This window comes from Bos grunniens, chromosome 3 (assembly GCF_055505025.1).
Source record: "Bos grunniens cultivar Pamir isolate PY7600 chromosome 3, Bosgru_T2T1.0, whole genome shotgun sequence".
Taxonomy (NCBI): Eukaryota; Metazoa; Chordata; class Mammalia; order Artiodactyla; family Bovidae; genus Bos; species Bos grunniens.
This window is the reverse complement of record NC_141167.1, coordinates 120,650,444-120,925,338: the sequence shown is the minus strand read 5'-3', so window position 1 is coordinate 120,925,338 and position 274,895 is coordinate 120,650,444. Positions and strand designations below refer to the sequence as shown.

At 42.3% G+C, this 274,895-nt stretch overlaps 3 protein-coding genes and 2 pseudogenes across 36 annotated transcripts in view; 2 read left to right on the top strand and 3 right to left on the bottom strand.

Moving 5' to 3' along the window:
• Positions 1-38,810: 38,810 nt before the first annotated feature.
• On the top strand, positions 38,811-50,179 carry CREG1 (cellular repressor of E1A stimulated genes 1). 2 transcript variants are annotated; one of them, XM_086393933.1, is made up of 4 exons: positions 38,811-39,189; positions 42,195-42,314; positions 45,577-45,761; positions 48,876-50,179. In XM_086393933.1, exons 1-4 carry the CDS (start codon positions 38,833-38,835, stop codon positions 48,877-48,879), a joined length of 666 nt encoding a protein of 221 aa, XP_086250059.1. In that variant the 5' UTR covers positions 38,811-38,832; the 3' UTR covers positions 48,880-50,179. The 2 variants fall into 2 exon arrangements, with proteins under 2 accessions (XP_086250059.1, XP_086250060.1); XM_086393934.1 differs by lacking the exon at positions 48,876-50,179 and having other exon boundaries at positions 45,577-45,765.
• Positions 50,180-72,763: 22,584 nt separating this feature from the next.
• On the top strand, positions 72,764-156,759 carry CD247 (CD247 molecule). 23 transcript variants are annotated; one of them, XR_015161343.1, is made up of 8 exons: positions 72,764-72,935; positions 149,862-149,965; positions 151,132-151,188; positions 151,754-151,834; positions 152,382-152,427; positions 153,155-153,211; positions 154,860-154,901; positions 155,597-156,759. XR_015161343.1 is itself a non-coding variant. In XM_086393915.1 (8 exons), exons 1-8 carry the CDS (start codon positions 72,878-72,880, stop codon positions 155,660-155,662), a joined length of 498 nt encoding a protein of 165 aa, XP_086250041.1. In that variant the 5' UTR covers positions 72,764-72,877; the 3' UTR covers positions 155,663-156,759. The 23 variants fall into 23 exon arrangements, 19 of the variants coding, with proteins under 19 accessions (XP_086250041.1, XP_086250040.1, XP_086250049.1 ...); XR_015161341.1 differs by having other exon boundaries at positions 152,379-152,427; XM_086393915.1 differs by having other exon boundaries at positions 152,382-152,414.
• A 13,249-nt stretch (positions 156,760-170,008) lies between these two features.
• The window catches only part of POU2F1 (POU class 2 homeobox 1), a 204,640-nt gene continuing 99,753 nt past the window's right edge, over positions 170,009-274,895 (bottom strand). For 2 of the 9 annotated variants that reach the window (XM_086393908.1, XM_086393907.1), the window contains 16 exons: positions 261,263-261,321; positions 256,161-256,226; positions 224,561-224,661; positions 220,233-220,286; positions 218,259-218,378; positions 215,265-215,453; positions 213,725-213,851; positions 212,211-212,305; positions 205,700-205,873; positions 199,018-199,159; positions 196,990-197,135; positions 196,347-196,526; positions 194,803-194,908; positions 172,883-173,228; positions 172,273-172,361; positions 170,009-170,495 (listed from right to left, as the gene is read on the bottom strand). In XM_086393908.1, the coding sequence (XP_086250034.1) occupies positions 170,185-170,495; positions 172,273-172,361; positions 172,883-173,228; positions 194,803-194,908; positions 196,347-196,526; positions 196,990-197,135; positions 199,018-199,159; positions 205,700-205,873; positions 212,211-212,305; positions 213,725-213,851; positions 215,265-215,453; positions 218,259-218,378; positions 220,233-220,286; positions 224,561-224,661; positions 256,161-256,218 (2,238 nt within the window). In that variant the 5' untranslated portion in view covers positions 256,219-256,226; positions 261,263-261,321 and the 3' untranslated portion in view covers positions 170,009-170,184. Of the gene's footprint in view, positions 170,496-172,272; positions 172,362-172,882; positions 173,229-194,802; positions 194,909-196,346; positions 196,527-196,989; positions 197,136-199,017; positions 199,160-205,699; positions 205,874-212,210; positions 212,306-213,724; positions 213,852-215,264; positions 215,454-218,258; positions 218,379-220,232; positions 220,287-224,560; positions 224,662-256,160; positions 256,227-259,340; positions 259,567-261,262; positions 261,322-274,895 lie in introns of those variants that run through there. The other 7 variants (XM_086393912.1, XM_086393910.1, XM_086393909.1 and 4 more) reach the window with 5 other exon arrangements.
• LOC147377111 (F-box/LRR-repeat protein 17 pseudogene) lies at positions 181,405-183,489 on the bottom strand (annotated as a pseudogene). Its single transcript, XR_015161339.1, has one exon. The product of XR_015161339.1 is annotated as an F-box/LRR-repeat protein 17 pseudogene (transcript).
• Positions 247,918-255,107, bottom strand: LOC147377110 (large ribosomal subunit protein uL11 pseudogene; annotated as a pseudogene). Its single transcript, XR_015161348.1, has one exon. The product of XR_015161348.1 is annotated as a large ribosomal subunit protein uL11 pseudogene (transcript).

Genomic DNA, 274,895 nt, shown 5'->3' with positions numbered 1-274,895 from the left:
AACCAAGAACTCCCAGATATATAAACTAGATTTAGAAAAGGCAGAGGAACCAAAGATTAAATTGCCAACATCCTTTGAGTCACAGAAAAAGCAAGGAAATTCCAGAAAAACATCTACTTCTGCTTCACTGCCTGTGCTAAAACCTTTGACTGTTTTAACAAACTGTGGAAGATTCTTAAAGAAATGGGAATAGCAGACCACCTTACTTGTCTCTTGAGAAATCTGTATGCAGGTCAAGAAGCAACAGTTAGAACTGGACATGGAACAACAGACTGGTTCAAAATTGGGAAAGGAGTACATCAAGGCTGTATATTGTTACCTGCTTATTTAACTTAAATTGCAGACTATATCAAGCAAAATACTGGGCCAGATGAGTCACAGACTGGAATCAAGATTGCCAGGAGAAATATCAAGAACCTCAGATATGCAGATGATGCCACTCTAATAGCAGAAAGAACAGGAACTAAAGAGCCTCTTGATGAGGGTGAAAGAGGAGAGTGAAAAAGCTGGCTTAAAACTCAACATTCAAAAAATGAAGATCATGGCATCTGGTCCCATCACTTCATGTCTAATAGATGGAGAAATAGTGGAAGTAGTGATAGACTTTATTTCCTGGGCTCCAAAATCACTGTGGATAGTGACTGCAGTCATAAAATTAAAAGACGCTTGCTCCTTGGAAGGAAAGTTATGACAAACCTAGACGGTGTATTAAAAAGCAGAGGCATCACTTTGTCAACAAGGTCCGTATTCAAAGTTATGATTTTTCCAGCAGTCATGTACGGATGTGAGAACTGGACCATAAAGAAGGCTGAGTGCTGAAGAACTGATGTTTCTGAATTATCCTGCTGGAGAAGACTCTTGAGAGACCCTTGGACCGCAAGGAGATCAAACCAGTCCATCCTAAAGGAAATCAACCCTGAATATTCATTGGAAGGACTGATGCTGAAGCTGAAGCTTCAATACTTTCGCCACCTGATGCAAAGGGCTGACTCATTGGAAAAGATCCTGATACTGGGAAAGATTGAAGGCAAAAAGAAGGGGTGGCAGAGGATGAGATGGCTAGAAAGCATCAACAACTCAATGGACATGAATCTGAGCAAATTCCAGGAGTCAGTGAGGAACAGGGGAGCCAGTCCATGGGGTCACAAGAGATGGACCCAGAGACGGCTTAACAACTGAACAACAATTTCCTTATGCTCTTTAATGAAGGAAAGAAGGAAGGAAACCTTTCTTCAACGTCTATTATGTTACAGGTACATAGACAACTTGCCAGCATTTATTTCCCATTCAACCCCACTGCCCACAGATATTATGACTTCCTTACTGTTGGAGGTTGAAAATCTACCTTGCCTAGTAATAACACAGTTATCAAGTGCAAGAGGCAGAATTTGAAGACCCAAGACCTCTGATGCCAAGTCTGGCTCTCATTCTACCACACTGTGATTATTTTTATTATAGTTGAATGTGGAAGGGTAGAAGCCACTCCAGCAGTCACTGGGTCCTCCCCAGAGTATAAGCATGACTTTGAAACCATTTAACTCAGATTGGGACTTGAACCCATGTCCTGGGACTAGAACCCAGCCAAAACTCACAGTCTTCCAACTGAGATCACAGGTTTCAGGACCTAATGAAGCTCAGGTTCTTGATGTCACATCGTAGAAAGAATTCAGTGAGAGACAAAGTGATAGGTAAGAAGTGGACTTATTCAGTAAAAAACACACTCCACAGACAGAATGTGGGCTACGACAGAGGGTGAGTGCAGCCTCAAAATGTGGTGTTATTAGCTTTCATGGGCTGGGAAATTTCATAGGCTAATGAGTGGCAGGATCAGTCCAATTATTTGGGGGGAAAGGGCAGGATTTCCAGGTGTTTGGCCACTGTCCACTTTTCTCTGATGGTTGACCTTGGAACTGTCATGGCAGCTCTAACTGTGTCATTTAGCTTGCTGATATGTTACAATGAGCTTATGCTGAGTGTCAAGGGTTAGTCAAGTTGACTTGTCTGCCATCTTGGACCCGTTTGGTTCTAATCAGTTTATGCTGTGCCCTTGGGCTATGTCATTCTTTCAAAGGTTTTGTCCTGTCCCTTTTCCTCCTATTTCAATTTCATGCCCATAGTAGAGAACCAACCAGTTGGAATGAATGGCATTTTCACCATTTGATCTTCAGCAGTACACCACCTAGTACCTGACATGAGTTTATTGCATATACTTAAGTCATTGGATTGATTTTTTAAAGTTTTAGTAGTTTACCTGAGATATAGTTCACATACATTTTACCCATTTAAAATGTACAATTCAATGGTTTTTAATATGTTCAGAGTGCAAGCACCACCACAATCTAGAATATTCTCATTACCCCAGAAAGAAACCTAGTGCCCATTAGTAATTACTCCCCATTCCCTCCTCCCCTCCTTGGATTGATATATTTAAAAGAAGCATAACTGAGTTGAAGGTAAAAAAAACCTTGCAAAGCCCCCACGGGAATAGGGTCTCTACACAGATAAAACAATCAAGCGAAGTCAAGGAAAGAGGTTTCCTGTACACAACTGTTCAGGCCTGGTTTCCTAGTAGAATCTGAGCAGGAGTTAACCAAAGTTCTACTGTGGCCAGTATGTGAGTTACAGTCACAGCCTTGAATCTGTGGCAAAAGCAGATGGCACTTCCAGCGGGCATTCCCCAGAGGAGCAATTTTCCATGAGGTATGTGCATGGCAACTAGCCATCCTGGGATTTCTGGCATGGTTCAGTTTCACGTCTTTGGTTCCAAAGTCCTTAGAATGGTACTTGTCCTGGTTGGGTAATGAGCCTTGTTTTTGTATATGGAAATTGCAGTTATTACAGGCACGTGGAAAGTGCCTTTTATTGCTTCCTGCTGGCAGATCAAAAGCAGAGGGGTTGGACCACCCCAGGGAAGCCTGTTTTATTCAGGGAAAGGGAGGGGCCTCGGGGCTCAGGAGTCATTTGTTATTCTGTGCAGGTCAGGAAACCCGGAGAGGCTGCTGATAGAGCCAACTGAGGCTACAGCCCGGCTGTGTCCTGAGAATTGGGTCCCAGAAAAGGCAAAGAAAATTGTAACAGGAAAGAAAAAAAGCAAAGGCAGAAATTGCTCTTTCGTTGCACAAAGGAAGGAGGTGACCCAAGGCCCCTTGTGACACAGGAAGAAGCATATTTGGAGAAGTGAGAGCCTCTTCTTACAGATCCCTTCAGATTAGAAGCCAATTATGGATTGCCTCGAGGAACGCACGGCAACCCACTCCAGTATTATTGCCTGGAAAATCGCAAGGACAGAGGAGCCTGGCAGGCTACATACAGTGCATAGGGTTGCAAAGAGCCAGGCAGGACTGAGCCACTAAGCACAGCACAGCATGGGTTGCCCCAGGACACACAAGAAGCTGTTTTGTGGTTCTGGTTCTTTCCTCACCTGGGTGAGGTCACTTGTGTAAAGGTGGCCTTCATAAGCATGTCAAAACCAAGCCCAAAGCCTATTTGTTTTCTAGGATCAGTCTATTAAGACCTGCCTCCCCATCCCCCGGGCCTCCCACCCTCCCAGCTGGTCAGGCAGGTCCCTAACGGTTAATTAAATCTTGAGTTAAGACTCAAGAGTCAGTCTCATCCTGCTTCCCTCATCAGCTCTGAAGCCCAGGGCACATCACTTCCCCTCTCTGATCTCTGCTTTCTCAAAAGAGGAGTAGAGAAGACTGACAGAAATATCTTATCCAGACAGACTGATTGCTCTGCCTTGAGGTGATTCAACTGATTCCACATTTAAAAACCTTGAAAATATTTGGATTCCTCAGTGCAGTAAAATCTTCATGATTCTGCACATTGCGTTCGTTAATTCACTCACTCAAACGCGTATTAAGCATCACTATATGTCAGCCATGCTAAGCAACAAAGCGATAACTTCTGCTTATTGAATCCCTACTATGTGTCGCAAGTTGTCAGATACTTTAGATTGATCATCCCGTTTAATCTTCCCCACAACTCTATGAGTTAAACTTTCATCATTAGGCTAAAAGGAGGAGCCTGTAGTAGTTCAGATGGTAAAGAATCTGCCTGCAATGCAGAAGACATGGGTTTGAGCCCTTGGTCAGGAAGATCCCCTGGAGAAGGGAATGGCTACCCACTTCAGTATTTTTGCCTGGAAAATTCCATGGACAGGGGAGCCTGCTGGGCTATGATCCATGGGGTCGCAAAGAGTTGGACACGACTGAGCGACTAACACACTTATTAGTCTACCAAGAGTTTAGGCAACTTTTTCTGGTTCACACGTCTTTGATTCTAGACACTAATCCTGCCATTGCATAGATAAATGAGATGTAGTGGGTTCTGATTTCAAGGATATTCCAACCAGCAGCCCTGTGGCCAGCTAGCAGCCTCTGAAACCCTTGACATTGTTCACTTGGTACATGGGATTCTCTAGGCAAGAATACTGCAGTGGGTTGCCATGCCCTTCTCAGGGGATCTTCCAGACCCAGAGATCGTCAAGCCTCTTACCTCTCCTGCATTGGCAGGCGCGTTCTTTACCACTAGCGCCACCTGGGAAGCCCTATGAGTTCCGCAGACCTAGTTTTCTTCCTTAGGAATGGCCATATCATGAATATTATAAACTGAAGAAATAGCGCCCTCTTGTGTCAGGAGAATAACACATTCGCACTCAGGAGAAAGACATTTTGAACAATCTTAAACAGAAGGCACTCACTCCAGTACTCTTACCTGGAAAATCCCATGGATGGAGGATCCTGGTGGGCTGCAGTCCATGGGGTCGCTGGGAGTCGGATACGACTGAGCGACTTCACTTTCACTTTTCACTTTCATGCATTGGAGAAGGAAATGGCAACCCACTCCAGTGTTCTTGCCTGGAGAATCCCAGGGACAGGGGAGCCTGGTGGGCTGCCGTCTATGGGGTCGCCCAGAGTCAGACACGACTGAAGTGACTTAGCAGCAGCAGCAAACTATGAAAGAGTGAAAAAGTTGGCTTAAAGCTCAACATTCAGAAAACGAAGATCATGGCATCTGGTCCCATCACTTCATGGGAAATAGATGGGGAAACAGTGGAAACAGTGTCAGACTTTATTTTGGGGGGCTCCAAAATCACTGCAGATGGCGACTGAAACTAAAAGACGCTTACTCCTTGGAAGGAAAGTTACAACCAACCGCGATAGCATATTCAAAAGCGGAGACATTTCTTTGCCAACAAAGGTCCGTCTAGTCAAGGCTATGGTTTTTCCAGTGGTCATGTATGGATGTGAGAGTTGGACTGTGAAGAAAGCTGAGTGCTGAAGAATTGATGCCTTTGAACTGTGGTATTGGAGAAGACTCTTGAGAGTTCCTTGGACTGCAAGGAGATCCAACCAGTCCATTCTGAAGGAGATCAGCCCTGGGTGTTCTTTGGAAGGAATGATGCTAAAGCTGAAGCTCCAGTACTTTGGCCACCTCATGCGAAGAGTTGACTCATTGGAAAAGACTCTGATGCTGGGAGGGATTGGGGGCAGGAGGAGAAGGGGACGACAGAGGATGAGATGGCTGGATGGCATCACTGACTCGATGGACCTAAGTTTGAGTGAACTCCGGGAGTTGGTGATGGACAGGGAGGCCTGGCCTGCTCTGATTCATGGGGTCCCAAAAAGTCGGACACGACTGAGCTACTGAACTGAACTGAACTGAAACTATGAAACACTTGGGGTTTTGTTGTTTTTATTTTTGCCTTCTTTGACTTTGAAACATGCTACATAACTCTTTGTAAATTACTAAGTACAAGGATCAGCAGGACAGAATGAAGGGACATGATGTTGGAATACTCCTTTGCTGGGGGATCTGATTGTCCTACATTAGCCTGGAAAATCCAGAACTTCTGTTTCAATATGAATATGATCTTTCTTGACATGTTTACATTTTTCCTTCATGTTTTCCCTACCCCTCCCATTTCTTTTCTCTTTTTTCTGTTTTTAACCTGCATTTGCTTTCCCCCGCTCCTTTCAACTCTCCCTACCTGTTCTTAAAAATAGTTATATTTGCTTATAAACAATACCACCTTTATTCCTCTTTTTATGGGATTTAAAAATTTTATCTGTTCTGTTTTTGAGTGTGTGTTGGGGGTGCCAGAGGGTATACAAAGAAGGAAGCACTGATGTTATATCAGTGCTTTAAGATTTAGAAGATCTGGATTTGTCTCCATCCAGTCATCCCTTCCAGCTCTTTCCATAAAGGATTAGCAATCACTTATTAAACATATATGCAATATATAGTTTGGAGAATACGATGAAGGAAAATTTTTGTAATCATACAAGGTCAGGAGGAAGATCTGCACAAAGTAACATACACCATAGAATCCTGTTGCTGCTGCTAAGTCGCTTAGTCGTGTCCGACTCTGCGTGACCCCATAGACGGCAGCCCACCAGGCTCCCCCGTCCCTGGGATTCTCCAGGCAAGAACACTGGAGTGGGTTGCCATTTCCTTCTCCAATGCATGCAAGTGAAAAGTGAAAGTGAAGTTGCTCAGTTATATCCGACTCCCATCGACCCCATGGACTGCAGCCCACCAGGCTCCTCCATCCATGGGATTTTCCAGGCAAGAGTACTGGAGTGGGGTGCCATTGCCTTCTCTGATAGAATCCTGTATGTTTGCTCAAATTAGGTCACAAGATATCTTATCATGGAATCTCTCAGAAACCGAGGAAAAAATAATCAGTGATTGTATTCATCATATTCATTAGATAAAACAGACGAATTGCTCTTTGGAAGTATTGTGTTGTCCGGTATTGAGGCCTGACAAATTCTCCCATGGATCCTCATGAGGAAAGGACCGAGTTACAGTGGGAAACACCCCTACAGCAGCCCTGCAAGAGCTACAGGAACACGTTTCCTATCTTTGTTTCTCATAACAATGTTCAGCGGGAGGCTGGTAGCCTAACTCTAGAGCACAGTTCAGTACAAAGAAATCCAAACAAGGGAGTAAAATGATATAATCCAAGTAGGCAATTCTCTGCTACTCTGGTACATTTTAAGGGTAAAATTTAAAACAGCTAAAAAAAAAAAAAAAAGAGTGAACTGCATGTTCTTTTAGGAAATCCATCACAGATATGATTTCTCTTGACTGGGGTTTTGGTAAAACTGAACAGAATGTCAGGTTGTAATCTCCAGGAAGAACCTGTGTTGTTGATAAAAGGAAGATATTGTGATTTTAATAACTGAAAAGGAAAAAAATCGAGTCTTTTAAAGAGCATTTAGGAGTAGATCCAGACAAGTGACTGACAGATATCCACTCCATCTCAGCAGAGAATGAATTTAAGAAGTATCTAGAAGCTGAAGCCAAAATCTCTATTTAAAACAGTTTGGGGTCTATTCCAGCTTATGAAAGAAACAGAGAAGCATAAAAATAATTCTCATATTATGGTGTGCCTAGCACATACTAAGAACTTGTTTAGAATTCTAAACTAAGATATTTGTTTAGAATCTTTAGAATCCAAAGGTTTTGATTCCATTGTTCTAGTCTGGGCTAATGAATCTACATTTTAAACTCAAGAAACAACTGAGACAGAGACATCATCTTAAAGAGGCGTTATGATAATTCTAGTTGGGGGGACAACAACTCAAAGCAGATGCTATGGACTGCTTGCTTGGACAAAAATCTCTTAGTAAAACACCTTGACTTACAACTATTTCAAAACCATAACTTCCTAGTAAAATCTGTAGGACAAATTAGTTCATAATTGTGTCCCCTGCCCTCCTTTCCCGGTAACTAAATGTTCTAACTTGCTGTTTAGAATGGCTCTGCTGCACTGTGCTTAGTCTCTCAGTCGTGTCTGAGTCTTTTCAACCCCATGGACTGTAGCCCACCAGGCTCCTCTGTCCATGGGGATTCTCCAGGCAAGAATACTGGAATGGGTTGCCATGCCCTCTTCCAGGGGATTTTCCCGACCCTGGTCAGTTATTACATCAGGTCAGTAATTAGATAAGTTAGGATAAGCTTTGGCTGCGTGTAATGGAAACATCACAGTGTCTTAAACAACTTGAAAGCTTTCTTCTGTCTCTCAGAAATGAGTTTCAGAGGTTGGCAGTGCTGAACGTGCACCATCCTCTAGAATGCTGGGGACCGAGCTCCATACATTGCTCTCATCTTTGACACGTGGCCTTTACTTCATGCCCAGGATGGTTGCTGCTGCTCCCACATGGTTCTACATGACAGCTGGCAGGAAAGAAGGGCAAAGATGGACGTAGTCCCTCCCTTTAGGAATTTTCTAGGTTGATACTCAATACATTTGCTTACATTTCAGTGATCAGAACTTGGCCTCATGGCCATATCTAGCTGCAAGGAGATGGGGATTTGGGAAAAGTAATCTTCATTTTGCATGGCCACATGTCCAGCTAAATTTAGGGGTTGATTACAAAAGGAAGAAAAATAAATGGATATTGTTTTTGCTATAGCCATTTGTTAATACAAATTAATACAAAGTTAATGTTATGAGCAATTCACATATGCAGGGCCATTAGAAATATACAATAAAAGGAACAGAAGAGCTAAAGGGCCAAATTAAGAGAAATTCATTTCTCAATGTTGTCTGAAGCCAGGTCTACTGTCAGCCACAAAATTACTGGATACCACCCTTGTTTCTAAGAGGCATACTTTCTCCTTGGTGAATAGTCTGAGAGAGCAGGATCAGTCTCTGGGAGGAAGAGGACAGGAAAATTAACGCTTACTGGGCTCTTCCTTTGTGCTATGGTATTTATTTATCTCCTTTAATTCTTAAGCCTCAGAAGAAACTTTACCTGCCACTGTAAGAACCATTAAGAGAATTATTTCCCCACTAAACAAGAAACTGCTTTAAAGATTCCTGGATGATTATGGAGACTTTAACATCTCAGACTCCTTGTTTCTTCAGCATGGATCATCAGAGCATGGAGTCCTCTGACCAGATGAGAAAAGATAGAAAATCCTGGAGTCCAGTAAGGTATCCTTGCTTGAGGAGCTATATAGTAACTTATCTTCTACTATGAAGGCAATCTCCCTCTCCCAGCCTTAGCAGAATAAAGGATAAAAATAAAGTATCTCTAACAGGTAAGGGAGAAGAACAAAATACACTGGCTAGAGCAAGTTAACTGGTGATAAATTCAACTAATTATACATAAATATGAATTAACATGCAAAGATGGCTATTAAACATGCAAAACTTCATTAAACTTTGTGGGAAATAGATGGGGAAACAGTGGAAACAGTGTCAAACTTTATTTTTCTGGGCTCCAAAATCACTGCAGATGGTGATTGCAGCCATGAAATTAAAAGACGCTTACTCCTTGGAAAGAAAGTTATGATCAACCTAGATAGCATATTGAAAAGCAGAGACATTACTTTGCCAACAAAGGTCCGTCTAGTCAAGGCTATGTTTTTTCTGTGGTCATGTATGGATGTGAGAGTTGGACTGTGAAGAAAGCTGAGCACCGAAGAATTGATGCTTTTGAACTGTGGTGTTGGAGAAGACTCTTGAGAGTCCCTTGGACTGCAAGGAGATCCAACCAGTCCATTCTAAAGGAGATCAGTCTGGGTGTTCTTTGGAAGGACTGAGGCTAAAGCTGAAACTCCAATACTTTGGCCACCTCATGTGAAGAGTTGACTCATTGGAAAAGACTCTAATGCTGGGAGGGATTGGGGGCAGGAGGAGAAGGGGACGACAGAGGATGAGATGGCTGGATGCATCACCAACTCGATGGACGTGAGTTTGAGTGAACTCCGGGACTTGGTGATGAACAGGGAGGCCTGGTGTGCTGCAATTCATGGGGTCACAAAGAGTTAGACATGACTGAGTGACTGAACTGAACTGAACTGATAGCCATTTGTGGACATCATTAGGTGAAAAGTTCAACTGTCAGTTGAAAGAAAGTGAAAGTGAAAGTTGCTCAGTTGTGTCTGACTCTTTGTCTATGGAATTCTCCAGGCCAGAATACTGGAGAGGGTAGCCTTTCCTTTCCCCAGGGGATCTTCCCAACCCAGGAATTGAACCAGGGTCTCCTGCATCGCAGACAGATTCTTTACCAACTGAGTTAGTAGGGAAGCCCATTGTCAGTTGCAGCAGTTCCTAAGTGTCAACATCAAAGCCATGTCGTCAGCCTCAGAAAAGAGCCTTTCCGATCTCAACACAGAGACTCATTCTTCCTCCTCATCTGAAAGAGAAAGCAATTCACATGATATACACTGTAAGAGTATGGATCAAAATCTCTGCTTACTTCCATCTGTCCTCTTTTGAAAATTGTACACATATAATATTAATATGTGCTTGTGCTAAACCCAAGCAGCATGGAAGAGTAAAAAGCTCAAGCCTCCTCCTGTTGCAACCCCCAGCCCCAATCCTACCAAGAGGTAGTCTTGGGTGTCATTTTGGGTATTTCTTTCTGAACAAGATTTATATCTCCATATCTCCTCCTCAAAATCGTTACCTGATTTATCAGGACACCATGTTTATCCTGACTTTTATCTTGCTTTGTTTCGTATCATTGTAGAGTTTACTGCTATTCATTGCAGTAATGCAGTGGGGGTCAGAGATGACAAATGTTAGAAGTTACAGGGGCTGGAGAAATCACAGTGTAATCCTTACAAGTTACTTCTTGTTTTGTGTTGAAATGTAAATAGGGCTGGGCTTGCTAATTTTTTCCCCACTGGACTTGAGGAATTGTCTTTAATTTTTAAAAATACTAAATTCATGTAAAAGTAAATATGTAACTTCTCTTGGGATCTTCGGTAATATAAACCAGGACATTCTCTTTTCTTGTGCTCTAGACAGTTTGAACTGTGGTGTTGGAGAAGACTCTTGAGAGTCCCTTGGACTGCAAGGGGATCCAACCAGTCCATTCTGAAGGAGATCAGCCCTGGGTGTTCTTTGGAGGGAATGATGCTAAAGCTGAAGCTCCAGTACTTTGGCCACCTCATGAGAAGAGTTGACTCATTGGAAAAGACTCTGATGCTGGGAGGGATTGGGGGCAGGAGGAAAAGGGGACGACAGAGGATGAGATAGCTGGATGCATCACCGACTCGATGGATGTGAGTTTGAGTGAACTCCGGGAGTTGGTGGTGGACAGGGAGGCCTGGTGTGCTGCAATTCATGGGATCGCAAAGAGTAGGACACGACTGAGCAACTGAACTGAACTGAGACAGTTGGTGATTTTGCTGACAGTTATCCAGACAGTGTTTTCATAGGTAACATCTAAGAGAATATGAAATAGAGGGAAAGTGAATCATCTTCCTTTTCTTTCTTATTATTTATTTATTTATTGGCTGTGCCTTGGAACTTGCAGGATCTTAGTTCCCCAACCAGGGATTGAACATGGGCTCCCAACAATGAAAGCCCAGAATTAAAAAAAAAATTTTTTTTTAATTTATAATTTTTAAAATTTTAATTGGAGGCTAATTACTTTACAATATTGTGGTGTTTTTTGCCATACATTCACATGAATCAGCCATGGGTGTACATGTGTTCACCCATGAACCCCCCACTCACCTCCCTCCCCATCCCATCCCTCAGGGTCATCTCAGTGCACCAGCCCTGAGCACCCTGTCTCATGCATCGAATCTGGACTGGCAATCTATTCCACATATGATAATATACATGTTTCAATGCTATTCTCTGAAATCATCCCACCCTCGCCTTCTCCCACAGAGTCCAACAGTCTGTTCTTTATCTCTGTGTCTCTTTTGCTATCTCGCATATAGGGTCATTGTTACCATCTTTCTAAATTCCATATATATGTGTTAGTATAAGGTATTGGTGCTTTTCTTTCTGACTTTCTTCACTCTATATATAGGCTCCAGTTTCATCCACCTCATTAGAACTGATTCAAATGCTTTCTTTTTAATAGCTGAGTAATATTCCATTGTGTATATGTACCACAGCTTTGTTATCCATTCATCTGCTGATGGACATCTAGGTTGCTTCCATGTCCTGGCTATTATAAACAGTGCTGTGATGAACATTGGGGTACATATGTCTCTTTCAATTCTGGTTTCCTTGGTGTGTATGCCCAGCAGTGGGATTGCTGGGTTGTATGGCAGTTCTATTTCCAGTTTTTTAAGGAATCTCCACACTATTCTCCATAGTGGCTGTACTAGTTTGCATTCCCACCAACAGTGTAAGAAGGTTCCCTTTCCTCCACACCCTCTCCAGCATTTATTGCTTGTAGACTTTTGGATAGCAGCCATTCTGACCGGCGTGAAATGGTACCTCATTGTGGTTTTGATTTGCATTTCTCTGATAATGAGTGATGTTGAGCATCTTTTCATGTGTTTGTTAGCCATTTGTATGTCTTCTTTGGAGAAATGTCTGTTTAATTCTTTGGCCCACTTTTTGATTGGGTCTTTTATTTTTCTGGAATTGAGCTGCAGGAGTTGCTTGTATATTTTTGAGATTAATTCTTTGTCTATTGCTTCATTTGCTATTATTTTCTCCCATTCTGAAGGCTGTCTTTTCACCTTGCTTATAGTTTCCTTTGTTGTGCAAAAGCTTTTAAGTTTAATTAGGTCCCATTTGTTTAGTTTTGCTTTTATTTCCATTACTCTGGGTCATAGAGAATCCTGCTATTATGTCAGCGAGTGTTTTGCCTATGTTTTCCTCTAGGAGTTTTATAGTTTCTGGTCTTATACTTAGATCTTTAATCCATCTTGAGTTTATTTTTGTGTATGGTGTTAGGAAGTGTTCTAGTTTCATTCTTTTACAAGTGGTTGACCAGTTTTCCCAGCACCACTTGTTAAAGAGATTGTCTTTTCTCCACTGTATATTCTTGCTTCCTTTGTCAAAGATAAGGTGTCCATAGGTGCGTGGATTTATCTCTGAAAGCCCAGAATCTTAACCACTGGACCGTGAGGGAGTTTCCCATCCTCCTTTTCTATCACAGTTTGGAGGGGCTCCAGTGGCATAGAAGATGGCAGAAGTCTTCAGCTGGGAATTGTGGAGTCTCCCACCATGGTCGCTGCAGACACGTCTGAAGAGGTCACTCTTTGAAAAGACTGTGGTTTCTTGGGGAGAGTCCTAGCATGAAGGGCTCTAGCAGGAAGCAGGGTGGACTATGGCCAATGCAGTACAGTAATCACGTCAGGTTTAGTTCACGTGCCCTGACGCTTATCTGCTCTGTTCCACCTGCTTCTCCCCATCACCCCAACATTCTAGCCCCTTCTCATCCCAGGACCTTGGCTACCTGCTCAGTGGACATCCTCCATGCTGCTACCGTCATCATCTCATGTCCGAACAGTGTCAGCTTCCTCAGCCTCCCCCAGGAGAGGGCTGGGCTTCGGCATGGCTTCCATCATATCCATCAGAGTAGTAACAGAGTCTTGATTCTTCCCAAATGCACTCTAGTTCTGTAGATCCTTGCACACTTTTGCATCCAGGAGAAGATCACACTGGAGGGAAGAGGATCTGACTTTCCCAGCAACTTCCCAGAAGGTCTGTGTAACTCGGCCCAGAAGCGCAGGGGAATTAATGCCCCATGCAGTGAACTTCAGGGGCTTCCCTGGTAGTTCAGCTGGTAGAGAATCCGCCTACAATGCAGGAGACCCCGGTTTGATTCCTGGGTTGGGAAGATCCCCTGGATGAGGGCATGGCAACCACTCCAGTACTCTTGCCTGGAGAATCCCCATGGACAGAGGAGCCTGGTGGGCTACAACCCATGTGGTTGAAACAAATCAGACACGACTGAGTAACTGAGCACATCACACAGCACAGCTGTGAACGTCCACAGTGGCAGCAGGAATGAAAGACCTGGCTGACATGTCCCTCTCCTCTCTTCCCCAGAGGCACAGTTCCGAGGCGCTGTGTTTCCACCTGGCTTGTCAGAGTGACAGTCTGCGTAATCAAGCAGCCGGCAGTCTTCCCTCATGCAGCGAGGGCAGCTAATCAGTGGCCACCTTGCATTTGCTTTCACTCCTTTCCTGCCCTTGTCTCCTGCCCAGGGACTTGCAATAAAGCTGCAGCATTGTTAGGTTTGCCTCCGGATTTTCTTCAAGGGAACATGGGCTAGGAGAGTAACTGATGATATTTGTTATGAGCATATGTGAGCAGTTCCCTGGAGGGACGGTTTAGAAATTTAGCAAAGAGATATAGTGTTGAATTCTGAAATACTGAATTCCAGGTAAAGAGTGACTTTTTTTTTTTTTAGTGTAAGTGTCTCCCAAATATTGAATGGGACATACTTGTGCTAAAAGAATTATTCGCAGTTTCTCTGAAATTCACCTTTAAATCTGCATCTTGTGTTAACCCTGTGTGAAGACTCTGAGAAATTCCTGGGAAAGAGGCTTTGCTGGGTTTGAGGTAAGGGAACAGTGTAGGCAAAACTCTATGAAGCTGTACAGAGAGTGAAACCATATAGCAAGAGTGTAAAATGTGAAGAGGGGGTGCAATGGGAGTCAGAATTGTGACACAGTGAAGAATCTTGTTCTTAGTTGCTCAGTCTCAATCTCATGTCCAACTCTTTGCAACCCCATGGACCGCAGTATGGCAGGCCTCCCTGCTCTGCGATATCTTCTGAAGTTTGTTCAAAATCATGTCCATTGAGTCAGTGATGCCATCCAACCGTCTCATCCTCTGTCACCTCCTTCTCTTGCCCCCAATCTTTTCCAACATCAGTGTCTTTTCCAGTGAGTCAGCTCTTTGCCTCAGGTGCCCAAAATTTTGAAGCTGCAGCTCCAGCATCAGTCCTTCCAATGAATATTCAGGCTTGATCTTCTTGCCGTCGAAGGGACTCTCAAGAGTCTTCTCCAGCACCACAGTTCAAAAGCATAAGTTCTTTGGGGCTCAGTATTCTTTATGGCCCAACTCTCACATCTTACATGACTGCTGGAAAACCATAGCTTTGACTATACAGACCTTTGTTGGCAAAGTGATGTCTCTGCTTTTTAATACACTGTCTAGGTTTGTTGTAACTTTCCTTCCAAGGAGCAAGCTGGCTGCAGTCACCATCTGCAGTGATTTTGGAGCCCAAGAAAATAAAATTTGTCACTGTTTCCACTTTCCCCCCTTCTATTTGTCGTGAAATGATGGGACCAGATGCCATGATCTTTGTTTTTGAATGTTGAGTTGTAAGCCAGCTTTTTCACTCCCCTCTTTCACCCTCATCAAAGGCTCTTTAGTTCCTGTTCTTTCTGCTATTGGAGTGGCACCATCTGCATATCTGAGGTTCTTGATATTTCTCCTGGCAATCTTGATTCCAGCTTGTAACTCCTCCAGCCCAGCATTTTGCATAACGTAGTTTGCATATAAGTTAAATAAGCAGGGTGACAATATATAGACTTGACATACTCCTTTTTCAATTTTGAACCAATCAATTGGTCCATGTCTAACTGTAACTGTTGTTTCTTGACCTGAATACAGATTTCTTGGGAAATAGGTAAGGTGGCCTAGTAATCTCATCTCTTTAAGAATCTTCCACAGTTTGTGGGAATCCACACAGGCAAAGGTTTTAGCATAGGCAATGAAGCAAAAGTAGATGTTTTTCTGGAATTCCCTTGCTTTATCTATGATCTGACAGATGTTTGTAATTTGATGCTGGAGACCCAGGTTCAATCCCTGGGTCAGGAACATCCTCTGGAGAAGGAAACAGCAACCCACTCCAGGACTTTTGCCGGGGAAAATTCCATGGATGGAGTAACTTCGTAGGCTACAGTCAACGGGGTCACAAAGAGTTGGACACAACTGAGCAACTTCGCTTTCAATTTCTCTTTGAATGGTTTAGGAGGAGAAGGGGATGACAGAGGATGAGATGGTAGGATGGCATCACCAACTCAATGGACTTGAGTTTGAGCAAGCTCTGAGAGTTGGTGATGGACAGGGAAGCCTGGTGTGCTGCAGTTCATGGGGTTGTGAAGAATTGGACACGACTGAGTGACTGAACTGAACTGAACTGAACGGTTTAGTGGTTTTCCCTACTTTCTTCAATTTAAGCCTGAATTTTGCAATAAGGAGCTTATGATCTGAGCCATAGTCAGCTCCAGGTCTTGTTTTTGCTGACTATATAGAGCGTTTCCATCTTTTGCCTAAAAAAATATAATCAATCTGATTTCAGTATTGACCATCTGGTGATGTCCACGTGTAGAGCCATCTCTTGTGTTGCTGGAAAACAGTAGTTGCTATGATGCATGTGTTCTCTTGACAAAACTCTGTTAGCCTTTGACCTGCTTCATTTTGTACTCCAAGGCCAAACTTGCCAGTTACTCCAGGTATCTCTTGAATTCCTACTTTGGCATTCCAATCCCTATGATGAAAGGGCATCTTTTTTTGGTGTTAGTTCTAGAAGGCATTATAGGTCTTCATAGAACCGTTCAACTTCAGCTTCTTCGGCATCAGTGGTCAGGGCATAGACTTGGATTACTGTGATTTGTGGTTTGCCTCAGAAATGAACTGAGACCTTTCTGTCATTTTTGAGACTGCACCCAAGTAATGCATTTTTGACTCTTGTTGACTCCGAGGGCTACTCCATATCTTCTAAGGGATTCTTGCCCACAGCAATAGATATAATGGGCATCTGAATTAAATTTGCCCTCTCCTGTCTATTTTAGTTCACTGATGCCTAAGATGTCAATGTTCACTCTTGCCATCTGCTGCTTAACCATGTCCAATTTAGCTTGACTCATGGACCTAACATTCCAGATTCTTATGCATTCTTGTTCTTTACAGCACTAGACTTTACTTTCACCACCAGACCATCGTTTCTGCTTTGACCCAGCCACTTCATTCTTTCTGTAGCCATTAGTAATGACCCTCCGCTCTTCCCCAGTAGCATACTGGACACCTTTGGATCTGAGGGGCTTATCTTCTAGTGTTGTATCTTTCTGCCTTTTCATACTACTCATGGGTTACTTGCGGCAAGAATAGTGGAGTGGTTTGCCATTCCTTCTTCCAGTGGACCACATTTTGTCAGACTCTTCACCATTACCCCTCCATCTTGGGTAGCCCTACATGGCATGGCTCATAGCTTCATTGAGTTATGCAAGTCCCTTTGCCATAATAAGTCTGTGATCCGTTAAGGTGGATAAGGGTCAGGTATCCAGAATATATAAAGAACTCTTACATGCCAACTTTTAAAAATGTACAAAGGACTTGGTCAGATATTTCTCCAAAAATGACATGCAAAAGACCAGAAATCACATTAAGAGTTGCTCAGCATAATTAGCCATCAGAGAAATGCAGATGAAAACTTCAGTGAGATAGTATTTCATACCCATCAGGATGACAATAATCCAAAATATGGAAAACAACAAGTGTTAGTAAGGATGCAGAGAAGTTGAAACTCACCTACGTCATGGGGAATGTAAATGGTGAAGCTGTTATAAAATGGTGACACTGTCTGGGATGCCTCAAAAAGTTAAACATGGAATTTCCATGCCTGTGTTCATGTGCTCAGTGTGTCCAGCTCTTTGTGACCCCATGGGCTTTAGCCCACCATGCTCCTCTGTCCATGGAATTTTCCAGACAAGAATACTAGAGTGGGTTTGCCATTTTGTACTCTCAGGGATCTTCCTGACCCAGGGATTGAACCCATGTCTCTTGCATCTTCTGCATTGGCAGGCAGATTGTTTATCACTGGGCCACCTTTATATGGCCCAGAAATTCCACTCCTAGGTATACACCCAAAAGAACTGAAAACAGGTACTCAAATCCTTGTACAAGAATCTTCATAGCAGCATTATTCACAATAGTTTAAAGATGGAATCAACTCAAATGTTCATTAACAGATGAATGGATAAATGAATTGTAGTCATATACACATATACACAAGCTTCCCTTGTGGCTCAGCTGGTAAAGAATCCACCTGCAATGTGGGAAACCTGGGTTTGATCCCTGGGTTGGGAAGATCCCCTGGAGAAGGGAAAGGCTACCCACTCCAGTGTTCTGGCCCAGAGAACTCCATGGACCATTAGTCCATGGGGTTGCAAAGAGTCGGACATGACTGAGAGACTTTCACTTCACTTCACACATATAGACACACAGAGGAATATTATTCAGCCCTAAACAAGAATGAAGCACTGATGTGTGCTACCATATGGACGGACCCTGGAAACACTTCTGCTAAGTGAAACAAGCAGTCACAAAAGGTCCTAGCTCATTGGATTTATATACAATATTCAGAATATGGAAATTCACTGACACAAAACAGATTGAGAGTTGCCAGGGAGAAGAGGGAATGGGGAACCAAAGTTTAACAAGTACAGGATTCTATTTGGGGGCAATTAAATCATCTAAGAATCAGATAGATGCAGTGCCTGACAACATGGTGAATTTACTAAATGCCACTGAATTGTTCGGTTTAAATGGTTAATTTTATGTTACAAATTTCACCTCAATTAAGAAAAAAATTAGTCCATAGGCAATGGTAAATAACAAAAGGGTTTTAAAGCAGGCAAATACCCCAATTCCTTGTACTTATATAGATTGCTGCTTTTTTTTTAGGAAATAGATTGTTGGCAATGGAGGCTGGAAGAGTAGAGATATTTAGTGGCAACTGCAATCATCCAAATGATGGTTGGCACCACCTTAACTCTTGTGCAAAGAATGGGATAGAGAGACAACTTGAGAGGAAGAACCAACATGACAAAGCGATAGATGAAGGAGCAGTCAGAGACAACTTGAGTTCTCAGGGTGACATGCTAACAGGGCACCATCTTACTGACTTACCAAATAGGAGCAAAGACAGATTGGGTGGTGAGTTTATTTTTTAGACTTAAAGTTGAGAGGTCTGTGAGACATCCAAGGGCAGTTACTAATTAGGAAGCTGGAAATACAGGGTTGAGAGTTTTTGCCCTCCTAATGAAGCTGTAGGAGAGGATGAGACTGCAAAGGGCCAGAGTCTAGAATGAGAAGGACAGAAAGCTTACAACAGAGCCTGAAGGAACTTCAAATATAAGGTTAAACAGAAAAGGAGGAGTAGGCAGAAGAGACCAAGATGTGTCAAAAAATTGTGAAAAGCCAAGGAGAGCAAAAACAGGGGGTCAAATGGAGACACTGCTTTGAGAAGAATGAAGTGGTCAGTTGTCTTGAATGCTTCTGAGAAGTGATGTGTCTACCAGATTTAGCAGCATGGTAGTAACTGTCAACCTTTCCATGGAAGGGTGGGGATAAAATCAGAATCACTAATTTGGGGAGTAAGAATTTGACATCTTTACTCTCTTGACTTCCAGTTCACCGCAGGGTTGTTCTGGATTCTATTCTCCGGAATTATCTTGGTACGGAGTCCCGCCAATGCTGCCTAAAGAGTCTGTGTGATGCAGTCCCTATGTAGCACTGCTGCTGCTGCTAAGTCGCGTCAGTCGTGTCCAACTCTGTGCGACCCCATAGACGGCAGCCAGACAGGCTCCCCCATCCCTGGGATTCTTCAGGCAAGAACACTGGAGTGGGTTGTCATTTCCTTCTCCACCTATGTAGCACAGCTGCTGAAGATTTTGCCTGTGATAACAAAATGTGTACTTCCTTTATGCTACCTCAGCTACTGATGTTGCTTCTTGATACTGACTTTCATCTTAGGTTCCAGTTTTCATGTCTGGAGAAAGCAGATTTAATGACAGTAGGATTGAGTTGCTAGGAAGATTTTCCACTCATCATTCCTCATTTCTTCCTGGATGACTTTCCTTATGACCCTCCCTCTTCTTAAAAGATAGCAGACACTTCCTATATTGGACATGGAAGCTATGGGCATTTTTGTCTGTGGTCCAAGGGTGCAATTGACCAGGAAACACATTAGCCTTATTTTCCACGTGGCATATGGTATGATTGTGGTTTCATTGCTAAATCATGTCCGACTCTTGTGACACCCCCGTGGACTGTAGCCTTCTAGGCTCCTCTGTCCCTGGGATTCTCTAGGCAAGAATTCTCTGGTTGCTGCCAGGGTCCAGCCCCGGCTGATCCAGGGTATTCGAAGGGGAGATGGCTTCGGCGACTATTTAAATATTCATCAAAGATATAAAGAGTAATAGAATGAGGATAGCTCAGTAGGAAAATTCAGTGGAGAAAAGAGGCTGAGTAGCTTGGTTTACGTGGGAGACCAATAAAACTTCAAGACAAGAAGCTTGCACCATTTACGTAGGCTGCAGGCATCCTTCCGTTCTCCCAAAGGAAAGGAGACACTGAGGCCTCCCCTGTCGGATCTTAGAAGCCCAGGCATAATTAGTAAGCATGGTGGGTTCCGCGCTCCAGATGGAGACTCAGCCAGAGTGAGAGAGAGTGACATGGGGAGATCAGTCTTTCAAGGAACTGATCACAATTCTTTTTTTCCAGAGTCTGTTTTTATACACTGAGATGTTATATAAAAGTCACGCGGGGACAGCAGTCCTGACTTTTATTAAAGTCAGGTGCTTCACACAAATGTATACAGAGGTCTTAGGGGTATTACATCATCTTCTGGCCAGGGGGGCCTGCTGACAATTTATGACCCTCTTCTTGTGACAGTGATCAGTCAACCAGACCACTTTTTTCTCCAAGGGTGATTATTCTTAAAACAGACGTCATTCAAATAAAGTTACATTCCTATAGGGTGAGGGTGTAGTGGGTTTTAGTTAAGGAAAGAATTTACTTGGCTTAAGGTCTAACGTGATTTATATCAAAGGTTAATACTTATTTCTTCTATATATTCATTAATGTGTGTAAGGGCAGGGGATGTGGAGACTTAGCAACAAACATTGGCTCAACAAATGAAAAACCCTTCACCAATACAATTTCTAATCAGCCCACTATACTTATACTAATAATTTTCTAACTTTTCTAAAGAACATGTTTTTAGAAGGTTTAAAGCATCTCATGCCTCTCACAGTTGGGAGGCTGTGAGCAATCACATGTGGCCGGACAAGCCTGTCAGGCAGGCTAGAGAACCTTCAGAGGAGTTTGTAAGTTGAAACACTCCTGTCATGCCCAGGAATTATTATTAACTGGAGCTCTAAGTTAACTCCCTCTCCGAAAGAGGTGGTGGGGGACAGCCCCCCGTAAAGTCAGAGGTGTAGGTGAGAGCACAAAGTAGTAAAGTAGGCAGGCTCTGGTTATGGGGGTAGATGCTCGAGGATTTCCAGGGGGACTCCTGAGGTTCGATCCCGCCTTTGCGTACGTCGAGCCTCCTTTCTCATGACCTTTGCCACGGGCGGAGAGCCTCACTCTGGGCCCCAACAGGTTGCCATTTCCTTCTCCAGGGAATCTTCCTGATCCAGGGATCAAACCCAGGTCTCCTGCATTGTTTCCCATTCCCAAGTGCTAGGGAAAAGGCCACTATTCATTAAAAATCCCCATTAATGGAGAGATGATTTATAATAAGTTTTCTCTGGGGGAAAAAAACAAACAAACAAACCATGATTTATAGCATGTGCCAATTTCCATGGTGTAAATACTTCTACCACATCCAATTTCAAGCTGCTGCAAGGTCACTGAATTCAGAGATAAGAGATGTGCAGAGTCAGCTCTAAGTGGTTGGTACAAACTGGCTCAAACACCAACATCCCTCTTTCTAACTTTAAATGTCTTCCTGGAAACTGGTCATCTTTTTTTTTTGGTTATCTTTTTCTCCTAATTTACTTCCAGAATTTATCATCAGATTTGATTTAAGAAGTGCTTAGGTAGAAGCTCCTCAATAAGCATGTGTGGAATGAATGAAAGAATAAATGGAATCATCATTGCTTGCTTCACTGACCTCATTCTACAGTGAAGGCAAAGTAGTTGGTTTGAAAGATACCCTGAATTAGAAAGGGCACTGCACCTCCAGTCAGAAAATTTAGGTTCAAGACGTGGCTCTGTCTTGTAATATCTACCTTCCTTAAGACAAGTCCCTTAATGGCTCTGGGCTTCATTTGGATCATCTACAAATGAGGCTAAGAAGAATCTGCTACAGAGTTGTTGCAAGGATCAAATGCAACTGTACACAGTAAAAATTATATGGTGCTATTTTATTGGTATCACTGTACAGAAGTATTTGAAATTTATAAAAGCTATGAATCAGTTTGTAAGGATATGCATCAGAAAGTAAAGTTTAATAAATGGATCTATAAATACAGGATCTATAGATACGGGTTTGAAAACAGATTCTACTAATTTTCTCTGTGACCTGAGAAATCACATCAATAAAATGGAGATAATAATACCTACTCCAAAGGGTTTTCTCAAGAATTAAAATTAAACAATATATCAGTCAAAATAGGCTGTTATGCTGTGGCTTCAAACAATAAAGGTTCATTGTTATTTCCCAATCATAATACATACTCACTGTGTTCACTGACGATGACCGTGCGATAGCAGGGATCTGCCCTACAATGTCCAGGTGGATTGAGCAGCCACAATCTGGAATGCTATCAGCTGCCTAGGTAGAAGGAAAGAGAGTCTTACACCAGTATGAAAATGATACACATCATTTCCACTTTGAGCCCCTTGGCCAGAACTAGTCAGATAACCCCACTAACCCCAAATTGGTCAGAAACTGTAGTTCTCCCTGAGATACTGCAGACAGACTGCGACCGTGAGTGGACAGCATAATGTATACTACAGAAGCGTACATGATACGCCTTGGCCCACTTAAATGTTCCTCCCTATCTTTTAGATATGAAGGAATAAGATGACTTCAATCAAAAAGCTTACATTTATTGGCCTCGCATACATTGTGTGAGAGAGTTCTCCTTTGCAGTTTTATGAATTTGGAGGGAAGGGGAAAAAAACCTACTAGTTTAAAAATGGGCCCCAGAATTTCTTTAGAAAAAATAGTGTATTTTATTTAACATAATGATTAAAAAGCCAATTTGGTTATGGGAAAATAGCCCCACAGCAGGGTGGCTGAACCTCAAACTAAATTACTGTTCATATTAAAGAGAAAAAAAATTAAAGTTTCTTGAAGCAGCCTGGGAAACTTTCTAGAAAAGAGGTTCAAATATTTAATTTAATATAATCTGCTGTGGTACATTGGAGAAGGCAATGGCAACCCACTCCAGTACTCTTGCCTGGAAAATCCCATGAACAGAGAAGCCTGGAAGGCTGCAGTCCATGGCGTGGCTGAGGGTCAGACACGACTCAGCGACTTCACTTTTACTTTTCACTTGCATGCATTGGAGAAGGAAATGGCAACCCACTCCAGTGTTCTTGCCTGGAGAATCCCAGGGATGGGGGAGCCTGGTGGGCTGCCATCTATGGGGTCGCACAGAGTCAGACACGACTGAAGTGACTTAGCAGCAGCAGCTGTGGTACATAGCAATGTAACTTCACCCCCAAATCTTCAACAAAAACCTGCTACACTTTGGGTTAAGTAGAGTTTGTAATGGAGTGGAAGATTAAGAGAAAGTGTTTTTTGGGTAAATTTAGGACAAAAGGAAGAAAAAGTTTCAAGCTACATCAAAAACTTAGCACAAAACTGTTATGAGTAATACAATCCCCTGAGAATACTCAGTTATTCTGTGAGGAAATGCTGAGTTTCCCAGCCCAGCAAGTGAATTATTTTAATTTAAATATTAAAGGGAAAAGTAGTCCCACTAAGTTGACAGAGATGCTAAGATTAAAAAAAATAGTATAGACCTCCATTATGGGTGACTTTCTTTGAGGATGCCATTGGTTAACATTTAAAAAATCATAATTGAAGTTGATTTCTTCAAGAGATATCAACATCTTATTAAGACAGATCCAGCACATGAAGCATTGAAATGAGTCCCTGCAGTTCTGTTATGTTGCAGGAAGTCAGGAATGTTTCTCCTGGGCTGTGGCTGGGCGCCAGCTCTGCATGTGTCCTTTGTCCCCAGGCATCCCTCTGCCTTCCTAGCAGTTATTCCACAACTCACAGCCCCTCCTGGGCATTGGAGCCAGCCCCACGGAAGGGGGTTAATTTACCTCCACATGTCATGTATTTGCCTCCTGTCAAATAAAATTACATTTCCTGAAATACAAGTGGAATTTTGAGTCGTAAATAAGCTTAGGTACGATGAACATGAGAAGACCAGATTTTTTTAGTATGAAAGGAAAATAAAAATGGAGCTGGTGTTGCTAAGAGAGCTCTCTAAAATGAGGCCATTAAGGAAGTGTGACTTATGCATGTCTCAGCTTGGATGGAATCTGACATTTTGACTTGATGATGTCATCCACAGCACCTGCCAGAAACTCAAGAAACTGAACTCTTAAATTTTTTGTGACATTTCAGCTTTTAAAAATATTTACCCATGCTTACCCAATGAAGTCCTAAGAGGATTTACTGAGAGTTAGAGCAGGCTTGTTAGTGGGAGCTGCTCCCCACAGATGCATGGCCAGAGGAGCACTGGCAGGGGAAGAGGCTGCCTTGGCCTCCCCATCAGACCTTGAGAACATGGCCAAAGACTTTAGCCTCCTTCAGCACGTTTGTTTTTACTTTCAATAAAAAATAATTCTGACTTTTTATTTATTGTAAATAATCCTCAGAAAAAAATTCCTTAAATTATTGTCAGTGGCTAAAGAAAAACTTTCTTCTACTCACCACACTTCTGACATCAAAAGTGTGTGTATGGGTTTCCCACATCAACTGCTGGCACCAAATGAGAATCCTACAATTCAATTCTGTCCTTCAATTCTGACACCAATTACTCAGAGCTTGCTCAGACCCCAGAGGTTAGGGGCTCAGTCCCATAAGCCTGCCCACCTCTTTAGATGCCAAATGCAATAGTGGACCCCCAGGTAACCGACACTTCTGTCCAACTTGGCTACAAATGGGAGGTTTCCGTGACTCCCTCAAGTGTGATACCTTGCTAGAGCAGCTCACAGAACTCAGGAGAACACTTACTTCTGTTTACCAGTTCATTGTTAGTGGTATAATAGAGGACAGAGATGAACACCCAGGTGAGGAGGTATGTAGGTCAAGAACGAGGTCTGGAGCACAGGAGCTTCTGTCCTTGTGGAATGTGGGAACCTCAAACCAACTTCATTGTTTAGGGTTTTATGGAGACTTCATTCTATAGGCATGATTGATTAAATCATTGGTCATTGGTGATTAGTTAGTTCAGTCTCCAGCCTCTTTCCCATCCCAGAGATCAAGGTAGACGAGTCAGGGATTAAATCAAATACTATAACAAAAGATGCTCCTTTCACCTAGTAAGTTACAAAGGTTTTGGAAGCTCTATGCCAGCAACCAGGTATGTATATGCTAAAAGTCACTTCGGTTATGTCCAACTCTGTACATACCAAAAGTCATTTCAGTTATGTCCAACTCTGTGGGACACCATGGACTGTAGCCCACCAGGCTCCTCTGTCCTTGGGATTCTCCAGGCAAGAATATTGGAGTGGGTTGCCATTTCCTCCTGCAGGGGATCTTCCTGACCCAGGGATCGAACCTGTGTCTCTTATGTCTCCTCTATTGGCAGGTGGGTTCTTTACCACTAGTGCCACTTGGGAATGGAATCAGGGCCAGAGACCAAATACATGTTTCTTGTTATATCACAATGGCCAAGAAATCACAAAGGAAATAAAGCAGAGAGGAAAATAACTGCAGGCTTCCTCCTCAACTCTTGAGGAGGCAAGAGACATAAAAATACCAAGGAGGGCATTCTCCCTGCTCACCCTTGACCTCTGGATGGAGAGAGGCGGTGCCCCTGCCTCCAGCCTGGGGCCTGAAGGAGAGCACCGCACCTAACTGGGTGCTGACCTGGTACTTGGGAATGACTTTCATAAAACCGTCGTCTGTTAGTCCTCTCACTAACCGCCACACCTTGGGCAAACTCCTTGACCCCATGCCCTGAGTTTCCTCAGTCATAAGATGGGGCTGATAAAAAGAGCTCATAATCCCTAAACCAAGAAACCTGGGGCTAGATAACTCATGGAATCCAGTTTGTTCAGAGCTGAGAAAGGAAATAAGGCATATCTTATATAAGAGAGTGGTGCAGCAGTGTCTGGAGCAGGGCCCTGAAGACCCCTGGAAGCAAGCACACTGTGAAAGACACCAGAGGACTGAGGGGTTTCCCCGGAGCCCGCACAGTCCTGCGCCTCCGCAACACATGGCCTTAGTCCTCTGCTGCTGGGCACGTGGTGCGTAACTAATATTTGCCATATTGATTACACTGGGATGGCTCTATAACTAAGGAACTGTCACTTGGGGAGCTCGGTTTCACAGGTACGCAGAGTGATCACAGCTTAGGCTACACTGTGGGACAGGGCATCCTCTCATTCCTGCCACTGAGAAGCGGCAGGGAGTGAGCTTACAGCCACCCTGCACTCCAGCATCAGGCTCTCCGTTTGCAACAGAGTTACTATGTGTCTTTAACACTCAAAGTCTCTTGAGAGCAGTCTGTTTGTAGAGGGCTCTGGTTTCTCACTTTCAAGTTATTTGTTTTTGAATAGGGCAATAGGAACAGAATCAGCTCTATAGTTTGAAGAGTGACCCAGAATTTTTAGGGGTGTGAGGGCACAAAGAAGGAAAGAATAAGTTCTTCTGATAGAGGCATGGAAATGTACAGTGGCATGATCTTAAACTGTCCTCCCAGTTAAATACACTATAGAAGTAAACTCAGTTAAAAACATTTAAAATATTTCACATGACTTAATCCTATATTTACTAATTCATTTAACAGTCAGCACTTGAGCGCCTACTGTGGACCAGGCACTGTTCTGTGCCCTGGGGATGCAAGGTGGAACAAAACAGACGAGGTCCTTGCTGTGTTCTGAATGGTTATGTCCTCCCCAAATTCACATGTTGGAATCCTAACACCAATGTGATGATGTTAGAAGGTGAGGAGGGCTTACTTGGAGAGGTGATTGGATCATGAGAGTGGAGCCTTCATGACTAGGATTAGTGCTCTTATAAAAGAGATTGCACAGAGCTCCCTTGCCCCTTCCACCATGTGAGGACACAGAAGTCTTTGATCTAGAAGAGGTCTCTTTTCTGATCATGCTGGTACCCTGATCTTGGACTTTCAGCCTCCAGAACTATCAGCAATAAATTTCTATTGTTTTTAAGCCACCCAGTCTGGTATTTTATATCAACAACCAAATGGACCAAGATAGTTCTCCTCTCTGAGAGTTTCCATTCTAGCAGAGAGAATGAAGTCATCTAATTATTCATTGTTGTAAGTAAGTGGTAGGAAGGCAATAAAGCAGACCGATGGTGCTAGAACTGACTGGAAATGACTGTGCTAGGTGGGGTGGTGAGGGAGAGTTCTGTGAAGTTATCTTTAACATTAGAGAAGAGTACGAAGAAGCTGGCTTACAAACTGCTCACTTAGAAGTAAGTTCTTGGAGGAAGGAAGAGCAAGTATAAAGCCTTCAAGCTGAAAAAGGCTTGAGATGTTTGGAGACCAACAAGGAGACATGTAGCTGGAGCAGGGTGAATGAGGGGAGGAGCTGTGGTTTGAGAGGAAGGCAAGGAATAGCTCAGGTAGGACCTGCAGGCTGGGCAAAGCAATGTGGATATTAAATGCAATGAGTGGCCGTGGAGGGTGTGAGGAAAGAAATAACCTGCTGTAATTTATAACAGACTGGTTCCAAATTGGGAAAGCAGTACGTCAAGGCTGTATATTGTCACCCTGCTTATTTAACTTATATGCAGAGTATATCATGAGAAACGCTGGGCTGGAGGAAGCACAAGCTGGAATCAAGATTGCTGGGAGAAATATCAGTAACCTCAGATATACAGATGACACCACCTTTATGGCAGAAAGTGAAGAAGAACTAAAGAGCCTCTTGATGAAAGTGAAAGTGGAGAGTGAAAAAGTTGACTTAAAGCTCAGTATTCAGAAAACAAAGATCATAGCATCTGTTACCATTACTTCATGGCAAATAGATGGGGAAACAGTGGAAACAGTGTCAGACTTTATTTTTGTGGGCTCCAAAATCACTGCAGATGGTGATTGAAGCCATGAAATTAAAAGACGCTTACTCCTTGGAAGGAAAGTTATGACTAACTTAGACAGCATATTAAAAAGCAGAGATGTTACTTTGTCAACAAAGGTCCATCTAGTCAAGGCTATGGTTTTTCCAGTAGTCATGTATGGATGTGAGAGTTGGACTGTGAAGAAAGCTGAGCGCCGAAGAATTGATGCTTTTTAGCTGTGGTGTTGGAGAAGACTCTTGAGAGTCCCTTGGACTGCAAGGAGATCCAACCAGTCCATCCTAAAGGAAATCAGTCCTGAGTGTTCATTGGAAGGACTGATGTTGAAGCTGAAACTCCAGTACATTGGCCACCTGATGCAAAGAGCTAACTCATTGGAAAAGACCCTGATGCTGGGAAAGATTGAGGGCAGGAGGAGAAGAGGATGACAGAAGATGAGATGGTTGGATGGCATCACTGACTCAATGGAATGAGTTTGAGTGAACTCCAGGAGTTGGTGATGGACAGGGAGGCCTGGTATGTTGTGGTTTGTGGGGTCGCAGAGAGTCAGACACGACTGAGTGACTGAACTGAACTGAACTGAATTTATAACTACTTAAGGAGCGTCAGAATTTTTTTTATAGTGTGCTCTGGTCTATGATTTTTCTTACATCCTTAATGGAATTTATAAGGAAAAACTTTTAAAAAATTTATTAAGGAGAAAATGGGATAAATGGAGGAAGTAGCATCAACATGTATACACTACCATGTATACCTGGTGAGAAGTTGCTATATAACACAGGGAGCCCAGCCTGGCACTCTGTGATGACCTAGATGGGTAGGATGAGGGGAGGGGAGGGAGGCTCAAGAGGAAGGTGATATATGTATAATTATGTCTGAGTTGCATTGTTGTATGGCAGAAACCAATACATTGTAAGGCAATTTTCCTCCACTTAAACTAAAATTTTAAAAAATTTATTTTCTATATTTTTGGCTGTGCTGGGTCTTCTTTGCTCCACTTGGGCTTTCTCTCTAGTTGCAGTGGCTTCTCTAGGGTGCACTGGTTTCAGTAGCTGGGGCATGTGGGCTTAGTTACTCTGAGGCATGTAGAATCTTCCTGGACCAGAAATCAAACCTGTGTCTCCTGCAATGGCAGGCAGAGTCTTATCCACAGTACCAACAGGGAAATCCAGGAAAAACTTTTTAAGGACTTTTAATACTCATTCCAGTTACTGAATCTATTATGCTAGTAGTCACCCAGGTTACTAACACTGCCTTCAGTCACAATTTAACTTCTAAAATCAAATCATCCCCCACATTATGAAACCTGTGATTGTTGGAAATAAGGCACTTGATCTAGAAAACGTGGATTTTGTTCTGTGCAAAAATATCCTGACATTATATGAATAAGTATTTATCAAATATTGGTTTAAGTAACTGTGTATGGAGCAAAATTTAAATAAGATAAGCCCTATATGCAAGCCACATAGTATTATATATGTCACAACTTAACTTGCATTTCCCATACTGCTTTTAGGGAAAATCTACTAACAAACAGCCAGGTCACTTCTATCACCCCACACCACCCCACACCCCCCTGCATCACTCCTGCACTTTTTTTTTTTGGCCGAATGGCATGCAGAATCTTAGTTCTTCTACCCAGGATTGAACCTGCATTCCCTGGAATGGAAGTGTAGAGTCTTAATCACTGGACCCCCAGGGAAGTCGCAACTCCGACACTGTTTTGATAAGTGAAGATTTTGATTCCGAGCCTAAGCCTGTCAGTGACTCATTGCAGAAGCAACAAGAGGAACATAAGAATGGGTGTTCTGAATTCAGTGTAGCGCCTGCTACTTTAAGACCTCTGACCAAAGCCTACTCACTCACCACAAGAGAGCAAGCCAGTGATTTTCCTTTGTTCCTAATGAAACTTTTACCTCCATAGGTAGCTTATGTTTGCCTAGGAGACAAACCAGGTCATGTTAACAGTAAACTCTAATTCTATGGCCCTCATCTCCACTCATGACAGTGGGACCTTTATTTCTCTCCAAGCTTCTCCCATCACCAAGATGTCTCTTGCAGGCTCACAAACAAATGAACGCAAACTCCACTGCCTGCTGAGGCCACCGTTGCCTGCCCTGCTTCATGAGGGCCCTTCCTCTGTTGTCAGCACCATTAGCTGAGCCACTTGAAAACGGCCACCGTTGTGTCAGCTGCTCCACTGCTGCCAAATGTTGTTGCCACCATATGTACTTCCAGTTTATGTGGCTGAGTTTCTCTTTTAGTCACTTTTCCCCTTTTCACTGTGTTCCGTTTCTAGACTAAGGCATGAGACCAGAGGAGAGTACAGAGCTGGACTGGAGGATAAGTATAACTTGTAGATGTTTTTCTAAATCCATAACTGAACACTAAGGTTATATAACTTCACCAACCCTAAACACCCGTCTTTCCCGGAACCTCTTGGAATTCATGCTCTGTCTTAATTCCCCCTCTTTGTGTGATGCGATGACACGCCAAGATAATAAAAAAAGTTATAAAAAAAGATTCTCGTTTCTATCTTGCTGGCCTTCTCCTTTTCTCCCTCATTTAGCTGCTTCAAGCGAAACCAGCTGCCCTGGTGTGAGCTGCCAATGGAGGGGCCCACATGGCAAGGACAGGGGGAGGCCTTTAGCCAGCTGCTGCTGCCGCCGCTAAGTCGCTTCAGTCGTGTCCGACTCTGTGTGACCCCACAGATAGCAAGCCCACCAGGCTCCCCCATTCCTGGGATTCTCCAGGCAAGAACACTGGAGTGGGTTGCCATTTCCTTCTCCAATGCATGAAAATGAAAAGTGAAAGTGAAGTCGCTCAGTTGTGTCTGACTTGCAGCGACCCCATGGAGTGCAGCCCACCAGGCTCCTCTGTCCATGGGGTTTTCCAGGCAAGAGTACTGGAGTAGGTGCCATTGCCTTCTCCACTTCAGCCAGGAGCCAGCAAGAAACTGAGGCCTGCCATCTAACAACAAAGGACTGAATCCTACCAACAACTGTGTGAGTGACCTTAGAAGGGGATCCGTTCCCAGCAGATCCCTGAGATGACTGCAGCCTGTGGAATAATCCATTTCCCCTACACAGCTGAACATGCCTGTCTCCCACCACGGGGTCTTCATGCTCCCTTCAACAACAGCTATCTTCCCAACACATCCTGTCTCTGTGCCCATGTACGTTCTAGGTCCTCTGCATAAAACCCTCCCCTTCCTTCTCTCTCTCCTGCCTTCTCATTGTCTGCAAGCTTCCATTTATCCTTCAAGTTTCAACTCCGATATAAAGCCTTCACTTGATGTAGGCCCGAGTTCCTTCTTCTAGTTTCCTTTGCCCCTTGCATAGTTCTCTACATAGCACTAATGACACTGAATTAAAATTTTTTTTGTATTTGCTTATCTGTTAATTAACCAGGCAGAAATTTTCCTAAAAGGTAGGGACAATGTCTATTAATATTTGGTATCTTAACACTTATTACAGTGCCCCCAGGGCTTGACTGACTCACTCAATGCATGCATACTTATGTAATGTATAAATCTAATACACAAATGCATAAAGAGAGGGAATTTTAGCATCTGGCAGGCAAAGTGGATGTATATCTTATCTTGTTATAGATACTCTCATTTGTACTCAAATTACTATGATAATGCTGTGAAAGGCTAACTTTTAGTACAAATTTTAATTTAATAATTTTCTTCTGACTTACAGATAACTTTCTTTTCCTATTTAATATTACTAAATCATTGAAATACTAGGAAGATTACTCTTCTAAAGCTTAGTTGATGTGCTTTTGATTAAAAACACTTAATTTAAAAGATGTTTGTTAATATGTCTTTTTATTTACCAAGCTCTATCTAGGCAGGTGGAAAACATGTCCTATAGATTGAGAAGCATCAATAATTATTTCCAAAATATCTGGGAAACCATTGTCAGTCAAATATAAGTGTGCATGAAAGAGTAAAATGTAAAACTTAAGGTAGTCAACAAAACGTTTGTATTACTGCTTTTTAAAGTCTGGGAATATTTGATTAAAGTGAGCGTAGATAATAAGTGTGGTAGAAAGGACATCTTCAGTTCAGTTCAGTCGCTCAGTCGTGTCCGACTGTTTGCCACCCCATGAGTTGCAGCACGCCAGGCCTCCCTGTCCATCACCAACTCCCAGAGTTCACTCACACTCACGTCCATAGAGTCGGTGATGCCATCCAGCCATCTCATCCTCTGTCGTCCCTTTCTCCTCCTGCCCCCAATCCCTCCCAGCATCAGAGTCTTTTCCAATGAGTCAACTCTTCGCATGAGGTGGCCAAAGAACTGGAGTTTCAGCTTTAGCCTCATTCCTTCCAAAGAACACCCAGGACTGATCTCCTTTAGAATGGACTGGTTGGATCTCCTTGCAGTCCAAGGGACTCTCAACAGTCTTTTCCAGCACCGCAGTTCAAAAGCATCAATTCTTTGGCACTCAGCTTTCTTCACAGTCCAACTCTTACATCCATACATGACCACTGGAAAAACCATAGCCTTGACTAGACGGACCTTTGTTGGCAAAGTAATGTCTCTGCTTTTCAATATGCTATCTATGTTGGTCATAACTTTCCTTCCAAGGAGTAAGTGTCTTTTAATTTCATGGCTGCAATCACCATCTGCAGTGATTTTGGAGCCCAGAAAAATAAAGTCTGACACTGTTTCCCCATCTATTTGCCATGAAGTAAGGGGACCAGATGCCATGATCTTCATTTTCTGAATGTTGAGCTTTAAGCCAACTTTTCACTCTCCTCTTTCACTTTCATCGAGAGGCTTTTTAGTTCTTCTTCACTTTCTGCCATAAGGGTGGTGTCATCTGCATATCTGAGGTTATTGATATTCCTCCCGGCAATCTTGATTTCAGCTTGTGCTTCTTCCAGTCCAGCGTTTCTCATGATGTACTCTGCATAGAAGTTAAATAAGCAGGGTGACAATATACAGCCGTGACATACTCCTTTTCCTATTTGGAACCCGTCTGTTGTTCCATGTCCAGTTCTAACTGTTGTTCCTGACCTGCATATAGGTTTCTCAAGAGGCAGGTCAGGTGGTCTGGTATTCCCCTCTCTTTGAGAATTGTCCACAGTTTATTGTGATCCACACAGTCAAAGGCTTTGGCATAGTCAATAAAGCAGAAATAGATGTTTTTCTGGAACTCTCTTGCTTTTTCAGTGATCCAGCAGATGTTGGAAATTTGATCTCTGGTTCCTCTACCTTTTCTAAAACCAGCTTGAACATCTGGAAGTTCACGGTTCACGTATTGCTGAAGCCTGGCTTGGAGAATTTTGAGCATTACTTTACTAGCGTGTGAGATGAGTGCAATTGTGCGGTAGTTTGAGCATTCTTTGGCATTGCCTTTCTTTGGGATTGGAATGAAAACTGACCTTTTCCAGTCCTGTGGCTTACTAATGAAAAATCACATGCATGGACATTTTCCTGCTGAAAGTAGAGATGGGCAATGAAATTTCTTAGTACCTGCTTGAGGAATTCCCATTTAGTAAAATTATTATTTTTTTCAGAAGGCATTAAAAGAAAACACCCAAAAACAGAAGCCAGTGGAAAGCATTAAATCTCAAAAAAGAAATTAAATGAAGCAAACTACAGATTTGCAGAAGAGAAAGTAGGAACAGAAAGAATGGAACAAAAGTAACAATCACTAAGATGACAATTAGGAATTACTGAGCATTTGTGATGTCTCAAGTACTATGCTGTGTATTTTCAATGTATTATCTCATTTAATTTCCACAAAAACCCAGTGAGGTAGGAGCTATTATTCCCCACTTTTAATGAGGAAGAACTCATCCTATCAAGGTCATAAATAGGTGGCTTACTCCAAAGCTAGCTCTTTTCACCACTTCACTAAGCAACCTAACATTTGAAATATGCATACTGCAAAGAAGAAAGTTCCTAAGCAATTGCAGATAGCCTGAGAACCTTCTACAGTTGGTATAGCTGTCCTGACACAATTCATTTGTCAACAGCATATCATGCGTGCCTGCTGGATGCCTGGCATTGTTCTCAGTGCTGGGATACTGCTCTTGAACTAGATGAAACTGGGACTGATAGTGACCCAGACAGATAGAGAAGGGTGACACCATGTAAAAGATGTTACACCTTTCACCAGGATGGAACCCAGATGAAAGGAGATTACTATTTCCCATTGGACCTATGGGAGGTGGGGATCAGTTCAGGCTGTTCAGAGATGGACAGAAAGTCCAGATGAGAAGCACTGGGATCCAGACACTCCTAACTAAGGGCTTTTCCTAATCCTCCAATGTGGAGAGTTTGATAATTAAGAGCTGAAGTACCTGTTGCTATTCAGTTGTCCTCATTTGCTAATTGTTGATTTATAAGGCTTTATCTGCAAAGCATTCCATCAAATATTGCTCATCAACTCGGTCATTCAAGAAATATTTATTGAGTGCCTACACTGCCTTGAGGATATGGAAATGGACAAGATAGACAACATTCCTGCAGCTTTTATTCTAACGAGGGAGACAATGAACAAATAACCAGCTATTATTAAATAAACATGCTAGTTGCAGAGGGTTACAAATGCCTAGCTAAATAAATATGTTGTTGCAGAGTGTTATGATTGCTATTGTTGGGAGGGGACAATTTCCCCTTTCCTCTCTCGGTTCTTTTAACTAGTTGAATAATTAAAATGATATAAGCCAGGAGACATAAGGAGCTTCCCAAATGGCTCAGTGGTAAAGAATCCATCTATTAATGCAGGAGACACAGAAGATGCAGGTACAATACCTGGTCAGGAAGATCCCTTGGAAGAGGGAATGGCAACCCACTCCAGTATTCTTGCCTGGGAGATCCCATGCACAGTAGAGCCTGGTGGGCTATAGTCCATGGGGCCGCAAAGAGTTGGAGGGACTGAGTACACAAACACACACATACACACACACACATGACAGGAGAAAACTTTAAGTATTACTGGGAATCCACATAGCATGAAAGATTCCAAAAGCTGTCAGGCTAACTGAGATCTATGTCATCTTGGGCTCCAAAATCACTGCAGATGGTGACTGCAGCCATGAAATTAAAAGACACTTGCTCCTTGGAAGAAAAGCTATGGCTAACCTAGACAGCATATTAAAAAGCAGAGATATTATTTTGCTGACAAAGGTCCATTTAGTCAAAGCTATTGTTTTTCCAATAGTCATGTATGGATGTGAGAGTTGGACTATAAAGAAAGCTGAGCGCTGTAGAATCAATGCTTTTGAACTGTGGTGTTGGAGAAGACTCTTGAGAGTCCCTTGGACTGCAAGGAGGTCAAACCAGTCCATCCTAAAGGAGATCAGTCGTGAGTATTCATTGGAAGGACTGATGCTGAAGCTGAAGCTCCAAAACTTTGGGTACCTGATACAAAGAGCTGACTCGTTGGAAAAGACCCTGATGCTGGGAAAGATTGAAGGCAGGAGGTGAAGGGGATGACAGAGGATGAGATGGCTGGATGGTATCACCGACTCGATGGACATGAGTTTGAGCAAGCTCCAGGAGTTGGTGATGAACAGGGAAGCCTGGTGTTTTGCAGTCCATGGGGTCGCAAAGAGTCAGACATGACTGAGCGACTGAACTGCACTGATGTCATCCCAAACTAAAAAGAAAGGGGTAGGAGTCTGGGACTTCAAAGGAAAATAAGACAATTCACAGGAAAAGGAAAAAAAAAAATCAAACATTTGGTAAACAAATGTTTTCTGGGCCATAAACAACAGGACACAGACAGGAATTTAACAAACAGACTTTGTTGGATTCTGTGAAAGGAAAGTAAAAATGGAGTCGGTATTGCCAAGAGAGCGCTCTAAAATGGAACCAGGAAGGTATTAAGGAAGTGTGACTTATGCACACTTATGTAACTTATGTCTCAGCCTGTTTCAGCCAGGAAGGACTCTGACCTTTTGACCTGATGAAGTCATCCAAACACCTGCCAGAAACTCAAGATACTAATTGGACCCTTCCCCTAAAATGACTTGTGACAGTATCTGTTTGTTGCACATTTACCCTAAAATGACTGATTCCTTAGGGACAAATATTTTCTGACTCTAAAGTCATCATAATTCTCACTAGGCCACTATGAGGTTGTTACCTCATAGCCTTTTTTTGGCTTTAACAATCCCTGACTCTTTTCCTTAGAACACTCTTTCAGGGTAACCTAAATCTGTGTCTCCTGAATTGCAATTCTTAAAACTCCAAATAAAGTCTTTCCTTATTTGCAGCTTCCTGTATTACTTTCTGGCTGACAGCACTTCTCTGTCTACAACAACTGGTTCACCATACACTACAATTATCTATGTTGATAGCTCCTTCCTGGAACAAGTCTTCTAATTCTTGTAGGCAGTGAGGGGGAAGCTCAAAGTTTCTTCCTGAGTCTTTTGGGGCTTGACTGTTTCCAGCTCAAAATAATTCATTAGATTAGCCCGTATACTTATGGATTCTTATGGATATGCTTATTCTCTGCAGCTGTCACCACTGCAGAGAATAGAATAATAGGACAGAAATAAGACATCCTCCAGAATATTCAGAGAGCTCTTAACCAATTTTCTCTCAAAAAAGGATAACAGCTTCATCTTCTCAACAAAGGCTCTAATTACTAATTATGTTTATCACTGCAAATCAGTCTTGGCATTGTAATTCCTTTGAATTATCTCATGTTGTTCTATAGATATGAAGTTAAAAGGCATTAAAAAAAATCTTAGATCGAATGATGTAATCATATCAGAGCTTCTTGAATGGACCAAAGAAGTACCAACATTGTTTATTAGGGGAAAAAATGCCTCATGAATAAAATGATATTCTTCAAAAAAAAGAAAAAAAATTCACATGCCAAAGTGGCACATTTTGGGGTGACTTGTTCTGAACTACTACACTATAGAAATAAACAGGGTTGTCCAGTAGAGAGTAACCCAGGGAAGCATCTTAGGAAGAGTGGTCAAGGAGACACATTTAAGAAGTGACATTTGAATGGAGATCTAGATGTGAGTAGGTAGCAATTCTGGTGACCAAGGGAGGAGAATTTTGAGCAGAGCAGCCAGTGCAGAGACAGACACAGAGGGGAGGTGCTTCAAACTAGAGGGTTTCTTGACCGTATTATCATGCTCAGGTGCATGAAACCAAGTTCTAGGTATCTGTTTTGTAATGGGGGCAGTAATAGGGTTTACTGTTATTCCATCTACAACAATAGTGGTATAGCAATAAACAAAAAAACACTTGTGACCTTCTTGCAAAAAAATTATTCATATTCTGAAAGTTACAAAAGGCCTCTGTTTCACATGTTAGCAGAAAAACAGAATTTAGAGCCAGAAGATGTATCAGATATCATCTAATCCAACTCTTCCTTTTAGAAATGAAAACAGAGGTCCAAAAAGATAAAAGTTTCAGGGTCACATGACTTGACAGCAGCAGAGCTGAGATCAGAACTCCAAATTTGAGACCCACGTGTTTTCCTTAAGAGTAACAGATGAAATATTTGTAATTGGAAGGCACTCAATCGACTTGCATTAAATATTTGTCTTGAAAACGATAAACCTGATCTTCCTCCTCTTAAATTCCTCCCATTTCGTTTTCTATTTAGCTTGAAGTTCTCCCAAATTCGGCTATTAAAAAACTTGACTAAACTGTTCACCCCTTGATTTGAACGTGCAAGCAGACTGTGAAACACCTTTTGGCCACCAGAGGGAACTGAAGGCTGCTGCTCGGAGTAAATCTCGTTTCTGCACCCAAGTTCTGAGTAGCCTAAAATCTCTGCGGCTGAATATGGGGAGGCAGAGTTGGAAGCAGGAAGCGGACGCAGGGCTTTGGCTCACATACCTGTAGCTCCCACCTGCTCACTTGACCAGCCCAGGGCAGCTGAGGGAAGTTACCTTACCTTTGTTGAACATCTCAGCCTCAGAGACCAGATTTACAAGGCTTACAGAGTTGACAGGGCCAGGCTTACTAGTGACAAACGCCTGCAGCAGCACTACCACGCAGCATATATAACAACGATGAAAATTTGGGTTTGAGGCCACGCCAAGGAGATGTGGACTCACTCCGGGGATATGTGACTTTAGTTTACAATTATAAAGAACGCAGATCAGCTGTTATGAGGTTACTTATTAATTCCCAAGAGTATCAGAAAGAGGAATCACTCTAGAATAGACTGTAGGAGGAGAAAAAGGAAATGCCACTTACATGGGAGGAGGGCCAGCAAGGGGAAGACATTTATGAAACCACTGCCCCCGAGCCTGATGAGTTAGGTCCACAGCTGGCTCCTATGCTAAGTTGCTTCAGTTGTGACCGACTCTTTGCGACCCTGTGGGCGGTAGCTCACCAGGCTCCTCTGTCCATGGGATTCACCAGGCGCGAATACTGGAGTAGGTTGCCATTTCCTTCTCCAGGGTATCCTTCCAACCAGGGAGGAACCAGCGTCTCTTATGTTTCATGCATTGGCAGGTGTGTTCTTTACCACTAGCGCTGTCTGGGAAGCCATAACTGGCTTCGATGAATTCAAATAAGTGCATGGAACCCTGACAATACCAAAGTGTCTCTATCTGAGAGTCTCCAACGCCAGGATTAGTTTACAAAAACAGTCTAAATTGGGGGCTTCTGTCCTTCTCTCTGGGACCTTTTGCTGCTCTTCAGAGCCTACAGAGAAGTAAACGGAAAGGAGGAGCGTAAGTAGGAAGCGCAGCAATCCCTCTCCGATATCAGGTAGTCATAACCAAAGGTATTAAAAGAAGGCGTACATATGAAAAGGCTGGTCCTTTCCTAGTAGTATGACTTAGGCAAGTTGCTTAATTTCTCTCAGTCTCCGTTTTATCAGGCATCGAAGAAACCCCTATTCAGGACTATTTCCCAATCCTCACGGCGGCGGGGGCGGAGTGACAGGGAAGTGGATAACCCGTCAGTTCCAGCAAGCGGAGGAGCCCGCCGAGGGACACGCCCCCTCCGCCCTCCACCCGCGGGCTCCGATTGGTCCCCTTCGAAGGGGGCGGGGCCCGACTCTGGGCTATGCTTTGGTCGGGTAGGCAGCCGCGCTCCCAACTCTCGTTGGGGTCAGCGTCATGGCGGGTTGTGCCTGCGGATTCGTGCGCGCAGTGCTCGCCTTTCTGCTGGCGCCCGCGCTGGTGACTCTACTGGTGGCGCCGGCGCGAGGCCGGGGCGGCCGGGGCCACGGGGACTGGGACGCCGCCGAGCTGCTGCTGCCGCCGCTGCCGCCCCGGGAGAATGCGGCGCTCGTGGCTCGCTTCGTGACGAACGTCTGTGACTGGGGCGCACTGGCCACCATCTCAACGCAGGAGGGGGTGCGCGGCCGGCCCTTTGCCGACGTCTTATCGCTCAGCGATGGGCCCCCGGGCAAGGGCAGCGGCGTGCCCTACTTCTACCTGAGCCCGCTGCAGCAGTCGGTGGGCAACCTGCAGGTGAGCCGGAGGGGCAGTGTGGCTTCGCGGGGCTGGAGCGCGAGCCTTTCGACTACCGCTTAAATTCTGCCTGGAAAGGAGAGCCGGCCTCGTAGAGATGAGTTTGAACTCAGCCCAAACCTCTGGATCTTCTCTCCTGCGCTGGCTAGGCGTGCATTGCAGCTTTCCAATTGTTGGGCAACTACATACCAAGAATTGCCCACACGTCCTTGTCACCGTGCCACGCACTTGGGGGGTATTCTTTACCAGCACCTGGAGGACTTCTCACCTGAGTCGTCTTGGGGCACGGTGTCTCATTAACTGGGTTTTTATTATTAAAAGTTCTAGGCCTCAGGTGCACATCAGCCTCCCACGTAGGGAGCAGACCGGACTGGAGAACTAGGTCCTCACCCTTTGTCCACCTTTTGGGGCAGAGCCAAGTTAACACGTCTCCGGTGGATTTCTGATGCGTCGAGTGGTATCACAACCTGGAAACTAGAGCTATGCTGAGTCCAGGGATGGAGCAAGATTTGGGGAAAGTTCCTTTTGACAAAAGATACCTAGATTTGAGGTTAACATTGTTTATGGGTGATATTGAAAGAAACCTGTATTTGATGAGGCACTTGTGTGCCAGGATGAGCTTTCCCTTCATCTTCCACTCATTCTGTCTTTTAATCACTCTTTGAGGTGGCTGTTACCACCCTGGTTCTGCAGATAAAGAATTTGCCCTAAGCCCAGTGGCCACACTGGAATTTCATGCCAGATTTGTTGCCTTCAAAACTCAAGTCATGAACTGGTGGTCCATGAGCTGAGTATGTCCCACAGATGGGTTTTCTTTGGCTCACGCAGAGTTCTGTTTTGTTTTTAATAAATTTGTATTAGTTACCAACATTCAAAAATGGAGCTTGCAGTTAGAAGCCTAAATTCCTAACTTGTTGAAAAATGGGAAGATCTATGACACTGGGAGCCTGCATACTCTGAGCTAACCCTCCTTTAGTTAGGGTATATACATCCCTGTTCCTCTATTTTCTTATTCCCAGTCACCCACTCCACTCCCTTAGACATTTGCTCAGAGCAAGTTCATTTCAGTTTCATCAGTGATGGTCCATCTTGGCTTCAAATACAGTCACCTGGAAAGACTTTAAAAGTGCAATTCCAAAGCATTTTACTAAAAACATTTTATTATAAAACAATCCCCCAAATCCCTCCTGACGCTTCTAATGTTGGGAGGGGGTGAGAACCACTCCTATACACTATTATATTTAAACTTTTGCTGATATTATCTTCCTCATTTCAGGAAATGAGTAAACTCACACTCAGGTGCAGAGACTCAATTGTGACTAGTCAGCTAATGGCTGTCAGGTGGAACTCAAGTCTAGTCTTTGACATCTCTAGAAAATGACAGTGATGAGGCACTTACCCAGTGAAAAGGCATGCCACCTCAGCATCAGTCTGACTCTGATTCTGTCGATTAACCAGTCAAAGTTGGTTTCTGCTTTCCATTTTTTCTCCTCCTTCTAACCCATCTTCTTCTGACTATTTCTATCCACCCTACCCACCCGAATAACATGAACAAAATACCACTCAGCATTGCCCTCTGCCCAGAAACCTCTAACAACATCTGGCAACTTAGACCTGCATAAGATTGACCTGGGTGTTTGTTAAAAATGCAAATACCTGGGATGGGAATGGAACCAAGAAATCCGCATTTTAACACGCTCTCCAGAAAGGTGGTTCTTAAAGCCCTGACAGATGCCAGCCTATAAAATACAGTTTTGACTCCTTGGCTTGGAATTGAGGCCCTTACTACCCACAGCCCTCTACCTCTCACTACTGTGTCCCTAACCCCTTCCCCTCAGAAAGCTTGCTTTCATGCAAATTGGGTTTTCACTACTCACAGTCTTGTTGTATACTTTCCCCATTCTGTGTTTTTGCAGTTGCAATGACCTTTGCCTTTAATACATGTTTTCACTTTTGTGCTGATTTTGACTATCTTACAAGGCTCCCTGGAGTTTCCATATCACTCCAGGTTGCTGATATCTCCTTACACTGAACTTCAAATATGCTTACCTGTATCATTCGCTTGGCAGTGTTTATGTGCTGCCTTTTGACCTCTTCTATGTCTTTGTTTTGCATTTTTAAACTTTGTTTATGTTTGACTTTTCAACCAGATTATAAACTCACAGAGAAGGGAAAGACCTTGTCTGAGTCTCCCCATTCCCTATTTTTGGTCTCCCTAGAGCCTTGCCTAATAGGTTTTGCTGACAGCAAATTTTTGGCCTAATAATTCCAAAGAGATCTCTTTATTGCTCACTGTTTTGATGGGTCACTGTGAGATGGCAAAATCCCACACACAAGACATTTGAGGTTTAAAACACTAAATGTAGCATGTGAATTTTGCTGTAATCTGTCAACAAGCCTTTTATGAAGCTGATTTCTGAATAAGAAAGAATTAGGAATTTTGCTTATATCACATTTTTAATTTACGAATTCTCTTACTGGTAGAACAGGAGTGAGCAACTTCTCCAATTTTGAAATCACATGACAGTTTCTGCTAGCATAAGATAACCAAGAAGCATGATTCAGCAACTTTCTTGCTTAAATTGTTCAGTTAGCTAGTTGAACCACTGTGGTATTTTTATGCATTAGTTTCACATTAGTCTAATCCTTTAACTCTTTCAGTGAAGGTTGGAGATCAGCCTTGTATTTGGGTGGTAATGTAGTTATAATTCCTCTGGTAAGTATGGGACAAATTAGGAGTCTAAGAAAAAGAAAAGTGTTTAACATAATTCTTACCAAATTAGTTACTTAAAATATGAAACAACGTCCAACACACTTTTTTGGAGAGAGGATAAAGATCAATCTCTATCCAAGTAGTATTTTCCCAAGTGGAAGGTGGTATTTTCCAATTCATTGTTTCATGAAAGAATGATCAAGTTCTGGGGACAATGTGTATGCAACTTGTGAAATTTATTACCTCTCAGAGACAATATTTCACATGAGAGGTCTTCATTTTCTCTCTACAGGAGAATCCATATGCTACACTGACCATGTCTTTGGCAGAGACTAATTTCTGCAGGAAATATGGATTTGATCCCCAGAGTCCCCTCTGTGCTCACATAATACTATCAGGAACTGTTATCAAGGTAAATATCATGTAAGAACAGATACTAGTTTTGGAAGATCATTATGTTATTATTAACAGTGAAGGAAGACATATTTTGAGAATAAAATAAAATTTGTGATTGAGGTACAGAGTTAGAATATATTCTAATATGTAAAGTAATTTCATAAAAACTAAAGGTTTTAATTGGTTACTTTCATGTAGGTGTTCAATAAGATATTGAACTATTCAATTGAGCAGATAGATGTTCAATAAGAAAAAGGAACTATTTTTAAAAGCTGAGCAGATGTAACAGCTATTAGGCTCCTATATAAGGAACATCTGCGCAAAGTTCATACTCCTGACCATGTTGTACACTGTACAGTATTTCCCATGTTTGGATTCCTTGTCTCCATATTTAACAGTGGCTTAGAGCAGAAAGCAGATTAAGCATATTAAAAGGGGAGTATGCACAAATCAGTACACACAAATCCCTTCATTCCTATACACTAAAAATGAAGAATCAGAAAGAGAAATTAAGGAATCAATCCCATTCACCATTGCAACAATAAAGAATAAAATACCTAGAAATAAACCTACTTGAGAGAAAAGAACCATATACAGAAAACTATAAGACATTGATGAAAGAAATCAAAGATGACATAAACAGATAGAGAGATATGTCAAGTTCTTGGATCAAAAGAATCAATATTGTGAAAATGACTAAGCAATCTTTAGATTTAGTGTAATCCCAATCAAATTACCAGTGGCATTTTTCATAGAACTAGAATAAAAAAATTTCACAATTTGTATGGAAATGCAAAAGACCATAAATAGCCAAAGCAACCTTGAGAAATAAAAATAGAGCTGGAGGAATCAATCGTCTTGATTTCAGACTATACTGCAAATCTACAGTCATCAAGACAGTATGGTACTGCCACAAAAACAGAAATATAGACCAATGGAACAAGATAGCCCAGAGATAAGCCTACACGTCTGTGGGCACCTTATCTTTGGCAAAGGAGGCAGAATTATACGATGGAAAAAAGATAGTCTTCTCAAGAAGTGGTGCTGGAAAAACTGGACAGCTACATGAAAAAGAATGAAATTAGAACACTTCCTAACACCATACTCAAAGATAAACTCAAAATGGATTAAAGATGACCAGAAACTATAAAACTCTTAGAGGAAGACATAGGCAGAACACTCTTTGATATAAATCACAGTAAGATCCTCTATGATTATCTCCTAGAATAATGGAAATAGCAAAAATGGACAAATGAAATCTAATTAAACTTAAAAGCTTTTGCATAGCAAAAGAAACCATAAACAAGATGAAAAGACAACCATCAGAATGGGAGAAAACAATTGCAAATGAAGCAACTGACAAAGGATTACTCTCCAGAATACACAAGCAGTTCATGCAGCTCAACAACAGAAAAACAAAAACCCAATAAAACAATGGGCAGAAGACCTAAACAGACATTTCTCCAAAGAAGACATCCAGATGGCTAATAAACACATGAAAACATGCTCAACGTTGCTTATTATTAGAGAAATGCAAGTCAAAATTAAATGAGGTATGACCTCACACCAATTAGAATGACCACCATCAAAAAATCTACAAACAATAAATGCTAAAGAGGATGTGGAAAAAAGGGAACCCTCTTGCATTGTTGGTGGGAATGTAGATTGACAACAGCCACTGTGGAGAACAGTATGGTGATTTCTTTAAAAACTAGGAATAAAACTACCGTATGACCTAACAATCCCACTACTGGGCATATACCCCAAGAAAACCATAATTGGAAAAGATACGTACCCCAGTGTTCATTGTAGCACTATTTACAATAGCCAGGACATGGAAGCAACCTAGATGTCCACTGATAGATGAAAGGATAAAGAAGATGTGTACGTATATACAATGGAGTATTAGTCATAAAAAGGAATGAGTTTGAGTCAGTTCTAGTGAGGTATATGAATCTAGAGCCTGTTATACAAAATGAAGTAAGTCAGAGGAAAATGTTGTACATTAATGCATATATATGGAATCTAGAAAAATGGTACTGGTGACCCTATTTGCAGGGCAGCAAAAGAGACTCAGACATAGAGCACAGGCTTATGGACGTAGAGGGGGAAGTAGAGGGTGGGATAAATTGAGAGAGTAGCATTGGCATATATATATGACCATGTGTAAAACAGAGAGCCAATAGGAAGTTGCTGTATAGCACAGGGAGCTCAGCCTGATGCTCTGTGACCACCTGGAGGGGTGGGGTGGAGGTTCATGAGGGAGGGGACATACGTGTACCTATGGCTGATTCATGTTCATGTATGGCAGAAAGCAACACAACACTGTAAAGCAACTAATCCTCTAATTAAAAATAAATTTAAAAAATTGAAGACAAGAGTATCTATATTAAAAACTAGAAGTAAATTTAGATAGTGGGGGGTGAGTGCTAGAGAGAAGAGGTTAAATAAAACAGTGGGAAGGGCAAAGGGCAAGGTGTCATGAGGACTGATCTGATTGCTAAGCCAGTAGGCAGACGTCTTGACCTTGTCAATCATGAATACCTCAGATGGGTTTTAATCATGGTCTCAAAATTCTGTGTGGCTGCATTTCTGGAGCTGAGTGTTCTTCAGTAGTCAGAGAGAGGGGGAAGGCAGCAGATGCACTTGAGTTCCACTGTGCTTCTTCTAAAGACTTCCATCCTTTATGTGCACCCGTCTACGTGTTTAACATACGCCTGCTGTGGGATGAAATTGCTAATGTCACACAGCATAAGCACCAGCAGTATTTTATTATAGTACTTTGTGCCAACTACTCTGATAGCTCAAAATTGCTATTTCACAGTGAAAACTGGTACTCATGATGTTCTCCCACTTCATTATAGTACATGTTATCACCAACATTTGAAATCTCCATTGTTCTCTGCATTTCTTCAAGCTTCTTTTACTGCTTAAGGTCAAACTTTGTAGTAGATGTTAAAAGTGCTCAGCACAAAGGGAAAAAAAGGCGAGAAAAAATTACTACTATGTGTAGTGATGAACGTTTTAACTAAACTTGTGATTATTTTGCAGGGTATGCATATATCAAATCTTTATATGGTATACACCTAAAACTAATACAGAGTTATAAGTCAATTATTGATCAATAATTAATTTTAGAAATAAAAATTTTAAAAATCAGGATTTATAACTAAATAAACTCTTTAGGGTTTGTGGAATGCTAGAATCACACATTCTTAACAGCCAAGAAAACAAAATGTTATTGCTATGAGTAGGTTTATTTTATATATGTCTTTTAGGTGAGTGAAACAGAAATGGATGTTGCAAAGAATTCGTTATTCATTCGACACCCTGAGATGAAAACCTGGCCATCCAGCCATAATTGGTTCTTCGCTAAGTTGAATATAACCAATATCTGGGTCCTGGACTACTTTGGTGGACCGAAAATAGTGACACCTGCAGAATATTATAACGCCACATCTCAGTAAGTATTTACACACCTGCCATCTTTCTAATATTGCAGCCCTTATCAGTGGTCCTCAATCTTCTAAAGCAAAGGGGTCTTAACCATTTCCTGTACCATGGATCATTTTGGCAAGCTGGTAAGGCCTACAACTCCCCTAGGAATAGTATTTTTAATACGTAAAGTACATAAGATTACAAAAGAAACCAACTATATGGAAATACATTTATAAAAATATTTTATAAAATGTGGGGTATATAAAATATAGGATATATAGTAATATGTTGGCTTTTTAATGAATACATTAAATAGTAAGTTCCAGTAGAGAGTCCATAACCTTTCTGTACTTTCAGAGTAGTAAGAACTGAATATTTTAAGACATCAGCAGCAACAGTGCCGTGATATGAAAGTATCTGTAATTTCTATATTTCTGTTAGTGGCCATCACAGGTACACTGTCACCACTTAGTTTATTGCCTACATTCATCATTAAAGAGAATAATACGTTTCAGTTAGAACTTAATGAGAATGAAAACCTCTTTCCATCCCAGTTTTTCCCCATCACAGACACCCTGAACTCTATCTACAAGCTAGGACATCAGGTGGAGACTATATATATTTTTTTTGCCTGCGCCCCATGGCTTGCAGTATCTTAGTTCCCTTATCAGGGTTTGAACCTGGGCCACAACAGAGAAAGAGCTGAGTCCTAACCACTGGGCAACCAAGAATTCCCAAGACCCTGTCTTAGGTCTGTGCTTGTGGAGCCTAGTTCTGACCCATGATGGCATTTTCTCATGAGAGTCAGACCCGGGTAATTTACCCAACATGAAGGATTCACATGCAATCTGAGCATGTGACCCAGATCCTCAGGCCCTGGTCCTGTTGTGCCTGTGGGAGTGTGTGGTATATCCTGCCAGGAAATGGACATTTGGAGGGAAGGAGCAATCAGAGAGAATGAAAGAGAAGAACATAACCTGAAGATGGGAAAGGGTGGGAAAGAAGGGTGTGATCAAGTTTTTTGAAATTAGGTTAGGGTTCAAATGAAGGAATAGAAGGGACTGGTACTTTTCCCAGGCGGCACGGGTCATGCTGGCCTGTCGGGCAGCCTCAAGGCCTCGTGGATGGTGATGACAGTAACAGCAGCAATAACAGCGGTAGCAGTGGCGTCTGGTGGGCATTGTTGGCTGGTGCTAACTGGCGGCTTCCCATGTCTGAACTCACTCAACTCTCACCGCAGTCCTATGAGTTAGGTAGTCATTTTTTCTTTTCTTTTTTTTTTCTGGATGAAGAGCTGATGCACAGAAAAGTCAGAAACTTGCTTAAAGTTTTAAGAAGCAATAGTGCTGGGATTCAAAGCCCAGCATTCTAGCTCCAGAACCTTCACCTTGTTTCTAAAGGAGGTTTTGCTGCCCCCCTGGTCACATCGCGGGCAGCTGGCCAGGCTCCAATTCCAGTGTAATTTAAACACTTTCTGCTTGTGACAGACTGGCTGCTATTTGTGGAGGTGAGCGTGTCCATGCTAAGCTAGACTTTGTAGTTTGCAGCTCAGGTTTGGGCTTAAATTCTCAGCATTCATGTATTCTGCCTTATTATATTGTATAACAGATCTGTTGGTGAACCATTGCCTTTCCATCGTGACTGTAAATCTCTTCACAGCAAAACTCAAGTTTTAGTTTTGGATTTTCATTCCAAACAGAACCTAGTGCATGGCACAGAGTAGGTGTGTAATAAACACTGGCTACTTGTCAGGCTGATCTTTTGAGACAGATTCTTGACTGTTGTTTGAATAAAGAATCTAACAACAACAAAAACGAATCAAACAGTCATGGCATTTATTCTGCTGTTGTGCCTGCAGGAGAAGAGGTCCAGGCCAGTGATTGTGCTCTGGACCTGAAAGCCATCTTTTCAGGAAGGAGGACAGAGGCAGCAATTATAACATTATGGCTGGGCAACAAATTATCAAGGAGGATGGTCAGTAAGATGACAGGCCCACTCTTCAAGGTTAAAGTTCATTTTTATAGGACATAAAAGTCTCTGAAGTACAGTTATCTTTGTCTAAATTACATGCCTGAGGGCAATGTTTGCTTTAATAACAAAATAAAACTGGAAAAGAAAACTCATAAGTCTGCACATTGAATAAGTCAATGAAAAAGATAAATTTGAGGTTTCTACTTTATTAACATGGATGAGTGGGCCTTTTCTGCAGCTTGGAGATAAGAGGGAGCATTTTTCCCTGTCCTTGTGAGAGGAGGGCAGAAGACTAGCCCAGGGTGTGACCCCTCCTGAGACAGGATGCGAGAATCCTAGGAATGGGCAGTGCCTTGAATGTGACCTGGAACAGATGCTTCTGACTCCCACCCATTTCAGAGTCCAGGACTGGGTCCCCCACGTTTCCACCCACCAGGTCTGCCAGCAGGATTGTTTAGTAGCCCAAGAGAGTGTACAATAGTCCTTGTCTTGCTAGACTTGTATTGAATGGAGGGTGGTAATGTTTACCAGAAGTATTTGTAGATGTGGTTGGGTAAGCAATTCTCATAAGTATCAGCAATTGCCTCCTCTCAGTTAAGGCTGAGCAGCAGGCCTCTGGGGAAAGACAGAGGTAATGAGAGGTCAATGGATTGCAAACGTGCCCGCCCTCCCTTACCTGGAGATGGATTTCCTGATGGAAATCCGTGGTCAGGGCTACAACGGGAAAATGGATCGCGGTCACCTCCCTGGCTGAGTGCTGGAAAACTGCTGCTCTTTTGCTCTAATGTTTGGGACCCCCTTCTGTCTCATCTGTCTTTTAACTCTTCCGATAATCTTGAATGAGATGGTCACAGTAGCCACAGCTGCTGATCAGTGTTTTGTCCTGGCAGTGCTTGCTAAAGTGCGTCAGCATCATACTTGGAGAGGTGGGATGAGAGCTGAGATGAAGACCCTAGGCCTGACCCTAAACCAGGACTCATTTTAGTAGTGAATTTTTTGCGTGTTAGCAATCTCAGATTTTTCTTTACTACACTAAGTGGCCAAAATTAACTTGAGATCTTAAAAACTTTTAGATCAGAAGTGTTTCTAGCCCTTCCCAAGAATGAGTTAACTTCTCATTTGTCAGTTTAATGAAATAATTTTTCTTCCTCTCTCTTCCCCTCTCTAGGTGAAGCAGCATATGGCGAATTTAACCTCATGTGTGAAATTTCTGAGGAAGTTTCACGTAGATCTGAAGCACTTATTGTTTTTCTATGGAAAGTTTGCCAGAAGATTAGCCAGTTTTCTTTCTTTGCTTGCTTGCTTACAGGGTTGAGTTGGATTATTACTGGATTTCTTGGAGGATGAGATTGTTGGATATATTATATATTTTTTCATATTTTGAAGCCATTTTCAGAGAGACATGTCTTTATGATCAGCATTTTATTCCATTAATTCCAAATAGTTTGCCAACAGTGCTCCTTGAAGAGGAAGAGTTACCAGTTTTAGATTGACCATTGGCATTCGAAAGTACTCAAGTATGTGTTCTTAATTCCTGAAAACCCGCTGTGCTGGGGAGAGGGCCACGCCCCCACAGCTGCTGCCTGCGTCTGTAAGGGCTCCTATTACAGTGCACCTGGATAAATCTTGCCAAGACAAACAAACAATGATGAAACACAAGTGGAGCCTCCCACTCGTGGTCCACTTACGTTTGACAGTCCTGGGTGTTGTTAATCCAACACAAGGCAAAACTATCTCTTATACAGAACATAAAAAAAAAATACTCTTCAAGTCTAAAGTGATAAATATCTAGAACAAAGGATGATAAAACTTCCTTAATTTGACTTAATAAAGGAAGTTCATAAAATTTTCTGAATTTGATTTCCCCAGCTAAGTGGACACTGTGTAATTAGTTTCTTCTACTCAAAATACTTACACACAAGCACTTTTTTTTTTTTTCATCCCAAAAGGGGATTATGAAATAAAAAGATGGGGGGGGGCATTTTATGTGTAAGTTATTTCTGGTGTTCTTTTATAACATTTTTTAACATCAACCTGGACATGGACTAGGTTCAACCAGATCCAAAATCCGTCTTCCAACTCTCTCAATAATGGCCCAAGCCTTTTTCAACTTCTTCAGATCTCTAAGGGGCTTCTAATGCTGTTACTGCCTAAGTCAGGTCATCAGAGGGGGGACAACACGGTTTAAAAAATCACATCTCTTCAGAAGGGGAGAAACTTTGCTTTTATTACCTATAGACAGGATTTTAGAAGACTCTACGAGATCCTTTATAAGAGGTGTGTCAGGAATCAAGCAACTGAATCCTTAAATGGCTAAGAGAAAGGAAGTTGAATATGAGTTTGAAACTACAAAATGAACTTACCTGCAATCCAACAAACAGCTTCTCTTTAAGAAAAATCATGTGTCTTAAACTTGGTGGAGAAGGTTTCTTACTCAAAGCATTAATAATAAAAAGCATTATTTTCATGAAATGTGTCATTTATTTTCTTACACAGAGATGGTAATATTTATTGCACTTTTTTTCATTGTCCACTGCCGAAATCCCTTTGTGTTTTTATTTTAGCAGGTTGGTAAATTAACTTCTGGCTGATTTAAAGCTTAAAGTGAATAACGTGACCCTTTCCTATTGGTAAACGATTCATTGTGTCTTAAAATTTGGAGGTCTGCCAGACTGCAGTCTTTGTCAAGGGTCTTTCCTCAGGGCCTTGGGTGGCAAGGTAACTTGTGATAGAATTAAATTGAGAGTATCTATCTGTATTTTCCCTTTACTCAGTTATTGTGAAATTTCTCTTCATCATTTGGTACCATGTAAAAATACCTGTATTCAAGTAAGATCCAATTATCACAGAGGAGAGTCAAGCACTTTTTCACTGAAGGTTCTGTGGCTTCCTTTTTAATTGAATGTGCACATTAAGTCCCCATTATGTTCTGATGGGGCTTCCCTTATAGCTCAGTTGGTAAAGAATCTGTCTGCACTGCAGGAGACCCGGGTTCGATCCCTGGGTTGGGAAGATCCCCTGGAGGATGAAATGGCAACCCACTCCAGTATCCTTGCCTGGAAAATCATGGACAGAAGAACCTGAAGGGCTGCAGTCTATGGGATTGCAAAGAGTAGGCACGACTGAGTGACTAACACTTAACATGTTCTGATTGATCACCAGGGGGCAGTGTGGACCACTTTTTGTGTAGATGCTGGTTTCTTGTACAGTAATCTTCCACATGCTTACCCAAGTGGCTCAGTGGCAAAAAAATCTGCCTATAATGCAGGAGACACAGGTTCCATCCCTGGGTCAGAAAGATACCCTGGAGAAGGAAATGGCAACCCACTCTCCCGCTCTAGTATTCTTCCCTGGGAAATCCCATAGACAGAAGAGCCTGGCAGACTATACAGTCCGTGGGGGTCACAAAAGTCAGACATGACTTACCAACCAAACAATAATTGCCCGCTTATACATGGGGATCTTTTCCAAGGCTGTCCCCAGCCCTTGCAGGTGCCTGAAACCCAGGGTCGTACCAAACCTATATGTACTATGTTCTTTTCCTATACATACACATGATAGTTTATAAAGTATGGGGTCGCAAAGAGTCAGACACGACTGAGCGACTGAACTGAACTGAGAGACCATATGAGTTGTCAACATTACCCTTGTACTTGGGACCATTAAAAAGTAAAATAAGGGTAACTTGAACACAAGCACCGTGATATCAAGACTACTACTACTAGCTGACAGGTACTGCTGCTGCTGCTGCTAAGTCGCTTCAGTCGTGTCTGACTCTGTGCAACCCCATAGACGGCAGCCCAGCAGGCTCCCCCGTCCCTGGGATTCTCCAGACAAGAACACTGGAGTGGGTTGCCATTTCCTTCTCCAATGCATGAAAGTGAAAAGTGAAAGTGAAGTTGCTGAGTCTTGTCCGACTCCTAGCCACCGCATGGACTGCAGCCCACCAGGCTCCTCCATCCATGGGATTTTCCAGGCAAGAGTACTGGAGTGGGGTGCCATCGCCTTCTCCAAACTGACAGGTAACATACAGCGTCAATTCGCTGGGCAAAGGGATGATTCATGGTGAGATTTCATCATGCTACTCAAAGCAGCACACACAAAATGTACAAATTGTTTATTGCTGGAATTTTTCATTTAATATTTTTGGGCTGAGGTTGGCCACTGGTAACAAACTGCAGAAAGCAAAACTGTAGATAAGAGTGGACTGTGGTACACAGAGCTGATCAGGTCCAATGGGCTGGGATGGGATGGGTGACCTCGATAAGATGACCCTGGAGTAAAAGTAGCCCAGCAGAGCAAAGGAGAGAAGCTGAGGCTGGTCTGTGCTGCTGCTGGCGACTCTCGTGGACTTACCCCTCTCTGTCATGCGCTTCATTACCTGCTGCAGAACTGGGGCAGAACCCTGACCCGAAAGAGAGAGGGGATGAGTGTTTTGGACTCAGACTAGCTTTGGCCCAGAAAGCAAGGCAGGCCCTGATCAAGAAAAAATCAGAAGTAGGGAGAGGGAGTGGCTTAAGAACCCTGAGTTTCTAAGCCCAGGGGGCTGTACCTGGTGGATGTTGTCTTCACCCTGGACTTGTGCTTCGCTGGTCAAGGCCATTTATCTTTACTAGACTGTGGCCAATAGTCATGGTTCATTCTGTCTTTTAGTCCAGTTTTAGATTCCTTTCAAGTATGAGGTGGAGTGGGGACCTTTATGACTTGAGGTTCAGCTCCATGAGATCAGTGCATACATATTCTGACTGGAGGTTGTTCATATCACATTTTCCTTCTTAGTAACAGTCAGACTGAAGATCACAAAATCGTTGAAGAGGAGACTCTACTTTCCTGTAGTGGGGCATGTTTTCAGATTTAGAACTGGGGGGAAAAAAAAGTTCTACTTGATGCAAAACTGTTAGGTCAATATTGTAAGGGAAATTCCAAACTGTCACTTCAAAAAGAGGTGCTCTGTATATTTTCATCTGAGAAGACAAGGGTAACTTAGATCCTTTTGGAAATTAAGGAAGGTATAAATTAACCAGTAACATTGTATCTTTTTCTTAATTTTTCCTTATACTTATTGTAAGATATATATCTTTGTGGGGGCTTCCCTGGTGGCTCAAATGATAAAGAATCTGCCTGCAATGCAGGAGACATGAGTTTGATCCTTGGGTTGAAAAGATCCCCTGGATAAGGGAGTGGCTACCCACTCCAGTATTCTTGCCTGGAGAATTCCATGGGCAGAGAAGCCTGGTTGGTTACAGTCCATGGGGTCACAAAGAATCAGGCACGACTGAAGCAACTTAGCTTGCATGCATGTATCTTTGTACAGAAAATACACAAAATAAAAGTTTAAAAATTAATAATCTCACCAGCCAGCATGACTGCTAGTATTCTGATGTGTTTTCTTAGAAGAAACATCTTTGCTCCCAGGAAATGTTTAACTAAAAAGAGCATGTTATATGTTGATTGGGTATCACACTTCCTTCACTTTCTCATAAGCTTACATTACTAGAAACCATTCATAAAGATGGTTTAGAATGGCTGCAAATATTTCATCAGATTGATCTCTTTCAGCTACCAAATAATGATCTGTGTTAGTACTCTGTTGCTAGTGACAGAAACCTGAGTCAAAGTAGTTTAAGCCAAAAGAAGAGTTCATTGATCTTAAAATATTCCTTCAGAATCAACTCTTCATCTCCTGGCTCCTCTTTCCACTGTGTTGGTTTTAACTGAAGTCAGCAATCTTAGGGCAAAAAGGATGCCTCTTTCCCAGCCATGGGAGCCATTCCTGGATAATCTCTATCTGAGAATGAGTTCATCGGCCAGGTTTCCATCCTGTGTCTTTCCCTGCAGTTGACAGTTCAGCTCAGCACTGGTCAGAACCACATGGATCAGACAAATTTTGAAGTGGAGCTCCTGAAAGGAAAAAAAGAACCTATGTTAACTGAAGGGAGACTGGATAGGCCAAAGTTAAGGGCTGTTACTGATTTCTCCAGTATTTGCCCATTTAAATTACTTCCAATTTTTCCTTGTTATAAGAAAGAAATCTTTATGCGTGAAGTATTTTCCATATCTCTGTTTGTTTCCTTGGAGAGATTCCCAGCAGTGGAATTCCCAAGCCAAAAGCTGGTGGAATCTATTACACATTGCCCTTAAGACTTTGTGTCAATGAACAGCCCTGCATCAGTCTATGAAAGTGTTCACTCTACACTGAACTTACAGGTAAAAACAGTCTGTGATTTTAATCAGCAGCTCTTATGTAGCGGTGTATGTGTGTGTTTAGTGCTCAGTCGTGTCCGACTCTTTGTGACTCCATGCACTGTACCCCGACAAGCTCCTCTGTCCAAGCTCCTCTGGGATTTTCCAGGCAAGAATGCTTGAGTGGGTTGCTGTTTCCTCCTTTAGGGGATCTTCTCAACTCAGTGATCGAACCTGCATTTCGATCTGCATTGGCAGGCAGATTCTTTACCAGGGAACCGCCTGGGAAGCCCCTAGGTAATGATGACACTACCTGTGTGTGCTCAGCGGCTCAGTCACGTCCGACTCTTTGCGACCTTTGGGTTTTAACTCACCAGGCTACACTGTCTGCGTGATTTTTCAGGCAAGAATACTGGAGTGGGTTGCCGTTTCCTCCTCCAGGGGATCTTTCTGACCCAGGGATTGAGCCCGAGTCTTCTGTGTCTCCTGCTTTGCAGGCAGATTCTTTACCTCCTGAGTCAAACTCAGTAAACACTCGTTGCTTTTCTTTTCTTTATTCAAATATCAGTTGGTAACTATAGGTTGAGTTTTCTCAAAAATAAATGTTATGTTTGTCATAGGACTTAATTTTATAAAATAGGTTCACTCACAGCATTTTTATTTAATCCTTGCAACAAGTCCAAGAAGTAGGTGGAACACACATTATTTTTCTTACTTTGGGGAGAAGGTTGGGGTTCGCAGATAGGTTGCGGGAGTTCACACAGTTGCCTATCAGGCCCTGTCCTTAAATCTAGCTCTTTCCCCAAGTATCCAATGACCCTTCATCTGCTGGTGATATCTGGGTCTTTTGAAGAAATGTCTTGCCATTTGTATTAAAGATGTGTAGTAAAAAAAATAATTGGCAAGAAATTATTTTTCTTTGTAAGAAAACCTCAGGTTTTCACATCTCTCAGGGCCAGCAGCACACAGGAAAGAGTGTGAGCTCAGTTCAGTTCAGTTCAGTTCAGTCGCTCAGTCGTGTTCGACTCTTTGCGTCCCATGAATCACAGCACACCAGGCCTCCCTGTCCATCACCAACTCCTGGAGTTCACCCAGACTCACATCCATCGAGTCAGTGATGCCATCCAGCCATCTCATCCTCTGTTGTCCCCTTCTCCTCTTGCCCCAATCCCTCCCAGCATCAGAGTCTTTTCCAATGAGTCAACTCTTCGCATGAGGTGGCCAAAGTACTGGAGTTTCAGCTTTAGCATCATTCCTTCCAAAGAAATCCCAGGGCTGATCTCCTTCAGAATGGACTGGTTGGATCTCCTTGCAGTCCAAGGGACTCTCAAGAGTCTTCTCCAACACCACAGTTCAAAAGCATCAATTCTTCGGTGCTCAGCCTTCTTCACAGTCCAACTCTCACATCCATACATGACCACAGGAAAAACCATAGCCTTGACTAGACGGACCTTTGTTGGCAAAGTAATGTCTCTGCTTTTCAATATGCTATCTAGGTTGGTCATAACTTTCCTTCCAAGGAGTAAGCGTCTTTTAATTTCATGGCTGCAGTCACCATCTGCAGTGATTTTGGAGCCCAAAAAAAAAAAAAAGTCTGACACTGTTTCCACTGTTTCCCCATCTATTTCCCATGAAGTGATGGGACCGGATCCCATGATCTTCGTTTTCTGAATGTTGAGCTTTAAGCCAACTTTTTAATGCTCCTCTTTCACTTTCCTCAAGAGGCTTTTGAGTTCCTCTTCACTTTCTGCCATAAGGGTGGTGTCATCTGCATATCTGAGGTTATTGAGATTTCCCCTGGCAATCTTGATTCCAGCTTGTGTTTCTTCCAGTCCAGCGTTTCTCATGATGTACTCTGCATAGAAGTTAAATAAGCAGGGTGACAATATACAGCCTTGACGTACTCCTTTTCCTATTTGGAACCAGTCTGTTGTTCCATGTCCAGTTCTAACTGTTGCTTCCTGACCTGCATACGGATTTCTCAAGAGGCAGATCAGGTGGTCTGGTATTCCCATCTCTTTCAGAATTTTCCACAGTTGATTGTGATCCACACAGTCAAAGGCTTTGGCATAGTCAATAAAGCAGAAATAGATGCTTTTCTGGAACTCTCTTGCTTTTTCCATGATCCAGCAGATGTTGGCAATTTGATCTCTGGTTCCTCTACCTTTTCTAAAACCAGCTTGAACATCAGGAAGTTCACGGTTCACATATTGCTGAAGCCTGGCTTGGAGAATTTTGAGCATTACTTTACTAGCATGTGAGATGAGTGCAATTGTGCGGTAGTTTGAGCATTCTTTGGCATTGCCTTTCTTTGGGATTGGAATGAAAACTGACCTTTTCCAGTCCTGTGGCCACTGCTGAGTTTTCCAAATGTGCTGGCATATTGAGTGCAGCACTTTCACAGCATCATCTTTCAGGATTTGAAATAACTGGAATTCCATCACCTCCACTAGCTTTGTTCACAGTGATGCTTTCTAAGGCCCACTTGACTTCACATTCCAGGATGTCTGGCTCTAGGTCAGTGATCACACCATCGTGATTATCTGGGTCGTGAAGATCTTTTTTGTACAGTTCTTCTGTGTATTCTTGCCATCTCTTCTTAATATCTTCTGCTTCTGTTAGGTCCATACCATTTCTGTCCTTTATCGAGCCCATCTTTGCATGAAATGTTCCCTTGGTATCTCTAATTTTCTTGAAGAGATCTCTAGTCTTTCCCATTCTGTTGTTTTCCTCTATTTCTTTGCATTGATTGCTGAAGAAGGCTTTCCTATCTCTTCTTGCTATTCTTTGGAACTCTGCATTCAGATGCTTATATCTTTCCTTTTCTCCTTTGCTTTTCGCTTCTCTTCTTTTCACAGCTATTTGTAAGGCCTCCTCAGACAGCCATTTTGCTTTTTTGCATTTCTTTTCCATGGGAATGGTCTTGATCCCTGTCTCCTGTACAATGTCACAAACCTCAGTCCATAGTTCATCAGGCACTCTATCAGATCTAGGCCCTTAAATATATTTCTCACTTCCACTGTATAATCATAAGGGATTTGATTTAGGTCATACCTGAATGGTCTAGTGGTTTTCCCTACTTTCTTCAATTTAAGTCTGAATTTGGCAATAAGGAGTTCATGATCTGAGCCACAGTCAGCTCCTGGTCTTGTTTTTGCTGACTGTATAGAGCTTCTCCATCTTTGGCTGCAAAGAATATAATCAATCTGATTTCAGTGTTGATCATCTGGTGATGTCCATGTATTGAGTCTTCTCTTGTGTTGTTGGAAGAAGGTGTTTGTTATGACCAGTGTTTGTTATGACCAGAGTGTGAGCTCTGAAGCCTTCAAATCCCAGCTCAAACACTGTGCTGGTGCCCTATGCAAATGCTCTGTGGGAGGGTCCCCTTGGTGGTTGGGGATGATGCCTAGGATGGGAGGGGTGGCTATGAGCATTATTTAGTCTCCATCACCATGTGGGATGGCCCACAGCCGCTCATGACATGGATACACTGGTCAGGCTGTAGAGGAGCAGAGAGCCAACCATTTTCTCAGTAATAACACTGCAGGAAGGTCTCCCCTGGCATGTGTCAGTCACTGGTCTTCGCTGAGCCTTGGGGGAAGCCCTCTCCCATCATGCCTCGGTGTGTGCCATGGAGGAGCAGGGCTAAACCTGCTCAGAGGTCAGCCCAGGCACCCAGCTGTGGAAGAGCCAGGGAAACTGTAATTTGATGAGACAGCCGCTAGAGGTCCTCGTGGAATTGCATTGAATTGCCCAGGGAGGGTTGGCCCAGAGCAGGAAAATCCTCTTTACTCCTCCCGTCATGTAGCGAGGGCAGCTGCACCGCTGGAATTACAGCCCCCTCTGTCTTTTAACCACTCTGTCTTCCCCATAAGCTGGTGAGTGTTCTAAGGGACAGTAAAGGTCTAATGTGGGGACCCACAATCCCTCTCCAGCAGTCCCTAGAGGTAGGCCCCCTTCAGGCTAATTTCTGGGGCAAGAGGACATATGGCTATTTTTTGGGTGGCGGGGGGCGCGGATTCCCAAAGTCCAGGAGAAATATCAACCACCTCAGATGTGTAGATGATACCACTCTAATGGCAGAAAGTTGGGAGGAAATAAAGAGCCTCTTGATGAGGGTGAAAGAGGAGAGTGAAAAAGCTGGCTTAAAACTCAACAGTCAAAAAATTAAGATCATGGCATCTGGTCCCATCACTTCATGGCAAATAGAAGGGGAAGAAGTGAAAGCAGTGACAAATTTTGTATTCTTGGGCTCCAAAAGCACTGCCGATGGTGATCACAGCCATGAAATTAAAAAACACTTGCTCCTTGGAAGAAAAGTCGTGACAAATCTAAACAGGATATTCACAGCAAAGACATCACTTTGCTAACAAAGATCTATATAGTCAAAGCTATGGGTTTTTTTCCAGTAGTCATGTATGAATGTGAGGGATGGACCATAAAGAAGGCTGAGCATCAAAGAATTGATGCTTTTGTATTGTGCTGCTGGAGAAGACTCCTGAGAACCCCTTGGACTGCAAGGAAATCAAATCAGTCAGTCCTAAAGGAAGTCAACCCTGAATATTCATTAGACGGACTGATGCTGGAGCTGAAGCTCCAACACTTTGGCCACCTGATGTGAAGAGTTGACTCCATAGAAAAGACCCTGATGCTGGGAAAGATTGAAAGCAGAGGATGAGATGGTTACATAGCATCATGGACACGATGGACATGAATCTGAGCAAACTCCAGGAAATAGTGAAGGACAGGGAAGCCTGGTGTGCTGCAGTCCATGGGATGGCAAACAGTCAGACCTGACTGAGCGACTAAACAACAACCAAAGGCAGCCTGGGCTTAAAGAGGACTTCCGAGCCAGCCAACTGTCTCTGCCCCTGGCAAGTTCAGTCAGTCCTTCCCCTTTGCAGATGACAGAAATGTGACCTGCATGAAGTCAGAGCATCGCCAGCACAGTCAGGCCTGGCAGACCCCTGAAAACCAACATCCAGAACCTTGAATGGAATCCTGGTCCCCCTGCCTGCCCTTGGGTCAGTGTGGACGACCGGCAAGGAGCAGCAGGATCACAGCACCCAAGATGTACTTGTGGCAGGGCAGATGACAGTGGGCAGGGCTGAAAGGGGGAGGGCGGCACTGGAGAGGCAGGAATAATTAAACCTAAATATAAGTTCTGAATAGAGGACAACTAGAGGGGCATCTAGTTCAGTCCTTGCATCTCTTTTTAAGAAGAAAGGTTCTTTATTTTTTTTTTTAATGTTTAAATTACAAATACAAATCAAGACCACTTTTTATGTAACAAGCACATACTGAGCTTCAAGTATATGCAAGGCACTGCACCAGGTCTCGTGGTATTAGATAGCCCTCCAAGTGCTGCTTTTCTGACACGGGAACCCAAATATCTTTATTTATTTCTCAGGATATTTTTCAGTATCAAGTAATGGAAAATTCACCTGAAAATTCAGCCCCTTCATCTTATGACTGAAGACACCAAGACCCAGAGAGAGAAAGTGATTTGAGGTCACATGGCAAATTAAAGACAAAGCTGGGAGAAGATCCCTATCCGTGCATTCCCATAGTAGCAGCTCTCCGCGGCGCCATGCTGAGGGAAGGCCATTTGGTAGAGTCAGAAGTGAGTCTAAGCCCTGGCTGAGGCAGGGAACATGAAAACATTCACTGATGCTAATACAGTTATGAACTGGGTTCTCAGATGTACTGGCGTCTCATAGTTTGAAGCTTGCTCATTTCAGAGGACGATTTTGTGTTTGCTCAGATATCTAGGAGCAGACTTTTTAAAAAATTTAATTTTTATTTTATTTTGGAGTGCAGTTGATCTACAATGCTGAGTTAGTTTCAGATGTACAGCAAAGTGATTCAGTTATACATCTACATACAGCCATTCTCTTTCAGATTATTTCCCCATATAGTTTATTACTGAATATTGAATAGAGTTCCCTGTGCTCTATAGTGGATCCTTGTTGATTATCTATTTCATATATAGCAGCGGGTATGTGTCAGTCTCTAACTCCTAATTTATCCCTCCCCCCACCTTTTCTCCTTTGGTAACGATAAGTTCGTTCTCTTACGTCTGTGAGAGTTTCTGTTTTGTTAATAAGTTCATTTGCATCATCTTTTTAGATTCCACATATAGGTGATATCATATATTTGTCTTTGTTCGACTTCACTTAGTATGATAATCTCTAGGTCCATCCATGTTGTGGCAAATGGCATTATTTCACTCCTCTTTTATGGCTGAGTAATATTCCATTATATATATGTACCATATCTTCTTTATCCATTCATCTGTCGATGGACATTTAGGTTGCTTCCAAGAGTGGACTTTATGAGACTTCTAAAGCTAAACTTATTACCCAAACCAGTCCAGGAACTGGAATCACGTGTTCATAACAAACATGAGCACTAAGTTCTGACCTGGTGTTCAAGAGCTGCAGGATGCAAAAGAGGGCGCATACCATGGGGCCTTGCCTCCCCTTCTGAGGACTTGCCTACCTCATCCCTCATCTGCTCCTCTCTGTCTCCCACCCTCTCCACAGATGCTGGGACCACCCCCTTACCATTCCTAGAAAGATTTTAAATCCCCCATAATCTGCCCCAAACATTTAACAACTCTCTGGGGTCCTTTTCCCAGGCAACTATGGTGAGCTCACCTCCTTTGAAAGACATCAAAAGGAATAACTCTTTCCAACACCTTCTATATCAAGGACATAAAAATATCATTGTATTCGTTCCTCCAACAGTCCAATGAGGAGGGCATTGTTAGCCCATTTAGAAGAAGGGGTTTCAAACATTATCAATGTAGTCAATAATCAGGCAGGTAGTTAATGGTAGGACTGGAATTTGAACTGAGGTCCAGCTGTTTTAAAGATCATGTTCTCCCACTGCCAATAACCAGGACCCAGAAAAGCTAAGTTCTAATCCTTATTTGGCCACTGCCAGCTTTATGACCTTGGGCAAGTTACTTAATTTTTCTGAATCTTAGTTTCCTTAACTATCAGGTGGAAACCATATACCAGTATTGACTACCTTACTGAGTCATCATGAAGATTAAGCGTGACGATATATGTGAGAGTGACACGCAAATGTAAAGGCATCCCCAAAGCAGAAAAGGTTCTTTTTCAGGTGGAAGGTCTTTGACCATCAACAGTGATATTCAGTAGGTTATATCATCCCTTGATGGTATCTCTTTAATTTACCTACACCCTAGCTTATTTTTACCATCTCTTGTCATTTTTAAAATCTTTTATATCCTTGTGCAGTCTTTTCATTTATGTTTTTCTTGTGTTTGGACATTAGGTATGCATTTCCTCCTTAATGTCTCCTTAAAGAAAATTGTCACTTAATTTTCTTAAAGACAAATAATCTTTTGAAGGGAAGGGCCGCTTAAGTAAAACTCCCACAAATTAGACACAAGTACAATTATGAAATTTACAAATATGTTTTTAATGGTTCTGCATTTTCAGCATCTGTAATATTCAAGGCTGCTTCAAATGCAAGGTACAGAATATAAAGCAAATAGTATAAGAGAAGTTATTGGTGGCTCCTGGTTCAAGATGACGGAGTAGAAGGACGTGCGCTCATCTCCTCCTGTGAGAGCACCAAAATCGCAACCAACTGTTGAACAACCATCGACAGGAGGATGCTGGAACCCACCAAAGAAAGATGCCCCACATCCAAAGACAAAGAAGAAACTGCAGCAATAATGTAGGAGGGGCACAATCATGATAAATTCAAATCCCATATCTGCCGGGTGGGGGACCCACAGACTGGAGAACAATACCAAAGAAGTTCTCCCACTGTGGTGAAGGTCCTGAACCCCACGTCAGGCTTCCCAGCCTGGGGATCCAACAAAGAGACTGGGAATCCCTGGGGAATCTGACCTTGAAGGCCAAAGGAGTTTGATTATAGGAATTCCACAGGACTGGGGGAAACAGACTCCAGTCTTGGAGGGCACAGACAAAATCTTGCGTGTACCAAGATCCAGAGGAAAGGAGCAATGACCACACGGGAGACTGAGCCCTAACTACCTGTTAGTGTTGGAGGGCCTCCTGTGGGGGCGTGAGTTAGCAGGGGCCCAGCACAGGGATGAGGGCACTGGCAGCAGCAGACCCGGAAAGTCCTCCATGGCATAAGCCCTCTTGGAGGTCACCATTAGCCCTACCAGAGAGCCTGTAGACCCCAGGGCTGGGTTGCCTCAGGCCAAACAAATACCAGGGAGGGAGTGCAACCCCAGCCATCAGAGATAATTGGATTAAAGCTTTACTGAGCAGGGCCTTGCCCACCAGAGCAAGACTCAGTTTTTCCCACAGCCAGTTTCTCGCATCAGGAAGCTTACACAAGCTTCTTAGCCTCTTCCATCAGAGGGCAGACAAAAGATGCAAGAAGAACCACAGTCCCACAGCCGCCAAAACAAAAATCGCATTACAGAAACTTAATCAGGATGAAAAAGCAGAAAGTTATGTCCCCAATGAAGGGGCAAGATAAAACCCCAGAAAAGCTACTAAATGAAATGAAGATAAGTAACCTTCCAGGAAAAGAATTCAGAATAATGATAGTGAAGATGGTTCAGGATCTTGGGAAAACAATGGAGAAGATGCAAGAAATGTTTGTCAAGGACCTAGAAGAACTAAAGAACAAGCAAGCAGAGATGAATAATACACTAGAAGGAATCAATAGCAGAATAATTGAGGCAAAAGAATGGATAAATGACCTGGAGGACAGAATGGTGGAAATCACTGCCACAGAACAGCATATAGAAAAGAGAATGAAAAGAAATGAAGACAGCCTAAGAGACCTCTGGGACAACATTCAGCACACCAACATTCGCATTATATGGGTCCCAGAAGGAAAGGAGAGAGAGAAAGGACCTGAGAAAATATTTGAAGAGACAATAGATGAAAACTTCCCTAACACAGGAATGGAAACAGTCAACCAGTCCAGGAAACAGAGAGTCCCAGGCAGGATAAACCCAAGGAGGAACACACCAAGACACATGGTAATCAAACTGACATTTAATGACAAAGATAAAATATTAAAAGCAGCAAGGGAAAAATGACAAATAGCAAAAAAGGGAACTTCCATCAGGCTATCTATCAGCTGATTTCTCAACAGAAACTCTACAAGCCAGAAGGGAATGATACAATATATTTAAAGTGATGAAAGGGAAAAAGCTACAATCAAGAACACTCTACCCAGCAAGACTCTCCTTCAGATTTTATAGCGAAATCAAAAACTTTCCAGACAAGCAAAAGTTAAAAAAATTCAGCACCACCAAACCACCTTTACAATAAATACTAAAGGAACCACTCTAGGCAGGAAACACAAGAGAAGGAAAGTGTGTGTTAGTTGCTCAGTCATGTCTGACTCTTTGCGACCCCGTGGACTGTAGCCCACCAGGCCCCTCTGTCCATGGAATTCTCCAAGCAAGAATACTGGAGTGGGTTGCCATTCCCTTCTCCAGGGGATCTTCCTGATGAAGGGATCTAACCCAGGTCTTCTTCACTGCAGGCAGATTTTTTACCATCTAAACCACCAGGGAAGCCCACAGAAGGAAAAGACCTACAGAAAATAAACTCAACACAATTAAGAAAATGGTAATAGGATCAAATGCACCAACCCAAAGACAAAGACTGGCTGGGTGGATGAGAACATGTGCATGGAGGCACTTCCACTTACCACATCACTCTGCTTGACCCCACCGAATTGTGTGTGATTATTTTATATTGTTAGGTTAATCATGTTCCCGTTATGGCTTGCAATTGTAATTATCTTTAATTTTTTTCTTCCTATTGATTGTGAAAACTGATAAACATCGTTTACTATTGTGATTATGTAACAGTTACTTAATACCATTTTATCATGATTGGTCAACAGAAAAATAATAAAACTCTATCACCAAAACTACCATTTAGTAGAAAAACCTGTAATCATTTTTTAAATCCAGATGCATTTCAGAATTATCTTGGAGTATTTTGAAAAATACAAATGCCCAGGTATTGCTTTTTCTCTCCAGAGCTCCAGATATGTTTCTAATGAGCAGCCATGTTTAAAAACAAATGGACTATATGATGATCTTTTACTTTTACCTAGGTTTTTTCAATTTTTCTGTTTCACATTCAGGGCCCCTATTTTATTTAGTTTATGTTTTCCAATTTCTCCATCTCTTTTTAAAAATGTTCTTTCTCAAGCCTTTAAATCAAATGTAGTAGAAAAGCTTTTGTGCTGAAGCTCCAATATTTTGGTCATCTGATGCAAATAGAGGACCCATTGGAAAAGTCCCTGATGCTGGGAAACATTGAGGGCAGAAGGAGAAGAGGGCATCAGAAGATGAGATGACTGGACGGCATCACTAATGCAATGAACATGAAGTTGGGCAAACTCTGGGAGATGGTGAGGGACAGGGAGGCCTGACATGCTGCAGTCCATGGGTTGCAAAGAGTCAGACATGACTGGGCGACTGAACAACAGCAACAAACATATAAATAACATATATGACATATATATTTTAGAAAACTTATGAATTTTTGTTTAACTAAAAAATTTATGACATTTTGATTCCACTTGTTTGACTTAGTATGAATGTGCTTAGTCGCTCAGTTGTGTCTGACTCTTTGTGACCCCATGGACTGTAGCCCGCCAGGCTCCTCTGTCCATGGGATTCTCCAGGCAAGAATACTGGAGTGGGTTGCCATGCCCTCATTCAGGGGATCTTCCCAACCCAGGGATCTAACCTAGGTCTCCCGCATTGCAGGCAGATTCTTTACCATCAGCCACCAGGAAAGCTCTTATATGAATAGAATGCTAGATTTCTAATTGAAGAAATAGATATGCAACAAGCAACAAAAACTTACTGTATAGCACAAGGAACTGTAGTCAATATTTTGTAATAACCTATAACGGAAAATAATTTCAAAAATAATATACATGCATATGTGTAACAGAAGCACCTTGCTGTGCACCTAGTCAGCTATACTTCAGTAAAAATATATACGAAGAAAAGATAAAGTTAGAGATAAGCAAGTAAAAAAAAGAGAGGTTATTGGCTTATGAAATGGAAAAGCCCACGGGCAGGCCTTTAGGTGTGGCATCATCCAGGTTCTCAATGGATGCAGTAAGTGTAAGTTTTCAACTTGTCATTACACATTTCTTGTTCTGCCCGCCTCTGGGTTAGATTCATTCCCCAGCAAGTTTCCTCCAATTTGGGAGAAAGATGGATTGGATATCAGACATACCTGATCGTCACAAAGAAACATCTTTTCCCATAGCTCTTCTGTGGGAGAAAAAATCATAAGTTGGCCTCCAAGATTTCCATACTTTGGTGTATATGCCTCTCATTATCTCCTTGATGATGTAAAGGACATGTGACTATGATGAGATAGCACTCCTGTGATTATATTATTTTATCCTGGGTGGCCCAGATTCAATCAGGTGAACCCTTTGAAAGCAGAGTTTTCTTGGACTTCCCTGGTGGTCCAGTGGTTAAGAATCGACCTGCCAATGCAGGGGACATGGGTTCAATCCCTGGTCCCAGAAGGTCCCGTATGCTATGGGACAACTAAGCCCACACACCACAACCCCGTGCTGCATCTACTGAAGCCTGTGAACCCTAGAGCCTGTGCTCCGCAACAGGAGAAGCCACCACAGCGAGAAGCCAGGCACCCCAACTACAGAACAACCCCCACTCACCACAACTAGAGAAAGCCTGAGCACAGCAACAAAGACCCAGCACAGCCAACAAATAGATGAATAAAATTATACAAAAAAGCAGAATTTTCTCAAGGTGATTGCAGAGTAAGTCAAAGAGATGTGCTCTGGTTGGGCTAGGAGGAAGCAGACATCTATGCAGTGAACTGCCTACAAGGGCCATAAGGGAATGCAGATATTCTCTAGGGTCTGAGACAGTCCCTAGATAATCATTAGCAGGAAAATAGAGATCTAGCTCTATATTTGTTTGGAAATAAATTTTGTCAATAACCAGTGACCTTTGAAGAACACCTTGAGCTTCAGATGAGAACTGCAGCCCCAGCCAACACCTTGATTTCATCCTCGTAAGCACCTAAGCAGAGAACCCTCTCCCACTGTGCTTGGACTGACCTACATTACTATGAGATAATAAATTTGTGTTGATTTAAGTCACTTCATTTGTGATACTCTGTCATCCAGCAGTAGAAAGCTAACACAACTTCTGAACATTCCAGTGTATGAGTTAGGATCTTTTGGTTGTAAGCAATAAAAACCAACTGTAGGTAACCTGAGCAAAAACAGAAATTTACTGGAACAGTGTTCATAGAGCCACAGAACGTGAACATTTCCTGGGATGGATGAGTCCAAGCAGAAAAAATGAATGAAGAATGTTTCTAGGTCTTCTTTCTCTTTCTTGAGATTTAAATTCCACGGAGAAAGAAGGTGATTGGCTTTACATGACAGCCTCATCAACATTGTAACCAGAGGGGAATAGTTGGCTTTTTAAACCGAAATTGACAGAGTGACATCAACAACATGGCTGAGTAAGACATACCTCATGTATAATCCACTCTCTATAACAACAATTTGACATCCGTCAATGGACAGAAGTGCCTTTGTGGGAGCTGTGGGATCCAGCACCATATACCAAAGGATTCAGAAAGAATCTTGCCTTGCTGACTTGTTGGGTAATGTGCATACAGACCTTATCCTGGCTGCGGATCTTACAGTGGCCCATGAACTGGCTCCAGCCGCTCTCATCCATGGTATGGGAGCCCCTGGAAAACACTATCTCAGACAGTCATCCACAGACAAGAGACCCTTTGTGGAAGTCCAGGTTCCAGAGAAGAAATTCTAGCACTCTGTTGGAACAAAAAGTATATGCTTTTGGATGTATTGGCATGGGTAAGAGGAACAGCTTTGACTTGCATCATCCCTTCCCTGAGGTGGCATAGCTAAGGAATAAACATCTTCTCAGGCCTGTGATTTCTTCTACAGGGCAAAGTGAGAGCATGTGAGTGATGCTCCTTAGCTGTGTGAGGTGCTCCTCAAAGGGCTAATTTCTCTCTCATTACATCCAGAGTACTGAATCATGATCTATATGAGTAGGGGGCAGGAAGAGATAGGACTCCTAGGGGCACTAAAGGGATGCAGATTCTACTAAGTGCATTGTGGGCTCCATCAAGAAGCTAGTCCACTAACTCTGGGGCTGTCTTGCCTGCACATCCCCCGTCAGAATGGCTATCATCAATGAGTCTACAAATAACAAATGAAGAAGGGGTGGAGAAAAAGAAACCTTTCTACACTGTTGGTGGAAGTAGAAACTGATGCAGCCACTATGGAAGACAGTATGGAGGTCCCTCAAAGAGTAAAAATAGAGCTACCATCTAATTCAGCAATCACAGTTCTGGTCATACATCTGAAAGAAATGAACTCAGGATCTTGAAGAAATATCTGCACTCCCGTGTTCATTGAAGCATTATTCACAATAGCCAAGACATAGAAAAAAAACCCCAAGCATCTGCCAACAGGTGAACAGATAAAGACAATGTGGTGTGTATATATACACACACACACACACACAATGGAATATTATTTAACCATGAAAAACAAGGAAATATGCCATTTGTTATAACATGGATGGAACTTGAGGGCATTATGCCAAGTGAAATAAGTCACATAGAGAAAGACAAATGTTATCTGATATCACTTATATATAGAATCTAAAAAAGATGAACTTATAGAAACAGAGCAGAATGGCAGTTACCAGGGGGTAGGGGGTGGGAGGAATAGGGAGATTTTGGTCAAAGGGTACAAACATACAGTTATGAGGTAAATAAATTTTGGGCACAGCAAGGTGAGGTGGCAAAGATGAGGCCCCAGGGAGGTGTCTGGGTGAGGTTCTGCAGGGATTGGCAGCTGTTTCTGTTCCAAAGGAGACCTCTCAGGAAACAGCAAGCACTGGCCTCCCATTTCTTTTCAGTCTAGGGCGTTCTCTCAGCTCCTGACCCTGCCTGTACCCTCCCGTAGGTCCCCGTCCTATCCCACTGCACTCACCAGAACAAGGCTGTCACTACTGGACAGCTATTGTTTCATACAATACCTTTCCATTTCTGCCTTTCGTGATAAATGATTCTGGTAGGGTTGTTAATCATAATGTCTCATCTCTAGGCTTGTCTTGTTCCCACTGGAAACAATGGTTGATCCAAGAGGTGAGCATAAGACCCAGCCTGGGCCAATTAGATCGTTTGCTGAGATTGATATGAGGATTTTGAGTGTTTCTGTTATCTAGCAGTGTAACAGCTATCCCAAATTTAGTAATTTAAAACAAAACCTGTTTTAGGTATTTATGATTCTGTGGGTCAGCAGCTTAGGCTGGGCTCAGATAGGCAGTACTCTGGTATCAGCGGGCATCACTCATGTGACTGCGGTTCCCTGGTGACTCTGCTGTGGCTGGATGATCTAAGATGACTTTACTCACTTCCCTGGAAGTCAGTGCCGGCAGTCAGTTGAGTTGTGTCCCCAGCAGACTAATCCAGCCTACTTCCTATGGAGAAGCCCGGATTCACCTTTTGGATTCCCATGGCACCAAGAGTTATGGCAAGTTCCAATGTGCAAAGGTTTCTCAAATATTTGAGGGATTTTTTAAAGATGGGAGGAAAAACATGCTTTATATTGATAAGAAGAGATAAGGAGAAAGAAGAGAAAATTTCTGGAATAAGGTCCTTGAGAGGCAAGGAAAAATGGAACCCAGCAGAGAGGGTGATACCAATATAATAGGTAAGAATGTGTATTCACTGTAGTTATAATTTTGGTTTATTTCATTTTGAATGATATTGAGGATTTTTCATTCATTTAAAAGCCAGGACTTCCCTGGCACTCCAGTGGCGTTCCATCTGCCTGCCAATGCAGGGGACATGCTGGCACCTAAGCCCGTGTGCCACAGTTACTGAAGTCTGCACACCTGGAGCCCATGCTCTGCAGCAAGAGAAGACACTGCAGCGACCGTGCACAGCAGTGAAGATCCAGCACAGCCATAAATAAATAAACATACAAACAGACATTTTAAAAAGCCATCTGCTACTTCCTTTTCTATGAATTTTCTGTTACTCGTTTTCTAATATGTTTTTAGACCCTTACAAGCCTGAAAATTTCATGAGGGTGAAGATTCTTTGTTTTACTCAGTCATATCTTCAGCATTATAGTACAGTGCTTGGCACACTGTAGGCATTCAAAAAGTATTTGTTGTGGACTTCCCTGGGGGTCCAGTGGTTGGGAGTCTGCCTGCCAATGCAGAGGTTTGATCCCCAGTCCGGGAAGATTCCACATGTTGCAGCGCAAGTACTGAAGCCTCCTGTGCACCCTTGAGCCTATGCTCTGCAAGAGAAGCCACCACATTGAGAAGCCTGAGTACAACAGCTAGGGAGTAGCCCCTGCGTGCAGCAATGAAGACCCAGTGCAGCCAAAAATAAATAAATAATAATTTAAAAATAGTGTTTGTTGTAATTGAACAACATTTGGGTACTTATCATGTGTAAAGGTACTAAGCCCTTATGACAGTGCTAGAATTGTATATGGAATCACTCAATATTTACTTACTCTTTGCCTGGCTTCTTTCACTCAGTATGATTTTGAGGTTCAGATATGTTTGTCTGTTACTAACAGCTTATTCCTTTTTATTATTGAGTATTATTTCATTATGGATATATCATAATTCATCCATATATTCGGTGATGGATATCTGGGTGGTTTCCAGTTTTTGGCTATTATAAACATAAAGTTGCTATGAATATTCACATATAAGTCTTTGTATGTAAATATATTTCCTTTACTGTTGGGTAGATACCTAAGAGTGAATTGGCTGAATCTTATATTAGACGTATGTTTAACTTTTTCATAAACTGCCAAACTTTTTCCAAAATTGTATCATGTTACACTCTTATCATCAAATGTATGAAAGTTCCAGTTCCTCCATATCCTTGTCAACACTTGATATGGTCAATTATTTAATTTTAGCTATATTAGTAGGTTTGTAGTGGTATCTCATTGTATTTTAATTTGTGTTTCCTTAATTATTAGTGATGTTCAGCATCTTTTTCATGTGCTTACTGACCATTTATCTTCTTTGAGGAATTTTCTATTCAAATATTTTATCCATTTTCTTGTTGATTTAATTATCTTAATATTAATATGAAGGAGTTTTTTTAATATATTCTGGATATAAGTCCTCTGTCTGATACATGTATTTGCAAATAATTTCTCTGAGTCAATGGCTTGCTTTTCCAGTTTCTTAATGGTGTTTTCTAATGAACAAAGGTTTTAATTTTGATGAAGTCAAATTTACCAATTATTTTTCTCTTGTAGTTTGTGCTTCAAATGTGTTAACATAAAGATTTTTCTATTTTTTTCCAGAAGTTTTATGGATATTATGTTCTACATCTAGGCCTATGGACTATTTCAGTTAATTTTTGTGTGTAGTATAAAATAAGGGCCTGTTTTTTTTTTTTCACCATAGAGATACCGTTGGTTGGTTGGTTGGTTCTCCACTGAATTTTCCTAGTCCCGTTATAAAAAACCAATTGACCGTGTATGTTTGAGTCTATACCATCACAACTATTATATGGTAATCATGTCTCTCTGTATGCTTAATGTTTTGCACAGTTATTTCACACTCATTGCTCCTCTTTTACAGAGTTTTCCTGGCTGTTCTTTTGCTTGTTTGGCATTATTTTTGTCCTGAGATGTAATTCCCTGAGTCTGCCATTTTGAAGTGTACAACTCAGTGGTTTTCAGTATATTCACTGTGTCAGACATCATCACAACAATCTACTTCTAGAACATTTTGATCATTCAAAAGAAACTTCATACCTATTAAGAATTAGTCCCAAGTTTCCCCTTCCCTTGTCCTCTGAAAGCTACTGATCTACTTTCTGTCTCTATGGCTTATTATAGGCATTTTGTATTAATGCGATCATATAATATTTGGTCTTTTTGTGTTTGGCTTGTTTCATTTAGCATACTGTTTTCAAGTTTCGACCATGTTGCAAGTATAATATTTTATTGTTTAGATGTACGATTTGTTTATCTATTCCTCAGTTCGTGGACATCTGGGTTGCTTCCAGTTTGGGGCTAGTTTGAACAATGCTGCTATAAACATTCATGTACAAGTTTTAATGTGCACATGTTTCAGTTCTCCTGAGTATATGCCTGTGAGTAGAACTGCTGGGTTGTGTGATAATTCTATTCAAATTTTTGAAGGAAATGTCACACATTTTCCATAGGGAAATTTCCCACATTTCCACCAGTAATGTATGAGTTCCAGTTTCTTAACATCCTTACCAACACTTTGTGTTTTAAAATTTTAGCCATCCTAGTGTGTGCGAAGTAATAGTTCACTGTAGTTTTGATTTTCATTTCCCTAGTGACCAAAGATACTGATCATCTTTTCATGTGCTTGTTGCAGAAATATCTATTTAGATCTTTGGCCGATTTTCACTTTTTTTTTCTAGTTGAGTTACATTCTGAATACTATACCCTTATCAATATTTGATTTACAACTATTTTTTCTATGGATTATCTCTACCTTCTTGATTGTGTCCTTTCTGCACAAAAGTTTTAAATTTTGGTGAAGTCCAATTTACCTGTTTTTTTTTTTTTTTGATTGCTTGGGTTTTTTTTTGAGTCCTCACTATTTTTTGTACATTAATTTTTCATGCAAACTTTCAACCAAGATTATCTTGTGCTAAAACTTTTGTTGGTATTTGTAGAAGTATGGGTTGATTAATTTAGAGAGAATTGTGGGCTTCTTAAAAAGAAGTTTCCTATCAAAGACCAAGATACATCTTTCCATTTACCCAAGTCCTTTCTGTATTCTTCAGTAATGTTTGAAAGTTTGTTTCACACAGATCTTACACTTTATTATACTGTATAAATAATACAGTTTATTTATGAGTGTTAATCTTTTTCATTATTGTAAGTTGGTTCAATGTTTAAATGCTGTCAAATAACGAGTGTTTGAAGTATTATGTGGGCTCTTCTGTTTTCTATGGTCCAAATTCAAGCCAAGTTCAGATCTGCATCCTCAGCAATTTGCTTTATCGGTAGGGACGCTGAGGTCTAGAGATGTTGAGTGACTTAATCAAGGCCGCCCAGCAAGCAGATAAGAGAGATGGCACTAAGACCCAAGTGTTCTATCTCCACATTTTACCTGACTCTGAGTCTAGAGCTCTGTCGTCTCACCAACCACCATAAAATACACGAATCTAGGAGAGCAGCGAACATTCTTAAATGCACCGGGAACTTGTATTTGCTTAAGGTGAACTCGCTCAGTTGTGTCCGACTCTTTGAGACCCTACGGACTGCAGCCTACCAGGCTCCTCCATCCGTGGGATTTTCCAGGCAAGAGTACTGGAGTGGGGTGCCATTTCCTTCTCCAGGGGATCTTCCCGACCCAGGGACTGAACCCAGGTCTCCTGCGTTGTAGGCGGACGCTTTACTGTCTGAGCCACCAGGGAAGTCATGTATTTGCTTAGGGGCTGACTACACCAATCAAGATAGGAATTAGATAAAAATTAGACAAAAAGAAGGAAATGGCAACCCACCCCATTAATCTTGCCTGGAGAATTCCATGGACAGAGGAGCCTGGCAGGCTACAGTCCATGGGGTTGCGAAGAGTCAGGCATGACTGAGCAACTATCACTCAGACAAAAATTAGAAAGAAGGAAAATAAAACAATGGTTAAAGGAGACGACAAAAAAAAAAAAAAAAGCAAAAATTCAGACAGACACATACACACACCCCAAACCCTCAAACCTCCAGAGCTTCCTGCCTGTGAACCGAAAGGGGGAGTGTGAGTTTCTTGGCCCGGTTGGCAGGTGCCTTCTCAAAGGCCCATCGTCCTCCACTTCCTGAGGAGGCAGCAGCAGAACAAAGCCAGCAGAGACTCCTTTCCTCTTCTTCATCCAGTCACAGCTGCCTCAGCCTCTGCCTCCGGGCACCATCCTGGGGAAGGACAAGATGAAGTGGACTGCACTTGTTATTGTGGCCATCTTGCAGGCACAGTTCCCAATTACAGGTAAGCCTGGATGTTTCGATGGAAATGAACGTTTAGAAACTCTTTGTACATATGTGTGGGATGGAGGGAGAGAGCAGAGGTGTGGAGAAGAGCCAATGTCTCCTTTAAATCTTGCCCTCCCCAAAGCAATGGGCAGCTGAACAGGGAAGGGTCTGTTTCTATAGAGACATCTGCTTCAATATGGCCAAGTTGGAAATTAGCTTAGAGTCAGCTGCTTGAAAACAGACCTGTGTGAAGTATGGATTTTTCCAGTGATTAAAGGAGAGAGGGGGAAGGATGAGGAGGAACTGAGGCAGGGCTTGTGTGGACAAGAGGAGAGGGAGAACTTAACAGAAGCTGGGAGGGACCAGAAAATATCACCCGGGCCACGTTTTGTGCTGAAGCATTTTCCGAGTCTTTGTGTATTCTTCTTTTACTACCTTGCTGGCTCCGTCACTCAGCTGCCTTCCTGCTTCGCCAACAAAGAATGTTTCATGTGCTGTTGGGCAGAGAGGGTCATGGCTGGGGTCATGGCTGTGGCTTACGTGAAGCATCTCCATGAGCCAGGCACTGACTGGGTTAACGAAGGAGGGACGCGGCCTTCTTCAAGGCCCACATCTAGGCTCAGCTCTGACATGGCTGCCCCTGCGCCCCACAGCCAAGGGCTGCTTGCTGACACACCCACCCCGGGCTCCGTGACTCACCCACTGCCCCTTGCTTTAGGCAGCTGTCTGTCTCAGGCCAAAAAGCCAGAGATGCTGACAGCATGTAGGGGACAGATGAGAGGATGTGACTTGTTAGGTCACCACCACGAGGAACAACCAACCAACGAGAGAACTTACTCCTCACTTCATTTCAGTCCCCAGAGACTAGCTTTTCTACAATCCTTTCATTCCCACTGTGTTTTCCAGCTCAGATAATAAGAAGAAGAATTGAAAAGAAGACAAAATGGATTCTGTCTGGGGTTTGGCATCTTGGCATTTTTACAAGAAATGGGACAGGCTGTATTTGAATCTAAAAAAGTGGGAGAGTGGTCAAAAACCAACGCCTTTTCTCCACTGTACAGCTCACCTCAGCGTGGGAGGGCGTTTGGCAACAATGGCGGGAGAGCCGGAGAGGCCACGGGCGCTTTTGCTCCTACCGGAGAATACGGCACAGCCCCGGCCTAGGGCCTTGGGGGTTTCGAGGACTAAGTAATCGTGGGGTTTTCTGTAACATCACAGCTCTCTTCTCAGAAAAGGGCTTGCTGGGTATGAGTCACGTGGTACTGTGGGGTAAGGACACCAGGGCGAGCCCAGAGCAGCCCATCCTTGTGTGCAGGGCAGGGGGGGGACCTGTGACGCCATAAGAGCCTATGAATTCAATGACTTCAGAGGGAACAGATGACAGCAATAGATTCAGACCCTGGGCTTCAAGTGGGGGACTGTACGCAGGAGATAATTTCACCATCTGAAGTTTTTTCAGGGGTCTATTTGTTTTGAGCCTTGGGGCTAAGGCAGGGACAATAGAATTAGAAAAGAAAAGCTGCTTGAGTGGTAGTGACTGCCAGGCGTGGTAAACAAAACCCCACCCAGAAGACAAGATGGGGGCCATACCCATTTCCACAAGCAGTGTACAGGAAGAAAAGCTTTAGATTCATCTTTCAAAGCCACTTGCTTTGCCAGTTTGGAGATTGAAATTTCAGCTATTTTTAGATGACGCTCCTAGCCTCATTGAGGGAGGGCAAGGGAGGCTTAGAGGGTCATTTAACACCAAGGGCCACAAAAGGCACCCGTGTAGGCTGAGAAGACACACTTTATGATTTCCTTTGGAGGAAAGGCTGCTGATGAAATTTGAGTTGCGGTCTTCCTTCTTTTCTCGCTCAATTAAGTTACTTACTCCCCAGACCCGTTTAAGATTTCTTCTTTTTACTTAAGACTTTTCCATTTGTTTTCTTGCAATTGCCCAGATCATTAAGATCACAGCAAATAATGCCCCAGTCTGTCTACCTGAGGAAGTCTTCTTGGGTGAGTTTGCTAAGATAGTCACTTGAAGCTGAAAGAGATTAAGATGGAGTGCCTAATGGTATGGGCAGAGTTTTGTCTGCAGAGCCCTCGACTCGTCAGTGCCTTTAACACCAAGGTGGCCACTACCTCACAGTGGTCAATGTGGCCTTGGTCCTTCCTTTGCAAGGAAATGCAGCTTTGACACACAGGCTCAGGAAAAGGTGATGTGGGAAGGGTCAGGCCAATTACAGTGCTGCCAATTTCTCAGCTGTGCAACCTTAGGCAAGTCACTTAACCTCTCTGGGCCTTAGTTTTCTCACCTTTAAAGTAAGAATAGCCTTCATTGCAGAGCTGTGAAAATGAGAAGTAAATGTTGCATGTCTGATACATACTAAACCGTCCATACGTAAAAGTTGTATTAATTTTTATTACTATTACACCCTGGACTGTTTTCTTGTTTTCATTACCCAGTGACAGGAAATGGAAACCCACGGTTAAGATTCTTAACCTGCTTTTGATTGTGTTGTAGAGCAGCACTGGACATTTTCTCCATCTGTTGAGATCCAGTTCACCCTCCTTTTGGTTTCTGAGCATGCCCGTAACAGCTCGGGAACACAGTGGTGATCCCTGCCAATGGGAGGCCCAATTGTGAACAAGTGTCAAACCTTTGCTGGGTCATAGGATGAGCGTTACAGCAACCATTTTTATTTTTCCGAGATACTTATTTTCTAGGGGATATTCCCTCAACGTGAAAATATGACGAATAGATATAAGTAGTTAGGGGGAGCAAATTAGAACACAGTTTGCCTGGTCATCACTGGTCAGGGTGGCCAACCAGAATTTTAGCCAAATGGTTGGCGTGGCTGCGCAGTGACCAGGGTATTTAACGGATTTAACTGAACACTCTTTGCAATCAGACCTTTGCTTAAACTGCTTGGGGCCGTGCTTGAGGGAAGCTTTTGAGTGACGCCAGGACGCCAGGAAGTTTTTCATGGATGGCACGTTCACCAGTGGTTTATTTTGATTTCTGGTCATCTGGCTCTACTTATCCACATGATCTGCTTCATTTTATACCACGGCCTTTCTCAGATTTGCTAGCCTATTTACACATCTGCTGCTGCAAAACATTCCCCAGAAAAACAGCTGCGAAGTTGTTGCTTAGGTGAATAACCACTGCTGAATTTTTTTAAAAAATCATTTTATTTTTGCCTTTGTCTTAAAAAAATTTTTTTAATTGGATATGCACTTTTATTTTCAAGAATCCCTGAATATGGTATTTTCTGTTTTATTTCAAAGAATTCAGGCACCACTAGGGAACTGTCTTGCTTTAGAGTTGTCCAAACATACTCTAATCCTTTTTCTCCTGAGCCTTATTTACCTATGGGGGCTTCCCTGGTGGCTCAGCTGGTAAAGAATCCTCCTGCAATATGGGAGACCTGAGTTTGATCCCTGGGTTGGGAAGATCCCCTGGAGAAGGGAAAGGCTACCCACTCCAGTATTCTGGCCTGGAGAATTCCATGGACTGTATATCGCAAAGAATTGGACACGACTGAGTGACTTTCACTCATAGCTAACTGATTAAATAAATAGCAGCAATTGTTCGAAATAAATTTCTTCTCTGTTTGGGCCAAGGTTAGTTCTTATCAGTACTAAAGTGACTGTAGATTTAACCAATTTGAGAAAACATAAAGTCCATTTGGTTAAAAATAATCAAACTAGTCATTTGATCTGTTAATTGAAACAAAATGATCTATTTAGTCACTACTCATACACAACTACTCCTTCCAGTCTAAAACACAGTCTGTTTTCTGAGGGAAAAGATGCTTTAATCTTGCTCAGAGATACCCGAGCACTTAGCACAGTGTTTGAAGCAGAGCTCACACACAGTAAATATTTGTTGGGTGAATTAAAAGGGTCGGTGAACGAATGAAGTCTAGACCTTTCTGTGTGATTAAATTCACTGTAATGGTTTATGGAGGGGCATTATTTAGACTTTTCTTCTAGAGAACTTAGCGTAAAACAAAGTACTTTAAAAATTAAACAGGTGGAGAGAACAAGGCAGTTTGAGTAAATAGACTGATTAAAATTATTTATAAGGACGGTCTAAGATAAAATCCTACCACTGTTAAAATTTTATGATTGGACCGTAAGAAATTTTTGATATTCATTTATTTGAGACCTACAAAAATGATAATTTCATATGATTCAACTAATACTATATCTTGAAAAGTAGACAAGGAAAAATATTCATTTTTCTGGTTTGGCTTTAACATTAAGGAAAAGCAGAAAATAAAGAAGGCTACCACTGTTGGAGATTAACTAATGGACTAATAAATTAATGAAAGGCAAGAAGGAGAAAAATAAAAATTTGTGGATTAAAGCATAAATCAAATTATTCAATTGTCTATTTCAAAATATAGAAAGAAAAAAAAAGCAGGATATCTAATCATTATAGTCCAATATGGTCTCAGTTACTATGTAAATATCTCAACTAGCTATCATTTTTTTCTGTCTTCATTTGAAATATTTTACAAAAAATATCATAAAATCAGAGGAAGTTATAAATTTGAAAAGAATTCCATTCCAAAATTTTCCCAAGTGTCTACATATCTTTATATAGCTATTATTTGCTGTTCAGTTGCTTAGTCGTGTCCGACTTTCTGCAACCCCATGGACTGCAGCACACCAAGCTTCCCTGTCCTTCACCATCTCCTGGAACTTGCTCAAACTCATGTCCATTGAGTTGGTGATGCCATCCAACCATCTCATCCTCTGTCGTCCCCTTCTCCTCCTGCTGTCAGTCTTTTCCAGCATCAGGGTCTCTTCTGACCCTGAAGTCGGCTCTTCGCATCAGGTGGCCAAAGTATTGGCGCTTATTACAGTTTTATTACAAAAACAATTTCATGTGCTTTTTTCCTTAATATTTTATTCTGAGTATCTTTTTTATGCTTAGCTTTCATAATTATTTTTAATTGTTATGTTAATTCCATAATTTATGCATCGTATTTTCTTACTTATTGTTGGATATTTGGGCTATTTCTAATTTTTGTTATTATAGCTAATCCTGCAAGAAAATCTTAACATATATAGCTTAAAATTTTTTTTTTCTGACTTACTTCCTTGGGCTAATTTCTCTAGGGTTGATAATTAAAATAATAGGTTAAAGTAAAAAAACATTTCCTAGGATACTTTAGACTTCTATTGAAGTCTAAACAGTTTTTCCATCAAGGAAAGAGAATTGTTTCCCTAACTGACCATCTGCAAGTGTTTCTTATCTTTTCTGGAGCAGGCAATAGGGTGGAGGGACAGAGGAGGCCATTGAACCAAAAAGATCTGGATGGAAATCCTGATCCCTCACCATCCTTTCACTGTGGCCTGTTGCTTACCTTCAGAGCCCCGTTCTTCTACGAGATGGCGGTAGCGATGTCTTGCCTCATAGAGAGCAGTGTGGGCTGGAAATACTACTTAGAAGTGCCTGTACACAGAAGTGCTGCAAAAGCAGTAATCATTATGATATGTGCCTCAGTTTCCCAACCTACAAAACAGAAAGGATATAATGTTTCTGGTAGAAGAAAGTAGAAAACTTGGTACTAACATGCTTTCTTTTTCTTCCTCTGTCACTAAATTGCAGTGTAAACTTGGGCAGAAATCTCTTTAGTTTTTGCATCTGTAAGATGAGAAGAGAGCTGAACACCCCTTTCAGCTACAAAATGAATTGCATGGTCTTGTAAAATTACCAGACTTTTAAGAACGTTTGAGTTGCCTACCGTCTCACTGGTATTGGCTCATAGAATTAGGAACCTAAATCTTACTCTTCCCTGAAGCTCCAATAAACAAATAAAACAAACACTTAAAAAAAAAATCCAGACTTCTACCTTATCACATATTTTTAACTCTCTAAGTGGAAGCTCCCACTGTGAAAAATCCAAGGACAGAGTCCAGCATTTTCTGGCTTGTCCCTTACGCTTGTGCATCGACCGTAGATTTATGGCCGCACAAGGACTTTGTTGGTGAGAATTGACTTGAAGAGAAAGCAAACTGCTGTCTGAAGCAGTCAAATTGCAGTGGTGGAAATGTTAGGAGCTTCCACCGTCTGCTTTGCTTGCCGGTTATGATTTGTGATACTCAGCAACTAATTTTCAGGCTCAAGGGGAAAAAAATAAATAGAAAGCATTTGAACAAAGACAGGCAGGACCCTTGCTGGTCCAGACCAACGTTCTATTAGTGCAGTTACCCCTTTATATTTACAAAACGCTTTCCAGTACCTTCACTCATAACTCTCCTATGGCAAGTCGGCCGAAAAAGTAGTAAGATTCTCTTTTTATAGAAAGAGAAATGAGGATCAGAGGTTTGGTGACTTGCCTGAGTAGAACCAGGCCCCAAACACAATTTTTCTGACCCCTTGTTCAAGGTGTGTGCTCTCGAATGTTCTATGCAGCCTCTCCACCAGGCTTTTTGTCAACTTGCAATATTATACATGCGATGACTGAATTCTGAAGCAGACTTTTGAAGGTATTCCCCTTAGTTAGCATGCATTGTGATTTTCCTTTCAATTTCTGAAGTAAGAAATAACTGTTTTGATACTGAGTATCCTCATTATATATTTTTTCCTTAGTATAAAATATTTGGTTGTTAATATAGGATTGTGTTTTCCTCTGGCATATTACTATAATTCTGAACTCATGTTCACCCCAAATGGTAAAATCCATCTTTCCTGTTTTTCTCTTAATAAAAACACATATTTGGGAGCATTTCTTGAGAGGGACCAACCTCAGTTTGCAATTCAACCAGCTTCTGTGTGTGTAGGGACACCTCCTTGCCCCTACCACATTATGCATAGGTGGAGATCAAAATATAAATTAAATTGTATTTGAGAAGATTTGATCCTAAATAATAGCCTTTAATCGATCTGTTTGGTAACAATGTATCTTCATTGAGTGTGTAAGATTTTGTGGGGTGAGTTTTTCTAAAAGAATAGTGTACTATTAATATTACACACAGACCTTGCGTCGAGATTTGGTTTCTTGTATAAATCCTAAAGGAGTGGGAGAATTGTCTTTAAATAACAAATGTCTACAATCAATTATTAATTATTTATGTCAGATTTTAGCCTTGAGCCCACTTACATCTGCCTGGGCTGAGCTCTGAGAGTGCAAAGCCTTTTGCTATTGGCTGGGGCAAAGCAAACAGAAAAGAAATCTGATGTTCAGAGCAGAAGCTTTAAATTGCCAGATTCTGAATATCAGTGAATCTTAGTGGGGCTGCTCCCCAAGATGCCCGGCAAGAGGACTGGGAAAAGAGAAGTCCCCCGGAGATTCTCCAGGTGTCTGTAGGGCTGCTGGCTCTAGGTGCGTGGCTTTCAGCAAACCCCAGAGTTGGGGAGAATGGCTTAAAACCAATATCACCATGTAAGATTAAACAAATCCCCACTTTTCTGTATTGCTGTAGGTACTAGAAAGTCAGCTGTGTGTTCCTACATTTCACCAGTTCTGCATCATGCGATGTTGTTCTGATTCTAAACTGTAATGTGAACGTCAGCCCTGAGTTAGAACTGCTTTTTCTTCTTATGGGCTGGGAGACTTGGAGTGAGTAGCTATTATAGGAGAAGAGTAGAAAAGATAGACTGGAGGGGTGGAGGTGGAGATTGCCATCTGTGGCCCTGGGAGGCAGACTGGCCAGAGAAGCCAGGAGAAGGCAAGTGAACCGGGAGACTCCAGCATGGGGCCGGCTCAGTGTGGGTGCAGCACACGCGTGTGCTGGTGTGTGTTTGCCTGTGTGCTCTGCTGGGGGTAAAAGTGTCTGTGCCCCAGTGTACGTGTGAAGGTGTGTGTGAGGCTGTGTGTTTGTGCATATGTTCTGGCGTGTCCGTGGTATGTGTGTGTGCTAGTCTGCATGCAAATGAACGTGTCTTGCATCTGCTGGCATGTCTCTCCATGTGCACCAGTGAGTGGTTTTCTGTGCATTTAAGAGGAAGCTGGTGGCAGCAGGACAGCTCTGTAGAAAGAAGGGCAAACATTGCTTGAGCTTAGAGCTGGCAATCTAGGCAGGAGAATGGCAGAGCTGAGACGTCGCTGAACCCATTCCAGGCATTCTTTGCAGAAGGGAGTGAAGACAACTTCTGTCCAAACTAGAATCTCTAGGATTATGGAGAGGTGTGAGCAACTCCTTCATAGAGACCCTTTTCTTTCTCTCTCTTTCAAACTTTTTATTTGGAGTAAGTTGATTATCAATGTTGTGACAGTTTCAGGTGAACAGTGAAGGGACTCAGCCATACATATACACGTATCTATTCTCCCCCAGTCTGCCCTCCCATCCAGGCTGCCGCAAAACATTGAGCAGAGTTTCTTGTATTGTACAGTAGGTCTTTGTTGATTATCCATCTTAAACACAGCAGTGTGCACATGTCCATCCCAAACTCCCAAACTATCCCCTCCCCACATCCTCCTTCTCCTGCCCCTGCAACCATAAGTTTGTTCTCTAAGTCTGTGAATCTGTTTCTGCCTTGTAAATAAATTTATTTATATAATTTTTTTTTAGATTCCATATATAAGAGATGTCGTACAATGTATCTCCTCTGTCTGACTTACTTCACTCAGTAGGACAATCTCTAAGTCTGTCCATGTTGATACAGAGACTTCTCAGGTCACTCAACTGCCCTAAGTACTCCCCTCCTAACTCTCCCTTTTCCCAAGCCTGCTCTCTTTCTTTCCACCTTCCTCTCGGTTCCTTCTGCCTAGAATGCTGACCCTGCCTTGCCCCCTGCTGTGGAAACCCTGTCTTCCTCTTATAATCAAGTCCAGATATGTGAGGACCTCCTGGACTCACTGTTGACATTATTAGCAGCATTAAGGGGATAAAGGAAGGTGGAAAATTGTTGTTCTCATAACTCATAGTTAAAAATCCAACACAAATGTTCCCTACAGTGAGCCCTTCTCAGAGTGGAGGCCCAGCACACAGAGTTTCAGGAACACTTACCAGTGAGCAGAAAACGCCACCAGTTCCCCAGTTCTCACCAGTTCTTCCCACAGTGGTCATCCTATGAGTTTTGACTAAAATAGTCAAAATACATTTGATGCTTTTCTTTCTTTCTGCCCTCAAAACAGATTGCTAAGCAATTCGATAAAGTGGCTCTTAGTAACCTATTTTGGCTGTCGAGAGTTGGTATTGCCAGACTGATAGTTTTTTGCTGTAGTTGTTTTTATGTGTGATAGTTATTTTCAATATCTGGTTATTCAAACCATCTGGGTAGCACAATGCCCTTCAGTGGCCTCCTCAATCCACAGCTGGGAAAGAGAACACGGGGTGGGAAGGGAGAGGGAGGAGGTGCCCAGCAGAAAATGCTACAAATGGCCTCATTTTTGCTGAAACTTCTGCTGGCACGTTTTTAGGCCTTACAGACCTTTCTAAGGTGACAAGAATTTAATTCTCTGCCCTGTGTTTTCTTTGAAGCACTCAGCTGAAAACATGATTTTTTAATTTTAAATTTGCTGCTTTAAAGCAAAATCTGCCATTCTTGCTAAAATACTCAGAATTTTATGTGTCTTTGTGCTACCGCTTTGATCCAAAGGAACCAGAGCAGTTTGAGAAAACTGTTTTTTGGTGCTCTGAGGGTTGAAACTGCAGGTGACAGTTTAATAGAACAGTTTAAGAAATGGGGCACACGCATAGACTGTGTGGTCATGAGAAACCTCCAAACAAAATGTCCCAGGGTCTTTAGGTTTGTGACTTATTTTTGTAGTCACAGGAGGTGGATGGGGCAACGTATGTTGGACCACAAAAGGCTGATGGGTGTGTAGTAAAGTCAAAGAGAGCTCTTCCTAAAGAAAGTGAAGGAGAGTGTTAGTCACTCAGTCATGTCCTACTCTTTGCGACCCCATGGACTGTAGCCCGCCAGGCTCCTCTGTCCATGAAATTCTCTAGGCAAGGATACTGGAATGGGTTGCCGTTCTCTTCTCTAGGGTATCTTCCCGACCTAGTGATAGAACCCAGGTCTCCCTCGTTGCAGGCAGATTCTTTACCATCTGAGCCACCAGGGAAGCTTTCATTTAACAGTGAAGAAAATATCTGTTGGTGGCATTAGAGACACAGAAGAATATAATTTGAAAGACTAGTTTTGTGGCAATGTTATAGGCTATGGAGGAAACTTTGATGGAAGAGGTGTCATAGAGGTCATAGAGTCATAGAGTTGGTGGCAGCAGGAGGTGGATGATAGGGGATATAGTAAATTTGGAGGTGATGGTGGCAACTATCACGATGGTCCTGGTTCTTGCATTAGAGAAGGCTATTGTGGTGGGGGGCCAGAATATGGAAACCACGGTAACAGAAATGCTGATGGTAGCAGAGGATATAATGGTTACAGTGAAAGAGGACATTTTCGCAGTAGTAACTATGGTAGTGGGGGATACTATAATGATTTGGAAATTATAGTGAATAACAGCAATCAAATTATGGGCCTATGAAGTGGGATGGTTTTGGTGGAAGAAGCTCAAGTCCCTATGTTGATGGTCATAGATCTGGTAGTGGAGGGGTGGATATGGTATCAGAAGGTTCCAACAACTCAGCAGAAAAGGGCTAAAGTTCTTAGCAGGAGAGAGCGAGGAGTCATCAGGAAATCTGCAGATTACTTTGAGGCAGTCCTCCAAAATGCACTGAAGGGGCTGTAAAAATGTGCTACAGAAGGAACGATGACCATAGTCAGAAAAGGTATTGCAGCTTAAACAGAGAACCTTCTTGTTCGGGACTGTCATAGCCACAGTTTGCAAAAAGTGTAGCTATTGATTAATGCAATGCAGTATCAGTTAGATATACATTCCTGAGGTCTTTTATCACTTGAAGCTTTGTCTTTTTCCTTTCAGTATATCAGGTATATTGTCCTGTAAATTGTGGTATTGATACCAGGAATAAAAAATTAAGAAATTTTTAACTTAAAATGAAAACAAAAATTTTCACTTAAAACAAATTGTTTGCTAAACCAATTGACTTATCATTGAGTGAGTATTTACCAAGCACTTCTCATATACCCCAAGGCAAACAAACAATCCTCTACATGGTTGGCCCAACCAGCCCATTAACCAGACCAGTCTTCGAGAGATGGATGCTGAAAAGAAAGAGAAGCTTTCTTTCTTTAAGAGAAAGCTTCCCTAGTTCTATAGGTCATGTTCTCTGGTTTTACGAAAAAGTCTTAATTTCCCTACAGGCTTGCTTCTTTATGGTCTAGTCTGATTTCCGTCATTTTGTGAGCCTGTGCTAATTTCCATGCTGAGTTTAATAGCAAAAGAGGCATATATCAGGAGATACCACCCAGGACTTCTAAGTTAGGCTTGAGAGCTTCAGAAATTTTCCCTTTGATTTCTTCAGATTAGAGAGGAAACTTTGTCTTTTCTTCTACTTCTCTATCAACACTTCAAAACCCAGACCTATATAAAATACACAAATGCTTTATGGACAAAATGAATCTTGCCTGTTTTCTTTGGATTTCAGTGGGAACAATAAAGATTGAGCTACAAAAGGTTGGCAAAGAGGATTTTTCTATTTCTTTCTATTAAATGTAGAGGCTTCAAAAGAACAGCTCAGAAAGTCAAATAATTGTATCTACCACAGCTCACCCATCCATCTCCCTGCTGACCTGGCCTGTGAAATCCCCTTTAAAAACTTGGTCAGCTCTCACCTGCCCATTGCAAATGCCGTATTGTTAAACGTTCCTATCCAGAATTCCACAAGGGAGGCTGCTGTAAAGCAAATTCCTTCCATTTCAACAGAGCATCTCATCAGGAATAGTTCTTTAGGGTGAGCAGAAGGGTACCTCTAATTTTCAAAGCTTTGTAATTTCATCTTGGAGAGGGAGCTACTTGGATACCAAAAACGGCTTGTGAATAAAGTTATAATCACGAGCTCTTGCAATCCAAAGTCGCCTGGGGGGAGGATGTGAAAGGGAAGGTTTGGAGAGCAGTTTTTGATCTTCATGACAATTCCTTGATTTTTTTCATTAGGAAAAAAACACATCAGTTTCTAGCTATGGCTCTAAACTCAAAGCCTCATATTTGAAGCCAATCTAATTTCTGGTTTGGTTTCTGACCATAGCTTCCTCAGAAAATTCCTGTCAGCCATTTTTAAGAGCACAAAATGGCTCCTCTGTGCCAAAGGATAAAGAGAAGATTTGGCTGTTTAGGGATTTTTAAATTTCGGGTTGAATATTTCATAGCAGCATGCAAGCCTGGAGTAACTTCAATTAAAAAGAAAAAAGGCATCTAACCTCCAAATTGACTAATCATCTCAGACTCGGTGCAGAATGATTACCCAAGGAAGACGGTACTGTGCTGCTTGGTCCTCTCTAGGGAGTCCTCTCAATGGGCCTAGGTGCTGTCCCTGTAATGAGTCCTCTCTAGGGAGTCCTCTCTATTTTCCTGGATGCTTTCCCCATAGAATTCCTTCAAACCCACAGTCTTTCTCCATCAGATATGATCATGGGACTTTACCTTTCTCTTCCATCACCTTCATTCCTTTTCTCTGAAGGTTTTTAAAAAATCCTTTCCAAGGGAATATAAAAACTCACATTTAATGGGATTTTGAATTATGCAAATGAAAAATAATACAATACAAAAAATTATTAATTTTTGTCTCGATTTATGTGCACTATTTACAATAATGTGGCTCTAATTTTGCATTTATTCCTGTGAGAAATTAACTAGAATTTTGGAAAATCATCAGGAATGAACCTTTCGTATAGTGTAACTACTTTGTAATCAAAAGTGGCTTTGGTAACATCATGATTAGCTGGTGTGGATATGGGGAATGCTGTCAGTGAATTTTACTTTCAGTGATAAGAATGGAGCCTCTCTGGAAAGATTTTCTGTGACCTAAGTGGGGCTTCCTTGATATGACAGAATCACAGAATATTTGAACTGAAAGAGATAGATACCTTTGGGTTCTACTTCTGGATCTTACCAGAGAAGAAATGGTGGTCTAAGAGACAAAAAGCACTCTGGCTCTATTTACTTGTGTGCGTTTAGCTTTCTTTCTGCCTATCCTCTGTCTTGCTCCTGACAGGATTCTGGGAGGAGTGCTGATTTGATCTTCTCTTAGGGGCTACGCAATGGCACCCCACTCCAGTACTCTTGCCTGGAAAATCCCATGGACGGACAAGCCTGGTGGGCTGCAGTCCATGGGGTCCCTAAGAGTCAGATACGACTTAGCGACTTCACTTTCACTTTTCACTTTCCTGTATTGGAGAAGGAAATGGCAACCCACTCCAATGTTCTTGCCTGGAGAATCCCAGGGGACAGGGGAGCCTGGTGGTCTGCCGTCTTTGGGTCACACAGAGTCGGACACGACTGAAGTGACTTAGCAGCAGTAGCAGCAGCAGGGGCTACAGGAGAGCAGGTGCTGTAAAGCAAGGCCCTCCTGCAGCCTGTTGCCCTGTAGGTCAGGGCCTGCGGCATTAATGGACAAAAATCTTAAGAACAGTGGGAACTTGATGTGTAGAAGCTTGAGTGGAGGGAGAGTACTTTTTGTCTATATAAAATAAAAGTTTAATGAACAAACAAGTGATCCAAATTCCTTATATTATTACTATATCTAGGTTCAGAAAATGCCTAATATATGTAAATGACAACTCAAAAAACCTGCTTTTTAAAACAAAAAAAATATTAGCCACATACAAAAGGACCTTCCCCCTGCTAGATGAGGCTCTTTGAAACTTTGGTGGAAGAGAATATTATAACAACACTTACTTGGGCGAATGCTATCAAATTATTATTAATGGAAGAATTCATGTTCTAATTCAACTGTTTTCATGAGTGTGAGTTTTCACTTAGTGGATTTTCGTAGCATACATGTGTGCATGCTAAGTAGCTTCAGTTATGTCTGACTCTCTGCGACCCAGTGGACTGTAGACTGCCAGGCTCCTTTGTCCTTGGGATTCTCCAGGCAAGAGTAATGTAGTGGGTGGCCATGCCCTCATCCAGGGGATCTTCCTGACCCAGGGATCCAACCTGCATCTCCTGCATTGCCGGCAGATTCTATACTGCTGAGCCACTGGGGAAGCCCTTTCATAGCGTAGACAGACACATTCAACTTTCTTAAAGGAGAGATGTGTCCAGATTTTCTCATCAGTTGTTTACCAATGGATGACCTTCCTAGGATTAGCAAGATTGACCCTTTGGACTTGGAAGAATTTCCTTTTAAGAGCTTTCTGTGATGTGGTTCTACCTGGGTATAGAACCTCCCTGCTTGGCACCCCATTGATGACTAAGACAGACAGATAAATTAATGGCATCTTAAACATCTCTGTTGTGACTGCCCGGGGCCATGGAGACCACAAGGACAGTGACCCACTGATCAAAGGCCCTGGCAGCCATCTAGTCATGACAGGTCCTCTCTAGCTGGAGAGAAAAGACTACAATGAGAGAAAATCGAGTTATCTTCCTATTAGTGAAGAGGGTATGTTATAACAAAACATTTCATTGTTGGAAATAATATCAGAGGTAGAAATAAAATACAGAGCATAGCCATCCTTTAAAGCATCCTGAATATATTTTCTGAGGAAGCACTATTACACGTCAGCTACTGCACCGTGATAAGTCCCAGTTGCTATGCTCAGAGAACTCACAGTTTCGAGACACGACAGAGGTCTCTGACTGGTCTGGTGAAGTGATATGAGCTGCGGTAACAGTCAACACTTGTTGAGAGGAGTTTGTTTTCCGCGTTGTTTACATGCATTAGGTCAGATAGTCCTCTGGCACTTTTGCTGGTGTCCCCATGATGCAGGCAGGGGGCTGAGGCCCAGTGGCACATGGCTGGCATGAGTTAGAGCTGGGCTTTGACCCCAGGCAGCCTGGCCCCCACTATGAACTATATTGCCCCTGGGAGATAACAGCTTACATTTGTTATGAACTTTGCGGTAAGACTTGAAGTTTGCTTGCCACAAAAAGTTGGGAAAGGGCAGATCTGGTGTTAGGAACAGAATGTCTTACCTCAGGAAGGGCTCTTAGTAGCCCCCTGCCCGTCCCTGGAAACTCATTCCCCACCCTCAGAATGGTTCTGGGATGAAGAGCCTGGGGACCTCACATCATGGCCCTTGGGACTGCGGTGTGTAGCTCACTGCCACTCAAGGCCCAGCACTGACTTCCCTCCATGGGGCCAGCTGCTCACATGAACCAGCTCTCCTCATCCAAAGGAGCTGACTCCTGAAGGTCTTGTTCACTGACGTCTATAACAAAGGCATTGTTTCCCAAACTGTATTCTGCAAGATAGGAATGCTGTGCCACAGCAAGAAGGGATAGACGTACTGGAAACACTAGTTTGAGCAAACTTAAGGAAGGTTTTTTTTGTTGTCATTTCACTGCAGGACTTGTCAGAACCTTCTCTCTGCAAATGTGCCTTACACATCCCCAGAGGAAGAGAGAAACAATATCTAATAGTGTATGAATTGATTTGACCCAATTTGGCATTTATTTTTTCAGAGAACTGCTATTAAATGGTCTGCAGAATCGTTCGAAAAAAGTTGAATGGAGAACAGGATCAAGTAGTTCAAATGTAAGGGCTTTCAGAAAGCTACGCTGGAGGAGCAAAGGGATACACATTGGGGTCGCAGGATTTGAATGGGTAGGACTCATGCAAAGAGGGGAGAGGAAGACACCCCAAGAATGGGAGGAATGTATCCAAGGCAGGACAGGAGTATGAATGTAAATGCCCAGGTAAGGACTTAGATGCTCCATTCCTTTTGAGCAGCTCTCATTTCCTACTCATATCCCCATGGCAATCAGGACAGGCGAATGATTAGGGGGACATAATTTAGGGACACCGATTGGGAGGATTGTTCCAGTGAAAAGAGAGGTCAGTAATATTTTACCCTTCTTAAATAACCTAGGTGCTAAACTCTGCAACGGAAACTCCCAACAGCCTGGGGAAGGTTTAGCATGTCCTCTGTAGCGGATGATGCATGCTCATACCACACTGGCCTCCCCCTCAGTGCCTGGCCTGCCTTCCAGCTGCCTCCAGCTGCACCCCTCAGCCTCGCTCTGGCGTTTTGTGCACCTGGCCGTGCAGGAGGCGGTGCAGGAGGCGCTGGTGGTGCAGAAGGTCCAAGGCCCTGCAGCGGCAGCTCTGGGCCAGGGACTGAATTCAGACCCAAATAGCCTTGCCGTCACATATGCTAACCCTGCACCACCTATTTCCACAAACTTGCCAGTATCATGAAGCCCTGTTGTTAAGAGTGGTGACTAGCTGAAATGGCAACCCACTCCAGTACTCTTGCCTGGAAAATCCCATGGACAGAGGAACCTGGTAGGCTACAGTCCATGGGGTCACAAAGAGTCGGACACGACGGAGCGACTTCACTTCACTTCACTTTCTGCTCCTGCCAGACTCCCCCACATATGTACTATATCTGTTTCCTAGGGCTGCTGTAATGAAGTACCATAGCTTGAAAACCAGTTAATGGTTTTCTCACAGTTCTGGAGGTTAGAAGTCCAAAATCAAGGAATTAGTGGAGTGTTGTTTCCTTCTCTGAGAGAATCTGTTTTATGCTCTCTCCTAGCTTCTGGTGGTTTGCTGGCAATTTTTGGCATTCCTTGGCTTGTAGATACAACACCCTGAATTCTGCCCCCAACTCCATGTGGCATTCACCCTATGTGGAAGTCTGTCTCTGTATTTAAACTTTCCCTTTTTGTAAGGACACAGACCTATTGGGTTAGAGCCCACTCCATTGACCTGATCTTAACTTGAGCATCTGCCAATACATTATTTCCAAATAAGGTCACATTCATAGGTACTGAGTGGGGAGAGGTTAGGACTTCAACAATCTTTAACAGGGTATGATTCAATCCATAACACCCACCAGTGCTTCCTGGGAATATCTCCCAAATAAAGTACTGGTACTCCAAACTTCATCTCAGAGTCTGCTTCTGGAAGAACCTGAACTAAGATACCCTTTTTAAAATTGGTACCTCAGAGGGGATACAGAGAGATTGTGAAACTTTCCAAGTACCATGTTCTTTGCTGAAATTATGGTTTGAGTCAGCATTTTAGTTTCTTACCTAAACACTAGAATATGTTTCTCAACCTTTCCTAAGACTATCTAGAAGGGCGGTTTCTATGATGGCCCAGTTTATTTGTTTTGAACATTGGTTGTTATTCACCATGATGTGGTTCAGTGAGGAAAGAAAAGAGGCATGTCAAAGGCACAGGGGTCTTTGCCATCAGGCATCGCTAAGGGAAAGACACTTCCAGCCCAAGGCGTAAGTGTTTATTTCCAGCCTGGCTGACTGTCAAGCTCCCACTGAAGTAACCGGCATGGAAGCAGACTGCAGGGTTGCCGAGCCAGCTCTGTCCCCTCCCTTCCTCCGGAGGATGGAATAAACATGTCAGAGGGGAGGGTGCTTCCCATCTCGGGAGCACCGGGGTTGCCCTTTAGAAAAACATCGCCAGCACATTCTGCAATCTCGAAATGAATCTGAATGGTAATTCAAGCGGCAGGGCTTGTTCTGGATTTTAGACAGTTCCAGACCCTGCTCCAGGCCCTCTTTTTCCAATCTCCATCCAGATTCCACATAACAGTGGTCTGGATGGCAAAGGGACTCTGACAGGAGGAAGGGCCAGGGTGGCAGTTGCGGCTGCCCCCTCCTGCCTTCTGTGTGGTCTCCTTCCTTGGCTGGTGAAAGAACAAAGTGTTTGCAGTGCTGGGGCCCCAGCTGTGAGGCAGGGTGGTTCCAGTTCAGTTTTGAGTTAAGAAATGCTTTAAACAAGTTCTTGCAAAGAGTCACCAGGAATTGGCCATTTCTCTCTAGAGCTTTCAACAGTCCATGAGCATTTTAGAAACAGGATTAGGGCCCTGATTACAGGGAATGGCTGTGTGAGTGTGTTTTAATTATGAATAGATTCTGATTCTAGTGAGACACTCTTGTTTCCAAATACAGATGCTTAGACCAGGACCAAGAGTGACTTGACTTTCTCTAGTATTACAAGTGGAGAAGGCGATGGCACCCCACTCCTGTACTCTTGCCTGGAAAATCCCATGACGGGGGGAGCCTGGTAGGCTGCAGTCCATGGGGTCGCTAAGAGTTGGACACGACTGAGTGACTTCACTTTCACTTTTCACTTTCATGCACTGGAGAAGGAAATGGCAACCCACTCCAGTGTTCTTGCCTGGAGAACCCCAGGGATGGCGGAGCCTGGTGAGCTGCCATCTATGGGGTCGCACAGAGTTGGACACGACTGAAGTGACGCAGCAGCAGCAGTATTACAAGAAGGTTGTGTGTGTGTGTGTGTGTGTGACAGAGACAGACAGAGATCAAGAGAGACAAGAGAGAGACAGAGAATTAGGAGGCAGGAAAGGGACAGGAAGATGTATTAAAGAGATATTCGTGGCAAATAGTATAATTTTTAGGATTTCTTTCTCTTCTTGTTAGCAACCAGCACCTCAAGAGAGCTCTGGGATGTGGGTGTGGGAGGAGAGTGTGTTGACTAGGATAACTGACGAGAATAGAAAGAGCACTACTTTTATTCTGCTGCTGGAAGACGGCCCCCTCCTCTGCTAGAGAACGCCACTCTGTGAGGTTCAAATCCTCAGGAAGGAATCCCTCCTGCTCAGCTCATTTGACAGAAAGGAAGGTCCTAGCTTCTGAAGTAGGACCGTCTTCATTTATTTCAGATTCCTTCCCTCGTTGCCAGCTTGCCATTCACCTCTAACTCCACCTCTAATGACGTTTGTCGAGTGCCTCCGCACACCTGGTGTTTCCCCGCAGGGTCCCATCTCACAGCCCTTCAATCTTATGACAACCCCCTGAAGTTGGCAGCAGTTCTCCATTTTATGGATGAGAACACCAAAGCTGTAAGTGACTTAAGAGGTTCGTCTCAGGACTTGTCATTAGCAAGTGGTGCAGCCTAGGTTGCATGCCTGCCATTGCTGGGCTCCTCGCTGTGCTGGGCTCCACCGTGAATACAGCTGCAGGAAGAGGTGCATCAGAGGAGGGGCTGTGGTGTGGGATGCTGAGAGCAGACCTGAATCTCTCTTTGGGTGACTTGGGTGCCGCTGACCACACTTCTATCCATGGCTCTGAGACAGACCTGTCTCAGGCACTCTCCCAGGGGCACAGGGACAACCACCAGACACCCGCGCACACACCTCTTGCCAGCACCATTTGCTCACCCACTGATGCGTGGTGACAGGGCTGGCTGCAATTGACCGAGAGCTGCTAGTAAACACTTACTGGATGCTCAGAATGGGTCCGGGAGCAGTTAGTCCTAGGAAAGACCCGTCCTCTGGCCAAGTCCCCTCCCTAGGGGTAGCTGGTCTTGACTAATGTAAAATGTGGTCTTCCCTTACGTGAGGAGAATTGTTTCTCAAACTCATCTCCCTCCTTCTTGGCATTGCTCAGACCCCATCTCTGGTTTGAAGACTTTGCAGCCCACGCAGCCAGCAATAACCCCTCCCTTCACTGAACTCCTCAGGTTTTCACCATCTGTCCTTCTCAATGGATGATGAAGAACGTGGGTTCTGGAGTCACACTGACTGGGTTCAAAGCCTACCTTCAGTACTTTTCAGCTGTGTGTCCTTAGGAGAAAATAAAGGCTTTCTGGATCTGGGGCTCTTCATCTGTTTAATGTGGATGATACCTATCTCAGAGGGGTTTTGTGAGAAGCAAACTCTTTAATGCTGAAAAGCATTGGGCTTGGTGCCCAGCCCATGAGCCCTTGATATACACCGGTTCATAAGGTCAGTGCCCTGGGCTGTCATTGACTGCTGACTCATGTCATCATCCAACTCTTGTATTATGAATGAACTTTCTATGTGGTTACACTTCATTTTTCCAATGGAAAGATTCTGGAGGCAAGGTCCCTGACACTGTTGTTTTTTTCATGCCTAAAGCATTTACCATTGGACTGTCTTCAATGAAACCCAGTGGTTAAACAGAGCTCAGCAAACTTTTTCTCCAAAGGACCAGGTAGTAAACATTTTAGGCTTATGGGCCATAGGTCTTTTTCACAACTACTCAACTCTGCTGAAAGTCCCTCAGTCGTGTCCGACTCTTTATAACTCTGTGACTATACAGTCCACGGAATTCTCCAGGCCAGAATACTGGAGTGGGTAGCCTTTCACTTCTCCAGGGCATCTTCCCAACCCAGGGATAAAATCCAGGTCTCCCGCATTGCAGGCAAATTCTTTACCAGCTGAGCCATAAGGGAAGCCCAGGAACACTGGAGTGGGTAGCCTATCCCTTCTCCAGTGGATCTTTCTGACCCAGGAATCAACCTGGGGTCTCCTGCATTGCAGGCAGATTCTTTAGCAACTGAGCTATCAGGGAGTAACACAAAAACACCCACAGACAGTATGCAAGCCAGTAAGCATGGCAATGTTCCAAAAAACTTTGTTTACAAGCAGGTAACTGCCCAGATGTGGGCTGTAGGCCCTACTTTGCCACACCTGGTTAACAGCAATGGAAACAGAAGTCAGATACTTGGGTCCAAATTTACATCCACCACTTAATATGCCCACTTTTCCAGGTTTGTGTTTGAAAGAAGGCCCCATCAGTAAGTGTCTGCCTGTCTCTGCCTGATCCCAGTCCATGGCACCAGGGAGACACCCGAGGTGTCCTCCTTAGGCAGCTGCACAGCTGAAGTGGGCGGTTGACTGCAGTGAGCAGAGAGCACAGGTGTGGAACTTAAAACAAAAATGGTATACATTTGCTGGGGGAGCATCTTCAAGGTCAATAACTTTCTCACTGAAGTGAAATGGAAACACGAAGTGATTTGGCTGGGCTGAGGGATAAAAGCATTTGTTATTTTCTCTAATTTGCTGTGTTCATGGGGAGTTTAGTCATAGGAGTTTCTATTCTTAGGAACTCACAGCACGTCGTGACACACATCTTATTCACCCACAAAATAATTCTGTTCTACATAACAAGCCTTTACAGGCAAGGGGTGGAAGGCAATTATGAGAAATCATGTGTGTTAGGATTGTTACCAGTGCTTCAAGAGCATCAAAGTTAATTAACAAAGCATGTGTACAGACCCCCTCTCTAATCTTACCAGAAGCTCAGGTTATAATGAAAGGATGACATTCTATTTTCAACTTTCTTATAATCCTTGAAATTGTGTTGATTTTGAAAGTAAAAATACAATATCGTGTTAAGGAAAGTCAAGCACAGGTGAGAATTATAGAGCATTTAGAGTCTGGCTCAAAGTGGTAAGTGTTATTGTAAGACAAGAATGTATTGGGTGATGTCAAGATCTCATCATTGGGAAAATGGGAAGCTACATCATAAATGTCTGCCTGATCATCCTAAGCTTTCTCATTGTAACAGGATGAGTTGTTTTCTAATAATAATAAATCTTATTAAGGAGAAGTAATAATCTCCTTTGGGACAAGAGTAAAATAAATTGAATTCGGTTTGTCTTCAAAATATAATGAGTATTTCTCCAGTGCAGCATAAGAAATAGAATATCACCTAGGAGAAACTTATGTAGGCAGTGATAAAATGGGAAAATATAATAAAAGAAAACCCACATGCCCCGTGGAGGAGAAGCCCGCTGTATGTGTGATTGTCATCTTGTGAGTGGTTTGATCACACTTCATGGTTTTGCCAAGTGCTTTACTGTAAATTACTGTATGAAAAATTTATATCACTTTGAAATGTATAGGTTAGCCCCCTTTTATTGGCGGAGAAGCTAAAGTTTAAAGAGGATAGGTGATTTGCTCAAGATTATTCACTGGTAGAGGTGGAAATTGAATTTTATTCTTTTGGATCCAAATCCAAGCTTTTCTCCCACACCGTTACATGTGCACAGGTTATGTGTGTGTCTGTGGCCTGGAAGGGTGGCATGCAAAGAGGTGTACAACCTTACAAAAAAGAATGCACTCAACTAAAATTTGCACATGAACTTCATTGTTACAATACTTTTCATTTTCTGTTTCCTCTTAGAGGTTAAATTTTCCATTTCTGATTTTAACCCAAAGAAGAGCTAATTACATTTTATGGGCCACTCTTGAAGAAGGCAAACTGGAAAAAATATACAATGTCAACTAACTAGCCTAACAGGATGTGGACTCTTTTTTTTTTTTATGTTTAGCTTTTTATTCTCTTTTCCTTGGAAAGATCCATTTTGCCATATTTTATTTTTTTAATTAATTTTTATTAGAGTGTAGTTGCTTTACAATACTGTGTTATTTCTGCTGTACAGCAAAGTGAATCAGTTATATGTATATATATCCCCTCTTTTTAAGATTTCCTTCCTGTTTAGTTCACCACAGAACCTTGAATTCCCTATGCTATACAGCAGATTCTCATCAGTTGTTTATTTCATACACAGCAGCATATATATGTCCATCTCAGTCTCCTGTTTCATCCCACCCACCTTCCCCCTTCTTGATGTCCACATGTTTGTTCTTTACATCTGTGTCTCTATTTCTGCTTTGCAAATAGGTTCATCTGTACCATTCTTCCAACATGTACCATATTCTTTCACATATACGTGCTAATATACGATATTTATTTTTCTCTTTCTGTCTTAGTTCACTGTATATGACAGTCTATAGGTCCAACTGTGTCTCTGCAAGTGGCAGTATCTTGTTCTGTTTTACGGCTGAGTAATACTGCATTGTATATATGTACCACATCTTTTTATCCATTCCTCTGTTGATGAACATTCAGGTTGTTTCTGTGTCCTGGCTATTGTAAATAGTGCTGCAGTGAACACTGGTGTGCATGAGCTTTTGAATTATGGTTTTCTGCAGGTAGATGCCCAAGAGAGAGATTGCTGGACCATAAGGTAATTGTATTTTTAGTTTTTTAAGGAAAATTGGCTCTACCAATTTACATTCCCCCATAGTGTAGGAGGGTTCCCTTTTCTCTACATTCTCTCCAACACTTACTGTTTGTAGATTTTTTTAAGTTATTTATTTTTGACTGTGCTGGGTCCTCGTTGCTGTGCATGGGCTTTTCTCTGGTTGCGGCGAATGGAGGGCTACTCTGTTGCAGTGCTCGGGCTTCTCACTGTGGTGTCTTCTCTTGTGGAGCAGGGGCTCTCGGTGCGCGGGCTCAGGAGTTGTGGTGCAGGGCTTCGTTGCCCTGCAGCATGTGAAATCTTCCCAGACCAGAGATCCAACCTGTGTCTCCTGCGTTGGTAGGCAGATTCTCATCCACTGTGCCACCAGGGAAGTCCTGGTTTTAGATTTTTTGATAGTGGCCATTCTGACCAGTGTGAGGTGATATCTCATTGTAGTTTTAATTTGCATTTCTCTAATAATTAGTGATCTTGAGCTTCCTTTCATGTGCTTCTTGGCCATCTGTATGTCTTCTTTGGGGAAGTGTCTACTTAGGTCTTCTGCTCATTTTTTCACTTTTTAAAAAAAATAATGAGCTACATGAGCTGTTTGTATATTTTGGAGATTAATCCCTTGTCACTTGCTTCATTTGCAAATATTTTCTTCCGTTTCAAGGGTTGTCTTTTTGTTTTGTTTATGGTTTCCTTTGCTGTGCAAAAGCTTTTAAGTTTAATTAGGTCCCACTTTTGTTTATTTTTGTTTGTATTTTCATTACTGTAGGGTGGGTCAAAAAGGGTCTTGCTGTGATATATGTTAAGAAGTGTTCTACCTATGTTTTCCTCTACAAGGTTTAAGTGGCCATCCATAATTTAGGTCTTTAATCTGTTTTGAGTTTATTTTTACTACTAACTCTTGTACAATTTAACTCTAGCGACAATTGTACAGGAAACAAAATATCTACTTTTTTTGATATTTGGTCTCGGGTTGCATCAAATAGCTTTTGACTGAGTCCTCAGAGCAGGGCTTTTCAGCCTCTACACGGTAACATTTGGGGCTGGATAACTCTTTGCTGTGGGAGACTGTCCTGTGCTTTGTAGGATGTTTAGCATCATCCCTGCCCTCCCCCACTAGGTGCATTGGCAGGTGGGTTCTTATCCACAACATCTCCAAGTTGTGATAATCCAAAAAGTCTTTGCTGCTACATCGCTTCAGTCGTGTCTGACTCTGTGCGACCCCACAGACGGCAGCCCACCAGGCTCCTCCATCCCTGGGATTCCCCAGGCAAGAACACTGGAGTGGGTTGCCATTTCCTTCTCCAATGCATTCATGCATGCTAAGTCGCTTCAGTTGTATCCGACTCTGCGCGACCCTATGGACAGCAGCCCTTCAGGCTCCACTGTCCACAGGATTTTCCAGGCAAGAATATTGGAGTAGGTTGCCATTTCCTATTGCCCAAATCCTAGGGGGAAAGGTCTGCCCCTGGTTGAGAACTAGTGCATTAAAGCCATCATTTTCGTTGGTCAGTCACTCAGTGATGTATTAGGCCTGATGGACAATCTAGTCTGACTTCATTTTGGTCATTAAGTTGCCCAGTACAGGCGGCTAAGCACTTTCCCAACATCAGTTGAAGTGAGGCAGCCTCAGGGCTGCCCTGTGAGACTGGCTTTTGGATGGCTCTTCCCAACAGTGGCAGCTATAACTCATGGAAGGCAGCCACTTGGCACTGTGTCTTCAAGTTGGCAAATTCCTTCTTCTGTTTTCTTATTTCCATCTAGATGGTGGGATTGAGGGAGGTCGGTTTCAACAGGAAGTGGAGAGAGCATAGATTTATGAGGCAGCCAGACTTTAATTGAAACTCTGGCTTTACCTAGCTATGTGACGTTGGGCAAGTGACTAGACCTCTCTGAAACTGCTCCTTTTTAAAATTTTAATGAATTAACTATCGGTTGCACTGGGTCTTGGTGGCTGCGCATGGGCTTTCTCTAGTGGTGGTGAGAGGGCTACTCTTTGTTGCGGTGTGCGGGCTGCTTCTCGGGGAGCACAGGCTCTAGGCGCGCAGGCGTCAGTAGCTGCAGCACGCAGGCGCAGTAGTTGTGGCACATGGGCTTTCGTTGCTCTGTGGCATGTGGAATCTTTCCAGATCGGAGATTGAATCTGCATCCCCTGCATTGTCAGGTGGATTCTTATCCACTGTACCACAAGGAAAGTCCTAAAACTGTCTGTTCCTTTATAAAATGAAGATTGCCTACCTTAAAGAACTTGAGAATTAAAGATAATGTGTGTCAAGGGCCTGGATGGAGCAAGGCACGTGGTAAGCCTGTGATAAATGTTTTCTATGCTGCTGCTGCTGCTAAGTCGCTTCAGTCGTGTCCGACTCCGTGCGACCCCATAGACGGCAGCCCACCAGGCTCCCCCGTCCCTGGGATTCTCTAGGCAAGAACACTGGAGTGGGTTGCCATTTCCTTCTCCAATGCATGAGAGTGAAAAGTGAAAGTGAAGTTGCTCAGTCGTGTCCGACTCCCAGCGACCCCACGGACTGCAGCCTACCAGGCTTCTCCATCCATGGGATTTTCCAGGCAAGAGTACTGGAGTGGGGTGCCATTGCCTTCTCCATTCTATATCTATAAATATTAATAAAAAAAAGAATGAACAGCTGAATGGATAAAGTAGAAACGTCAAAAGGAGTGTCAGGCAGTGACCAGGTCCCTCTGGGCTGGTATCTAGGATTTTCTGACGATCCCTGAAGCGTATGCCTATCTTCAGCTCCCTGGAGGCCCTCTCAACCTGTTCTCACTTCAGTGTCCCTGCTTCTCTGACTCTTGAAGGACCTGCATGTTCCAGAAGAAAAGGTTGGAAAGGTGTCAGTTCACGTAGAAATATGCCAAAGCATTGTTGATCTGGGGTTTGAAAAACAACCAGTCACTAAGCCACAGAGGGATAGAAATGTGAACAGATGGGTGGATGGGAAGGCAGTTCTTGCTAAAGCAGCACAGGAGCCGCTGCCTTGGCCAGAGCTGGAGGAGAGGCTGAAGGGTGGGAAGGGTGGCAGAGAGCTGCCACAGGCCTGGATCCCAAGGCCCAGCCGCTGGCACCCATCACATTTGCAGCAGGGTCTATACTAGGCACCAAGGAGAAAGGGAAAGATCCACAAAAGCGTGCTTTGCCAGGACAGCCCCGGGGAAAATGATGAAGGTGACTTATTTGGGGCCACCTCTCCTTCCTCTGATCATGGAATTTATGTTTGGTAAAAACGCTAGGGGATCCCCTTTGTCCCCATCACTTTAGGTTCACTGGCCCCGAGAAAGGAGATGGCAGAATTGAAAAGCTGGAGGCTGAGCCAGAAAGATGTTGGAGGTGGAATTTAGGTCACAAATGGGATTCGGGAGTTCTAAGTTTTTTCCAGTTAACAGTTTGTGATTCCAGATCTACAGCCCAAGATGGACTCCCAGACAAGTACTCTTTCTGCACTACCAGGTTCCTTCCTCTTAATCCCATGTCTTATTTTAACTCTAAATTCTAGGATAATAGGTATTCAAGGAAATCAGTACTGTTTCCAAATCAAACAACCTTTACAATCTTTATGTCTTAATTTACTTGATGCTGCCCCTAAAAGTGCAAAGGTTCTCCTGCCCTAGAATACTAAAGAAAATGAGAGATAAACAAACATGATCTGGAAGTCAGTAACTCTACTGCATCTTATTTAAAATTGGGTGGATTTTGTTACCTGTTTTTAGAACCGACAATGCACACATTAAACACAACATTTTTCATATTTTAATGATTACAAGGTCAAAGCACACTGATTATGGAAAAGAACAAAGAGAAAACAAAAAAATCATTTAAAAACTTTTGCTACAAAAACTCATTAGGATGTTGGTGATCATCCTTCGAGGTTTGAATATGGGCATTTAATTTTGTGACTGTTTTTCTCATTTAACGATAAATCATGGCCATTTTTCCTTCTTGTTAAATATTTCTTTATATCAGTTTTAGTGCCCATAGAGTGCCATAATTTATTCTACCACTGCTTATTGTCAGAAATTTAAATGGCTTCACACATAATTTGGCGCATTATGAACAGAGCTGCTATAGACATTTCTATGCATATATCAGATCGACATTTGGGGTTATTTCCTTGGAATAAGTTCATGGCAGTAGACTTTCTAGGTTTCCCCTCCCTTCAGGGTCTCTACTTTCTGGGGCCTGTTTCTGGTGCCTTCCTGGGCCCAAACTTTGCATCACCCACCTTTCTCATGAAGCTGCCTAAACTCCAGGCCTATCTCCATCTGTTGGCGATCTCATGTGAGACAGGGTGCACAGCACACCTCTCCTGGCCTGCTCTTCAAGGGGCAGAGCTGACAGCCATTGTAACCATGGTGATCAAGACCAAGAAGGGTTTCTTCTATCATTCCCTTCAGACATTTATGATGGTAACAGAGGACCACAGAGGACATATCCATCCCAAGAAATCTCTCAGGGAATGGAGGGAGGCAGGTACGGAGAGTCCCCAAATCTCAAACTTTTAACCAACTCGGTCCCTGGTTAGACTCTTGTCTTGCCTTACTGTCTCCCTGGTTGTGGTCTTTCTTCCTCCTACCCTATGTCCACCTCTCAGCTCCACCTATGAGCCCCTGCTCATCAGCTGGTATTGCTAATTTCTCTCTCGGCCTAGCACCTCTGACATCCAACTGCTTCTTCCTTGAGTTTCTTCTTCCTACTGCCTGCTCTACTCTGTGCAGAGAGTCAGATCCTCCACAGGATGGGGTTTAGGATATTTATGGAATAAACAGAGTGGTCGCAGGCATGGGTAAAGGTGACTGGAGGTAGGGAAAAGGTGTGGCCATCAGGGTTCTGCACAGGTGCATCTCATTTACATGTTTCTGGATGCATGTTGAACATGGGGATGCTTAGCACAATCTGAGGCTAGAGTTTTCCAAACTTTGACAATTGTAAGAAAAGCCTCTGTCAGCTCTCTGACACCAAAATGCTATTCATTAGACACACCCATGCAGGCCCAGTTTTAGGATCAGGAACCCCAACCAGCCCCAGTTGGTTCACACTGGGCAAGAGCTGACTCCAGATTCCTGTAAAACAGCTGCAATGCATGAGTCTGGAAAGGTACGCAATTAAAGAGAGGAAAAAAAAAAAAAAACACCTAAAGCAGATTTAATCAATGAAGGCAGTTTAAAAAGCAAAGGGGTTTTAATAAGCTGTTCCGTAATCTATTGTTTTGTAAGACAAGTCCAGGAATTTCTACTAGTATCAGCTTCTGTTAACTCTTTGTGGTATGACTGCCCCCCACCTCCAGCATTTAATGTGCACTTACCAGTACCAAGCTAGGGGCTGAGCACACACCATCCGTTGTTGCAATTATTCCTCTCAAGCATTTGTAACAACCCCATGATATCCAGATTTTACAGATCTTTATAGAAGAAACAGGCTCAGAGAGGTTATATAAGATATTCCAGACCACATAGCTAATACGTAGCTAGTTCAGTTCAGTTCAGTTGCTCAGTTGTGTCTGACTCTTTGTGACCCCATGGACTGCAGCACACCAGGATTCCCTGTCCATCACCAACTCCTGGAGCTTGCTCAAACTGTGTCCATTGAGTCGGTGATGCCATCTAACCATCTCATCCTCTGTCATCCCCTTCTCCTCCTGCCTTCAATCTTTCCCAGCATCAGGGTCTTTTCCAATGAGTCAGTTCTTCGCATCAGGTGGCCAAAGTATTGAAGTTTCAGCTTCAGCATCAGTCCTTCCAATGGATAGGATTGATTTCCTTTAGGATTGACTGGTTGGATCTCCTTGCAGTCCAACTGGCTCTCAAAGAGTCTTTTCCAACACCACAATTCAAAAGAATAATTTCTTTGGTGCTCAGCTTTTTTATAGTCCAACTCTCACATCCATACATGACTACTGGAAAAACCACAGCTTTGACTAGATGGATCTTTGTTGGCAACCTGGATTTAAAACCCAGGACTGTCTCATACAAAAGCCATGATCCTAATTGCTGTATCATTGTTGAAAACTTTTTCCCATACTGGATTTTGAAAGTACTCCTAAGATAGCATGAGTACTCCGCTGAAATCTTTCAGGTGGCCATCGGGGCCACCAGGCCTCCTCTCCTCCAGATCTGTCCTCCTTGCTGTGTCTGAATGGAGGTCCCTGAATTGCCTGGAAAATCCCGTGGACGGAGGAGCCTGGTGGGCTGCAGTCCATAGGGTCACTAAGAGTCAGACATGACTGAGCAACTTCACTTTCACTTTTCACTTCCATGCATTGGAGAAGGAAATGGCAACCCACTCCAGTGTTCTTTCCTGGAGAATCCCAGGGACGGGGGATTCTGGTGGGCTGCTGTCTATGGGGTCACACAGAGTCGGACACGACTGAAGTGACTTAGCAGCAGCAGCAGCAGAACTGCTCTGGGGGCAAGAGCCAAATGGAGAAGGAACTTAGTTTTGTAGGATAAGGCCCTGCAATAGGTCTCTAGCCCTCATTTCAATTATGAAATCCAATTAGTACATTGGATTTTAAAGTCTGATGTAATCATTGCCTTCTCCCACACTGGTGGTTTTCGACGCAATGTCACACTCAACATTGCACTAAACTCAATTGCATTAATAAAGATTTCTCTGTATCCAGGCCCTAGAGGGGTACAGAATACGAGGCAAAGCTCATCCTCTCTGAGGAACACATCATTCATGCTCTTAGCTGATCCTTAAAACAATCCAGTGATGCAGATTGCGAGAAGCCACAGTGCAAAATAAAAGTCCGGCAACACAACCACGAGACCACTCTTGCCTCAGTGCTAGTTACTACCCCAGTGACTACGTTCACGCCTCTTTCCTCATCTGACCCTAACAGCAGACCCGAGAGGTTGATGGTGAGGAACTTATTTCCGTGTCACGGAAGGGCAAACTGCAACAAAGTCCTGCTCTCACTAGTGTGAGGGGCCACCATGTTGATTAAACTCTGAATCCTCAAGTCAACACAATACAGTCTCCGGAATACCCCAAGTACCTGGCCATGTCCCATGTGAAAGGAGATTATCTGAGACTTTCAGACAGGGTTGAAGCTTGTCTCTAATCCTTGGGCAGAGGCTTTGCTGAACTGGCCCTAGACCTCAGCTGTACACGATTAACACAGAGAGCAAAGGGCTCCCAGGAAGCAGGCTTTATCTATCAGCTGTCTCCACCTCCCACCTTTTCCACCCCCACAAGTCACCCTGGACCAGTTGTATTCCCATACTCGTCCTGCCCCACTAACAACTTTGGAAAGACTCAGCCTAGATCACCCTGTGAGAGCACCCTATCAGATCATGTACTTATTTCACAATCCCTAGAGCCCCAGGAAGATGGTCCAGGACCCCCCGGCTGCACCTGTAGACACACAGATTCAGCAAAAGTAAGAGCATACCAGGTGTCCGAGGTCTCTGGTGGGGTTTAATGCCGTGCCTGACCAGGGTACGTTTTTGCCAAATGCTTCCTGAACAAATGAATGATTCTAGATAAGTAAACCTAGTAGCATCCACCTATAGAGAAGGCCTATAGAACAGAAAGATCGTGGAATTAGGTGGCCGGTTTTTGGGTCTGAGCTCTGCCATTAGCTAGCGATGTGGCCTTAGGAACATCACTTGATTTATCCAATCCTATTCTTTTGTACGTTGTGGGAGATTTGGACATTGGTGATTAGCAAGTTTCCTTCTAGCACTGGAACTCAGACATTTTGGAAAAGACAGGCAGAAAATAAATCTACGTTAACATCATGAGTGGAGCTTGAGCCTGGCTCCCTCCTTCCTCTTTTCATCAGTCAGATTTCTCCTCCATTCCCTGCTGACACCATTATCAACAGATCTACTGTGTTAGGAAAAGTAAGGGTAAGAGAAAGACGTGGAAGAGGAATGGGAGAAAGAGGAGGGAAGAGAATTTGCAAATTCCCTGTCCATCCTTCTTCGTCCCTTTATCCCCTTGGCAACCACACGTCTGATCTCTGTGTTGCAACAGCTGTCTCTCGATGCTTCCTCTGTGAAACAGAAAGGGGAAAATTAGAGAAGAAAAGGGGAAAATGGAAAGAAAAGAGGAGGAAAATTAAGTAAATGGCAGTGGTGGATGGTGGGCAGGAAAGTTTTGAGGTGGCAGTGAAATAATTTCTGCCTGCCTAAAAGTGGACTATGTATGAAATCCAAAACCCTCCCCCCACCTCCCACTCCCCATTGCCTTCCTCTCTGCCCCCAGCGGACCCCATGGTATCCTGGGAATGACGCTTTCTGTAGCTGCGGGGCCTGTTCCTCCAGGCTGACACCACACTGGGTGTCCCGTCTGTGGACAAGACTGCCATTTCAGCCTCCTTCCCTCTACCCACCCACAGAGGGGTCGCTTTGAGATGGAGTCGAGTGGTTCCCCACCCCCACTTGGGGCTAACTGAACTGTCAGTTCAGGAAGGAGGTTTTAGGGGATGGGGTGTCCCCTACCTGGGGCTAACCCTAGCCGGGGAGTTTGTTGATGACTTGAAGCTGAAGAGAGCAGCCTATGAGAAGGGAGAGGAAAATTCCCCTCCCTACTAGAAAGCGGCTTCACAGAGCTCACCAGCCCGTTGTTCTCTTGGGGTTTTTGTTTTGTTTTTTTCCCTTTGTGCACATTGGCTTTTAAATTGTACAAGCTGTTGCCTACCTTCATCTCTAGAAGCACTGAAACATGTTGGACTCAGAAAAGTAAGTGATGGTGAACCGGGGAATACTGGACGGAATGACAGAGGCAAGGTCTCCTGCTTTCCTTGGCGCTTGGAGGCCACGCCTCTCTGTGGACAAGCAGTGTGCCCACCACGACGTCCAGCCTGCTCGCCTCTTCTTCCTCCTCCTCTCCCACACATGTGGAATGCGACAGTCTAACGCCTAAGACAATTTTAACAGTACGCGCTTCGAGATCCTGCACACCCCGCCCCACCCCCCCACGTTTTTCATTGTGGTAAAATACACATAACATTTACCACCGTAACCATTCTTAAGTGTGCACTTAATGGGATTGAGTATATTTATATTGTTGTGAAACCGCCACCACCATCCATCTACAGAAGTCTTTTCATCTTGCAAAACTGAAACTCTATAGCCAGTAAACAATAATTCTTCCTGCACGCCTCCCCCCAGCTCCAGCCACCACCATTCTACTCTGTCTCTGTGATTTTGATTGCTCCAGGTACTTTGTATAAATGGAATCATATTGTAGTTTTCCTATTGTATCTGGCTTATTTTACTTAAAATAACATCCTCAAAAGTTGCCCATGTTGTAGCCTGTATCTGTTCCTGCCTTTTTAGAGACTGAGCTCTTTTCCATTGTGTGTATACGTATGTTGTTTATCCATTTATCTGTTGATAAACATTTATGTTGTTTCCACCTTTTGGCTAGTGTGAATAATGCTGTTAGAACACAGGTCTAGAAATGACTTCTTCAAGGCTCTGCTTTGAGTTCTTTTGGATACATGCTCAGGAGTGGCACTGCTGGGTTCTGTGGTGGTTCTATTTTTCATTTTCTAAGGAAGGGACTTCTAGACTGTTCTCCTCAGTGGCTGCATTCCCGCTGGTAGTGCAGTGTTCCGATTTCCCCACATTCTCCTTGCTGCTGCTGCTAAGTCGCTTCAGTCGGGTCCGACTCTGTGCGACCCCATAGACGGCAACCCACCAGGCTCTGCCATCCCTGGGATCCTCCAGGCAAGAACACTGGAGTGGGTTGCCAGGTCCTTCTCCAGTGCATGAAAGTGAAAAGTCAAAATGAAGTCGCTCAGTCGTGTCCGACTCTTAGCGACCCCATGGACTGCAGCCCACCAGGCTCTTCCGTCCATGGGATTTTCCAGGCAAGAGTACTGGAGTGGGGTGCCATTGCCTTCTGCACATTCCCCTTAGTACTCGCTATTTTCTATTTTTGATAGTAGTCATCTTATTTTTAAAAAAAATTTTGGTCATGCCACATGGCATGTGGGATCTTAGTTCCCTGACCAGCAATTCAACCCATGCCCCCCGCAGTGGAAGTGTGGAGCCTTAACCGCTGGACTACCTGGGAAGTCCGATAATCGCCATTTTAATAATATGAGGTGGTGTTTTTAAAAGAGATGTCAAAACTAGGATTTCAGAATTCATAAATATAGAATAAAATATACCAAAAAGTGACTATTTAATTTAACAAATAATGAGTTTAACACACATACAAATAAAATAGCTGCTTATGTAGGTTCCTTCTGAGATGTCAAAGGAGAAAAGAGAGAAGGAGAGGCGGAAATAGAAAGAACGGGAGAAGAAAAATTAAGTAAAATGGGGGCAAGATGAGGTGAAAATGTGGAAGGGCTTGAGGGCAGTCTGGAATGATGTTTTGGAATCAGAAGTCCACGGGCCCTCTGAATGTACATCAGCCCTCCCGCCTGTATGTCTTTGCTTCAGGGACATGGATTGCTTTCTGCTGTGGTTCTCTGTGTTGGGAGGGACACGAAGGTGAGCCAGCCACTGTTCCTTACTCTGGCCAGAAGGTCAGAAAAAGGGGGTGGAGATGAGGAGCATTCCTGGGCAGAAAGGCCAGCTTCCTCCAAGGCCTGCCGCTCCAGCACCTCAGTGTGGACACAGGTCAGAAGTAGGGCTGGGTGGGATTCAGCCTTGTGTTTCATGTACTTTTAAAGCCGCTTTTGAAGGGATGAAGTCATCTCGGTTCTTTCATTTCGGGGAAAGTGCCTGTGAGAAAGGGGGAGGAGGAGAGAACTCCAGGAGGGGTTGCCCTGGTTCAACAGAGCTGCTGCCGCCCAGCAGCTGGGCTGTTGCCCTTTGCAAACCGATCAGCCAGGAACCCCTCCACCTCGTTCCCACAGGCCAGTCACCTCACAGTTTACGATCTCAGGAGAGAGGACCCAAGTCCCTGTCCTCAGTCCCAGTCTCCAAGGTGCTAGTTTTCTGGGCAAACCCAGCCTTTCAGTGAACAGCAGCATTTTGCTTCTTTGGTCCCTGAACTGGGTCACACTTCCGTGGAGTTCCATGACCCAGCCAGATGAATAGGAAGAAAATGAACAGAGCCGACCAACAGACACAGCATTGCTGGCGTCTCAATGGGAGTGTCACCTATTCGTAAAGCAGGCAGAAAGTCTTTAATTAACCCTTTTTCCAGACACAAAATCCTGTGATAACATTTTATAATATTTGAATACATATTTTCAAAGAAAGTGATGAGGGAGCCCTGTTGTCTTTGTTATTAGAGTGCTAATTTCACACCACGTATATTTTAAACACACATGGGTATGTGTGTGCTCAGTCGCTCAGTTGTGTCTGACTCTTTGCAACCCCATGGACGATAGCCCGCTAGGCTCCTCTGTCCATGGAATTCTCCAGGCAAGAACACTGGAGTGGGTTGCCATTCCCTTCTCCAGGGGATCTTCCCAACCCAGGGAAAAAACCTGCGTCTCCTGTATTGCAGGTGGGTTCCTTACCACTGTGCTACCTGGAAAGCCCTAATTGTCATACAAGAACACAAACCCCGTACCTATAGAACAGAGGGCGGGGGAAATCCTTCTAGGAACTCTTCTTTCTCTTGTCCACTTTTATTCCGCAGTGACACATCCCTTTTGGGAAAATCCTGCCCTGGATTTTATTAGTCTCGAGTAGGCCTCACAAAATCCATTATGTGTCTCTCAACCCTGCTTTTCGAGTTGCCTCTCCATAAGGTGTGGACTAACGAGATGGCGGGGAAGCAGCTACCTTCACACTCGTAGAGGAGACTGCGCCCAAAGCCAGCCCCGTTCTTCAGAGACTCTTGGGACAGGCCTCCTCCCTCTGCTTGCCATGTACTCGCTGCCCTGAGCTTATTTTATAACTGTTTCAACTACAAGAATATGCTCCCATAACTGGCATTAAAAGCGTGAGTGCACATATAGAAAGGGGAATATTGGTTTTGCTCCATCAGAAAAAGTCTGTTTTCTGCTTTTAAAAAAAGTCTCAAGATAACCATTATGTCATCTTAACAATAAAATTATTTAAAAATTTTTGTTAGCACACGTGCTAGTAACATCTTAGAAACGTATCCTGATTTTCACTTTACAAGGTATTGTCAGTATCATCTGGGTTGAGCCTCATTACAAACACTTTGAGAGAGGAATTGGCGTTCCCATTTGACAGATGGGGGACTGCAGTTCTGGGTGGCTGACTGAGTTCCTCAAGGGACGACAGCTAGAAGCAATGATGTGGGACAAGGACTGCGTCTTCTCATGCCCTCAGGTGCTCTTTCCCTTTGGCTCTGTTGTCTGTCACACACACACACACACACAAACCACCGGACAAAGCGCTGCTGGAAAGACAGTGGGTCCAGCTCTCACAGTGTGAGAATAGTGGCCCCTCTGATTGGTACTGTCAAGTGTGATCAGTTTGGGCACTGGGCTGAGGCTGCCGGTGGGTCCTGGAGTATGCCTGAGCCTCCTCACAGCGGGGGCCCAGGAGCGCCTGCCTGGAGGACGGGTGTCGATGGTCTAACCCAGCCTCCACAAAGACGCCTCTTCCTAACTCATGCAAAGGTGTGTGAACAGCTGGCCATGGCCCAGTGTCAGTGGTCAGAGCTCTCTCACAGGGTGGGAGGGGGTGTTTGTGTGCTGAGCCCTCCTAGCAGGCAGCAGATCCCACAAGCCAGAGAGAAGGATGTGGTAGCAGAGACTGGCCTCTGCAGCGTGAGAAACAGACATGCCTGCCCATGCCGGTGTGCCCGCCAGATTGCATGCTCTGCCCTGGGCTGAAGTGAGGCGCTGCGGGGGGAGCCTGGGCCTGAGGAGACCAGAGTTCTGGTCCCAGTTCTGCCACTGATCCCTTTCTGTTTTATTTTTATGTTTCAGTTGACACAGTATTTTCACATAAGCAATCTCTGCTGAGCCCCACTGCAACCCTGTAGAGTTGGCCCCTGATGCTCACAGAGGTTCAGTGACTTGCTCGTTGTCCATAGCACTTGGGTCCCCAAGGCTAGGGCACTTGCCACCTCCCTGAATTGTCTCTCAAGAGCTGTGGTAATTCAGGCAAGTCCTGTGTCCCTTCTGAATTTGATTTCTCATAAGAAAAATGAGGGGGTTGAGGCAAGAATCAAACCAGTTTCTTGATCTTGCTGTGATCAAAACATGTTTTCTTTCCACTGACTTTTCCATGTTGCTCATTTCTTTGGCCGACAAATGCTTCTTCTCTTGTTATCTCTCGGGAGCAGCTGAGCTGAGGTTATCTGCCCCTCAGAGCATGGTGGTGTGTTCTTGAAGGGGTCCGGGGGTCAGCGTGGACAGGGAGGCAAGGGGAAGGAGGCTCTTGGAAGGTGGCCAACTGCAAATCCTGTCCCTCCCCCGACTCCAGCACCCCCATCATTTTCTTTTTGGCTAAAGTCCTGGTGTTCAACCTCCTTGTCAGCGTGCGGCTTCTTTCCCCCATGCCCACCCTACAACCATACTGGTCTCCTCTGGGGCTCAGCCAGAGGGATGAAGAGAGCAAAGCTCATGTTGTTCTTGGTGGGAAATAGTTAAACCCTACCCAGAGTGTATGTGGGGATTTAGGGCTGGAGGCAGGACAGAAAGGAGATCTGTCCTTTCTTGAGGACAGACAGAAAGAAGGTCTGTCCTGAGCTCTGGCCCTCACACTCCCCACGCCTGCTGGGGTTTCAACTGCTGAGGATAACGTGCTAGGCCGAGAATACTCCCCAACAAGAGCCTGGCACTCGGACCCCTCTGCCTGCTAGTGCTTCAAGAGTAAGACGGGGGCCCTGATTTGGGGGTGCTCACAGGAGATCATTTTCTTGAGTCTCCAACAGTCTAAGGCCGGGGCTGAGCTTCTGCAATTGAACAGTTGCTGAGCTGTTAATCAGTCTACTAGCTGTGGGGCTTCTACTCTGAAACGTCTGGTGAGGAGTGGCAGGCGGGAAGGGGCAGGGCCACGAATACCCTCCTGGGCTCCTGACCTCCGCTGTCCTGTGCCCCAGGCCATCTGCAGATCTGCTCAGGCAGGGATGTCCTCTCCTCTGTTTTCCTAAAGTGGCAATGGTAGGAATTATATGTAGGACATGCCTTCAGTTGCTCTGGCCAGAGGGCTCCAGCTGGCACCTCCTCCTCCAGGACCTCCACCGCTGGGATTCCTGAGGGGGAGGGACAAGGATGGGGCTGCTGAGAGCCAGGAGCCCTGCCCACCCCTGAGACTGAAGTGGAGCCTTAAGGAATCCCCATGCCCATAGGCAGCACTTGGGAAAGGGAGAAGTCAGTGGGAGGAGAAGGGGAGGGTTGGGCAGGTGGTGTCTGAATGATGATCAGAGGTAAAAGAATGAGACTCCTGAAGACTGAGTTAATCTCAGAGAAACAGGAAAAAAATTAAAGTGGGTCACTGGCTTCTGTGCCAGAGCCTGAGGAATGGTGGCAGGGAGGGCTGTGGCTGCATCACGCTGACCGGTGCGTCCCTGCCTCTGCCCCACTCCCCCTTGCAGTCCTGACCTCCCTGCCCCTCAGGCAGAGCTGGGCCTGTGGTCCTCCGCCCCCAGCCCTGCCTCACCCTGGGTGTGGGCGATCTAGGGCGGAGGGACACTTGCTGCCTCTGTTTGAGAGACCTCTGATTGTTGCTTCAACCAGTCCAGTGGGCAAACCATTTCTCACATCCCTCAAGAAGTGGCTGAGGTCCCCTCTGGGCTGGAGGAGGAAAGGGGATTGGCACCTCTTCTCGGACAGTTCATGCCCCAAAGTCTTAGCCAAGGGGCACTGCTGAAAAGTGCTGGGCAGATGCAAAATACTTTCAGTGTCATTATCATCGCCAAGACGGGGTACCTGGTGCACCGCGCCCCCGGCTGACCTCCAGAAGCAGGTGCCACACTGCAGGTAAAGTGGGCCTCACCCCTCACAGAATAACACGTTCCTCCACCTATCGCTGTGTGACTTCGGGCAGATAACATAATGGCCCTGAGCATCTGCCTCCTCTCTGTAAGATGGGGAGAGTATGCTCCCTCTCCCTGGGCAGGCTCTGAGGATTAAATGAGATACACTTTATAACCAGTGTGGGGGAAAACATAGGAAATAGTAATAGACACCCTGGTGGGGAAAAACTAGCGTGAATGCTGTAAAGGGCATGCAGACATCAAAGGTTGGTGGGAAAGCAGGGTAGGAGGCAGAGGGTAACGATTCATAGGGTCTGGACAGCAAATCCCAGAGCAGGGCTGGATCTTCTTCACTGGATACTGTAATGGATAAGCTAAAGGTGTTAGAGTGTTGGTTAGCTGCTCTGTGAGCACAGCCATCAGCATGGGGAGTGGGCTGGGGGGTGGATGTTAGATCAGATCGTGCAGCTCAGAAAGGGCCCAGACCAGGGCCCACCCCAGGCCCCTCCCTCCTGCCACCACCCCTCTCCCCTCCCAGGGTCCTTCCCCGTACAAGAGGCACAAGGCATTTTGGACCTGAGTCCAGAAGGATCCCTTAAAGTCGCTCCAGTCCTCCGCGGTGCTGGGAGGCCTGAGGCCCGGGCCGTCTTGCTGCTTCCGTAGCAGCTGGGTTTCCTCTGTCGTCTGTCAGCCCTCCGTGCTCTTAAAGGTCAGCACCTGGCCCCAGTCTGCAGGGGCTTTGCTTCTGGGGAGGGCAAGAGATTGGAGAGGGATGTGGGCAGAGGAGGGCAGGAAGGGAACGCCAACCCACTGTTTGGGTGCCAGCCCATTGCACACTCACAAAGAAAAGATGCTCACTCCACCTGGCCCACAGCAGTGAGGAGAGCTTCAAAACACAATCTAGGTAAAACTGGAAAGTCAGTGTCTGGATGGGGTCAGGTGTTGGTAGGGTAGACCCACCTGCCTTCTTTCTTTATCACCAGTACCTGCAGGAGCTCAGCATTTCATGAGCAGTGGGGAGACCATATGAGCTTGGGGCTTTGGATTCTGAAAGGTCAAGAGAGAGAGGAGATGTCATTTTGACTCCTTCATCCCAGAATGGTGGGGAACAGAGCTGTCCCTAGTGGGGCGGGGATGGGGGTTTGAGACCATCCTCAGGTCGGAGGACTTTTCAGGGGACAGCCTCTTCAGGGCCTAAGCCGCCTTCCAAGAGTTGTCCAGAGGGTGAATAGAGCAGGACCCCAGAGCAGGGGTGGTGTAGGGCAGGTTGCTTAGTCAAGATTCACACCCAGTGATTTTTGCCAAAGGCCGAAATCAATTTCAGTGCAGGCCTCGGGCCCTTCTCAGCACCCGGCACAGGCTTTTTCTCTACCTGCCCTGTGCCTCAGTGTCCCCTGTGAAATGGGCAAGCAAGATTTCTTTATGAGTTTCTTGGGGCTAAATGGAGTGATGATTTTATGATTCCCCTCTGCTTTCCCTGGAGACACTTGGGACAATGGTGCAATTTACAATGTGTCTCCATCTGGAGTACTAAGTAGTAGTCAATTCAATAAGCTATTTCTTAAGCCCCTGATGGTTCAGAGGGTAAAGCGTCTGTCTGCAATGCAGGAGACCTGGGTTCAATCCCTGGGTCAGGAAGATCCCCTGGAGAAGGAAATGGCAACCCACTCCAGTACTATTGCCTGGAAAATCCCATGGACGGAGAAGCCTAGTAGGCTACAGTCCATGGGGTCACAAAGAGTCGGACACAACTGAGTGACTTCACTTCACTTTCACTTAAGCCCCTAATGCACAGAACTGGATTGCATCATGAACTTACTGCATCTGTTCTCAGGAAACTGGGGACTTCTTTGGTGGGTCAGTGGTTAAGACCCTGCACTTCCAAGGCAGGGATGCAGGTTTGAATCCTGGTTAGGGAACTAAGATCCTACATGCCTCAATGTGTGGCCAAAAGGAAAGTAAGTGTTTCAAAAATAAATAAGACTTTCCACACAAAATAATCAGAGCAGGAATTCTAATTTTTTCTTTCAATTTCAACCTGTATTTGATGGCACTAAATTGTGCATTCCCCATGGGCTCTCAAAAATCCTACCCTCACCCTACTCCCAACTTTCTCCCCTGAGACAAAGAGAAAGCTTAGTGTGTGTGTGTTGGTCACTCAGTCGTGTCCAACTCTTTGGCTCCTCTGTCCATGGAATTCTCCAGGCAAGAATCCTGGAGTGGGTTGCCATTCCCTTCTCCAGGGGATCTTCCTGTCCCACGGATCAAACCTGGGTCTCCTGCATTGCAGGCAGATTCTTTACTGTCTAAGCCACAAGTTCATCATAGCAGGGAATCTGTTTGGGCCAAAAACCAGAAAGGGCCACTGAACCTACCAAGGGCATCCATAAACCAATCTGAGATCAGAGTGGAAGCTGAACCCAAGACCAGCAGAGTCCCTGTCCCCCAACCCCTAACCCCAGCACGTCTCACACAGGCAAAGAGAAGCTGGTGGCCAAGGCAGAGGATGGCCTGAGTGGATCTGAAAGACAGAAAGCAGCCAGGAAAGGGCTTTTCACCATTTTAGACCCAAAGGAGGCGAAGTCAGAGCACCAAGATGTCCTGTTCTTTTTTTATAGAACCCCCACTTTAAGAGAAAACTTTAGGAGAGCAGACAAATGAAAATAATTTTAACAAAGGTATAGCTTTGACTACACTTAAAATTTTGTAATGCTGCTGCTAAGTCGTTTCAGTTGTGTCCGACTCTGTGCGACCAGATGGACAGCAGCCCACCAGGCTCCCCCGTCCCTGGGATTTTCCAGGCAAGAACACCAGAGTGGGTTGCCATTTTCCTCTCCAATGCATGAAAGTGAAAAGTGAAAGTGAAGTCGCTCAGTCGTGTCCAACCCTCAGCGACCCCATGGACTGCAGCCCTCCAGGCTCCTCCATCCATGGGAAAATTTTGTAATAGATGTAAGTTATTTCCAAGGTTTTGTATTCTATTATACATAACAAGGGAGAAGGCAATGGCACCCCACTCTAGTATTCCTGCCTGGAAGATCCCATGGATGGAGGAGCCTGGTGGGCTGCAGTCCACGGGGTTGCTAAGAGTCGAACACGACTGAGTGACTTTACTTTCACTTTTCACTTTCATGCATTGGAGAAGGAAATGGCAACCCACTCCAGTGGTCTTGCCTGGAGAATCCCAGGGACAGGGGAGCCTTGTGGGCTGCCATCTATGGGGTCACACAGAGTTGGACACGACTGAAGTGACTTAGCAGCAGCAGCAGTAGTCACCATCTGCGGTGATTTTGGAGCCCAAAAAAATACAGTCTCTCTGTTTCCATTGTTGCCCCATCTATTTCCCATAAAGTGATGGGACCGGATGCCATGATCTGTGTTTTCTGAATGTTGACCTTTAAGCCAACTTTTTCACTCTCCTCTTTCACTTTCATCAAGAGGCTCTTTAGTTCTTCTTCACTTTCTGCCATTAGTGTGGTGTCATCTGTGTAACTGGGATTATTGATATTTCTCCTGGCAATCTTGATTCCAGCTTGTGCTTCATCCAGCCCAGCATTTCTCATGATGTACTCTGCATATAAGTTAAGTAAGCAGGGTGACAATATACAGCCTTAATGTACTTCTTCCCCGATTTGGAACCAGTCTGTTGTTCAATGTCCAGTTCTAACTGTTGCTTCTTGACCTGCATACAGATTTCTCAGGAAATAGGTCAGGTGGTCTGGTATTCCCATCTCATGAAGAATTTTCCACAGTTTGTTGTGATCCACACAGTCAAAGTCTTTGGTGTAATCAGTAAAGCAGAAGTAGATGTTTTTCTGGAACTCTTGCTTTTTCGATGATCCAGTGGATATTGGGAATTTAATCTCTGGTTCCTCTGCCTTTTCTAAATCCAACTTGAACATCTGGAAGTTCATGGTTCATGTACTGTTGAAGACTGGCTTGGAGAATTTTAAGCATTACTTTGCTAGGGTGTGAGATGAGTGCAATTGTGTGGTCGTTTGAACATTCTTTGGCATTGCCTTTCTTTGGGATTGGAATGAAAACTGACCTTTTCCAGTCCTGTGGCCATTGCTGAGTTTTCCAGATTTGCTGGCATATTGAGTGCAGTGCTTTCACAGCATCATCTTTTAGAATTTGAAATAGCTCAACTAGAATTCCATCACCTCCAGTAGCTTTGTTTGTAGTGATGCTTCCTAAGGCCCACTAGACTTTGCATTCCAGGATGTCTGTCTCTACATGAGTGATCATACCATCATGCTTATCTGGGTCATGAAGATCTTTTTGTATAGTTCTTCTGTGTATTTTTGCCACTTCTTCTTAACATTTTCTGCTTCTGTTAGGTCCATACAATTTCTGTCCTTTATTGTGCTCATCTCTGCATGAAATATTCCCTTGGTATCTCTAATTTTCTTGCAGAGATCTCTAGTCTTTCCCATTTTATTGTTTTCCTCTATTTCTTTGCATTGATCGCTGAGGAAGGCTTTCTTATCTCTCCTTGCCATTCTTTGGAACTCTGCATTCAAATGGGAATATCTTTCCTTTTCTCCTTTGCCTTTAGATTCTCTTCTTTTCTCAGCTATTTGTAAGGCCTCCTCAGACAACCATTTTGCTTTTTTGAATTTCTTTTCTTGGGGATGGTCTTGATCACTGCCTCTTGTACAGTGTCATGAACCTCCCTCCAAAGTTCTTCAAGCACTGTCTATCAGAGCTAATCCTTGAATCTATTTCTCACTTCCACTGTATAATCATAAGGGATTTGATTTAGGTCATACCTGAATGGTCTAGTGGTTTTCCCTCCTTCCTTCATTTTAAGTCTGTATTTGGCAATAAGCATGGGGCCATGTCAACTCTTTCTCCAGCCGAATTAACCCTATTTTCTTTACTTTTTATTCCACTTTCCAAGCTGTTTCTCAGTGTCCTGACCCTACCAAAGCTTCTCCAGTTCTTCTCCATTTGGCACATGTGGAGAAGTTCTAAACCAAATACCGAATGTTCAGAGAAAAGTGAGAACTGTGTTTCTTTTACTCCAGGGCAGGATTGTGTCTTAACCACAGGACTACTCTGACAAGTCATCTTTACCTGGCCCAGGTGTATTCTCTTTTCAGATCCATTGGATGTCTGCCTATTTGGATCTCAGCCTGGGGTGGGACTGGGGTAGCAGACCATGGGGCATAGGCCACTGAGAAAATGGTTCAGCCAGTTTAGTTTTTGGACTCTGAGTAACCCTAGCTCAGCATGGAGCTAGGTGTTTTGGTTTGGGGCATGGGAGACAACAGAGGAGTAGAAAATGTGGCTCCATAGTCAAGAAGCTCACACCCAAATGGGTAATCAAGACACAGGGTCGAGAGCAATAAAGAATGTAGTCATGAGAAACTGGTTGGTGTAGGGAAAAATGGGCATTTGCAGGAGGAACTCAGGCAACCTTGACTGATGGGTAGAACCTGGATGCTTGCATTGACAGGAGGAGGGCTCCCAGGTGAGGGATCAGCTGTGGTCCAGACACAGAGAGGGCTGGGGTCAGTGAGGCCCCAGAAAGGCAGAACTTAGGTGGGAGTGATATGGGCAGGGGACACAGGCGGAAAGTTAAGTGACCAAAGTATGAGACACTGAAGCCACACGGTGGGAGGGGAGGTTTGCAACGTGATGCAAAAGCAAACCGGAACTTCTAGGCGGTTTTCAAAGGAGGGGGGAGGGGGGCATGACCACCACTGGGCTGCAGCCTGCGGATCAAGGCGGATGTGTCATGTCATGTAATTGCCACCGTCTTGTGGTCACAGAATCATGGTCATGGAAACTAGATCGGCAGGTCTAGCGGAGCCTTTGAGTTTATCGAGACTGACCACCTTTTCTTTTGATTTCTTTCTGGTTTGGTTTTCATTCCAGTTACTGTCCCTCCCCCACCATTTTCAAAGTCATACACATTTTATTTAGAAAATGTTTAAAGTACAGAGAAGAGTAAAGAAACAGCCAAACCCTAGTTATCCCCCATCTCTGTAGGGGAACCACTGTTACTTGGGTCACTGATTTCTCCCCAATCTTTGTTTTTACGCACTGGCTTTCTTCCATGCTTGATATTGAATAGTATAAATACCACATTTGTCCATTAGTCCTGTGGGTTTGAATATTTTTAGTGACAGTGTATTTTAAACCCTTTTAATGACCAGGACCTCATTACATCTTTAAGCACACTGGATCTTTTGAAAATACAGATGGCTTTAAAATTTTTTTTTATTTATGAAGTATTACATGCTTACCTGGATAATCTGCAAAACATAGAAGTGTAAAAACTTACACCATTCATAATCCTATTGTCCAGAAATCACCTAATCCGTTGTTGATATTTTGTGAGTTTTTTTCCTAGTTTTCTTTCAAAATAATGTGCATCTTAAAAACAAAATTGGAATTACATCACATACAATTTTAATCCCGCTGTACCATATCATACAAGTTTCCATTTTTGACAGTTGTTAACATCATGTTAACCTAACACTTACTGAGTACTAAGCAGGCAACAGACCATCCCGAGCATTTTATATATACTCACTCATTTTAATCTTCACAACAGCTCTTGAAGATAAGTACTATTTTTCGTTCCCATTTCACAGAGAAGACAACTGAGGCATGGAAGGTGGGATTTGAAGCTGGACGTTTTGACTCCAGAGCCAGCATTCCTACCCACCCTATGGCCTCTCCCACCAGTTCTCAGTGAAGTTTTTTTCACTGATCTGAAGTATACACACACACGCTTGCACGCTGAAGCTCTTTTCCATGAGACAAACCTTCAAATATTGAAAACATCTCTGAGGTCCCCACTGAGGTCTTGCCTTTGCCAGGCTTAACAGCTCCATCTCAGCCATTCTTCATGGCTCCAAGGCCCTTCACCGGGCTGCCTTTCACTCGGGCAGGGCCAAGTTTCTCTGTGTCCCTTTGGACAGATGGAAACCAAAGCACGGTGTGGGGCGACCTGCTCAGGGCCAGTTGCAGCAGCCTCTCTGCCCGTGTGTGCTGGACCCAGGATGCCCGCCAGTGTAGCCAGAAACTCAGCGGCTTTTACACATAACACCTGAACTTCAGCAAGCCCCTCACAACGCCATGGCCTGGCTGGTCAAACCTTCTGATTCTTTGCCTGGTCCTGCAGAGCACAGCCCGGAAAAAAGGTGTTTAGGAATTTCCAGGGGCCTTCATGCGGCTGGACTGAGAACTTCCAGGACGGCCTGGATCAGGGTCTGGCTGGCCTGGCTCTGTGAGGTGGGAGGGGAGGCCAGCTGTGTGGCCGCAGGGCTGGTGGCTGTCCCCATGGCACCTGTGGTGTCTAGCTGGCTTCCCAGGTTTACACTGTGATTTCCCAAGAAGGCACCAGCAGTCACAAGAGCCAGTCTGCACGAGTCTGCATGGGTGCCAGGGGCAGCATGGAAGGGTCATTCTGGCTGAGCACTGCCACGGCACAGCTGGCACGTGTAGGAGCCCCCGCACCCATCCCTGGGTCTGTCTGAGAACGAGCAAGGCAGCTTTGTTTGCCTGTCAGCTGGCACTGACCACTTGAGGTGGGGCTCAGAACATGTTCCACGTAAAACTGCCCAAGATCATGGACTTTGTCCTTAACACCTTAGTCCTTGTCCTTAACGCCCTCTGGGAGGCCCCTGATTTGATTTCGCTCAGGGTCCTGAAAGAGGAGGGAGAGTAACGCAATGAGCAGTTCATAGTAAGGCATCCTTAGCGCACGGAAGCTCACTGCGTTACTCCTCTCAGGGTCACTTCCACCGAACAGAGACCTTTCGGAGACCCACATGCCTTCATCTGAAGACACTTTCCAAGAGGGGACTTACTGCTGTCCCTCAAGTTATAACTGGGTGGCCGGCAGCCTCTTCATCTTTGCACATTAAGAACAAACACAGAAATCTGGCACTGATCCTTCATATCCTTGTGCTTTGATTTCCCCATCTGTGAGATGAAGATAGTAACAGTACACCCCTGACAGGCCTTGATGAGTATTAAATGAGATGATGCATGCAAAGCTCTTAGAATTAAAGCTGGACCATAGTTAGCCTTCAATATATTTCGTTCTTATACTACTGTGAGTTAATTTGATTATACAGCAGCTTCACATGTATTATGCCATTTTATCCTTATGACAACCCTCTGAACTTAGTTATTTTGCTCTGATTTTATAGGTAGAGGAAGGAAATTGAGGGATTAGGTATGCAGTTAAGTAGAGTGGAGCAGAGCCAAATACTCCCTGAAAGGGTTGCTTTTTTCCCCTGCTTGGCAGGGGTTCAGGGTGTTCAAAGGCCTAGCCCTGGGCCTGGAACCCTGGAGGCACAGAGAAGCTCCAGAATCAGAGCCCACCTTGGAAAGCTCACCAGAATCTCAAAGTCCAGCAGCCTGGGAGACATGCCATTTCAACCCATTATGTTATATTCACCTCTGAAGCTTCACTTCTAACCAGATCCCTGACCTCTGAAGGGGGAAACCAGGGTAGCTCTTTCTGTTCCAAACACACATAAACACAGAGAAAATAATATACTAGACTGTATGTACATATTTCAGTATGTATCTCTAAAAGTTAGGGACTTTCTAAAAAGGTAACTACAATACCATTATCCCACCTACACAATTTACTATCAATCCCTTAAGATTGTCAAATATATGGTCAGGGTTTACATTTCTCCAATCTGCTTTTTTTCCTTTTTCAACATAACAGTGTGTTTGAATGAGAACCTAACTGGCTTACATGCTGCTTCATCTCTTGTATATCTATACTTTCCTTCCCCACACCCCACCCTCCTCCCAACCCTCTTTATTTCCTTGAACTTTCTTGTTGAGGAAGCTGGCTGTTTATCCCATAGTTTTCCACAGTATGGATTTTGCTGACTGCATCCCTGTGGTGTTGTGTTCTTGCCTCACGTACTATTTAAACTGGCAGCTGGATTTGGAGGCTTGATGGGATTCAGGTTTGGTATTGTAGCATGTATACTTCAAGGTGCTTTGGTGTATTTCATCAGGAGACTCATGATGTCCCTTTTGGTGACATGAGAAGACATTGATGATCACTGCTTAGTTTTAGAGCTGCTATTTCACTAGAAGTTAGCTCTTCTTTCATCTATTTAGTGGAACATTTCTATAAAGTCCTCACTAACTATTTGGTTACCCTTATAAATACACAGAATAAATGCTTATTTTCACTGATTTGTTACCTTTGCATAAAATGATAAATACAAAGTTTTATGATCGAATTCAAAATAACCCCAGGAGGGGAGAATAGGTAAGCATATAGAAGAGCCATGGGCTGAGCATTTTTGGTCAAATGATAGGTGTACAGAGGCTCATTCCACTACTCTATTTTCCTGTATGTTTGAGACATTTTGTAACCAAAAGTATGGGGTTTTTAAGTAAAAAATATTAAGTAAAGCCTTGGTGCCCAAGCACCCTGCAAAGGAAAGCAATGGATGTGTTGGTTTTTCTAGCGTCGTGATGAGTGCATGGACTTAAACATATTTACAAGTTCTAATCCATTGTAGTCATTTTGTTATGGATGTTTAAGTGGTTCTGTTGTTGGCCAGGGGAACCTCTTCAGGTTGGCCTCAGAGTTCTTCTTGACTCAAGTCCAGTACTCTGACATCATCCACAATATTGATGTTGTGAGTCCTGTTTGAGTTGTGAGTCCAGACCTGGGACGTATTTCCACGGTTGGGCTCTGTCTTTCCCTAAGAGTCTTTTTTGTGCCTGGCCACTGTAACCAAAAGACATGTCTCTTTTGGACTCTGTAGCCAGGAACAGAATTTTCCTCTATACAATAAGCAAGTGTGACTTTGCCACCCTCTACCCCCATTGCCACTGCACCCCCACCCCCACCCAAGCAGGTGTCTCAGCGATGCGTTGATCGTGCTGGCGGGTGGGTGGAGGGGAAAAGAGATTAAAATCTGACTTTAAAGGCCCAGGCAGTAACTTGCTTGAGGCTGGCTCCCCCTCCCCAGCATTTGCCCCACCCCCAGACTCAGAACCAGAGAGAAGGAAAGGAGGGCAGTGAGAGTGTTTGGTATCTCTATTTATCTATCTATATTTAGGCAGATTTATCTCGAAAGTAAATCAGAGAGGAACATTTAGGGAGGAGGTAGTGGGGTACCTCCGGTTTACATAGCTTTATCTAATCTGCCAAGGGTCGGGGGCAGGGCCTGTGTAGAGCAGGCAGAGCCCTCCAGAGACCAGCGTAAAATGAAAAGGGCACAGAACACTAAAGGGGAATTGACCGAGGTAGGCTTTCGGATACGCAAAGTGTCACCAAGTAGAAGACAGTACGCACAGGTGAACCTCCAAGGGCAGAACCAGACCTTGAGGGTCGGTGTCACAAGGAGGCTGGTGACCAACAGAACCACCCAGTAATAGAATGCCACGTGAAGCAGGGAGAGTTCCCAGGGAGAGTTCCAAAAGGTCTAGACAATCTCCAGTCAGGAATGTTTTGGAGGTTCTTGTCTGATGGCTGAGTCCACACCCAAAGGGAGAACATGGAGTCGCTTGTGGCAGAGGAAAGAAAGACCCAGGGCTCACAGTGGATACACCAACTGTATGAACTCGGACAGTTCCCCACCCCCACTTTTTACACGGTGGGGATAACAGTCATTCCTCATCCTCAAGGGGGGTTAAAGGAGAAGTAAGCTGAGAAACTCTAGGGATTCTGGAGGTATGACAGAATGACCCTCACATCTGCTGGGAAGCCGAAACTAGACAAGAAGCAACTGCATTTGTTTTCAAAACAATATCCAGGTTGAAACTGCTCTCAGACAGAAGTTGCATGATAGAAAGACCCAGAGTGACTAGCCTAGGGAGGAAGAAGCCAGGCTTCTCCTGGGGGTAGTGGGTGGAGGCTCCCGGGGAGGCTGGTCATTTCAGAGGGCAGAACTACCCAGAGACTCTATTAGCGAGTCTGATATGGAAATATTGTGTTTCAAGTAGAGGTCTCAGAATAGATTTCTCTGTAAGACTATGGGTGTGTGTGTATGTGTGTGCAACTTAAAAAAACAACAGCCTGTGGCAGATTCATTTTGATATTTGGAAAAACTAATACAATTATGTAAAGTTTAAAAATAAAATAAAATTTAAAAGAAAAAAAAAAAAAAAGAAAACAACTTAAGAAAACACTTGAGGAATCCAACTTTGCAAGCTTGATCTATAGAGTATTTGGACTGTAGGGTAAAGGCCTCACAGGCAGACTTGCCAGGGAGGCCAGACAGCAGGGTCCAGAGATGAGGGTTTGTAAGTATCAATATGTGTCCACAACCCTGTGTGCCAGGCTGCACAGGGCGTGAACCAGGCCAGTAGGACAGGGAAGTTTTAGCCTAGGGGGCCACCGAGCCTGCCTAGCAGCTGTAGTATATGGGAGCGGCATGATGAGACACGAGATGGGCAGCAGTCTCATTTACAAATATGTATTTAAAACATTTCCTACACACACCTCTGCCTCCTTTGATTTTTAATTTAAAAAATGACGAATTAAATATAAAAGTTAATTTGGAGTGAATAAAAGTAAAATTGTGAGGACCCAATTTTAATGGCGGCAAAATCCTAGTAGAAGTACAGTTGCATCTTTTCTAATCCGGATGTAAAACAGTGATCTTGGCTATATTGTTACTGCCTCCTTTATATAAACCCACAATTTTTCCTTAATTTTGCTGCATCTCAACAGATGCAAGTCAGTTTTGTTAGACTCGCTTTTCGCCTTGTATACACACTGAGTGTATAATGCGTATAGCCACACTTAGTAAGAGGTATAATTCTGCCAACCTGAGCTGCTGCGTAGAACACTTCCTAAGTTTTTTATTGTGAGTGTTTCTCAGAATAGCATTGAAAATAGTACTTTCAGGAAAATATAAGTGAAAATATATTTGATCTCAAAATGAGGAAACCTTTTCTAAGCATATGACTAAAAGCAAAAAAATTGGTGATTTAAATTGCAATTTATATGCGTGAAAGACACAAGATGAAAAGTAGATGACAAAGTGGAAAAATATTTGTAATGAGTATCATGGGAAAACTGTGACTATCCCCAGTATGTGACATACTTTTTGAAACAAATCAAGAAACCCCAGCAGCTAAGACGGTAAAGAATCTGCCTGCAATGTGGGAGACCTGGATTCAGTCCCTTGGTTGGGAAGACCCCCCTGGAGAAGGGAATGGCAACCCATTCTAGTATTCTTGCCTGGAGAATTCCATGGACAGAGAAGCCTGGCGGGCCACAGTCCATGGGGTTGCAGAGTCGGACACGACTGAGCGGCTAGCACGAAAGAAAGCACATCGGAAAAAAACAAAAAACAAAAGCAAGCAAGCAAAAGTCATCATCTCACAAGTCATAAAATGAGAGGCACACACAAAGAAAATGCATGAAAAGATATTCAACATTACTAATAATCAAAGAAATGCAGAATGTAAAATTAGAGTCGGTTTTTTCCTTACGGGTAGGCTGTTTCGGTTTTTGTTTGCTTAATGATAATACCCAGGGTCGGTGAGACTACAGTAAATTAGAGCCTTTCAAAAACTGCTCAGGGTAAACTCTCACCATCTTTCTGAAAAGTAAGTCAATCCTAAGTTTAAAGAGCTCCAAAAAATGTATTCTTGTTGGCTGCATTTTCCTGTGTCTTAATTTATTTCTTAAGATGTAATCAGAGGAATTTTTATTTATTTATTTATCATCTACAACACTATTTATAATACATATCAACAATAACCTAATTTCTAATAATAGGCAGAGTGGCTAAATAATTGTATATAGCAAAAATAGTAAAAAAAAAAAAAAAAAAAAAACTAAAAACATAATCCTAAGTAGAATCAAACAAAACCCCTAAGGTTTTGAAAAAATACCTTAGAATAAGCCTTTAAAAATATTGCAATATGTTAACAGTGATTATGTTTGAGTGATAGAGTGATGGGTAATTTTTATTTTCTTTTTCATCCTATTCTATATTTTCTAATTTTCCTATACTTAACATTTCTACTCCTGTTACCAGAAAAGTTATAAAGAATATAAAAATAAATATTTCACTTTTGAATTGAAAAATCAAATTCATCCTAACACTTACTCAATTACCAGAGAAAGAGCAGGTTTGGGGCACAAGGTCCTATTAGAGCTGAACTAACTGTTCATTAGATCTCCAAATGGATGTTCAAGTCTGGATTTCAGGGGAGAGTCAGTGTTACAGATACAAATGCTCGAGTCAACAGCACATGGGTGGGATTTTAATGCCCTGAGAATGAATGATAAGATCACAAAAGGAGTGAGTTTAAGCAGATTAGAGAAGACCCTTATTCTCTCCAAGACATCTGGGGGGCATCAGCAAAAGCAGCAGTGCCCCTGTGACCACCACGGTGCCCACAGCAGGCTCTTAGAAACATTTCTGCAATGACTAGGAACAAACAAATGAACTCCAGGGACTGATTTATTCTAAAACCTCAGATCATTTGCCTGTACCCTTTCCTTCACCTCCCTCGTTTTTCAGGCCCAGTTCTCCAGTAATGGCATCATTCTTGAGAATAAAATTATGTTTGGCTAACAAAAAAACGCCAGATTAAAAAACGCTGATACAATGCTGAGGACCATCTTAATTGTGTCATCATCAACAGTAGCCACTTCAGCACTCTGGGAAGTCAGCCAGTACTGGAGGCCAGACTGAGAGTCGATCCCCTTCTTCAGTGATTCCTCTTGAGTAAATGTGCAACTGAATTGTACAACTGAAAATCGTATGTCTCCATTTTCCAATTAAACAGATTAGTCTGATGGGCCTTTGTTTAGAGCCAGCACATTTGGATTATTCAAGTGGATTCAACTCTGCAAATGAATAAATCCTGCTTGCCAAAATTTTAAAAAGAGATTTATTTTAAAAGCAGATCACTTATTTCTAGTTTTAGAAACTTCCGTTTTTGAGTGCAGTTTACTTCCTTTATGTGCTTGAGAGAGCGGCTTCCTTCCACTGCTTGGAAGAAAGAGAATATTTTATTTTTAATCCCCGTCATTCACAGTGGATCAGTGAAGTGAAGGAGCTCTGTCTAGGAGAGACCAGTTGACCAGGAATAGGGGTATTAGCTGTTACAGATTTGTTGGTTACAATAAGCAGAACGCAGGGCTTCCTAGGCGGTGCAATGGTGAAGAATCTGCCTGCTAATGCAGGAGATGCACGATACGTGGGTTTGATCTTTAAATTGGGAAGATCCCCTGAAGTAGGAAATGGCAACCCACTCCAGTATTCTTGCCTGGAAAATTCCATGAACAGAGGAACTTGGCGGACTACGGTCGACAGGGTTGCAAAAGGTGGACACAACTGTCATGTCAGGGCTGGCAGGGGAGGTGGGAGGTGAGAAGAGGTTGGAAGTGAAGTGACGGTTGCTCCTTGTGACCCCACAGACTGCAGCCTACGAAGCTCCTCTGTCCATAGAATTCTCCAGGCAAGAATACTGGAGTGAGTGGCCATTCCCTTCTTCCCGACCTAGGGAGTGAACCCAGATTTCCTGTATTGCAGGCAAATGCTTTACCATTGTGCCAAATGGGTTGCCCTGGGAAGAGAGGAGGGCTCCGTAACCTCGGTTTTTCCTGCTTGGGAGCAGGGTAGTGAGGGTGGAAAGATCACCCATTTCCCTCGTGTGAGCCCAGCGACGTGTGTTCACTGTGTAATTCGCTTGACTTAATTGAAGGAAAGCAGATCTGAGACAGCCCTGCTGGGTTTCTAAGAGGCTGACTTGGAGGAATCTTTACATTAAACTGATTGATAGTCTCTCTGTGTCTGTGAGAGGTGTTTTGGCTTCATGTCAGAGCTCCCATCAGATGGGCTTGTACTGTGAGAGGTTTGAAAAATGGTTCAGATGAAAAAGTTGATTCTGTTCAATAATAAATGATATAAACATGTATTATTTATTAATAAAAAATAATAATGATGTTTTGTATTTATAGAGCATCTTTCAAGTGTGGAAACTCTAAGTTCTTGGTGGATATTAACTTACCTTTCACACAATAGAGAAAAAATATTTTGTCAATTCAGCATTTTTGAATTTTCTTTTTTCTTTTACTGGGAGAGGAGGATAGATATTACAAGGATATTTTCTTATAATTATTTCAAGGTAACAAATCTTCCTCCTGCTGGAAATCTTTCCTTATTGGATATCACCTAAGAAGTTAAAAATGAATAGTGATGTCTAAAACGTGTATGTGCTTTTATATGTCTATGCGGGTGTGATATCTATATAAATATTTAATGTTTATGGTCTAAGCCTTCTCCCTCAGTTTTCATGAGTTAGAATTTATTAGCTACTGAACAGTGGGGATATTATTATTTGCTTTTGCACCTCAGTGATTTAAAAGTCAATTATGAATTGATTAAGGGGATTGGAGAACTGTGTCATGTAATACGGCCCCTGCAATTTCGACTGGTTACCAAATGTCTGGAATGAGCAAGTGTACAGGGTGGGAAATAGCCCACAGAGGTACCATATGGATATTAAACCGAGCAGGCAGAGGCCTTAGGTCACTGGGATGTAGCGACTCTGCTGGGTTTCATCTAGTTGGGTTAGGAGGTAGGAACAGAGGGTGCTGAGGAGGTGTACAGGCAGACACTTGTCCAATCACTAAGTCATGTCTGACTCTCTGCAACCCCATGGGGTGTAGCCCGCTAGGCTCCACTGTCCATGGGTTTCTCCTGGCAAGAATACTGGAGTGGGTTGCCATTTCCTTCTCCACAGGCAGACCCTTAAATATAAGAATAAAGCAGAACCTCAAGGCAGGCCCAAACTGTGACTGAAAACCAGGCAAGCCCATAGAGAGGCTAGTCACAACAGCCAGCCCCCAACACTTAGGTCTGGGTTCTTTACTCCTTGTGACATTTAGAGCAAGTGCCAACCAGCTCCAGGGTCCCTGGGGAAGGAATGTAAACATTTATTGCATTCCTATTTATCCGCCAAGTGCCGTCTTTTGAGTCACTAAGGCAGAGAAGCAGGCGGGAAGGCACTAATAACCCAATGCAACAGAATTATTTGAAAGGAAAATTCTCCTATAGAATTCCTGTCCTTTGACCATTCCAAATGGGATGTGGGAGTTTTCAGGTGGTAAACAGAGGTGGAAAATAGGTGATCTGTGGTTGGGGCCCTCCACTGGGGACTTTATGACTTTGTGTTTGCATGAAGGGATGCCGAAAATCAGATAATGTTCACCTCAGAATTGGCCAGGAGCAAATGGCAAAACTTGTTAGCAAGCTTGGAGCCCACAGTAAATTTTAAAAAGCGAGCATGCACCACAATGATGAGCATTCATCATAAACCTTCAGTCACCTCTGGGTTCTGGCCTGGATGCTATCCTTTTGCAGAAAGTAATTTTGGAATTTTGGAACAAGAGTCGGGTCTTATGATGCCTTTGTATTCATATGCTAACTAGCTAATCAAAGTGTTCCAGCCTGTCAGGCTCATGCTACCCAATGACTACTCACTTGACTTAACAGTCCCCACTCTTAAAACTGCTGCTCAGCGTACGTGGATGTACCTATGTGTGTATATATATATGTATGTATAAATATACATGCACATATGTTTTCTCCTATAAATGAAACTGAATTACACTTTATTTTCAGTATTTAGGTGACTCTTGGGCTTCCCTGGTGGCTCAGACGGTAAAGAATCTGCCTGCAATAGCTTTGATCCCTGGGTTGGGAAGATCTCCTGGAGGAGGGCATGGCACACTCTGGTATTCTTGCCTGGAGAATCCCCATGGACAGAGGAGCCTAACAGGCTTCAGTCCATGGGGTCACAATGAGTCAGACATGACTGAGTGACTAAGCACAGCACACAGGTGACCCTTAAAACTCAGGGGGAAAGTTGGGATTGAAAATTCAGGGAAAAAGCAGAGCAGAGGAATAATTATTTTGCAGGTCATCACTAAATGAAAAATTTCCCCAAACCATTAGTTCCAAATTCTAACATTAAAACAAGTCTAAAGTAGTACAACACAAAGATGAACTTTAATGCACAAAATCACATAGCACTTTGTATCAGTCCGAAGACAAACTGATTTTTTTTCCCTAAAGGAGGTCAAAGTGAACCTGGCAAATGGTCAGAAAAGTGTGAAGAAGGCGGGTTTTTTTCTTTGTGAATTTGTTTGATTTGAGGTTCTCTAAATGCCATGATTGGTACCAATCGTGAGATCTGTGCTGAGCCACAAACCCCAAAGCTGCAACCTGAGCCCCCAGTGAAGTTAATTAAGTTTGAGTCTTGGGCCGGCTGATGCCAGAATAAATCTAATGTGTTGTCAGCAGGCTAAGCCAGAAGAGTTGGGCTCCAAAGAGGAATTTCTATGCAGTAAATATCACTTAAATTCCACTCAGAGTTGGAGCTGGTGTCAAAGTCCAGAAAAGCAATATTCCCTGGCGACTGCTGTCAGGAGTGTGTTTATGCCTGGCTATGTATCATCTGAACTCAAATTAGCAGAGAAGAAGGAAAGGGAGTTAATATTACCCAGTTGACTGCTCAAAGAACTGCTTCAACTGTAGCCAGAGAAATATGGATGGGGCATGACCAATCATCAATGACCTCCAAATGACTAGATGCTCAGAATTTTCTGGCAGTCTGGGCTAGATAAATAATTCCCGCTATGAAATAAAATGCTCCCTGAAATATTTCAGGGAAACCAATGCTATCACTTCCCTGTTGCTCACCTATAATGAGCTGGAGAAATGCCACAGGAAGAGGAAAGGAGGAGTAGAGGACTCTGCCTGCTGGTAGATTCCGACCTCACCACCTGCTGGGTTAGGAGGGGCTGGTCAGCCCACGGAGGTTGGTGTGGTAGATGGGAGTGGGGAGTCTTACAGGAACTCTGTATACGAGGCTTGTAAACATATTCCACCTCGCGACAGGTCTTTGGAAGGGAAGGGAGGAAGGAAGGACAGGAGGAAGGGAGGGATGGATGGAGGGAGGGAGGAGGGGGAATATATGGAAAGGGAGACTGAAAATGGGAGGTAGAAGAGGAGAAAAGAGAAAAGCAGGAGACAGTGATATTAATTTAAAAAGGAAATGAAAGATAGAAAGAGAGAGAGCAGGAGGGAGAGAAGGACAGAGGGAGAGAGAGAAAAGAAAAATGAATTATCACGGGCTCTAAGTCGCTTCCGTCCCGTCTGACTCTTTGTGATCCTATGGACTGCAGCCAGCCAGGCTCCTCTGTCCATGGGATTCTTCAGGCCAGAATACAGGAGTGGGTTGCCATTTCCTTCTCCAGAAATTAATACAATGTAGCTTTAAAGTAATAGGCATCGTTTTTTTAAAACAGAACACACACTGCAGATAAATATTGCAATCTTTGAACTTTTCCAGGAACTGTATTTCTCTTAATCTTTCTTTTTGCTTTATCCTTACATTGATTTTAAAATGTTTGCTTTTAAAACAAAGATAATGAAAGTTTTGGGTCAGCAGTGTCATCTTCCATCTCCAGTGATTTACAGGTAGAAAACTGCAAGCAAAATTCTTCCCTTTCTTCTCCATCTTCTTCACTCACCCAGCTTCCTACTTGCCCAGCTTTCTGCTTTCAGAAAAGGGATGAGGGGCTGAGAAAATCAGCTTTGGGGAGTTCAAGGTATTTGGGCCCTGCTTCAGGAGACAGCACCCTTGCCCGTAGCAAGAGGCAGCTGGTCCTAACAGGTACTTCTCCCAGGGAGTTTACTAACAGGATTATTTCTGAGCTATTCTCAAGGAAAGCCGCCCCTAGAGTTAAGATCTGGAGCTAAATTCCTCCTCAGCTGAAGAAGAACAGGGGTACTTAGGAATCCCTTACACCCCATGCAGCAGGGAGACAGCTTCTGTATTTGGTGCTGTTTGTTAAAAGCCCAAGTACATGCTGGGGAAATAAATTAGCTGCCTTCTGAGAATGCATAAACTGGGAATTCAGAAAAACTGACATAAATTGGGAATTCAGAAAAACTGACTTCATCCTGTGTGGTTGCAGTCTTGGGGTGGTTTTGTCCAAGGAGACTGGCTCCTGCTGGGGGGAATAACTATAAACTTATTATTATTTCCATTTATAAATTAAACTTCTCAAAGGAAGAGAATGTAAAAGCAGTTTTATCACTGCCCAGTGAAAAGACAATTGCTATCAGCTACAATTGATACGCTCTGGAGAAAGTGCATAACCAAACATACAACGTAGTCAGCTACAGGGGATTCTTTTGAAGGCAGTTATAAAAGGAATGTGCCTTATTAGCAGTATCAGGATTTCTGGGGGTGTTTTGTTGTTCTAGGGGTGATGGAATGATAAGGTCATCTCCAGGGTGGTTTTCTTCTTAAGTTAGGAAGCAAACTATTACAAACAAACAAATAAGCGAACAAACCTTTTCTTCTTCACCATTTCTCTGACCATCCCCCTTTAATTTGTAGGACATAGCATTCCTGGAAAAAGAAACTTCTTTAGCTGCAATGAATCACTGGTTTAAACTCAGGCAATAGGGTGACATTCTCCTTAATTTAATAATTTTAGGAAATAAATTGATGCAGATTCAGATCAAATTTCAAGCACTCACTTCAATGGGGTCAATAATTTTAAGTTTAAATGTCTGATGTTCCAAAAAATAATGACTCTTTGAACTTAATGTTCAACAATGATTAGTGCAATTTCAAGATCCCACTGAATTGGAGGCTAAAATGCAGGATCAAGAGAAAAGAGATGCCAAGTTACAATCCTAGATTCTAAATATCCCAGCAGACTATCTCCATGAAAGATCTTTTTTTTTTTTTTTTTTTTGGTGAATAAGTGAATGTGTGCTACCCTCCCTTCCCCTTTCTCCTTACCAAAAAAAAAAAAAAAAATGATGACTTTTTCTGGTCTCTGCTTCCAGGGTTTTAGACATGTGAAGTCAGATGGGAGGCAGGGATGAGTAATTGGGCGCATTCTGGTGTGCTAATACAAAGGATAGCCGATAGGACTGTGGGTTTCTGAGTTTGCTGTCTGTACCTGGCCTGTCTGGAGATTAAGAAGGATTTGCTGCCCCTGGTCATAGGATACACTGCAGTCTTGACTACAATTCCCTGGATGATTCCTGAACCAGAGTGGACAGTGTGACTTCTATGCTAACCAGCCCAGAGCAGTTAATGCTTAGTGGTCACACAGGAAAGCCACATACAGATGTGAGGAAGGGTCGCCAGGATGGCTGGGTGACTGTCCATCCTCCAGAAAGTTGGATCAACCCAAAGGAGCGTCCCCAAGTTCTTAGGGCCAGGGCTGCTAGCAGCATGTCAGCCAAGTCTGTGTGAGGTGACAGGGACTGACGCCACCTCAGGAAGGGGCCATCTGGTGACAGACGAGAGGTGGGGTAGAGGTGGGCGACAGAAAACTCAAAGCGGGGAACTGAGGGGAGTGGGGGGAGGAGACCCTTGAGAGAAAACGCAGAGGGAGGAGCCGCACGAGCCTGAAGACAGGCTGACGCGGGAGGGGAGACAGGAGCGAGGCTGGAGGGGCTGCAGCCCCTCAACCAAGGAGGGCCCTTTCCAGGAGTGACAGGCTTGGTCTGGCACCTTCTCCTTGCTGTCGCATTCTTCTCACAGAGAGAAGCCATGCTGGGGAACAGCCCGGGTGCCTCTTCTCTGTAAATGAGCCTAGAGTGTTCTGTCAAACCTCTCCTGCCAGGGATTGCCTCCAGCCCAAAGGAATACTTAACCACCTTTCCTGCTTTAGACACTTCTGAGACACAGGGCGTGCCCTCTCTCATGGGTTCTTACGTGTGTACACACAGTCATTCATACCTGCAGACACGCCTAGGTCCTGATCCAGGTCGAACCATCTGCCTGTTGGGATACCCAAGGGACATCATTTTTTCTAGCTTCCCGCCCCATGGCTCAGGTTTTGTTCCCTAAACCACACCGGTCCAGCTGCACGCCAGACTCAGGGCCTCCCCTGTGAGCTGTGTTTTGAGAGGGATTCCAGGAAAGTTGACCTGTGACCCAAGAGCAACCCCAAGCCCCAGCCTGGTCCTTGTCCTGGGCTGCGAGAGGGGAATGCCAGTCCCTGAATAGCACTGGCGGGCAGTTTCCATCTGCCTCTTGGGCTTGAAGAGAGCCAGGCGGGGAGAGGACAGGTCAGCACTGACGGGTCTGTGATGGCGGCAAGTCCTGTGTGACTTATACCATGTTAAATGTCCCACGGCTTCTACTGCGGGCTTCTACTGCTCTGTGAATTGACTGGAACCAGCCTTTCACTCCAGCGTCCCATCAGCTACCTACCTCCTGTCTACATATGTATGTGAAGAATGTGGAGTAATTTAGCTATTCATTGATCTAAAGCACATCTAAGGAGTGGAGAAGGCTAACAAAAGGCATTAAAAATATATTTTACTATCGTCTCTTATTGGCTCAGACGGTAAAGCATCTGTCTACAATGTGACAGACCTGGGTTCAATCCCTGGGTTGGGAAGATTCCCTGGAGAAGGAAATGGCAACCCACTCCAGTACTCCTGCTTTGAAAATCCCATGGATGGAGGAGCTTGGGGCAGGCTACTATCCATGGGGTCGCAAAGAGTCGGGCACGACTGAGCGACTTCACTTTCACTTTCTTTCTTATTTAAAAACTCTATATTCTTATATAATATACTGTAGATTGGAAAAGGCATAAAAAATACTGAAATCATCTGTAATTTCAAAAACCAGAAGTGAAAGCACTGTGAATACTTTTACTAATTTTCTTCCTGTACTTCTCTATAGTGATATCTGCACCTCTGTGTACATGCTTATGAATCTAGTGTCAGTCGCTCAGTCGTGTCTGATTCTTGCAACCCCAGGCTCCTCTCTCCATGGGATTCTCCATGCAAGATACAGGAGTGGGTAGCCATTTCTCTCTCCAGGGAATTTTCCTGATTCAGGGAATGAACCCTAATCTTCCACATTGCAAGCAGATTCTTTACCATCTGAGTCATTCAGGAAGCCTGCTTATAAATCTAGACTGAGAATTAAATATGAGTGGTCACAGGGTGCTGCAAGTGTCCCGGGCTCTGGTAGAAGACCTCATTGATTTCTGGTTGTCCTGGTGAGACATCCTGAGAACCCAAATTATGGGGTAATTGAGATAGCAAGAGAGGAGGTGACATGCCAGGCTCCCCCTGTCCCACGTTGCCTCCACCAGAGAAAAGGGAGGGTGGAGGCTGGTTTGGAAGCTGTGGGGTGAATTCCCTCTCATGGGAGACAGCCGTGATCAGAGGTGGCAGGCCGGCAGGCTGACTCTCAGCCCACAATCGCCCACGTCCCCAGCAGCTGCAGGGGCATCAGGCTTTGCAGGGCCTTTGATCCATGAGAATGAAGTACGTCACAGGCGAGTGCTCACGGGGCGTGGGCTCGGCGCACAAGGGTTGCCAAACTGACAAACACACCTCCAGGAAAGCCTTCCAGCTCTGGCTGGGCTTCAGTCAGTCAGCTCCCCGCTCCACCACTCCCCACACAGAGCCTGCATGAAAGGCTTGGGAATGCACCAGCCCTTCCCTCGGGTGACCCTAGCGCCCACCCAGCTCCCAACCTCAGGAACTCAGAAATAACTCTCCCCGAGCTAAGAAGCTGGGCTTTTCTTGCACACTGCTACACACACCCACTCACATTTCTTTTGAACATCTGAGACATAAAGACATAAAATAATCTTATTTCTTCTTGTCAAGCTTTCGGAGATTTAGGACAGAGAGTTGAAAACACAGAATTGAGAGAGGCAGCCCACTCTGGGCTCAGCTTGAGAGCAAGGGTAGGGGTGAATCCAGGCGGAATTTATCATTTATTTCTTCATCACACACTTCAGATCGCTTACTTTGTGCAGGCATTAGCTAGGAACTGCAGAGAAAGAAATATAAAGAAGAATAAAATATATTCTTATGCAGTTTAATTTTTAAGACAGACCTGTCATCAAATCTTTAATGCTGCTGCTGCTAAGTCGCTTCAGTTGTGTCCAACTCTGTGCGACCCCATAGACGGCAGCCCACCAGGCTCTCCTGTCCCTGGGATTCTCCAGGCAAGAACACTGGAGTGGGTTGCCATTTCCTCCTCCAGTGCATGAAAGTGAAAAGTAAAAGGTCGTGTCTGACTCTTAGTGACCCCATGGACTGTAGCCTACCAGGCTCCTCCATTCATGGGATTTCCCAGGCAAGAGTACTGGAGTGGGGTGCCATTGCCTTCTCCACAAATCTTTAGTGAATATGTATCAAAAGCTACAATGTCTGATAAGTCAGAAATATTATCATAAACTTATTTTTAAACAAAATGGTAATGACATTTTCAAACAATGTGCTCAATATGATTTACTTCAACCTCCCGACAACTTATCAGGAAATCCTTCTAAGTTTAAAGCAATGAGCGCAGTTGTCAATGTTGAAAAAAAAAGCACAAGAAATATACTACAGAGTGTCCAAAAGGCTTGGAAACACGGAGAAAGTACTGTATTTCTTGTATCTTTTTGAAAAACAAGGTTAACAATTGGATCCATTTCTTCAATTTAGAAGTACTTTACCTGAACAGGTATCTGAAAGTTGAAGGAAAACATATTAAATCTATCTTTTTGAAAAATGTAACTAAAATTCTGTTTAACAATAAGTTTAACTCATGATTCCTGATTTTTCCGGCACCCCGTAGAATAGAAACAGGTGACCACTGAAGGGAGATTAGTTCTGCTTGAAGGAAGCACAGTTTTCCCAGGGGAGGTAACATTTGATCTGAATCTGGAAAAGTGAGTAAAAGTTTTCAGCTGGACAGTTTAATGGAAGGATGAGCTGAGTAGTCTTCTTGGAAGCCACTGACTGGTCCTCACAGAAGGCTCGTCCTTTCTGGGTGAGACTCAGCCTGCTCTTTGCTCAGCTGCCAGTAGGATGCCGAGGACGCTGACCCTGGGTGGCAGTCCCGCATGGCAGGGCCTGGGGCTGTCCACAGCCTGGAAGCCGTTCATGAAGAAAGGCCTGCCAGTCTCTCTCCTTTGCAGGCTCAGGGGCACTCCATCCTACTTACTCATGCTCCTGCCAGGACATCAGAGAAGGGGGAGGGCACTTTGGAAATCTGACACTTCGTGACATCTGCTCATTAAGAAATCTTGAGTAGTTTTTTTCCTAATGACTAGCTTGAACACGGATCACAGCTGGAGGGAACCATAGTGATTGTTATATGAACAGCCTTATTTTGGAGGCGAAGAAACCAAGGGTGAAATAGTTTCCCTAAGGTCACCCACCTTAGGTAATGGTGTTAGCCCAGACTCCCATAAAGACAGTCTCTCAGGCTTCTTCCAACCCCTAGGTTCTTTGAAATGTAGGGGCAAAATTCATGTGTCTTATGCATCATTGTTGTTGTTCAGTTGCTCAGTTGGGTCCAACTGTTTGCGACTGCATGGACTGCAGCATGCAAGGCTACCCTGTCCTTCACTATCTCCTGGAATTTGCTCAAACTCATGTCCATTGAATTGCTGATGTTATCCAACCATCTCATCCTTATGCATTAATAGTTATCAATCAATCAGCCTCTTAATCATCCAAGCAATTATGTAACGACTGAGTCCTGGTGATGCCTACCACTGGGCTTTCTACATGGTAGAATCAAAAGAAATAGAAGCCAGGCTCTTTCTTTACCCCTGAGTAACATGCATTAGCTGAGTAGAAAAGAATCCTTTAGACACAGTGAGAGTAACAAAGTGCTCTTTGTACTAAAAAAATAATGACTGCAGTGGGAGCTGGTGTGGGCTGCAGCTTTTTGGAAAGGGAGCCTGAGAGGAACAAGGGAGCTGAGAAAGGCATGAAAAGGATTACTAGAGGGAAGGGGAAAGGCAGGATCTGGGTGGAGAGCTATGGGCAGCATTCTGGAAAACTCTTGAGTGCCTGTTTATATACAAGATCACACTTGCTACTACATTCCCAGGCTCCCCGCTTCAACTCACAGCACTTCTCATCTTCCAGGGTTGGTAGGTGATTTTCGCCCTTTGTCCGTACAGGATAAATCAGTGGCAATATTCAAGGGTGAGACGCCAGCTCCATTTTGGCTGCCACATTATTTTTCCTTTGAGGATTGTCCTGGTCTGTCCTGGAAAATTGGACTTGTTCTCTCTCATCAACTAATCCTGCAACAGGGATGAAAGCAGGCTTCAAGGTGCCCAGGCTCCCCATCCTATTTCCACACAGCCCTGAGCAAACCAGCAGGGCCCCTAAACTGCTCAGAGGAGCTGTGACTCTGGTGCCCAGAGCAGAGGCCTGCACTAAGAGTGCTGGGCAGTGTGAGCGGCCCACCCCAGCTCCTGGGGCCACCCAGGATGGCATCTCATGCCAGCTGTTCAAAATCTCCCAAGACACAGGTGGATATAAGAGCTACCCAGGCAGGTCCCAGCAGCCAGCAAGCTGGTCCTCAGCAAATGACTGGATGTGGAAAAACTGGAACTAAAAGGATAAAGGGAGAAGGAAATGGCAACCCACTCCAGTATTCTTGCCTAGAGAATCCCATGGACAGAGGAGCCTGGTGGGCTGCTGTCCCTAGGGTCGCACAGAGTCAAGACACGACTGAAGCGACTTAGCCGCAGCAGCAGCAGAAGGATAAAAAGATATTTCAGGACTGTCCTTGTTAGCAGAACTCCAGGCAGCCATGTCAGGGACAGCATGATGTGCATGTAAGATCACACACCGGCACAATGGAATGTGAGGTAACCTGAGATGGGTTTCTCTGATAACAGCAACAGAGTGTGGGGGTACTGGTCCCGGTGGGGTTGCTCTGTGTCTACGACAGAGAGCCCTGGGGTTGCCTTCCTTTAAGGAGCAGCCTGTCCACAAATGCTCAGATGGGGCTGGATGCATTCCTAGATCTTCCAGACCCAATCAACCCAGAAGGCAACAGGGCCTGAAGTGAAGCACAGAAGAGAACACAGGGCATCATGTTACAATGTAGATCCCTGAATCTTCCTTTAGGGACTAATTCAGCCACTCTGGAGTGATTCTGACACAGGCCCCAGACCAAACCGCAAGCACTGCTGAGAGCTTCGGCTCCGCTGCCAGTCAAGAGGAGTAAAACAACCCCTCTTCACCTAGGAGCTAGCTCAATTATTTTTTCTGTCCTCCGTCAGAATAATACCCTGTCCTGTCCTGCAACCAGGTTAGCTCATGTGGGAAAAAACCAGGAGAAGCTGACAAGGGCAGCCTCCTGGGGCCCTCCCCTCCCCACATGGCCCCTCACTCCTTGGCTGGGTGGGAGAGAACATACCCCAACAGGGGCAGTCCACCTGTGGATTCCCAGAGCTCCACACAGTGCTGCCCCAGCAGAGGGGCGCGTAAAATCCAGCCCTGGCTGCTTACCCTGTGTCAGGGCTCCAAAGGGAAAGCAGCTATGGAATCTGCCAGCGGCATCTTTTGACATTTGGAGTACCCCTCACTGTGAGAACCGAGAGACCTCTGAGCTTCCTCCTGGATCTCTGAGAAGGGCGAGCAGAGCTTGTAGGCTGGAGGCTCTTCGTGGGGGAGGCTTCTGTCTCCAGAGGGCCTTTCTGTCTTCTGGGCCTTCCGGAAGGCCCCGGCCGGTCCTCAGTGCCTTAGGACTGTGGACACGCGCTCAACGCTCTCGGAGACCAGAGCCAGGTCTCCTGATCTGTGCGTGCTCTCCCCACCTCCTCACCCCGCAGGGCCTGGCGGGTCCCTGCCTCTCAGGGACTGAGAACTGACCCTCGGCCAGTTCTCCCTGGCGACCGGGACACAGCCCCTGCGGCCCCGGCCCCCAGGTCCAGAGCGGATCCAGCTGTCCCCCACCCCCACCCCGAGCGTTCCCAGCCCAGCCGACTTCCCCGCAGAGGCCGGGGGCGGTGCGGTTCAGGGGGAAGGGACCGCAAGTGGGGGCGGGTGCCTGAGAGTGTGTGAGCAGTTCAAGTTCAGAAGGGAGATCTCCGGTGATAACCCAGGCCCTGGATGGCTGAGCTCGACAGGAAACCTCGAGCTAGGAGACAGCTGTGGGCCCAGGGGTGGAGCTGCTGCTCCCAGTAACCGCACGGAGAGGCGTGAGCGCCCAGAGCCCACCCTGGCCTCGGGGGGAAGGACCTTAAGATCCCCTACACACACACACACACACACACACACACACACACACACACACGTGCGCGCGCGCACAGTCCAAAGCTCCTCTTCCTCTGGGGCAGGGCTATTCTTCATGAATTCTGTTGGTAACCTTAGGCTGGGGTCCTGCACACCTGGGCTTTGGGTGTGTGTGGTTGGAGGGAAGAGCCCAGCCTCTGAACGCACTTGGTGGGTTGTGACAGCGGAGGGTAGGGCCCACCCCTGGCACAGCTGGGTGGCCAGGGCCCAGGGGTAAGTGAGCACGACCACCTCAGGAGAAGTTCCAGAAGCCTGCCACTGCTTTTTTCCATCTCCTTTCCAGGAGGGACCCCAGATAGGGGACAGTGAACTTGGCCTCATGAAGGCTCAGGTTTGCCTCTAAAATCGCAGAGAATTTACCCTGCCCCGTAAAGTATGTATAATTTCAAATCAGAATAGCATTTCCTCTGACCAGTCTGGGAGAAGCTAAGCTTGGTAGGCAGACCTCATCCTGCCACTTGCCCCCAACCTACCACCGTGTAGCCAAAGGAGCCTAGCACAGGGCCTATAGCAGTGGACCAAGCATGGCCCCAGGCTCAGGGAGCTCCTTGGCTGGAGGGGCTATCAGTCAAGCAGATAGATATATAGGTTTTTGCTATGGATGGTGTGCAAGCCGGGAAAAGTTAGCCTCAATTGCCTGGAGTCAGTAGGAGCCTTCCCAGAGGGCAGATGAGGGCTTCAAAGATGGCCTCTCTGGCTCCCTTCGGTCTGATGGTCTCCCTGGGGTTATTCTGGTAGCGTAGCTCCTGATGCCTCGAAATCTGCTTGGCTTCTTAGGTGCCTGATTCCCGGGGGCAGTGGCTTGAGTGGAGCGGGGCAGTGGGTCAGAGCTGCTTTCACCTGCTGGCTTGGTGCTTGTGTCAAGGATAGGGCAAAGAGGAACTTGAGTATGAAGGTATCTCTTTTCTGCAGCACTGATAATAATAACAGCAACTATAATTGTGCTGTGGACTTTCCTGGTAGTTTAGAGGGTAAAGTGTCTGCCTGCAATGTGGGAGACCCGGGTTTGATTCCTCGGTCAGGAAGATCCCCTGGAGAAGGAAATGACATTCCACTCCAGTACTCTTGCCTGGAAAATCCCATGGACGGAGGAGCCTGGTAGGCTACAGTCTATGGGGTCGCAAAGAGTTGGACACGACTGAGCGACTTCACTTTCACTTATGACTGTACTATCCATCAGGAGTAATCGTTTTTATGTTTATGCATAAAGGTATTAAAATTTCCTAAAATACCATTAGAGTGAACGTTTCTGTATATTTGAATTACTTCCAAACCCCAGTAAGTCATCACCAGAAATGTATTGAGCCACAGTCAAGTTCAAGGTGCTTTGCTAGATGGACAAGTCTGTATCCCTCCCTCCACTTTCTGCTTGCCTAGAGCTGTGCTGCGAAAACATGGACTTATTTAAGGGTTCATGTCATTTGTTTTTGTTGGGTTAACATTATAAATGTAATATATTATCACAAAGTTTCAAAGAACCTAAAAGGGTGCAAAGTAGAAAATAAGTAAAATTTTCCCAAACTCTCCCTCAACTCCTTCCTCTCCAGAGTTACTGTGAATAATGTATTTTGTGTATCCAGCAATCCAAATATATAGGAAGGTAGGTAGGTAGGTAGATAGATAGATATAGATACTTTTTTATTGTGGTAAATTATAAGTCATATAAAGTTACCATTTAACCATTTTTTAAGAGTACGATTCAGTGGTATGAAGTACATTCATAATGTTGTCTACCATCACCACTATCTGTTTCTAGAATTTTTTTTTTACTGTCATAAATTTTTAATTTTTTAAAATTGCAGACTTAACAGTAAAATAATTAACAATACACTATTTTTGGTGGGTAGTTCTATGAGCTCTAAGATTTGGATAGATTCACATAACCATGACCACAAACATGATACAGAGCAATTTCCCTCCCCATCTCCCATATGGATATTAGAGTTTTATATATTCAGGACTCAATCCTCTTTCATACGTGTGATTCAAAAATATTTTCTCCTGGTCAGTGGTTTCTTCTCAAACAAAGAGAGTATACTTAACAAATTGTGTACAAAACTTGTACACCAAAAAGGATAAGCCGTGTTTACAGAAGCTAAAGAGTCCTAAAAGGAGAGATTTATCATAATCACGAATGTTTCCAGAACTTGTTCATCATCCTAAACATAAACCATCCAGATACGTTTTTATGTATAAGTATACATGTGCAGAAGGCAATGGCACCCCACTCCAGTACTTTCGCCTGGAAAACCCCATGGACGGAGGAGCCTGGTGGGCTGCAATCCATGGGGTCACACAGAGTCAGACACAACTGAGTGACTTCACTTTCACTTTTCACTTTCATGCATTGGAGGAGGAAATGGCAATCCACTCCAGTGTTCTTGCCTGGAGAATCCCAGGGACGGGGGAGTCTGGCGGGCTGCCGTCTATGGGGTCGCACAGAGTCGGACACGACTGAAGTGACTTAGCAGCAGCAGCATATATGTGTATCTGGGCTTCCAAGGTGGCTCACTGATAAGAATCTGCTTGCCAATGCAGGAGACGCAGGGGCAGAGGGTTAGATCCCTGGGTCGGGAAGATCCCCTAGAGGAGGAAATGACAACCCCCTCCAGTATTCTTGCCTGGAGAATCCCTTGGACAGAGAAGTCTGGCGGGCCACAGTGCAGGGGTTTGCAAAGAGTCGGACGTGACTGAGTGACTGATCATGCGCACACATATGCAGGCTATGTAATATGCCTTTTCTTGTTCATACATAAATATCATATACGTCATTCCAGAGCTTGCTTTTTAATCTAAGTATCTTGAAGATCTTTCCATAGCAGCACATACAGAACTGTCTGTTGTGTTTGTTTATTTGAACTGCTTTACATAAATATACCGAGATTTATTTATCTGGTTTCCAGCTGGTGGACATTTACATTGTTTGTCTTCTTCTATGTCTTTTTGTTTTGCTCCTGCAGATAATGATGTAATAAATATCAATAAATGTAAAAATGTGCTAATATCTCTGCATACTGTGAGGGTTTATCTGCAGACTAACAGAATAAATTAAAGTCTCAAAGAAATGGCAAAATCCCACCTGGAATTTTTACATGAGGGTTTTGTTCTAGAGCAGATTTCTTTTAAATGGTGCTAATGTTTAAGAGCATACTGTGAGGGCTGTGGGCTGTGTGTGAAAGAACAAAGGCCTGGCAAGACCTGGCCTCTCCTCCAGGCTTCCTCCTGGCCCTGCGACATGCACCACGGGACCTCAGGAGTCACTTCACCTCCCTGACCTTCAGACTCTATCTGCAAAGTGGAGCAAGTAAGATCTGTCCAGCTTAACAGTTCATGGGGTTACAAAAGGGTCGGATATGACTTAGCGACTAAACAATAGCAATAAAACATGTAGATATATATACACATATACACAGATACTGCACTTTCTGTGTGTGTGTGTATATATATATACATGTGCATATAACTTGTTTATAACTGCCTGGCGCAGAGTAAGTGCTGTCCACTAAAATGAGATACTTGTCTGCTGGCCTTGAGGGGCCACTGGGAAGGTGTAATAAATGGAGAGAGCTGAAATGTGGATTCTGCTTACCAAGGGCGGTCACGATCTGTCATTGCTTTCCTCCCAGAGTGCTGATGAGCACGGGCGCCGTCTCCCTCGGCTGTCCTCAGCGTCCCGTGCGTCTCTCTTGGTGGGAAGATCTGTTTACTTTCTCGCCTCCCTGCATGACGGTGAAGCCATTTATTTGTGTTTTTGCTTGCTCCTCACTGCCTAGCACCATGCCTGCATCTCCTAATAACAATGGCCTATCGTGGTCAGGCACTGTGCTAGGTTCTTGCTTACGTGCAATATGCTCCCTCCTTACAATTTCTCAGAAGTCAGAAATTATGCTGGCTGCCTACCTCCAATACACTCACATTCTGAGGTACTGGGAGTTAGGACATATGAATTTTGAGGGTGTTCATTGGAAGGACTGATGTTGAAGCTGAAGCTCCAATACTTTGGTCACCTGATGAGAAGAGCTGACTCATTTGAAAAGACCCCGATTCTGGGAAAGATTGGGGGCAGGAGGAGAAGGGGACGACAGAGGATGAGATGGTTGGATGGCATCACCAACTCGATGGACATGGGTTTGGGTGGACTCTGGGAGTTGGTGATGGACAGGGAGGCCTGGCATGCTGCGATTCATGGGGTCGCAAAGAGTCGGACACGACTTAGTGACTGAACTGAACTGAATTCAGCCCTTAACGGAAACAAAGTTGGTCCGACGGTTAAGAATCCACCTGCCAATGCAGGGGACATTGTTTCAATCTCTGGTTCCGGAAGATTTCATGTACCGCAGGACAACTAAGCCCGAGCACCACCACCGCTGAGCCCATGTGCCACATCTGCTGGAGCCTGTGTACCTTGGAGCCTGTGCTCTGCAGCAAGAGAAGCCACTGCAACAAGAAGCCTGCATGCCGCAATTAGCCCCCGCTCACCACCAGAGAAAGCCCACAGAGCGACGGAGACCCAGCACAGCCAACAACACAAAAGTAAATACAATTTAAACTAGAGCTGGATTACTGATCAACTATACTCCAATAGAAAAGAAAATTTTTAAAAATTATCTGGTACTAATCAATGATGTATGTCAAGTTGGTTAGGATGTTCCCAAATGGATCAGCCTCTCTAGGTGCTGGCCAGTGTGGGCGCTGGTCTCACATTTCATAGTAGGCCAGCTATAGCTGTTAATCCCGTAGGCCTTTCAGCCCTCTGCCTTCTCAAAGAAAGAAGGCCATTTGTGAAGTTAGGATGTCACCTACTGGATCCTCTGAAAAAGAAGGTCTCCAAAGCCTGGTGAGGATCCTTTCTCCCCATCCCTGAAGACCAGTAAGTCGTCCAAGGGTAATACCAACTGGTGGTTAGGACTCTGGACCACATGGTGTCTGGATTATGGATTCAGATAGATCTAGGTTTAACCCTGGCTCTAGACCGCAGGCAAGTTATTAAACATCTCTGAGTGTCAGTTTCCCCAGCTGTAAAGTCATCAAATGGGAAAACTCACACGTGCTTCCTAGCACAAAAGTGGTTATAGCTATCATCCTGTAAGTCTAGCCTAGGTTTTCCCTGCTGCAGTGAAAGTTAGTTGCTCAATGAAAGAGCCACTCCCCGGAGGGGGAGGTCTGGATGCCTGAGGTGCTGCGGTGGACGGGCTGGGCATCACACCCAGCACAGGCACCCCATGACTGCTGCCACTGCCTTCCTGAACACACATGACTTCCTGTTTTCTAAATTCTTAGCCTGCAATGTCATCCCCAGTTGCATCTGAGTCTGGAGGTGCAGCTGGGCAGCAGCCAGACCCTGAGCTCAAGGTTGGAGTGGCAAAAGGAGTTGAGGAGGCTTGGAAGCTGTCTGCTCCTACCTGAACTGTAGGCTAGTAGAATCAATACCATTAGGTCCTACGTACTGAGAGCTCACCAGCCCATCCCACTTACCCCACACACCCTGGGAGGTAGCTATGATTATCCCATATTCATACAGCTAGTTAAACAGCAGAGCCAGGATTCAGACTCAAGTTGTCTGCCTTCAGAGGGTTTGTTCTTGCTGTGATGTTAAAGTGCTTCTTATTAAGGGGGAGACAAGCTGGACATGGGCGGGATTTTACAGTCCCTCTAGATGTGGGAGAATTTGTGTTCTTTGTGCTTTTGGAAGCAGATCTAGGACCAAAGCTATTTTTTTAAAAGCTCTGAAAATTTGAGCTCTCCACAAGTAATTGATGGGTGGTGAGCTTTCTGTCACCTGAGATATTCAAGCAGAGGCTGGGGGTATCAGAGAAGAAATTCTTATAAAAGGTGGGAAGCTCTCTAGAAGAGAAAACTCCAGAAGCATCCAGATAGAGTGGAGAGACTTTGCATCAGATAAAACTTGGGAACTCTTTAGCTGAGTGATCTTTCTGAGACTCAATTTCCTCGTCTGAATAGAAGCGGCATCATTCTTCCCGTATCATACAGAGTTGTTCTGAGGATTAAACCAGATAACTCAAGGGCTAAGCTGAACACAGTGCACATGTAAGTTAGCTTGTCACCATCTGGTGAAGCCAGGAGTTCTCAGGCTGTCCACCCACCGTTGAGCTCCTGCTGTACACCAGGCATTTTCCATATATGCATTGTCTGGTTTTATCCTCATATACACTGAAAGAGGGGTTGCTCCATCTTGAGGTGGGGAAACTGCCCAGGTTTTTTTTGGCATGAAGGAGTGGGGAGCCCTGGTCTACTCCTGCTGCTGCTTGTACCTTCAGAGCCTTTATCATGGTGGAGAAGTTCACCTGAGACCCTGGATTCAGCACGCGCCACCAGACAGGGCACTTCCCCACACACTGGTATCTCATTTCATTTGCATAACTCCCCTGTGAAGTCAGACTTAATAAACCCCTTTTGCAGATAGAGGAATTGAAGCTCAGCGTGGTTAAGAAAGCTGTCCCAAACCACAAAGCTAGTAAGAAGCAGATTCAGAATTTAAATCTTAGGCTTTCTGGCTCTAAGGCTCATGTTCTTTCCTCTTAAGTGGCCTCGTATGTGCTAGGTGAGGAGGGGAAATAAGCAAGTGAAATCAAAAGGCATTATCTGTGCTTTCCAGGCCTTGTTGGGGAGGGAGACACAATGTGAAAAGTTCACAAGCTGCTGTGACTAAGTGTCAAAAGACAGCAAACAGTAACAGCTGTGAATTCAGAGCTTAGTGAAAGTTCTATGTCCTGCAGCCAAAGGTGAGGTGCATCTAAGGCAGAGAGGTTAGACGAGTACCTGGAATCGGGGACTCAGTATCCCATCCAGCTCGGCTCTAACCTGCAGGTGTCCTCAGGAAAAGTATTCTACTCCTCTGGTCTCAGTCTATCAATGAGTGAATTGCATCTAGCAATAGCCTCTCGCTCACCTTCTGGGCTCTCATGAGAATCAAACTTGATCAGGTACAGGAAGTCATTTTAAAAGTGCATGTTGGGATTCAAATGGGAAGTATCCTTGCCAGTTGGATGTGATGGAGTTTGACAGATGCCCTGCTTCTAAAAAGGATTTGCTGGAGGGGGGAGATGGGCATCAGTGTGTGTCTGTAGATTTGGGCTACAGAAGGACCAGGTTAATAAGTCCTGTTCAGTCTGTTTAGGAAAGCTCATAGTCTGCCTGGGAGACAGACAAACAACACAATTCAAATACATCTCGTCCAGAAAAACCAGACTCTAGTGCCTCCAGGCTGCCTCTGGGGACCCAGAATCTTTCTGTTAATGGTCAGTGCCATGAAACTTCCACACTCTGGGCCTTTATGAAGATGACCAAAGGGTGTATAGAGATGGCCGAGCTCACTTTCACTAATAAGACTCATACCATTTTTAGATGAAACATGTGGAGAGACACACCTCTCTGCTGTAGGTGCACCTCACCTTTGGTTGCAGGACACAGAGCTTTTGCCTAGCTCTGAATTCACAGCTCTTACTGTTTGCTGGCTTTTGAAACTTAGTCACAGCAGCTTGTGAACATTTCACATTGTGTCTCCCTCCCCAGCAAGGCCTGGTTCGCCTGGAGCCTCCTCTGGACCTCTGGAGGTCCCACGGGGCCTGTTTCAGGCATCCGATCATGCAGGAGCCTACAAATAGGCAAAGAGTTTATCTGGAATCTTTATTTTGTTGTCATTGTTGGTTGGGGTCTTGAGTACTGCAGTTCAGGAGACGCAGATTCAGGTAACCCTGAAAGAGTGTTCCAAGGAAGAGAAAGCATCTGGGGTTTATGAAGACAAAAAGCCACGAAGCTGTTAAGAGTTGCCTGCTGAGAACTGTGGTTGGCTCTAACATGAGGTGGAAAATATTTGTCCTTAAGGAATCACAAGCTGTTTTGGAGTGTGGGTTCCATAAGTAGATAGATCGTCATGAGTTACTTTAAGGTAAGGGTCTAGTAAGTATCTTGAATTTCTGGCAGGTATTCTGGGTGACATCACTGGGTCAAAAGATCAGATTCCACACAGGCTGAGATGTTCACAAGTCATGCTTTCTTAATGGTTTCCTGGCTCAGTTTTAGAGAGCTCTTTTAGCAAAGCTCATGCAATTTTTATTTTCATTTCACGCGTGCTACCTGGCAGGAAGACTCCAGTTTATCATGCTGTGGCCCACTTCTCCAGTGCCTACCGGATGGATGACAAAGGGAGGCTGGGCAACACCTAGAATCCAGGCTCCCAGTTCAGGCTGACCCTGACCATCTGGACCTGCACCAAGTTTGTGATGAGGGTTGGAGTGAGCCTGTGGGCAGGCAATCTCATGGTGGTGAACAACCGCAGGTCACAGACTGGGTCCCCCTTGCTGCCTGTGTTCTAATCCCGGATCCACTGCAGGAAGTACTTGAAGGTTCAGGGTCAGCTCTTCTGAAGCTCCAGGCTTCCTTTTTGCCAGGTTGTGTTTTGCCCTGGAGCAACTGGAATGACCTAAATAACTGCTCTGTCTCAGCCTGACCACCTTGGGTGAGGCCTGATCCTGGAGCGCCTATAGGATAACAGCAGCCTAGCAGCACTCAGATGGGTCCTAGCCCAGCTGGGCTTTTGTCCCCTGCTTGTCATGTGTCCATCCAGAAGTGGGGGTCCAGAGAGGCTGGCCCTGTGCCCTGGGACCTGGATACAGTGGATTGGGGTTGGGGAACTGGGAAGAATCCTCCTGACTTCCCAGATTTGCTGAGTCTGCCTTGTGCAGGGGATCAGAGTGGTTTGCGGAGGCCCAGATTGGAGGGGAAAGGATCACAGGGTCAGATTCTACCCCCAGCTTTCACTTTGCAGCTCAGCTGGGAGCATTGCTCTTTTGCTCTGCAAATAGGGTGAGATTCTTTTTCACCAGGTCACTATCATGTCTTGGCCTGTGCTAAGAGGATACTGGGTTCTAGGAGGTTCTGTCTTCATTTTCCTCAGCACCACTTTTCTGATATGAAGGTAGCACCTTCTGAATGGGAAATCACATGACTGCTCAGAATGCATCCTCCCATCAAGTGCTCTTTGGTTTAATTGGTGTCGCCTCAACATGCTCTGGTTACCTGTGCAGTTGTGAACACCCAGAAGTTAGGCAGATCAGAGTCCCTAATCCTATCTGGTTTAAAAGTTATTGACATGATTTGACCCTTTCTCCCTCAAATAAATATATTGGTGGTGATTTGGGAAAAAACAAATCATGGTGATAACAATAGCTGATATATGGAGCACTTATTATTAATACATGCCAGGCATTAATTATTTTATTGAGATAATTAAGCCTCACCATTACCTAATGAGACAGTTAATATTATTATCCTGTGTTATGGATGAGGAAACTGAGGCTTAGAGAAGTTCAATAATACACTGTTGAGAAGTACACAAAAATTGCAGTGCACATAAAAGACTGAGGCTTTGCTTTTGTTTTTTGTCTCTTTTTGGCAGTGAAATTTATACTTGTGGTAGGGCATAGCTGTATTGCTAAGAAAGGCTGTGCCTGAGGGACACTGCAGCTCTGAATCTCGGCTCTGCTGTGCGCTGGCCCATGCTCACGCCTAGTCCCTACCCCAGACAATTAAATGAGAACCTGGGGTCAGAGTGGACCCCAGGCTGATTCTCACATGCAACCAGGATTGAGAATGAGAACCCTTAATCAGTATCTGGGTACTTGTGTAAATTCTGGGGTTCTCTTGGGTGCTGTGGATCTGGGGCAGAGGATGGGAAGCGTGAAATAACACAGGTTCTTCTGTTGTTTAGGAAAACAGCCACCAAATAACCCCACTGAATACCTCTCTTAGGGACTGAATGTGGTGGGGACAGAAACAAGATGCTCAGGGAAGGAGGAAAACGGGTCTCTCCCTTGGGGATGGGGAGGCAGGGAAGGAGCCAGAACCTAGGACTGTCTATGGCTCCTGTCTTTGAGTTGTCAACTTGGAAAGCTGCCTGCTGTTCAAGGGAAGCCCCTCCAACCTGGGTGTGGCCTCAAGAGCTAAGACATAAGCCCTAAAAGAGCAGGGACTCAGAAGACCCTACTCAAATGCTAGACATGTTATCCTTATGGAGGAAATTTACAAAAACACCTACCAGTACATTCTCTCATTTGAGTCTCACCATACCCTTAAGGTAGACAGGATGACCCACCATTTTACAGATGGAGAAACTGAGGCCCAGAGAGGTGAGGTGACTTGCCCAAAACCACATAGCTACTTAGTGGCAGAGGAAGGACTATTGATAGAACCCACCTGATACCCAATCCAGGGTTCTTTCTATTTCAATATCCCCTGACATCAAGCAGATGCCCAATAAGTATTTAATTAACCACACAACTGAATTAGGCCCTGGGTCCCTTCAAGGAACTTTCTGGATTATCACTGCCTTCCTCAGTCCCATTCTCCTAGCATGGTCACAGTTGGACTCGGCGGAGGGAAGTTTTCTACCCCGGGGTGTGTGCGGCGATTAATATCCTTTTTTTGACCAAACTACACACAGCACATTTGTCTTTGGTCATAAAATCATGCTGCTGATCAAAAAGAAAGAAAAAAAAGAAATGTGGTCCTATTACTTATCTCTGGGGAGGGGCCAAATCCTCTCCCCCACTGCACTGGCTCTGCACAACACCAAGAAATATTTCTCCTTATTTGTTCTAAATTTACTGTCCAGTAATTTTTCTGTTCTCATTTTATGTGACAGGCAACTAAGCGATTTTCTCCCAACCCTTTTTCTGAATCTCAACCACCCAAATAAATCTCCGCTGACACCCCTCCAGTCCTAAAAGGAAAAACAAATTACCCCAGCTAGGGTGGAGTGGCCACCAAACGTGGCCTTTGCTGGGGGCTGGCTTGTCTCCTTACAGGCCTTCAGTGTGTGTGGTGTGTGTGTGTGATCAGTCCTGTCTGAATCTGTGCGACCCCATGGACTGCACCTGGCCAGGTTCCTCTGTCCATGGGATTTTCCAGGCAAGAACACTGGAGTGGCCTTCAGATCCCCTACTTCAGACTTGACTCAGACAGACAAAACGGTTTCTGAGCAAGGACTATGGGACGTTTACAAAGAAATCAGTGCCTGGGTGGGGGTGGAGCGTCCCGAGTTAGGGAAGGAGTCAAAGGGTTGAGAACAGAAGGATTCAAGAGGGCTGGGGGTGGGGACTAGGGTGCAGCCCTGACTCACCTGCTCCCAGGGCTTGTGGCAGAAGCCAAAACGTTGCTCCTGCAAGAGGGAGGGAAGGGCTGGGCCCAGGAGGTCGGGGACGGAGGGGGGGAGGAGGGGGAATATGCCACCTGGGCTCTCCTGGCCTGCCTCTTACTTGCTGAATGCTCCTGGCTAAATCCGAAGTTCTCCCTGCCTGTGTCCACCTGGCGCTGTTGGGAGCGACTGACAAGTTATTACATCAAATGGGTGTTTAGCACGAAGTAAACACTAAAGAAATGTTATAGTTTTCACCCTGGTCAACAGAAGAGGCAGCTGAAATAGGGTAAATAACTTGCCCCAAATCACAGAACTAATGAGGAGGAGGCCTTCAAGTCCATGTTATCCGCTCCCTTACGGGGAGCCTGGTGGGCTGCCGTCTGTGGGGTCGCACAGAGTCGGACACGACTGAAGCGACTTAGCGGCAGCAGCAGCAGTCCCGAGGTAGTCCTGCAGGCGTCCATTAGAGGGCGCCCTCGGCCCGGGAGAGATTGCGGCCGCGGGACTGCGGCTTCCGTGATACCAGGCAGGGGGTGGAGTTAGACGCCTACTACACTCCGTTTTACACTTGAGTTGCTGCATACATACCTGGCAGGAAGAACAGTCTAGGCTAAATCCGTGTCTCCTCTCTCACAGTGCAGTGAGCTTTCAAAAAATGCTTTTCTTGTTTAACCAGAATGTTTACTGTACCTCCTTCCCCGACCCCATTGTACTTTAGTTTGCGTGGTACATACTGTGAGGGGCCCCTTGGCAATTTGGGGTGGCTTCCAGATTACGAGGTTCACACGGGGCTCGCACCTATCTGGGCTCCCATGCTGGGAGGCAACAGCACAGGGTGTTTTCCTGCACGATATGCACAATGGACAATTTCCCCTCCCCCACTTAGTTTTTGCCTCCTTCCTGTCTTCCAGGCTTTGTGGCCCTGCCAGGTGCCAGGTCCACTGCTGGGGCAGGCTAGGTTTCCCCGGAGGTTGGTCCAAGGTGGGAGAGAGGTTGTGGTCAAATGGGGTATGGAGAATGCAGCCAGCCTTCATCATGATTTCCTTGACCTGTCATGGTACTTGCCTCGCTCAAGCAGACATGTTCCTTCACCTGGACCTGGCTAATCAATTTCATCTCTTGACACAGCGGCACAGAGCTTCGGTCTGCTCGATCCTAAACTCTGCTACCTGTTGGATGGGATCCTCTTCATCTACGGCGTTATTGTCACTGCCCTGTTTCTGAGAGCAAAGGTTGGTGCCCCTGGCCTCTGCGGGGAGGGCATGGGCTCCCCAACTCGGTGGATGTTCAGAGGGCCTTGGTCTTAGAAAGTCTCAAGCATGAGTGGTTGGTATCCACGGTAAAGCAGAGACCAACCAAGTGTGCACACTGGGTGGGCTGGAGAGGTGGGGGGTGATGTTTTGCTTAGCCGGACAAGAGTGGGAGGCTGAGTGTACAATTGATTGTACGCTGGTGCTGGAGTTTTAGTGAGGAGTCATACAGATGTGTGAACATTTAGGCGTCTCAAGGGAGAGGTTCTGCTAGGAAAGGGGGTTATGCTTCAGTGAAGAGCAGGGAGGTGGGGGCCTGCAGCCTCTTTCCAGACCCTGCTGTCCAACTGCAGACCCAGGCTTGGCCAGCCTTTTCTCTTCAAACCCGTTTTTCATCCGTACGTGGGAAGGTTAACCCAGAGCATCGGTTTTCACCTAGGGCCCTGCAGATCCTGCAGTACTTGGAGGCGCTGGGGCTGGGGCTGGGGGTGGCCGTGGCGTGGGCAAAGGGAGAGGAAACCTCGGTCGTTCGGACTTTTGTGCCTTAACCTATATATATATATATTTGGATTTTGGACTTTAGCAAAACATTTTATTATAAGAAACAGTGTCTTACTTTCTTAAGTTTGAGAAACGCTGCCCTAGATCATCTGCCAGGTGGTTCCCAATGTTCTGAATCTGCAAGAGCCTGCAGTTTCAGCTGAGGGGCATGAACTGGAAACAGAGCGAGGCCAGGTGCCTGGGCCAGGCCCTCAGAACACAGTGCCACACGGACACAGTGTACCCGGATGCCGGGGTCAAGATGGAGGTGGGACCTCTCAACTAGTCCTCCGACTCCCTGGGAGGAAGCGGCCGGGAGAAAAGCCCAAAACGCAGTGGGCGCGGCCCGGGAGGCCGGCGCTTCTGCGCATGCGCGAGGGCCCGGGCCCGGGAGCGGAAACCGGGGTGGGTGCTGGGGCACCTGCGGTGACTGCGCTTGACCCCTGCGAGGAGGAAAGACAGTTGGGCTCAGAAATGAAGCTTTCACGCCCCGGGGTCCCGCAGGGGCCCAGCCCCAGCAGACAGGGCGCACGCCGTTTGCAGTGGAGAAGCGGAGCGAGGCTGCTCGCGCAGAAAGTAAAGCGCTTTCTCTCTTCTTCCCCATCCAGTTCAGCAGGAGTGCCAACGCCCCCGCCTACCAGCAGGGCCAGAACCCGGTCTACAACGTAAGTCCGCCTCTCCCGGAGAGCCTAGCCTAGAAGTGCACGCCTCTCCTGGGGCGTGGGGGAAACAGCGGCCAGGGGCTCGGCTGTGGGTCTGGTCCGCGGCTATCAGCTTTGCAGGGTTAAAAACCTCTCTGGGACTCAGTTTCCTAACTCGTAAAACGGGGATAGTCACCTTGCCTGCTTCGTGGAGGTGCTGGGAGGATGCCGCTCCCTGGCGGTGTGCTGCGCGACAAGCGCCCACTTAGGTCAGTGCCTGCTCCAAGCGAGCCCCCGCCCGGCAGCAGTTTCACGGACCAGAGGGATGGGGGGTGGAGAAGGAAAGTGCAGATCTTCCCTGCGGTGGAGAAGCGATTTCACTCCCTCCGTGCAATGGGACTTTGATCGAATAGATTTTGCATCCCTCCCCCAGCCCCCCTCCCAGTAATATGTTCTCTGAGAGGCTTTCTGAGATGATTGTGTGGTCCCTGCTGCTTTGTGAGCTATCACTCGTAAAGAACTCCCTGGCCTACCTGCCCCATCCTCCTGAGCTTTCCTTTCTCATCTGACTCATTTCTGCCTCTTCTAGGAGCTGAATGTCGGCCGAAGAGAGGAGTATGCGGTCCTGGATAGGAGAGGGGGCTTCGACCCTGAGAAGGGGGGGAAACCGGTAGGGCCTTTTTGTGTTTGCATGTGTGTGTGTGAGTGTGAGTGTGTGTGCGGGCTCAGCCAGGCAGTTGGAAGAGGGCTCCTTGGGGCCAGCGCGCTCTTCACAATGCTGGACCTTGAGGTGCGAGGCCTGGCCAGGCGGACCGTTGGCCACCACCCCGTCCTCCGCCGCCGCCCGGGGCTCCTTTCTGCCTCACACGGGCCTTCACAGCATGAATGTGGCAACGCTAATACCAGACTCTCAGCAGCTCTGCCTTTTCAGCTGTAGACTCCACACCCTGTGGGAAAGGGAGCAGCTGGAGGAGGCCCGAGGTGGGGTCTTAAGAGCAGAGCTCAGCTTGGGTGTGAGAGCACATCTGTATGCATCAGGGAGCTGGAGGCCATGAAGGCCCCCGGGCGGCTAAGCTGACTGCAGGAGCGCAGGGAGGACGCGGGCTGAGGAGGCGCCCACAGCTGTGTGGAAGGGGCAGAGGGAGGGTGTCTCAGCTCTCCTGGCCTGGATTCCTGTTTCTCCCTTGCTAACTTCTTCCCCTTCTCTCTCCCAGCAGAGGAAGAAGAACCCCAACGAAGTCGTGTATAATGTGAGTAGAGGAGGTGGCATATTTTTCTTTGGAAATTTGGGGGGTAGGGCTGGAGAAGGGCTCTAGACAAAGGTTTGGCTCCTCGCTCTGCGGTCTTTGCCTGACTTGACTCTCACTTCCCCGGGCCGAATGACGCCTCACCGGCTTGCTGGCTGCAGTGGCTGCTTGTAGGAAGCCCCCTCGGCCTGCCTTCCCTCTTGGCCCCTGTGCCTGCTGCTGGAGTTCCCGTATCAGCCTGGTTGGGACCTAGCAGGGACAGTGAGGTCAAGCTGGGCAAGCCCCTGGGAGGGACTCCTGTTCCTAGGAGCCAGAGTAGTCCCTAAGTTTCGCCTCTTGTTGAAAACCTCACCATCCTGGGTGTTGATCAGTGTGTGGGGGACCACTGCAAGGGGTAACCTACTGTAAAGAGACCTACTTCTTCCTATGGTGTTGGCTATGTAAAGAGACAACTAATCTTGGGGCCTTCGCGTGAGCTCTTGCATTGTCCAACATGTGTGTCCTTTGGCTAGGACTCCACGTCTTATCTCAGGCTCTAAGCTGAGCTTCTCAGCTCAATGCCAAGGGCTGGCAGCTCAGAGGTTTCCAAAGGGCTGGGGAAGAGGGTGGGGTTGGAGCTGATTGTTGGAGCCTTGAATATAGAACCCCGCCCAACTTGGGAATCTAGAGGTTTCCTTTTGCAGGGGAGTCCACAGCTTTCTATGTTGGTTGGTAAAACCAGTGTCTCGTGTCCTCTTCTTCAGGAGCTAAGAAAAGACAAGATGGCGGAGGCCTACAGTGAGATCGGCATGAAGAGTGACGTGAGTGTTGTGCTCTCTTGGTTCCCCAGGCTTGGGAGGTGTGGGGGGTGTTCCCAGAGCCCATCCCTTCCTCCTGGCACCTGCAAAAGCCCATGGGATGGCCACCAGAGGCAAAGGCTAATCCAGCTGTGTCATCTCTTGATAGTATGTAAGGTACTCAGACGGGACTGATGCTCTTTAGGATTAAAAATCAAGTTAAATTCTAAATGGCCTATGCTTTTCAAAAAAGGGTAAAATCTGTCAGCATAGTCAAGTGATTAATGTGTATCAAAGTATGTTTAGCACTTGGGATGGTGGGGCCCTTGTTCATAAACGATTAAGAATTTCCAGATGGTGAGCGCAGAGCACTGACCCTTCTAAGTTTGATCCCTCTGTAACTGTATATGTAGCATGCCTACGAAGCTGGCCTGGCTTGTGCTTTACCAGGCAGATGGTCTCATTTAACGCCCACAATAACCTGATGAGACATGTGTGCCCTTCCAGGCACAAGAGGTTCAGTAACTTACCCAGGGTCACGTAGCTGGTGATGGGGAGCCAGAATTTGAACAGACTCTACAGCTGGAGCTTGTACCCATGACATAGTTGAGTATAAATGACTAGATGAGAATTTTTATTTTTTATTTATTTATTTTTTCAGTTCATTTTTTTTTAATTTTTTATTTTTTTTATTTATTTTTTTATTCTTCCAATTTTATTTTTAAACTTTACATAATTGTATTAAAAAAAATTTATTTCATTGACATATAGTTGATTTAGTGTTGTGTTAAAGTGATTTGGTGATTATATACATCCTTTTTCATATTCTTTTCCATTACGGTTTATCACCAGGATACTGAATATATTTCCCTGTACTATATAGTGGGATCTTATAATTTATCCATTTTATCAATAATAGTTTGCATCTGCTAATCCCACACTCCCAGTCTGTCCTTCCCCCTACCCTCTTGGCAACCATAAGTCTGCTCTATAAGTCTGTGAGTCTGTTTTGAAAATAAATTCATTTGTATAATCTTTTTAGATTCCATATGTAAGTAATATCATATGGTTTTTGTCTTTGCCTGGCTTAGTTTGATAATCTCTGGGTCCATCCATTTGCTGCAAACAGCATTATATATACAGTAATATTCTGTCATATATATGTACCACATCTTCTTTATCCATTCATCTTTTGATGAACATTTAGGTTGCTCCCCTGTTTGGCCTGTTGTAAATAGTGCCGCAGTGAACACTGGGGTGCATGTATCCTTTTGAATTGTAGTTTTCCAAGATCATATGGTAATCCTACTTCTAGTTTTTTGAGGAACCTCCATAGTGATTTTGTTAGTTAGCCAAGAATTTTGAGAGCTGCAGGGAGGCCTGATTATTCTAAGCAGTGGGCACTGTGGCCAGCATCCATGCAGCCCAGATCCAAGAATAAGATGAGGTTCTGCGCCGGGCAGAGCAAACCTGGGCCTCACAGAGCCTGGCTTCACCTTACTCTGCGGAGGCCAAGGTCTAACCAGTGACCTGAGGGCCTTTCTCTCCCTGGGCAGGGCTGCTGGCCAGGAGATGGTCAGCTCTGTCTGGGGCCCTCCAAGTTGGACCCTTGAGCAGGAAGGCTGTTGCCAACTGTCTGACTTTTTAGCCTTTTCTTGTCTCATTCCCACAGAACCAGCGGCGAAGAGGCAAGGGGCATGATGGTCTTTACCAGGTAAGTGCAGCTGGTGGTGCCTCTGGTCTACACTGCCGGTCCTGCTTCCCAGGATGGCATCATCTAACCAGGACCATGGTCAGGCTCCCTTGTGTTTCTTGTTGGCAGTGCCAGCCCTTCAACAGCTGAACTTGGCAAGCCAAGGGCACCTATTCAGGCCTGTAGTGACTGCTCTGCCAGTCAGTCCCTGAGGCAGGGTTGGGATTCAGCCTTTCAAGCACATCACTTGACTCTAAGGAAGAGGCAGTGGGAGCCCTGGGGGAACAGGGCAGGGCAGACAAGTGGCAGTCGCCCAGAGGCTGTGTGGTCTTGAGTAAAGGACACCGAACAAGCCATTTCCTGCCTCTTTCTCCACTGCTCTGGGCCCTTGCAGAAGCCTTGCTCTGCCTCATCCTCGCACCTAATAGGGTGGGTGAGAAGACTGAAGTAAACAAATCAAGAAAAATAACTTTAAATAGAAAGTGTTGTTGTAGTCGGGCGCTTAGTTTTTGCAAATCAGTGTGAACTGTGCACACTGAGCACAGCTAGCTTTCTCTAAACACGGAGCCCCCAGCTGTGGCAGCGGGGCAGCTCTTGGGCTGCCGAGCTGGTGGGGGGCGCAGGCCAGGTTGCAGCAGACGCCTGCTGGCCTCCGGCCGGCCCACGCGCACACAGGGCTTCTGACCTCCTCTTCTTTTCTCATTTGTTTTTCCCAGGGACTCAGCACAGCCACCAAGGACACCTATGACGCCCTCCACATGCAAGCCTTGCCCCCTCGCTAACAGCTCCTGGAGTTTCAGCACTCACAGGCCAGACCTGTAGACGCCCAGATTGTTAAAGATACAGGATAAAGCATTTACAACCTAGTTCACTCACATTTCTCCACCACCCAAGTATTTCTCTTTATGAATGGGATGCTTCAAGTTGGTCATACATTTGGTCATACCCAGTTCCAAATTCACACAGAATTTTGTCCTTGGACGCCGTGAGAGTGTGCATCCCCATGTGCTTCCTGAAGAGTCCACTGTGAACGCGGCATGTTCTGAGGTTTTCTGGTTTCCTGGGGACTGGGCAGGCCCTACTCCCTGCAGCTCCAGGCTCTTACCTGGGAGTCGGGCCTCCTCCTTCTCAAACACAACTGAATTCAGGGTGTTTTGTAAAGTCCCCAGAGAAACCACAAATGTTAGTGCATGTCCTAACAGCCTGTACTGTTCTGTCCGTTTTTGAGTAGCTTTGCTCCTGCTGTAAATTTGGCTTCAGTTGTTACCCTACCCCCTAATTTCAAGGTAACTGGTGATTGGGCCCAGAAGCGGGCAGAGGGGAAGGTGGGGTAGGTAGCAGTTGGTACTGGTAGGTCAGGGAAGGGAGCAGGGGAGCCAGAGGCCTGGGGAGGGGCATGAAGGAGCCCTCCTGCAATCAAGTGTACATTCCCCATGGCAGAACTTGTATGCCAGGGCCTCTTTTGGGACCGAGAGATGAGAAAGCCTAGCCTTGCCCTCGAGCAGCCCATACTCTCCCAGGGAAGCGAGCTGTGAAGAGTCTGGGATGGAAGAACATAGCGGTGTCATTGCAGATGGTGAACGAGGTGAGCCGGCAGCGAGAGAAGCAAGACCACATTCTTTGCAGCCACTTGCTCACCTCATGGAATGAGACAAACCCATCATGGGGAAGGCCTTGAAGGATGACTTGGTATAGCTTGAACCTAGAAAGATCCCAAAGGACAGTGGCATCACAAAAAGAGCCTCAGCTGACTTGTTGGAACAGGGCTGTGTAATACAAGGGCACATGGCCATGGATGGAAACCCACTCTGCTCGGTCTTAATTTATACTGGTTTGCTAGAGCCTTACTCTTTTGCATAATAAATACCTTTAGTGAAAATGCTTTACTGTGAGCTTCATTTAGACAGTCAAGCCTATAATGGTCATCTAGTCATCAAGGAATCACCTGCTGCCCCTGCAGTGGGGGCAGGACTGCTGATTCTTGGGAGAGAACAGGATGGTTCCCCGGAACATGCAGGAGAGCAGGATGCATCCAGTGGCCCAGCCCGGGGCTGTGCCTGGGGCAAGACGGTGTCAGGATGGGCACGGCCTTCTGTGGGAGGTGATAGGAGAGCCCTGGGTGCAGGGCTCACAGCATGGAGTAGCGGGGTGCAGGTGGGAGAACCAGAGAGAGGCCAGCCGAGGATCCAGGTGTCAGGAAGAGAGAGGGTGTTGGGGGTCATGAACAGCCGCCAGTGCCACAGCACAGAACCTGTCTATAAGGTATGGGGAAGGGACAAACATTTTGGGGGTCAGATTCTGCCCCCAAAAGTGACCCTGTCCCCAGCAGTATTTTGTCTTAACTGTAGTGGCTGTTTATAAGGCCCTAACTCAGTAAGCCTTCCCAGATGGCTCAGTGGGGATCTGCCCGCCAGCGCAGGAGACATTGGAAGATGCCGTGGAGAATAAGATGGCAGCCCACTCCATCCAGTGTTCTTGCCTGGGAAATCCCATGGCCAGAGGAGCCTGGTGCGCCGTAGTCCGTGGGGTCTTAAGAGTTGGATGTGACATAGCAACTAAAAGAACTCATGAAGCCACCAATTAATATTGGGTAGATTTTCAAAGGACATTGAAATGCAAGGCCATGGCTATTAAAAGCCCCTGAGCATTTGGGATTCCGACAGGAGTGACGTGCCTCTGCCAGGCAACTCACGGAGGCATTCGGTCTGTACCCTGGCCTCAGAGGGGAATTGAGTTCCACCCACCAGGTATTCACTAGCACCTTCCTCTTCTGTACCTAGCACTTTGCAAGCTACCAAGAAGGCTAGAGAAGCATCATCACAGACTTAGGGACTTAAAATTTTGTCACTGGATTTCGTCCACACCATGTAAAGAACTCTGCATCATGCTAGTGTTGTGATCCACATGGGACCCTCAGGCAGAAGCAGGGATGAGTGGCCGCTGATGAAAGGGTGTAGACAGAGCTCACCAAGGTACAGAAGCTGTGGAAGGGTTTGTGGAAGGAAAAGATCTCTGAGGTGGAACAGAATGGCTGAAAACTCAACCCTAATTCTGTAACCTGGTCATGGGGCAAATTATACCATGTTGTTTTAGCTGCTCGTCCACTGACTGCAGTTCATAAAGACAAGTGACAGCTCTTTTTTGGCTGCTGCTGCTTCATCATCTTATCGGGCATCTTAAAAACTGAAGTTAGCTTCCCTCTGTTAGTCAACATGAATAAGCCTCAACCTCATACCTAGTTTTAAGGTCAGCTAAGTTTCATATAGGCTGTGTATGACCCATATGGCTGGCCTGAAAATAAGAATTTGACCTAATTCTGTCAAGATTTTGACTCAAGAAGTAGGAGGAAAGCTGGCTGTAAGCTATGGGGGCAGGAGCTTGCCCAGGGTGGCTGGGGTATAGGACTCACTGGACTTTGTGCAAGACAACTACACGGAGGCCAGTGGGAGAGGATGGGGTGGATGAACTGGCAGGACAAAGCGCCAGATCAAGATGAGAGTGGCCCTAGTCGTCAGAGAAAAGGCTGCAGTAAGAGAACTCACATCCTTTCATGAGGAATTCGCTTGGCAGATAACCCTGGAGTGGGTTAGAACATAAGCTTTTCACAAAGAACCACAGGGAAACAGGTGGAAATCAGTGCTTATCCTCAGATCTGCATGTGACAAATGGGTTTTGCTTTCTGAAGTCCTTTTCATGCTTCTGAGCCTGCTGCTGTCTCTACCAAATAGCTGACTCATATTAAAATTGTTTTAAGAAAATAACTTTACAAACTGAAAAGCAAGGTATAAACATGAGACAGGGTGGACTGGGAAAGAGTGAGGCATTCTTTAACATAGGGGAGAAAAGAGCCAGTATTTGTCTTCCATTTGGGCTCCTTTCGGGGCAGCAAGCATACCTTGAGGCCATAGTGCGAGCTCTCTTTCAATCTCTGACTCCTCATTTAAGGGGATGCACAGATTCAGTTCATACACACTAGTTAAAGAGGACACCTCCCAAAGCTTGTTAACAGGCTGAAGTTCCCTCTCTCTGGGAAATTCATTTTGAGATTCCAATTTTCCTTTTTAGGCAGTCAACTAATTGCATTAAGACACTAAATGTTGGCTATAAGAAGCCAAGAGGGAGCTAAGTTGTGACCCATCAGACAGGAGAAGGAGAGGCCAAATTCAGGATTACCGCCCTTCAGAGGACACCAGAGAATGAGTGTTCAGGACCCGGCAAGAAATGCTAGAGGCACGTGGCAGTTTAAACAATCAATTTGGAAGAAGTCAAGTTCAATGCCAGTTCTGAAGTCAAATACACAGTGAGAGGGGAGTTTTGAAGATTTCTCTCACAGGTCAATCAAGGGCTTGTGTGTTTGATCACACAAAGTCCTCAGGCCTGAAGGAGACCACTGCCTCCAGACTCAGGGTCCCGGAAAACCACTAGGGCCTGGGGAGGGAGCACGGTGGTGGCCACAGGGCCCCATGGAGCAGAAGGGGAAGTGTGCAAGAGGCGGGTGAGGGTGGGGGAGGAGCCAGCGTGCTTACAGGGACCCTGGGGCTCCAGAGAGCACCTGCTGGAAAAAAGAAGTTGGAAGGCTTAGGGGAGTAGTGTGGGAATACGTGAAGCATCCAGAATACCAACACGACAACTTCAGAGAAACTCAAACAATATGAAAACACTTGGAAAATGGTTTAATGATGTTTTACAACAGAAATGAACTGTACAGTTACAGTAAGTTTAATATATATAAAAAATTACAGCAGACAAATGCATCTACACAAAATCTACCATTTCATTCTGATTCACTGTCACCTACACAACCTTTCCCAAGCCTATAGAGCCCCTGCAGGCAGCCTCAGGAAGGGGATCCTATAAAGGGCACTTTTAAAGAGACAGCACCGCTCATGTTCCCCACCACCTCCTCAGGCCTCAGGAGGTACCAGCTAATTCCCCCCAAAGTGAAGTTGCTTGTGTTTCGGGTTTTCAAAACCAAGAAAAAGTGTTTCCCAAGGGCCCAGATAATGAGGTCCTGAACTCCAAGTTATCAGTTGATTCTTATGAAATATTCCTATCAGAGGGGAAATGGCTAACTAGGTATGCTGGGACAGTGAGGCTATACGATAGCCACCCAGACTGTAGTTATCTAAGCAGAAATGTAGAAGGACTCCCAATAAACTACTTATGAATTGTCACTGCCTCATTAAAGTTGCTGGACAATTTTGGAAAAAAATCATTTACACCACATCTTAAGTTTCCACAAAAGAGAACTCAAACTCACATTTTAAAGTTAAGTACATAAAACAAAAAGTTTGGGGAGACCAAGGAGTCAATTTCCCCTTGTATTCCTCCCTTGACAACAGTGGAAAAACACCCCTGAATCAATATTAAAAAAAAAAAAAAGGCAAGAAAAGAGAAAGGTGGTAAAGTTAAGATATTTAAAGACAGAGAGAAAGAAAACAGCTTTAGAAAAACATGATCACTGTCTTCTTAAAACAAAATGGAATCCCAGTTGGGATTGGTAATCAGCAAATATTCAATCCAAATTGAACCCAGTGGAAGTTTATTACTGAATATTATGTACACTCAGAACTTTTTTGTTTTCTTTTTTATTATGAACACCTAGGCAGTGAAAACTGTTATGTTAATACATACAGAGACACACCCCAAACATACAAAAATACTATTATTCAAACTACTAAGAATAGGACAGTTATTTTCATGCTATGACTTTAAGAGCATTACACTGAAACAAGAAATGACTTTTTTTTTTTAATATCCCAGAAATATACCAAAATATACATCTAAGCTTTGGAATTACTGAGGTTAGACTAATGCAAGTGCTGGGTAATCGTACTTAATACACAAGTCTAAGGTTCTGCAGGAAAGAAATTATCTTTGGTATCTGCATCAGGCTAATATTATTAACATTTGGATTTTGCTTTGGGATAGAGCTTGTATGACCCTAAAACCAAATCCCCCCCTTCCCCAATCAACTGAGATTAAAAAGATCCATGTAAAAAGTTCCTTCATTTGCAACCCCCCACCCCCCAAGTTAAAAAGTCACAGGCATCTACCTAGCACAAAAGGTTGTGAAATACACTGCATAGTCGCACAGTGGTGCTGCAAAAGGAAACAAGTTACAATGAGGAGAAATGGAAAGCTCGATAATCGTTCTGCATGTTTTCTCACAAACAGGACAGCCACTTCCAAGCAGTTCCAGTAAAGGAAAAGAGAGAAAAGGCTCAGAAGGGCAACTTGGCGTGTATTCACCCGCCAGCACCGCCCCAGAGGTTAAAGCACCCAGCAGAGCAGCCAATCCTGCACCAGTGTCTTCAATTTCCCCCACTCTGTGGAGTCCATGGGTGCCCAGCAGCACCCCAACCATCCTAGTCCCTCTGCTAAACCCCCGTGGTGACCACGACTGTTGTAGGGGTGGATCACCGTGCTAACTATAGGGTGTGTTATCATGGTGATGGGCTTCAGTCCACTGTTTTGGAAAATCTGAAATGCCAATTTATTCCATGGCATGTTCACAAGCTGGCAAGAGTCAAGGCTACTGAGCATCTGCCTCTGTAAACCTGGAACGTGGAAAACAGACCCCCTGCCCTTCCAATACCGTCAGAGGCCCCACCTCCCCGCCCCGGCCCCCTCCTCTTAAATGCCAGGACGCCACAGACTGGATTGATGCTGAAGACTTCCCTTTTCTTTGGTTTTTTTGTTTGTTTTGAGTTTATACAATCATTAGAAAATCTTTGGTTTTGGCTGGAAATTTTAAAAATGAAGCAAAACAACACAAAGAAACCACCCTCCCCTGGCTTATAGCAGCAGTAGTAAGACCTGGCAAAGCTTTTTTTTTCAACATCGGGGGTGGGAATTGAAGGTTGGGAACTACATTCAAAGAAAAGGTGAAGGGCTGGAGATGCAGCTTCTAGACAGCCCAATGGATATAAGATTGTCAAATAATAATAATAATATTAATAATAATAAAAACTTAAATATTTGGATTTTTTTTGGTCATGTCAAAGGAAAAAAGTGAAATGTATATGCAGCAGTCAGGTTAAAGGAGCCTTTGGTGTGTCTTCCCTTCCACCCAAAGTCCTGAAAATAAGCAGAACCCTGAGGCCTCACAGGGGAAGGGGATGACCTCTCCCTACCAGGGAGAAGGCAAGTACAGGAGGTGATGTGTGGCCAGCAGTCAGAGATGTGGTGGGGGCTGGGGGTGTGGGGAGGGCTGGCCAGCCCCTAAGGGCAGGGTGGCGGGGAACAGATGTTAAAGAGTCCTGGGAAGACCCCTTGCAACAAAAAGAAAGAGACGATTGCAATTTGCCCTCAGCTTGCAGTAGCTTTTAAAGCAGCAACGTTCAGAGGCTTTGGGAAGTCCCACCCTAGGCTACAGGTCCCATGATGCTATAGGCCAGAGTTCAACATTACTCAGAAGAGGGAGGGCAGACTTGGCAACTCTGTAGGGGTTAGAGAAAGTTAAAGCATGTTACTCAGTCACGAGTTAGAAATGAGGTATACAATAGCTCCTGGATTTGTGGTGGGCAGAAACCCCCCACACTTACTCACCTCGTTTCTGCTATCACCACAGCTGCAGGGACTGAACTACAGTCTAATGTAGGGGAGGGCATTTCCTTGGAATGAAACCTCCTGTGGACTGAGCAATGCACACAGGCCCCCTCAAGCAAAGGTAAGAAGCTGGAAGAAGTCGGTCTCTCCCTTTTACCCGCACTCAGGGGAGACACACTATTTACGCTCTCAAAAGCCAATGTTACAACAAAGTCTTAGGCTCTCTCCTTCTCCCACTCTGAACTGTTTGCAGTTTTAAACACAACCAGGCTGGTCCCCTCTCCTCTCAGAAAGTCTACGCCTTACGGAGAACGTGTAGGATCAGAACCAAAGATGTTCTGATTGTAGGCACCTCCAGCTGCCTACAACCACAGCCTTTCCTAACAGGACTGTCATTCTGCTTCTCAAAGTGCTTTCCCTTCCTGTGCTATTGTTCAGACTTAGAGACCCTTTGGGACCAGGTAGGAGCACAGAGTCTTCTCTCCCCTTGGCTCTGTCCTTTTCAATTCAAAGGAGATCCCAATTTTAAAGAAGTGTTTGGATGTCTTCTCCTGGAAACAACACTGTACCCAACTGTCTGCCTGCAGACTTCTTATATCACGCGAGAGAGCTCAATGTCACTGCCAAGTCACGAAAGAAGCCTTAAGCTGCTTTTGTGAGGTTGTGGCTGGCTCAAAACAATGATGAACAAGTAAACAAACCAAGCTCGGGGGAACTTTGCATCACACTTCAATGTTTTGCTTGCTTTTTTTTTTATAGAAAATTAGTTTTGGGGTCTGAACCTTCTGACAGTGTCCTGGGTTTGAACTAGAAGGTGACCCTGGGTGGCACGGTCCTGTACAGAATGGGCTGATTCAGGGTCAGAAAGGATCATTACGGGACCGGCCCTGCCCTGCCCACCCTCGGAGCTTCGCTTCCGCGACAGCGGAGGTCCGTCACGTATGGTCTGTCTTCCCACAACTGTTTCAAGTGATGTTATCTTTAATAGTCTTGTTACCTGCTTCCTGACCTATCTAGTACTTTGAAAAGTCACATAATATTAATATCACTTTTATATAATGCCAGAATAGGATTACTGGTAAAGCTGTCATAAAGTTCTGCAACCTGATCATTTTTTGATAGAATATGAAGAACAATAAATTTCTTTTCCCTCTCCCATTTTCTGTGTCTTATCAATAGTAAACCAAAACAATGAATTACTCAAGTCTCCAGAGCCCATACGTAGAAACATTCTGTAACAATACAGCTCTACGGAAGAATAAAAGAAGGTCTTTCGGGTCTTCATGTACTCTTGCTCTTAAAAATGCTCATTCTTTACGAGTGACAGAACAACTAAATAGCATCTGAACTCACACTGGTGGTACTTGTTCTCGCTGTAAGTGTTGGATAAAGGGAAATAAAAGACTCCTACTCCTATCTTTTGCCACACTCTCTCTAAATTTCCCAGCAATTCCAAGAATATCACTGCCACACTGAGCAACTCTATGCATCTTTACAGAACCAGCAGAGTGAAACTAAATAAATCTCTTTCCCAAAGCTAGGACGACCAACAAGACTTCCTTCAAAAGTGGAGACTATAGAGGCGGAAGGAGAGAGGGGAGAGGAAGAGTAGAGAGACAAATGTAAAGCTTTTTCCAAATTTCAGCGTTTTCTCCTTATTTCTGCTGCTTGTGTGGAAAACATAAGAATAAACAATGCAGTGTCTTTGGTATCCAAACGGAACCCCACTTAGGTTCTGAGAGAAGGGTCACCTACTGAAAAATAGCCTTTCTGGATACAGAGTCTATATCTGAACTTGGGAAGCCAAGAAAGTCTGTCCCACAGTCTGGCCAGAAAGGGCTCTTAACTGTTCCTAAACCACATCATTTCTCATTCAAGACAGCCCACCAAGAACAATACTTTCGGCAGTCTCACTAACCGGTCTCTAAAGGTCACACCATCACACGTGTCGGGTGAGCTGGTTGGCTTTCAACTTCTTGATCTGGTTTTCTTCTGTTTGCATTTTTGGTCAAGACAGAATTCGCCTTTATATGAGAAAAGGAAGTGAGGTTTTAAACTGCTGTGCTACCTGCACAACATTCAATAATGTGACAGAGGGTGACAAAAAAATGTTTTACTTTAATTTCCTAAGATGCATCAACCACTCATTTCTCTTTTCCTCTCCAAATTAAAGGGTGTTGTCTAATTCTGTCTCTATTTCTCAACTACATACCCCAACATTCACACATTAATCCTTCTCTTAAGCTCTTGCTACATGAGAGGTAATGAATCATCAGAAGAGCCTGGCAGGGTCTGGGGGGCCCAGGCAGCCATAGGAAGGGATGGAAATGCCTCGAGGACCCTGAACTGGATAACGAATGTGTAACCTGCAAGCCACCACACACTGCACTGCAGCCCAGACCTTAGAGAGGCCAAACCCCAAACCCAAACACAGGGATGATCAAGTTTCCTTTGGCAAGACAGAGATAAGGAAACACACACACACACACACACACACACGCAATGCAATGTTTTCCTTCTAACATAATCACCTTCTTCTCTTCCCCCCACCCCTCCCTAACTCTATAAACTGTAACCTATAAACAGGATCCCAAATACATATAGCATCAGTCATGTTTATCAATCATAATAAACATTAGTTCCACTAAATGCTACAGCTAGAATTATTTCCACTATTTATAAAGTTTTTCCTTTTTATTTATTTGGTTTTTAGTTTAAACCAGCTCTGTAACAATGCTAAGCTATGCTGAGGTATTTTATGAAGGTGCCAGAAGCTAGCTGTTACCCACCAGCATTATCCTCACGGATTAAGGTATCACCATTCAAAGTGAAAAGGAAGAGAGGAAAGGAGATCCAGATTACAGAATAACATAAAATCCACGAATGTTTACTGCTTTAAGCAAAGGCTGAGGGTAGAAGAGCCTACACATGGAACTGCTTCATGAATAAGGATGTTCAGAAGAAAGCAACTTCACAAATCATATGGAAATCTGGGTATAAACTGGAAAACTGAGAAAAGACATATTCCCTGCCCTCTGGCTGGATCCGTTCAAATATCTTACTGAAAATTTCAGGGGTGTCCCATTTAAGTTCTTTAGATTAAGAAAAGTATATGGTAGAACAGGATTAGTATTAGTTTTTAATGGTGAAAGCAATTTATTTATCCTATTTTTGTCCAAGTTCGTATTTGTACTGTGTGCATAGATGGCCAGGGCTGCAATTAAACTAAATGCTTTTCACACACACATACAAAAAGGAACTCGCAATGGTTATGATCAACTGAATCCATCAATTCTTGCCCATTTGAGTCAGCTCCCTGTCCATTCTCTCTCGTTTCTTCCTATTGTAATGATTTCACTTTTCTCTTGGTAAAAGTTTTGTGAGGGTGATATGGTTTGGGAACAACTTTAGACTATGAATTACAAAGAGTTTATTTTGTAAGCCAAGTGTTTATTATATACTAATTGCAATGTTTACTATCAGGATCTACAACTTTAAAAATCTACATTAATTTCCTGTATTTGCAAACGTATCCAGCTTTCCCAGCAATTTAAATAGAAAATTTAACGTTAAAGATTGGGCTGAATTTAAATATTGTGTCAAGCAAGTATCTGTGCTTCTGCATAATATATAGACACGGTTCTCTCCCACCTTCTCTCCCACCAAATAAATGAGGGGTAATAGAACAAAATAACGTAAGAGAGAGGTATATGTGCTTTTCTTCCCAACGATGGATGAACTGTGTAGAATAAACTGGCAAGATAATCTCACTAAAAATCTTTTAATTAATCTTATTTTCCCTTTTAGAAAATGCTAATTTCTAATAATGCTACCATGAAGTACAAATCAGTATGGCCCTAAACAAAATCAAAGTTGGATGCCTTTGGTTCCATTTCTCTAGTAATAAGTTGGGCAAACTGGGATGGTATTGATCTTTCTTAACAAATAAATAAAAGAAAGTGTGTTTTATATCAAGTCATAAATGGATAGGAACAATTTTTTTTTTTAATTCTAAAAGACTGCCTATATAACTTCAGAAACATTTAAACTAACATAGCACTCAACATATTTCTTAACTCAAGAACAATAATATTGTTCTTCTGAGAAGCCCTTTTCTAGGTCTTTCTCCTCTGTCCTTTAGATTTATACAGGGTACAAAGAAAGTTTATAACCAAACTGCCCTGCCTGTGATAAGCAGGATTGAGGCAATTACATTCATCACTCCCCAGGCAGGGCCCAGTACCATGGGCAAATATAGTATCACTATAAATGCATTTGGAATTAGTCTTTGGCTTAATATGTGTTAACCAAATTCAGGAATAAAATAAAACCTGGATAAAGATTAAGGGGAAAACAAAGAAGGACCACAATGAACTGTGATGACCTACCTGGTCTTTTCTCTTAGAAGCGCAGAAACTCTACCAAACATTTCTTTTTGGCCAAATGGACTCCTTAATTTCCAGACTCTCCCATATAAGGTGGCTAAAAGTTAAGTCTGAGTACCTTAGCTTAGGAGATTCAAAGCATTTCTTGAGATGATAAAAAAGATGATACAAAGTAAAAAAGGACTAAAGGCTGAGGCATCAAGCAATATGGTCAGTAGACAATCTAGGGATGATGACGGGGATTCAATTTTAAGTTAAACACCCATCAACAAGCTGTTTTAGTGTTTCATGTATACATTTCACAACTTGTTTCTTAAATAAGAGAATAAAAGAAAAATTCTAAGAGTTACCTTTGTCTAAAGGATATATTTCTTCTTTCGAACACAGGTTTTTATGCTGGTTTTAAGTTTATCCTCACAAAGTGATCCACACTCATACCCACACAAAGGCAGAATCCCTTTATCCCAAACTGATTAGAGACTACAGACAGGGCAGGGAATAGAAGACCATTGTACTGACACTTAAAGCTTAGTATCTTTTTCTTAATATGAAAGTCGATTGGTGATCTTATTTCAGAGAGGGAGTATATCTGAGCCACACGGGGAAACAAACACACACGGCCTTTCCTTGCTCCTCCTCTTAATCCACTGGGCTTGAGTCCCTTGGGACTCAACACTTCCTTTGGTAGCGATTTGGGAAATGAATGCTACAACCTCTAACCCAGTCTGGTGGGTATCAGCATTTTCCTCCCTGAATCCTTCCTCCTAACCTACCACTCCCAAGGGAGGGACCATCCCTGTGGGCAGCTACAGTATAACTGACAGCCCTAAAATCATCTGCACAGACTAAAATTAGAGACGTCAACTCAGGAAAAGGTTAAATTCAACTACATCAGAGAAACAGAGGGATGAAGAGGAGAACAATTAGTAACTGACACTGCCATTCTATTTACACACCAAACTAAATAAACTACTTAAAAAATCAAGTTAATGTCTGCCCAGAGGATATTACAATTTACCAACATAAAAGATTAAAACAAGCAGCAACTTTTATATAAAATTAATAAAGACAAATGAAAAAAAGAAATTGTCAGTAGCATCTATCTCCTCAATGTGTCTGAACTGCACGATATAAACTAGTCCATTAGTACAGCAGCTTGCTAAAAATTGACTTTGGTTCAAGCTTAGTTAAAAAAAAAACATTAAAAAAACATACCACACATAATAACGGTGGATGGACATTTGTTATCGTTTCCCTGCTTGCAGTTCACTGATTTTAGAGGGATTTTAGGAAGGTGAAGGGTACTTTGTGAAATAAAACGGGAAGACAAAAGAAACAGAAGAAAAATTAACAAGGGAACTAAAACGTTTCTGGCCTTTTAATATTAATATGCCTGTCTCCAACTTGAATGATCACAAACAAAAACACACACTGTGTCTGTATCACTGCCTTTCCCAACACTGAGACAAATACACAGAATTCAAGCTCCCTCGTGGACACAAGCAGAGCAAGAAGAAGAAAAATCACCTGTAAGCTCTCTCTCAGCCCCAAGCTTGGAAGGGGAAAAAAGTGCAGTCATGGAACCACTGGAGATGTACACAAGCACCCACAGATGCCAGGCGGGAACCTTTAATTCCAATAAGAAGGGAGCTCAAATGAGCTGCATTGCAGCGATCCAGTCTTTGGGAATTTTTTTGGATACAGATACTATAATAACAGAACACTGACAAAAAGGGAAATCCAATCTCCAGGTTACCCTTCCTGGAGAAGGGAAACCTTCATTCCTATTCATCTCCTTCCATAAACATTTCCTTTTCATGGGCTCATTGACATCGTCTAGAAACACCCTGAAAACAATTATAGAAGCTAACTGCCTTCTACAATGAATAAAGAGATGTGTATTGCCATTTAGACCTACCTAGCAGGAGCATCACTAACAAACCAAGAAGACACGTGAGGTGTGTACAAAGTTCCTGCTCAAAGTCTTTCAAAGGTTCAACAGATCCCATATCTGGCTAATTAGTGCCTTCTCCAGTCAGAGAACCAAGGAGAGTATCAGGGTTAGAGGAACTGATAAGCCATCTACTGAAAAGGAAGTCTGTGGCTGGAGGAAAACGTGGTAACCTCACACTCTTCTCATCACACCTCTTTGGGTGATCCAAACCAATGAAAAACAGTCTAGTAGAGTTCCTTCAATAAACAAAAGAAGGGAAAAGGTTCCCAGTTTCATTTTCTTCTTTGCCAAGTAAGTTAAAGGAAGTTTGGATGAAAAACTTCCACAAAGTGGAAAAAACAAACAAACACACCGACAGTAGGAGCATTTCAGGAGATAAGAAATCAGGAGAACCACCAAGTCAGGTGTCTGCAGTAGTCTTTGCTCTTTGGAACCAAATCCTGCCCTGCAACATGCACAGCCGTTTCCATTCAAAGTAGCAGAAAGCAGCACTGTCGCACCACAGGATCTGGGCCTCAGGTCAATGATCTGGGGTGAGTGAGAGCTACAGTTCAGCAGGAATTCCTTCCTACACAAAAGTGCTCCAAAGGCACCACCTGATGCGGGGGAGGGGGCGTGTGTGGAGTGGGAGTGTTTGCACACACTGCCTTCAGCTTCTGCACCAAGCCTCTTGCATAAGTGGCAAAAGAAAATAATTTTCTAGCACCTCTGTAAGAGTCATCAAGGATAAGGAAACCGGCAAGAACATTCCCCGCAGTTAAGAGCGTAAGTCCCCCCTCACCCTAAAGCCCTCCCACCCCACAGTGTGGGAGCTCGCTGAAACAGGATCCAGGAGCGAGAGATAAACATGTCCAAACTATATATATATATATATATATATATAAAACAATAACAACAATAACAATAGAGATACAGTAATACAGGCCTGCCTAAATTGTACCAGTTAAGAAAGGAACCCCCAACACAATTGATATGATTATAAACACCTTGTTATGACTTAATGGCCTGTACAACAGACCCATAGAAATGATTTTTTTTAAAGAAAAAGAAATTTAGACAAACAAGAAATCCCCTTCCTATGTCGGAATTGGTAACCCACCTTAACTCGTCATCATGACTGCTGGAAATGATAAGTAGTCCTTTCACTTATTTTTTTGTTTGTTTTTGACTTTTTGTTTCTGCCTTTTTTTTTTTTTTTTTTAATTTTTGGTTAGAAAGTTCTCCAATCCATGAAGCAATCCTGAAAAGACAGTGTTTTATTAAAAAATTAGGCAAATTTGCTGTCCCATCTCCATCTCTTTTTTCCGCCGTGTGTTTTCTCTCTTCTCTCCCTCCTCTCCCTTGCCCTTGCAACATGGCAACAGGAAGTCCATCACATGTTTCAGTCTCTGCCAGCAGCGCCGCGCGGCCCAGCTCACTGCGCCTTGGAGGCGGTGGTGGTGGTGGAGGCAGCCCCGCTGGCAGAGGCCACAGTGAAGAGAGAGTTCTGGATAGACTCAGCTGAGGTGGAGGTGGCATGAAGGCTGGCTACAGGTCCAGAATTCCCTGCAGAGGTTGCAGCGGCAGAGACCAAGCTAACTGGATTGCTGGTGAGCAGAGAGAGGTTCTGAGGGGTCAGGAAGAGAGGGGCGGTCACGATGTTGGGGGCTCCTCCTGCGTTGGCGAATACCAGGTTCCCAGTCGCGTCCAGTGACGTTATTGGCAGAGAGCCACCAGAAGCAAGAGCTACAGACAAACCCCCGGAACAGGCAGGAAGGAGAGTGTTAGTACCAGCCTGGAGAAGACCAAGAACGCATCAAACGTCCTAAGCGCTCCTACAACCCCGATGAAAAAAGTTTATCCCTTAGCTGAATTTTTCCCCTTAATCACAGTGCTATAATTTACCAACCAAAGATTACTTATAATTTTAAAAGAGCCTAGAGGACTGAAAACTCAAATGAGCATGAACAGGATAGGAGAGAAGAGAATCAGAGTTATATTTTTACCTTGAAATCTCAACTTATTTCATCTACCCAGAAATATCTGTTAAATCCAATAATTTTGATTTAATGAAAATTACTGACTAAAGTAACTCCATTCAAAAGACTATTTTTTCCTGTATCTGAAAACCCCCAACAATCCCCTCACCCATATAATCACACCCTCACATGTATATCTGAGGGTTTTTCCTAGTGGCATTAAAATTTTGATTTCTTACATAATTAAAAAAAGCAAGAGGAACTGAGGGAATGTCCCTGACTTTGGACACGATCACACAATGAGTACAGAACAGTGAGTCCGGGTGCAGCTTGGCATTCTCTGAGACCCCAGGCTTAGGGGCATAGTCCAGTTCGGTACTCAGCTGTGTCTTTTTAGCATCACCACAGACCAGAGACACATTGTAATGCAAGAGAAAAAGTGATTTACCACAAATCTTACTCCAAAAAGAAATCATTTTATAACAAAAGCTTTACAGATCTAACCAGGAAGCAATTTCACATATGATTTAGTCAATGAGAAAGTCAATATAATGTAAGGTAATCTAGGTGGTATTTTGGATTTGTTTGGAACTAACTGCCCACAGTATACTGTAGAGATATCATCCATGAAACACTAATCCTAAATGAAGTTTAGCAGTTTAAAAACTGTTTTTGGCTCCAAGAACTCTCATTTAAGCACGAATTATTTTAAGAAAAAATTATGAGATTAGTATAGTGATGTCTCAAAGTGTTTCCTTGAGTCACATAACAGCAAGCATCTTCAAACATGAAGCTCAAATACTAAACAAAGCAGCCTCTTCAATATATAGAATGAGTGGACTTAGACTCATTTTAGACTGGATAGCATGCTAAGGCCAAAAGGGACACATCTGGGCTTGGGAAAGAGATGTTAAAATCCAAGAGAATCTAAGCTCTATAATGATGAGGAAATATAGATGGCAGAACCCAACAAGAATTAGAAGTACTCCTGTAGGCTGCATGCTGCCCTCCAACATTAATTTGTTACAGAGCCTTCCAGTACATGGCTCTTGAGGGTGAGGATGGGGACCGGGCAGTTTTACTTGGTTAAGCTTGCCTGGGGATGGTTCTTGGATGACTATTTAGATAAATTTAGGAAGAAATACCTCCAAGCCTATATTGTAAGAAGATAAATAGTAGCATAAAAGTGCCGGTTTCTTTTTCTGGTTTTCTGCCACACTGTGCAGCCGGCAGGATGTTAGTTCCCTGACCAGGGATGGAACCCGCGTCCCCTGTGGTGGAAGCGCAGTTTTATCCGCTGGATCGCCAGGCAAGTACCATCCTGGTTTCTTAATACACCACACTAAGCATATTTCCTATTCTTACAAACTGACACCTGTATTTTTCTTACAAAGCTTTTTATAGGAACACATTCCTGGTCCTCAGGGTAGTCAGCATTATCAATTCAACTATCTCTTCACGTCACTTTCATCTCTAGCAAAGCAGACTTCCTCCATCTAAGAGAAGAAAGAGAAAGCTAAAGTAAGGGAAACAATTCTACTGACCTTGAATAGTTGCCAGTGTACTGTTGCTCATCAGAGCTGGGCTGAGAGCACCACCAAGGGTTCCCGGATTGAGACTGAGTAAGGCACCTCTGAAAGACCAGAAGAGCAGAGACATTACTACAACGCAGACACATGTGTCAATCTGACAACATACCCAAGGGGACAAGAAAAAGGAAAATACAGGTGGGAAGTATACGGGAACATGTGTTATTCTTTTTATACTCTTTACATGGTGCTTCCAAGTTACTGCTTTCCTTGATGCTCACTTATACAAAGCAAAGCACGGTTATGGTCCACACAAAATGTAAAACTTACAGTCATTTTGACTCTTTAAGTTACTTTGTTCTCTTTTTTCCAAAGCAAGAGAAAAAAATGACAGAGAATAGAATATATTTACAACTAATTCTTATTTTTTTGATGATATAAACTCTAGTCCAACCTCAATCAATGTCCCTGTGCTACTACAGAGCAACCTATTTCAAAGAGATTATGGCTTTAAAGGTTTTCTGTTTTGCATTTAAGATAGTGTTGAAAAGTATTCCCTATGAGTAACTCTAGGGATGACCTCCGAGTTGTTTCTCAAATGTAAACAGGTAAGAAAGCACCTTACCCAGCTGCAAACTGTGAGGGTGCCATCAGGCCTGGGTTTAGTCCTGCAGCAGCAGCCATGGCAGCGAGACTGGCATTTGCTGGCAACTGGGCAGCTCCTTGGAGGGCGGCAGCTGCTGCTGTTTGCAACCCTGATGCTGTCACCATCACCTGGCTGGTCCCAAGAGGAGAGGACAGAGGAGCAGAGGTGGTCTGTGTGGTGCTGGTCTCGCTGGCGCTGGACGCCTCGGAGGTGGCGGCTGAGGCGGAAGGGGAGGGGCTCAGGGCGGGGGAGGTGACCGCCGAGGGGGCCGGAGGCGCCGTGGAAATCACGGTTGCAGTGTTGTTGGAGGTGGTATCTGTAGTGCCTGAGAGAGAATCACACCGGACAGTGACCTTCTGGAACAGTTTTTGGAAGGATGGTTGCTTTATTCAGCCATACTCTAGATTCAGCTGCATCATCTACCATCCAGTAACATGTCTTTTTCTATTAAACTCGTTCAGTGTTTCTATGGAAATTAACCACAAAAACAAACATTGTAAGAACCAAAGCCATGAATCCTACTTTAAGAGGCGAGAGTAATAAAGTAACCCTGAAACAGAGAACATGGCTTTTCAATTCCAATTTCCTATTAAAAAAAAAAAAAAAATCACAGAAGCTCTAACTATAGAACACAACTGCTCTGGAGAAGATAAGTATAAGAAAAAAATCCAAGCTTCTGAAAAGCATTTTCATTTAGAAATCTGCTTAGTCTCTTTAGAAAAATCAAAACAAAGTAATGAAATCAAGAAAAAGATGTATATTTTTATAAAATAAATATTAATAACATTTACAGAAATAGTACAAAAATAACTAAAGGCATATGTCTGGAAGTATAAAAGACTTCAGAAATGATATAAGAACTACACAAATCAAAATAAATATTTCAAACCCATAAACATATTAGAAAAAAGATCTATATAAAAACTTTCTCTGTGATAAAATCTGTCACTAAGCTATAGAATACTCTCTTCTCTATTCACAGCTGTATTAAAAATTTAGTCAGTTTTGTTCTTTTAAAACCTATGCTGAAGCCTTTTTCTGACCTGTACTAAGAACACCTAGAATTCAACTCTCATCATTTTACTGTGAAGAAACGTTTCTTTCACATATCACAGTTCAGTTCAGTTGAGTTGCTTAGTCGTGTCCGACTCTTTGCGACCCCATGATTCCCAGCACGCCAGGCCTCCCTGTCCATCACCAACTCCCAGAGTTAACTCAGACTCGCGTCCATTGAGTCAGTGATGCCATCCAGCCATCTCATCCTCTGTCGTCCCCTTCTCCTCCTGCCCCCAATCCCTCCAAGCATCAGAGTGTTTTCCAATGAGTCAACTCTTCACATGAGGTGGCCAAAGTACTGGAGTTTCAGCTTTAGCATCATTCCTTCCAAAGAAATCCCAGGGCTGATCTCCTTCAGAATGGACTGGTTGGATCTCCTTGAAGTCCAAGGGACTCTCAACAGTCTTCTCCAACACCATAGTTCAAAAACATCAGTTCTTCGGTGCTCAGCTTTCTTCACAGTCCAACTCTCACATCCATACACGACCACAGGAAAAACCATAGCCTTGACTAGACAGATCTTTGTTGGCAAAGTAATGTCTCTGCTTTTGAATATGCTATCTAGGTTGGTCATAACTTTCCTTCCAAGGAGTAAGCGTCTTTAATTTCATGGCTGCAGTCACCATCTGTCATGATTTTGGAGCCTCAAAAAATAAAATCTGACACTGTTTCCCCATCTATTTCCCATGAAGTAATGGGACCGGATGCCATGATCTTCATTTTCTGAATGTTGAGCTTTAAGCCAACTTTCTCACTCTCCACTTTCACTTTCATCAAGAGGCTTTTTAGTTCCTCTTCACTTTCTGCCATAAGGGTGGTGTCATCTGCATATCTGAGGTTATTGATATTTCTCCCCGCAATCTTGATTCCAGCTTGTGCTTCTTCCAGCCCAGCGTTTCTCATGATGTACTCTGCATATAAGTTAAATAAGCAGGGTGACAATATACAGCCTTGACGTACTCCTTTTCCTATTTGGAACCAGTCTGTTGTTCCATGGCCAGTTCTAACTGTTGCTTCCTGACCTGCATACAGATTTCTCAAGAGGCAGGTCAGGTGGTCTGGTATTCCCATCTCTTTCAGAATTTTCCACAGTTTATTGTGATCCACATAGTCAAAGGCTTTGGCATAGTCAATAAAACAGAAATAGATGTTTTTCTGGAACTCTCTTGCTTTTTCCATGATCCAGCGGATGTTGGCAATTTGATCTCTGGTTCCTCTGACTTTTCTAAAACCAGCTTGAACATCAGGAAGTTCACGGTTCACGTATTGCTGAAGTCGGCTTGGAGAATTTTGAGCATTACTTTACTAGCGTGTGAGATGAGTGCAATTGTGTGGTAGTTTGAGCATTCTTTGGCATTGCCTTTCTTTGGGATTGGAATGAAAACTGACCTTTTCCAGTCCTGTGGCCACTGCTGAGTTTTCCAAATTTGCTGGCATATTGAGTGCAGCACTTTCACAGCATCACCTTTCAGGATTTGAAATAGCTCAACTGGAATTCCATCACCTCCACTAGCTTTGTTTGTAGTGATGCTTTCTAAGGCCCATTTGACTTCACATTCCAGGATGTCTGGCTCTAGGTCAGTGATCACATCATCGTGATTATCTGGGTCATGAAGATCTTTTTTGTATAATTCTTCTGTGTATTCTTGCCACTTCTTCTTAATATCTTCTGCTTCTGTTAGGTCCATACCATTTCTGTCCTTTATCGAGCCCATCTTTGCATGAAATGTTCCCTTGGTATCTCTAATTTTCTTGAAGAGATCTCTAATCTTTCCCATTCTGTTGTTTTCCTCTATTTCTTTGCATTGATCGCTGAGGAAGGCTTTCTTATCTCTTCTTGCTATTCTTTGGAACTCTGCATTCAGATGCTTATATCTTTTCTTTTCTCCTTTGCTTGTCGCTTCTCTTCTTTTCACAGCTATTTGTAAGGCCTCCCCAGACAGCCATTTTGCTTTTTTGCATTTCTTTTCCATGGGGATGGTCTTGATCCCTGTCTCCTATACAATGTCATGAACCTCATTCCATAGTTCATCAGGCACTCTATCTATCAGATCTAGGCCCTTAAATCTATTTCTCACTTCCACTGTATAGTCATAAGGGATTTGATTTAGGTCATACCTGAATGGTCTAGTGGTTTTCCCTATTTTCTTCAATATAAGTCTGAATTTGGTGATAAGGAGGTCATGATCTGAGCCACAGTCAGCTTCCGGTCTTGTTTTTGTTGACTGTATAGAGCTTCTCCGTTTTTGGCTGCAAAGAACATAATCAATCTGATTTCGGTGTTGACCATCTGGTGATGTCCATGTGTAGAGTCTTCTCTTGTGTTGTTGGAAGAGGGTGTTTCCAAGGCAAAGTATTCAATATCACAGTAATCCAAGTCTAATCCCCAACCAGTAACACTGAAGAAGCTGAAGTTGAACGGTTCTATGAAGACCTACAAGACCTTTTAGAACTAACACCCAAAACAGATGTCGTTTTCATTATAGGGGACTCAAATGCAAAAGTAGGAAGTCAAGAAACACCTGGAGTTACAGGAAAATTTGGCCTTGAAATATGGAATGAAGCAGGGCAAAGACTAATAGAGTTTTGCCAAGAAAATGCACTGGTCATAGCAAACATATCACAGAGCTAGGAGGAAATCAGACCCCATCTACTTCAGTACTGACTCTATTGTCCCCATTTCCTATCACGTTACACGAAATTGCTATGCAGTCTCTGAATGATTCAGGTAAACATACCTTTCTTACTGTTAACTGAAAAGGGAGGATTTACTTACTCTTCTGCCCTTCTCAAAAATATAAGATGATTCCCTCTTCACTCGTGCTGTCCATAAGTACAAATTACATCTTTGTGGATATTATTAATCACAATATCATCATTCAGTTCTAAATCTATCAAATCAGTTTATGTCGCTGGGCTATTGAAGCTATGTTGGCTCTTATGTTTGGCAGATTCATACACTTTTCCACTTTTTGACACTCTTTTCCTAAGATGTGCACACTGTTCTGTAGGAAGGTAAATGTCTTTTCTCATTTTTCTTCTGCTGCTAGTAAATTTCAATCTTTTCTTGACCAATTTCTCACATTATCTAACTTGATTTCACTTATGGGCACTACTTTCTTTTCAAAGTTCTGAGATGAAATCGCCCATATCTTGAGGTCAAAAGCTTAAAGTGACGTTTATTTCACTCTTTCTTCACTCTCCAGAGCCATTTTTAGACTACTCAGCATCACTTTCTTAAAATCCCACATGTATACAAAGAAAATCTGAATAATTTCATCAGTGAATTTAAGATAAGCTAAGGGACAAAGGCAGAGGAACCAGAGATCAAATTGCCAACATCTGCTGGATCATGGAAAAATTAAGAGAGTTCCAGAAAAACATCTATTTCTGTTTTATTGACTATGCCAAAGCCTTTGACTATGTGGATCACAATAAACTGTGGAAAATTCTGAAAGAGATGGGAATACCAGAACACCTGATCTGCTTCTTGAGAAATTTGTATGCAGGTCAGGAAGCAACAGTTAGAACTGGCCATGGAACAACAGACTGGTTCCAAATAGGAAAAGGAGTACGTCAAGGCTGTATATTGTCACCCTGCTTATTTAACTTATACGCAGAGTACATCATGAGAAACGCTGGACTGGAAGAAACAAGCTGGATTCAAGATTGCGGGGAGAAATATCAATAACCTCAGATATGCAGATGACACCACCCTTATGGCAGAAAGTGAAGAGGAACAAAAAGCCTCTTGATGAAAGTGAAAGTGGAGAGTGAGAAAGCTGGCTTAAAGCTCAACATTCAGAAAATGAAGATCATGGCATCTGGTCCCATCACTTCATGGGAAATAGATGGGGAAACAGTGGAAACAGTGTCAGACTTTATTTTTCTGGGTTCCAAAATCACTGCAGATGGTGACTACAGCCATGAAATTAAAGACGCTTACTCCTTGGAAGGAAAGTTATGACCAACCTAGATAGCATATTCAAAAGCAGAGACATTACTTTGCCAACAAAGATCTGTCTAGTCAAGGCTATGGTTTTTCCTGTGGTCGTGTATGGATGTGACAGTTGGACCGTGAAGAAGGCTGAGGGCCGAAGAATTGATGCTTTTGAACTATGGTGTTGGAGAAGACTGTTGAGAGTCCCTTGGACTTCAAGGAGATCCAACCAGTCCATTCTGAAGGAGATCAGCCCTGGGATTTCTTTGGAAGGAATGATGCTAAAGCTGAAACTCCAGTACTTTGGCCACCTCATGCAAAGAATTGACTCATTGGAAAAGACTCTGATGCTTGGAGGGACTGGGGGCAGGAGGAGAAGGGGACGACAGAGGATGAGATGGCTAGATGGCATCACTGACTCGATGGATGTGAGTCTGAGTGAACTCTGGGAGTTGGTGATGGAGGCCTGGAGTGCTGCGATTCATGGGGTCTCAAAGAGCTGGACACGACTCAGCGACTGATCTGATCTGAAGAGACAATGACTCCAGAAACCATTCAAAGTAGTTTTTTCTGGTTTTATCTTCTAACCACTTCCCAGGTGGCACAATGGTAAAAAATGTGCCTGCCAAAGAGACACAATCCAATAATGCCAATCTCCAATGAGACATAGGGGACTCAGGTTTGATCCCTGGGTTGAGAAGATCCCCCAGAGGAGGAAACTGCAACCTACTCCAGTATTCTTGCTTGGGAAATTCCATGGACAAAGATGGGCTACAGTCCACAGGGTATCAAAGACCCAGATAACCGAGCAGCTAACCGTACACTCCTGCGTCCTCCAGTCACATTCTAAGTGTCTTCAACATGAATGTCCCATAAGCACTAGAGTACAATAACTTAGTAAGATCTTCAAATTATTTCTCCCAGTCAGTAAATCACATTTTAATCAACATATATCTTTTATCTATATTCTTAGCAACTCAATTACTTGGGCAATTTTGATCAGGGAATTGATGTTTGCTGAGCTTCAATGTGCTCAACAACAAAATAAGATGCCATCATCCACCTCACAAGGTTAGCAGAAAGTTACCTGCAAGCATACATAGTGTTTGGCATAACCTCTTGCTTCCCATCTCATCTTTTTTAATTAAAAAAAAAATTTTAAAAAATGATTTTAGTTGGTTTAAATATTGCTCAGGTGTACAGCAAAGTAATTCAGTTATACATACGTCTGTATCTATACATACATTCCCCTCCATTCTTTTCCGTTGCAGGTTACTATAGGATACTTGATATAGTTCCCTGAGCTATACAGTAAATCCTTATTGTTTATTGATTTTATATATAGTAGTTAGTATCTGTTAATCCCTATCTCTGTATTGTTATAATTTTAGTACATGCACTGCCAAGGCAAGCACCCATCTCATCTTTTAAAAAAAATAGATTTAGAGAGATACAATTTATATGCCATAAAATTGACCCAATTTAAGTATAAAATTCAATGGTTTTTAATATATTGACAGAGTGGTACAGCCATCACCCCCATCTAGTTTATGACTGAAAAACGTCCCTAGTACCTATCTGCAGTCACGCTTGTTCCCACCAACAGCCTCCAGTCGTCTGCTTTTTGATCTGTACATTTACCTTTCCCAGATACGTAATATAAATGAATCACTTGGTTTGCAGTCTTTCGCATCTACCTTCCTTCAGTTAGCATGCTGTTTTCAAGGTTCATCCATGTTGTAGTAGGAATCAATACTTCCTTCTGTCTTAAAAGTATCCACTGCAGGGACAGACCACATGACGTTTAATTCATTCACCAGTTGGTGGGTAATAGCTTGTTTCCAGTTTTTGATTATTACGAATAATGCTGCTATGATCATTGTGTTAAAGTTTTTGTGGAAATGTTTGCTGTTCTCTTGGGGGAACTATTGGGTAGGAAGGTAAATTTATGATTAACTTTTAAAGACACTGCCAAAGTATCTTCCAAAGTGGCCATATCATTTTACATTTCCACCAACAATGCATGAAGATTCCAGTTTCTCCATATCTCCAAGACCTATTATTTTTGGTCTTTCTGATTATACCATTTAGTATTAAGAAGTATCTCATTATGATTTTAAACTAGCATTTCTCTGAGTAATAATGTTGAACATCTTTTCATGTGCTTATTAGTCATTCTTATATCTTTGATATAATGTATCAGTTCAGTTCAGTTGCTCAGTCCTGTCCAACTCTTTGTGAGCCCATGGACTTGCAAAGGCTTCCCTGTCTATCACCAATTCTTGGAACTTACTCAAACTCATGTCCAAGTTGGTGATGCCATCCAATCATCTCATCCTCTGTCATCCCCTTCTCTTCCCACCTTCAATCTTTCCCAGTATCAGGATTTTTTCTAAGGAGTCAGTTCTTTGCATCAGGTGGCCAAAGTATTGGCGTTTCAGCTTCAACATCAGTCCTTCCAATGTATATTCAGGACTGATATCCTTTACGATTGACTGGTTGGATCTCCTTGCAGTCCAAGGGACTCTCAAGAGTCTTCTCCAACACCACAGTTCAAAAGCATCAATTCTTCAGTGCTCAGCTTTCTTTTTTTAAATTTTTAGACAGGTTTATTTATTCACTGCTATTAACCACTAATTAAAAGTCTAATTTAGCTCTTGCATGTTTTCAAAATGAAAGAAAAATTTAAAACTGAATACTTCAGTATTTAAAACACATATATTTATTCTTGCAGTTTATAAAATGACAATCTCTTTTTCCATATTCACACTGAAATTCTGGCCCACTGATTTAAAAATTAACATTTTATATGGTGCCAGTATTTCATTAAAATACAAATATATATACACCATATTTTCCTTTGTTACCTAAGTGCCAATACAGAAACCTAATTTTTACATGAATATACATCTGAAACAGTTAACCCCAACTTTATGTTGCTATTCTAAAACAGTTTGATTTATTGTAACAGTTTTTTAAGTTCTCTAATAGTGTTAAAGCCACTTAGACAAGATTTCAGCAAAATCTTATTTTTCTTTTAAACTGATGACAGAATTGGCTTTATCCTTCTGACATACAGACTAAATTCCCAATTTACAGCTACATAAATCCAAAATCACTGCAGATGGTGACTGCAGCCATGAAATTAAAAGACGCTTACTCCTTGGAAGAAAAATTATGACTAACCTAGATAGCATATTGAAAAGCAGAGACATTACTTTGCCAACAAAGGTCCGTCTAGTCAAGGCTTGGTTTTTCCAGTGGTCATGTATGGATGTGAGAGTTGGACTGTGAAGAAAGCTGAGTGCCGAAGAATTGATGCTTTTGAACTGTGGTGTTGGAGAAGACTGTTGAGAGTCCCTTGGACTGCAAGGAGATCCAACCAGTCCATTCTGAAGGAGATCAGCCCTGGGATTTCTTTGGAAGGAATGATGCTAAAGCTGAAACTCCAGTACTTTGGCCACCTCATGCGAAGAGTTGACTCATTGGAAAAGACTGATGCTGGGAGGGATTGGAGGCAGGAGGAGAAGGGGACGACAGAGGATGAGATGGCTGGATGGCATCACTGACTCGATGGACGTGAGTCTGAGTGAACTCTGGGAGTTGGTGATGGACAGGAAGGCCTGGCGTGCTGCGATTCATGGGGTAGCAAAGAGTCGGACAGGACTGAGCGACTGAACTGAACTGGACTACAGGGAGATCCAACCAGTCCATTCTGAAGGAGAACAGCCCTGAGATTTCTTTGGAAGGAATGATGCTCAAGCTGAAACTCCAGTACTTTGGCCACCTCATGCGAAGAGTTGACTCATTGGAAAAGACTCTGATGCTGGGAGGGATTGGGGGCAGGAGGAGAAGGGGACGATAGAGGATGAGATGGCTGGATGGCATCACTGTGCCAATGGACGTGAGTCTGAGTGAACTTCGGGAGCTGGTGATGGACAGGGGGGCCTGGCGTGCTGCGATTCATGGGGTCGCAAAGAGTTGGACACGACTGAGTGACTGAACTGAACTGAATTTAAAGCTCCGTAAGCAAATCCACCATTTCTACTTCCCTTGTAAAAGTGAGGTTCTTACCCTCTGCCCAAGATACCATTAAGGTATACTTTGTGCATAAACAGAAATGTTTCAAATTGGTTTTCTTCATATGTGTACAAGCAGGTTTAAATAACAGAAATATGCACTAGAAAACAAAGGCATACTTAATTTTTAGAGCCAGAAAAATGTTTAAGTTACAATATAAACATTACTGGAAAAGGAAAATAAAACCAGCAGGTGGGCTCATTTCTACATAATCCTTCCTTTGTAAGATAAATAGTCCCTACAAGTACACTTAGTGGGTTTTACTTTTTAATAGATAAAATGAATATCTATACTTTGAAATGCAAAAAAATATAAGAATTAAAATTTAAGGCCAAGTCTGCCCCTATTCATGATTGGCTGCTTGTCTAGTAAGACCTGGGTCCCTAGGTATGTTATCCGCTCTCCAGGAGCTGATTGAAGCAGTGCATGTGAAATTCGGAAGGATCCAGGAGGAACTAAATAGCGTGGAAGACAATAATACGATAAGATGTCAGTCGAGAATTTGTTTTCCTGCATGTATATTCTTCGTAATTTCAGACAGCCCTTAGCTATGACGATCATGGCTTCATCTGAGATCTTGTAACACTGGCCGAAACGATACCTTTGAGTTCTCTGCATTTCGACCCCAGCTGTTTTGAGTCCTTCATCAGTCAGTTTGTCCTGGTTGCTTACATGAACTTTCTGAAGTAAAGGACAGTGAGAGGCAACTGCAATAATAGAGGTGTCAGAAAGCTGTTTACACCTGTAAGCTGTATACCTATGAAGTCCAGGACATTTAAATGTTAGAACACATACGCCAGTATCAGACATACTGCGACAATCAGAAATGCAGATTTCAATTATATTTTGACTTCTTGGTGCAATTTTTTCCAATAATTCATCAGTGACCTGCTGACAACTACTAAGATCCAGCTGCTTCCAAAACTGGAAATCTAAACAAAGGTCACCACGCCAGTACTTGCAAACCAATGATGCAGAAAGGCAACATTCATCCAGAGATAAATTGGAAAATATCTTGAGCAGGATGGAGGGCGGGAGCTGGTTGATATCTGGGGCGTCGGGGGGCAGCTCCCTGTGGCAGTTGCCCAGCAGCTCTGGGCCCTCCGGACAGTGGGCGTCGTCGCCCCCCGCTCAGACCGAGTCCCTGCCAGCCTCCGCGGGGGCCCCTCCCGGGGCGGAGGGGGAGCGCAGGGCTGCTTACAGGGGGTGCAGGCGGGGACCCCGGCCCCCTTCCGCTTGTGCACCATCTCAGGGGGCATGGGGGGCTTGGCCAGCGGTGCCCGGAAGGGCTGAGAGGTGGCGGGCAGAGCAGGCAGGCCCACAGGCTCCGCGTGGGCCCACAGGAGGTTCTGGGCCGGCTGCTCCCGGGCAGCGGCAGAGGCTGGCCCCCTCATCTTTCTTTATAGTCCAAATCTCACATTCATACATGACTACTGAAAAAACCATAGCTTTGACTAGACGGACCTTTGTTGACAAAGTAATGACTCTGCTTTTTAATATGCTGTCTAGGTTGGTCATAACTTTTCTTGCAAGGAGCAAGCATCTTTTAATTTCATGGCTGCGGTCACCATCTGCAGTGATTTTGGAGCCCCCCAAAATAAAATCTGTCACTGTTACCACTGTTTCCCCATCTATTTGCCATGAAGTGACGGGACCAGAAGCCATGATCTTCGTTTTCTGAATATTGAGTTTTAAGCCAACTTTTTCACTCTCTTCTTTCACTTTCATCAAGAGGCTCTTTAGTTCTTCTTTGCTTTCTGCCATAAGTGTGGTGTTATCTGCATATCTGAGGTTATTGATATTTCTCCCGGCAATCTTGATTCCAGCTTGTGCTTCATCTAGTCTAGCATTTCTCATGATGTACTCTGCATTTAAGTTAAATAAGCAGGGTGACAAAGATACAGCTTTGATGTACTCCTTCCCCGATTTGGAACCAGTCTGTTGTTCCATGTCCGGTTCTAACTCTTGCTTCTTGACCTGCATACAGATTTCTCAGGAGGCAGGTCAGGTGGCCTGGTATTCCCATCTTGTGAAGAATTTTCCACAGTTTGTTATGATCCACACAGTCAAAAGCTTTGGTGTAGTCAGTAAAGCAGTAGTAGATGTTTTTCTGGAACTCTCTTGCTTCTTTGATGATCCAGTGGATGTTGGCAATTTGATCTCTGGTTCCTCTGCCTTTTCTAAGCCCAGCTTGAATATCTGGAAGTTCATGGTTCATGTACTGTTGAAGCCTGGCTTGGAGAATTTTGAGCATTACTTTGCTAGCATGTGAGATGAGTGCAATTGTGCAGTTGTTTGAGCATTCTTTGGCACTACCTTTCTTTGGGATTGGAATGAAAACTTTTCCAGTCCTGTGGCCACTGCTGAGTTTTCCAGATTTGCTGGCATATTGAGTGCAGCACTTTCATAGCATCATCTTTTAGGGTTTGAAATAGCTCAACTGGAATTCCATCACCTCCACCAACTTTGTTCAGGGTGATGCTTCCTAAGGCCCACGTGACTTCACATTCTGGATGTCTGGTTCTAGGTTAGTAATCACACCATTGTGGCTATATGGGTCGTAAAGATCTTTTTTGTATAGTTCTTCTGTGTATTCTTACCACCTCTTCTTTATCTCTTCTGCTTCTGTTAGGTCCATACCATTTCTGTCCTTTATAATGTATATTATATATAATGTATATTAGATGTAATGTTATTATATATTAAAATCTTTTGCCCCTTTAAAAAACCAAGTTACTTATATTCTTATTATTGAGTTTTAAAAATTTATTTATCTATGTGTTTAGGCTGCACTGAGTTTTGTTCCTTTGCATGGGCTTTCTCTAGCTGCAGCAAGTGGATGCTACTGCTCCTTGAGGTGCACAGGCGGCAGGAGCTGCGGCTGAGTTCGGCAGGCTTACTGCGGTGGTCTCTCTCGTTGCAGAGCACAGGCTGTGGTGCACAAGCTTCAGTAGTTGTGGCTCCTGGGCTATTAAGAGTGAGGGCTCTGTAGTTGTGGCACACAGGCTTCGTTGCTCTGAGGCATGTGGGATCTTCCTAGACCAGGGGTTGAACCCATGTCCCTTGCAATGATTCTTATACATTGCACCAGGAAAGACAGTCCCCTACTATTGAGTTCTAGGAATTTTTTTTTTTTTTTTTTTTTGCTGAGTGAACTCCCTGGGAATTTTATACATATAGGATGATGAAGAAAAAAAGACAGTTTTAACTTCTCCCCTTTCAAACTGGATGTTTAAAATTATTTTCCATTGTTAAGCTGGCTATAACTAGACTCATTAGAAATCTGTCAGAGCAAACATTCTTCCTTTGTTCCCAATGTCAGGGGGGAAAGCATTCAGTCCTTCCCATTTAGTATGCTGTTAGCTGTAGGTTTTTCAGTTGATGCTCTTTATCAGCTTAGGAAGCCTTCTTCTATTCCAGATTTTTTAAATCATGAGTGGGTGTTGGATTTTGTCAAATGCTTTTTCTGTATCTGGTAAGATGATCATGAGAATTTGGTCTCCTATTACTATGGTGTGTTACATTAATTTATGTTCAATTATTAAGCCAACTTTTTATTCCTGGGATAACTCCTTGGTCATGTATAATCTATTTTATATGTTGCTAGATTTGACTTGTTAAGATTTTGTTGAGGGCTTCTGTGTACATTTTCATGAGTGATATGGGTTTATAATCTTTTTCTTATGATATCTTTGTTTGGCTTTAATAGCAAGGTAATACTGGCTTCATACAATGAGTTGTTCCACTCATTGGACATGTTCCATAGACATGTTCCACTCCATGTCTATCTTCTGGAGGAGACTGCTCAAGAGTAACTCTTACTTCTTGCTCAAATTTCTGATAGAATTCACTGTTACAGCCATCTGAGTTTAGGCATTTCTTTTTGGTTCATTTACTTGTTTTAGGTCTTTTAAAGGTTTTCTATTTCTTGTTGAGTCAGTTTTGGTATTTCGTGTCTTCCTCAAAATCTGTCCATTTCATCTGAGTCACCTAATTTTGGGGGCCATAAGTTGTTTATAATATTTTGGTATGCTGCATAATGCAGCAATTCTACTCCTAAATATATACCCTAGAGAAATGAAAACATATAACCAGTAAAACTTGTAAATGCATACTCATATCAACAGTATGGAAAATGGCCCCAAACTGTAAGTAACTCAAATGACCATCAACTCGTATAATAAACAGAATATGGTATATCCATACAATGAAATACCACTCAATCATTAAAAGGAATGAAGTTCCAATATTACTCTGCAACATGGATAAACCTTGGAAATATCCTAAATGGAAGAAGCAAGACGCAGAAGGTCATGTATTATACGACTCCATTTACATTTGTCTGAGACAGGCAGATCCACAGAGACGGAGCAGATGAGTAACCGCCATGGTACTGGAGGAGTGAGCAGGGAGAGACTGATAATAGCTGTGGGGCTGCACGTGGTTTATTATGAAACGTTACTTCGGAATAAGAATTTGAGGCAGAGCATGTTTAGTTGAGATTATTAAGGCCTGTGGAATTTTTACAAGTTCTTAAGACACATAAGAATAGGTATCTTCCTGGAGCAGTACAGTCATGATCATTCATCTTCTATTCTAGAAAAGTTTACCAGAAATGTTGAATTTAACTCAGGAACACAATGAAAAGAAGTTAAATTAACCAATCATGAGGACTCCAAGGAGAAAATCTTTAGAAAGAAAGTAGAGTGTATTAGATAAACTATAAGATATTGAATGACTTTCATAAATAATATGAGTGAAAGAATATGCTACTTTCATCAACAGAAAAAAAGAAAGGCTGTATAAAAATTTCAGAGCAAAAGAGGCTATAATAAGAAAGTTATGGTCCAAACAGGAATAAAACTAAAACAGGACATGACGTTGAGCTGACAAGAGGAAGAAAACAAAATCCATTTGACATCCGACTCTTGTAATCTTCTCTTTCAAGGAGCAGGGTTTAAGTGCTGTAAGATTACATTTTTTTTTTTTTTACCCTATCATGGTCTGGCCTTGAACAATATTTATGCAAATTTAATACTATTGTGGGCTTCCCTGCTGGCTCAGTTGTAAAGAATCCACCTGCAATGCAGTAGAGGTGGGTTCGATCCCTGGGTTGAGAAGATCCCTTGGAAAGGGAAATGGCAACCCATTCCAGTATTTTTACCTGGGAAATCCCATGGACACAGGTGCCTGGTGGGCTACACAGTCCATAGGGTTGCAAATAGCCAGAAAAGATTGAGTGACTAAACCATCCCAATGCTATCATGCTCACTTTCTATTGCTATTTAACAAAGTACTACAAACTTGGCAACATAAAACACACATTTACTATCACAGTTTCTGTGGGTCAGGCGTGCAAGCACAGCCTAGCTGGTCCTCTGCGAGGCCACAACAAAGGTACCAGCCAAACTGGTTCATTCTGTTGGCATAACTGGCAAAGAGTATGTTGCCAAGCTCACCTGGGTTGTTGGAAAAAATCATTTGGCAGAATTTGCTTGCTACTCTAGACTAAATGCCCAGCTTCTTTCTGGCTGTTGGCTGAAGGTCAACCTCAAAGTTAGAGGTCACCCCCAGTTACCTGACTGGTGAGGTGGGTCTCTGAAGTAAGTCTGCTAACAAGACAGAGTCACAGAAGCATGAACACTACAAGACAGACACCGTGGTGGGGGCTCACCTTAGACTTTGTCTGTCAGAGTTATAAATTCTGATTGTTTATTTAATATTTTGCCTTTGACAATAAGAGTAATGATAGCAAACTTACCCTTATAGCATAATAAGAAGAGAGAAACATATGAGAAATGTTTTAAATATGAGAAGATAAGCAGCACAGGGCTGTGATCCCTGAACAAAGAGAAACAAATGATGTGGGCCCTTTATTTGGGAGCACTTCTATCTGTTTCTTTCTGGCAGCACTGGGTCTTCACTGCTTTGCACAGGTTTTCTCCAGCTGTGGTGAGTGGGGGCTACTCTTCGTTGCGGTGCGTGGGCTTCTCATTGTGGTGGTTTCTCTTGCTGTGAGCACAGGCTCTAGGCACAAGGGCTTTAGGAGCTGCAGAATGCAGGCTCAGTAGCTGCTGCACACGGGTTTAGTTGCTCTGCACTGGCAGGTGGATTCTTAACCATTGTGCCACCGGGGAAGTCCCTGGGAAGTGCTTGGGGAGGAAACTAAGTAGAGCACAGAAATTTCACTGATTCAAGGAGACGAAAACTATGGCTGATGCCAAAATGGCTGGAGTTTGCAGGAAAGAGTAGTGGAAAGGAAGAAACTACATAGAAATGTACAACGGGGTTTCCTAGAATCCTTAGTTGAATACAAAATTACACATGCACAGGGAAACGCTATGAGTCTAAGCAGGGGTGGCTATAAGCTGAATGACCCTTGGAATTCATGCAAGACAAGGAGATACTCCTTGTCTAACTACACAGAGAGGAGACACTATTGAGTTGGGCATTCATTAGAGACCCCAGAAGGGTCACAGCTGAAACTACTGAAGGCTGCTTTAGGCCAATCTAGTAAAGCTTAAAAAATAAGTCTTAAAAGGTCAAGCTAATCTGTAGTAATCTATCTGCCTGCCAAAACCAACTCAGAAACTCTTTAAAAGAAGACATCAAAATCCTGATGTATAATCCCCATCTCTTAAGTACACGTAGATCTGTGAATATGATGCGAGATGCAATAACTATTCCTTTAACTGGATAATATCATATGACAAGGATGAGAGGACTGATTACCTTATATTTATAAGATTCTCTGTATTAGCTGACTGGATAGAGATTTTCATGTTGTTTTTGAAGAAGCTGCCATGTTTAAGGTCATGGAGCTAGGACTTGGGGTTAGCCTGTGGGATTTGACTGATCTAGCTGACAGCCAGCAAAAAAAAAAAAAAAGGGCGGGGTGGGGGGACTTCAGTCCTATAACCATATGGATCGAATTCTGAAAACTAATGAACTTGGAAGATCTTGGTCGTCATATGAGGTCACAGCCCCAGCCAACATCTTAACTTCAGCCTGGTAAATCCCTGAGCAGAGGACTTAGCTCTAATCTATGCCTAAACTTCCAACCTACACGTGGGATAGTAAATGAGTATTGATTTAGGCCACTAAGTTTTAGTAATTGTTATGCACCAACATAAAACTAATATGGTTGGAAAGAAGACAACAATGTCTGTTCTTACCACTTCCCTCAGCTGGAATTTCTAGTCTGTGCAATATTGATCAACTGATGTGAAACAAAACCAATGTCACTGTTATAAAAGATGAAAAATGACTCTTAAGTATATGAAATGATGTCCAACTTTACATGATTAAAAAACTGAAATTTAAAGTACTCCGAGAGAACTTCCCCAGTGGTCAGCAGTTAAGAATCCACCTGCCAATGTGGTGGATGTGGGGGCTATCCCTGGTCCAAGAAGATCCCACAGGCCACAGGGGCAACCGAGTCCTCGTACCACAACTACTGAGCCTGCGCAGTACAGCACCCTTGAACTGCAACTGCTGAGCCCCAAAGCGGCAACTACTGAAGCCGTGCGCTCCAGAGCCTGTGCCTTGCTGCAATGAGAAGTCCATATAGCGCAACTAGAGATAGCCCATGCACAGCCACGAAGACCTAGCACAGCCAAAAATAAAAAAAATAAAGGTACACTGAGAGAGAGATAATTTATCACATATCAGACTGGCAAAAATTAAAAAGTACATAGGCTATGGGGAAGCTGGCCCTCTCATGTATTATTCAGTTCAGTTCAGTTCAGTCGCTCAGTCGTGTCTGACTCTTTGCGACCCCATGAATCGCAGCACACCAGGCCTCCCTGTCCATCACCAACTCCCGGAGTTCACCCAAACTCATGTGCATCGAGTCGGTGATGCCATCCAGCCATCTCATCCTCTGTTGTCCCCTTCTCCTCCTGCCCCCAATCCCTTTCAGCATCAGGGTCTTCTCCAATGAGTCAACTCTTCGCATGTATTATTAGTGGGAATGAAAATAAGTACACTCCTTTTGGAAGGCAATTTGATAGTATCCAACAAAACTACATAGATACTTTTTGACTCAGCAATTCTACTTTTTGAAATTTACCCTCAAGACACACTTCCAACAGTACAAAAATATTTATCCACAAGGTTACTCCTGCAGCATGGTCAATAATTAAAAAATACTGGAAACAAATTCAATGTCCATACAACAGGAAAGGAGTTAAAATAAAATGTAGTATATCCACATAATGGAGTCAAAGTTGGTTAAAGTGAAAGTTAGGTCTCTCAGTAGTGCCCGACTCTCTGTGACCCCATGGACTACAGCCCACCAGGCTCCTCCGTCCATGGGATTCTCCGAGCAAGAATACTGGAGTGGGTTGCCATTTCCTTCTCCAGGGGATCTTCCCGACCCAGGGATTGAACCCAGGTCTCCCGCATTGCAGCAGATGCTTTAACCTCTGAGCCACCAAGGAAGCTCCACATAAGGGAGTATCCTACAACAATAAAACAAGATAATGAAGATTTCCATGAACTAATGTGGAGTGATTTTCAGAATGTCTGTTAAGCAAAAAAAGGTCACCTAAGTATGCAGGAATGGCACAAGTGGGAATGGGATAGAAAGGATACAGAGAATTATGATAGAAAGGAATGACATTTTTCCAAGGAGAACTTAATATCGCATAGTCTTTAAAAAAATCACAAGGATGGAAGGAAAAACACTAATACTTAATATGAACAAAAAATAAACTAAATGGAATTTCAAATGAATAACGTAAATACACTGAAGGGTATATAAGAAGAACTAACACAGATAACTTTTGAACACAGTATTTGGACATCATGTCTTTAGGCTTAAGACAAGAACTCTAAACTGAACTGAACAAGTCGGTCTTTTCAGAAGCATGGGTTAGCAATTTTGAAATCCCTTTCTTTTCACTATAGGACTGTGCAATTAAGTAATTTGTAATTGTTGATAATGGGAGCCAGGTTACTTGTCACTGAGAAGGGAGTTAAAATATGGAAAGAGATTAGGATAGAAAAGAATGAACGAGAGGATACTGGATTGGAACTGGAGATCTCAGTATGAACTTGGGGATTTTAAGGAGGCTGATTGTAGGCCAGAGGCAGAGAAACTTTAAGATGAGGCTGAACATCATGTGTGCCAAAAAAATCAGGAAGTACTCAAAGAATGCTAGGGACACATCAAAAGGGCACAGAAGCCACTTTGAAGTAGTTCCCTTTGGCTAAATCTGGAAAATCTGAATATTAAAATAAAAAGTGATTGTAACCTATTGAATACAGAAAGAATTTCTGAGTCCACACTGATAAAGATAGATAAATAGGGGAAAAGGAAAAGTTCATCCTTAGAGTTGAAAGCCAACTAATAAATGTAAAAGAAATGATGAAACTATATGAGAGTCAGAATAACATAGATTCAGGCAAAAATCATCAATGGACACTAGTGTATAAACATTTGAGGAGCAGGATATTTGCAGTCTCAAACTCCTCATAAGATACTAACTGTAAAGAGTAAAATAACTCTAGAATGTTACTACATTAACAATATACAATAACTTATACAATGAAAAAATCTGGCAGATATCACCTTAATGAAATTATCAAAGTTAATAACATTGGGACTAACCAACAGCACACGTCTCCGCATAAGGCACAAAACGGACTCAACACCACTTCTGTGGGGTTCCTGGCCCAAGTACATCATCTGAATCTAATCATGATAAAACATTTGCTACTGCTGCTAAGTCGTGTCAGTCGTGTCCGATTCTGTGCGACCCGAGACGGCAGCCCACGAGGCCCCCCCCCGTCCCTGGGATTCTCCAGGCAAGAACACTGGAGTGGGTTGCCATTTCCTTCTCCAATGCATGAAAGTGAAAAGAAAGTGAAGTCGCTCAGTCGTGTCCGACTCTTTGCGACCCCATGGACTGCAGCCTTCCAGGCTCCTCTGTCCATGGGATTTTCCAGGCAAGAGTACTGGAGTGGGGTGCCATCGCCTTCTCCGGATAAAACATTTAGGTAAACCCAAATTAAGGGACATTCTACAAAATAACTAGCTATACTCTTCAAAAATATCAATGCCACAAAACACAAAGATTCAAATTGTCCCAAATTAAACGAAACTAAAAGACACAGCAACTGAATGCAATACATGATCTTAGATTTTCTTTTGCTGTAAGCAACATTACTGATTCAACTGGCAAAATCTGAATGTGAGTTATTTACTAGATAATAGTAATTGAGTCAATGTTAATAACCTGATGTTCTATAACTACTCTGGTTATATATAGAATTTCTTGCTTATTAAAAAAATATATAGTTAAGTGTTAGGGGTAAAGGGGGCATATCTGTAATTTGCTCTTAAAAACAGTTCAGAAAAAAACCACATACACAAACACAGGAAGAGAAACACACAGATCAGGGAAAAGGAAGAGAGGAAGCAAATACGGTAAAATTTTAATATTTGGAAAATGTAAGGAAGAGATTTGGGATTTCTTGAGACTATTCTTTTAACTTTTCTATACCTCTGAAATGATATTAAAAAAATTAAAGAAAAAGCTGTATGCACAAAGGTGTTCATTATAGTATTCATAATAGTGAAAACTTCATGCATTTAATAATTACTGGGCATCTTACACTCTAGGTGGTGTGCTGGACATGAGAAATACCGTAGTGAACAAGCAGGGCTGGTTATGTGGCTTAGAGCCTTGAGGAGTCTCCTGGGGTTTAATATTTGCAGGGCTCAGACTGGGAAAGTTGGCTTCCCTCTGTAGAACTTAACCATGATGTCAGCATATAGAAATGTTTATGAAATTACAGTACAATCATTTGATATTAAGGCAAATCAAAACTAGAAAAGTAAAGATTATAGTAACAGAGGAAGATGTTAAAAGATATTAATTTAAAAAAAGAGCAGCAGACACTGTAAATACTATTAGAATTGTACATCTATGCACACATAAAAAAAGATATAAAAACAGCACTCACAGTGGCTTTGTCTTTCCAATTTGAATTTCCCATGTTAAAAATTTTAATGATTAAAGAAAAATTTCACTCCAAAAGTTACTAACATTTCAGAAAATTGTCATAATTAAATGTACATAAATGGGCCAAGTAATTGAGTTTAAGAGAATTTGATTAGTCAGTTAAGATCACCAAAATTTTTTTAATTTCCAGCTAGTTTTGAGTATGTGTATCTTCTTAAAATTACCTTTTGCTTCAGGTTTGTGCCATTTAATGCGCCATTTTATGAAATCTGCAAAGCTACTTGTTCTTAATGTCTGAACTATTATGATTTTTTTTTTTTAACAATAGAGAGGTATCTTTAAACCTAATGTCATATGACTTATAATTTGTTTGGAAGGTAAACTACACAATTTACCAGTTAATGCAGTTAGGGCAGACAGTAACCGCCGCAGAGGCAGGAATTCCATGTTCCTGGTGACCATCACAACAGCAACCAATCACAACAGTTTGCATATGAAGCTAAGGTGCTGAATAGTATACACTCTGGAACAGAAGCTTTTAATTTACCTCTAAGACATCCAGAAATGGCAAGCCTTAGTAAGGTGAGAGCTGATGAGGTTTGTCATTTATAAACCTCCTTGTATTTTACTAAAAACTGAGTATGTCTATTTTGTGAGAGGAAAAGTTTATAGCTTTCACCAAATTTTCAAAGAGGTCAAAGGCCCAAAAGTTAGCAAAGGTACTGCTCTGAATTAACAATATTATGAAATTTTCTAACTTAGAAATTTAATAACTACATAAAACCATTTAATCCAATTTTGTCACTTAAAATATGAGTGGAAAAAAAAATCAAATTTCCCAACTCCAGGTTAAATTTAAGCTTGATTATGAAAGATCATAAATCTATCCAGTGGTTACTAGCATATATATCAACCTGGTGAATAATTAGAGAATGTCTTCTGCAATATGTATCACTAAAAAAATTCTGATGACAATACTAATTTATTTTAGATGTATCTGGAAAATGTGCCATTTAAACAGAAAATATTTATTCATTTTTACCATGAATGTGTCCAACACTAAGCTAGGCACTGACATTTCAAAAATGACAGACCTTCTGAGATGTACAAAGTCTACTGGAAAAGAAAGAAGTATAAAAATTGTTTATAATATAGGCAGGTGGAAATAATTTCCTGGAGAAGCTAAACAATATATATCCAAGAAGAAATGATATTTAAGCTGGAGTAGTTTCATCACTAACAGAAAGAAGTGAAGGCTGGGATGGACATTTTACACTGTGGGGATGTTTACAAAAGGTACAGAGGATCTTTTCCTGTGTTTTGAGGATAGGATCGAGAAAAGATGAGTGGAAGATAAGGTCCAGACAGTAAATGGTTTATAAATTCATGGTGAATTTGGATGTTTTCCTGAATGCAAAAAGCTGAAGCTATTAAGCATTTTTAAGGGGAGGAGAAGTTAATTGGAAAAAAAGTAACTCTGGGCCTTCCCTGGTGGCCCAGTGGTTAAGACTTGGCGCTTCCACTGCAGGTTCAATCCCTAGATGGGAAACTAAGATCCTGCTGCGTGGCACGGCCAAAAAAAAAAAGGTAACGCTGAGGAGCAATGTAAAAGACAAAGTAATGTGGGAAAGAAAAAAAGATAAAATCTTTATGTGAAAGCATTCTTTCTGGAAAAACGTATTATGCCTGATACTTTTTTAGGAGTTCAGGTTTTGACATACAACTTTTTTTTAAAAAAAGCAATATATATTTTTAGTTAAATCCTTAGTTTACAATTTAATGGCAGATTCTCACAGAAACTTATCATGGGCCTCCTATTTGCCTAACAGCTGCACAGCCTGCTTGCTGCTTACCTGTAACAGAGAGATTAGTTACCGCAGCGCTGGTTAAAGGAAGGACTGGATTGACCGTGAGGGTAGTTGCTGCACTGCTTGTCACAAGGCTTGGTGTGGTTGCCACCTAGAGGCCGGAAGTGAAAACATGCAAAAGCATTTAAAAACCAAAATTTAAAAATTTTAAGTCCATACTGTAGATTTATTTTTCCTACAAACATTTTAAAAATTCCAGATACAACAGAATAAAATTAAACTGTCCAAAATGAAATGATTTTATTAATTACTCTCTGACCTTGGAATTGAGAAAACTGGCTTATGTTGAAAGGCTGCTTTTACTAGATGGTTTTTCACTAATATTACAAACGGCTTTGTCCAAGTTTTAATGAGAAATTAACTTAAAAACTCCCATATTTCAATTATGTTGAATAAGATATACTCTAAAGCATTAAAAAATACTACACCATTATCAGTGATCTAAACAAGAAAACTATTCAAGGGGATCATAGAATTTGGAGTTCTTGTACATTACTTCTATTTTCAGCTATGTGGGGGCAAGACTGTCTTGATTTTGTTTTTAATGAAATCTCATTATGGAAAGAATATAAAACAAATTTCTTAAAATGGACAGTTTCTTTTTTTGAAATTACATATTGATACACTAAAGTAGCAAATATTGCCTTCCTTCTATCCTTCCTCCCTTCCTCCTTCTAGTACCAATAAATTGAAAACACAAAAGTCATGTACATAAAACAAAATTACCTAATACTATCATTTTCATAACTACTATCTCATGAACTTTATGATTAAAGTCTTACCAGTTAACAATCAAAGCTTTCACTTAAACTAGGAAGTGCTATTAATGATTACTTTAGTTTGAAAAGTCTCCTTGGCATGGAGTAATATTAAATTAGAAATAAATTAACAAGAAAGTATCAGAAATGCAAACTCAACAATATTCCCATCTTTGGAATCCTGGTTGGAAACATGGCATCACATTCACAATTGTTCTAAAGATCAAGTGAGTCACATGACAACTATATGTCCCTTCAGTCTAGGAATACTATTTTAATGTTAACGGCAGTGGTTACTCAATAAGGTTATAAATAAAAGGGCCACATCAATACGAACTCAGAGCTAAAGGTTATCTGGGAATTTATTGTATTGTATTGTATCACTTAATCATCTAAGTAAAAGTTTAATAAATTGAGCCTTAGAACCCAAAATGAATAAAGAGCAACTAAAGATTTTTTAGATAACTGATATTAGCTGCAAACTGACTCCCAGTTATAGAGTAACCTAAGAAACCATAGCAGAGAAGAGAATAATGAAACTGCAATGAAATAGGAAAGGATTAAAACTGTTTAAAAAAAAAGATCAGTTAAGTTCTTGGGTTAACAACAAGAGATTTCATTACTTTGGTAACATTTAAAATATAAATTTATATACCTTTATTCAACATGAATATATATAATAGATTCCTATAATGATATAAATTCATTTGATAGGTCACTCATAATGTAAACATTAGCCCTCGAGCACGTGCCCTTGCATCCCATCCTTACCAGTGAGGCTGGGCTGGGGAAAACTGCTTTGATAGGCGAGCTGCTGGTCCCACCACTGCTGGGGGGGTTGATTCTTTTTTCCTTCTGGCGGCGGTTACAAAACCAAACACGTATTACCTCCTTTTCCATGTTAAGTTGATCAGCAATCATGGTGATTTCTTCCGAGGTAGGCTTTTGATTCTGAAGGGGAAAATAATAAAATCATCTGTTGGAAAAACTTTCTGAACTACAGGCATAACCATGTCATTAAATGAATAAGCAAACGGGAGGAGAAACAAGAGAATGAAGTTGGGCTATACAGGGCCATATTACTCCACTTCTAACAAAAAACTTCTATATTCTAATAAGCATTTACTAAATGTAGTCATATTAACTTAGAATGTTATTCTTATATATATATTTTTTTTTTTTTTTTAAGGAAAATTAATCATGAATGAAACAAATGCCTTATTTATTAGTGGGAATTTAAGAATTTTTCCAGTACTTCATACACATAATCTCATTTGGACAATGTGAGGAAGCCAAGAGTTCTGGTTCCAAACACTAGAATTTAGCCAAACCAAACTACTTGTGTTTCCCCTGTACATAACGTTAGTATTACACAGACAATCCCATGTATATGAAAAGTTAAAACCTCACCAACCTCCAAGAAACTCTTCTCTAAGGCCACACGAATGTTGGTCTCTATGCTGGTGCGTTTCTTCCTCCTACGGTTCAAGCCCTCAATCCCCATCCCTGGAGAATTCAGGGCACTTGGGCTGGAGAGAGCTGAATCAGATGAGAGGTTCTCTGTAAGAAAGAAGAAAACACATAAATCAAATTAGCTGAGTATGATTCATGCACATAATATACATATTAACAATAACAATCAACCAAAATACTTTAGGCTAAAAGCAAGTATGAAAGGTTATTATAACTTATATTAAAATATGTTCACTACCATGGATCTTTCCACTGCTCTTACTGGCATTCTCTGTCCCAGGATGGTTCATTATATTGTCACTGCTAGTCTTTGATTTGTTTCTGACAAGGCAGTCTACTACTCCTCTCTTTACTCTAAGCTCTACCTCTTCTGCTTTTATGAGAGTTCTGTTCTCCTGTTTTGGTTTTGCTTGCTCTTTTATTTATTAACTCTAAGGATGAAAGGAAGAAAACCTGGAAATTATTGACTGTTAAATGTTTATCTTGCAAATGACCTCTCATTTTATTTCACTGGTATTCCTCTCCTTCCCCTCAAACCAAACAATGAAACACTTTTAAACTAATTAAAGTTTAAACAAGATTCGGTCATTTAATAGTTTAATGACCCTGAGCATGTCAGAGACATCTCTGAGTTTCTTTCCACTCTGTGTTCTACGAAGGGAACAGACCACAGGTTCTCTCACCTGTGGGACTCAGTAAGATTACAGATGCTGAGGCCGTATGTAGAACAACGAAATCAGACTGTTCAAAGCTGGGAGTTACAGGTTTGTCTTTGCGAAAGACCTGAATTTTGTTCACATCTACAGTGAGAACCACAGTTTAGGGGATCTCTATGATTCCTTACAGCTCTCACAGTTTATGATTCTGTGACTCAAAAGTCAAAACCTCCAAAGGGAAACCGCAGCACAAAGCATGTACGTTAAAATTAATAGCTCAATTTTTTTAATGTATAAAAAGGTGGTCATTTAAAAAAAATCAAAGTATAATGGATTTACAATATTTTGTTGGTTTCAGGGATATAGCAAAGTGATTCTCAGATTGTATTTCACTACAGAGTATTACAAGATGTTGAATATAATTCTCTGTATGATACAGCAGGTCTTTGTTGCTTATCTATGTATAGTAGTAATTTGTATTTTTTGTATTTATTAAACTCATACTCCTAATACGTCCCTCCCTCCCTCTCCCATTTTTGGTAACTATAAGTTTTTTTTTTTTTCTATGTCTGTGTTTCTGTTTCTAAATGAATACAGATTCATTTGTATTATTTTTTGGATTCCACATATAAGTGGTATCATACAGTAGTTGTCTTTGTTTGGCTTATTTACTAAATATAATATTCTCTAGGTCCATCCATGTTGTTGTAAATGGTAATATTTCATTCTTTTTTATGGTTGAGTAATAGTCCATTGTATATACATACCAATGTGTGATCACTTTTTTTTTTTCTACTTTTATTTTATTTTTAAACTTTACATAATTGTATTAGTTTTGCCAAATATCAAAATGAATCCGCCACAGGTATACATGTGTTCCCCATCCCGAACCCTCCTCCCTCCGTGATCACTTTTAATAACAAAGCAGAAATACTATCAGGAACAAATTTATAATAATCCATGGAGGAAGAACCAATAAACTTGTTTTTCAAGTTTATTTAAATACATAGGCCTTCTTATCCTCTTCAACTTCCTTCAACTGTCTCTCATTCTGGGCTCAAATATAAGAAATGTTCCAAAGCTAAAAACTATTGCTGATTATGTACCTTGTAATTACTAGACTATTTAAATGAATTAGCTCCCTAATTTATGTAGTCATAATTTATGTTGATCCTCTCAAGATTAGTGAGCTTCAAGATTCTGTAGTATCAATAATGTAATAAGAAATATAATCCCCATTTATACAACAATCCCTCCTATAAAATTTCAATGATCAACAAGGAAATATATATATTTTTTATATATTTACCCACCTGCATCATTTAGCCACTTCTCCAAAAGTGGCTTTAATTTGCACATGTTCTTAAAGCTGAGGTTCAAGGCTTCAAAACGAGAGATGGTAGTTTGGCTGAAGTCATTTCCATACAGTTTACCCATAGCAAGCCCAACATCGCCCTGTACAATAATACAGAATAGGAAAGGAGAGAGAGAGAAGATTCATGCAATGTTTATGGTCTTCACTCGAGGGTGCTGCTCCAGTAACTGTTCTAGACAAAGAATCAACAATCATTCCATTTACTGGGTTCCACAACAACAACCATCCCTAAGCTGAGCACAGTATTCCAGTGAAGGTTCTTGTTAATTAGGCCTCAATGGTGACAACATTCAAAACTGTCCCATATTCTCTCCATATTGAATCTCTTGTTAATTATTGAAATATCAAGTATTTCTGCTAACTCGCAAAAGGTTGTGCTGATATTCTACCAAGTAAGTGATGCAACCAAAGTGATCTAAGTAATCTTTAAAAATCAGTTAACCTGTATCACCTACAGGGTTAATAGATGTAACTGTCTTGATAACCTTAGATATTTCTGAACTAATCCAACTTCACATAAATCACTTTAAATCTTAGAAATTATGCTTCGTTCTTTAATTTTTTTCCTGTAAAGTTATTTCTGGAAGCTGTGAAAAAAAAATCTCCTTTGCACTCTTAGTTTGGATTTCAAAGTTTGTTATAAAAACCAGGTATTCTAAAAAGACTACTTCTGTAACCATTATAGAAATTCACAGTAGAGAGTTTTGACCCATTTAGTCAAAACCTTTATGGGCACTGGAAACTTGGTAGCCGTAGAGCAATAGAACAATGATCCCCTGAATATACTGCAAAAAATATCTTTCTCTATAAGCCTTTGAAATGTATGGAGGGCTTTTCCTCCAGCTGAAACCTCTCTTATTGTATATATATAGGTAATACAAAGTGTCAGTCGCTCAATTGTGTCTGACTCTTTGTGATCCCATGGACTGTAGCCTCTGTCCTTTGGATTCTCCAGGCAAGAATACTGGAGTGGGTAGCATTCCCTTCTCATGGGATCTTTCTGACCCAGGGATCGAACTCGGGTCTCCTGCATCACAGGTGGATTCTTTACTGTCTGAGCCACCAGTTATATAGTAGAAATAATTCACACTCTCATTTTAAATAGTTTAGTGACAAGACAGAAAGGCAATATTTCTGGTCCAAAATACTACACAGCTAATTCTACTAAGACAGTCACCTCCCAACTATCTTGGCAACACTCGTTCTGAATTAGGAACATCTCACTCCTTTGATTCATCTCCCCTATAAACCACCTTTTGGATAGAACATTGTCTATTAGCACTTACATAAGGGGTTAGTCAGTGAAAAGAAAGAATATTTCTTTTTAAACTCCATTTTCTTACTGGTGAGCAAATTGTATCAAAAAGTTTAATAGAGGAGAAATGTTGGATAAAGATAAAATGAGACTTTGAGAATACTTGAACTGGGGACAGGAGGAGAAGGGGATGACAGAGGATGAGATGGCTGGATGGCATCACCGACTCGATGGACATGAGTTTGAGTAAACTCTGGGAGCTGGTGACGGACAGGGAGGCCTGGCGTGCTGCGATTTATGGGGTCGCAAAGAGCCGGACACGACTGAGCGACTGAACTGAACTGAACTCCAACTGATCTATATTCTAATCTTTCCCATAGAATAGCTACCAGCTGCATGTGTAATTTAAATTAATTCAAAGCAGATAAATTAAAACTTTAGTTCCTTAGCACCACTGCCACCTTCCGAGTACTCAACAGGCACATGTGGACAGTGATTATCCTACTGGACAGCACAGGCACAAACTCATAAAAGGTTTTCCTGACAGCTCCGAATGTACTCTCTCACAGAAGTAGAACAGAAGTAGACCATCACACTTAAATAATTTCATTGTCTAAAAAGCAACAGATGCCTCAGTTAATATACTAATTTTCACTAATTTGATATAAGCTTGGTTTAGTGCTTTTGTAATACACAACCACCTTGGGTTCTCCCTCAGAGTAAATGTTTGAACAGTTAACTCATACATAATCTGAACTAAATAATATCACTTTGATTTTTTTTTTTAAAAGCAGAGAAAAAGAGGAATGAAGATTGAGATTAGGAAATAATGAATGTATCACATGTGAGGGATGGTGTTAGAATATGGCATGCCTTATAATTATGTAATAACATCTACAGCAATCCTTTAATAACAAATTATGTAGTTAGAAAATACTGTTTAAAACACCTAATAACGTGTATATTTACTCAGAGAACAGGAATTTGTTTGTTTCAACTAATAACTTGAATGTCTAACTTACCCTCTGAGTGAATGTGTATAAACTGCATACAAAGCAATGTTAAAAAAAACTACAATTGAGGTATCTGACATAAAACGTGTTGATCTTCCCATCCCACATCAGTAATGTGTGCCTTAATCCACACAGTCAAGGTCTGTGAAATGTTGCCACTGATAAGTCAAAGTCATTTTGAAAAATAAGGAAGCGGTGTGTCAAATAATAGGATAAAACTATAAGCAGAACACCAGATCACAGGGAAGCTCCTTTATCAAAAAAAGAGAGAGGGACTTTGCTGCTAGTGCGGTGGTTAAGAATCCACCTTGCAATACAGGGGATGTGGGTATGACCCCTGACTGGGCAACGAGGTCCCATATACTGCGGAGTAACGAAGCCCGTGCATCACAATGAGAGCCCACAGGCCTCTGTGAAAGGTCCTGCATGAGGTGACAAAGGTCTGTGTGCCACAATTAAGACCCCACACAGCCAAATACATAAATCGTAAAAAAAAAAAAAAAAAAAAAAGCAAGAGAGGGAGAGAAAGACAAAAAGAGAGAGAAACAACCCTGCCAGTGTGTTCGGTCAAATGCCACAGAAAGGCAAACCACTATTTGGCATAAAAATTAAAGAAAGGTTTTTAAAAGTCTTAATAGCCTTGCCATATCACTTGGGCAACAATCTCCTAGGAAACAAAGAGTATGCTATGCTAATAGCTTAAGAGCTGAAGCACTGCTAAACATGCCAACCTTATACTTATTTAAGCTTATTAATTTATTTCTACCAATCTAGTTCTATATTATCTTAGCTTTCTTTTTAAAAGCCAGATGGTTGAGATAGTTCAAAAGTACTAAAATCTTTATGAATTACAATTTGTTTCTTCATAACTGAGACTCTTCACAAATATGCATTTTTTCTAAAATTATTATATGTATTAAAAAACATTTTGTTCTCAATATATAATGTTTCTTTGAGCAAAAATACATTACCAAAGAAATATAAGGAACAAAACAGGGATGTCATCCTTGATTTTTTATCTACTAGAGTAGGTGGTATGTTACAACACTTTCAACATAAAATAATTTGGATAATATTTTAGTGCTGGCTTAAATTTCAAACAGTAATTATATTCTCTGGGGAAAAAGCCATCAGGCTTTTCCTGATTCTATTGAAATACCCAATCTAATCTATACTTCAGTAATTTTATTTCACCTAATGATCTTGCTATGGCCAATGCGTTCTCTTGGCTGAACTCTATTAGCCTTTGCTGTTCTGTATTCCAAGGGCAAATTTGCCTGTTACTACAGGTGTTTCTTGACGTCCTACTTTTGCATTCCAACAACAGAAGACTCTACACGTGGAATCATCAGATGGTCAACACCGAAATCAGACTGATTATATTCTTTGCAGCCAAAGATGAAGAAGCTCTATACAGTCAGCAAAAACAAAACCAGGAGCTGACTGTAGTTCAGATCATGAACTCCACAGTGCCAAATTCAGATTTAAATTGAAGAAAGTAGAGAAAACTACTAGACCATTCAGGTATGACCTAAATCAAATCCCTTATGACTATACACTGGAAGTGAGAAATAGATTTAAAGGATTCGATCTGATAGACAGAGTGCCTGAAGAACTATGGACAGAGGTTTGTGACATTGTACAGGAGACAGGGATCAAGACCATCCCCACGGAAAAGAAATGCAAAAAAGCAAAATGGCTGTCTGAGGAGGCCTTACAAATAGCTGTGAAAAGGGAAGCAAAAAGCAAAGGAGAAAAGGAAAGATATAAGCATCTGTAAGCAGAGTTCCAAAGAATAGTAAGGAGAGACAAGAAAGCCTTCCTCAGCGATCAATGCAAAGAAATAGAGGAAAACAACAGAATGGGAAAGATTAGGGATCTCTTCAAGAAAATTAGAGATACCAAGGGAACATTTCATGTAAAGATGGGCTCAATAAAGGACAGAAATGGTATGGCCCTAACAGAAGCAGAAGATATTAAGAAGAGGCGGAAAGAATACACAGAAGAACTGTACAAAAAAGATCTTCACAGCCCATATAATCATGATGGTGTGATCACTCACCTAGACCAGACATCCTGGAATGTGAAGTCAAGTGGGCCTGAGAAGCATCACTACAAACAAAGCTAGTGGAGGTGATGGAATTCCAGTTGAAATTCCAGAGCTATTTCAAATCCTAAAAGATGATGCTGTGATAGTGCTGCACTCAATATGTCAGCAAATTTGGAAAACTCAGCAGTGGCCACAGGACTGGAAAAGGTCTGTTTTCATTCCAATCCCAAAGAAAGGCAATGCCAAAGAATGTTCAAACTACCGCACAATTGCACTTATCTCACACACTAGTAAAGTAATGCTTAAAATTCTCCAAGAGGGGCTTCAGCAATACGTGAACCATGAACTTCCAGATGTTCAAGCTGGTTTTAGAAAAGGCAGAGGAACCAGAGATCAAACTGCCAACATCCGCTGGATCATGGAAAAAGCAAGAGAGTTCCAGAAAAACATCTATTTCTGCTTTATTGACTATGCCAAAGCCTTTGACTGTGTGGATCACAATAAACTGTGGGAAATTCTGAAAGAGATGGGAATACCAGACCACCTGAACTGCCTCTTGAGAAACCTGTATGCAGCTCAGGAAGCAACAGTTAGAACTGGACATGGAACAACCGACTAGCTCCAAATAGGAAAAGGAGTACGTCAAGGCTGTATATTGTCACCCTGCTTATTTAACTTATATGCAGAGTACATCATGAGAAACGCTGGACTGGAGGAAGCACAAGCTGGAATCAAGATTGCTGGGAGAAATATCAATAACCTCAAATATGCAGATGACACCACCCTTATGGCAGAAAGTGAAGAGGAACTAAAAAGCCTCTTGATGAAAGTGGAAGAGGAGAGTGAAAGTTGGCTTAAAGCTCAACATTCAGAAAACGAAGATCATGGCATCTGGTCCCATCACTTCATGGCAAATAGATGGGGAAACAGTGGCTGACTTTATTTTTCTGGGCTCCAAAATCACTGCAGATGGTGATTGCAGCCATGAAATTAAAAGATGCTTACTCCTTGGAGGGAAAGTTACGACCAACCTAGACAGCATATTAAAAAGCAGAGACATTACTTTGTCAACAAAGGTCCATCTAGTCAAGGCTCTGGTTTTTCCAGTGGTCATGTATGGATGTAAGAGTTGGACTATAAAAAAAGCTGAGCGCTGAAGAATTGATGCTTTTGAACTGTGGTGTTGGAGAAGACTCTTGAGAGTCCCTTGGACTGCAAAGAGATCAACTAGTCCATCCTAAAGGAGATCAGTCCTGGGTGTTCATTGGTAGGACTGCTATTGAAGCTGAAACTCCATTACTTTGGCCACCTGATGCGAAGAGCTGACTTACTGGAAAAGACCCTGATGCTGGGAAAGATTGAGGGCAGGAGAAGGGGATGAAGAGGATGAAATGGTTGGATGGCATCATCGACTCAATGGACATGGGTTTGAGTGGACTGTGGAAGTTGGTGATGGACAGGGAGGCCTGCGTGCTGCGATTTATGGGGTTCCAAAGAGTTGGACACGACTGAGCGACTGAACTGAATGATCTTGCATCACTACATAAATGTCATTCAGCTTAATTATTTTCCTGCTTTATCTGTGACACATTAATCTAAGAGTAAGTCAGCAGGAATGGTTAGAACAACAAGCTATATACCTAGAGCTTTAAACAGGTTTAAACCATTAAATTCATTCCGCATTAAAAACCCTTTGTTAGGTGACATTTTAAAATTTAATTTGGATTTTGATTAATTTGGATTTTTCATCTTCAACAGATTCCTATTTAGTTAATCAGCCTCAGTTTGGTATTACTGTTTGTGTGTGTATGAGTTTCCATTACTGCTTCCTTTTGCCCACAAACTATTTTAAACAAGTCTTTCAAATATTTCCCCTTTCAGCTACTATAAAAGGAATAAAGTAATCTTTATTCCTCTCATTCTTACTTATATACAACACGAAGGGCTAGAACCAAATGTTTTTCAAACGACACAGCCCTCAGTATATTATAGTTATTTCATTCCCCAACATAATCTCTTAAGTTCTCACCATTTATGGGTATAATTCTAATTTCAGAGGCCTGTGTTCTGAGAGAAACGTTAACAATTTTAGCATAATAGTAAATTATTTATTTATACATGAATAAAAATGATGAAAATCTAAACTTACAAATGCAGGAAATGGCTAAGAAAAAGCTACAGTCCAAAATTAAAAACAAACCTGAAAAATATACTGCTCCTTAGAAGTCTCTTTGGACATGGAATGCAAATATTTGGACCTGGCCAAGGAAGGAAGCTTTAGTTAAAGGTAGGTTCATCCTACCTGAGTGAATCCAAGTTTGATTCGTCTTTGTTTGAAGGTCTTGGCAAACTGCTCAAGCTCCTCAAGGTCACTGGGCTCCTCCAAGCTGGGAGTATCAATCCGCTTTGGTGTTGCCTGGCTCTGTGGAAGTGTCTGAATTGGGGTTGCTGCTATTGTGCGTGTTGGGGTTGCTGGCTGTTAGAGAAGGAACAGAAGAATAAGAACACACATACACTAAGAAATTTAAGTTTATATCTGGAATGCTGCAAGTAAACAATTTACACGAACAGCTATATTCAAGAACTATGAAGACCATATAACACTGTGGCAGGTACAACGTAACACCCAGTGAGAACAGCAGAGTGTGGTGCTATATACACTACAATTACAGTTAAGGTCAAACACATACATCTGTGGAAAAGACCTGAATATACAAAAATGAAATCCATTATCCTTGAGTTTTCGAATGGTCTGAATACACGCATCTCATGTCATTTAAGAAATCAGTCTTTATTTTTAAGAACCTGTATCACAAATATGTCACTTAAACTATAAGCTTCAAAACAGCAGGAACCATCCCTGTCTTATCACTATCATATCTCCTACTTGTAATAGAATATTATAAAAAATAAGATTATTAAAAACTATTTTAAGGGGGAAAAACAAATCACCTATAGTTTAAATAACTTAATAGCTTCATTTCTGACTATTTGTTCAAGTTTTCTTCCATAGAGCTTCATTTTTACACTGTTAAATTTATCTATAACCTCTAGAAGTTTTCTTCCTCCTGCACATCTACTGATCTATTGTTAACCTTAACTGTAATTATAGTAACAAAATTTTATACTCTGCTCTTCTCCGTTAACATTAGGTTTCAATTTTTTCTACTATGGTGTTTCAGTCATCTTAATTGTCAAAGGTGGGCTGAAAGGTAATTATATCATAATAATAATTTATTTAGCCATTTCTTTATCGTTAAGACATTTTTCATTTGTTTTTACTAACATAGATGATACCACAATGAAACACTGTGCATACAGTCATTTTTTCCACCTAATTAGTTCTTTGAGATAAATTCACAAAGGATTTTTCTGTAACTGGATAAAGAGTATATACTACACACAATTTCACGGCTTTTGGTATACATCATAATGCTGGTTCTCAGTGTACAATGTTCCCACATGATTTGTGTTAGCAGTTTTAAAAAATGTTTTACTAATTCAGGAATAAACTGTACTTTGCTAATGCCTTAATTCTTATTTCTTATTACTTAAAGCCAAAATTTTCCCATGTGTTAATTATTACCTGTACTTCCTTTCATGTGAATTAACTTTACATCCATAACCCATTTATATATTAATGGTATCCTTATTCTCAAAGATCTCATCAAATGTTATAAATTAAGCCTTTGTCTGTTGTAGTAATACAAATAATTTTCCCACTCTGCTTTTCTCCTTTTATTTTTCAGTGTATGTAAGTGTTGAATTATCATTTGGGTGAACTATTTTTTCTTCCTCAGTTATCTGCTGTTGCTTCAAATCTGAGAAAGCTTTGACTTATTTCTAGCTAAAAATATCCTGCTTCTTCGATGTCTTTAAAAATGTTTAATTATTTAAATCCATCTAAAGTTTATTTGGGACATAAGGGTATACTCTATCTTTTCTGACTCACAAGCTCCGAGTAGAACCCTCCTTCTGAGTACTCACTAGTGACAGGTGCTGCCCTGACTGCATCCTAACTGCTCAGCCAACCCTCCCTGTGAACAGAAGCCCAGGTGAGAGATTACAGGACAGGATTACAGATGGAGCCTCTGGTTGTGTACTTTTTTCCGTATAATTTTAATGCGTCATATTCCCCTAAATTTTACTTCATTAGTAATATGCTCTCTCCAACTGAACTAACTGCCCCTGAAAACTACATAATAGGAATTGCGCATGCCTACACTTGGGGTAAGCTCCTTTCTACCATCCCTCTTCAATGAAGACAAAATTAATCTCTCTGGCGTGCTGACACTGAGAAAATTTTAACCTGACCACCTGGAGGAACCCAAAACTTTACCAACCAAGTTAGAGTCCTATGTGGTTATAACTTCCCACTGAGACTGGTTGATGGTTAGAGATGTGTCTCAACTATCAGACAGTCGCTTTATTTCCAGGCTTGAAGTAGCCCCATTCTCAAATAGTAAAGGACTAAAAATAGCTTGGGTACCTTTTGGTGGAGTGGTTACAGATAAGTTACCCCAACTCCAGAAACCTCAGGCTGGACTGGGCCAGATCTAGAAATAGTAGAGTAAAATTCAGTGAGCAGGAGTCAGGATGAAGCTGTCAGCCCTGCCACTGTTTACAAAGCTTGTAGGTCAGAAAGGAACTGCTGCTATAGGTTTTCTTTTCAACCTCATTTTCATAATTCCGCTTATTCACAATTAAATGCACCATTTAAAAGTGTACAGTTGGATGGGTTTTGACAACTATATGTAGTCATAAAACTCTTATAAGCGATTAAGATGCAGAAAATTTCCATCACCCTCAAAATTTCCTGGGCCCTTTGTTGTCAGTCCTCACCCCTAGCCCCACCCCCTGGCAACCACTGATTTGATTTCTGTCCCTATAGCTTTGTCTGTGTAAAATGCCATGTAAATTGAATCATGCAGTATACAGTTTTTATGTTTGTCTTCTTTCACCTGGCATAATGCTTTTGAAATTCATACATGATGTTGAATGTATCGTAAATACATTTGTTTCTTTGGCTGAGTAGCAATCCATCATATAGATATGTCAAAATTTATGTTATCTATTCAGCAGTTGATGGATATTTAGGCTGTTTATAAAAGCTCTATGAACATTCATATACAGGTCTTTGTGTGAGCAAATGCACTCATTTCTGAGAGTATAGCTGCTGAGTCATAAGTTGTATTTAACTTGAAAAAAAAAACCGCCAAGTTCTCTAAAGGGCCTGCATCAATCCACAACCCCAGTGGCAACGTTTAAGAGCTGGGTTTGCTTTATATTCTCACCAACACTTGGTATTATCATAGTCTTTAATTTTGCCCGTTCTGCTGGGTATGTAGTGATATTTCATTTGCATTTTCCTCATGACTAATAATTTTGAGCATCTTTTCATATACTTATTGGGTATTTAATGTGCCTTCTTTGGTATTTAATTTGCCTTCAAATATCTTGAAATATTTTGCACACACCCCCTTAAAAAAAACAAACAGGTTGTCTTATTGTGCTGTATGAGTTCTTTATATAATCTGGATATAAGTCTTTTATTTTTATACGTTTCAAGAATATTTTCTTCCAGTCTGTGGCTTTTCTTTTCATTCTTTCAACAGAAACTTTTAATTTTTATGAAATTAAATTTATTACTTTTTATCTTTTATGGTTAGTGCTTTTTGTGTCCCACTTAAGAAATTACCTTATCCAGGGACCCAAAGACTTTCCCTTAAGTTTTTTTTTTAGAAGTTTAGGTCTGCAACCCATTTCAAATTAATCTTTGTATATCACTGTGAAGGAGAAGAGGGTGACAGAGGATGAGATGGTTGGATGACATCACTGCTTCAGTGAATGTGAACCTGGGCAAACTTCGGGAGATAGTGAGGGACAGTGAGACCTGGAGCGCTGCAATCGACGGGTTCCCAGAGAGTCGAATGTGACTGAGCAACAACAATATCGTGAAATAAGGAGTGAGGTGCTTTTTTTTTCTGCCTATGGATAGTCAGTTGGTTCTTGATGATGCAAGTCTATCGGACTTCTGCTCTATTTCTATTCACATGCCATTATCACACTGTCTTTCTTACCATAGTTGTATAGTAATTCTAGACAACGAGTAATCCTTTAACTTTCTCACTTTTCAAAACTGGCTATTCCATGACCTCTTCAATTCTGTACAAGTGTTAGAAACACCACACATATTTCTTCAAAGAAAGCTGTAGATATTAATTGGGATTGTGTTGAATCTATAGATCAATTTGGAGAGATCTTGTTTTACGAATCAAAGTCTTCATGAACACATTACATCTCTCCATTTACTTAGGTCTTCAATTTCACTCAGCAAGATTTTGTAGTCTTCAATGTATAGGTCTTATGAACATTTTGTTAAATTTATTCTTAATTACTGCAAATATTTTTCTTATTAATTTCAATTTCCAAATGATTTTTATTAATGTACAGATTTTTGTCTATTGACTTTGTATCTTGCTTGCTAAGTTACTAAGTAATTTTGTATCATACTTGCTAAGTTCACTTACTAATTCCAGCAACATTTTTGTAGATTCTTCTGAATTTTCTGCATAGATAATCATATTGTCTGCCAAAGGAGACCCTTCCTGTTGGGGGCCAGAGTGAGGCACTCTGCCCGTGGCAAAGGTCATGAGGAAGGAGGCTCGACATACGCAAAGGCGGGATCGAGCCTCAGGAGTCCCCCTGGAAATCCTCAAGCATCTACCCCCATAACCAGAGCCTGCCTACTTTACTACTTTGTGCTCTTACCTACATCTCTGACTTTACGGGGGGCTGTCCCCCACCACCTCTTTCGGAGAAGGAGTTAACTTAGGGCTCCAGTTAATAAAAATTCCTGGGCATGACAAGAGTGTTTTAACCTACAAACTCCTCTGAAGGTTCTCTAGCCTGCCTGATAGGCTGGTCCGGCCACATGTGATTGCTCACAGCCTCCCAACCGTGAGAGGCACGAGATGCTTTAAACCTTCTAAAAACAGGTTCCTTAGAAAAGTTAGAAAACCATTAGTATAAGTATAGTGGGCTGATTAGAAACTGTATTGGTGAAGGGTTTTTCATTTATTGAGCCAATGTTTGTTGCTAAGTCTCCACATCCCCTGCCCTTACACACATAAATGAATATATAGAAGAAATAAGTATTAACCTTTGATATAAATCACGTTAGACCTTAGGCTAAGTAAATTTTTTCCTTAACTAAAACCCACTACACCCTCACCCTATAGGAATGTAACTTTATTTGGGTGGCGTCTGTTTTAAGAATAATCACCCCTGGAGAAATAAGTGTCCTGGTTGACTGACCGCTGTCACAAGGAGAGGGTCATAAATTGTCAGCAGGCCCCCTGGCCAGAAGATGATGTAATACCCCTAAGACCTCTGTATACATTTATATGAAGCACCTGACTTTGATAAAAGTCAGGACTGCTGACCCCACGTGACTTTAGCATAACATCTCAGTGTATAAAAGCAGACCATGGAAAATAAAGAATTGGGATCAGTTTCTCGAAATACTGGTCTCCCCATGTCGCTCTCTCTCTCAAACTCTGGCCGAGTCTCCATCTGGAGCGCGGAACCCGCCATGCTTACTAATTATGCCTGGGCTTCTAAGATCCGACCGGGGAGGCCTCAGTGTCTCCTCTCCTTCAGGAGAACGGAAGGATGCCTGCAGCCTACGAAAGTGGTTGCAAACTTCTTGTCTTGAAGTTTTATTGGTCTCCTGCGTAAACCAAGCTACTCAGCCTCTTTTCTCCACTGAATTTTCCTACTGCGCTATCCTCATTCTATTACTCTTTACATCTTTAATTAATATCTAATTGAAGCTATTGTATCCTGATCCTCGCCGATGCCGTCCCCGCTTTGAACTCCTTGGATCAGCTGGGGCTGGACCCCGGCACCTTCCTTTGTAACCTACATGTTCTTTATTTTTCTTATCTTACTGCATTGCTAGGCTCTTCAGTACAATGCTGAATAAAAGTGGTAACAGTGGATAACTGTTCAGTCTTTATAATGTTTTTTTTTTTGGTAGATGCCTTTTAGCAGGTTGAGAAAGTTACTTTCTGTTCTTAGAAGAGTTTTGTTTTTTTTTTTTTAAATCATAAACAGTTGTTGAATTTGGTCAAATCTAGTAATTTGTTAGTATCAAGTGATAACTTCCATAGTTATGAACAAAGAGAATCAGAGATGGAAGGTGAATTGAGGATCAGCTAGTTTAATCATCTACTTTACAGATAAGGAAATGGAGGTGCAGAAAGGAGAAATGATATGCTCAAAGTCACAGCTAGGAAAGAAACAGAACTAGGTCTAAAGCCTTAATCTCTAGATGCCTAGACTTGTACTTTTTCTATAGTTAAACTCTGGAAGAAATTAGCTAAAGCAACACAGGAAAGTTGAGATGGGGAATAAACACAGGGATAAGAGTGTCTTCACAGTTTCTGAGCAAGAGCAAAGAACAATGATGGTTTTAACTGAGGCGCTAGGTGTCTAACTCAAGTGGTAATCTCTCCTGTCATATATCAGGGGAGGGTGGTCCAAGAGCCAGAACGCATTACTCATTCAGTGCTAACATAGTTATTCTTTATGAACATGTAACAAAATAGGGACTAGCTGAAGGTTTTCAAAGACTACATCAATTTGGCAGCATTTTTTTCTATGAAGCTGAAAAACCTAGCTTTGAAATTTTGGTGAGTTTTTTAAAAACTATTCGAATTATTTTTATTAGGGAGTTGAATTAGACAGAGCCCCAAAGTATTTCAAGACAACAGGATAAAAGAAAGCAACCCTCATGGAAGAAAACTGACCTGGGAGGTGAGGGCGATGCTTGGCTGAGACTGTAGGAGGTTGGCTTGGCTTTGCTGAGGTAGTTGTGTTAAAAGATTTTGCGCTTGCAGGAGACCTACAAAACACAAACATGTTATGTCCAACATTAAAGATTACCTTGAACATATGGCATAAGAAAGTGACGTGAAAATTTCAACTGATATCCTGATAGTCCTACTGGTCTTAAAACTCTTAAGGTCTTATTTGCCTACAGTCTTATTAAATACAATTCAGTCGTATTAAATTCAGTCTTATTAAATACAATTTGGGCAAGAAGATATGGAAAAATGTAAAACTGGTATATGTCTTTGGTGTAACCTAACCTCTCTGGTTGATCAATTTTTTTATTTTAGGAAGGAATAGGTGAAAGTGAAGAAGTATTTTAAATGGAAGCAACTTGAAACTCCAAAAAAAAAAACAAAACCCCCACAAAGCTCTACTTCTTAACCCAAAAGCAATTAGAAGCTGCTAAGGCGATGATGGCACCCCACTCCAGTACTCTTGCCTGGAAAATCCCATGGACAGAGGAGCCCGGTAGGCTGCAGTCCATGGGGTCGCTCAGAGTCGGATAGGACTGAGCGACTTCATTTTTACTTTTCACCTTCATGCATTGGAGAAGGAAATGGCAACCCACTCCAGTATTCTTGCCTGGAGAATCCCAGGGACAGGGGAGCCTGGTGGGCTGCCGTCTATGGGGTTGCACAGAGTCGGACACGACTGAAGCGACTTAGCAGCAGCAGCAGCAGCAGCAGTACATGCTAGACCAGAGAACTGTCTAGGTCATGAAAGGGGCAGGCTATCTTATTCGTTTAAAAGTGGAATAGGTATGTGTACAACAAAAGATTTTTGAATGATTAAGAAAAAAGGCTAAAAAACAAATAATGAGGAAGCAGTAATGCACTAATATTCCTTGGGTTGAAGCCTTGATACTCTAATACTGTCTATATTGATTCCATTAACCAGCCCAACAAACATGATTGCACTTTATACAGAAATAACACAACAACATTTGGCACTAAAAGGCCTTGAAGATTTTTTTTTTATAACTCCCCAAATTTGTACAGTTTCTAACATGATACCCTCTTTTTCTTAAACTTTAAAAGAAAACCAATGATTGTTAGAAGCATATACTTTCAATGCTCAAATCCTCAGCCCACATTCTTTGAACACATTCCCATGAAAAACTATCAAAACAGTAGAAGCAATTTATTCAATATATGTGCAGCAGTTGAATTTAATTGAGACTTTTGGTCTAACTCACAGTACTCCTTACTGAGTAAGCATATGAAAGGCAGGGAATGATGACCTTCAATAATGAGGTATGCATGACAAAGTTTTTCTCAACATGAATATTGAGCTTAAAGTTAAATTAAATTAAAAAAAAAACAACACTGTTTTAATGGACAGCTTCCGGGCCAAAATATAATAGTTAGCATCTGTGTGGACAAGTGGACAGCCTTGGTGCACCACTAATAAGCTCTAAGGAGGTGCTCACCCTGCTGGCCCTGGGGCGTCTGTGAGATGATAAACTGCGCTGGTTGCAGGTTGGTTGTTGGATGGACCAGTACAAACTGTTGCAGGTTGAGATTCTGCTGTTGAAGTTGTTGCAGTTGTTGCAGATCCTAAAAAAGTAGGATTAAAACAGGGATTGGAGATTCTGAAATAAAAGTGTGCTTAATCTTAAGTTTCCCAGTTGATGAGTTCTGTCATCCAAATAAAAAGAGAGTCAATATCTGACATTATTATAAACTCCTAACAAGGATGTGCTCTGAATATGTTCCGAAGCGTGTGAAGGAACTTGGAGCTGTGACAAGGACATGCTGTTTCTATGAGTATATATTGCGTCATGACTTAATGCGAAATCTAATTTTCAATAGTTAAATGCTTATGGTTGTATCTTTAACATGTAGAGACCAACATGAGCTTTAGAAGTCAAGTGAGAAAAAAATATGTTGCTTTTTTAAGTGACGGAATTTCCTCTTGTAGAGCAAAAATTAAGTGTTATGTCTGAACCTGCATCAATAAATTAAAAGACCTATGAAATCTGGCACCAGCCTAATTCAACTGAGAAAACAGTGCATAAATTAAAAAAAAAGCTATCCATATAAAAATCTGATCTATAACATATTAAACTTGCTTATATTGGCTTATTATTTCATAATTTTTAATGTCATTGCATGTATATTATCTTATTAGAATAATGTCAATATAGAGTCTCACAACTTAGGCATGAAAAACACTTATTTGGTAATAAAAAAATGGGCAAAATAAAAACTGACTATTAAATAATAATCATAAACATTAGTCTGATATCTATTCTGTACTTATAGTTTATTGGCTTTTTTTTTTTTAATGTTTAGTGAACTTCTAGCTATAATTTAAGCCCATTTCTGAGTCTTCTTTGGGCGTATAAAACAATTATCTGCATTGGACTCATAACAACTCTTCATCATTTCACTGATGTGACTACTTCTACTTTTTTCCTCTCCTTGAGACAAAGGTTTCCATTTACTTTTCCTCCTTGGTAGAACTGTCTATGCCTCTCTAAATAAATTTTTATTATCTCTGGATACTCTGCCCAAAAATGCAAAAATTAAAGCCAAACAACACTCTAATGCAGTTCCGCACAAAGCCAATCACTCTGTAGCAGAGAGATGGTTCTCAGTTCCTCTTACACGCGGGTGGCAACACCCACTGCAGAGCGTGTGAAAGAACGCGGGCCTGTATAATTAGCTAATTAAATAAATATAGTGATCCTCTGCTCCAGAAATACGCAGCTAATTATTCGAGAGCTGCCACCTAATATAAACAGTTATTCAAATAATTGGTTATGTGTTTATAATACTAACTCAAATAAGCAAACAAATGTATTATTTCTAGTTCAGCAGTAAAGAAGTCTTCATCACTCACCTCGCTGATTTAGAGCTTCTCAGGCCTTTAAGCGCCCACACTAACAATCAGAAAGTGAACTTAATACCAAAGAAACTGCCATTCTATTCCTCCCTTCCCGCCCCAGCGATAAGTCACTCACTCACCTGTGCGATCTGTATGGGCTGAGACAAGGGGATCTGCGTCATGGGTGTGGCGGCGGAGGCGGAGATGGTGGCCCCGGCAGCGCTGTGCTGTTGGCTGGCGGAATGCTGCTGCACGGCAGCCGCCAGCAGCTGTGCCTGTGCCTGAGCCTGCTGTAGTAGTAACTGCTGCTGGGCTGGTGTCAAAGTCAGCTAAACAAAGTCAGGACAAACAGTCGGAAAGAGTTAAAGGAGATGGGCCCCCAGTGCAAGCCAACTGCTTTGAAGTAAGTAACTCAAGTGGTATTAAACCATAGCTACCCAACTTCATATGGCAAGTATGAGGCTAAAATGTTCATCAGTGATCAAGCTACCATTACTTGCAGACCATTTACATTAAAATAGTGGTCCTCACTCTGGACTTAATCATTCAAGCTTGTCCAGGACCAAAGGTTCAGGCAAAAAAGTAATTAACTAGTAAGCAACAAAGAAAAGAATCAATACTGCCAGGAAATGAAAAGATATTTACATCCAACAGAACAGCAAGTCATTAGTGAGATGAATAAGGAACAAGGATGCTGGATCTGACCAGGAAAGAACTGATAAGGCCCAGCTTCTTCTAATTAGCATGAATCCCTGCCATATTCCATCACTTTCATTATGTTCTAAGATATGATTAAAGAATATGAGGTCCATTTGTTTCTTTTCCCAGTCTCCGTACAGCCTCCTCCCCAACTATCTTTTCTGTTACTGAAAGCATGGGGTCTCTGCAACTTTACATCCTCTTTCCAATATATTATTTCTGTGAAACAGGTGGTGACAGCCACTCTCTTTAGAGGCAAATGAAGCCCCAGGCCCAAGTTTGACAGACGCTCCAGCCACATGAACCTGCATTCCCAAGTGTCTCTTACTCTTGTAAACACTAGGCACTCAAACAAAACCCAAACAAGAAAATAGGAAATGTATTTGAAGATTTTAACTTGCTTTCAAAATGCAGCTTTTTTCAAACACACTTAAAGTGTTAAGTATGTTCTACCTTCTTTTTGGTGACATGTTCTGATCAAAGCAAGAAGGAATATTCTGAAGAGCAAGTATGTCATTTAGTGGCATAATCCTTTTTCAAAAAAGGTCCAATACAATTTGTGTATTAGAGACAGAATCAAAATTAAATCATTCAAAATCCCAATACCCGTCAAGATAGATGTTTATAAATATTTTATATAATATGTAAACATATATTAATTTCTATTGATGGGATTTTGTAAAACAATTTTGCAACTATTCTTAAAAGAGCCTTCTGCTACCAAAACATACTTAACTGAAATGAAGGAAATAAAATATTTTGTAGGTTGATGTGATATGAACTGAATAACAAACAACTTTTCCTTACCACTCCTTTTGACTCCCCCACAAAAGATAATTTAATACACAAATTTTCAACATTGGAAAATATTTTTAATGGGGCCTCAGAGAAAAGACATCTGAAAAGTTAAAAGCTTAATATACTTGCACAGGTCAATTTACTACCAATATTGAAAGAGACACATGTACCCCAGTGTTCATCGCAGCACTGTTTACAATAGCCAGGACATGGAAGCAACCTAGATGTCCACTGGCAGACGAATGGATAAGAAAGCTGTGGTACATATACACAATGGAGTATTACTCAGCTATTAAAAAGAATGCATTTGAATCAGTTCTAATGAGGTGGATGAAACTGGAGCCTATTATACAGAGTGAAGTAAGTCAGAAAGAAAAACACCAATACAGTATACTAATGCATATATATGGAATTTAGAAAGATGGTAATGATGACCCTGTATGTGAGACAGCAAAAGAGACACAGATGTAAAGAACTGACTTTTGGACTCTGTCGGAGAGGGCAAGGGTGGGATGATTTGAGAGAACAGCATTGAAACATGTATATTATCATACGTGAAACAGATTGCCAGTTCAGGTTTGATGCATGAGACAGGGTGCTCAGGGCTGGTGCACTGGATGACCCTGAGGGATGGGATGGGGAGGGAGGTGGGAGACAGGGTCAGGATGGGGAACACATGTACACCCGTGGCTGATTCACATGACTGTATAGCAAAAACCACCACAATACTGTAAAGTAATTAGCCTCCAATTAAAATTAAAAAAAAACTTTACTACCAAAAAAACCCAGATGACATTTATTGAACACTATGACATGCCAGACACTGTTCTGTGAGTTTCACCTACATCACTACTCCTAACCTCTAAAACAATTCTGTGAGCTAAGTATTAACATCTCCGTTTAACTGAAGGAAACCTGAGGCACAGAGAGATGAATTAGCCAACAAAGTAAACTGAAGAGCCAGGACACGACAGCAGAGGTTTCATTTTAGAACACTGTGTGTGTGTGTGCTTGGTCACTCAGTCATGCCCGACTCTTTGTGACCCCATGGACTGCAGCCTGCCAGGCTCCTCTGTCCACAGAATTTTGCAGGCAAGAGTACTGGAACAAGTTGCAATTTCCTATTCTAGGGGATCTTCCTGACCCAGAGACCAAACCTGTGTCTCTTGCATCAGCAGGTGGATTCTTTACCACTGAGCCATTTGGGAAGCCCCTTAGAACACTATACAGTAATTTTAAATGTTTTTCTTTTATAGGTACTGATCCATTCTTTAACTTCTACTCTGCAGTGATGTTATAACTCCAAACTGACAACCGCTGATACAATTTCATCACTGTAACTATTTGAACCATGGGAACATGATTCCACTGCAGATGAAGCAACAGTTGGAACACTGGTTTAAAAAAGTTAGTAAGTTTACGCAGAGCCTATCTGCCATAGTAAGAAAAAATACACTGAAAACTCATGACAGAGATAGCTCTTTTTTCAGAGCTGTTTACAATGTAGAAAACTGCTTTAAAGACATATGCCAGGCATAGCCATGTATCTGCTACAGTCAACAGATCTAATCAGATACTGGCCAGTGGCAGTACTGACACAGAGGAAGTTTATTACAAATCTCTCAGTGAAAACTCACCCCAGTTATCTGTCCTCCAGCCAGCATAAGCTGGGTCTGGGGGATGGCTGCCTGCACTGAAGGCTGCTGGGAAGGCTGGCTCGGCTGCTGTGAATCCCCCGATTCTTCATTAGGTTTAGACTGAGGGGGTGGGGGGAGAAAAAAAGATTTAATAATTGATTTTTTAAAAGTACTAATTTCATATTTTGAGATTTACAACACAGACTTATCTAATCATGAGTTTTCCAACTTCACATTTCCTTTCTTATATCTTTGTATTTTCCTAATTTTACGTATTAAGTTTTCAGACTTTTTATTCCCAAACTAGCAAAGCTGCTTAGTTTTTCTCAATTTTTAAAATTTTTCAATAATTCTTAATTTTTAAGAAGTAATGTGGTCTTCCACTAGTTGACAGAACTTTTCATAAACACAAATCCTTACCTCTGGAAATAAGGAGGAAGGGAAGAGCATATTTTCAACCTATGTTTACACTAGACAGACCCTCTATCTCAACATTTTGACATGTCTTTGGTGGCCAGTGTAAAACTTCCCTATATACCATTTCAGAAATTGATTATTTGACCCACTGAACTTTTCAACTAATCTTTTAAAGAACTATAAATTTAGCATTCCCTCATCAAGTAACACGCAAGCTTAGAGGGAAATGCTGAAGCCAAGAGGGAAAGAGAATATGATCCTGAAAGGGGCACTGAGAGAAAATTTTATGGTAATTAAAACTGGTTATGCAGAGCATTAAAATTCTGCCTAGATTTGCATATTTCCCACCACCTGTTTTGGGGACTGCAGCAAGGCTAATTAACATAAAGGCTCTGATTAATTCTGCCAGTCATTGAGAGATAATTACAGTGCAAGACTGTAAACATTCCACAGTGGAGATACAGCCTGTTTGCCAACATCTCTCTAAGGGATAACAGTTTGCCATGGCAACCAAGGCAATTTTCCACCTCCTCTCCCTCAAAAAGGAAGGTCACATTATCTCCTTTTCATTTCTCTTCTCGTCTCCATGTGTTACTAGGTCCATATTTCACTTGGTTTCATGGAATGCTCAGTCCAAGGTCTTTAGTCATTAGCAACACTGAAATCAACCTTCCAGAATACTGTTTTTCTCTCTTGACTGTTAGTTACCTAAACACTATAATGAAAGGAAGCAGCAGGTTGACTGAAGTATTATGGAGTAATGCAGAAGAACTAAACTTTGCATGTTATGTTGAATGGTTCATAGAAACAAAGCACCCAGATTTCAGTTTTGTCTTTAAATTTGACTGTATGAAGCCCATTAACGTTCAGAAATAGGTTTAATTGCAATTCTCAGATTCATGACATGGCAGAGCAGAGAAGAACCTTGTCAATCTTCTAAACTCGTCCACTTAAATACATGCAGTTGCCCCTTGGTATCTACAGAGAATAAGTCCCAGGACCACCCCCACCCCTCCAACCCCCTGCCTCAGACACCAAAATCTGCAGATGCTGAGGTCCTTCACAGTCAGCTCTCTGTACCTCCAGATGTGGAACCCGGGGATAGGCAGGGCTGACTGTATAAGAAAAAATGAGCCCCAGGAGGAAACGTGACTTGCCAAAATTCACACAGCTAGTGAGTGGCAGAATGAGAATTCAAATCTAAGACTTAGGTCTCTCATTTTATTGTTCTTCCCTCTAATATAATGTTTTCCTAAGATATGCAAAATGATAAATGGCTGTACAACTTAGAAACATTTTTACTGAACTTCCAAATAAAACCTTGAAAGTAGAATTTTCTTGTTCACCTTTGGACATTCACAGTGATGTAATATAAAATGGATTTTTATTAATGGCTTTGATTATCATTATTTGAATTTTTATGAGATTCAGTAAGAAAAAAAGTAATACTTCTAAGTATTTTCATTATAAAATTATTGCATATTCATTACAGAAAATTAGAAAAATACGGTAAAAATGAATAGAAAAACTGATCCCCAGTCCCATGTCCCAGCTCACCTGTACATTTAGAGACTGAGCAGCAGCCTGTAAACTTGTTCCAGCGAGCTGGACCTATAAAAGTAAAGCAACTGGGGAAATTCTAATCGAATACTGTTGACATCCATCATTAGAGCCTGTCATCAACAAGTCTCTACAAACGTGTGTTCTATTTAGAGCCAAGCATATGAAGAGGTTTACTTTAAGGAGTTGAAACTTTATGGAAAAGCTCACAGTACCTCCACCTCCCAGCAGAAAGTGCTGTTAAAATTTCCTCTCTGAAGATGTTTTCCCACACTAAATCTGCATCAGCAGGCCTGCCACACTTGTATTTAACATTCCTTACATTACATCGTTAGTACTCACAGGATACTTAGTTTCTAAAACCTTAACTCATCTTCCACATTGTGTTAAAGAACATAGAAGCAGGCTACTTATAGACATTATTTTTACCCTTAAAAACAATCAGAATTATCTACTCATTCTAATTTCAAAATTTCATGTATATAAAAGTAAAAATCTTATAAACACACACACACACACACATCTACATAGTCAAGTCCTTAAAATATTTATTGTCATAATTCAAAAATCCTGGCTGAAATAAAGAATCTGTCCTATAAACCACATATGAAAGTCTGTGAGAACAGTTAATACTAACACTTCACACATTCAGAAAGTTCAAACCATGGTGATATTAAAATAAGGGTCATCATGTGGCAACCATGATAATAATAACTGATTTAGGCAACTGTCACCAATGGGTGTTCTAACTAATGGGTGAAATTTAAGGAGTAACATGATATTTACATATGCTCTCCCTATCTCTCCATAGATATTTATTAATTACAAAGGGTAAAATAGTGGGAAAATCAGGAAGACAAGTGATCACAGTTAAAGCCACCAGTAATGATACATGTTCCTCCTACTATGATGCACTTAGAAGAATACAATATTATTTACAGTGTATTTCCCTCTAGTTCTAACCGTGATGAAATATCAGTCAAATCTAAATTGACCAACACTATATAAAACAACTGGACTGTTACATAAACTAGGTTTGAATAAATGGAAACCTACCCTAGAATGGCAGCAGTGGGAATTAAAAGTAGGAAACATGAAAAGTATTGCAAAAGTACTACACAGCATCCTGGAAACTGACTGGATATAAATGAAGAAAAAACAAGTTACGGATTATTCCAGGGTTCAAATTTGGAAGGCTGAAAAATTTATCATTAACATGATAATTCCATTTTGGATTTAGCACACAGCATCAAGACTTCCTGAACTTAAAACTTCTTTGTGATTTTATTTCAATCATGATGTTTCTGGGTAAAAATTTGTTGAGGAATACAAATCTTACAGTATCTCCTTATTAATTATGAGGAAGATAGTTACCTTTATAGTAGACAAATTTGAGACACTACCTTAATCAAATGATCAAATTCAGTACAGAATAATGGGACAAGTTGACATGTATGCTGCTGCGGCTGCTGCTAAGTTGCATCAGTCACGTCTGACTCTGTGCAACCCCACAGACGGCAGCCCACCAGGCTCCCCTGTCCCTGGGATTCTCCAGGCAAGAATACTGGAATGGGTTGCCATTTCCTTCTCCAATGCATGAAAGTGAAAAGTGAAAGTGAAGTTGCTCAGTCGTGTCCGACTCTTAGCGACCCCATGGACTGCAGCCTACCAGGCTCCTCTGTCCATGGGATTTTCCAGGCAAGAGCACTGGAGTGGGTTGCCATTGCCTTCTCCTGACATGTATATACATACACAAAATGTATGTGCACAAACACAGACACATAAAGCTTATATGGTAACATGGTAACAATTAGTGATACCAGATGAAGAGCTTTTGGCTGAAAACTGTTCTATTGTTATTCAATTTTCCATAGATTTTAAAGTTTTCAAAATAGAAAGTTGAAAACAGAAAGTGAGAGCATCCCTTTACAACTCCATTTAGCTAGCTCCCAACATCCTTTGGGCTTCCCTGGTGGCTCAGATGGTAAAGTAACTGCCTGAAATGCTGGAGACCTGAGTTCAATCCCCGGGTTGAGAAGATCCCCTGGGATAGACATGGACCAATGGACTGGTTCAAACTAGGAAAAGGAGCACGTCAAGGCTATATATACTGTCACCCTGCTTATTTAAATTCTATGCAGAGTACATCATGTAAAATGCCAGGCTGGATGAAGCACAAGATGGAATCAAGATTGCCGGGAGAAATATCAACAACCTCAGATATGCAGATGATAGCACTCTAATGGCAGAAAGCAAAGAGGAACTAAAAAAGAACCTCTTGAAGGTGAAAGAGTGGAGTGAAAAACTTGGCTTAAAACTCAACATTCAAAAAATGAAGATCATGGCATCCAGCCCCATCACTTCATGGCAAATAGATGGGGGAAAAGTGTTAACAATGACAGATTTTATTTTCTGGGGCTCCAAAATCACTGTGGATGGTGACTGAAGCCATGCAATTAAAAGATGCTTGCTCCTTGGAATGCTGAAGCTGAAGCTCCAATATTTTGGCCACCTGGAAGAAGAATTTGGTGAAGAGCTGACTCACTGGAAAAGACCCTGACGCTGGGGAAGATGACATCACTGACTCAGTGGACATGAGTTTGAGCAAATTCTAGGAGATAGTGAAGGACAGGGAAGCCTGGTGTGCTGTAGTTCCTGGAGTTACAAAGAGTCAGACATGACTTAGCGACTGAACAACAACATTCTTTAAAACCTGGCTTAAAAATCACCCTATGATAAAAATCTTACAATATGTGAGATGAGCTAATCATTTCTTCCTCTGTACTCATAAGTTTTACCATCCATTCATTCATTTGTTCAACAAATTACTGAACATCTATTATTTTATGTCCATATGTGCTTTTCACCGGAGAAGGCAATGGCACCCCACTCCAGTACTCTTGCCTGGAAAATCCATGGACAGAGGAGCCTGGTAGGCTGCAGTCCATGGGGTCACTAAGAGTCGGGAATGACTGAGCGACTTCACTTTCACTTTTCACTTTCATGCATTGGAGAAGGAAATGGCAACCTACTCCAGTGTTCTTGCCTGGAAAATTCCAGGGATGGGGGAGCCTGGTGGGCTGCTGTCTCTGGGGTCGCACAGAGTCGGACACGACTGAAGCGACTTCGCAGCAGCAGCAGCAGTGCTTTTCATTGAACCTCCACCACTAGTACCATCTGGCACTACCAAAATCACTAATGCTGACCTGCACAATTTGTATACTAAACTGGTTCTAGGGTTTATATGAGGTAAAGACCAACAAGTTGTACAAAGTAAAGCTCTAACACATAACTGTGAACATAAATCAAGCAGTTGAGACACATTCCTAATCTGTCTCCCAAATGTTTTCATTGTTTTATTTACTTTCAATTTTCAAGCAGCTCCCATATCCCTTAACTCCTGGAGAGTCAATATTTGTTTTTATATTCCTTTTCTGTTTACTTTAATGATAACATATGGATGATAGATTTAGAGCCTGCTTTAGACTTAGGAGAAATCATGTAACATAAGAGTAATAAAGTTGAACCACAAACCAGGATGTTCACAGTCAAACAAAGCCTCTAAGTGGTTCAGTTCAGTTCAATCGCTCAGTCGTGTCTGACTCTTTGTGACCCCATGAATCGCAGCACGCCAGGCCTCCCTGTCCATCACCAACTCCCGGAGTTCACTCAGACTCACGTTCATCGAGTCGGTGATGCCATCCAGCCATTTCATCCTCTGTCGTCCCCTTCTCCTCCTGCCCCCAATCCCTCCCATCATCAGAGACTTTTCCAATGAGTCAACTCTTCGCATGAGGTGGCCAAAGTACTGGAGTTACAGCTTTAGCATCATTCCTTCCAAAGAAATCCCAGGGTTGATCTCCTTCAGAATGGACTGGTTGGATCTCCTTGCAGTCCAAGGGATTCTCAAGAGCCCAAATGTAAATGGTTTGAAATTGCTTTAAAGAAGGAATACGAGCTGTGAACTCAAAGTCTTACACAGCAGGTCTCAGGCAATGGGCGTTAAATCATTTTGGATGACTTTGTAATTTACTATTCAATACTTTCAGTGATTCACCACAGACCACACTCACAAAACAGTAACCCAGTTGTAAATGTATCTGTTCAAACAAGGAACTCTTTTTCACACAGCTGTGGGGTCAACAGCTATAGTCAACTAAGTTAAAGGATTCCCTAGTAACCATTCAGAACGACACGGTTAGATGCTGGTAACACCACGTTTAAATCAGCTTTAAAAGTCCCACATTCTAAAATAACTTTACTAAGCCCTAGCATTCCATGTCTGCATTTTTCACTCTCACTCCTAGCTGAGCAGAACAACATACCTGATGGAGATGTCCAAGGAAAGCCTGGGCCTGGGCTGTTGAGATGGCTCCTCCAACGGGCACAGGCTGCTTCTGAAAGTCCAGACCATTGGTTTGTGTGCCTAGAAGGCAAGCAAAATAATATAATTATTGAAAACACAAAAACTGAAATAAGCAACGGACTTTTCTTAAACAGGTGCATTTATCAGGCACCTATTTTGTACAAGCATTTTTCTAAGTACCTCCAAGGAGGTAAAGAGATTCAAAAGGATGAAGAAATACAGTAAAATGATTTCTCTTCTAAAGATAGAACTGCAAGACATGTACATGAATGCAGATAAAGGTTAAGAAACAAAAATATGAATAATAAATCATAATCATAAAATCATGTTAGTTCAAAAAGTGAAAGCAGCACTTAGAGCAAGTGGGATCACAACAAGCATGAAACCTACGGTGGCCTGAAGAAGAGATTATCATCATTACACTGCTGTAAAGACTGGTAGAGACACAGCTCTTATGGGAGCACCAAGGCTGTCTTCTAGTCTCTCCTTTCTTGACACATGGCTTGGACAGAAGAAATTAACAGGTGATTTTGCCAAGATTGAGATGAATTTACTCTTAAAATGCTTTAATAAATGATAGTAAAAGCAATCATTTAGATAAACAAAATGATTTTATTAATGTATAGATTGCTGCATACACCTGTTAGCAGGGGCTCTGCTATCGCCATCAGTTTCTAACTGTTACGGCAGTCAGTGCCTTTAACTGCTTACATTGCATCTAATGTAGGAATCAGACTAATGTATGGAAAGACACACCACCCCACTACCCAGAAATACTTTCTAAGAGATATACTACATTGTTTTCAAATTACTATGTCTAGATATTATTTAGAAATAACCAGAGCACTCTTTGTAGTGAATAAAATATAATGGACTATGGGAACCTGCAAGAATCATCGAGTCACATGAACACGGTAGTGAGCTTCCACTTTCTACCACTGGAACTTCTCAACGTCTCTTCCTCAGCCTCGTGTATGTTTACAGAGCAGACCAGTTAGAAAAGAACGAGCTAGAAATTTCAGGCAGTATTTCTAAAAGGGAGCTAACTTCTGCCATTATATGTCCTAGCTAACTTTGAGCAAACGCATCATTTTAATAGAATTAATTAGGCAGATCACATGACTCACAAGAACTATTTAAGGTTTGAGATAATTATTTAAAAAGCGAACATGTATTTCACCTCCTTGAAAAATCTCATAGTGATTGTTCTCTTATGGTTTTTCCTAAAGTTTCTCATAGACAGGAAATACAGAACTTCTTACATATATATAATTAATGAAACTAAGAGTACATGCTTGCATCAAGTAGTGTGAGACACTAGTTGAAATAAAATTTACTTTAAATTCCATAAGCCACATACAGAAGTTTCACTATTTATTTAAAGTTGCACATTTTTGTCAATGGCTGCTGTCTCCATCTCGATGCAGGAAATCACTACTTATGTCAAGATTGTAAGACTGTGCACTATTAGAGAAACAAGCTCAAGATACATTGAAGTGAAGTCACTCAGTTGTGTCCAACTCTTTGCGACCCCATGGACTGTAGCCTACCAGGCTTCTCTGTCCATGGGATTTTCCAGGCAAGTGTACTGGAGTGGATTGCCATTTCCTTCTCCAGGGGATATTCCCGACCCAGGGATCGAACCCAGGTCTCCCGCATTGTAGACAGATGCTTTACCCTCTGAGCCACCAGGGAAGCCTCAAGATACATTAAATAAATCAACAAGGCTAAAAGAAGATAAGATTTTGAAAAACAGAGATAAGCACTTAGAGATTAACACATCACCAGTTGAAGAAGTCTTCCAGAAACAAATATTTCACTCTCATGGAGACCATAAAAATTCCACACACTGGTTCCATTTTCGAGTTCTCATAAAAATAAGAACAACAAGCTTTTTGTAAATCACAAAGAAATATACAACACAAGTTTGACTGATTTCTGGTGTACAAAGCCTATTCCAGTGGCCTACACATAATGCTATTTAAGTACTCTGCTCTTCCTCTTGGGGGTAAGGAGGGGTGGCATAAAGTTATGGTATCCAAAGCATGGTAGGATCAAAACATTGAGATAACAACTCAGACAACCAGAGATCTAAGATGCAAAGGCACAGATTTTTTTTTTTTTAAGTGCTGAGGCTCCACTGGGATATGAGAGGTAGAATAAAGTACATACTGCATAGAAATCATTCTCGTAAAACATATTCTGAGCTAAAGAAAGGAGAAGGGAACAGATACACAGCCATACGCAGGCATATCCTAATCAGACTTCAGTATGAAGACAGCATGGAAAAACAGGAATCAGATCAGAGATCAGTCACTTAGTCATGTCTGACTCTTTGCGACCCCATGAATCGCAGCACGCCAGGCCTCCCTGTCCATCACCAACTCCCGGAGTTCACCGAGACTCACGTCCATTGAGTCAGTGATGCCATCCAGCCATCTCATCCTCTGTCGTCCCCTTCTCCTCCTGCCCCCAATCCCTCCCAGCATCAGAGTCTTTTCCAAAACAGGGACGCTGGGAGCCAAAACCAAATGTGTGCCTGAGAAAATAGCAGCATTCAAAGGAGCAATCAGGGAAACTAAAAGGTTGGGGGAGCAGGCTGAATTACATATGCAGATTAACATACGATACAGCATAGAGTTAACCCAAGTGATCCTGAGGAATTTAGAAATGACAGAGGTCAGAGCTAAAGAACTTGTAAGGTTATCACTAGAACAGTATTACCGAGGTAAACTTCAAAGATCTTGTATACAGCACCTCCTTGTCCCACTGGTGAAGAAACAGAGATTAAGGAATCTTAAGTGAATTGCTCAAGATGTCTGAGCTAGTTGGTGGAAGGGCTAAGACAAGGAATGGGTTCCTGATTCTGCATAAACTCACTCACAGAGAAAGGATAGCTGAAATTAGTAAAGTAAAAAGTCTATTAATTAAGAATGGATATACGTATAGATCTTCCTTAATTAATGATGGGGTTGCTGCTGCTGCTGCTAAGTCACTTCAGTCGTGTCCGACTCTGTGCGACCCCACAGACGGCAGCCCACCAGGCTCCCCCATCCCTGGGATTCCCCAGGCAAGAATACTGGAGTGGGTTGCCATTTCCTTCTCCAATGCATGAAAGTGAAAACTGAAAGTGAAGTCGCTCATTCATATCTGACTCTTCGCGACCCCATGGACTGCAGCCCACCAGGCTCCTCCATCCATGGGATTTTCCAGGCAAGAGTACTGGAATGGGGTACCATCACCTTCTCTGAATGATGGGGTTCCGTTCTGATAAAACCCTTCCTAAACTGAAAATATCCTAAGCCAAAAATGCATTTAATACACCTAACCTACAGAATGTCATAGCTTGGCCTGACCTAGCTTAAATGTGCTCAGAACATTTTTATTAGCCTACAGTTGGGTAAAATCATCTAACACAAAGCTTGTTTTATAATAAAATATTGACATTCTCATGTAACTTAATGGAGAAGGAATATGGCAACCTCCTCCAGTGTTCTTGCCTGGAGAATCCCAGGGACAGAGGAGCCTGGTGGGCTGCTGCCTATGGGGTCGCACAGAGTTGGACATGACTGAAGCAACTTAGCATGCATGCATGTATTGGAGAAGGAAATGGCAACCCACTGCAGTATTGCCTGGAGAATCCCAGGGACAGAGAAGCTTGGCCGGCTGCCGTCTATGGGGTTGCACAGAGTAGGACACGACTGACGCAACTCAGCAGCAGCATGTAACTTAATAAATAATGTAATGAAAGTGAAAAACAGAATGGGTGCATAGTGCTGAATGGTTGTAAGTGTATCAGTTGTTTCCCCTCCTGCTGCTGCCCAGCACCCAAGACAGTATCCGTCACCAGCCTAGGAAAACATCAAAATTCAAGATTCAAAGTATGGTTTCTACAGAGTCCATACTGCTTTTGCACCACCATAGGCTGGGACTGCGTATAGAGAAAAGGTTGAAGATAAGAGGGGACCTAATTAGGATATGTAAAGACAAAGAATCAGAGGAAGCAGTTAAAAAGTAGGAAAAAGCTCCCTCAAGACTAACATCCTCAGGAGCCAGAGAAGAGAAAGTTGCAAGGATGGGGTACTATGATCAAATGGTACAGAAAATATAAGGACTAAGTACTGAGAAAGAAGAAAGAATGGATCAAGAATTAATGAAATGGGGAAAACACGTAACAGAAATATCAACTTGATTCTTTCAAAAGAATCATATAACTAACAAACTTCTGGCAAAATAAAATAAAAGGAGCAAATAATTTAAGGATAACCAAATAAGCAAAATAAAAAAACGTCACAGAAACTAAAAAGAAGATATTGTGAACTGATAAAATAAAACTTAAGAGACAGGTAACTCTCCAGAAACTTTATCAAGACTGACTCAAGAAAGAAAGAAAGAAAAAAAAAAGGCCCAAGAGTCCATAGCATTTGAAGAAATTGAATTAGTAGATAAAAATATTCCTGAAAAGAAAATGAAAAGTCTAGATTATATTATTCTGCTTGCTTTCAAAAATTCAAGGAAAAAAGAATTCCAATCCTATACAACATTATCAGAGTGTGGTTTAAAAAAAAGGAAATACTTCATAACTCATTTTTATGAGGTCAGTATAACCTTGATACTAAAACTTGACAACGTATGAAAAACAAAAATCATAAATATATGAAAATATCCTAAATAATAACAAAAATAATCCAGTATGATAAAATATTGTGACTAAGATGGATTTATTCCAGGAATGCAAGGTTGGTTTCGGGCTAAAAGAAATTCAAATAATGTAAGGGGGATGGAGAAAAACATTTAGACAAAATTCAATATCCACTTATGATAAAAATTCTAGGTGTAGGAAAAGAAAGAAGCTTCTCTAACTTGACAAAGAGTAACACTAAATGCACTCACTTTAAGATTAAGAACAAGATCAGGGTGCTAGCTATTGGAAGGCTTAGTCAGCAAAATAAGGAAAGAAAACAGTTAGTTGGGGTGAAAAAAACGAACCTCCTTCCTAGATAATTTGAGTATGGATATAGAATATCCTAAGGAATGTAACATATAAGATGTTTACAAAGACACACAGATGGCAGAGCAGAAGGATGTGCACTCATCTTCTCATGTGGGAACTCAAAATTGCAACTCGCTGTGGAACAATCATTGACAGGAGAATGTGGGATCTCACCAAAAAAAGATATCCCACGTCAAAGGGCAAAGGAGAAGCCCCAACAAGACAGGAAGAGGGGCGAAATCACGGTTAGAATCAAACCCCATAACCGCCAGAGATGCCTGGAGGGCTCAAAGAAAACCTTGTGCGCAACAGGAGAGCCCACAGACACTGAGGCAGACCTGCCTCTGGGTCTTGAGTGTCTCCTGCGGAGGCACCGGTCAGCAGTGGCCTGCCTCAGGGGCAGGGGCTCTGCTTGTGGCAGACCTGGGTCACACAGTGTGTGGCACAGGCCGTTTAAGAAGAGGTCGCCATGAACCCCGCCATAGAGTCGCCAAGCAGACGACTGACAAACTGCAGAACAATTATGCCAAAGAAATCCTCGCACTGATAAGAAAGTTCTAGGACCCGCAATAGACTTCCCAACCTGGGGATCGGGCAAAGGGACTGAGAACCCCCAGGCAATATGACTTTGGAGGCCAGTGGGATTTGATTACAGAACTTACACAGGACTGGGGAAATAGACACTTGGAGGGGACAAACAAAACCTTGTGCGCACCAGGACCCAGGAGAAAGGAGCAGTGACCCTGCAAGAGACTGACCCAGACTTGCCTGTGAGGGTCCAGGAGTCTCTGGCGGAGGTGTGGGTGCACACTGGCCTGCTGCAGGGTCAGGGGCACTGAATACAACGGTGCCTGTACGAGACCTTTTGAAGGAGGTCGCCATTATCTTCATCAACCCCACCATAATTTGGTCTCAGGTCAAATAACAGGGAGGAAACACAGCCCTGCCCATCAACAGAAAATTAAAGATTTACTGAGCACGGCCCCGCCTGTCTAGTACAGTTCCCCCCACAGTCAGCCTCTCCCAACAGGAGGCTTCTATAAGCCTTTTATCCTTTATCCATCAGAGGACAAACAGAATGAAAACCACAATCACAGAAAAGTAATCAAATTGATCACATGGACCACAGCCTTGTCTAACTTAATGAAACTATGAGCCATGCCTTGTAAGATCACCCAAGATGGACTGAAGACAGACGGGTCATGGTGGAGAGTTCTGACAAAATGTGGTCCACTGGAGAAGGGAATGGCAAACCAGTACTCTAACCTTGAGAACCCCATGAACAGTATGAAAAAGCAAACAGTTAAGACACTGAAACATGAACTCCCCAGGTCAGTAGGTGCCCAATATGCTAGTGGAGATCAGTGGAGAAATAACTCCAGAAAGAGTGAAGAAACGGAGCCAAAGGGAAAACAACTGCAAGTTGTGGTTGTGACTGGTGGTGGAGGTAAAGTCCGATGCTGTAAAGAGCAATACTGCACAGGAACCTGGAATGTTAGGTCCGTGAATCAAGGTAAACTGGAAGTGGTCAAACAGGAGATGGCAAGAGGGACCATCAACATTTTAGGAATCAGTGAACCAAAATGGACAGGAATGGGCGAATTTAATTCAGATGGCCATTTTATCCACTACTGTGGGCATTCTGAAACTCTTAGAAGAAATGGAGCAGCCCTCATAGTCAACAAGAGTCTGAAATGCAGTACTTGGGTGCAGTCTCAAAAATGACACAATGATCTCTGTTTGTTTCCAAGGCAAACCATTCAATATCACAGTAATCCAAGTCTATGTCCCAACCAGTAATGCTGAAGAAGCTGAAGTTAAACGTTTCTGTGAAGACCTACAAGAACTTCTAGAACTAACACCAAAAAAAGATGTCCTTTGCACCATAGGGTACTGGGATGCAAAAGTACGAAGACAAGAGATACCTGGAGTAACAGGAAAATTTGGCCTTGGAGTACAAAATAAAGCAGGACAAAGGCTAACAGTTTTGCCAAGAGAATGCACTGGTCATAGCAAACATACTCTACAAACAACACAAAAGAAGACTCTTCATACAGACATCACCAGCTGGTTAATACCAAAATCAGATGAGTTAGATTTTTGCAGCCAAAGATGGAGAAGCTCTATACAGTCAGCAAAAACAAGACCAGGACCTGACTGTGGCTCAGATCATGAACTCCTTATTGCCAAATTCAGACTTAAATTGAAGTAAGTGGGGAAAACCATCAGATCATTCAGGTATGACCTAAATCAAATCCCTTACAGTGAAAGTGTACAAAAAGATTCAGTGGAAGTGACAAAAAGATTCAAGGGATTAGATCTGATAGACAGAGTGCCTGAAGAACTATGGACAGAGATTCATAACATTGTACAAGAGGCAGGGATTAACACCATCCTCAAGAAAAAGAAATGCAAAAAGGCAAAATGGTTGTCTGAGGAGGCCTTACAAACACCTATGGAAAGAAGAGAAGGAAAAGGAGAAAAGGAAAGATATACCTAACTGAATGTAGAGTTCCAAAGAATAGCAAGGACAGATAAGAAAGCCTTCCTCAGTGATCAATGCAAGAAACGGAGGAAAACAAGAGAATGGGAAAGAATAGAGATCTCTGCAAGAAAATTAAGAGATACCAAGGGAACATTTCCTGCAAAGATGGGCACAATTAAGGACAGAACCGGTATGGACATAGAAGAAGCAGAAGATATTAAGAAGAGGCAACAAAAGTACACAGAAGAACTATACAAAAAAGATCTTTGTGACCCAGATAACCACAATGGTGTGATCACTCACCTAGAACCAGACATCCTGGAATGCGAAGTCAAGTCGGCCTTAGGAAGCATCACTATGAACAAAGCTAGTGGAGGTGATGGAATTTCAATTGAGCTATTTCAAATCCTAAAAGATGATGCTGTAAAAGTGTTGCACTTGATATGACAGCAGATTTGGAAAACTCAGCAGTGGCCACAGGACTGGAAAATGTCAGTTTTCATTCCAATCCCAAGGGCACTGCCAAAGGGCACTGCCAAAGAAGGGCAATGACAAAGAATGTTCAAACTACCACACAGTTGCACTCATCTCACATGCCAGCAAAGTAATGCTAAAAATTCTCCAAGCCAGGTTTCTACAGTATGTGAACTGTGAACTTCCAGATGTTCAAGCTAGATTTAGAAAAGGTAGAGGAATCAGAAATCAAATTGCCAACATCTGCTGGATTATTGCTTTATTGACTATGCCAAAGCCATTTACTCTGTGGATCACAACAAACTGTGGAAAATTCTTCAAGAGATGGGAACACCAGACCACCTTACCTGCCTCCTGAAAAATCTGTATGCATGTAAATAAGCAACAGTTAGAACGGGACATGGAACAAAAGAATGGTTCCAAATTGGGAAAGGAGTATGTCAAGGCTGCATTTTGTCACCCTGGTTATTTAACTTATATGCAGACTACATCATGTGAAATACAGGGCTGGATGAAACACAAGCTGGAATAAAGATTGCTGGGAGAAGTATCAGTAAACTCAGATATGCAGATAACACCACCTTATGGCAGAAAGTGAAGAAGAACCTCTTGATAAAGAGCCTTTCATAAAGAGCCTCTTGATGAAAGTGAAAGAGAGAAGTGAAGAAGCTGGCTTAAAACTCAACCTTCAGAAAACTAAGATCATGGCATCAGGTTCTATCACTTCACGGCAAATAGATGGGGAAACAATGGAAACAGTGACAGACTTTATTTTCTTGGGCTCCAAAATCACTACAAATGGTGACTGCAGCCATGAAATTAAAAGACGCTTACTCCTTGGAAGAAAAAGTATGACCAACCTAGCTGCTGCTGCTGCTGCTGCTAAGTCACTTCAATTGTGACTGACTGTGAGACTCCATAGACGGCAACCCACCAGGCTCCTCCGTCCCTAGGATTCTCCAGGCAAGATCACTGGAGTAGGTTGCCATTTCCTTCTCCAATGCATGAAAGTGAAAAGTGGAAGTGAAGTTGCTCAGTCGTATCCTACTCTTTGCAACCCCATGGACTGTGGCCTATCAGGGCTTCTCTGTCCATGGGATGTTCCAGGCAAGAGTACTGGAGTAGGTTTCCATTTCCTTCTCCAACCTAGACAGCATATTAAAAAGCAGAGACATGCCAACAAGGTCCATCTGGTCAAAGTTACAGTTTATCTGGTAGTCATGTATGAATGTGAGAATTGTACCATAAATAAAGCTGACTGCCAAAGAATTGATGCTTTTGAACTGTGGTGTTGGAGAGTCCCTTGGACTGCAAGGAGATCCAACCAGTCAATCTTAAAGGAAATCAGCTCTGAATATTCATTGGAAGGACTGATGCTGCAGCTGAAACTTGGGCCACCTGATGTGAAGAACTGACTCACTGGAAAAGACCCTGATGCTGGGAAAGATTGAAGGCAGGAGGAGAAGGGGACGACAGAGGATGAGATAGTTGGATGGCATCACCAACTCGATGGGCATGAGTTTGAGCAAGCTCCAGGAGTTGGTGATGGACAGGGAAGCCTGGCGTGCTGCAGTCCATGGGGTCGCAAAGAGTTGGACAGGACTGAGCGACTGAACTGAAGTGAATAATCAGAATAAGAGAATTTAATAAGATGCAGCACACAAAATCTGTTAAAAATTGCCTTTGTTATACACAAATGACCTGGGCTTCCTTGGTAAGTCAGCTGATAAAGAATCCATCTGTAACGCAGGAGATTCCCATTTGATTTCTGGGTCGTGAAGATCCTCTGAATGGATAGGCTACTCATTCCAGTATTCTTGGACTTCCCTGGTAGGTCAGATGGTAAAGAATCCCCCTGCAGTGCGGAAGATCTGGGTTCAATCCCTGGGTTGGGAAGATCCCCCGGAGGAGGGCACAGCCACCCACTCCAGTATTCTTGCCTGGAGAATCCTCATGGACAGAGAAGACTGCTGGGATACAGTCCCTGGGTTCACGTAGAGTCAGACACAACTGAGCGACTAACCACATACACACATACTACTTTAAAATTACAAGCATGATTCATCAAAAGACTATGTATGATTAATGAAAAGAAGAAAATAATTACAATACATATAAATAAGAAAGGATTAGTATTTAGAACACACAAAAAACTCCCATGAATCAACTTTAAAAGCCCAAGAGAAAAATTAGATTGGCAAAACGAATTAAGAATTTCACAAAAGAGGAAACATAATGGCCCACAAACACAAGAAAGGATATTCAACTTCCTTGGAAACTAGGGAAATACACTAAAGTGTCCAATGAGATAGCATTTTACACCCACTAGATTGGCTAAAATTACAAAGTTGGTTAATAGGAAGTTTTGGCAAGACTAAAATTCTCGTCTGTTGTTGGTAGCAGTATTATTCAGTACTACCACTTCAGCTACGGCCAGAGTACTGAGAAACAACGTAACAAGTTCAGCAGTTATGTATCAAGAGATTACAAAATTATAGCAGCCATGTTTGTAATAGCAAAAGCCTAAAAATAATGGAAACGTCTATCAATAATAGAATGGATAGAAAAATTGTGACGCATTCATATACTGGGATTACACATCTAGTGAAAGTGAATTAGAGATATATGTACAAACCTGGACGAATCCCCAAAACAAAATGTTCAGCCAGACAAAGAAGATATATATATATATATATGAAAAAAATATATATATATGAAAAGAAGAGAAGCGAAAAGCAAAGGAGAAAAGGAAAGATATAAACATCTGAATGCAGAGTTCCAAAGAATAGCAAGAAGAGATAAGAAAGCCTTCTTCAGCGATCAACGCAAAGAAATAGAGGAAAACAACAGAATGGGAAAGACTAGAGATCTCTTCAAGAAAATCAGAGATACCAAAGGAACATTTCATGCAAAGATGGGCTCGATAAAGGACAGAAATGGTATGGACCTAACAGAAGCAGAAGATATTAAGAAGAGATGGCAAGAATACACAGAAGAACTGTACAAAAAAGATCTTCACGACCCAGATAATTACGATGGTGTGATCACTGACTTAGAGCCAGACATCCTGGAATGTGAAGTCAAGTGGGCCTTAGAAAGCATCACTACAAACAAAGCTAGTGGAGGTGATGGAATTCCAGTTGAGCTATTCCAAATCCTGAAAGATGATGCTGTGAAAGTGCTGCACTCAATATGCCAGCAAATTTGGAAAACTCAGCAGTGGCCACAGGACTGGAAAAGGTCAGTTTTCATTCCAATCCCAAAGAAAGGCAATGCCAAAGAATGCTCAAACTACCGCACAATTGCACTCATCTTATACACTAGTAAAGTAATGCTCAAAATTCTCCAAGCCAGGCTTCAGCAATATGTGAACCGTGAACTTCCAGATGTTCAAGCTGGTTTTAGAAAAGGCAGAGGAACTAGAGATCAAATTGCCAACATCTGCTGGATCATAGAAAAAGCAAGAGAGTTCCAGAAAAACATCTATTTCTGCTTTATTGACTAGCCAAAGCCTTTGACTGTATGGATCACAATAAACTGTGGGAAATTCTGAAAGAGATGGGAATGCCAGACCACCTGATCTGCCTCTTGAGAAATGTGTATGCAGGTCAGGAAGCAACAGTTAGAACTGGACATGGAACAACAGACTGGTTCCACATAGGAAAAGGAGTACGTCAAGGCTGTATATTGTCACCCTGCTTATTTAACGTATATGCAGAGTACATCATGAAAAACGCTGGACTGGAAGAAGCACAAGCTGGAATCAAGATTGCTGGGAGAAATATCAATAACCTCAGATGTGCAGATGACACCACCCTTATGGCAGAAAGTGAAGAGGAACTAAAAAGCCTCTTGATGAAAGTGAAAGTGGAGAGTGAAAAAGTTGGCTTAAAGCTCAACATTCAGAAGATCATGGCATCCGGTCCCATCACTTCATGGGAAATAGATGGGGAAACAGCGTCAGACTTTATTTTTCTGGGCTCCAAAATCACTGCAGATGGTGACTGCAGCCATGGAATTAAAAGACGCTTACTCCTTAGAAGGAAAGTTATGACTAACCTAGATAGCATATTCAAAAGCAGAGACATTACTTTGCCAACAAAGGTTCGTCTAGTCAAGGCTATGGTTTTTCCTGTGGTCATGTATGGATGTGAGAGTTGGACCGTGAAGAAGGCTGAGCGCCGAAAAATTGATGCTTTTGAACTGTGGTGTTGGAGAAGACTCTTGAGAGTCCCTTGGACTGCAAGGAGATCCAACGAGTCCATTCTGAAGGAGATCAGCCCTGGGATTTCTTTGGAAGGAATGATGCTAAAGCTGAAACTCCAGTACTTTGGCCACCTCATGCGAAGAGCTGACTCATTGGAAAAGACTCTGATGCTGGGAGGGATTGGAGGCAGGAGGAGAAGGGGACGACAGAGGATGAGATGGCTGGATGGCATCACTGACTCGATGGACGTGAGTCTCAGTGAACTTTGGGAGTTGGTGATGGACAGGGAGGCCTGGTGTGCTGCGATTCATGGGGTCCCAAAGAGTCGGACACGACTGAGCAACTGATCTGATCTGATCTTATCTGATATATATATAGTATGATTCAACTAATACCTAGCTGGAAAAATATGCAAAGAAAAGCATGTGACCGTTAACACCAAATTCAGGTTGATGGTTACCTCTTTGGTAGAAGCACATGATCAGAATGGATCTACAGCGGCCTTCTGGAACATGATAACTGTTTTGTGACCAGAGTGGTAGACACATGAGTGCTTAAAGCACACATATGTGTTTACATACAGGTTTTTACAATTACCACTTTTATATTAAAATAGTAAAAGAAAAACATCAGCAATGACCAGAGTTGCAGTAAACTTTTGGGGATACATCCAGACAGCAAGAGGCAAAGAAAAAAGCAGGTGCATTAGAGGTGAATCCAAGGACACTAGTTTCAGTGAAGGCCCAGCTGAAAGTTAGGTGAAATTTACATGGAGTTTAAGAATTTTTGGCTTCCCCAGTGGCTCAGCTTGTAAAGAATCCGCCTGCAATGCGGGAGACCTGGGTTTGATCCCTGGGTTCGGAAGATCCCCCAACATCCCCATTCCAGTGTTCTGGCCTGGAGAATTTCAAGACTGTATGGGGTTGCAAAGAGTCAGACATGACTGAGCGACTTTCACTAAAAATTGGCAAGTTGTCATCTCCCAGGAAGTTGTTTCTTCACAGGTAGTAGTCAAGGACCAAACAGGCAAAGGTCTTCTGTCCTGATGAGTAGTTCACACTTCTGAGATTTGCACAGGTTTCATGCTTTTCAATGCCTCTCAGTGTCCAGACCATGTGCTACCTTCCTTTATGTTTCCAACCTTCCAAACACAAAAGCAATAATTTATCAGTTCAGTGCAGTCGCTCAGTCGTGTCCAACTCTTTGTGACCCCATGAATCGCAGCACGCCAGGCCTCCCTGTCCATCACCAACTCCCGGAGTTTACTCAGACTCACGTCCATCGAGTCAGTGATGCCATCCAGCCATCTCATCCTTTGTCGTCCCCTTCTCCTCCTGCTCCCAATCCCTCCCAGCATCAGAGTCTTTTCCAATGAGTCAACTCTTCGCATGAGGTGGCCAAAGTACTGGAGTTTCAGCTTTAGCATCATTCCTTCCAAAGAAATCCCAGGGCTGATCTCCTTCAGAATGGACTGGTTGGATCTCCTTGCAGTCCAAGGGACTTTCAAGAGTCTTCTCCAACACCACAGTTCAAAAGCATCAATTTTTCGGCGCTCAGCCTTCTTCACAGTCCAACTCTCACATCCATACATGACCACTGGAAAAACCGTAGTCTTATACCTTCTATTACTCCAATGTGATTTGTCTCTTAAAAAAAATTGACTTCTGCTTTTTAAAATTCTGTCCAGGAATGCCTTTATTTTATTATTTTTTGGTAGAGGGAAGACAGTCTTTTCATTATCCTAAACCTATTGTCATTTGTCCATGAATGAGAATAGATATCTATGTCCTTTTTTTGCTGTTTTAGTCGCTAAGTCATGTCCGACTCTTTTGTGACCCCATGGACTATAGCCTGCAAGGCTCTTTTGTCTGTGGGATTCTCCAGGCAAAAATACTGGAGTGGGTTGCTGGGCCTTCCTCCAGGGGATCTTCCTGATCCAGGGACGGAACCCACGTCTCCCATGTCTCCGGCACTGGCAGGCAGGTTCTGTACCGCTAGTACCACCTGGGAAGCCCCCTGTTATGTACAGTAGTTTGTACATATGAATCCCACACATAGTGAATCCATAATGATTAAAGCAACTTAAAAATATACGTACCTTTCATTTTGACTTTTAAATTAATTTTATTGGAGTATAGTTGATTTACAATGTTGTATTAGTTTCTGCTGTACAGAAAAGTCAATCAGTTATGCATACACATATACGTCCACTCATATTTAGATTCTATTCCCATACGGGTCATTAAAGAGCACAACTGAGCTGTTAAGTAAAGACACTTAATCCTTATTTAGGAGATAATATTAATATTTTCCAAACAGGTCAACCCTTTGAGGCCTCAAAATTAAAACTTACAATCTAATTATCTCTTCAGAATCTAGTTATATCTAAAGGAAACCATGATACTTAAAAACAAATTTTATTTTTTCTAATCTCAGTGACCTCAGATTTTTTTTCTAAATCCATAGGTTTGAGAGGTAGTAAATAAATAAGAAAAACTGCCACTGCCCTCAAGCCAAGCATGGCAGACTACGTTATTTGTGGTAAGAAAGGTACAAAGTGCTTTGAGAGTTCTAGTGTGGCAGAGAGGGAGAGAGGAGATTTTAAATAGGGTCTAGGATTAGAGTGAGGGCTGAACCACCAAGGAGAGCAAAGCAAAAATCAAATGGTTCATATGTAAAAATACTTTATTATTACAACCCATTATTCGTATCTTAAGTCATTCTAACTGTAATACAGAGGAAGATGCCCAAAGACACTGTCAGAAAAAAAAAAAGTAAAGATTTGGATTCTAACACTATTTCCTGACAAAAATGAATACAGAGAGGTTACTTTAAATGTATATTATTCAACCCATTAGCAGGCTCTAAGACTCTTGAGAGTCCCTTGGACTGCAAGGAGATCCAACCAGTCCATTCTGAAGGAGATCAGCCCTGATCTCCTTTCTTTGGAGGGAATGATGCTGAAGCTGAAACTCCAGTACTTTGGCCACCTCATGCGAAGAGTTGACTCATTGGAAAAGACTCTGATGATGGGAGGGATTGGGGGCAGGAGGAGAAGGGGACGACAGAGGATGAGATGGCTGGATGGCATCACTGACTCGATGGACGTGAGTCTGAGTGAACTCTGGGAGTTGGTGATGGACAGGGAGGCCTGGCGTGCTGTGATTCATGGGGTCGCAAAGAGTCGGACACGACTGACCGACTGAACTGAACTGAACAGGAGGGAAAAAAAAGGAAAATAACAAGTGTAACAAGGATGTGGAGAAAATGGGATCCTTGGCCCTCATTATGGAAATGGAAAATGATTGAGCTGCTGTGGAAGAGTTTAGTGGGTCTTCAAAAGGTTAACTACATGATCCATCAATTCCACTGTAGGTATATACCCCAAAGAACTGAAAACAGATACTCAAATCCTTGCACATGAATGTCCATAGCAGCACTATTCACAACAACTAAAAAGCAGAAACAACCCAAATGTCCACTACAGATAACTGGAAAAACAAACTGTGGTATAGTCACACATGGAATATTATTTGGGCACAAAAAGAATGAAGTACTGCTACAACCTAGATGAACCTCAAAAACATCATGCTAAGTGAAGAAGTCAGACAGACATACTGTATGATGCCATTTAAATGAAATCTCCAGAAGGGTTCAGCCAACACAGACATATCACAGACTGATGACTGCCAGGAGCTGGGGGGAGGGGAAAAGTAGAGTATCCTTTTAATGGCTTCCTTTTGGAATAATGTTAGAACTAGATAAAAGCGACAGCTGCAACAACACTGCGAATGTACTAAATGTCACAGAATTGCTTGCTTTTAATGCTTAATTTTATGTTATATGCACTTCACCTCAATTAAACAGAATCAAAAATGAATTCTCAGCTGTAGAGCAAAACAGACAGTAGAAATCTTACCGCCCTATGAGCTTCCCTGGCTATAGCAGCCAATCTCACCTCTCTGATCGGCCACTTGACATTCTGCTACAAGGCAATTAACAAGAGACTTAGTCTCTAGTGGAACTATGTATGTACAAAAATAAACAAACATTTTTTGAATGAGAAATTCTGGAACATGGGGTTCGTGAAAGTAATTTTTCATCACTAAGCAGATATATTCTGGATGATATGTACTATATTTTAATCTGTAATTAGCAGCCACATTATATACTACTACTTCAGTTAAACCTATACAATAAGGAAAAGTTTTTTTTTTTTTCCTTCAGATTCTTAATTTAAGGCAGTAAATTTAATTTCAGTAAATTTAAGGCAATCAAAATTATGGTTAAATTTCAGATGTCCTACAAGAAATAATGATAATATCTGTGCCTGTCACTACATTCCCTTGATAAGCAGCACAAATTGCAAATGAACGTCACAAAAAGTCAGGCAACTGTGGGGCATATCTAATAGAAAAAACAGCCTAAAGATCTTCATGAAAACTTGGCTTCTACTAGTGTGTGTGTCTATGTGTGTGAATAGGTGGTTTCTTCCAAGTGTGTCACCATAAAATAGGAGGAACCTGGGATAATGGAAACCCAGAAAGAGCATCACTTATGGCTATAAAAACGTTCTATGTTACTACAAAGCAAGATGCATCACCAGAACTGAGGCTATAGTTTATCCACGGAATGGATGACTATAACACCTCTGCTAAAAATTTGAAATAAGACTGATTACATTCTTTGCAGCCAAAGATGGAGAAGCTCTATACAGTCAACAAAAACAAGACTGGGAACTGACTGTGGCTCAGGTCATGGACTCCTTATTGCCAAATTCAGACTTAAATTGAAGAAAGTGAGGAAAACCACTAGACCATTCAGGTATGACCTAAATCAAATTCCTTACAGTTACACAGTGGAAGTGAGAAATAGATTTAAGGGACTAGATCTGATAGACAGAGTGCGGATGAACTATGGTCGGAGGTTTGTGACATTGTACAGGAGACAGGGATCAAGAACATCCCAAGGAAAAAGAAATGCAAAAAAGCAAAATGGCTGTCTGAGGAGGCCTTACAAATAGCTGTGAAAAGAAGAGAAGTCAAAACCAAAGGAGAAAAGGAAAGATATACCCATTTGAATGCACAGTTCCAAAGAATAGCAAGGAGAGATAAGAAAGCCTTCCTCCGTGATCAATGCAAGAAATAGAGGGAAACAATAGAATGGGAAAGACTAGAGATCTCTTCTAGAAAGTTAGAGATACCAAGGGAAGATTTCCTGCAAAGATGGGCACAATTAAGTACAGAAATGATATGGACCTAACAGAAGCAGAAGATATTAAGAAGAGGTGGCAAGAATACACAGAAGAACTATACAGAAAAGATCTTCACGACCCAGATAATCACGATGGTGTGATCACCCACCTAGAGCCAGACATCCTGGAATGTGAAGTCAAGTGGGCCTAAGGAAGCATCACTATGAACAAAGCTAGTGGAGGTGATGGAATTCCAGTTGAGCTATTTCAAATCGTAAAAGATGATGCTGTGAAAGTGCTGCACTCAATATGCCAGCAAATTTGGAAAACACAGCAGTGGCCACAGGACTGGAAAAGGTCTGTTTTCATTTCAATCCCAAAGAACGGCAATGCCAAAGAATGCTCAAACTACCGCACAATTGCACTCATCTCACACGCTAGTAAAGTAATGTTCAGAATTCTCCAAGCCAGGCTTCAACAATACATGAGGCGAAAACTTTCAGATGTTCAAGCTGGTTTCAGAAAAGGCAGAGGAACCAGAGATCACATTGCCAACATCCGCTGGATCATGGAAAAAGCAAGAGAGTTCCAGAAAAACATCTATTTCTGCTTTATTGACTATGCCAAAGCCTTTGATTGTGTGGATCACAATAAACTATGGAAAATTCTGAAAGAGATGGGAATACCAGACCACCTGACCGGCCTCTTGAGAAACCTGTATGCAGGTCAGGAAGCAACAGTTAAAACTGGACATGGAACAACAGACTGGTTCCAAATAGGAAAAGAAGTACATCAAGGCTGTATATTGTTACCCTGCTTATTTAACTTATATGCAGAGTACATCATGAGAAACACTGGGCTGGAAGAAATACAAGCTGTAATCAAGATTGCTGGAGAAATATCAATAACCTCAGATATGCAGATGACACCATCCTCATAGCAGAAAGTGAAGAAGAACTAAAAACCCTCTTGATGAAAGTGAAAGAGGAGAGTGAAAAAGTTGGCTTAAAGCTCAATATTCAGAAAAAGAAGATCATGGCATCTGGTCCCCTCACTTCATGGCAAATAGATGGGGAAACAGTGTCAGACTTTATTTTTTCGGGCTCCAAAATCACTGTAGATGGTGATTGCAGCCATGAAATTAAAAGACGCTTACTCCTTGGAAGGAAAGTTATGACTAACCTAGATAGCATATTCAAAAGCAGAGACATTACTTTGCCAACATAGGTCCGTCTAGTCAAGGCTATGGTTTTTTCTGTAGTTATATATGGATATGAGAGTTGGGCTATAAAAAAAGCTGAGTGCCAAAGAACTGATGCTTTTGAACTGTGGTGTTGGAGAAGACTCTTGAGAGTCCCTTGGATTGCAAGGAGATCCTACCAGTCCATCCTAAAGGAGATCAGTCCTGAATATTCATTGGAAGGACTGATTCTGAAGCTGAAATTCCAATACTTTGGCCACCTCATGGGAAGAACTGACTCATCTGAAAAGACCCTGATGCTGGGAAAGATTGAGGGCAGGAGAAGAAGGGGACGACAGAGGATGAGATGGTTGGATGGCATCACCAACTCCATGGACATGAGTCTGAGTAAACTCTGGGAGTTGGTGATGAACAGGGAGGCTTGGCGTGCCTCCATGTTCCATGCGTCCATGGGGTCGCAAAGAGTAGGACATGACTGAACTGAACTGAACTGAAGAATTTCCACTGTTATTATATATTCATGTACCAAGAAATGGTACATGTTTTACTTTTTTTGGTTGTTTTTATGTAGATAACTGTACATCAGTGACGCATGATAAGATTTCTATAAATGGTTGACGTTTGTGGAATTAACTCTATCAGGATGAAAGTTCTATTAAAATAATTTTTTTTAGCTTTCTTCTTAATTGTAGAAAAATGACTTGTGAGCTACTAAATACTGAGATCAAGTCTTCTGCAAATATCACAGAATAGGAATACTCTGAAGGCCAAGAAAACCAAAAAGCCCTTATTCTAGAATTACAGTATCATAGCAATATTTTTGTTTACAAAAATCTGCAAACATTTGATGTGTTCCATCCTTCTCCTGCCTCATAATCTAGTCAAGTGCTCCTTATTCACCCTTTAGTGAGCCAGGTAAATGGCAGCAGTGTCCTGCTTTCTTGGGAAACACAAAAGGTCCCTGAAAAGCTGCAGTAAAACTTACTATCCTGATTTTATCTGATGTCAGGGTTCCTAGCTTGAATTATGACTCTGTTACCAATTCTTCTAATACTGTTTATTCATCTGGATGAACTACGTATCCCAGACTTCTTACTGCATTCTATTCCCTGGTTTCATTTTCCCCAATATCACAAGGACATTCCTAATTATCTCTGTTCCTAATCCTATCTAGAGTGCTTTCTTACCTTCCCTTCTACCTAAAAACTTACTATCTATATCCATTATATATAACTTACTTTTAACTTTTTCAGGCTCCCATTTCTCTAACATTTAAAAAAAAGAAAAGTTATGGTGTAGGAGGAGAGGGCTTCTATCTAAGCTGCTGCATTTATCAGTGCTCTGAAAGCCAACATCCACCTTCCCCTTAGAAACTTTGCCACCCCCCTCCTACTGGTTCTCTCAGCATATAAATGGACTTGAACTCCTCTCCCATCCATCCTTCCTTTATTTAATATCACACCATCATCACGCTCATACTCATAATAAACAGTAGTTACTAAGCCCTTACTGAATTATACATCTACTTGCTTTCAACATCAATTTTATGCAATGGCTTATTATTATTTATCTCCATATTATAGCTGAAAAAATCTGTGGCACAGAAGGAAATAATGTGCCCAAAGTAACATAACTGAAAAAGAAACCAGGATCTGAATCCAGATGGTCTGGTTCCAGGGCCTAAGCTCTTAATCACACACGTTCTTATAGAGCTTGTATTTAAAAAGTTGCCTACATTTGTCCTTCCCCTGCCCAACTCTATCCATAGCAATTTCTTTCCTTATATCACTTACTTAAAACCTTTAAGTCCCTGCTGCTGCTGCTGCTAAGTCACTTCAGTCGTGTCCGACTCTGTGTGACCCCATAGACAGCAGCCCACCAGGTTCCCCCGTCCCTGGGATTCTCCAGGCAAGAACACTAGAGCGGATTGCCATTTCCTTCTCCAATGCATGAAAGTGAAAAGTGAAAGTGAAGTCACTCAGTCGTGTCCAACTCTTAGCAACCCCATAGACAGCAGCCCACCAGGCTCCCCCGTCCCTGGGATTCTCCAGGCAAGAACACTGGAGTGGGTTGCCATTTCCTTCTCCAATGCATGAAAGTGAAAAGTCAAAGTGAAGTTGCTCAGTCCCTAGTATATGAATAAATAAACACAGTATTACTGTATAGCACAGGGAACTATATTCAATATCTTGTAATAAATCATAATGAAAAAAATATATATACATATAACTAAATTACTTTGTTGTATAGCAGAAATTAACACAACATTGTAAATCAACTATACTTTAATAAGATACATTTCTTAAAAAGTCCCTAGTAACTACTGTCAAATCCAAAGATCACATTTTAAGATTCCTATATGTCTCCACCTCTTTGCAAGACTTCATTATGGTGAATACGAACTCCATGAAGTCTGCTGTCCAGTTCACTTCTGATCGCTGCAGTTGCTCTTTCTTAGTCTACTTAAAGCACTGTCCAAAGTGAGAGCAGAGTGAAAAAGTTGGCTTAAAGGTCAACATTCAGAAAACGAAGATCATGGCATCCGGTCCCATCACTTCATGGGAAACAGATGGGGAAACAGTGGAAACAGTGTCAGACTTTATTTTTCTGGGCTCCAAAATCACTGCAGATGGTGACTGCAGCCATGAAATTAAAAGACGCTTACTCCTTGGAAGGAAAGTTATGACCAACCTAGATAGCATATTCAAAAGCAGAGACATTACTTTGCCAACAAAGGTCCGTCTAGTCAAGGCTATGGTTTTTCCAGTGGTCATGTATGGATGTGAGAGTTGGACTGTGAAGAAAGCTGAGCGCCGAAGAATTGATGCTTTTGAACTGTGGTGTTGGAGAAGACTCTTGAGAGTCCCTTGGACTGCAAGGAGATCCAACCAGTCCATTCTGAAGGAGATCAGCCCTGGGTGTTCATTGGAAGCACTGATGTTGAAGCTGAGACTCCAGTACTTTGGCCACCTCATGCGAAGAGTTGACTCACTGGAAAAGACTCTGGTGCTGGGAGGGATCGGGGTCAGGAGGAGAAGGGGATGACAGAGGATGAGATGGCTGGATGGCATCACTGACTCGATGGACGTGAGTCTGAGTGAACTCCGGGAGTTGGTGATGGACAGGGAGGCCTGGAGTGCTGTGATTCATGGGGTCACAAAGAATCGGACACAACTGAGCGACTGAACTGGAACTGGAACTGAAAGGAAATTTCTGTGATGATGGAAATGTTTCACTACCATAGTGGATAGTAGTCGCTAATGACATATGGCTACTGAGCACAAGAAGGGCAGCTAACATGACTGAATTTTAAATTTAATTTAATTTAAACAGTGATGTGCACCCTGTGGCCACCCTACTACAGGGCAGGGCTTCTTTCTCTGTCCACCCTTTTCATGTTATAGAGCTTTGCCTGTGGTCCTCTTCTCAGCTTATCCATTCTCTTCCCATTAGTATCTCCCTGCTAAGTGCTTCCACACCTATATAAGCAGCCAATTTTTTTCCCCCTCAACATATCTCTATCTTCAATTACTCACTTTTTCACCTGCAAGTACTGTAAGGCACCCAAATGCAACATCTGCAAAACCGAACGTATCGCTTCAGGCAGTCTGCTCCCAGCGCAGGCCGCCCCTACTCAGGTAACGGTGCTACGGCTATCGTGGTCCCGAGACAAACACAGGCATTTATTTTAGATTACTCGCTTTCCTTCCTCCCTTTTTTCTAAAAAATCACCTTCTCAATCTCCTCTCCACCTCTCACGAGTGCTCATTAAATCTGACCCCTGGCTTCTACTGCCACTGCTCTAAGCCAAAAATGCTATATAGTGGATCTAATTGAAAGAGCAATGGAGTCTAGTGTTTTGCTTCAAGCAAGATGTAAAATATAAGATAACTGGGAAATCTTTTATATTTGTTAGAAAAAAAGAACACAAAAAAGTGACATGATAGGAAACTAACCTGCCTTGTAAGGAAGAAGGGAGAAAATTACAATCTCATAATCTGTGTTTAAAGCAGCCTTTTAGAAACAAACACAATATATTAATATTCTAAATTCTATTTGTAATGAATAAAAATAAAGTGGATACTGCCTTTAAAAATCTTAATTTTTGTTACTGGGTTACACTTGGTGAAAAGATCAATTGCTCATTCACTCTTTTAACAAAAGTGAAATTTTAATTCAAATGTCACTTAGTATCCTCATAGGCTCACTAATCATGCATGGTTCTCTGCTCCATATACCAAAACGACAGCAAAAACTCCCCACAGGCACCAAAGGGCAGGGCCAGGGAAAGTTTCTCAGTATGCAATAATCAGAATCTCTTAGAAGCCATGTATTTTGACATCTGTCAAACCAAACACGAGATAGAGGAAAGCCATCTTTCCTATTAAGCGTTTGACTTTTTGCTTCTGGACCACCAAGAACAGAGTAATATATCCTCTACCATGCTCATGAGGCTCTAGAAGTGCTCCAGGCAGTTCAATGACCTGTAGGACTATTTAAAACATCCTATGAAGGAAGACCGAGAAAAATCAGTACCAGTGTTGGTATTTCCACTCTGACGCTTATAAAAGAACTTTGGCCAGTGCATAATGCAGTCCACACAGTAAAATACGTAATAAATTTAAAACAACAATAATAATAGCAATAAGAATACTAGTAATAATCCTACGATAAACATAAGTTCAAAAGGAAAATGGCCCTGCGGAGTCTGAAATGTGTAATTGTTCCACTATTTTTTCATTTTTTTTGTTGACAAATAATCTTTTCTTTTTCTTTTTTCTCTGCAGTTCTTACCTAGCTGGGCACTTCACCGCACGACTGTTGGTTGATGTCATGAAAGTCGCGTCAATCAACGCTGCAGCCCACAGACTGGGCGGTCTCCAGGATTTCCTTAATGGTTCCAGAGAATACTCTAGTTGTTAAAGACTGATGCCACATCTGTCAGGCAATGTTGACAAGCTCATCAAAAGTGTTATTTCCACTGTGCTTAATGTTTTTCTGCTTCTGTCTTTGTACTTGAGGGCTTTGATGATCAGGGCAGAAGCAGAAGGTATCACCTCAATCTGGGGCTGTCTGTTCTGAATGGTCGGTTTCTCTGTAATCCTCAGGCCCTTCCTATCAGTGGTTGCCTTGGTGATGTCACCACCAATCCTTTTTGGAGACAGAGCCAGAGGACCGATCTTGGGAGCCAGGGCATACGCTGCGCCTACTTCCCCACTGGTGCACCTCAGATACACAACTCTGATTTGGCTGGGGTCTAAGTTAGGTGGCATGGTGGGGTCAGCTGGCGTCAGATGAACCTGCATTGGGGACGACTGAAGAAAGGTGCGTCTTTGCCTCCTGCAAGCCGAGAGCTCCACTACGTTCTGATGAGAACTTTACGTGAGGCCTGTCCCTCAGTGAATTTCTGAGGCTTCTCCTAAAACTACTGGTAGTTCATCTGGAAATGTTTTCCCAAACTAGCACTGTTTCAAGACATCAAGATTCTTCAATTATTACAAAAATAGCAGATATATTCACTGGTGCCCTGGTCTTTCAACATCTTTTGTCCTCATTTCAAAGAAAATGATGCCTGATCATGACCTCTTAAGAATATAACTTTCTAATATCAACCATGGCACTAATAAGTCCCACAGAACAGATAAACATTTGTTGCTAAGAATTTCTGATAGTATTTTTGGAATGTCATTTCATAACTGTATTGATTAATAAATTTTGAATTAATAAATTTATTTGGCTTTTTCAGCTGCCAAAAAGATCTTGATATTATCCTGGAGAAAATCATCTGAATGAAAAAATCAAGTGAACATAATTCAGGTAAAAAGAAGATAGTTAAACCGACCACAAACTCAATCAGTCAACAGGTTAAAACCGAATCCTCCTAAAACTTAGTTTTTGTCTGGTTAAAAGATGAGTTGGTTGCTTTAAAATAGAACAACTTTTAATCTTTCAAAACAGTTAAATATTATTAGAAAAATAATATCTTATATTTTAAAAATTTAATCTGATGTCATTTTTCTTTATTAATTATAAAAGTTACAAAAAGGCAACAATAAATTTTCAAAAATAATAAAAATAAGCCAATGTTAATGGAAGTGGCTGCACTAAAGTCTGCAGAACTCTAACGCTAATTCCGAGGAAGACTAAACGATAAGGGATTTAGAAAGCACGTGATGTGATGGGGAAACGCTAGAGAAATTAGAAACCTTCAGTGCAGACTTCTTCCTCCCATCTTAGCTTTCTTTCTTTCTCCATACTGAACATACACTGCCCATTACCATCACATTTAGATCCCACCCAGCTTCCAGGTCCAGTTGAAGTTCCACTTTCTTCAAAGCCTTCCCTGATCTTCCCAGCTAGAAATGATATCTCCCTACACTGAATTTCTATGGACTCTTGTAATACTTATGATTATTCTATTACATTTTCAAATATGTTCTCTATAAGAGAAATTTCTTGAGAACAAGTTAATATCTTATTCAATTTTAGTGATTCTACTGAGTACAGTATAGAGTCTTACACACAGGAGAGAAAACAAAAGGAACATGGTACAGAAGACAGGAGGATGTCTCTGTCACTTCACAGATATTTGTCTACTGATATGCGTGACTCTTCTTGTCAAGGAACTAAACATCTAAGCCTCAGTCCCTGATCTACAGAAAGAAAAAATAATGCCTCATATGGTGGTTATAAGGATTAAATGAGGTAATCTACACAAGTGTTTAACATACTTAATGAACGTGATACTTAATGAATGACAATCATTATTACATTACTAGTAATACTTAAGAATGACAGCCACTGTTATATTACTTTATAATAAATTATCATATTTATAATACTTTATAATAAATCTATATACTTTATAATATATGTACTAATAAATACTTTATAATAGATCAATTAAAAAAAAAAAAAACTATACAGTCCTGGAATTCTCCAGGCCAGAATACTGGAGTGGGTAGCCTATCCTTTCTCTAGTGGATCTTCCCAACCCAGGAATCCAAGTGGGGTCTCCTGCATTGCAGGCAGATTCTTTACCAACTGAGCTATGAGGGAAGTCCTTTATAATAAATCACTTTATAATAAATGTCAAACGATGAAAACTTAGACTAGGGCAATGACTTCCAGGAAAGCTTTCATTTTTAAAAAATGAGAAAAATCATTTTAATCTGTGTTATTGCTAAGGGCAGAATTCAAGAGTATAGACAACACAGTTATAAAACAGCAGAACAGGATGCATTAAAAACTGTTCCCTGTCAAAGGATGAGTCCAAGCTCAGGGTAGATGAACATTTGCCAGAAATACTGATGAAAGAAATCTGCTCTCTGATTAAAAAGTGAGCAAGGCTTAACATTTGTCTAATAATTTTTACATTAAAGAAAATGCCTTGGTTTTTCTTACTGAAGTTTATAAAACGTTATACAACTTCTGGTCTCCAACTGTCATCTAAAATATAGTTAATCAGATTTAATTTAGGATAAAGTACTCTGGCAGGCACATTTTAATCCCAGAAGCTGTGAATAGTTACCTTACATGGTAAAAAAGATTTTGCAGACTGGATCAGGTCAAGGGTCTTTAGATGGGGGTGTTATGCTTAATTATCTGGGTGGACCCAGTGTAACCACAAAATGGTCTTTGTAAGAGACAGAGGAAGGCAGGAGAGTCAGAGAAAATGTGGTTAAGAGGAGCAGCAGTGAGAGAGAGAGGAAGACAGGCAGATGGACCTAAAGACACTTTACTTCTGGCTCTGAAGATGGAGGAAGAGGTCATAAACCAAGGAACACAGGTAGCCTATAGAAGCTATTAGAAGAGAGAAGGAAATAAATTCTCTCCTCGGAGCTTCTGGAAGGAATGCAGCTTAGGACTTCTGACCTCCAAAGCCATAATAAAATCATGCTGCTTTACCCAGCAATTTCACAATTAGTTATATATTCCAAAGAACTACGTACACTGGTGCACAATTCACAATGGAAACAACCCAAGCATCCATAAACAGATGAATGGGTAAACAAAATGTGATGTAAACATACAACTATATACTGTACAACACAGAGGAACTTGAAAATATACTAAGTGAAATAAATCAGACACAAAAGAACATATTGCATAATTCCACTTAAGTAAAGTATCTAGAATAGGCAAATTCAGAGACAGAAAACAGATTGGAGGTTACCAAAGGCTTGGAGAAAGAAGTAGTTACTGTTTCCCCTAGGGGAAGCATCCTTTCCAGCATCCTGGTACAGAAAGCTGTGTTATAGGAAATATCATTACTACTCCCTCTTATCCAGATGGGTACTTTATTGAAATGATATTATTTGGAAAAATACAATCTTACATTTTCTTCACTTCTGATCTTGGACTTCTTGAGCTAGGCTATGGAAGGTCATATACTCCTGTTGGCTAGATTAAGCCATACATCTACTCTCTTTAATTTGACCTCAAGAAGCTTATTAATATTTTTTTAATCAATCCCTTAAAGGTAACTATGTCAAAATTCACTGCTGCTGCTGCTAAGTTGCTTCAGTCGTGTCCGACTCTGTGCGACCCCATAGACTGCAGCACACCAGGCTCCCCCGTCCCTGGGATTCTCCAGGCAAGAACACTGGAGTGGGTTGCCATTTCCTTCTCCAAAGCATGAAAGTGAAAAGTGAAAGGGAAGTCGCTCAGTTGTGTCCGACTCTTAGCGACCCCATGGACTGCAGCCCACCAGGCTCCTCCATCCATGGGATTTTCCAGGCAAGAGTACTGGAGCGGGGTGCCCTCAAATCTATCTCATTCAAAATCTTTGAGGCAGTATGAGATAATAAAAGGCTCAAGATCTTTGCAATCAAAAATTACTAAATAGTTCTGAATGTATTTCCCTTATCTGTAAAATAGGCATAACACTACTTACTTTTATTAATTATTATATAAAGTATATACAATAAAGCAGCTAGCCATGTACATATACTAAGAATTCAACCAATGGTAAATGCTGCCATTATTATTACTCTTATCCCTGTCTTCCTCTCAGATGAAAATGAAATTTTTTCATCCTCTCAGATGAAAAATGAGAAAAATGGAGAAATCTAATGTAAATTATTCCTCATTTTCCATCTCCCTTCCACCTCAATATTCCGTCACTGTCTGATTTGACCTTCTTCTCCTCAATATTAAAAGGGTGTATCTTTTTCTATTTTCAAAGTTAACCCGCTATTCTGTACTTCTGATCCTACCTCCTTCTCCTACCTCAGTTCTCTCAGTTGTTTTTCTTTAACTTCTTTCTCTCTGGTGGCTCATTCCACCTGGCCTATGAAATATCACCATGGCACTTTTCTATACCTCCTCTTGAATTACCATAATCTACCCTGAATCTGTCACCTGCACATCTGTCTCATCTCTAATGGATTGCTAACTCTTCAAAGACTGAAGCGGTCTCATTTATTTGTACTAACATCTTTTAATAACACCAAGTATAATATTATTATTATACATACAGGATAGGCACATACTTAATAATAAATTAATAAACCTAAACAACAGATTTTCTGTGAACATGTAAGGGCTATTTGACAAAAGTACATTGTCAGACTTAGCTGCTCAACCTAAATACATCACTCTGGCTGGAGAAAGGCAAAGAAGTACCGTCTCAACATAATCTTAAATACTCTTATAATACATTCTTTTAAAATGTCACAAATCAAAAACTATTTTTTCCTGACATGTTTAAAATTGTAGTAATCTATACAAAAGTATTCTGAATCCAGAAAATGTGAAACTTCAGTTTTATTATAATGCTGAGTTCTTTTCCACTGAAAATTTTACTTGTTATTCACAAACTAACAAAATCCAAGAATCCATGTATTCTTTACAATTAATCTCCAGGCTTGATTGTTATATTTTTAAACAAAAATCAATTTATAAGCATGTAATTATTGGAATAAACTATAATTTTATTTTATTATTTTTTGTTTTTTGGCTGTGCCACACAGCATGTAGGATCTTAGTTCTGCAACCAGGGATTGAACCCACACCCCCTACAGTGGAAGTATGCAGTCTTAACCACTGGACACCAGTGAAGTACCAATAAACTGTAATTTTAAACTCAATGTATCAGACATGGTAATTTACTACGCAAACTGGAACTCAAATGTATTTTTATGTTCCTGAGCTAACTACCTGACATCAGTGGGTGACGCTAACAACACAGTGACAGACATTCACCATTGAAAAAACAGACTTTCAAGGTTATCCTTAAGTGAATATATATGCTTCAGTCAACATACAGAAAGTGTGAGTCATCAAGCTTCAGAGTTAAGATCATCTCATGTTTGATCCAGCTTCTATTATTATTGCATTAGCACTAATTCTTGAGAAAAAAGAATACAAATTTCCCCTATTTTGTAAAATCAACCATTACTGCTGGTGATGGAAATAAAAAAAAGTCTAAGAAAGCACCACCCACAAAATCAGTTTTAGAGTCATTAAAAAGTAAAATATCTAAATTCATACTGCTCAGCTCTATGGTAGGAATGAGTCTACCAAGCACTCCATCCATCTTAAAACAGGGCAAGAAATTCATGAGACTGTTTCAGGAAATGTTTCAGCTAGAATTTATCTTACATACCTCTATAAATGGTTTTAGACCTGAAATATATACACAAAGTGTTGCTTAAATTTTCAGTTTTATTTTACTACAATCACAGGAGGAACCATATGCAGGGCATGAAACATATGTCTGGTATAAACCCTGACCCTGCCTTTATTTCCTGGCTGGCTTTATGCCTCAATTTCCTACCCCTTGAAATAATACCTAACTTGCAGGGCTCTCATAAGAACTCAAGTTAAACCGGGTAATGCATATAGTGCTTAAGATTTCTAAAAACATGTCATCAGCGTTTTATTAAATGTGGTACTCAATAAATGGTAGCTACTGAAACTTCTATTACAGTGATGGATTCCCAAGGAATCCCATACAGTGAACATTCGCAGTGTTATCCAATCATTCTGGGTCTGTTTCCCTTCTTTAAGAAATACAGACTCATCTTTGAATCTGTTCTTTCAGCATAGGTGTCCTGCTCATTCTCTTCTAGCATCTTAATGGTATCAACTGCCTTATTTCTCTCTGCAAACAAGTCCCACACCTAAGTGAGGTGGCCAAATACTGGCAGAGGGACTGCAGCTACAAAAAAAAAAAAAAAAAGCAAGATGGAACCCAAACAGGAGATACAAAGGAAACTGGTTGACACTTCAGACAGAGCAGAATGCTGCCCTTCCCTTCTCGGGATGTATTTACCACAGTCTATCTGGTTAGCCTCAGGGTAACTTGAGAAACATGTTAAATACAACAGGAAACCTCACTGCTCAGTTTCATATAAAGAAGCAGGTATGTTTTAAAGATTAAAAGATTAACAAGTATCTCCAGGTACAGAAAAATTTTAAATGAAAGAAATATAGGCAGGAAGCTCCTATACTGGTTCAACTCATCTACTTCACTGCTCAGTTTCATATAAAGAAGCAGGTATGTTTTAAAGATTAAAAGATTAACAAGTATCTCCTGGTATAGAAAAATTTTAAATGAAAGAAATATAGGCAGGAAGCTCCTATACTGGTTCAACTCATCTACTTCAAATTAAAAGCTGCTGTAGCTAGGAGGGGTGGAAAACAAAGACAGTTTCCAAGAGGGACTCTCATTTTTACTGTGTCCTATGTGTGGGTGTGTGCTAAGTTGCTTCAGTCGTGTCTGACTCTGTGAGCCTCTGGACCATAGCCCACCAGGCTTCTCTGTCCACGGGATTCTCCAGGGCAAAATGCTGGAGTGGGTTGTCATGCCCTCCTCCGGGGGATCTTCCTGATCCAGGAATTGAACCTGAGTCTCCTACACTGGCAGGCAGTGGGCTTCCCTGGTGGCTCAGACATTAAGGAGTCTGCCTGCAATGCGGGAGCCCCAGTTCAATCCCTGGGTCAGGAAGATCCCCTGGAGAAGGAAATGGCAACCCACTCCAGTACTCTTGCCTGGAAAATCCAATGGATGAAGAAGCCTGGCAGGCTACAGTCCATGGGGTTGTAAAGAGTTGGATGTGACTGAGTGACTTCACGTCACTTCTTAACCACTAATGCCAACTGGGAAGTCCTACTATCTCCCATAGTTAGGCTTTTTTAAAAAAAATAGGCATTTTAAAAATGACAAGTCAAAGAGGCAACCCTCTGTGCAAGTAAAAAACCTAGTGAAACTATTACTTTCTGGGTATCCCTTCTTAAATGGTTGTATATTTATAATTTATGCCTTTACTAGAAACTGGGGAAGTCCCTGTACCATCTCTGGCAGATAAAGATACACAGTCAGATATCAGGAGTCAAGAGTATGGGCTGTGGAGACAATCTATCCTTTACAGTCTCACCTCCTCCCAAGGGGGGGGGTCTCAGTTTCCTCATTTTTATGATATTAATTATCTCCGGATAAAGGGTTTAATCAAGTATAAATTTTTTTCTAAAAAATTATCAATTAAAAGGATATATTAAGAACAGATATGTTTTTATCTACTTATATTAATATTATTTCAATACAATTTATACTAAATGTGGATAAGATTTCCTATCTTGATTAATACCCATGACAGGAACAACTTTTTACTGAAAGGTTACTGTATAGCTGCCAAAATGTTTAATACATTTCCTGTAGTACTCACAATGACCTGTGAAATTTATTATCCCCATTTTATAGGTGAACAAATTAAGTCTCAAAAAGATTGGGAAACTGCCTAAAGTCACAAAGCTAGTAAGCTACTAATAATTCATACTCAGAACTAACTGACCCACAGGATTATTCTCTCAACTACTCTACAGTTTCTCTGAAAAAGATTAAACAATCTGCAGAAGTTACATAATCTTAAGTAAATACAGTCCCAGTTCCTGCAAATACTAACTTATATTTGACAACTCAATACTCACATTGGTTTTTATTCACCGCTTTTAGCCCTATTACATTTAAGTAAAAGGCTGGATCTGAGAACCATCTCTTACCTGTGTTGCTATCTCCACTCTCCATAGATGGTTTACCGGTTTCTGATGGATTGTTCATTCTTGAGTCTGAAATAAATTAGAGGAGATTTTTTAAAACTTGGGGATGTGGTTAGATAGGCAAAAATTGTGGCAAACGAAAAGGTTAAGAATACTGACTAACGTTACAGCCATAAAGTTCAAGGAGAGATGGTGTCAAAACTAAAACATTGCAAACTGTAATAAAATTTCATCTGAAAGAAATTTAAGATTTCCTTAACTCTGAAATGATCCACAAATAAATCATCTTTTAAAGAAATATAAGATTCTTCCAACAGAGATAACAGAAATCTAACCTGAAAAATTATGAGAGTATAATATGAAAAAGAGGAAAATGATTTATAATATGAAGCATAAAGTATATTACAGAAACAAAATTGGGGTGGGAGGGGGAGAAGTATACCTCACAAAGTAAAATATGTTATTCCCAAATAGTTTCTTTTTTCATAAGTAAAGATATTCATTAATTATAACCTAAATAAGCTACTGGTAATCTTGATAACAGACTGGACAATAACTCAACAGAATAAAAAGAAAACATGTCTAAGAAAAATAACTCCATATTTACTCTCCATGCCCCCCAAAACAAACTAAACATGCATCAAAGTGAAAATATACCAAATTCACACAATTATACAAGAAGCGGACTACAAGGCATAACAGCTACAGCTAATTACAAAATTAAGTCACAGTCATACTCACTTAAAAATGATACTGCTTTGATATCCTAAATGGACACTTTCACAGTAATAAGTTTTTATCAAGCAATATTAATTATCTTAGAAGATATGCAAGAGGGAAAACAAGAACAAGTGCACTTTATTCCTACCTCTAAATTATACTTTTATATATCTTATTCTATTTCTCTTGTGAGCTGAAACTTAGCATATTTATAATCAAATAAGTTTACTATCAAGCAAGTTCTAACTTTTCTGCCCATCAGGTTAAGAACCATTTAACTATCATCACTAGTAGAGAATAATACTTAAACTGTATTTATTCAGATCTTTGACTCAAGAGCCCATTTTGTCATCTGTTTAAATGTTTAACTAGAAAATCAAAATAATCGTTAGTAGTCCCAATCACGTTGCCCTTAGTTATTTTATCCACAGGCATAACTGGTAAGAATCAAGAATCCTCCCATAAATTTCATTTCCAATCTGGAAGCTGTGCAATGGCTTTTCTAAAACAGTTTTTGAAACCAATGCTTGCCTTAGGGCTTAAGCAGTTCTAACATATCTTTGTTTTGTTCTTCACATGTTCAGAGTTCAAATTTGTTAAGTCTGCAGTCATAAATGAAGGCAGTTCTATAACTTCCTTCCCAGACCCATCCAGAAAAATGTAAATATCATCTGAAAGCATACCAAGTTTTGAAAGCAACAGGTGTACAACTTAGTAAATATCAGCTTTCTGAATGACTTAACCAAAATCTTATGAACGTCAACAAAAGTCACAATAAATCTAATAGAATATACTAATAAAGCATACATGCTGCTCAATGCTTCCTTTATAATATATTTTAAAACAAAATGGGAAAAAATGAACTAGCTTACATTCATCAGAAGGGTAACAATTTTTTCCCACAAACCATAAAAACAAAGCTGTAGGCACAGTTCTTAACAAGTCATGGTCTTGTATAATTCATATCTTGGTTTCCACATGTATAAATTAAAAATTATCTCACAGATATTCTATGTGAATCTTCTATGCATTTTCTATTAAACTCTCAAGAGTTTAATACACGTACACAAAAATAAATAAAACCAAATTCTGACTAACTATACAACTATGAATGTTGTACACTGGAATGAAGTGGAAAAATGTTTAAATGATATTAACTGTGAACTGAAAATAACAGAATTTCTAATTCTAAAATATAATGCCAAAAATATTCAAAAAGGCACTGTCCTTTCTTGAGTTCCCAACTTAGTAGACGTAAAAGAGTAAATACAAGGAAGTCTGATTTATGTTTGAAGCTTTTTTTTCTCTCTAGGCACACTAAACTGACTCTGTGAGTCCAAAACACAATCTACTGGTTGCTCTTGGACTCAGTTCTTGACATCAGTCTGTTATTTTAGTCACTCACCCTTTTTCATAGTGGTTCTATCAATGCTGTGTAAGTATTACTACTATCTTGGGTTTAGACCATGCCTTCTGCCTAAAAATTCAAACATCTTCAGATCTCTTATTTTATTAAGAGCAACTGCAATGGTGTTAGGGACAGCCTCCATTTTTCAAGTGGGAAAAATTACATACAGGAAAAAAAAATAATCCAGGGTTCATAACATCACTTGGAGATGTGACCAGAGTAACCCAAAGAGGTTTCAACAGTTCTTCATATAAACAGAAAAAACTCAGCCCCAAAATACGGTCACTATAGTCACAGTACATCTAAAAACCAAAGTGCTTCAGTCTATTTTAAACCTTAATCAAAGACAGTTTATATATTCAAGCCACACATTTCTCTCCCCAAATCTTATTGTTCTTTAGGAAAAAACTACAAACACACTTTCCAGCACTTAAAAATTGTTTCCTGAAGAACAGAGTTGATTTTTAAAAATAAAAAAGGCTAGTATTAATCAAAATTTGAAAACAGTTAACAGTTTCTAAAATCTGGAAATTGATCAGCAGTCCTACTGCAGTTAACCATTCCCACTACCTTCTGCATTAGGATTTATGGGAACAACTATGTACTACGGCTCCATCTTATTTTTCACCAGGCGGTTTTGGTTTTTAGATAAAATATTCATATTCAGTATGCAAAACATTTTTACTAATATGTACATATTATGGAGGTACACTTTATATCTTGTTTCAGATTTAGACTGTTGTTTTAGAACAATATGAAATGCTCTCAACAGAAATTTCCAAAAAGCAAAAATGTCCTCCATTCAAGTAGAACTCTAAATCCACACTATTTACTGAAAATCTCCTCTGAACCAGAAGAGCTAGTGGTAGGGAGGAACTTACTGTAAATTCAAGCAGGCTTATGCTTTGCAAATGCTCTCCTCCTTCCCAGCTCAGTCCACTTCTCCCCCCTCCCACAAGTTGGTTGCATATGCGATTAAGTATTGATGCATAGTCAACCCTACACACACTATTTCCATATTAAAGCTTATAAGAAAGAACTGTGCTGGTACCCACCTAGGACATAGTCACTGCAGTCCAGCATTGCTGTGAAATCTTCTAGAAGTTCAGACAGTCCAAAGCAAGGAAGAAACAGGTAGCGGTTTGGTGTGGGAGAAAGAAGGTACTACTATTTCTAAATCTACACTATATTCTTTAGAGAACAAGGGTGGGAGGTGGAAAGTGGATTAGGGGGAGAAGCAAAATACAACTTCAGTTACACCATAGCAATCTTCAACTGAATAAGGAAACTTCAGTTGCTCAGAGTAGTTTTAGTCTCTCTTACCAGCTAGGACTGACATTGTCAAGGCAACTGAAGCATGAAAAGTTCCCCTTTTTGTAATAAAATAGAAACAAAGATTGCAGCTGGCAGTTTCCATAATGAAGCTTAATCAGTATGCGCGTGATTAGGGCCTTATGCAAATCTCTCCTCGTTAGCACAGCAGCCAGCACTTTGAAGTCCACGAACAATTCATTTACAGAATACACTGAAAGCACCCCCTGCATAATTTAAATCATTGCATAAATATTTATCAGTCTATTTGCATATTAATTGGCAGTGCATGAAGGGAAAAATTATCTCCTGAGTGCCAGCATAATAATTAGGAGGATAAAATGAGATTTCTTCCAATGGTCTGGCTTCTTGGACCTAACTTAAGATAGTACTGAGGGAGAGGGGAGGGACAGGAGACAGTGTTCTGTTAAAATGCCACTGAAATGACACGTACAAATTAGAAACAACTCTACAGACTTAAGCACCTTTAATCTTATTCCTGCTGGCAACAATGACTTCAGTAATAAGAGGATTTGCAAAAAGCTTTCGACACAATCCAAATAATCCCAAGGAAACAATTAGCAAGGTAGAAGCAGAACACAGGGCTGTCAAGATGGTGCTAGCCTGCTGATAGAGAATTTTCCAAATATTAACATACACTGTCAGGGGAAAGTCCTACTTTAAAACAAGGAACCAACAAATATATGGAAGCAATGCAGCATCTATAAAATTATCTTCATGAGTATGAAAACTCATTAGCTACAATTTCTTTTATACTATCAAATTAATCAAATAGATTAATGAATGCCACCTATCACAAAATATCCTTCCTCCATCAAAATCAATCTAAAGTGTATGACAATTTGTTATTTACAATATCTATCATCAAAAAATGTGTCATTAAATTGTGGAATTACTTAGTGTTTTCCAGTAAATTTCACTTAATGGATATGCATCTATAAACTTAAAATACTTACAAAAAATATATTTATTCAATTTAAAATGAATTTACAAGGTAAAACATCAATCCCAAATTTTTTAGGCATTACCTTATGACAACATTTTAATGTAATCATTAGACAGTTTGAGAGATTTCTAAAAACCCATGAGATAGGCATTACTATTCCTTTTTAAAAATAAGGAAACTGAGGGACAGCTTTAGAGCTGAAGTATTTTACCTAATGTTACACGAATAATTTGGAGTCAGGATTTAAAACCAGATTTTGCTGACATTAAAACTTGAGCACCTGGCCACTATAATACCTAGGTACAAATTATACATTTAGGGAACTGGTAGACACAGAGGGCCTGAATCAAGCAGCAGACTAAAACAGTTTATTTTCAGCATAGTAAGGAAACCAATAATTGGTGACAATGACTTTGTGTTTAAAAGTCAAGTGTGTGTGGGCACACAGAAGAGTGCACTAGGTTTGAGAGTTCTTAATGGTATTATTTCATTAATAATTGCTTTTATTCACAACTCATCTTCAAGCATGCCAAGTGTCTGATTCTTAAAAGTATGTATATACCTTTCCCTAACATTAAGGGTGAAATGAAACAATATGCATATGAGGAAATGAAATATAAGATTTCTCTAAGGGATATTCAAAAGATTTCCCTGCAAGTCAACAACTTTGTTAGGAACAGAACCAAAAAGCTCTCTTACCTTTTAGATCAGCACTCTATTTATATTGCTAGTTTTTCTGTTTTATAGAACCACAAAATCTGTAAGAGAGGGAGTTTGGGGGAGAAATTTAACACTGGCATGTAGTACCTGTGAGACTTTCCCTCTTTGAACCTTCCTTTCCTCATCTGTAAAATACTATCTTTTTCACGAGGCTGCTGTGAGGATAAATGTCCCTGTGGTTCTCAGACTAGACCCTGCACTGGAGCAGGAGGTGGTTGTGCCAGAGAAGACATGAAGACATGGGACAAACATGGTGTATCTTCTAAGATCATCGATTCTATTCAATAATAATTCATAATACTTTGTATTAAAACAATCAAGAATATATTATGGAACAGAAAATGAAACAAATGAATTTTTAAGGTAGAATGTATTGGACTATACAGCTTCTACTTGGCAGGAAAATATGAGAAGTAGCGATGAATGTGATTGGAATTTGGTGGATGTCAGTCAATAAATGTTTTTTTCCTTCTTCTGCCTTCATAAAATTTGACATTTACTGCCTGCATTTATCACAGAACCTCTCTGAACCTCACAATCTACCTTTTTCTACTGTATGCGGTAAATACCACTCAACTATATTTCTGATGCCAACTAGGTCTTTCATCCATCAGCCAAGGATGACTTATAGCTACAGAGAGACAATCACGGGCAACTACGGAGTGTTTACCAGAAGGTACCTGCAGGGCAGTATAACAACCCTCCTCTCCCTCAGGTCAAGAGAGTTCCACAGGGTCTTTCTGCACAGCAGGCCTATACCTCACCAACTCATATAAGTGAAGTCGCTCAGTCGTGTCCGACTCTTTGTGACCCCATGGCCTGTAACCTGCACCAGGCTCCTCTGTCCACGGGATTCTCCAGGCAAGAATACTGGAGTGGGTTGCCATTTCCTTCTCCAGGGGATCTTCTTGACCCAGGGATCGAAGCCAGGTCTCCCACATTGCAGACAGATGCTTTACCCTCTGAGCCACCAGGGAAGCCTCCAACTCACATAGGCTACTATGAAATGTGAGACCTCCTTCCCCTTACTCCACAACTCACCATCTTCACCCCAGGATGAGGGAGAGAGAGGCAGCATGAGACGCAACTATCCAGGATGACATGAAGCCTCACCTTACCCAGGCTACTGACTCTGTCACAGTGGTAAGGGTGAAGAAAACTCTCTCTCTGTCACTCTTGATCTAGGTACTTTGTGCATTCTAGACGGAAGGCTTAAATATTGGAAGGTTGTTCAGGCCTTTCATAGATGGATCGGGGGAGGGATGGCCACCATTTCTCCATTAGAGTCCCCTATCCATGGAATACTTAGATATGAAAGAGGGGAACAGACAGAGAGCTTTTTCCACAAAGTCTCAAATGTTCCTGGTGGCTCAGCTGGTAAAGAATCCGTCTGCAATGCGGGAGACCTAGGTTCGATCCCTAGGTTGGGAAGATCCCCTGGAGAACGGAAAGGCTACCCACTCCACTATTCTGGCCTGGAGAATTCCATGGACTGTATAGTCCATGGGGTCACAAAGAGTCGGACATGACTGAGCTACTTCCACTTCAAATGTTCACTTGGTCCTCTGTCTGAAATAGCACATTAAAGCTTAACCTAAAAAGAATATCCTTTTTAAAAAGAAGAACCATTTCTGGGAGGTTTGTGGGATTGCTATTCACACTTCAGCATGAATTAAATCAATTATAAATTGCTTTCTTTTTAAGACCTAGTTTGGCTTCCCTGGTGGCTCAGTCAGTAAAGAATCTGCCTGCAATGAAGGAGACCTGGTTTGATTCTTGAGTTGAGAAGATTCCCCTGGAGAAGGAAATGGCAACCCACTCCAGTATTCATGCCTGGGAAATCCCATGGACAAAGGAGCCTGGCAGGCTGCAGTTCATGGTATCCCAAAGAGTCGGATACAACTTCTTGATCAAACCACCACCAAGACATAGTTTAGGAGTTGATTAGTAAGGTAACAATTGTTTCCACTGGAAGAGGTCAATAAATACTCTTTTTTAAAATAAATACTTTTATTAAGTATAGTTGATTTATAGTGATTCAGATGTACAGAAAAGTGATTCAGAGACATATTTTCAGATTCTTTTCCATTGAGTTCAGTTCAGTTCAGTCTCTCAGTTGTGTCTGACTCTTTGTGACCCCATGAACCACAGCACACCAGGCCTCCCTGTCCATCAACAACTCCCGGAGTCCATCCAAACCCATGTCCATTGTGTCAGTGATGCCATCCAACCATCCTATCCTCTGTCATCCCCTTCTCCTGCCCTCAATCTTTCCCAGCATCAGGGTCTTTCAAATGAGTCAGCTCTCCACATCAGGTGGCCAAAGTATTGGAGTTTCAGCTTCAACATCAGTCCCTCCAATGAACACCCAAGACTGATCTTCTTTAGGATGGACTGGATGGATCTCCTTGCAGTCCAAGGGACTTTCAAGAGTCTTCTCCAACACCACAGTTCAAAAGCAGCAATTCTTCGGTGCTCAGCTTTCTTCACAGTCCAACTCTCACATCCATACATGACTACTGGAAAAACCCTAGCCTTGACTAGATGGACCTTTGTTGGCAAAGTAATGTCTCTGCTTTTGAATATGCTGTCTAGGCTGGTCATAACTTTTCTTCCAAGGAGCAAGTGTCTTTTAATTTCATGGTTGTGGTCACCATCTGCAGTGATTTTGGAGCTCCCCAAAATAAAGTCAGGCAGTTTCCACTGTTTCCCCATCTATTTGCCATGAAGTGAGGGGACCAGATGCCATGATCTTAGTTTTCTGAATGTTGAGCTTTAAGATGACTTTTTCACTCTCCTCTTTCACTTTCATCAAGAGCCTCTTTAGTTCTTCACTTTCTGCCATAAGGGTGGTGTCATCTGCATATCTGAGGTTACTGATATTTCTCCCAGCAATCTTGATTCCAGCTTGTGCTTCCTCCAGCCCAGCATTTCTCATGGTGTACTCTGCATAGAAGTTAAATAAGTAGGGTGACAATATACAGCCTTGACGTACTTCTTTTCCTATTTGCAACCAGGCTGTTGTTCCATGTCCAGTTTTAACTGTTGCTTCCTGACCTGCATACAGGTTTCTCAAGAGGCTGGTCAGGTGGTCTGGTATTCCCATCTCTTTCAGAATTGTCCACAGTTTATTGTGATCCACACAGTCAAAGGCTTTGGCATAGTCAATAAAGCAGAAATAGATGTTTTTCTGGAACTCTCTTGCTTTTTCAAGGATCCAGTGGATGTTGGCAATGTGATCTCTGGTTCCTCTGCCTTTTCAAAGACCAGCTTGAACATCTGGAAGTTCACGGTTCACGTACTGCTGAAGCCTGACTTGGAGAATTTTAAGCATTACTTTACTAGCGTGTGAGATGAGTGCAATTGTGTGATAGTTTGAGCATTCTTTGGCATTACCTTTCCTAGGGATTAGAATGAAAACTGACCTTTTCCAGTCCTGTGGCCACTTCTGAGTTTTCCAAATTTGCTGACGTATTGAGTGCAGCACTTTCATAGCATCATCTTTTAGGGTTTGAAACAGCTCAAAGATGGAGAAGCTCTATACAGTCATCAAAAACAAGACCGGGAGCGGACTGTGGCTCAGATCATGAACATGAAGTCTTTTCCATTAAAGGCTATTAAAAGATATTGAATATAGTTCCCTGTATTATATAGTAGGTCCCTGTTATAATCTGCTTTATATAGTAGTAGTGTGTATATGTTGACCCCAAATTTCCAATTTATCTCTTCCTTACCATCTCCCTTAGTAACCATATGTTTGTTTTCTATGTCTGTGAATCTATTTGTTTTGTAAATAAGTTCATCTATAGAATTTCAGTTTCCACATATACGTGATATCATATTTGTCTTTCTCTGACGTATTTTACTTAAATATGATAATATCTAGGCCCATCCATGCTGCTACAAATGGCGTTATTTCACTCTTCTATGGCTGAGTAATATTCCATTGTGTGTGTGTGTGTGTGTGTGTGTGTGTGTGTGTGTGTGTATATGTCACATCTTATCTATTCATCTGTCTTGGCTTCTTAGGTTGCTTCCATGTCCTGGCTACTGTAAACAGTGCTGATACGAATACTGAGGTGCATGTATCTTTTTGAGTTAAAGTTTTCAGATATATGCCCAGGAATGGGATTGCAGGATCATATGGTAACCCTATTTTTAGTTTTCAAAGGAATCGTCCTACTTTTCTTCATAGTGGCTGCACCAATTTACATTCCCACCAACAGTGTAGGAGGGTTCCTTTTTCTCCCCATCCTCTCCAGCATTTATTATTTGTGGATTATTAACAGTAGCCATTTTGACTGGCATATGTGAATGATGCCTCCTAAGGTTGCAGTACAGGGATATGAGTACACACACACCAAAAAAGAAAAAAATACGATAAACCCCCAAACCCCAAATGGAATGTCTACCATTTACTAAAAATTTAGATGACCAAATACCAAAGAGTATTTATTTTTAGTAATTACCTTTTATCAAATCTTTACAAAGCATTCAACTTGGGTTTTCACAGGAAACTTAAGTTTTTCCAGAAACCTAACTTTTTCCTTGATTTATTTAATAATTATTTAAATTCTCTAATTAAATAAGAAGATGAAACCAGTATGAAAAGGCCTGACAGCACAAACCAGTACATGAACCCCGATACCCAACCGCCTCCCACACCAGCAGCAGATATGCACAGGCACACTAAGGAGCAAGCACTCAGCAGGCTGAGGGCGTCATCAGCATGCTTCAAGCAGGGATTCTGAGGGCCTCAGTTAAACAGATCTGTCATAGGTGGTGGTTTGTTAAGAAGCTGCCACACCAGAAAGCAGCCAGTATTTAAGAGGCTCACGCTCTGGTCTCTTCCTTAACCTGTGCTACCTTCTACAACCACGCCACAGCTCATTCACTGCTCAATCCAAAACTCTGGCATTCTTTGGTAAACACAGCATCATTACAAAACCCAACCCTGAACTGCTTAGCTATAAAAGCTTAAATCTTTTACCATTACACTATACTTTTCTATTTTACCATCCTGGTTTTTATTTCTATAACTGTCTTTTGTTTTAAACAGTTTTGCAGTCATTTATCTCATGTAAAAACACGTTCAGTAAGTATTTACTAAGTGCTGTCAGACACTATAATAGGAATTGGGACTACAATGCTGAGTCACAGAATACTTACAATTCCACAGTAGACAAAATATTAAACAATCATCTAAATACAGAATATGGCTCGGTGGTAAAGAATCTACCTACCAATCTCTGATCCAGGAAGATCCCCTGAAGAAAGAAATGGCAACCCACTCCAGTATTCTTGCCTAGTCAGGCGCTTAGCAATTGAACAGCAGAAACAGCAGTAAATACATAACTATAAGTGTGAAAATCCCATGGAGGAGGAGAACAGGTGACAACACAGATCTGTAATTTATTTTGACATCCTTGGCTAATCTTAGAGTTCTCCAACCTTAAGAATAGGAATGTGACTTTTTCTCTGATTACATTTCTTAAATCCATGAAAAACAGACTTTGTTTAAAACCACGTGCTACTTTGGTTATTCCTATCCATCCTTTGAACTAGGCTTCCCAGGTGGCTCTTGATGAAGGTGAAAGAGGAGAGTGAAAAGGCTGGGTTAAAATTCCACATTCAAAAAACAAAGATCATGGCATCTGGTCTCATTACTTCATGGCAAATAGATGAGGAAACAATGGAAATAGTGAGAGACTTTATTTTCGGGCTCTAAAATCACTGCAGATGGTGACTGCTGCCATGAAATTAAAAGACGCTTGTTTCTTAGAAGAAAAGCTAAGACAGACCTAGATAGAGTATTAAAAAGCAGAGACATCACTTTGCCAACAAAGGTCTGTCTAGTCAAAGCTATGGTTTTTCCAGTGGTCATGTATGGATGTGAGAGTTGGATAATAAAGAAGGCTAAGTGCTGAAGAATTGATGTTTTCGAACTGTAGTGTTGGAGAAGACTCTTGAAAGTCCCTTGGACAGCAAGGAGATTAAACCAGTCAATCCTTAAAGGAAATCAACTCTGAGTATTCACTGGAAGGACTGATACAGAAGCTGAAGCTCCAATACTTTGGCCACCTGATGCGAAGAGCTGACTCACTCATGCATTTTGCATACAAGTTAAATAAGCAGGGTGACAATATACAGCCTTGATGTGCTTCTTTGTTATTTTGCTCTATACCAATTTTACTGTCACATGTGTAGACTCATGCAATCACCACTGCAATCAAAATACAGGACCATTTCGTCACAAAGAATTTGCCCGCTGCCACCCACTATGGCTAAGTTAAATATGAAAGTTAAATAAGCAGGATGACAATATACAGCCTTGTTGTGCTCCTTTCCAAATTTTTAACCAGTCCGTTCCATGTCCAGGTCTGACTGCTGCCTCTTTACCTGCATAAAAGCTTCTCAGGAGACAGGTAAGGAGGTCTGGTATTCCCATCTCTGAGCAATTTTTGTTGTGATCCATAGAGTTTATTGTGACCCCCAGTCCCGTCTGTCTTGGGTGGCTCTGCATAGCATGGCTCAGAGCTTCACTGAGTTATGTAACCCCTTCATCACAACAATGTGAAGGGTGATCTATGAAGTGAAAAAAGTGGAAGTGAAGTCGCTCAGTCGTGTTCGACTTTTTGCGACCCCATGGACCATAACCTACCAGGCTCCTCTGTCCATGGGATTTTCCAGGCAAGAGTACTAGAGTGGGTTGCCATTTCCTTCTCCAGGGGATCTTCCCGACCCAGCAATCAAACCCGGGTCTCCCACATTGCAGGCAGAGGCTTTACCGTCTGAGCCACAAGGGAAGCCCATGAAGGGCGTATCTGAAGGGAATATGCTTATTTGCCTTCATATCACCTTCAGTGACATGTCCATTGTTTTCCTAGATTTTTTCTAAAAATGCAAAAATCTGTTGCTTTGTTTCTTTTGGCCATTTCCCACAACTTGTGGGATCTTAGTTCCCCGACCAGGGATTGAACGGGGACTCTTGGCAATGAAAGCATGGAGTTCTAACCATGGACCAGGGAATTTCCTCCAAATCTCTTTTTTTCTAATGGATTTGTTTTTCTCTGGTTCAATTCTGAGAATTCTTTATACATTGTAGATAACAATCCTTTATCAGGCATGTGCTTTGCCACTATTCTTCCTTACTGTGGAGTCTGACTTTCCATCCATTTAACAGAGCTTTGCACACAGAAAAACTTTTTAATTTTGATAAAGTCCAGGTTATCAATTTTTTTCTTTTACGGACTGTGTTTTGGTGTCATAATTAAGCATTTTTTACTGAGGTCTATGTCTTAAAAATTTTGTTTTTAATCCTAGTGTGAGGTTTAGGGTAAAAGTTTTTTCCCCCCTCATTTGTTGAAAAGACACTTCCTTCACTGTTTTTGTACTTTAGTCACAAATTCATTGGCTGTACTTGTATAGATATTTCTGAGTTTTCTATTTTGTTCCACTAATCAATGTGTCAATGTCCCTAATACTGAGCCTTGATTCTTATAAAAACTCTTGAAATTAAAGATGGATTCTTCACATTTTCTTCTTTTCAAAATTTTATTAACTTTTCTAATTCTTTTGCATTTCTGTATTAATTTTAGGATAACAATACCTATTAAAATTCTTAACAGAGTTAATGGATACACACTACTAAGTAAAATAGATAAGTACAAGGACCTACTAAGTAGCACAAGGAATTATACTATTTTATAATGAACTATAAAGGAAAAGAGGGCTTCCCAAGTGGCTCTGTGGTAAAGAACCCTTCTGTCAAGCAGAAGTCATGGGTGTGATCCCTGGGTCAGGAAGATGCACTGGATAAAGGAATGGCTACCCACTCCATTATTCTTGCCTGCAGAATCCCATGGGCAGAGGTCGCAAACAGTTGGACACGACAAAGTGACTGAGTAGCACAGCAGCAATGGAAAAGAATCTGATCTCATATATCACTTTGCTGTATATCAGAAGCTAACAACATTGTAAATCAACCATACTTCAACAAAAAAGCAAAAACAAAAAAAAATCTTAAAGGAATTTTAATAGGAATTACATTAAACCTGTTTATCAATTGGGGAAGAATTCATCTTTCCTATGTTGAATCTTCTAATCCATGAACACAGCACATCTCTCCATTTCCCTTAACTTCTCCCATTAGTATTTTTAAGTTTTCAGCAAAGAAGTCCTGAATATGTCCTGCTGGATTTTAAATTAAAAATTCTTTTTGGATAGGGCTGCTAGAAACAAATTCTATTTGTTTTCCTCCATCTAAGAATATCTTGATTTCTTCCTTCATTCCTGAAGGATATTTTTCCTGAATATAGAATTTTTGAGCTCTTTCTGTACTTTAAAAATATTTTGCAAATGCCTCATAGTCTCCATGGTTTCCGATGATTAATCCACTGTTATTGGAACTGTTTCTCCCCATACATACGCTGCCACTTCTCTCCTTGTATTTTCAAGATTTTTCCTGTCTTTAATTTTACGTAAGTTTTATTATGATGTGTCTTGCACATTTCTTTGGGTCTATCTTGTTTGGAATTTGCTCAGTTTCTTGGAGGTGCAGGTTTATGTCTTCTGCCAAGTATGGCAAGTTTGTGTCCATTATTTCTTTAATTACTTCTCAACCCTGCATTCTTTCCACTCTTCTCCTTCTCTTGCTGGAGTCTTTTTTGGTCACAATCCTACAGGTACCTAAAGCTCTGTTAATTTATTTGTTCTAGTAATGTCTACTGTCTTATCTTCAGGATCCCTTTGTCCCCTCCATTCTACTATAAGCCTACCCAGTGAGTTTTTTTTCTTTCAGTTATTATGGGTTTCAATGCTAAAATGTCCATTTAGCTCTTTATATTCACTATTTCTTTATTGAGGTTTTCTGTTTTTTCACTGAGCCTTGATTTTTTACTTCTTTTACTGTTTTGGTGAAGAAATTACTAGTGGAAATGCTTTAAAAAATTATGGCAATATGTAAAAAAAGAAATAGAAGCCAGCTTGAAATGTCTCCCATTGATCAACTTTTGGACAATTTGGACAAAGTGAAAAACAATGATGAATTATAACCATTACTCACAGAAAGTCATGAGTCCATGCTTATATAAAAATAAATGAAGAGAGAGAAGAATAAGTTCTTCCTTACAGCAGAATGTCAGGAAAAGCAACATTTGGGAACCATTATATTAGGTTGATACAAAAGCAGTCGCGGTTTAGGGCTGTGAATTTTAAATCATTAAAACTTGGCTCAAACACATCTTTATTAACAAAATAGGAACCATTTCAATCGACACATTTTTGCCAATGAGAAATAAGTTTGTTTACTCCTGTAGCATAAAAACCCTTTCTTCAGAATTCATGAACTCTTGGCAAGCATTTTCTGTCTCCTACTGGTTGTGGAAGTGTTCTGCCTGCAAAAAGTTGTCGAGATGCTTGAAGAAGCCGAGGTTGGTTGGTGAGAGGGCAGGTGGGGCAAAATTTCATAGTCCAATTTGTTCAACTTTTGAAGTGTTGCTGGTGCAATGTGTGGTAGGATGCTGTCATGGAGAAGAACTGGGCCCATTCTGCTGACCAATGCTGGCTGGAGGCCTTGCAGTTTTTGGTGCATCTCACCAATTTGCTGAGCCTACTTCTGAGATGTAATGGTTTCGCCAGGATTCAGAAAGATCACACTGGCCGAAAGACCACTAAACAGTGACCGTGACCTTTTTTTGGCACAAGTTTGGTTTGGGGAAGTGCTTTGGAGCTTTTCTTGGCCCAACCACTGAGCTGGTCGTCACCAATTTGGTATAAGATCCACTTTTCGTCACACATCACAATCCAATTGAGAAATGGTTCGCTGTTGTTGCATAAAATAAGAGAAGACACTTCAAAATGACAATTTTTAAAAATTTTCAGTCAGCTCATGAGATATCCACGTATCAAACTTTTTCACCTTTCCAATTTGCTTGAAATACCAAATGACTGTAAAATGGTTGACATGGAATCTTCAGCAGTTTCTGTAGTCATAAGAGGATCAGCTTCGACAACTGCTCTCAGCTGTCCTTTGTCCACTTTTGATGCCCGGCCACTATGCTCCTTATCTTCAAGCCTCTTGTCTCCTTTGCAAAACTTCTTGAAGAACCATTGCACTGTATGTTTGTTAGCAGTTCTTGAGCCAAATGCATTGTTGATGTTGCGAGTTGTCTCTATTGCTTTATGACCCATTTTGAACTCAAATTAAAAAGTCACTCAAATTTGCCTTTTGTCTAACATCATTTCTATAGTCTAAAATAAATATAAAATAAACAGCAAGTAATAAGTTATAGGAGTAAAAAAACAAAGCAGGAAATGTGCATTAAAATAATGTATAACATAATCTCATTTACTTAAGAATGCATTCCAATATGAAATGGCAAAGTTCAACAATGTAACACCAAAATTACTTTTGCAACCAACCTAATAGTAGTAAATTCAGTCAAGAAACAACCAATGCTAAATATAGTGGGTGAAAATTTGATGACAAAAATTTATAGTTTGCACACAAAATATAAGACTTCCCAGGTAGCGCTGGTGGTAAGGAACCTTCCCGTCAATGCAAGAGACTTAAGAGACAGGTTGGATCACTGCGTTTGGAAGACCCCCTGCAGGAGGGCATGGCAACCCACTCCAGTATTCTTGCCTGGAGAATCCCATGGATGAGGACCTGGTGGGCTACAGTCCATGAGGCTGCAAAGAGCCCACAAAACATGTATTAATTACAAAGGGAAGAAGTGTACCTTACAGTAAAGAAGCTTGGTAAACACCACCTTTAACTGAGTGATCAAAGTGAGTATCACTAGTCAAGAGACAAATCAAACCTCTAGCCCTCTAAAAAATGAGAACACTTCACCACTGTGAGATTCCAGCCATAGACACCTAAACCTGAATCTAACCATGAGAAGGCAATGGCACCCCACTTCAGTACTCTTGCCTGGAAAATCCCATGGACGGAGGAGCCTGGTAGGCTGCAGTCAATGGGGTCGCTAGGAGTCGGACACGACTGAGCAACTTCACTTTCACTTTTCACTTTCATGCATTGAAGAAGGAAATGGCAACCCACTCTAGTGTTCTTGCCTGGAGAATCCCAGGGACGGGGGAGCCTGGTGGGCTGCCATCTCTGGGGTCACACAGAGTCGGACACGACTGAAGCGACTTAGCAGCAACAGCAGCAACCATGAGGAACTATCAGACAAGCTCTAATTCAAACACATTCCACAAAAAATATTATTCCAAAGTGTCACAGTGCTGAGAAATCAAGGAAAGACTAAGGAACTACTCCAGATGGAAGAACACTAAAGAGACATGACAACTAAATGCAAAGCACGATCTTGGATTGAATTCTTTTGCTATGAAGAGGATATCTAAGAGAACTAAAAAAATTTGAATATGGTCTACGGATTAGTTGGTAGCAATGAATTATCGTGAATTTCCTGAGTTTTATGTTTGTATCAAAGCTATGCAGCAGAATGTCCTTATCTGCAGCAATTATATATACTGAAGTATCTGGGAGTGACAGAGCATCAAGTCAGCAGCTTATTCTCCAAAGGTTCAGGGAAAAAGTTATCTGTACTATTTTTCAACATTTCTGTAAGTCTAAAATCATTTTACAGGAAAAAGGAAGATATAGCAAAGATTTGGGAGGGAGGGGAGGAAGAGATCAACAAACTATCGAACACTGTTTTATTACCCTAGTGGATTCTTGTTCTCTCCAATCATCAGAAATCTCTGATCACAAGATACATATTAACACAGATTAAACTATAATTCTTCCAGAGCGTGAAACCTACAGATAATCTAGTATCAGAGTGCACTTGAAATAAATTAAACAGTATTCTGATGGGCATCTCAAAATATGGTGGAGGAGTTGACATTTTAAAGCTTTACATTGAATTAATGGTAGTTCAGATTTAAACTCAGATCTAAGCACTGAGTATTGGACAACTTTCCATAGCTTGTGTCGTATCACTTACTTATATCCAAAGAAAGAAAAAGAATTTGAAATCCAGTACAACCAAAAATGCTATTAAATATTTTAGAAACTGGACTGCAAGGAGATCCAACCAGTCCATTCTGAAGGAGATCAGTCCTGGGATTTCTTTGGAAGGAATGATGCTAAAGCTGAAACTCCAGTACTTTGGGCACCTCATGTGAAGAGTTGACTCATTGGAAAAGACTCTGATGCTGGGAGGGATTGGGGGCAAGAGGAGAAGGGGACGACAGAGGATGAGATGGTGGATGGCATCACTGACTCGATGGATGTGAGTCTGAGTGAATTCTGGGAGTTGTTGATGGACAGGGAGGCCTGGCGTGCTGCGATTCATGGGGTCGCAAAGAGTTGGACACGACTGAGCGACTGATCTGACCTGATCTGATCTGACAACCAAAAATGCTATTAAATATTTTAGAAACTCAGTTAATTTTAAATAAAATCTACCCAGGCATAAGAAAATATTATAAAGTGAATTTTACTTTATTAAAATTGAAGTATAGTTGAATTTTCAAAGTGGTATTATAGATATATTTCATATTCTTTTAAAATTACTTTCAGTGGTTGTACAATGCACTGTGTCCAACTTTTCCTACTTAAGAGACCCTAATCAAATGACTTCATATCCTTTATGGGTTGAATTGTGTCTTCCCCAAAGATGCCAAAGGCCTAATCCCAGGATATGTGAATGTGACCTTATGTGGAAATAGGGTCTTTGGAGATGATCAAGTTAAGATGATGTCATCAGGGTGAGCTCCAGTCCAATACTATTGCTGTCTTCACAAAAGAGGAAAATTTAAATACAGAGACAGACACACACAAAGGGAAGACAAGAAGAAGGCATGGAACAGATTCTCGCTCACAACCTTCAGAAGGAACCAACAGTGGCAACACCTTAATCCTGAATTTTTAGCCTCCATGCCTATGATAAGATAAATTGCTGTTGTTTGAGGCACCTGATGTATGGTACTTTGTTACAGCATCCCTAGGAAACTTAACACAACATTTGAATCTTACACTGTCTCATCTGAAAAATGGGAATAATCATGCTGTCTCCCAAGGCTGTTCTTAAAATTAAAATGAGAATGTTAGTTATTTTGACAATAATCAGAAATTATAAAAATAACAGGATTATTTTAATATTCTAATAAATATTCAATATATACTACTCAAGATTTTTTCTATTTTAACCTTTAATGCTGCTAAGTCGCTTCAGTCGGGTCCTACTCTGTGAGACCCCACAGACAGCACCCCACCAGGCTCCGCCGTCCCTGGGATTCTCCAGGCAAGAACACTGCAGTGGGTTGCCATTTCCATCTCCAACGCATGAAAGTGAAAAGTGAAAGTGAAGTCGTTCAGTCGTGTCCGACTCTTAGCGACCCCATGGACTGCAGCCCACCAGGCTCCTCCGTCCACGGGATTTTCCAGGCAAGAATACTGGAGTGGGGTGCCATTGCCTTCTCCAATCTTTAAATAACATTTCTTAAAAGTATAAGTTTGCCCTTTAAAAAGTTTTTTAAAAACCACTTTACTGAGATACGACTGACATACAAAAGGCTCTATATATTTAATGTATACACACTCAGTAAGTTTGGAGATAATATGCATCTGTGAGGCCAC

What these genes read in the sequence shown, in the direction of transcription:
- CD247 (XM_086393914.1), top strand. Translation starts at nt 72,878, where the DNA reads ATGAAGTGGACTGCACTTGTTATTGTGGCCATCTTGCAGGCACAGTTC. An exon ending in GCCAGAACCCGGTCTACAAC is followed by an intron (nt 151,189 to 151,753) that starts GTAAGTCCGCCT and finishes TGCCTCTTCTAG; the next exon opens with GAGCTGAATGTCGGCCGAAG. An exon ending in CCAACGAAGTCGTGTATAAT is followed by an intron (nt 152,415 to 153,154) that starts GTGAGTAGAGGA and finishes CCTCTTCTTCAG; the next exon opens with GAGCTAAGAAAAGACAAGAT.
- CREG1 (XM_086393933.1), top strand. Translation starts at nt 38,833, where the DNA reads ATGGCGGGTTGTGCCTGCGGATTCGTGCGCGCAGTGCTCGCCTTTCTG. An exon ending in AGTCGGTGGGCAACCTGCAG is followed by an intron (nt 39,190 to 42,194) that starts GTGAGCCGGAGG and finishes TTCTCTCTACAG; the next exon opens with GAGAATCCATATGCTACACT. An exon ending in TATCAGGAACTGTTATCAAG is followed by an intron (nt 42,315 to 45,576) that starts GTAAATATCATG and finishes TATGTCTTTTAG; the next exon opens with GTGAGTGAAACAGAAATGGA.